This window comes from Ceratotherium simum, chromosome 24 (assembly GCF_057802395.1).
Source record: "Ceratotherium simum simum isolate JZ-2026a chromosome 24, ASM5780239v1, whole genome shotgun sequence".
Lineage (NCBI taxonomy): Eukaryota > Metazoa > Chordata > Mammalia > Perissodactyla > Rhinocerotidae > Ceratotherium > Ceratotherium simum.
In genome coordinates, this window is record NC_141923.1 from 37,971,159 (window position 1) to 38,222,738 (window position 251,580).

General features: G+C 41.9%; 6 protein-coding genes, 1 non-coding gene and 1 pseudogene across 12 annotated transcripts; 3 read left to right on the top strand and 5 right to left on the bottom strand.

Moving 5' to 3' along the window:
- The first annotated feature begins 18,198 nt into the window (after nucleotides 1-18,198).
- On the top strand, nucleotides 18,199-18,686 carry LOC101387202 (large ribosomal subunit protein uL23 pseudogene; annotated as a pseudogene).
- Nucleotides 18,687-69,106: 50,420 nt separating this feature from the next.
- On the bottom strand, nucleotides 69,107-102,624 carry PPP1R36 (protein phosphatase 1 regulatory subunit 36). Its single transcript, XM_014784293.2, has 11 exons — nucleotides 102,523-102,624; nucleotides 101,654-101,718; nucleotides 90,041-90,127; nucleotides 89,420-89,517; nucleotides 89,255-89,321; nucleotides 87,231-87,329; nucleotides 82,601-82,735; nucleotides 70,723-70,765; nucleotides 70,226-70,404; nucleotides 69,956-70,147; nucleotides 69,107-69,396 (listed from the first exon to the last, which is right to left on the bottom strand). Exons 1-11 carry the CDS (start codon nucleotides 102,598-102,600, stop codon nucleotides 69,213-69,215), a joined length of 1,227 nt encoding a protein of 408 aa, XP_014639779.2. The 5' UTR covers nucleotides 102,601-102,624; the 3' UTR covers nucleotides 69,107-69,212.
- Nucleotides 102,625-108,124: 5,500 nt separating this feature from the next.
- On the bottom strand, nucleotides 108,125-111,362 carry HSPA2 (heat shock protein family A (Hsp70) member 2). The gene has a single exon (XM_014784292.2). It carries the CDS (start codon nucleotides 111,190-111,192, stop codon nucleotides 109,273-109,275), a length of 1,920 nt encoding a protein of 639 aa, XP_014639778.1. The 5' UTR covers nucleotides 111,193-111,362; the 3' UTR covers nucleotides 108,125-109,272.
- A 4,894-nt stretch (nucleotides 111,363-116,256) lies between these two features.
- LOC147913931 (small nucleolar RNA SNORD2) lies at nucleotides 116,257-116,325 on the top strand. The gene has a single exon (XR_015556250.1). It is a non-coding gene; the product is annotated as a small nucleolar RNA SNORD2 (small nucleolar RNA).
- A 576-nt stretch (nucleotides 116,326-116,901) lies between these two features.
- ZBTB1 (zinc finger and BTB domain containing 1) lies at nucleotides 116,902-141,543 on the bottom strand. Of its 2 annotated transcripts, XM_004426239.3 has the most exons (3): nucleotides 141,286-141,543; nucleotides 125,873-127,788; nucleotides 116,902-118,686 (listed from the first exon to the last, which is right to left on the bottom strand). In XM_004426239.3, exons 2-3 carry the CDS (start codon nucleotides 127,768-127,770, stop codon nucleotides 118,650-118,652), a joined length of 1,935 nt encoding a protein of 644 aa, XP_004426296.1. In that variant the 5' UTR covers nucleotides 127,771-127,788; nucleotides 141,286-141,543; the 3' UTR covers nucleotides 116,902-118,649. The 2 variants fall into 2 exon arrangements, with proteins under 2 accessions (XP_004426296.1, XP_004426295.1); XM_004426238.3 differs by lacking the exon at nucleotides 116,902-118,686 and having other exon boundaries at nucleotides 125,314-127,788.
- Nucleotides 141,544-142,449: 906 nt separating this feature from the next.
- On the top strand, nucleotides 142,450-171,981 carry ZBTB25 (zinc finger and BTB domain containing 25). Of its 5 annotated transcripts, none has more exons than XM_087448385.1 (5): nucleotides 142,450-142,563; nucleotides 154,645-154,824; nucleotides 157,885-158,828; nucleotides 163,854-163,888; nucleotides 167,394-171,981. In XM_087448385.1, the coding sequence occupies exons 2-5, from the start codon at nucleotides 154,652-154,654 to the stop codon at nucleotides 167,457-167,459; spliced, it is 1,218 nt and encodes a 405-aa protein (XP_087304511.1). In that variant the 5' UTR covers nucleotides 142,450-142,563; nucleotides 154,645-154,651; the 3' UTR covers nucleotides 167,460-171,981. The 5 variants fall into 5 exon arrangements, with proteins under 5 accessions (XP_087304511.1, XP_004426294.1, XP_087304510.1 ...); XM_087448384.1 differs by lacking the exon at nucleotides 142,450-142,563 and adding an exon at nucleotides 142,586-142,666; XM_004426237.3 differs by lacking the exons at nucleotides 163,854-163,888; nucleotides 167,394-171,981 and having other exon boundaries at nucleotides 157,885-163,838.
- Nucleotides 171,982-173,273: 1,292 nt separating this feature from the next.
- On the bottom strand, nucleotides 173,274-178,961 carry AKAP5 (A-kinase anchoring protein 5). The gene is made up of 2 exons (XM_014784291.2): nucleotides 178,874-178,961; nucleotides 173,274-176,331 (listed from the first exon to the last, which is right to left on the bottom strand). Exon 2 carries the CDS (start codon nucleotides 176,081-176,083, stop codon nucleotides 174,794-174,796), a length of 1,290 nt encoding a protein of 429 aa, XP_014639777.1. The 5' UTR covers nucleotides 176,084-176,331; nucleotides 178,874-178,961; the 3' UTR covers nucleotides 173,274-174,793.
- A 4,956-nt stretch (nucleotides 178,962-183,917) lies between these two features.
- Nucleotides 183,918-237,162, bottom strand: MTHFD1 (methylenetetrahydrofolate dehydrogenase, cyclohydrolase and formyltetrahydrofolate synthetase 1). The gene is made up of 28 exons (XM_004426235.3): nucleotides 237,003-237,162; nucleotides 223,521-223,605; nucleotides 217,142-217,201; nucleotides 216,657-216,710; nucleotides 215,623-215,759; nucleotides 215,379-215,479; nucleotides 213,204-213,340; nucleotides 212,190-212,301; nucleotides 208,563-208,690; nucleotides 207,988-208,085; nucleotides 207,631-207,804; nucleotides 206,642-206,778; nucleotides 205,064-205,110; nucleotides 204,334-204,441; nucleotides 204,119-204,193; nucleotides 201,211-201,313; nucleotides 199,272-199,348; nucleotides 198,511-198,651; nucleotides 197,217-197,285; nucleotides 196,814-196,925; nucleotides 196,574-196,713; nucleotides 194,205-194,246; nucleotides 191,712-191,812; nucleotides 190,690-190,867; nucleotides 188,243-188,350; nucleotides 187,513-187,665; nucleotides 186,215-186,308; nucleotides 183,918-184,168 (listed from the first exon to the last, which is right to left on the bottom strand). The coding sequence occupies exons 1-27, from the start codon at nucleotides 237,041-237,043 to the stop codon at nucleotides 186,219-186,221; spliced, it is 2,808 nt and encodes a 935-aa protein (XP_004426292.2). The 5' UTR covers nucleotides 237,044-237,162; the 3' UTR covers nucleotides 183,918-184,168; nucleotides 186,215-186,218.
- Nucleotides 237,163-251,580: the final 14,418 nt, after the last annotated feature.

Genomic DNA, 251,580 nt, shown 5'->3' on the forward strand with positions numbered 1-251,580 from the left:
CTGAGGGCCCCTCCTCGTTCCTCCCCCACAGACACACAAGGCTTTATAGTCAGATTATGCCATGGAAACTATGCACACGGTCTGCCCTGTTCACATGGCCTCAGCAGAAAAAAATAACAGTCTTCTCTCTCTGCCAAGACCCACAGTCCTCGCAGGCCCAAACTACCACAGCAGGCCCGTTATGTGAAACAGGTCCCCACGAAAATCTCAGGACTTGTCTGCGGGCACCCTCAAGTCAGTCCCCCTCCCCCGGCCCACAGCCATCTGCATCTGTCTCCTCAGAGATCTGGAGAGCTCGGCTGCCCGGGAATATGCGGCCTTATATGGCAGTTTCCTTTTGAGAACAAATCTCATTTCCCTCCCCGGTATGTTCCTGAGACCTGGGAGCCCCACTCTGATCCTCCTCCAGTCAGCCCCCTCCCCACGGGATGAAGTCGACAGAGTCAACAGGACATGTCCATTCAGAGGCCCTCACACCCCCACTTTCTAAACGTGTGCTACCTAATATGGTAGCCACTAGCCACATGTGACAATTTAAATTTAAATGTTAATTAAAATTTTTTAAATTAAAAATTCAGTTCCTCAGGTGCACTAGCCACATTTCAAGTGCTCATTGCCACCTGAGGCTAGTGACTACCATATTGGATAGTGCAGATAAAGAGCATTTCCAATATCACAGAATGTTCTATTGTATAGCACTGCTCTGGACCATGCTCCAGAATTCCCTGGTCAAAAGGCCCCAGCCCACTTGGGCCTGTGATGTCTTCCCTGGCTCTGACCTCCCAAGGGCAGATCCCACCACGAGTGTGCACACCCTTAGCCATGAGGGTGGCCAAGGGGAAGCTGTGGATGGAGCTGAAACGTGTGAGCTGAAGAGTCCAGTGGCATGCTCATGAGGCCTCTCAAGGTGCAGGTCAGAGCTGGGGTGGGAAGATGGGGTGGGGGGAGGTGTGAGGGCCACACCAGCTCTCCCTGTGCTGCCACATTCCGTGCAGAACTCCAAGGATGCCGACAACTCCAACTTCAAACCCCGTCATCCAGGTCATTATGGGGGAACATTTTCAAGTTAGGAAGATAGACCTGCAGACGATTTCTGGCTTTGTTTTCAACTTAGCAGCAGCAGCAGCAGCAGCAGGGTTTGGGCTCTTCCTCTTCTCAGTTCAGGGTCTGGCCCCTGCCCGACCTACCTCCCTCCGCCAGCTCAGGGCTGCGCCTGGAGTTGGGGCTAAGCTTTCCTCTCGGAGCCTGGGGCTGTGTCGGAACAGCAAAGGTGACTGGGTTGGCATGCAGAGTTGAGCATCTAGCAAGTGAGCTGAGATTAATAAACCCAAGAAACAACAAGTCCCAACAGGCCTCAGGGAAGTTTCGGGAAACAGGGCCCAGGACACAGAACTGAACAAAGCACCCTGAGTCAAGCCAGACAGGAGACCACACTGTCCTGGACCCGGGAATAGGGGCCACAGCCCAGGACTGGGCTTGCTTTTGTTATCCCTGACTGCAAGCCTGGGGTGGGGGACAGCAGGCTCCATATACAGAGGGGCAGGGAGCGGGGGGGTCAACAAGTGGTGACTCCTGTGACCAAGAGAAAGAGTTTACTTGTCATTGGTTCAACAGAGAAAAGGGACGGCTTGGTTTCTCCAGATTTGTCATGAGCGATACAGGGTGGGCTGAAGGGCGTGAGCCAAGGTCCTGAGCATCACCAGATGGATGCACAGCCTGGGATCCCTCTGGGAGGGGGAGGAGAAAGGAACTCCCACACAGTAAGTGCCTGGCACCATGCTCAGTGTTTTCACTAGCTAGGCACTGTCCAAGTACCACCCGGACACTAACAACCCCACAAAGAGAGGAAACTCAGCGGCAGAGACGATAAGTAGCGTGTCTGAGGTCACACACCTTGCAAGGGGAAGAACCAGAATTTGAACCCCGATGTTCTGGCTCCAGGACCAGGCTTTACCCACTCTGCTGGCTGCATCCCTAGTGCCTTCTTTTCACCCCCACGACAACCAGGGGGTGCACTAGCATGACTTCTGTTTCTACAGACATGTAAGCTGAGGCACAGAGCAGTTAAGTGGCTTGCTCTAAGTCATGCTGCAAGTAAGCCGCAGACCCGGGATTCAACCTGGGCCTGTGAGCACAAAGCCTACGCTCTTTCTATCACCCTACAATGAGTCTCCTGGAGGAAACAAGGTGAGGTCTTAGTATGTGTGGCTGCTTTTTAAAATCATAAAATACAAATTTTGTTTTTAAAGAAATAAGGCAATAACATCCCTGCGATGATGGTGTAATCAGGCTAGATAACCTGTCTGGGCCTCAAACAAATCAGCAGCGAACAAGCGAGCCTTCTATTTAAATTTCTTCCACAGCATTGTTGTTGTAACTTCAGGGGCCAGCTGCTCATGCTGACACTGTGTACATCACTCCAACTGCACAGGTGAGAGGGTTTTGCAAAAACCCTTTGTGGATTGACCCATTTTCTTGCTTGAGAATAAGTTATACCGGGCCTTGAGTTATTTTTGCCTCTGGTATCTTCTCACTGAAGCCTGCCCCCTACCCCAGCCCCCTCCCCTGTGTCTAGAGGCCTTGCAGAGTAATAGAAAGAGCTCTGTGCCAGAGTCAAAGGACCAGGTCTATTTATGTAATCAGTTAGCTGTGTGAGGTCAACCTAGTGACTTAACTTCTCTGAGACTCATCTGGAAAATGCAAACATTGAATCCAGTGACCTTCAAGGTCTTTTCCCACTCCAGGGCTGATGCTCATTGTTATTCATTCATTGGACTGGCTGTGGCCAGGCACTGTGCTACGTGCTGGGGAAACGGAGATTACTACAGCCCATCATTGGCCCCAAGGACCCTAGCACTGCAACACAGTTCTGTGTGGCAAACGTCCTAAGAAAGGCAAGCTGGTATCATGATAACTCAAAGCCTAGAGTTCTTGCTTGGAGGGACAAGAAAGGCTTTAAAGAGAAGGAAATCTTTGAGCTGAATGTTTCGTGATAAGAAGGTGAGGATGGACATTCCAGCCAGAGGGAATAGCATGTGCAAAGGCACAGAGGTGGGAACCAGCCTAGTACAGCCAGTCCTGTGATGTGGCTGGAGCAGAGGTTTTGTACACAGGAGAAGGAGACAAGTCTTGAGAAATGGGCAGGGGCCATGTCATGGAGGCATGGGGACCCTATAGAAGGGTGTTAAGCAGAGGAATGACACAGTCTGATATGTGTTTGGAAAGATCATGCCTAGGGGCCGGCCTGGTGGAGTAGTGGTTAAGTTCACATGCTCCACTTCAGCGGCCCAGGGTTCACAGGTTCAGATCCCAGGCATGGACCTACATCACCCATCAGCCATGCTGAGGTGGCGTCCCACGAGCAAAATAGAGGAAGATTGGCACAGATGTTAGCTCAGGGCTAATCTTCCTCAAGCAAAAAAAGAGGAAGGTTGGCAACAGATGTTAGCTCAGGGTGAATCTTCCTCACAAATAAAAAGAAAAAGAAAAAATAGAAAGATCATACCCATGGCAAGGATGGGTAGAGGAAAGCAAGTACAAGTCTAGGGGTAGAAAGATCAATCAGAAAACCATTCCAACAACCCGGGTGAGAAATACAAGGGCCTGAACTAGGGCAGCAGTGGTGGGGATGAGAGAGAAGACAGAGACAAGAATTCTTCCAGTTTAAGGAAAGACTCAGGATAGACTGGATGTAAAGCAAGTAGTCTAGGAGGAGTCTCAATTTCCAACTTGGGTCCTGGGTAGACTAGAAACACAGGAGGAACAGCCTTGGGGGAAAAGATAATGAGGTGACTTTGGGAAAGGTAGTGAAGTATGTGCGTATATCCGAGTGGATGAGAATCCCACCATTTTTAGAAAACTTGTATTTTAAAGATAGTCCCTTAACATGCAGCAAAAACACTTCCTTGGAAATGACTATCTCATTCCTAAAATCCTACAGTAATGGAGATACTGTTTGTGAAACACTTTCCAAGGCGTTTTCACTATCAGTGAGCTACATTCTCTTACTGAAGCACGGGTCCTAGGGAAGGAGACAGGTGGGTACCATCTAGAACAAAATCCACAGGGCAGGGAAGAAGGAAGATATGATGAAAGGAAGTCTCTGAAAAACAGAAAGAGGAAGCACAAACCCTTCTGGTGTTGGTGGGAGAGGGGGAAGAGGTAGGAGGCCAGAAGCCAGTGCTCTCCCACCATGTTAACCCTTGATGGCAGTGTGGAGAAGAGTAGAAAACCACAGAGGTTGAGAGCACGCCAGAAACAAAAAGGATTTGTGCCCCACTCCTTGACTGGAGCCCTGGAACAGCCTCACACTGTGTCCCTATGTCCACCTGGGGCAGCTGCAGTGAAGCAGAGAACTGCATGGTGTGGTTAGTCCAGGAGAGGGACTGTAGATGTCCCGCCACCCCACCCCAATTCCCATTGGCTTGACTGTGGCCCAGGAGAAACCTGGAAGTTTCTAGAGCTGCTATGGAATGCAGAAGGGCATTGCGAGTTGAGAGCCTGTGGACCTGCCTTGGGAAATGGAAAACGTGGAGACACGGAACAGATGCAAGTCTATACCTGAACCAGCAGAGCTGAGACAGGACCAATGAGCCAGGTGAACCATCAGGCCACACCAGCCTGGACCTCAACCATGGACGCCAGCAGACCAGATGGGTGAAGGACATCTCTGCAGAGGCCGCTGAGGACCAGAGGACAGTGCAGGGTTCAGCACCCAGACCAGCCATCCTCTCCCATTGCCCCAGAGTTATACACAGGATGGGGAGGAAGGGGGAGGGGCGGGACGGAGGACACCTGGACAGCAGGTAACAGTCCAGGCAGGGATTGGACTGAATATTTATCCAAAAGAGGCTGAACTACTTTAATAAAACTATTTTAAAGTGGGAGAGACTGGTTTTCCTTTAATTGGCAAGTTTAAATTCTCCCACCTAATATAAATGGGGTTGAGAATTGGTGAGGAAGCTTATACTGGTTCTAAAAAAATAAAGAGGTTAAATTTTTCTGCTTTTTTACTCAGCTGAGTTGCAATCTGTAATTCTTGACACCTTCAACTTGTTTTCAAGTCAGGTTTATGAGGTATAATTTATATACGGTAAAATTCACCCTTTTAAGGTGTACATTTCAATGAGTTTTGACAAATGTGTACAGTTGTGTAATCATCACCTCTATGAAGATACAGCACAGTACCATCACCCCAAAAAGTTCCCTCACACCCCTTTGCAGTCAGTCACCCCCCGACCCCTGGCCTGGCAACCAGTAACCTGGTTTCTGTCTCAGCATTTTGCCTTTTCCAGAATGTTGTATAAAGGGAATCACAGAGAGTGTAGCCTTTTGTGCTAAACTTTTCAACATATCTCCTTAGCTGCCTCAGCTGTCTCCGCTTCTCCACTCCGCCTCCTCTGCAAATTGCTGTATATGGACAAATCTGGACGGGCAGCAGTCTCTGCAGTCTGCTCACCCCTCAGCCCGTCACTGGACCCTTTGTGTGACAACGGCCCCATGCAAGCCTCCTCCGGGGTCAGCAGGTTTGGATATTTAACATCCTAGTCCTGTTGGTTCTCTGGCAAGTTTGCTTTTCTTTCTAATGTGTTTCTTTTCACCTCTTGGGACACAGATCCCTCCCCTAGATCCCTCCCCACCTCCTCATCCTCTGGCCCTACCTGGCCCCGCAGCCTGGGCACCTGGGGAACCCATGCACGCTAGCCTCACTCCCTTTGAGCTTCAAGCTCCCTCTTCTCCTCCAGCTTTCTCCTCTCCTCATCCTCTGTCCTTTGGCATCTTGGTTTCTGTGGCCAGGTATCCCAGCATCATTTGGTTGATTGGTTTGGGGTTTGTTGACAGTTGGGGTTCCTCCCTCACTGAGGAAGAAGAAAGGAACCTTAACACTACAACCTCCTTCTCACCTCACAGCCTTGGTGACGGATTCCAAGTCTCCAGGGCAGGGACGGTGTCTTTACATGCCCTCTTGAGTGCTGCCCTCACAATGGTGAAGGAATAAGGAGGTGAAAAGGCAAGACAAGAGGGAACAGCATTTGTGCTTAGGGCAGGGCTCAATTTGTCTGACAAGGGAGGACCTTTCTCTTCCCACATGTGCCAGAGATTTGCAAGCTGATTGCACCTCAAAGGAGCTCCACCCCACTTCTCCATCCGCCATGAGTCTCTGCAGAGGGGCATGCCCAGGGAACGAGTGTCTGCTGGGCCTCAAGCAGGGTGGGAACTTGCTGGGGAGACGAGAGCCAAGCATACAGGAAAGAGAGTAAGTGCTGGAAGGGAGTATGGCTGTGGGATGCTGGCACTCTCCCTGGGTGACAACACTTCCCTCATGTCACTGACACCTTGACCCGACTCAGGGGCTGGCCAGAGGGAGCCCAGGCCTTAGGCAACTTTTTGATGAAACAGGTATTATCAAAGACCTTAGGCGTTATCCAAGGGAAAGGAGGAGTGGGAAGGGAGGGTCTGTGTTTATTCAACTCTCTTCACTGCCAAGTGATTTGGAATTCAGCTCTGGAGTCAGATTGCCGGGTTCTGCTCCTAAGCTCCTTCACTGACTACCCATGAGGCTTTGAGCAAGTTTCCTAACTGCCCAGTGCCTCAGTTTCTTCATCTGTAAAATGAGAGTGGTCATAGGAACTACTCCACTGGGTTGTGGTGGACATGGAATGAGAGAACCCACCCGCACTTGGCACATAAGAAGGGCTCAAAAAATGGTAGCTGCTATGATGCTTATTATTATTATTTCCAGTTAGGACCTAAGGATCTTGACATCTCAAGCTATTCCAAGTGAAGCCAAAAAGAAGAGAATTCCCAAGTCTCAGGGTAAAGAAACTTACTGACACCCTCAATAAAATCAAACCTAGATCCTCCAAGGTGGGCGGTGAAGGCGAAGTTCTCACTGGGGTAGGGAGGGGTGCAGCTCTCCTTACCCATGTGGCACCAGTGAGGTTAGGGGGACAGCTCCAGGGGAGGGTGAATCTTGGGGAATGGAGCCAAGAGATGCAGCTACCCTTCCCGTGCGGGGAGTCTCCCGGCAGCCGGGCCGACCTTGGAGGACGCAAGTTTGATTTTATTAAGGAAGCCAACACATTTCCTTCCGTCCAATGTGGCCTCTGTTGTTCATATTAGTTTCCAGGATGTGAAATGTCATCCTAGGCCAGAGCCTGGGCTGAATGCCTCTTTAGAGAGCTTTAGCCAACCGTTGAAGAAAGTGGATTCCACTTTCCTTACAGACTTAATAATCACATGCTGATCAGAGAGCAGCAGTAACAGTTGAGGTAATAATAACAGTAAACTTTTTTTTTAGCAATTGTGGTATAAGAATCACAACAATCCTGTTTAGCTGGTATTATTATTCCCACTTTACAGAACAGGAAACTGAGGCTTCATGAATTTAAATAGCCTGCTGGGGTCACAAAGACAGTAGATGACTGTCTCTGGATGTGAACGTGGGTCTGTTTTTTTGTTTTCTTTTTTTTCCTAGTTTTATTGAGATATAATTGACAAATAGCATTGTGGAATTTTGAGATGAACAGTGTGATGATTTGATATACATATATCTTGTGAAATGATCACCACAATAAGGTTAGTTAATGCATCCATCACCTCGCATAGTTACCTTGTGTGTGTGTGTGTGTGTGTGTGTGTGTGGTGAGAACATTTAAGATTGACTCTCTTAGCAAATTTCAAGTATACAATACAGTATTGTGAACTATAGTCACCATGCTGTACATTAGATCCATCAACTTGGGTCTGTTTGAATTCAGAGCCTGAGCTCCTACCAGTATTCTGTCTCTTAGAGGATTCTAGATCACATTTCAATCTAGTGAGAAAAGCATGTGTAAGATCTGCTTCCTTTCCAACCACCTTGGGTATTTATTTTCTCGTTGAAGTTCTGGGGAAATCTGAAGGCTCAGCCCCAAGAAAGAACAAGTGGCTCGTTTCTGCCCCCTAGAGGATGCAGCCTGCACCGCCGAGAATAAAGGCAGGAAGGCCACCGGTAAAAAGTGTGTTCAAAATCCTGGCAGGTCCAGGCCTGCAAGAAATAGAGCTAAGGAGAACACCCTTCAGTTCATGAAAAGCTGGTGACAGCGGGTTGGGGATTTTTCTGGACCAGGAGTGAGAACAGTATAGCAAGGGCAGCACTGCTAGTCAGAACAGAGCTCTCGTTTTAACACATGATCCCAGATGATTCTTACGCTCAGGCAAGCTTGGAAAACACAGATGCGTGTGTTTCATTCATCCTACAAGAGTTTGAAGAACGCCTCCCATCCACAGCCCATTGTGACTTCAGAATGAAGTGGAGTCTAGGTCCCTGTCCATGGTCAATTATATCACCTCTCAGGCCTTGGCTTCCTAATTTAGAAAGTGGCCCATTTTCCGAATGGTGTGGAGCCAGGAGACCCAGGTTGTACTTGCAGACAGGGTGTGCCTTACCTAATCTCCTGGACCTCAGTTTCCCTGTCTGTAACAAGAGAGGGTGAATTCCTTCCTGCTCCAAGATGCCTGAGTCTCTGTCTCTGCTGGACCCCAGGCCCCTGTTGGGAGGCTACAGGGACTCCCTGGGTGACCTGCTCCGGAGGCTGGTCTCCACAAGTGCCCAGACCCGCCTACTGCTGCACTGCTCTCCTGGTTCAGAAGGAGTCAAAAGCTCACACCTGTTGTTTGCGTTCAGTCACACTGTAGGAGCCGCCTTTTCACTGCGTGTGGACTGTAAAACTGACTTTCTGTTCACACAAAGGCCCTGGGGAAAGTGAAGTTGGTTTGGAAAAGGAAAGTTCTCTAGAAACCCAGAAATAGGGCTTCTGAGATCCTGAACTGCAGAATCAGACAGACCAGACTTCAAACCCTAGCTCTGCTACTCATTAGCTATGTGATTTTGGGCAAGTTACTTACCCATTCTACACTCGGTTTCCTCATCTGTAAAATGGGCATGAGAATAGTAGCTATGTCATTGGGTTGTGGTAAAGATGGAATGAGATGATGCCGTGAAAAGAGCTTAGATTAATACCTGGTACACAATAGATGTTCTGGGATGTTCCCTGACTGCTGCAATTGGGAAATGGCAGGGCAGTTCAAAGTTGGTGTCCCACACAGAGTTTTAGCATCCAAGGACTCCTTCAGGGAACTCCAGCTTGACCTCTGCAATGATCTGAAATGCCATGTGTCCCCTCACTCTTGTTTACAGGTGTTCTAATGAAGCCAAACCTTCCTTTCCCAAATTTCTCAAGGTCAGTCCTTAGTGGGTCCTTGGGCTCACAGTGCCACTACCAAGTTGCCTGAGGGTGTGGCCATCTGGGTTTGAGGCTACAGGAGAAGAGACGCATGAGGAGCCCCTGGCAGGCCAATCCCTCACAGACGCCCTTCACAGGAGCCAGCCCAACAAGCAAGACCTGGGAAGGCCGAGGTGTGGCCCTGATTGACGCGTTGATTGTTTGCAGCTGGAATGTGAATAATCACTGCCTTTTCCCTTGTAATAAGCTACTGCTTTTGACTAAAATGAAACAAAAATAAAATCCACAAAAGCACCCAGGCATTGCAGGGCAGCAGCAAACAAGCATATGGGATTGGCCAGAAAGAGTACTAAGGTCTTAAGAGCAAATTACTTACTGACTGAAGAGAAGGGTCTCAATGAGAACTGGCGTCAGCACAAAAACACAGCTTCTGAGATTGTACTGTTTTGCTCCCACCCAAGTGAACAGCAGCAGCTGCGGGGGCCTTGGGGCCTATTGCGGGGTGAGGGTGGGGTATATGGGGGCACTGGGCTCTGGTCTCACAATTCACACAGGGTTCTACACTCTGTCTTCCGATATTATCTCCAGATGACAGGACAGAAAGAAGGTGACATTCAGGATAGAACTCGAAATCCGTGTTCCATCGTTGCCTGTAGAGCACTGCATGTAATATATTTAAAATATGTCCTGGAATTATCTTGCAAAAGCATGATTACCTTTACTCTATTCTTCTTAATGGTAGAAGTATTAATCTATCAAATGTAAACATTTAAAATATACCACAGTGCTCAGTAACTGTGTGAGGGCGGGGGCGGGGGCACATTTCTTCGCATTTTAATATACTAGGCGCCTTAAAAAATGCACATGACTGCGGGTCAGCCTTGACCTCCAGGAGGCCCTGGCTGGGACCTGGCGACGAGAGCGCAGAATCAGTGCAGCTCCAGTTGTGACTGGGTCTCTCCTGAGAAAGGGGTTTCTCTCTTTTCCAAATTGGTTTTTTCTCAGGATCTCTTTGCTTCTCGATAAGAAGAGATAACCTGGTAAAGGAGCAGTCTTCCCCTTCTCATTCAGAGGAGATACGTCTTCAAGGACAAACCCTGAAAATGCCCCTGTTCAACCAAACTGACAAGGGCCCCTGAGTATATTCCCATGAGGAGGGTCCGTCCCCTCTCCCTACATCCATCCTGCTGGGGTTTGAGCTACAGACACAGCATATTTTTCTGGATTCGTGACAGCTCTAAACCATGGCCCCAGATAGCACCAACTGGTTTTCTTTCACCTCTTACGTAAACTTCCAAAGCCTACAATAAAACACATCAACATTCTAACCCGAGTATTTGCCACCTGCCCCTGTCCCCACATGATTAAGATGATGTACTCGGCTTCGATGTGTAGGATGTTTTTGTTGCTCTGACACACTCCAGAAATCAGTTTTAAGAAAAAAGGACGGGAGCCTCCCTTTCCAATATCCTCTCTTGAAGTTAATAAAAATGTTGGTGGTGGACCATCTCCAGCAAGGGTGCCGGCAGCCAACCCACAGTCACAGACAAATCACAACCACACCCTTTCCACACTCAGAGTGCCAACCTCTCAACCTTTAGAGGCCAACTTTCCTCACAACCACAGCTAGCAGAAACATCCAGAAAGGCTTGGAGTTGATCCAGAGCACCCTGAGTTTGCATCACTTTCAAGGATGAATTTCATTCAATAAATATATATGTGTTAAGGTGGTCTTTTTTTTTAATTGAGATATAATTCACATAACACAAAATTCACTACTTTAAGGTTTACACGTCAATGTTTTTTAGTATATTTCCTATGTTACACAACCATCGCCACTCTCTAATTCCAAAGCATTTTCACCATGACAAAAAGAAACCCCATTAGCAGTCATTCCCCATTATCTCCTCCCCCCAGCCCCTAGCAACCACTAATCTACTTTCTATCTTTATGGATTTGCTTATTCTGGACATTTCATTTTAAGTGAAATCACACAATATGTGACCTTTTGTGTCTGGCTTATTTTACTTAGCATAATGTTTTCAAGGTTCATCCATGGTGTAGCATGTGTCAGTACTTTATTCCTTTTTATTGCTGAATAATATTCCATTGCATGGATATACCATAGTTTATTCCTACATGAATTAATGGATATCTGTCTTGTTTCCACTTTTTGGCTATTATGAATAATGCTGCTATGAACATTCACATACAAGTTTCTGTGTGGGCACGTTTTCAATTTTTTGGGATATATACCTCGGAGTGGAATTGCTGGGTCATGTAGTAAACCTATGTTTAACTTTTTGAGGAACTGCCAGTCTATTTTTCCACTCGATACCCATTAGTTGAGACCTACTGTGCTAGAAACCAACAGCACAGTGGTGGACCAGACAAGCCTGGCCACCTGCCCCCGTGGAGCATACAGTTCAGCAGAAGAAGGCATTAAACAGATCATTAAAAAATAGATTTTTAAGCACAAATGCTGAGAAGGGGAAGTTCAGGCAGCTATGAGACTGTAACATAGGGAGACCCAACCTGAAGATTGAACAAGGTCACAGGACAAGAACACAGACACTCTTGAAACATCAAATCCAGAGCCTGTGATACCAAAAGAGCCTCCCAATAAAATAAAATGAAGAAGTTCTTGTAATTCCGTGGATTTCTGAAAGTTCTCACCATCTGGGGACAGGGAAACTCCATACAGGGCTCTGCTGGTGTCTAGAATGATTTATGGGAATATTTAGACATGGAAATGTGAGTGGGGAATAGGTCATAACGTTTGAGGATGACAATTCTTGACAACTCCAAGTAGTTGAAGCAAGTCTCACAGTGGCTTCCTCCTCCTTAAGAGGGATTCAGGGCCACGCCTCTTTCAGGCCAAGGAGCATTCACTCCCCTCCTCACCTGCCCCTGCCTTCCCCACTCCCCTTTGCAGCTTCCCTTCCCTGCAGCTGTTCCCAACATTCATTTAAACAAAATCAATGTCCCACTGTTTAAAATGAAAGTTAACTATTCAGCCTCTCACAGGAAGAAGAAAATCTCTGAAAATGTCAGCAATTAATTCCCAGTGATGTGAAAGCTTAGTTTGACCTCAAGCGATTAAAGTCATCCTATGTCAAGTGGCAGATTTGTAAAGTTTCATTCCTGTTGAATTAATCTAATATATTTGTATTTTGATCAAGGCACTGGGCTAGGTGCTGTGGGGAGATACAAAGAAACATAAGCATCCGTCGCCATCCTTAAGAAGGCATCTAGTGAGAGAGAAGAGCCTAATAAAAGACATATGCAGCACATGAGGGTCCAATGAGTGTTCCAGCCATAAGAGACAGAGGTGTGTTGAGGAGGAAGAGAATTCTCTGTGGGCTGGCTGGGAACTCCAGACTTCATGAAGGAAGGGACTGAGGATGGACAGGCTTTACACAGGCTTCCAACAGAGGAGATGGTGTTCCAGCAGGGCAGATAACAGGTACAAAGGCTCAGAGGCAGGAATTTAAAAGATATATAGAGGGGGCCGGCCCCGTGGCTTAGCGGTTAAGTGCGCACGCTCCGCTGCTGGCCGCCTGGGTTCGGATCCCGGGCGCGCACCGACGCACCGCTTCTCCAGCCATGCTGAGGCCACGTCCCACATACAGCAACTAGAAGGATGTGCAGCTATGACATACAACTATCTACTGGGGCTTTGGGGGGGGGAAAAAAAGAGGAGGATTGGCAATAGATGTTAGCTCAGAGCCGGTCTTCCTCAGCAAAAAGAGGAGGATTAGCATGGATGTTAGCTCAGGGCTGATCTTCCTCACAAAAAAAAAAAAAGATATATAGGGCCAGCCCCGTGGCTTAGCAGTTAAGTGTGTGCGCTCTGCTGCTGGCAGCCCCGGTTCGGATCCCTGGCGTGCACCAACACGCCACTTCTCCGGCCATGCTGAGGCCGCGTCCCACATACAGCAACTAGAAGGATGTGCAGCTATGACACACAACTATCTACTGGGGCTTTGGGGGAAAAAATAAATAAATAAAAATTCTAAAAAAAAAAAAAAGATATATAGAGGTTCCTGAATGAAGCTTTGTTAAAAAAAAGAATGAGAGCGTCTTGAAGTTTGTTTTTATCAAATAGTCCTAGTAAGGCCTAAGATTTCTCTTTCATCCTTAACCAATGAGAGGCCCAACTATAGGGATGCAAGGATCGAAAAGAAAACACAGCATGGTCCTCCAGTTCCTCTTTCCCACGCTTCACCCTTGGTGTGGGAAACGTCTTACAAGCTTAGGATCCCTCAATGCAGGTTGACAGTGGACATGTAGAAAAGGACTCTCCTCTGACCCATTTTGGCTGGTGCTGGTGCTGGAGGAGCAGGCTGGGGCCTCACTGGGGTCTCTGGGATGGGCTGGACCCTCCCCCCATGCACATACAGTGGTCCCACCTATCAGATGTAGCATGGGGCTTTTTGCCTTCCGTCCTCCATTTTGTCACTGGTAGGTTCATTTCTATACTTCCCAGACCTTCTCCCTGTTTTCTTCACAGGAATCTTCAGAATTTCTCTGATCCCTTCCTTTGCAGCACTGGTTCTCAATGGGGATGCTACTGCCCTCCAGGGGGTGCTTTAGAAATTTGCGGGGGCATCTTTTTGGTTGTCTCAGTGTTGGGGAGTGCACTATTGGCTTGTAGTAGGGAGAGATCAGGGAGGCCAGAAGTCTTCCTGCAATGTACTGGAAAGTTCTTCAGGAATTGTCCTATATTCCATACAATGTTTGAATGTCCCATGAGACATTTCCATAGATAAAACAATCTATAGTTTTGAGCCTGGAAACCTAACTCCACTTTACAGATAAACACAGGAATGCAACTACCATGTAAACAGAGGGAAAATTGTACTTTGTCTTGTATAGAATTTCACAGGATTCACTATTTTGGAAAATCACACCAGCAACTCCACTCGTGTTTTTTGAGTTTCCCACACCACACACCTGTAGAGTCTGCATCTGTACTGCTCACATTCAAAGTGATGCTGTGTGCAGGTGCAGGACACCTGACTTCTCTGTTATAGCTTCTAGTGCAGCCACACCTGGGAACTTAGATTTTGAAAGACATGATATTTTATTATAAATTGGTTTCCTCTTCCCTTTTTCCCTTATATTACAATTGGGCATTTGTGACGTTGTATTTTCCAAAGATACCACACCAATAGATAACTCTTTCCACACACCCTTCTCACAAAATGACATTGACATTCCTCCATCTAGTTGGGGGGGAGAGTTCTATATTCCTTCCCCTTGTACCTGGGTGGACCTTTGTAACTGCTTTGACCAATAGAATGTGGTAGAAGTAGTGCTGTGTGACTTCTGAAACTAGCTGTGATGGTTAATTTTAGGTGTCAACTTGGCTGGGTCACAGTGCCCAGATATTTGGTCAAACATTGTCCTGGATGTTTCTCTGAGGGTGTTTTTTGATGAGATTAATATTTAAGTCTGTAGACTTTAAGTAAAACAGATTGCCCTCTATAATGTAGGTGAGCCTCATCTAATCAGTTGAAGGCTGGAATAGAACAAAAGACTGACCTCCCCCAAGCAAGGGGCAATTCTGAAGCAGACTGCCTTTGGACCCGAACTGCAGCATTGGCTCTTCTCTGGGTCTCCAGCCTACTGGCCGCCTTTGCACATTTTGGACTTGCAAGCCTCCATAATCACGTGAGCCAATTCCTAAAAATAAATCACACACATATATATACATCCTATTGGTTCTGTTTCTCTCAAGAACTCTGACTAATACACTAGGTCATAAAAGGCAATACAGCCTTCACCTAGCTTTTTCTCTGGGTACTTGCCTTCGGAAAGAAGCTGCCATGTGTGAGGAAGTCCAGGCCACATGACGAAACCACGTGTGTATGTTCCTGCCAACAGCCCCAGTGAGGTCCCAGGTGGCAGCCAGCATCAGTCACCAGCCACGTGAGTGAAGGAGACTTTGAATGATACCAGCCCCCAGCCTTCATCAACATCTGCCATCTGAAGCCCCAGACATCATGGAGCAGAGAATAGCCATCCTCACTGTGTTTGGTCTGAATTCCTAACAAACAGAAATCTTGAGATAATAAATGATTAAATAATTTTGCTCCAAGACTTAGTTCAAAAATTTTTTATCTAAATGATTCAACACTTGAAAGATGCATAGGTCTCTAAAGAGGGTGAAGAATAAAATTGCAATGAAGGCTTTGCTATCAAACCTGTGAGAATTGAGCACACCCTCCCTAATCTAGGGATTCACTCACCCTCGGTGATTTCCTCAACAGGTGTTTTAGGTGATGAGGCAGAGTAGGGCCCAAACCATAGCCTCTAATGTCTGGCCTGGAGAGATGCCATTTCCCCTCCCAGTGGCTACACACCCGGAGCCTCAGGGATCCGGCCTCCTACGTGTACCTCCAATCCGGCCTCCCCAAGTTTAAGAGAAACTGATGGCCAGCTTTGAGGAAGAAGCAACTGGCCAGGAGTCATTGACTGCTTTCCAGACCTTCTGAAACAAGGAGATTTAGATGGGCCACCTCCAGATCCAAGTCATGCCCTCCAGAGGCCAAGAGGAAATTCAATCAAGCCCCAGGCTGTTCAGGAAGAGATAGAAGTGAGCCCCAGCATGCTGCCACAAGGAACAGGAAGCCCGGATTGTGAGCAAGGGCTCAGTGCTGGAGCTTTCCTTCAGACATAAGCACTTGGACTTGGGAATCTCAATTCATGCCAAAGAAAATAATTCTGACCAGTGGCTGGTCCCAAAGACAACAATGCCTGTGATGACAGTGACACATTCTCGAAGCACAGCCACAAAACTGGAAAGCCAGTGTTTAGTACAAGGAAAGATGTTCATCCCCTTGAAGCACGTGCAGGCAATAAAGACAGCTTGAGTTTATGGAGGGCTTGCTGTGTGCCAGGCACCAGGCTCAGCTCTTTCACAAACATTATCTCATCGAATTCTTAAAATATCCTCCGAAGTAGGTCCACTATTAGCTCCCCTTTACAGATGAGAACGCTGAGATGTGGCCTGCGGTACAAGTCGGGTATATTGGATTTCAAAGCAGGTAAGCGTCCTCTTACCTGCTTGCTGTTGTCCTGTATTCAAAGGCAGAGAGACTGTTCCCCACTTAACACATGAGTGTGTATTTCCCAAGTACAAGGACGCGCTCCTACTAAACCGCTGTTCAACCACAACAATCAAGAAATTGACATTGATTCAATAATACCATGTAATCCACAGACCCCATTCAAGTTTCACTGATTGTCTCAATCACGTTGCAATAGGTCTAGCATCCAAATCAGGATCACGTTGCGTTCAGTTGTCATGTCCCTTTCATCTCTTTCAATCTAGAACAGGTCCTCAGGCGTTCCTCATCTTTTGTGACCTTGACGTTTCTGAAGAGCAGAGGCCAGTTGCATTGCGGCATGTCCCTCAATTTGGGTTTGTCCAATGGTTCCTCGTGATTTCTGTATTTGGGGAAGGAATACCACAAAAATGATGCTGTGCTCTTTTCAGGGCATCGTATTAGGAGGCACACGACATCAACCTGTCCATTATTGGTAAACACAGAGGGACTTCTAACCAAAGACCTGGAGTCATATACTGAGAAGGAAGACTACAAGATCCTGGATTTCTGCCCCACTCAACAAACCCTTTAATACACTTTGACCAGTGGGCCCGCCGGGCAGAGGCCAGATCTGGTCTATAAGGGAGCAACAACATCGGCGGGAAAGGACAGAACGGATTGTGTCTGCCAGGACTCCCCCTGGGGAGAGAAGGTAAGGGGTTGGAGGGAATTCTTCAACAAGCCATTTGGAGAGGAGGGTGAGACCCCACGGGGCATTCTCAAAGAGCTGGGAGAGCAAAGAGCTGGATGCTGGGTGAGGAAAAAACGAAGCTCATACAGGAGCGGGAAGGAAAGCATGAGGCAAGAAAAAATGGATGGAAGGACAATAGAGTAATGGGAGGAACAGCATCATCCAAGGGGCTCAAAGTATTTCCTTCATGTGCCTTCACAGGTGTTTAAAAAATAAGTTTACTTTGATGAGCTTCTTATTCACTGGAGTTGGAGCCAAACAAGTTAATCCCAGATCATTGGGTAAATGACTCAGTCTTGCTGAGACTCAGTGTTCTCGTCTGTAAAATGAGGAAAAAAATACCTCACAGCATTGCCCTGAGGGCTAAATAAGACAGCACCTAGTCCCATAGTCAGGCAATGTTGATTGTGCGTCTGCCGTGTGGCCCCACTGTGCCTTGTGCTGGGAAAACAGCAGAGGACAAGACAGACAGGAATCCCCAGCCCCACAGAGCTGACAACTGGGGCGCAGCCTACCAGAGTGTTCTCCAAACTGTGGAGCTCTGTGCACATCTAAGGAATTACTGCTATTCAAAGGTAGTAGTGAGTGTGACCTGTGTATTACAGATGGGGACACTAAGTCACAGAGGTTATGTAAACAACGGAAGCGCTAAGAAGAGACAGGAGGTCACCTTCCAATTCTGTTCAGAGTCTGTTATCTGTGGAAGAAATGTGCCCATTTGAAAACCGACCATGGTGGATAAGAGCAGAAAAGCTCTGGAAGAATATTCCTGGAGGAGGAGGATAGACAACCTTTTCCTCAGCCACGGCCGCTGAGTCAGGAGCAAACTGGTCTCTGTGTGCCTCTGGGGGTCTGGACACAGCGACCCTGTCGGCGGAAGAGTTGCTCCCTCACTCCATCTTCAGCTTCCTCTCACCTTTCTGGCTTTCTGTGCCTTTTTCTTTAATCCGTGTCCTCCTCACATCCTCCCAAACCCACTGCACACACAGTCAAACGTTTCAGTCCTCCTGATTTCCAGTCAGGGTTCGGTACTGAGCGGCTACCTCCCTTTTCATTTCCTCACCTTTCTCTTGCACTTTACAGAGAGCCAATTTACACACACATGAAAAGGTTTCCAACAGAAGCACAAACAGCGATTCACTTTAAAAAACTGTTTTTACTTTTCAGAAAGATGGTGCTGAAAGCGAAGAAGGAGGCCCCTGCCCCTCCCACAGCGGAAGCCAAAGCAAAGGCTTTGAAGGCCAAGAAAGTGGCGCTGAAAGGCGTCCACAGCCACACAGAAAAGAGATATTTGCATGTCACTCACCTTCCGTCAGCCCAAGACACTGAGGCTCCAAGGCAGCCCAAATATTCTCAGAAGAGCGCCCCCAGGAGAAACCAGCTTGACCACTGTGGCGTTATCACGCTCCCCCGGCCACCGAGTCAGCCATGAAGAAGATAAAAGACAGCAACACACTGTATTCACTGTGGGTGTCAAGGCCAACAAACACCAGATCAAAGAGGCTGTGAAGATGGTCTGTGACACTGACGTAGCCAAGGTCAACACCCTGATCAGGCCTGATAGAGAGAAGAAGGCATACGTTCCACTGGCCTGACTGTGATGCTCTGGATGTTGCCAACAAAATTGGGATCATCTCAACTGAGTCCAGCTGACTAATTCTAAACACCATTTTTTTCACCAAAAAAACACTATTTTTATTGTGGTAGAATATACATAACACAATATTTATCATTTTAACCATTGGTAAGTGTAAAATTGTCATTAAATACATTCCCGATGTTGTGTGACCATCATCACTATCTATACCCAAAACTTTTTCATCATCTCCAACAAAAACTCTGTACCTATTAAATGATAACTCCCCCATCTCTCTTCCCCCAGCCCCGGTAACCTCTATTCTACTTTCTGTCTCTGTGAATTGGCTTATTCTCAGTACCTCCTATAAGTGGGATCATACAATATTTCCCCTTCTGTGCCTGGCTTATTGCTGCCTCAATGTTTTCAAGGTCCATCCAAGTTTTAGCGTGTTTCAAAATTTTGCTCATTTTTATGGCTGAATAACATTCCACTGTGTGTGTGTGTGTGTGTGTGTCACATTTTGTTTATCCATTCATCTGTTGATGGACATTTGGGTTGTTTCCACCTTTGGGCCATTGTGAATAATGCTGCTATGAACATGGGTGTACCAATATCTGTTCGAGTCCCTGCTCTCAATTCTTTGGGATATATACCCAGAAGTGACATTGCTAGGTCCTATTGTACTTCATGGTAGTTTGAAGCAAATCACTTTTGAGGATTTTTTAAAAAATGAATATATTTATACCCCCACTGTATTCCATAAAAGGATTTGAGGTGTTGAGAAAAATACACACAATAAAGAGAGAGAATGAGTTCAAGGAACTGGGACAAAGAGAGAACGGGTTAATGCTTGTTCAGGGCGGATCTGCTCTCAGAAACAAGCTCACGTCTCCCCTCCTCTTGGGACATGCTGCGAGCACGTTCAAAGGCTGCTTCCTTTGCGGATGACTGCATTGCCCCAAGTTGTCGGAGCTGCTTCTCCGAACGGAACACTTGTGGTGGGCTTCCCTGTGTGTATGAACCCTGTGGAAGCTGGCGCCACGACCTTAGCCGCACGGAGTTTCCCCTGGATGCAGACCTCTGGCGGCGTGGCTCCTTGAGGATGGTCTAAGGCAACCCTCTCAACTTCCAGTTGAGGAATGTAAGACTCAGAGAGCTGAAGTGCCCTGTGGAAAGACACCGAATGTGTAAACAGCAGAACTGAAATTCAAAGCCCCGTGTTCTGACGCCAGGCGAGCTCCTCCCTGGCGCCCCCCCGCCCGCCCGCCGCCCGCCCGCCGCCCGCCTCTCATTACCGTAACTCTGCTTTCTTTTGCTTCGGCGGAGCAAACTTTTTTCTTGACTTATTTGGGAAATCATTATGTTCTCATTCTTTTTAAACCTCTCCAATAATTATGCAGTTTCAAAATTCTGCAGGCTAAAAGTATACCATTATGTGGTAGTAAACGTGGTGGACCTTAGCTGTGTGACATGGGAGAGATGCCACAAATCCCACTGCTGAAGCTGTGTAACTTGTTTTATAAAACTTTCCATTAGTTGGTTCCCCAAATAGGAGTGTTGCTTCCCGGTTTCCATGGTGATTTTAAACATTTCACTCAAACATTAGCAGCCAAATGAGACTGACCACGAATCCAAAATACCAGACCTTTGTGAAGACCAGAGCTGTGATGGATCCAGCATCAGCTAAATATTCACCCGGCTCTCCGGCAGGCAGGCTGGGGGGACAGGTGGGTTTCTGCTTTGAAGCTAGTGTGAACAAAGTAGCTTAGCTTTATTTGTGTTCATTGATTTTTTTTTCCTGCTGATAACGTTTTTTTTAAACTTGATTTTTTTAGAGCAGTTTTAGGTTCCACAGCAAAATTAAGAGGAAGGTATAGAGATTTCCCATAACCCCCCGCCCCCACACATGCATAGCCTCCCCCATTATCAGCGTTCTCCCCGGAGTGGTGCATTTGTTACAAGCGATGAACCTGCACTGACACATCATTTTCACCCAAAGTCCATAGAGTACCTTGGGGTTCACTCTTGGTGGTGTACATTCTATGGGAATGGACAAATGTGTAATGACATGTATCCATCACTATAGTATCATACAGAGTATTTTCACTGCTCTAAAAGATTCTCTGTGTTAATTGATTTTTCAGACATAGTTCATCCTTCTCTAAACCAACCGCCCTCAGAGGCATTGCAACTTCCTCCCTGCCCTCCATGAGTCACCTTAAAGCACACTGGCGGTTTCCAGGACTTCCTCAGTAGTTTTCTAGAAGTCTCTGGTGTAAATATAGAGGCTTTCCCTGGAAGAGGTCTGACAGATCTCCTCACTCCACTTTAATTCAATTCCACAAACCCTGTAGATGTGGTGGAGAGGGTGGTCGCAGACTCTAGAGCAAGACTGCTCTGGTCCAAATCCCAGCTCTTGCTTTGTGCCCTCCAGCAAGTCACCTAACCTCTTTGTGCCTCATTTTCTCATCTGAAAAACGGGGATGATAAGAAGATAACCTATCTCATTACGTTACTATGAGAATTAAGTGAGTTAATATATGTATGGGTCCTGGAGATGTGCCTGGCATACATTGTAAGTGTTCAATAAATTACTGACAAAACTCTTGCCTACCCCAAGCCAGGCATTGCCAGGCTTTGGGGACATAATGATGAATAAAAACACAGATCCTGCTTTCAGGAGGCTTATTCATAGGAGAAGACAAAAAAAATTATACACAGAAAAATAGCAACATTACATGTCCTTATAATGAACATTTTTAAGCAAGATAGTACCATGTCACATTTGTGTTCCATATGTAAACTTGTTGCTATAGTATTACCACTGATTACCAGCATTTTCATTTTGAATTTGTTAAATGCCACCATCTGTTAAGTGACCAACATTTATTGAGCAACTATTATGTTCTGGGCATTTAGGATATAAATGTGATACAGGCACAAAATGTGACCATGTCATTCTTCCCAGTCTTCCCTCATCCTCCACTCTCTGTGCTGCACTCCAGGGTGCCTATGACTGCCTGCCTGGTTCCTGGGGCTTCAAGGTAAAGAGGGGAGTTGAGAATTGAGAGACGTTGACTTGATCTATATAATTGAGGTGGGGTGGGGGTGACAGGAGAGATGTGAAGATTTGAGTAAGTTTGGAAGAAGAGAGATTTTGGAGAGCAGTTGCTGTGATGAGGGGGACTTTGGGGAAATAGAGGAGTGAAGAGGAACTTTAGAACTTTTGCTGGGCAGTCTGCAATGTAATTCCTCCTTCCTTGCTCTTCTGAAGACGTCAGTAAAGACTCAATTGCTTTTCAGTGCTTGCAGATGTGAAACAGGTGCTTCTTTTGAATATGGTACGCTGCTGAGACTGGCTGTAATAGCCAGCTTCCAAGAAGGCCCCCAATGAGCCTTGCCTCCTGGTGTTCATGCTTTTGTGCCGTCCCCTCCCACACTAAATAGAGATGAACTGTGTAACGATAGAATGTTGCGGAAAGGAAAAAGTGGAACATCTGAGGCTATATCCTAAAAGACATTGCAGCTTCCACCTCGCTCTGTTGGACCACTTGTTCTCAGGGAAGTCAGCTGCCATGTTGTAAGGATACTCAAGCAGTCCTATGGAGAAGTGATGTGGGCAAGAACCAAGGCCCCCCACCAACAGCCAACATAATTTGCCACTCCCATGTGTGAGCCTTCTTAGAAGCAGATCCTCTGGCCTCAGTCAAGAAGTGGATCCTAGATAGCCCTGGCCGACAGCTTGCTGCAACCTCATGAGTGTCCCCCAAGGCAGAACCACTCAACTAAGCCACTCCCAAATTCCTGCCCCGTGTGAGATAATAAACATTTACAGTTATTTTAAAATCTCTAAGTCTTGGGGTAATTCGTTGTGTAGCAATAGATAGCTAAAACACTGGCTACAAGGTGGCCCAGGTTTATTAAGTTTACCCAAATTACCCTGAGTTTCCCAGGGCACCTCAGCCCATCAGTACAAAAGGGGACGCAGCAAGAGTAATGCGTGGATTTCACTGCTCTTGCCGTTACCTGTGATCTTCTGTAAATTGACCATTCCCCTACCCCTACGGGGAAATGCAAGTCTGTTTGTGAATTGGGAGAAGAGAAATAGGTCTCACATGTGTGTCTCCCTGGGCGCTGTTTTGCTGTCTCTCACTGGGTACTGCTAACAGTTTTCCAGATACCGCCGTTTCTTGCCAGGCACCACAGTTGCCACCAGGGGTCAGTGCCCCTGGCCAAGCACCCAAGTCTCCCACTGGGCATTGTCCCTACTTTCCAGACATTGCTCTGTGATGAAGTGACAGAAAGATGCTTCTCTCCCCTCCAATGTGCTGCCCTTGCCCTACAGTTTTACAGAGATTTTACTGAAATAATTCATTTTCACTCACAACCTCTCTTCTCAGTTCTCAGACATGTGTCCATGGGTTGGGCGGGGACAGAACTGAGTGATCCGTATGTTGTTATTAGGATTCTCACTATCTTTCAGTGACCTAGACTTTGTTACTGGGCCAGGCTCAACATGGCCACAGGCAGCTCTCGGTTCACATCACGCCAGTTTGGCAACACTAAGAAAAACTTTAGAAAACATAACTCCCAGGAAGAGCTCTGATTGGCTGGGCTTGGGTCTCATGCCCACCCCTTGGGCTGTAGTAAGAGGAAGGCAGGGGACTGTGGTAGGAGCCCCACCAGGACCGCATGCGGCTCCCCAAAGGAAGGAGGCACGGCCTTACCCTCAGGGCAGTGGGGAGGGGAGGGGGATGGTGGAGGATCAAAGCAACAGCTTCCAGCTGCCCTCCACTTTCCAGACCTGCCCAGGCATCCCAGTCTGACCTCTAGCAGGGGACCCCACCATTCACGGTCACGATCCCTGCTCCTGAGCAAGGAGCTCGCCGTCTCCAGAGTAGGGTTCATCTGCACCGCCTTCTTCGACCGTCTGCTCCTTCCTCAGAATCTAGTTTAAGGGTCAGACTGTCATGACTTTTGCACCTTCTTTGTCATCTTCCTTCTAACCTTCCCTGAACGTTCTCCTCGGGTTGCCTTCCCCTGCATCCTGATGTCCGCCCTCCTCTCCAAAAGTCACTTCCACATAGCTAACTAAAAAGGCATGCAAGGATTCATAACCTCCAGCTGTGAGAATTTTAGGGCAAGCTGTGAGAATTTTAGGGCAAGATGCTCTGGGGTCCAGATGTTACAACTTTACATGATTCAGGAATGGCAGCCTCTCCCTTCCTACCTCATCCCCTGTAACTTTGAGGCGAGAAATCAGACGATTGCTCTTTTTGTGACCAGGGGAATCTTCTCTGCTGACAGCAGCCCCATAGGTCCTCCTGCTGCTGCCAGTAACCCCTGATGGCTGGGTCTAGGAACTAACCGATCCTCGTGGGTTGTGGCACTCCACCAGTGTCCCAGCAGGACACCTGATGGTGTTCTCTGCATGCAAACTGCCTTGCCCATCTTCCTCAGGCTGCCAAGGAGATGTGCGTCAGCCTCCTGTGGACGGTCAGGTGGTTCTTTGAAGAGCAGGACACCAGGGGAGGAGCAGAGGTTCTAACGATACAATGTCATCACCTTCTCAAACAACACAAGGGAAAAGTGTTTCTGAATTAGTTTCCTACAGCTGTGGTAACAAAGTACCACAAACTGGGTGGCTTAGAACAACAGAAATTTATTGTGTCTCAGTACTGGAGGCTAAAAGTCTGAAAGGACCTGATCCCCTGAAGGCTCTAACTCTGTTCCAGGCCTCTCTTCTAGTTGCTTGGCTTGTGGCAGCATAACTACAACTTTCACATGGTGTTCTTGTGTATGTGTCTCCAATTCCCCCTTTTTATAAGGACACTACTCATATTGGATTAGGGCCCACCCTAATGACCTTATATTATCTTGATTACCTCTGTAAAGGCCTGATATCCAAATAAGGTCATATTCTGAGGTACTAGGGGCTAGGACTCCAATATATCTTTTTTTGGGGATAGACACAATTCTACCCATAGCAGTTGCAGACTTAGGCCTTTAAAAGAAGGTCATCCTGTGGGGTTGCCTTCTCTCTCAACTTCTCTTTCTGTTCTCCAAATTCCCCTCTTTCTGGTGTGGGAGATCAAGATTTGGCCACCCTGAAATATAGCTCTTTACCTTGATTGTTTTCTCTGAGGGACATTTGACCTCCCCCACTAACTGCCTAAAGAATTTGACATGGTGGGTCCTTCCTGGAACAGATCTTCTATAATGATGGCTGTAATGATAATGTAAAATAGATGTTACAATGGGAGGGGCACCAAGCCCCTTTTATCAAAAAACTCTATCTCTCCCTGACCACATTATCTATAGATGACCCTGAAAAGAATTGTCCTCCTGCCCTCTGAAGTCCCAGGCCACTACCCACCTCCAACAGGCTCCTCACCTTTAGCTGCAATACTTAAGAAAGCAGCTTAGACAGAGGGACGAGTTGCTCATTTCTGAGTTTCTCCCATGTATACATGTTATTAAACTTGGTATTATTTTCTCCTGCTAACCTGTCTTGTTGATTATTTGGCCAGCCAGAAGAACCTTAAGGGAAAGGGCAGAGGGAGATTCTCCCTCTTCCCCCGACACCGGGCAGCTGCCTTCTCCACGAGCTCTGGTCCAGGGCTCCTTATCCTTCTGTCAGGAGACTCTGTCCCTTCCCGTAGGACGAGGCTCTTCTGGGGTCTTGCCATCTGCTAGTGAAGGCCCCTCTGCCGAGCCACTGTGACTCTAGAGGGACAGGGTGGCTGCACCGTGGGGGATCCCACTTCAGTTCAGCCTCCTCGCCAGCCAGAGGTGTGACAGATCTGCTCACCATTTTTCCAAAAAAAACTGGCAATTGCTTCAAAACGAGCATTGGCTTTTCTTGGCAACCATGTAGTCTAGCCTCCTTTAAGGAAAAGAATCCCTCCTGGTTGTTTATTTGTTTGGTGCAGAGTTGAGTCAATGCTCCTCTCCAATTTGGGGTGACCCACCATCAAGGGTCAGTGTACTTCCTCCTCCCCTCTTGCTTGGCGTTCCTCTTCCTCATCAATGGCCTCTCCCTTCCCTGCCCCCTGCCCAGAGGCCCTCCCTCTGGGGTTCGCTGTGGGTCCTTGAAGAGGCCTGAGTCCCTGTCAAGTAGGCAGAGTTGTTTTGTACTTTTAATTTTTATAAATGGTGTGTCACTGTACATAGCATCCTGTTTCTTACTTTTATTATTGTACTGACGTTCTTCCTGTGAATACGATTTTATTCTCACCCCTTGTGCAACATAAGCTCAGACATGGTTGAGTTAAGGAGTATTTGACCCTTCCTGGGTTTGGCTTACATTACAAAAGCCTTCTATGTAGCTATAATTGACCCTCTCCTCCACACCCTGGAGGGGCAGTACCGGGTCTGAAGAGACTGATTTCTCATTCCACATCTCTCCACCACCTCCATGGAGAGGACAGTGGGAGTTCCCCGTGTCACCTCACACGGTCCAGACACAAAAATGCACTGTGGTCATGGTAAATGATTCAGTGAGGATGCAACCAGCCATATCCAGAATGTGGGGATGCTATAGGACAAAAGATCTGGTTCCTTCAACAAATAAATGTCATTAAAAGAAGGCAGTGAGGTGGGGTAGTAAGGGAGAAATGACAATGGATTAAGAGATAATTAAGCGATATATTAACCAAATGCAATGTATGAACCTGTTTAGATCATGATGTGAAAGAGCCAAGTGTGAAAAGACAGTTTTTTAAGTTAATAGGGAAATTTTAAACTCAGATCGGGTATTAGATGACACTGAGGAGTTATTGATTTGTTAGATACAATTATTCTATTATGGATATGGCATTAATAAAGCTCTTATCTGTTAGAGATTCATATTGAAACCTTTACAGGTAAAATGATATGATATTGAGTGTTTGCTTTAAAATACTCTAGTCTAGGGACTGACAAACTTTTCCTGTAAAAGTCCAGATAGCAAATATTTTAGGCTTCCTGGGCTACACAATCTCTATCACAGCTACTCAGCCTTGCTGGTGTGATGTGAAAGCAGGTATAGATAATACATAAATGAATGGGCGTGGCTGTGTTCCAATAAAACTTTACTTACAAAAACAGGAGGCAAGTTGGATTTGGCCCAATGGGTCGTGGTTTGCCAATCCCAGTTCTAGCGCAAAAAAAAGGAGAGGCGCAGATAGGTAAAAAAGATTGACAAAATGTTGATAATTATTGCAATTGGATGATCGGTACATGGTGGTCCATTACACTATTTTCTCTATTTTTGTGTATGTTTGAATCTTTCCATAATAAAAAAATTCAAGTGCACTGAAGAGATCTTTTTGCATCAAAAGAGAACTGTTTGCCTTTGACCTCTCTCCTTATCTCGCCCACTTCCTTGACTTTTGCCTGTCTTTTTCTCAGATCTGTTTCACACACCCACTCACACACATACTTTCACTTTGATATATTTTTTAATCTAAATGAACTTCCTAGACAGTCTGTCTCGCTGAGGAATGCAGCAAAATTCTGCGGCATATCCTTATGGCGGGGTCTCATATTCTCTCCCAGGAGACTCACAGGCCCGTTTCCTCTCAGAGCTTTATACCCTTGTAAACACTTTTCCTAAAATGGAGATTCCAGGCCCCAGGGTTGAAGCATACCACCCTTAGGGAAGCATTGTTGTTTTCTTATTTCTCAGCAGGAAATAGGAATGTCCTGGGGAGGATTAGAAAATTACCAGACAGCTCTCCTGAAGGGCTGGGAACCTCGACTGGAAGTTGGAATTTGGTCAGAACATCTGGAAGTTCCAACAAAGAAATGTCAAGCTATTCATCAGGTTCCATAAATTCTCTTAAAAGTAGACAATTAGGCAACAGGGAGACGACAACAGAGCACGTTGTCAGAGGAAAGGAATTACATACATCTCACTTAAAACTGCCCTGAATGTGTAGGCTGAGAAGATACGTCATTTCAAATCATGGGCCGCAGATCTACTGAGGAAAGAGTAGCCGTGGACCCTTCTTTGCCTTTTTCCTTCTTTTTCCATGACAGGGGCACCTGCAGAAGCTGGCCCTAACCTCTCGTCCACCTGCAGGAATGGGATGCTCTCCATCTGTCCTCCATCAGCATCAGCCCCCAAGCCTCTGCCCCTACCTGGAAGGATTTCTCCCTTGACTTACCCAGGCCCCATTCTCCATGTGACCTCCAGCTCTTGTAGATGGAAAAAGGCCTTTCCTGACAACCCTAGCTCCTGGCGGCCTCTCCTTCTTATGAGCTTCTCCAGCACGGGTACCACCTGTTCTCGCTTAATTGTATACTGCCCTGTGTACCACCAAGGATAAGCAATGCTGGCTGCTGAAACAGACCAACCCCAAATTCCCAGTGACATAACACAAAAAGTTATTTTCACTCATGTCACAACACAAGGTGGAAGTTCCTGGCCACATGATCATTCAGGGTCCCCCGAGCTCTCTCTATTTTGCCGCTCCACCCTCTTCTAGGCCCTTGGAGTACCTGTCATTTAATTGGAAGATGAGGAAAGAGAGCACAGGGAAAGTACATCCATTTCTTTTGTACAATATTATGTCCATGAGATTCATCCATATGTGGCTTGAAGCAGTAGTTAATTCTCTTTCATTGCTCTATAATATTCCATTGCATGAATATACTACAATTTATCTATTCTACTGCTGACAAGCATTTGGATTATTTTCGGTTTTGGACTATTATCAATAAAGCTATTATGAACGTCTCTTTTGGTGCACATATCTATACATTTCTGTCAGGTATGTACCTAGAGGTAGAATTGCTGGGTCATAGACCATGCATATGTAAAACTTTAGTAGATGTTGCCAAATAGTTTTCCAAACTGGTTATACAAATTTGCAAGCCTGAATTTAGCATTGCCTGCGAGTTCCAGTTGCTCCATAACCTTACTACCACTTGGTATTGTCTATCTTTCTCATTTAGCCATTCTGGCGTGAGTGTAGTGCTATCTCACTGTGATTTTAAGTTGCATTTTCCTAATAACTAATGTTACTGAGCACCTTTTAAAAGCTCATTGGCCACTTTGGTATTCTCTTCTGAGAATTTCCTGTTCAAGTCTTTGACTTACTTTTCTTTTAGGTAGTCTGTCTTTTTCCTATTGATTTGAAGAATTTCTTTATATATTCTGGATATGACTTGTTTGTCAATTATATGGATTGCTATTACATTCTCACACTCTGGCTTGCCTTTTCATTCCTTTCATGGTATTTTTTTTTATAAATAAAAGTTTTAAATTTTAATGAAATGTGGAGTATCGATCTTTTCTTTTATGGGTAGTACTTTTTGTGTCCTGTTAAAGAAATCTTTGCCTATCTGAAGGTCATAAAGATATTCTTCTGTATTTCCTCTCTTCTCTTTTGGAAGCTTTGGAAAACTTTTGGAAAGTTTTACCTTTCACATTTAGGTCTATGCTTTCTCCGTCATTTATTTTTGTGTTTTGTGTGATGTAAGAGTCAAGGTTTTTTCCGTTTGAATATCCAACAGGTCAGCACCATTTACTGAAAAGACCATCCTTCCCCCACTGTATTGCAATGTACCTTTGCTGCAAATTGGGTGATTATGTAGGTGTGGGTCGATTTGGGGACTCTGTTTTATTATTTTGGCCTATTGTCTATCCTTTTGCTGATACCACATAGTTTTAATTATGGTAGCTTAAAAATCAGTAACTCACATCCTCTGACTTTGTACTTCCTCAAGACTGTCTGCTGATCTTGACCCTTTGCATTTCAGAATTTGCCTGTAGTTTTTACACACACACGCACATGTGGGGATTTTTCTTGGGAATGAATTGAATCCATAGATAAAATTAGGGACATTTAACAGATTTACAATATTCTTTCAATCTATGAACAATATATGTAACTCCTTTTTTTTCTCCCTTCTTTCATTTCTCTTGGTAATGTTTTGTGGTTTTCTGTATAGAGGTCTTGCACATCTTTTGTTATGTTTATTCCTCAGTGACAGTTTTTGGTGTTATTGATAATGGAACTGTTTGTTTGTTTTTTGTGTGTGTGTGAGGAAGATTGTCCCTGAGCTAACATCTGTGCCAATCTTCCTCTATTTTGTATGTGGGACGCCGCCACAGCATGGATGATGAGTGGTGTGTAGGTCTGTGCCCGGGATCCGAACCTGCGAACCCCAGGCTGTGGAAGTGGAGGATGCAAACTTAATCACTACACCTCCAGGCTGGACCCCGGAACTGTTTTTGAAACTTTACTTTCACGTTGTTTTTGCTAGTATAAAGAAATACAATTGATTTTTGTATACTGACCTTGTACCCAGTGATGTTGACCCATTTCTTAACTATTTTGGTCTCTCTCACTCACAATTCGTCTGTCAGAATTCAGTCACATGGTCACATCTAATGCAAGTGAGGCCAGGAAATTGAGTCCGGGGGGCCGGGAAGAAGAGGAAAGGAGTTTTAGGGAACACAGTGGATTCTCCCACACTCTACATTGAGATTTTAACACCTCTGGGATTACTCTGTCACTTCACAGTGCTGCAAGGAACTCTAAAGCTCTCCAAGTCTTAACAGTGTTTAGCTAATTTATAACTTGAAGAGTCCTTCAGAATGCTCTAGTTGGAAAAAGACTGCATTAACAGTTACACTCTGTTCCTTTAAATAATCATATGGCCCCAAGGTGATCACAAACCACATGTGAAATCACATGGTGGTACCCTGCTCCACCGTGAGCATAAAGATCATCCATGTTATGCTTATGTTTCCATGGTTTTAGACTGACGTAGACATCAAGCACGTGCTGCCCACCTCCTAATGAACTTGCAGACCACACTCCCCACCCGCCCCTCATTTTTATGTAACTACCCAAGGCTGAAGTCACACATAAACAAGTTGCTTCATATTTTGAAGTACATGGTTGAACGTTTTTGCTCTCATAATGTTGTACTCTCACGTGTTGTTTAATTGCTGTTACCAAACACGAATGATTTACTTTCTCAATCTAATTTGCTCGTAAATTGGCACAGCAGCTGAGCCCAGGATGTAGTCACTGAACTCTGATGGCCCATGTTGGGCATTGCTGAGTCCTGACTGGCTGAATTTGAGGGTGGTCTTCAGTCTGTCAACCATGAATACAAGACAGTTAACCGCTTTTGTAGTGATCAGATGTGCTCTTGTTTTATATTTTACACAGAGCATAATTTCATTTGTTCTGAGTACACATCTGATAATGTTTAGGTGAATGGATTCCAAAGCTGAGATGCTCCAAACACGATGTCTCCCCCTAGACAACAGCTGGAAACCCAGGCACATGTCTACTGCATGTTTGGTGCAGACTGTGCTTCTGTGAACAAAGAGGAAACAAGTGTGAATGGAGGGTTGCCCGTTCTCACACAGGCCAGGAGAATGTTTGATGACATCTGTCAAGGTCTGAGGCTCAGGAGAATCCTGCAAGGCTTTGAACCTCTAAGGCGCAGTCAGAGGCCCTGAGTGTCCCTTCCAGAGGATCAACAGCTGGTTACGCTTCGTGCCGCCACCCCAAGTCTAGCACAGAGAGGGAGGGTAGGAAGGGTGTCTGGAACAAAGGATGGGCTCAGGAAGTCATCTCCCAGCTCTAGGGAACTTTATTTGCACTTTCTCTCCCCTCCCCTCTCCCCCTTCTCTGTTCTTCTCTCTGACTCCCTAAGCAGAGATTTAGCCAAGAGTTTCCTAACAGAAGATCTTCTCACTTCTCACAGCCCATCCTCCTGCCCCAACCCTACCCCCAGCACAGAGGGCTTTTCCCCTAGATGGCCTTTCTAGTTTTTGTTTTGTTTTGTTTTGCTTCAATATATTTCTAAGATTTTTTTTTCCCATGTGCTGCTGAATCACATCTCAGCTTCAATCAGTGGCTTAGATTAAAATTCTAAGGCCAGAAATAGAGGATTGAGGTGCCAAAGGCAAAGTGGCCTCCAAAGACCCCCCCCAAAATCCCTGTAGCCTTTCTCCCCCTCCAATGTGTCCACCGTAGCTCTTCTGGGCACATTCTGGTCAGAATTGTTGGTGTACATGTGTGTTGGGGAGTGTGTGTTTTGCCGTGTTTTTTTTCAGGAAAACTAAGATGGCGGAGTTGGGTGAGCCTGGAACAACAGAGGGTGGGGCTGGGACAGAAGATTCTCATGATCTATGTCTCACTTAGGACTGGACCCTACCTGAAGAGCACAAAGAGGACTCTCTAAAAAACATTCTCTGAAAAAAGTATTGGGTTAATAATGGGTTAACATGTTACCACTTTTCTAAGTTTCATAGAATTTTAGAACCAAATTAAGAATAAGAGCCACCATTTATTGAGCATTTACTATGTGCTGGATTTTTTAATCCTCATAACAACCCTAGAGGGTAGATATCGAACTGAGACTCCTGCAGTGTGCCATAGCTGGTGAGGGGGAAGCTAGGAAAGAGGACAGTTTTGCTCATCTAATCCACTGCTATTTCCTTTCTTTTCACTTTTATGGAGGTAATATAAAAGTAGGGTCAATTAGATCATTTCAGGAGTTTTAATTTAATACACTTCTCTTAAAGGTTAAAAACAAGGTCGAATTGATTCTCTCTATTTTTTGGCTGGTTGAGTAATTCCTCCCTGGGGCCACTGGTCTTGGATCCTGTGCTCCTCTGCTCTGGCGGCCGAGTTTGCTGACACCCAGGGCGCTGGGAAAGCTTGAGACTGGGTTTGACTAGCAGGGTCCGCTGACATTCTCAAAAGGCCCAGCAGGTGGCAGTGTTTCCCACACCGGCGGAGCCCACCAGGGTCGGCCCGGAGAGCCCTGGAGGAAAACTGAAGATAAATTCGTGGGGGCAGCAAGACCATACTACCTTCCCGTGTTACACTTTTTTAAAAATTTTGCTTTTTTGAAACATTTTACTGAACATAAGCAGGATAGGCCTTCGTGAAAATGGTGGAAGACCAGGTGCCTCCCTTCTCCTCATGTCACCAGTTGCCCTTGGCTGCCCAAGCCCCTTGCTGTGATGCTCCCCTCAGGTCTGCCTTTCCAGAAATACTCAGGGAAGACTATTTCCAATCTTCAACTTCACCCACCTGTCCCACCACCCCATCACCTACCTGCCCGTTTGCTGCCCCGCTTCCTTGAAAGCCAGCTGTGTGTGAAACTGGTAAGCCAGCTGCAGCCACTCAGCTGTCCTTCTCAGCTGTGAGTCTCCTGGAAGAACCAAGCACACTTCCTGGAGGAGATTGCAAGGGAGGCTGGCTGAGAAAAATCCTGGTACCCGAGGAGTAACTAAAGGCAGCGGCTGCTGGGTGTGAGGAAGACACACCGGGACTGACAGAGGCTTTGCCAGGGTGCCTGCAGGTCCAACAGGCAGGGAATGCAAGTTCAGCTACAGCCCAGTGAGACTGTCTTCCCTCCCACGCACAGCCTTCATGTAAATATTTCTTTCTACCACCTGTCCCACAGCCTGAGTATCACGATTGGAGATACACTTCCTTTGATTTTTAAAATGGTCAAGTTTTCAAGAGTTTCCTACTAAAAATGTAAATGTAGTGGGAGGGGCATCAAACTGGGGTATAAATACTATGAAAGTGGGGAGGGGCTGGCTCAGGGGAATTGGTGAGGTGACAGTATAGATAAACATGGTAAGACGCTTTTCAGTAATTTTCCTAATGGTAACATAAAACATTTTTATAAGCAAAAATTGAATTAATTTTTATTTATTTTGTGTGTGTGAGGAAGATTAGCCCTGAGCTAACATCCATTACCAATCCTCCTCTTTTTGCTGAGGAAGACTGGCCCTGGGCTAATATCTGTGCCCACTTCCTCTACTTTATATGGGAGGCGGCCACAGCATGGCTTGACAAGCAGTGCGTCTGTCCGGTACTGGGATCCAAACCTGTGAACCCAGGGCCAGAAGCGGAGCGCGCAAATTTAACTGCTACGCCACTGGGCAGGCCCCTGAATTAATTTTAAAGTTAATTAGAAAGATAAACAGTCCTAGAAATTTTGTTTTTAAATAACAGGCCACTTTAAATAATGCCTCTGAGTTTTCGTTGGAGGGACAGGCATCAGGCAGGCAGAAGATGCTAGGAAATTTGGGGAGAAAACTTGTAATAAGTCTAGGCTTTACCTACATCAGCTAACTTTGTCACGATTGTTAAATGCCTACTGTGTGCCAATGTGGTGTAAGAAACACTTTGTAGACAGTATTTTGTTTAGTATTGGGCATTTTATGGGTAGGAAACCGAGGCTTTGCAAAGGTAACTTTCCCAAGGTCACAAACTTATAAGCACCAGCCATGATTCAAACGGGAATTCAAGCTGGATTCCAGCACTTGCTGCCTTTTTCCACGTGACCACACCACAGTTACGCTGGAGTAAACCAACGTCACAGGCCTTGGGAAGTGACGAGCTACTGGAAATCTCCCAAAGTCCCCATGATATTTGTCCTGGGTCTTTATTGAAATGCCGGGACAGATCCTTGTAATCCATTCCCCTGATTTCCCGGGTTCTCAGACGCTCCAGTGTGAGAAATGCTCTACTTAGAAGAATGTTATATTTCTGTCCCTATAACCAGGACCAGTGTTCTGACTTGGGGACTTCCACACAATGTGATACACTATTCAAACGGGGACTTGGTCAGCCTGTGGGACACACGGTCATCACAGCTAAGCCCTGATTCGGAGTCCACATCCTTTTTTATTCCCAGCACGTAGAATTTAGCATTCCTTGCCTTGTTCCACGTCCGCCTCCTGGTGCCTCCCACTCCCTGACACATCTATACAAGTTTGGGTGCCCACACACTTCTCTTGCTGACAGGCACCCTATCTGTCCTGTCGCTCCAGGAAGGGCAGGGGACGACAACAACATTAACCCATGGGTCGTCAAGCGATGACAAAGGGAATGTTGTGCACGACAAAGAGGCAGCTTGTCTTGCTCTCAGGCCTCAGGGGTCAGGGCCAGCCCATGGCATGGTTCCTCTGGAATAGCAATGGCACTTTTGAATATATATTAAACTGGTGTGTTTTTCTTTCTGCTTAAATCATGATGCTCTGTGGCCCTCCACCCATTTAATCAGCAGGTTTCCGTGCTTCAGGGAAAGGGAGATGCCAATGAGGACAACCAGGTCATTGCTCAGCTGTGACTGCCAAATTCCTTTCTTTTTAATCCCTTGCAAGACAGCAGTAGTAAACAGGGGCCTCCAAAGCGGGGTGTGCCCAAGACAACATACGGGGGTGCAGGAAGAAAATATTTGCCCTTCTATTTTCATTTTTATCTTATCCTTTAAGATGTCTATTTTTGGATGTATGTTTTATAAAGCATGTAATATATTAGTACAGTATTAAATGTATATAATTCTAAGACATATATATGGTGTACATATATATCAAATATATATATGTACATATTCAAATTTTTTTACTGCTGGGGATGCATGCTCAAAAAATTGAGGCCACTGATTTTGAAAGCCAGGCTTTGTTTTAGGAGGGAATTTTTTTCCTAAATTCCAAAAGCTCCCTTTGACTATCAAAAGTATTGCTTAGAGTTCTCCACATTGACTTTTACTACAAGCCATAGGGAAAGATAAATTAAGTACCCACTCAACTAGAGAAGAACAGACAGCCCCTCCAGTGTGGGAAAGGGGAAGAAAGAGAAGGAAGAGAGGCAAATAGTGTGTTGGAGGGAGACATGTCCCACTCCCCACTTGGGCTTGAAACTCTGTTGGGCAAGTCGAGGAGACTCCCAGAGCAGTGGGGCAGTTCCTTCTTTCCTTACCCACTGTAGGGAATGTCCACGTCCTACACGGGCCTTCCAGGCTGATGATGGTGAAGAGGTGGGTGGGCTGCAAGGTGGTCTCACAGAGCTCTGAGCCCTGCAGTGGGAGCGCAGTGGCACCCAAGGGTCCGAGTCTCCCAAGGCGATGATGGAACCAGTGGATTACAGAAAGTTGAGGGAGAATGAGAGGCCACAAACTGTGAGAACCAAATGACCAGGGGGACTATGATGCAGGAGCCAAAAGAGCCAGGTGAGACCAGCTTCACCTGAGTGAGCACTGGCAGGTGCTGGGTGTTCAGAAACCAGGCCAAACCAGCCACTCTACAGGGAGACCAAGAAGGACAGGGAAGACAGCTCCCAGACCCTCCACCCTCGTGAGGACACATACATATCCCCTTCCCCGCAAATGTTTCTACGGCCAAATACCATTTGCTATGGGTTGAATTGTGTCCCCCCCACCAAATTCGTATGTTGAATTCCTAACCCCTAGTACCTCAGAATGTGAGCTTATTTGGAAATAGGGTGGTTGCAGATATAATTAGTTTAGATGAGGTCATACTGGAATAGGGTGAGCTCCTAGTCCATATGACTTATATCCTAAGAAAAAGGGAAATTTGGAGACAGATGCACACAGAGAGAATGACACTTAAAGAGACCCAGGGAGAAATGGCCTTTACAAGTCAAGGAGAAAGGCCTGGAACAGATCATTCCCTTCCAGGCCTAGGAAGGAACCAGCCCTGCTGACACCTTTGACCTCAGACTTCCAGCCTCCACAACTGTGAGACAATAAATTTCTGTTTAAGCCACCCAGTCTGTGGTACTTTGTTATGACAGCCCTAGCAAACTAATATACCGTCTTTGCTAAAGGAGCAAAGTGCGTGGGGAGAAATTTGAAAGAATACATCTTTATTCAAGAGGGGCTCAGAAAACCTGGAAGAGACTATTCTAGACTATAAAAAGATGGTTTCTCTCGAGTTGCCTTTCATAGACAAGAGGAAGTCCTCTGCCTCCGCCAGAGGAAATAGAGGCCTTTGAGGAAGACAAGAGTAGTCAGAGAAAAAGAAGCCTTTTTCACATATCTGGGTGCACTGAATAAGGCTTCAGCCTAGCTCTGCTCAGACCTCTCAGACTTTGGCCCACCCTGGCCTGCTCTCTCAGTGTGACCAGAGCCCACCCTCCTGGATATCTTACGTTTCCAGGCTGGTCACTTATGATATTCTAGTCTTACAACAGATCCCGGCCTCCTCACTGCTTGCTTTAGTCCGGGTAGCAGGTTCCTAGTTGCACAGGGAGCAGTGGCATGCTGGAGCTTGTTTGTACTGACTCACAAGAGCTGGCCGTTGAATTTTCAGGAATTTTGTGAGCTGGTCATTAAACAGCCATTATTAAAAATTAAACTATTAAATAATTAAACTTACAATCAAATCAGTTCGATTTTTTTAAGTAAAAAATACTTAAAAGTCATCACTTCCTAATTATTTTACTATCATCTGTGCTTTTGAGGTTATTTTTATCTATTACAGCTGTATGGTACAAATACTTTGTAATGAATTGCTGCTGTGCGTCTCTTCCCAATTCCATGTTCAGTGAAGTCAGGTTGGTAGCTTGAAATCAACTTTGCGTGGGAGTATTTACATCATGGAAATTGGCGAGTACTACATATCAGCCCCCACCACCACCACCCGGCCCACAGAGCCAGTTGTTAAGCATTTACCAACACACCATGACGTGCTGACATGGGCCTCGTGCACTTTGCTCTGATAAAGTAGCAGATCAACTGAAAAAACTGGAGTAACAACTATTACCAGGTGTGCCCAGGTCTGATGTGGGATTTAAACCACCAAGGACAGTGAGGACAAATCCAGTCTTCCACAGTTCCACAGAGGGAGACAATGAATAAGGGTGACACCAGTTGAGACCACCCCTGTGGTCCCAGATTTGGGGTGGGACACTCAACAGATAGCTACTGACCTCACTACCTTTGTGCTCTTTTGTCATGATGGAATAAGGATGCTGAACGGGGAACCTCTGAGAGGCCTTCTACCTAACCGTCCCTATTACTGTAAAATACTCTGGACTAACTCTTCTAATCCCACTTTCCTGCAACCAAGAATGAGGGAACTCAAAAGGGCCCCAGACCTCCAGGACTGGATCACAGGACTCTGCAACCCACTCTGTAAACACCCCTCCTCCACTAGCTAACATGGTATTTTAACTAGCCAACAGAGCCGAGTCCTTGGAGAGCCTGCTCTCTTTGCATAGTAACAGGTATAAAAATAGCAGGTGACCCCACTTCAGTGACAGGTGCCAGGCAAAAGTAATTTCAGGGCCACAACAGTCATAGCCAGGCTTGGGGGCTGACCTGGGCTTGTCCCCAGCTCTGCCAGTTACCAACTGTGTGGCCTTGGGCAAGCGATGGTCTTTCCAAGCCTCCATTTTCTCATCTGTAAAGTAGGGAAACAAGAGAGATTGTCAAAAGTTGAAGGAGCAAGAGATAGAGACTCAAGTCTATATTTTTCAAAGTTACAATGTTAACCAATGCAATAGAGGGGAACATAGTAATTTAACCATAAAAAACAGGAGGGGTGTCGTAGGGGTGGTGACGTAATCTAAACCCTTCTCTGTGAGCAGAACAGCAGAAGTCAAGCATGTTATTTAGAGATGAGGAGGTGGCCCCCAGACGCTGTCAAGTCAGAGCAGGTAACAGTAGTCACCTTTAGGGTTTGGGCCTCAAGGTGGGCGAGATGCAGTTGTTGCTTTTCATTGCTGGATTTTCCAAACTTTTTACTTTTTAATCCTGTTCGTGTATTACCTCGATTCAATTTTTTAGGAAGAAAATAGCTGTGCATTATATTAGCTAGATTTGTCATCTTGAAAAGTGAGTTGATCTCATCTGTTCTTTTCTCTGGAGTTGAGTTTACATGCCTCGCTATGGGGACATTGGAAATTGTTTATTTTTATAGCTCCTGGGTCTGTAAGTTTCTGTAGCTCCTTTAAGTCTGCTTTATATGTCTCTTGATTTATAGTATGTTGGTGAATCATTCTAAATAAAGCCTTCTTTTCTTGCAAAAATATGTAAAGAAATAGCAACGGATGATTCAGCGTTTGAAGCGAATGCTTTCTTCTCGGAAGCACTAAGCAGGGCAGCCAGCAGTCGTGGCGGCCTGAGTGCACATCGCCCTCATGCAGCTAAACTTGGTTCCAAGCTCAGAACCAGGCTGCCTCCTGCTTGGTCTCCTCCAGCAAACCCTCCTCCCACCCCCACCCCCACCCCATCTCCAGGCCAAACTGGAAATCTTAACCTCAAGTTCATAGGCCTGTAATGGGTCTGTGGATGGGCTTCAGGGGACCACAAACCTCCAGAATTACATTTGCAATCGTGTGTTTTTCTGGGAAGAGTGTCCAGACAGTCTTCAGATTTTCAGTCTCCAGGATCCTAGAAGTGAAAGGATTTAGCTAGAAGCAGGTCTCCAATATTCCTGACAAAGCAAACTTCAGTGGGTTTTTTTTGTGTGTGTGTAAGATCAGCCCTGAGCTAACATCCATGCCAATCCTCCTCTTTTTTTGCTGAGGAAGATTGGCCCTGAGCTAACATCTGTGCCCATCTTCCTCCACTTTATATGGGGCGGTGCCATAGCATGGCCCGACAAGCGGTGCATTGGTGTGCGCCCGGGATCCGAACCCAGGCCGCCAGTAGCGGAGCACGCACTTAACAGCTACACCATGGGGCCAGCCCCCTTCAGTGGGTTTTTATACCTATACAAACAGGAAAGACTGATTCTCTACCCCTTCTTATGTTTCTAACGCAGAGCGGTGGCTAAGAGCTCCAGCTCTGGACCAGAGTGCCCAGGTTTGAAGCCTACTTAACCTCTCTATGCTCCTGTTTTTTCAATTATAAAATGGGGCAAATAATAGCACCTCCCTCGTTGGCTTGTGGTGCGGGTTACATGAGTTAGCATAGGTAAAGGGCTTAGAACAGAGCCTGGCACCAAGGCTGTGTTAGGTGGTCTTTGGCCCCACCTTCATGCAGACTGACAACTCATAAGTGGTCACCCCCGATTACACTGTGTGGGTATCTTCTGTGTGCTTGGGGATGTAGCAGAAGCACATCTGGGGGGTCAGTGCAGTGCCTTGGAGGGCCCTAAATGCAGAGATGACACTGCAGAGATTCCATAAGAAGAGCAGAACCTTCCAGTGCTTGTGTGTCGGGTGTTGGGGGGCAGGGGTGATCCTGGCAGCTCCTGCATTTAGCGCTCCCTCATGGCCTCATCATGAGGGGCCCCTTCATCTGCTGGGCCTAGAAGGACTGCATGTCATTCTCATCATCATCATCCCATTGTTATCCTCCCGTTACAGATAAGGAAATTTGGGTTTAGAGAAACTGCTAAAACTTAATCTCTCTGAGGCTGGGACCCATGATTTTATCCACTTCTCCAGACTCCTCTCTGCTTCTGCCCAACTCCACTGGCATTTTTTAGCTTTTAATTTGTTTAAAGTCTCCTGTGACCCTCTTGAAGACAGAGATCATATCTAATTCATTTCTATATCTCAAATAGCTGTCACTGCGCCTGGCATATGGTAGATGTTCAATAAATGGATGGATGGCTCTTGAATTCAGGCTCTGCCAAATTTCTACTCCAGCTCTCCCCAGGTCGCAACCTTTTAAAAAGGCTTCCAGCCTCCATCAGGTGATTTTTAAATGCTTCATTCATTCACTCATTCATTCATTCATTCATTGAATAAACAAATATTTATTTAGTGCCTACTGTGTGACAAGCACCAAGGATACAGCAATAAACAAAACAGCAGAATCTCCTGCCCTCGTAAAGCTTATGTCCTCTTTTCATTGAAGAAACCTTCGTGGGGACCCCCTCCTGGCAGCACCATTCTGATGCCTCTTGCTGCGAAGACAGTGGTGAAGAATACAGACATACCCTCTTCGAGTTACAATCCTAATGAATCAATACATGAATATCAATAAAAAGCTACTCCCAGGCTCAAACCAGAATACTGCCAGCTCTCAGGCAGGGTGACAGCCCGAGGGCCCCTCTCTCAGGCATAGGAGCCCTCCTGGCATCCTCCTCCGGGTTCACTGTTCTCACACGCTGGGCTGCTGCCTCCTCCTCCTCCCCGGGCCTGACTCAGAGAGGAGCCTGGGCAGGCCCGGGACACTCCTGTCTTGCCTGGGCTGTTCTTAGCACCAGGATCAAGGAGAAAAAGTGCTTCCAGGGAGGGCAGGGTGGGGAAGCCGGGAGCTGAGGCGGGAGCCGGGTCTGGACTGGCAGCGACTGGAACACCCGAGGTCAAGTGCAGGGAAATACTTCAGAGACTTTGAGAGTGGCCAGGGACCCAAGGTCACAGAGCCCACCACACATGTCCTTTCTGTTATTTCCCTCCGTGCTCAGATTGTCTATTATGAAATCCCTTGTAGTGTGGAAGGGAGGGGAAACCTTGTTATTATGAAGGCTCCACGCAGACCCCAGAGACTGGGTCAAACCCCGCCCTGGCTCTTTCCTTCCTGTTGCCTCTCTGCCCACACCTACAAGACAAACAGAGCTGACTGGCCATCCGACCTCCTCACACGACACAACAGTCTTGGCATTGAGCGTCAGCATTCTTCAGCAGCTCTTTCTGGGGTCTCCCCTACCCTCTCTCCTTCCTCCCGACTAGCCTTGGGCACCCAGTGGTGTCCCCTCTGTGACCCCCATCCCCCCACCTCAGCTTCTATAATGAGCTATTTGTACCCCAGTGACTCTGTATGCGTGCATTGGGCTACTTGGGGCGGGTGTGGGATTTAGGGGCTTCTTCACCATCAGGGGTGCAGATCATCTCTTGATTTGGGGGTAGGCCTGCAGCCTAACAGGATTCTCTTACTCAGTTAAACCGGCAAAGGAAGAAGTCTGGAAGAAGTTCAAAGTAGAGGAGGGGCCGCAGAATGGGTCCCTGGACGTGCCGGGGCCACCCTTAGTTTTATGCAGTGTGGAGCACCTTTATTTTCTTCCCTGTCTTTCCACCTTGTCATTCTTCCTTGATTTTTCAGATTCAGTTCAAATAGCTCCTCTTCTAGGTCACCGTCCCAGACCCCTCCAGTCACCAGCGACTTCAAGCTGCTCTGAGTATGCAGAGCTGTCACTGCATACGCAACAGATTCAACCCCATGTTGCCGTCGTGCCTCCTCCTGGGTTGAGAACTGGACCTGTTCATTATCGGCCGCATGGGTCTGCGTGGAGAGTACGTTGGAGTGCAGTCTACATGGCAAAGCCTTGGGGGCAGAGGGCATGCCTCTACCTCTGGGAAGCTCCCTCGCCCTTCGGCTTCTCGACAGTGTGTGGTAGGTGTGTACTTCCTTGCTGATGGGTGGCTGATTAATGATGGAAACTTGCTCTGTCATTTGATTTCACTTCTGATAATGGGGAGGTGGCTGGCACTTTGGAGAGTAGCCCATACCTTGTCTCTTGTTTGCCTCATGTGCTGTTTCAGCAAAAATGAGGCTGCATAGAAATCTAAAGGAGTGGAAATTACAGGCAAGGTTTTGCTTTTCTAGGCCTGTGTTCCAAGGCGATGATAAAACATCCAAGTACACTTCCATTCCAAGTTCAGAAACCACAACAGATGGAAGCAAGTGTGGGCAGTAATTAGAGGCCAAGGTGAGGGAACAGAGTCATCCACCAGGCCCTGAAAAACCTCATCAAAGGAAATCAGCACAGAGAATAGAGGCTCCCAGGGTTTGTTTTGGAAGAAAGGACGGGGGATTATGTCCTGGCTCCTACAAGTACAAGAGACCTGGCACTGGCTTGGACTGTGCAAATATTAAACCCAGTAATTACGTGTTGTGGGAAGGGCCAGCCTGGTTTCTCAGTGCCACATCCATTTCCCGTGGTGGGTGGCAGGTCTACAAGGCACAGTGATGCCAAGTTTTCTCAGTCTCTTCCTGGTGTGGGGAAGTTAGAAAAAGGCCAAAAAGCATGGTCTGGAAACACACAGTGAGCCACTCAAGATCATTTGAGCAAGATGGGCCAGGTTTCAACCAGAACAGATAGTTCTTGATGAACAGAAGCCAAGCCATGGAACATGTTCTGGTTGGGGAAATGGTCTGGGGGAGAATGGGTCTCCTGGATGAAGAGACACTGAAGGCAGGAAGAGGGTAAGGAGATCTTCTCTGATCTGGGCCAGCGAACGGTTTGGCTAACATCATTATCTTTCCCAAGGACTGCACGGAAGCCTCCAGGGATTTCTGAACCCTGTGAGAGGCTTAGGGTCATGGTCCTTGCTCTCTCCTTTGGCACTGGCATCGGCATCCTTGGTTAAGGGAGATGGCTCCTTCCCTTCACTCCACCAAATCAACTAAATAAAAATGACCTAATTTGGTAAAAATAATCATCGGCTACCTTCACATCTAGGAGCTATAGGAGTGGGAGGTACTCAAGAGGAAGAAATTGTGGTCCCCACCATTTTGGAGCTCAAGGAGGGAGATGGCCATTAGGGATGCCAGCTTGGAGGGATCCCTCCAAAAAGGAGTCCTTCCCAGTGTTACACACCCCATAGAGCAATACTCTAGGGTGTCTGTCTCGTTATGCCCATGTGACTGGGTGGCACATGCCCTGGAGTGAGGACCACCAGAGAGCCCCTTTGAAGTCAAGGTCCCCAAAGGACCAACCCAGAAGTGCCATTAGCTCCACCTCCCTGAATGTTCTGGAATAAAGCCTTGCCCATAGTGAGTGCTCAAGGATCTCAGTAGGAGATTTGTGCAAAATCTGCTTACCTCATGCAAATGTTCTAAAGTTCTAGGAGGCACCCACTACTGAGATGTGTTACTCAGCATTATGGGGTTACTTTTTCACATGGTCTGGTTGGCATGCAGTTCACTGCCCTGGTAAAGAGATAGCCAGTGAGCTGGAAAATAACCTCCCACTGCCTCTTTTTTTTTTTTTTTTTTTTTTTTTGCTGAGGAAGATTAGCCCTGAGCTAACATCTGTTGCCAATCCTCCTCTTTTTTTGCTTGAGGAAGATTAGCCCTGAGCTAACATCTGTCCCAATCTTCCTCTACTTTGTATGTGGGTCGCTGCCACAGCATGGCTGACAAGTAGTATAGGTCCACACCCGGGATCCAAACCCGCAAACCTGGGCCGCCAAAGTGGAGCACGCCGAACTTAACCACTACACCACAGGGCAGGTTCCCCACTGCCTCTTTTTTTACCTCTCGATGTACATGTGTCACCAAAAAGTCCTTGAATTTTTTTTCCAGCTTTCCTGAGATATAATTGCTTAAATATTTTTAAGGATGCAAAAAAATTTTTAAGCAACTAATTTAATTTAAATAATTTAATTATTTTGAGATAGCATTTGCTAGCATATATATTAATATTTGTTCATGAGAGAAAATCTAGGAAAAAACAGAAAATTATTAAAATAATTTTTAAATCTCTTGTAAGAGCACAAACTAGAGTTAGCCACTGCTACCTTTCTGTAAATATATATATATATATCTCTCTCTCTCTCTGTGTGTATGTGTGTATATATATCTTCTATTTAGCCACATTGTAAATAGTGGTAACAAATATTTCTTCATATATTTCTAGAACTACTACCACAATCAAGATACAGAGTATTTCCGTTACCCCAAAAAGTTATTTGTGCCCTTTCTCAGTCAATTCCCTCAATCTCCAGCTCCAGGCAACCACTGATCAGCTATCTGTCATCATAGATTAGATTTGTTTTTCTGGTGTTTCATATAAATGGAATCATACAGTATGTATTATTTTGTGCCTGGCTTCTTTCACTCAGCATAGTGTTTTTGAGGTTCATCCATGTTGTTGCAGGTAAAAGCAATTCATCCCTTTTGATTACTGAGTGGTATTTCACCATATGGAGACACCACAGTTCATCTACTCACTTGTTGACAGGCATGTGGATTGTTCCAGTGTGGGGCTGTTATGAATAAAGCAGCTATGTACGGGTCTTTCTGTGGACATATATCTTCTTTTCTCTTGAGTAAATATCTAGGAGTAGAGTTGCTGGATCATAAGTAGGTATATGTTTAAATTTATATATTTAAAAAGTGTTTGTACTATTTTATAGTCCCACCAGTTGTGTATCAGAGTTCCAGGTCCTCCACATCCACACCAACACTTGGTATGGTCAGTCTTTTTAATTTTAGCCATTCTATTGAGTGTGTCATTATATATAGTGTTTTTTTATTTAACATTATATCGTGAGTGTTCCCCATGATATTAAATATTCTTTGGAAACATCATTTTTTGTGGATGCATTACATGTCGTTATATGGGTGAACCATACTTAGTTAAATAACTTCCTCCTGGAGAACATTTAGGTTGTTTGCAGTTTTCTCCATAAATAATGCTGTTAAACCATCTTTGTCAGAGTAAGTGGTTATTAGGATAAATTAAGTAATTCTTCTTTATGGTAGAAAATTATAAACATACAGATAAGCAGAAAGAAAAAGATCGTCTATAATTTTACTACCTTGAGAAAACCATCCTCAACTATTTGGGGTACACTCTTTCAACCAACTAGCTAATGAGCTAGCCACCTACATGTTTGAGTCCATTTTCTTGTTCACTGTGCTAAACTGCATCTCAAAACAAGGTCAGTTTCTTTTAAGTTATCTCTATTTAAGAAAATAATAAAAGATCATAGTGGAGAAGGGACTTTTTTAGGGCTCTTGATACATATTGCCAAGAGCTCATTTCTGGCATTTTGGTGTAAGGAGAAGGGATTCTAGCATTTCAATCTGTCCAGTGGGCAGCTTTGGATGCTTCCAATGGAAGCGTCCAAACCTTGAGAATAATCCCCTACAGACCTCAGGGCAGACTCTAGAGATGCTCTCTCTAAAAATCTCAAATGGAGCTCTAACCATCTCTAGAAGAAGCTGAGTGTACAAAACTAGGAAGCAAAAACACAGGCTCCTTCTTTCAGACACCCTCATCCCCTCTGCCAAATAGATCTATGCATCTTCTAGGAAGCATTCTGAGGGAATCCTCCGATTTCTGAACTTTGGAAAGAATGTGCTGCTAGACACACCCTCTCTGGACCCAGAGAGGAATTTCCTAAATGCTGGGTGTGTACTAAAAGCAACGAGAGGCTCTCAGCTGGACTGTGGGACAGGCCCTGACAGGCAGATGTCTCAAAGCCCCAGGCTGGTGAGCACCTGGAAAAGACTCCAGGGTAGAAACCACCGCTCTCAAGAGGGTAAAGAAGGGAAGAGAGAAACTTGGTTTCTTGTTTCATCCAGAGGTTAGAGTTATAGGAGTGTACACTCGAGCAATTACTTCCTAGGCAGACTCAAGAAGCAACACTTGGAAAATGCGTGCCAACATTTACTTTGCACTTTCTATGGGCCAGGCACAGAATTAAGCGCTTTCTGTGCATTAGCCCTAGTAGTTAACATTCACAGTGGCTCCATGAGGTTGTTAGTATCATTACCCCAATTTTTTAGACATGGAAATAGAGGCTCAGAGAGCTTAAGTAACTTGCTTGAGGTCACACAGCTCATATGTGTGACCTGAGCCTCTCTGACCAGATTCATATTATGTGGACCCGCATAGCCCAGTAATTCCCAGTCCCTTCCCTCTCCCCCATACCAAGCAGATCTCAGAACTGTGCCCCAGTAATACTACCTCTGCTCTGTTCTTTATGTCCACACGGACATCAACAGCTGGTCACACTGGTGCTTTGGAAAGTGTGTATACCAGAAATATGAGTGACTCGCCTGAAGCACCCAGGTGAAGGAGGCAGCACTGTGTGGAGCAAAGGGCACTGGCCTGGGGATTAGAAGGGCTGGGTCCTAGCTTGAGATCTGCCATCACCAGCCTAATGCCCGTGGGTAAGCCATTTAACCTCTCGGGGTCTCTGTTAGTTCATCTGTGCAGGCACTGGCATGCCTCCAGCATCCATTTCCCCATTTGATTATAAGGCCTCCATCAGGGGCCCTGTGAGGACTAATTGAGACCATGTATTTCAACACGAAGCCTCTCAAGCCACCCAGTTGCCAGAGCGGACGGCCTGGATGGAATCCCAGCTCTGTCACTTGCTGCTTGTGAGACCCTAAGAATTTATTTAACTCACTGTACCTCAATCTCTCCTCTGCAGAATGGACCTACCTCTTTGGATACTGTAAGGTTTAAGAGATAATGCCTGGAAAAGCGTAAGCAGTACATATATGTTATGATTACTATTAAGAACATGTGATCTCTACATCCCCACACCCAGGCTGGTCTTTCCTATTGTCTAAGCCTTGTTCTAGCTGTCTCATCCATGATGATGGGATGAATTTCATGTGGGCCGCTGGATCTCTTCAGGAGTTTGCAACAGGGCAAGACACAAGGTTGGTGCTGTTATTAGAAGGTGTTTAAACGCAGAGCCAGTAAGACAGCTGACTCCTGCTCATTAAGAAGAGAGTCTCCCGCCTCTTGGTTCACGGCACGGTGATTGTATCATGGGCAAAATGCTCTCCCAGAAATACTCAACGCTAGTTTGGTGTCTGGAGTGAAATTTCCACTGTATGTGTGTTCACTTGGGATCTGAAACTGGGGCAGAGCCAGGGATGCAGGAAGAGGAGGAGCAGGAGGGGAAGGGCTTCCACAGACATTACCCATCTGCTCCTCATTTTAGAGACGGCTGAGAGCACAGCATCCTTGCTCCTGTATTTTAATAAAATTGCCCCAATGGCACAGTGCCTCATAACCTTCAGACAAACTGCACTAATTCAGACCAGGTGGACTTTGTAAAATGTCAGCATTTTAAACTATTTCATTCAATTCAAAATATTTTCTAATTTCCCTGTGATCTCTTCTTTGACTGGTGGGATATATAGAAGTGTGTTGTTTAATTTCCAAATATTAAGAGATTTTCCAGATATCTTTCTTTTATTGATTTCCAGTTTAATTCTGATGTGGTTAGAAAACACACTTTGATTTCAATTCTTTGAAATTTGCTGAGGTTTGTTTTATGGCCCAGATCATAGTGGGGCATAATTCGTGTGCACTTGAAAAGAAGGGGTATCTGCTGTTGGCTGGAATGTCCTATGTCAATTAGGTGAAGTTGGTTAATAGTGTTGTTCAGGTCTTCTCTGTCCTTACTATTTTTCTGTCTGCTTTATCTTCTTGTTCTTTCTTGCTACTGAGAGAAAGAAGAGTATTGAAATCTCCAATCATAATTATGGATTTCTTTATTTCTTCTTTCATTTTTACCAGTTTTTATCTTAGATATTTTGAAGCTTTGTTATTGGGTACACATAAATTTAGAATTTTTTTATCTTCTTTTTTTTTCTGCAGGGGAGGATTCACCCTACGTTAACATCTGTGCCAATCTTCCTCCTTTTTTTCTTCCCCCCAAAGCCCCAATACATAGTTATGTATAGTTGTACATTCTTCTAGTTCTTCTGTGTGAGCCACCACCACAGCATGGCTACTGACAGACAAGTGGTGTGGTCCCGCGCCCAGGAACCGAACCCGGGCCACTGAAGTGGAGCGTGCTGAACTTTAACCACTAGGCCATCAGGGCTGGCTCAATATATATCTTCTTGAAAAAATTATTCTTCTATCATTATGTAATGTACCTCTTTATCCATAGTAATATTCCTTGTTCTTGAAGTCCACTCCAGCATTCTTTTGATTATTGTTACCATGGTTTATCCATCTCCATCCTTTTACTTTTAATCTTTTTGTGTCTTTACATCTAAAGTGTGTTTCTTATAGGCAGTATACAGCTGAGTCTAGCTTTTTTTATTCAATCTGCTAATCTCTACCTTTTACTAGAGGTGGTTTAGACTTTAGTCCTGCATCGCTTAACAACAGGGATATGTTCTGAGAAATATGGCATTAAGCAATGTTGTTGTTGTGCGGACAGTGTAGAGGGTGCTTACACAAGCCTAGGTGGTGTAGACACTAGGCTATATGTACTAATCTTATGGGACCACCATCGTGTATGCAGTCCATCATTGACAGAATTGTCATTATGTGGCGCATGACTCTATTTACATTTAATGTAATTATGGACACATTGGATTTAAATCTGCCATCTTGTGAGTTGTTTTCCATTTGTCACATCTTTTCTTTGTTCCTTTTTTCTCTTTTCCTGTCCTCTTTTGAATTAATTTAGTATTTTTAAATTATTCCATTTTACTTCCACTTAAAACTATTTTAATTGAAAGTGTTCCCAAACATACTTAAACCTCTTAACGTACTGATTCTTTTAATGTATTGTCAACTAGAGGTCCTTTTTATTTTAGTTGAAGGAGCATAGACTTTGGAGTCAACCAAACCTGCATTTGAAACCTGGCCCTGCCACTAACTGGCTGTGTGGCCTTTGTCAACTTAATCTCTATAGGATTCAATTTCCCCATTTGTAAAATTGCAATGTTCATTACTACTTTCCAGAGTACAATGAGAATCAAATGAAAAAATTAATTACAGTATAGACATAGAACATAATAAATGCTTAATTTATGTTATTGGCTTTTTTTGTTTTTTTGTTTGTTTTCTACATAGCTCTGTTTCTAAAAGAGATTTGAACACTATTAAGGAACCAAATACCTGGCCTATTTACTACCACTCCTGTCTTCCTTCCTGAGCCTAGTGCAGACATTTCTAATCAATCCCAGTAGTGTTTTAAATCAACTCAGATATAATCTTTCTTTCTTTTCCTTCCTGCCTTTCTTTCTTTCTTTCTTTTTAAGTGTATAATCTTTCTCAACATTGTGCCAATCAATTGGAGATGTGCCAAAATATAAACCCTATCTACCACCAGGGGCTACCACATCAACCCTGCTTCAAGTCTTTAATACATTTATTATCTTAATTGGGTTAAATCCCCCCCCTTCCTCTAAGAACTTTTTACCTTTTTCGTTTATTTATCAAACCCTTCACTAGAGGTATTGCAAAGGAAAACTTCAGCTCATTCAGCTCCAGTGATCCCAAATGCTGAATCAATGAGGTTTTTATTTGGCATCTGTGAAACCAGACACCAAAGAAGGGAAGAGGATGAATGTAGAGTGTTGGCCAGAGGTCAGTGGCAGGGCTGCTGGGCTGGCTCATCAGGTCTCATTTTAGAGTCTGACACAAGCATGTGATGAGGGTGTGGCAACTCGTGATGGGCACCAACTATTTCTCCTGGGGCCTCGGGTGTCACTTAGCTGCAGATGGACAAAGGACGATCTGTAGTTTGTTCTGAAAAAAGCCTTGACCTTGTACCATAGGAAAGCACTGAATACTCCTTGTTCAGCTGCTTCTCCCCAGCCCAGCCCTGAAAATAAAGACTTCCTGTTACTGGTGCTGGGGCTGTTTGCCATGTCCAGAGACTAGCTGGGGCCTGGGAACATACATGCATCTTTGTCCCCTCGGGATCCTGAGCCTGTGGGGCAGAGACTGGCCGTCGGTAGCGCCACCACTGCCCTTCTTGTAACCCCAGGAGGGGCTGGTTTAGAACAGGTTTCGGTTCTTCTTCTTTTTTTTTTTTTTGTGAGGAAGATCAGCCCTGAGCTAACATCCATGCTAATCTTCCTCTTTTTGCTGAGGAAGACTGGCTCTGAGCTAACATCTATTGCCAATCCTCCTCCTTTTTTTTTTTTATTTTTCCCCAAAGCCCCGGTAGATAGTTGTATGTCATAGCTGCACATCCTTCTAGTTGCTGTATGTGGGACGCGACCTCAGTGTGGCCGGAGAAGCGGTGCATCGGTGCGCGCCTGGGATCCGAACCCGGGCCACCAGTAGCGGAGCGCGCACACCTAACCGCTAAGCCACGGGGCAGGCCCTCGGTTCTTCTTATTGAGGAAAACATGAGCAAGGGAACTACGCTGCTGCCTGAAGAGACATGAAAAGAGACCCCTTAACCCCCTCCCAGCCTGAACCTGCAAGGGCACCTGTGTCCTCCTCTGCCAGCCACCTTGTTCTCTCCTCATCGTGTCTCCCTATCATTCTTGTCGTGGGAAACTCAGAACAACATTCAAGGGGACAGAGTTTCTTGAATTTTCCCACATTACTTGTAGGGTGTTCTATTCTGTCACCAGCTGGGGAAATAGGAATAAACTGGGATGAGTGCCCACTTCCCACATACTTCTGTGACTTGGGCTGATACTGCTAGAACCCCTAGGAACAGGGTTCGTGTAACGAGTTCCCTCTACTCCATTTATCACAGAAGAACACGTGCTCTGGCATTTACTGTTTACGATGTAGAAAATGGTCTTGGTCCAAATATTTAAGAATGGTTAACAAGAAATAAATAGATAGATAAACATAACACACTCCCCAGGAATCTTACTCCGAGTTGTCAGCGGTGCTTTTGAAACCTTTCTGTAAGTTGGAGGTGCCCTTTAAACACATGGCCTCTGAGTTCTTGTTGCCTCAAATACTGGTTCACGTTCACATTCATCTAGAAATGTCACAGCTCTGTGCCAACACCACTTAGGCAAGACAATAATGGTAACAATAACAAAAATCCCTCAAACATCAGTGGAGCATCTACTTTAAGCTGGCTGCTTTCAAATGCAATCTCTCAGGGCCGGCCCTGTGGCTTGGTGGTTAAGTGCGCGTGCTGCAACGCTGGTGGCCGGGGTTCGGATCCCGGGTGCGCATCGAGGCACCACTTCTCCTTCCATCCTGAGGCCGAGTCCCACATACAGCAACTAGAAGGATGTGCAGCTATGACATACAACTATCTACTGGGGCTTTGGGGGGAAAAAATAAAATAAATAAAATCTTTAAAAAAAAAAAAATGCAATCTCTCATCTCATCCTCACCAGGGGCCTCTGAGCTGGGTGTACTGAGCCCTTGTTCAGAAAACTGGAGTGCTAATGCCAGCCTACCCAGAGTCACAGCTAACAAGTGGCAGAGCTGGAATGTGAACCCAGGCCTAGAACCTGACTCTAAATCCGGTGCTTGCTCAAGTCTTCCTGATACATGAAGAGGTGCATTACTTCCCTTAGACCACAATATAGACAGGTGGGATTTTTTTCTCTGTTGGGAAGATGGAGGCTCTATAACTTACATGAATTTCTTCCCAACACAGAGGGTGGGAGAGGAACTGGGAGACCACCTAGTCCACTCCCATGATTGCTTACTGACGGACAGACACCAAGGCAGAATAGGGCTCTAGCAGAGCCAGGAACTGTCGCTCAATGCTATCAGCTCCTGGAATCAATGGCCCCTGTCCCCTCAGTGTGCCTCCTCTTCCCGGCACCACCATGCTCCTCACTCCGCCAAACTGAGTGCCAGTCCCTGGACCCGGCAGCAGCTGTCCCTCCCTAGACCTCTTCTCAGCTTCACCTGGAGAAATGCGCTCCCCTCCCTACTTTCTTCAAGGTTCACTTAAGTGTCTGGGCTTCTGTCAGCCTTTGGTGATTCCCACGCAAAAATCATCATCAGGTCTCTATGCTTCCATGACAATTTGCACCTGAAATGTGCCATCTACCACACGATGTTAAATGAACTACAGTCCACTCAGTATCCATGGGTTCCACATGTGTGGATTCAACCAACCAACGGGGAAGAGGGGGAAGGGATGAGATCAAAAGGCCTATGTATAGATTTGTTTTTCTTGTAATTAGTCCCTAAACAATAGAGTATAACAATTATTTACATAGCATTTACATTGTGTTAGGTATTATAAACAATCTAGAGATGATTTAAAGTATACGATGTGTGTTGGTTATACACAAACACTATGCCATTTTACATAACAGACTTGAGCATCCTTGGATTTTGGTATCTGTGGGGGCCTGGAATCAATCCCTGGGGATAGGAGGGATGACTGTATTTTTGTTTCTTCCTTTTCTTATTAAACCATGAGGTCTCTAAAGTCAGGGAACAGGAATTATTTGTCTTTCTAAGGGCCTAGCACAATCCTCAATAATGGTGAGCTCAACTGAATGGAATTTATTTGAACTGAATTAAACTGACTCACTAACACAAAATTCAGGCATGAATATGTTCCATGGCATGTTATGAAGATTATTTGATAATTTCTCTGCAATATCAAAAGGGCAAAGAGCAAATATTTTCACGAGCCACGTCCAGGCTCATAATCCATGTGATTGAATATGTATGTTGTGTGCAAGGCAGCCACAGCGAGATACACAAGATTTATAATTTTGTGACATAAATGTGATAGAATGAGACAATTTTGAAATTATGACTAAAATATTGTGTGAGATGTTTAATGTAGACACCATGTGTTGTTCCAAGTTGACTTGAATTAGAACTACAAATTTAACCATAAGTTTGAGACAGTCTTTCAGATGTCTGGAATAGACTCGAGGATCCCCTGCAGGAGCCCATTCTTAAAATTTTACCATCCTTAATGATCAGCTAATAGTCACACACTTCTCAGGGCTTTGCATACATCATCTCATACCATCCTCCCCACAACCTTATGAGGCAGACACTATTGACCTCCCCACTTCTTATATGGCAAACTGAGGCAGCCTGAGGGCAACTAACCAAGTAACCAAGGCCTCACAGAGTAAGTGGCAGAGCTGGGATCTGAACCCAGGCAGTCTGGCTCCAGAGTCACGCTCTGTACACCTCAAGTCCTATACGCTAAGTTACCCAGCGCGCTAATCTGCCTCTAGCAAACTCATCTTTAGATCTAGCTTAATCCAAATGATTACATATTTACCTCTTGATTTCCAGTTGTGTCTTGTTTGGAAGAGAGAAAAAGATATTCAACACCCTGTTTATAATCACACCACGAATATTTGAAGACAGTTTTAAAGTTGTTTCTGAATTTTCTTTCTGCAGTTTAAATAATTTCAATTAGCCTAAAATTTCTCCCAGAAATTCCCCGCCATCTCCTAAGTCACTCACATTTTTCAGGGCACACAATTTTTTGTATAGACGTCCCAAATGATGAAGGACGCTCCAAATGATGGAGCGTCCTCCAGTTAAGGCCTGACCAAGCCCATAGGTGGGAAGAATATTCAGGAGTCCTGCTTATCTTTCTTTGCCTCAGTAACGTTCCAGCACCATGTTCTTTTGTTTTCCCAATAGTTGCTCTATTGCTGACTAATTTTGTACTTGTGACACAGTTGCTAACTTTGAAAACTCCTAACCTTTTTTTTTCACTATAGCTCTTGTGAGCCATTTCTCATCTTGTATTTGTGGTATGGATCATTCTTTAAAAATTTGTCAAGGCCAATCTAAAAGGGTTGTATTGAGTTCAGTTCTCATTGTTTGGTTGTTAGCAACTCCACCTAATTTGGTATCATCCACCAAGGACAGGATGCTTATTCTTGACTGTATCATGTGGGTCACTGAAGAAAGTATTTATACAAACCGCTTTTCCTATAAATCTACTTTTCTGGCTTCCAGAGATCCTGGGAGTGGTGAACTGAGTTCACATTGTAATCCTTTCCAAGAACTGTGGTTGGTTATCTGAGCTTTAGGCCGACTTATAAAGAAACAATCAAGATTCACTTCCAAATCTGAAGAAATACTGCTGTTTGGCCCCTGCTCAGTTCCTGGTGGACAACCAAAGTGGAATTTATTCTAAATACAGGAGGGACAGCAATGTTCTTTGGAAGCCAAAGCTTGGCCTGGATATCTGGAACTTACTGAGACAGCTCTGCCCCTCATCTTGCTTCTAGACTAGCATTCTTTTTGTTATTGCTAAGCAGAGAAAAATTACAATCTGGTAGCAAGCCAGCTTGGAAGTCTTTAAACACAAGTTTTTATATTATTTATTTTATATCTTGTGTCCTAGAAAGGAAAAGACAGGGCTTTTTATAAAAAGGAAGTTTCATGGCTTTTTGTTTGTTTTCTATTTGTAGGGAAAACTGATTCTTTGCTTATGCCAATAAATCCCAGACCTGGCTGATGATCAGAACAACCTGGGAGTTTGGAAAATTCATATGGTCCCTAGGCTTCCTGAATCTCCATCGTGTAGGTGGTGTTGAGACGTGGGGGCAGGGCATCTGTATTTTTTAAAACCCCCCCAAATGGTTAAATCATTTGTGGTTAAATCCATGTAACGGAACCTCAAGCAGCCATTGAAAAAGGAAGTAAATCTATACGTGCCTATATGGAAAGATCTCACATCAGCCATACAAAATGTGTGGAAAGTTCTTATTTGAGATGAGCGTGTCATGAACATATAGATACTTATATATACTTACATACATCCACTTATATATGTATGCTGTATACATTTAGATGCATCACTGGAGGCCCCTGTCAATCAGAAAGAATGGCACCTGTAGTACCAGAGCACCTGAGCCTGGTGTAACCCCTTGAGATGGTGGATCGTAGGGAAGAGGGTCCAAAGGGAGGGGCCAGGGGGCTAGGTGCACTGCCTATTTATTGACTGATATGGAAGTATTTCCACATTTTCACGACTAGGTGAGGCTAGTCCTGCATGTACATGCATAAAACAATTCTGGAAGGTTTCCTAAGAACCTGAAACTAGTGGCCTGTCAATCAACACTGGCTGATTTAAGCAGAAAGAGAATTTACTGGGAGCATATTGGGTAGAATCGCCAGCAAGCCTTGGGAAACAAGAACAAAGGGAGAGTGGACAACTAGCGGTAACCACAGGTAAGTTCACACCACTGAACCACTCCAGTGAGCTGCCACCACCCCTGGTCACTGGAGGCTGTTGCTGGCACCACTGCCACTTGCAGACTTTGGAATAGCACTTAGTGCATCATCTCCGGACTATTTAGACATTTAGTTACCTCTCCCACTGGACTGTGAGCCCCTCAAGCATAGGAATAGCATCTTATTAATCTCTCAGTTTCTGGTCCCCACCCTAGTCCCTGGCACCAAATGAGCAGAATGCTGAATGAAGTTAATGAGCAAATAGAATTTAATTGCTAGATAATATACTGATACAGCGGAAAGAGTGAGAGCTGTATTTAGCTGTATGTATCCCTTAAGAACCTTGAAAATAAACAGGTGCACGTGCTTTCTTATCCTCCATTCCTCCATTGGTGGTTTGTCAGATGTGGCTTCAACAGAAACATATGGCTTGGCTTTCATGGTTGATTCATCCTCTTTCTCTGAATTGAGCATTCTTTTTAGCAGAGATTTGTATAAAACCATGGGGTCATGAAGTGATTATCTTAATTTCAAGTGTTACATCCAGATGAAGTGGGTCTAGGGATCAACTGTGCTTCCACCTCTATTAGGACTCTCGTTTTAATTGCCTACACACATGAAAGAATGCCCGACCACGTCTCTGAGGCTTTCCCAAGGAAGCAACTTGAAATCAAATGTGGTTCACATAGACCAGGATTCTGGAGAGAAGAAGCAAAAACAAACTATATCTTAAGAATTGCAGTGGTTTCATAATAACCACATAAAAGCCAAGAGTTGAGAATATATATCAGAATTCAGGCTCCACTGGACCCCAAACAAACTAGGTAACTCTTCTAAGTTTCGTGTGCTTTTTCCCAAGCCACAAGAGGAGTTAGAGCCTGGGAAACTGTAAAAATGAAGGATAATAGAACGCTACTAACAATCACGATACAAAGAAAATAGATGGTCTTTGTTTATTTATGATTATATATATGATCCAGTCATAGAAAAAGCCCTAAGATAATTCACTATAAAGGGTATAAGCTCAGAGAAATGAACTTATGTTCACCCAAAAACCTGTACATGAATGTTTGTAGCAGCTTTACTTATAATAGCCACAAACTGGAAACAACCCATATGTCCTTCAAAGGATGAATTAAACAAAGTATGGTACATCAACGTCATGGAATACTACTCAGTAATAAAAAGGAACAAACTGTTGATACATGCAACAACCTGGATGAATTTCCAGAAAATTATGCTGAGTGAAAAAAGCCAATGCTAAAAAGTTACATACTGTATGATTCCATGTATATAACATTCTTGAAATGACAAAATTACAGAAATGGAGGACAGATTAGTGGTTGCCAGGGGTTAAGGACAGAAGTGTGTGGCTATAAAAGGGCAACACGAGGGATTCTTGTGGTGCTGGAATGTTCTGTATCTTGACTAGACCAATATCAATATGCTGGTTGTGAAATTGTACTATAATTTTCCAAGATGTTACCATGGGGAGAAACTGGGGAAAGGGTCCGCAGGATACCTCCCTCTGTATTATTTCTCACAACTGCCTGTGAATCTGCCATTATCTCAAAATAAAAAGTTTAATTAAAAAAAAAACAAGAAAAGATGTAAGCAACACAAAGTTGTAAAAATAGAAATATGAGAGACCAAAACTCTAAGCTCTTACAATTAAGCATTAAATTTATTTCTGTGCTTCCTTGCAGCAAAAGAAAAAGATAGGTTATAGGTTTTTGTTCTCTGATGAAAGTAAGCTCAGTAAATTTTTAGGAGAGAAATCTTTCCCCTGGCGGTCAACCCTAAAAGAGAAATGAATTCAGTCTTAAAATACAACCCACCGAGCACAAAATAAGATCTATAGAGTCTAAGCAGGCTCACAGCCCAGGTGCTATTAATTTGAATGCGTGATGATCCCCAACTTGGTTAAGGGATCCCACCAGAAAAAATGATACAATTTTCATGGCTGGTCTTATACACAAGTGGAGTAGATGATCAGCCAAAAACTGTGGCTTCAGGGAAACCAAAAAACACTTCACAGCCCACCTCTGTCTTTCCTATGCGGTGTCTGAAGGTCCGCCTTTAGGATTGCACTTCTCTGGTTAAGAATTTTTGCTATCTGGAATTCTTCCAATAAAAATTCAGAGACTGGGCCTTGCTCACGCGATGTGCACAGAGGGGGCCTCTGGGCATCTAAGAGACTGAGAAAAACCTGGAGAAAGTGACTGCAGATGCTCCTCCCCATCAAGGGCAATCCCCAACCTGTTCTTCTGGTCCCAGCTCTCAAGGTCTCAGCTCCTACAAGTATCCCCTCTCTGTCCTGAATTGGTCAGTTCTACCCACCCTACGAGATCATCTGTATCAGCCCACAAATGTGTTCTAGTATCGCCTATCTCTAAAAAGCTAGAACTCAAAACAACTTAAAAATAAAACTCCACCTCCTTCACCCTACATCACCCCCTAGCCTGTGCACCACTTCTTTCTCCCCTTCACGGCAAATTTGGCATTGTCCATCGTCTCAGTATCCACTTGCTCTCTGACTTTCTCTACTCAGCCCATTTCAAAGGGGCTCCACACCTCCAAGTCTGCAGAGTTGACCTCCGTGCTCCCAAATCCAGTGGTCACCTCTGCTGTCATCTTACTAGTTCTCCCTGCAGCATTTCTACCCAGCTGCCCACTCCCTACTTATGTCACACTTTTTTCTCTTGTCTTCCATGACTTCTCACTCTCTCGGTTTTCCTCTTACCTCGCTGGCTGGTGGCACACTCTGAAGTTGAGTTGTTGGAGCATGTAAAGGATTTGCTGCATTTCCTTGCTCGTCCTCTAACACCTAAAGTGTCCTACAGCTGGTCCTGTGTCTTCCCTATCTTTACTCTCTCCTTAGGTAATCTCATCTTGTCCCATAGCCAGTTACCTCTACATCTGTGTTTCCAGCTCTGATCTTTCCCTAGAACTCCAGATCTCTATATCCAAAGGCATCCTACTTGGATGACTAATTGGCATGTCAACCTTAACAAACCAAAACAGAACTCAAGATTTTCTCCCTCAACCTGTTCCTCATCCACTCTCCCCTATGGTAACCCTGAACACCCAGTTGCTTAGGCCAAAAAGTTGCGAGTTATCCTTGCTTTCTCTTTTCTCATCCCCAACAGCCAGTCCGTCAGCAAATCCTGTCAACTTTACCTTATCCAGAATCCATTCCTAGTCCAAGTCACCATCTTTCCTCTCCTGGCCACCTCTATAGCCTCTAACTGATCTCCCAGCCTCCATTCTCCGTCCCGCCACTTCTACCCCCAGCCCATTTTCTACACAGTAGCCAGTGTAATCCTTTCAGACATATATTGGATCAGGGGGCCCACCCAGTGGTGTAGTGGGTAAGTTCTTACACTCCACTTTGGCAGCCCAAGGTTTGCAGGTTTGAATCCCGGGCACAAACACGCCACCCATCAAGCCATGCTGTGGTGGCATCCCACACACAAAATGGAGGAAGATGGGCACAGATGTTAGCTCAAGGCCAATCTTCCTCACCAAACAAATAAATAAATAAGTTTTAAAAAATAAAAATAAATAAATTGGATCATGTCACTCCTTTGACTAAAACCCTCTATTCTATTCCCATCCCAGTTAGCTAAAATCCCAGCATCTTGCCACAACCTACAAAGCACAAACCATCTGGTCCCTGCTAACTCCCTTGCATTCCACCGTCCATTCCACCCTTTACCAGGAGGGACTTCAGCCACGTGGAACGGCGCAGACCATGTCTGACTTGTCGGGGGAGTATTCTCAAGGCCTAGCACAGTGGGTACATAATAAATATTTGTTTGTGAATCATTAAACCAATGATTTACTAAGACAAACTTACAATTCTAGACTGGGGACAACAGCTCTGTAACTCAGGGTCCTGATTTGAAAGGCCAGCAACTATAACCACCATTCTTCCTGGTTTGCTATGAGAACTGATGGAAAAATTTTCTAGTTCTAAGATCCACCCAATTGTTCTTCAATGGGTACATGTCACAGTGTGAGTCCTGTGATGACATTTAGGGCTCCTCCTCACTTTATTCCTTGTGTGCAACGACACAAGACTCAAGTCCTCAAGCCAATGCTCCATTTGTGCCTTTTAGGTCTGCATCAGTGTGTGATTACCAGCCTATGACAAGGGATGCGTGTGGGGGAGGAGATCGTTATTCCCACGGTAAGCAACAGTGTTTGGGAGGAACCAGCACATTTATCTGTAGTCAGTGGGCTCAGGGAAGCTGCACAAAAGCACACACTCCCCTGAAGTGGGAATTGTGCTGTGAATCTGCTACTGGATCCGTTGAGGCCTGGCAGCTGCTGCTCGCACAGCCTGAGGGAGATTCCAGTTGTCTGAGCTCGCAGGGGATTACTGAAATTTGTTACTGTTTTCTTTTTCTTGAGGGTATGTTTTGTTTGTTTAACATTCTCATTCATGCTTTGGTCTGCTTTTCGCAAAGGAAAAGGACTGGGAAGAGGGTGTAATACTTGCCAGACAACCTGCAACTGCATCCGGGAGGACATGGAGAGTTGATACCTACTCATTTTTTCTCATCTTCCTTTCCATTGCCTGCCCTTTTTTTTTTCCTTCTGTAAATATTTAAGTTTGTGCCTCTAAAAAAAAGGGGGGGGGGCTACAAAACCATAATAACATTATTATGCCTAACAAATTTTTTTTTTAGAATTTTATTTATTTATTTTTCCCCCAAAGCCCCAGTAGATAGTTGTACGTCATAGTTGCACATCCTTCTAGTTGCTACATGTGGGACGTGGCCTCAGCATGGCTGGAGAAGCGGTGCGTCGGGGCGCGCCCAGGACCAGACCCCGGGCCACCGGCAGCAGAGCACGTGCACTCAACCACCAAGCCACGGGGCTGGCCCTATGCCTAAAAAATTTATGAATAATTCCTTAATATCAAATATCCCCTTAATAGTAAATTTCCCTGATTATATCATATATCTATATATATCTTAAAATAATTGGTTTGTTCAAATCAGGATCCAAGCAAGATCCACGCATTGCATTTGACAGATAGAATTTTAAGTCTCTTTTTTAACCTGAAGGTTCCCCTTCCCTCCTTTTCTCCCCCTTGTTGCTTGTTGAAGAATAGAGAAATTTTTTCTGTAGAGTTCCCCCCATTTTGAATTTTTCTGATAGAATCCATGTAGTATTATTTGACATGTTTCTCCTCCCCTGAATTTCCTATAAATTGAATGTTAGATTTAGAGGCTCAATCTGATTTGGGTTTTATTTTTGGGCAGGAACAAGTCATAGGTGGTGTTGTCTATTCCCATCAGGGGGCACATGATGACCAGATGTCTCTCGTGATGTTAGCTGCCACCAATGATCATTGCCTAGACCCATTATTCCATTAAGATTTTGCAAGATGGTAATATTCTAACCCTATCATTCCTTCTACATTTATTACCTGGAATATTGCTACACAGAGAAAATCTTCCCTCATCAACAATTTGAGTTGCCCTGAGGTTACTTTGAAAGGAAAATCACTGGCTGCCAGGGAAAAGAGGCAAACTCAGATGCACCAGCTGTGCTGCTTGGTAAGAGTGTCCGTCAGAGCACTGGTGCAGGAGGAGCACGGAGTGACCAGTGGAAGTGAGATGTGAGCTCCTCCTATGTGGAGTCCTCTGCATGGGTGGTTCTGAGCTGGCTGATAGGTGAGCCCTTAGCTTCCACTTCACAATACAGTCTTCCGTGCATGCTATTCCAGTCTGTTGCTGAGCTTTGTCCTGACTCTGTAGGTCAGCTCTGAGGGCAGGAACGCCACCTCGTACTTCTGGAGTCCCTCACAGACCTAGCAAGGCACTGAGCACCGAATAGGCTATCAATAAATGACTGACGACCGCTTATAAATTCAAGATGATAAACTATTTTGTCACTATCATAATCATCCTCAAAAGCACTTCTCAAATGTCTATGGGGGGGCCGGCCCTGTGGCTTGGTGGTTAAGTGCGCGCGCTGCGATGCTGGTGGCCCGGGTTCGGATCCCGGGTGCGCATCGAGGCACCACTTCTCCGTTCATCCTGAGGCCGAGTCCCACATACAGCAACTAGAAGGATGTGCAGCTACGACATACAACTATCCACTGGGGCTTTGGGGGGAAAAATAAAATAAATAAAATCTTTAAAAAAAAAAAAATGTCTATGGGGTCCCAGGGCTGGATGGAATGACAGAGCTCCACCCCTCAATAAGTCTTAAATCAATAATGGACAACACCACTAAAGAGCAACATGAAGGAGCCAGATATTTGAAGCAGCCCTAAATGAATACACAGATATGTTCAAAAGGTGATAAGTTACTGCCCAGTTGCCTTCCAGAAGGCTCACACCAGAGTACGCTTCCCTGTCAGTGTATAAGAATGCCTACTTTCCAGCCACTTGCCGACATTAGACATTACCATTTCTTGGAATCTTTGCTAATTCTATAGGTGAAAATGGAATCATATGTTCTAATTTATACTTCCAACTAGTAGTGAGAATGAATATTTCTTCACATTGGCCACTTGTGTTTCTCCTTTTGTGGCTAATTACTTATTCATATCTGTTGCTCACAGGCAGTGAGGTCCCTATGTACTGCCGGATGGGAGTGGGTGATAGGTGTCACCACTATGCAAGAAATCAGGGACATTTTAAAAATATATATATATTGTACCAAAAATAGGAAATACATGTAAACAAAAAATATTTAAAGAAAAATCATTCATAATCCTGCTTCTCAGAGAGAATCATTGTTAATAACTTAATTATTTCCTTCCAGACATTCTACATATATAGGTACATGTGTTTTTTACACACATGGGATCTTACTTTATTCAGCTTTTCTGTAACCTGTTTTCCTCATAGGAATCTTTGCAATTTCTTCAAAGGCTGACAAAGCAATAAAAGAAAGATAGAGTCCACTAATAGAAAAATAAGACAGGATATGAAAAAGTAACTATTCACAAAAGGAGAACACAAATGACCAATGTGAAGAGGTAGTCATCCTTACTGCTAACTGGAAGTATAAATTAGAACAAACATACAATTCCATTTTCCACTACCATAGAATTGAGAAAGATTCGAAGAAATGATAATGCCCCGAGAGGAGGTGAGCATTCTTATACACAGATGGTGGGAGTGTGCTTTGGGGCTAGCCTTCTGGGAGGAAATTGGGCAATGATAAGGTCTTGAGAGTGAGTGTGCTCTCTGACGCTGCTACCTCACCTACTGGGCTTTATCCTAAGGAAATGACCAGCAGTTTGAGTGACAGTGTGTGTGTGAAAGAAAGTAGGGGATTGAGCAAGGACATTGTGACATATTCATACCATAGAACACCACAGGGCCATTCAAATCATGTTTTAGGTGGGTATTGGCTAACTGGGAGAATGTTCATGATGCATTACCACGTGAAGGAGGGAGGTTGCAGACAAGGGTGCATGGCATGACCCATTTTTATTTGTACATATATGTACACAAATGCTGAAAGGAGATTCACAAACATAAACAATGAGTTATCCTGGGGGATGAGATTATGAGCATTTATTTTTCTTTGTGCTTTTCTAAGGTTTTTGTATTTCTTCGTGTTTTCTTAAGGTTTTTTACACTGAACAAGGATTAGTTCTGTAAATGAGGGGGGTGATGTCACTAAAAATTATTTCTAAGAGAAGTCCAGGTTGATAAGGGGCAACCACGAGTAGACTCAGGACTTCAATTCTATATAGCTCCAATGTTCTGACACTGGCCACTGAGGGCAGAAGAGGTGACTTCCGCAAAGGTCCTAGGTTTGGGTGGCCACTCTCGTGCCAGGCTTCAGTGTGGCCTGACTTCTCAGGGGGAGAGCTGAGGCATTCTCCTTTTGCTCTGCTTAGGCCTCTGGATTAGAGGTAGGAGCAGTGAAGGAAATGAGAACCAATCATTCTGTACAGGAGGGGGAGGGAGGCCAAGGTGCAGAGGAAGTGGCCTTCACACCAAGCCCCTTGGCATGGCTCACCTAGACTGCTTCAGGCATCCCCCTCACCCCCCAGAGAGAAAGCCACCAGCATGCGCCCAAACTCAGAGACAGAGAACAACCTTACAAACCCGCTGCCAGACACAGACTGCTCTGGAGACCTTCTGCAAATTCAACCAGAGGACAGTTCACTCTGTGCTCTCAGTCCCCTGAAACTGCTTGCTTTCTGCCAACATGTTCAGAGAGAGGGGGGCTGAATGGTAATGGGCCTGGGGGAGTCAAATTTATTTTCTTTTTTGGTATAAAAATTAGCTGAGAGGGGTTGGCCCGGTGGCAGAGCGGTTAAACTTCCATGCACTCCGCTTCGCTGGCCTGGGTTTGGATCTCGGGCACAGACATACTCCACTCATCAGCCATGCTGTAGAGGCGTCCCACATACAAAATAGAGGAAGAGTGGCACAGATGTTAGCTCAGGGTGAATCTCCCTCAACAACAAAAAACAATTAGCTGAGAGATCAGAATGTCAAATGTCAAGTCAAAATCAGATGATTTGTCTCGCTGATGGAACCGAAGCTCAAAACAGCGTGTATAGGACACGCTGACATAGTTGGGCAGGCTGAATCCTAGAAGAGGGTGATGGTTCAAATGTTATAAGATGCTGGAGGAGGCAGCCTTAAAACAAAGACCAAATAGAAAAAGACATCCATAGCCAGCGAGAAAAGGTCAAGCAATAAGACCCCATCTTTCCCATCTAAAGGAGAAGTCCTCGCTACTCCCTGACCAACCCCGAGTCCAGCTCAACTGCACGAGGCCTCATCACCACCCGGTTTTCAGGTCTGAACGCTGTGAGGACCCCAAGAAGCATTCCCTGATACCCTCCACCCCATCTCTGCCTATCCAGACCCCTTACATCTTCAGGAGCTATCTCTATGCCCATTTCTCAACCCCCTGACCCGGTAGGTTCTCTCCTGTGAGCGCTATGATTTTTCTTGACTTCTGACTTTCAGCCTCTTTTTTGAGCATGTACTTGTCTTCTCTTCTCCTTCTGCCCAGAGAGCAACGTGAATAAAGGACTGCACGTTGTCCATCTCTATGTCCACATGATCAGGTGCTACGTGAGTAATTGCTGATCATTTTTTTAATCAAATTTTTATTTTAGAACAGTTTTAAATTTAAAGAAAAATTGCAAAGATAGTATAGAGAATTCCTGTATACCTCACGCCCAATTTCCCATATTATTAACATCTTATATTAGTATGGTACATTTGCCACAATTAAGGAACCAATATGGATACATTATTATTTGTTACAATCCATTCTTTATTGGGATTTCCTTAATTTCTTCCTAGTGTCCTTTTTCTGCTTCAGGATCCCATCCAGGAAACTATATTATGTTTACTCATCACGTGGTGGTTTCTCAGACTTTCCTTGTTTGTTTTTAATTGAGATATAATTCACTTACCATAAAATTTACTCTTTTAAAGTGTACGATTTAGTGACAGTCTATTCGCAAAGTTGTGTAGCCACTAGCACTATCTAATCCCAGGACATTTTCATCACCCCAAGAAGAAACTCTGTCCCTCTTAGCAGTCACTCCCCATCCCCTCCTCCCCTCAGCCTCTGGCAACTACTAATCTACCTTGTCTTTATGGATTTCCCTTTTCTGGACATTTCATATCATTGGAATCATAGAATATGTGGCCTTTCGTGTCTGGCTTCTTTCATTTAGCATGATGTTTTCAAGCTTCATTCACATTGTAGCATGATTAGTACTTCATTCGTTTTTATGGCTGCATAATATTCCATTGCATGGATATACCACATTTTGTTTATCCATTCATCAATTGTTGGACATTTGGGTTGTTCCACTTTTTGGCTATTAGGAATAATGCTTCTATGACCATTTGTGTACAAGTTTTTGTGTAAACATATGTTTTCAATTCTCTTGGGTAAATAGCTAGGAGTGAAATTGCTAGATCATATGGTAACTCTATGCTTAACTTTTTGACAGTTTTCCAAAGTGGTTGCATCATTTTACATTCCTACCAGCAATGTTCTGAAGGTTCTGATATCTCCACATCCTCATCAACACTTGGTCTTGTCTGTCTTTGCTCATAGCCATCCTAGTGGGTGTGAAATGGTATTTCCTTGTGGTTTTGATTTGCATTTCCCCAATGACTAATGATGTTGAACACTTTTTCATGTGCTTATTGGCCATTTGTATATATTCTTTGTATTCAAATCCTTCACCCATTTTAAAATTGAATCATTTATTTTTTACTGTGGAGTTGTAAGAGTTCATTATATATTCTGAATACTAGATCCTTATCATGTACATGATTTGCAAATATTTTCTCCTATTCTGTTTTCGCTTTTTTTCTTTATAACAGCTTCATTGAGATATAATTCACATGCCATACAATTCACCATTCAAGTGTACAATTCAATTGTTTTTAGAATAGTCACAGAGTTATAGAACCATCACCCTCATTTTCTTGATAGTGTCCTTTGAAACACAAAAGATAATTTTCATGAAGTGCAATTTATCAATTTTTACTTTGGTTGCTTGTATTTTGGTGTCATTCATGTTTAAGAAACTATTGCCTAACCCAAGATCATGAAGATTTACTCCTGTGTTTTCTGCTAAGAGTTTTCTAGTTTTAGCTCTTACATTTAGATCCGTGATCCATTTTGAGCTAAATTTTGTATATGGTGTAAGGTAGGGATCCAACTTCGTTTTTTTGCATGGGAATATCCAGTTGTCCCAGCACCATTTGTTGAAAAGACTATTCTTTCCCCACTGAGTTGTCCTGGCACCCTTGTTGAAAATCAATTGACTATAAACGTATGGGTTTATTTCTGGACTCTTGATACTATATTATTGGTCTAAATGTCTATTCTTATACCAGTACCACATAGGCTTGATTTCTGTAGCTTTGTAGTAAGTTTTGAAATCAGAACCTGTTAGTCCTCCAACTTTGTTCTTCTTTTCCAAGATTGTTTTAGCTATCTGAGTTGTAAGAAACTTAAAGTAAGAAACCTCCAAATTGTCTTCTAAGGTGGCTGTACTATTTTGATTTCCACCAGCAATGAATAAGAGTCCTGTTGCTCTGCATCCTCACCAGCATTTGGTATTGTCAGGTTTTTTGGATTTTAGCCATTCTAATAAGTGTACAGTGGTATCTCATTGCTTTTTGCAACTTGCATTCCCTAATGACAAACGATATTGAGCATCTCTTCATATGCTCCTCATGTGTATAGCTTCTTTGGTAACATTTCTCTGTTCATATCTTTTGTCTATTTGTTCATGGGATTGTTTTTTTTCCTTCATGTTGAGTTTTAAGAGTTCTTTTCATATTTTGTATACAAATCCTCTATCAGATATGTGTTTTGCAAATATTTTCTCCCAGCTTGTAGCTTGTCTTTTCATTCTCTTAATTGCTGAATATTTTGTATAAAAAACCCCTCTTGGTAAGCTTTAACAATGCCCTTGCTTAAAAACCATCAGAGTACCCATTCAAGGCTGCTGCCTTGTGAATTACAAAAAGAGATTCCCTCTGGAAAGACCCAGAAGCAGGTAAAGATATGCATTTGGATTTCAGCCCCCATCCACCTGCTTGGCTGGTGCCTTTGTGCAAGGCACAAACTACACAGTCACATTGCAACAACCCACATTGATCTTTAGTGTATCCTTAATACACTTATAGAACCTTCCATAATAGGGCTCTTGTCTATTCTCCAGCTACATATCTCATCCTTCTACCCTTCCTCTCTACACCCACAAAAGCCTTATCTCGGCAACTTGAAGAGCTTTGCTTCCAGCCTCAAGACTTTCGTGTTTCTTCTGCCAGAGTGGCAGGCTGACTTTTAAGATGCCCCGCAATGATCCTCACCTGCTGGTATTCATGGCCTTGTGTGGTCCCCTTCCCTTGAGAGTGGGCTGGACCCTGTGACTTGCTTCTAATGAATAGAATAGAGCAAAAGTGATGGAAAATCAGTTCCAATACTAGGGTTGTAAGTGACTATAACTTCTGCCTTGCTTGCACTCTCTCTTCCCCTCTTACTTGTTCCCTCTGATGAAGCTGCTTACGGCGAGGCTCACGTGGCAAAGAACTGAGGGAGGCCTTGGGCCAACAGCTTATGAGGAGCTGAGGCCTCAGTCCAACAGCCTGCAAGAAACAATCCTGCCAACAACCACTTGAGTCATATTGAAAGCAAATCAACTCCCAATTGAGCCTTTAGATGACTTCAGCCCTGGTTGACACTTTGATTGAACATTTTGAGAGCCTGTGAGTCAGAAAATTCAGCTAAGCTGCACCCAGATGCCTGACCCACAGAAACTGCGAGATAATAAATGTTACTGTTTTAAGCCACCATGTTCGGGGATAATTTGTTACATGGCAATAGATAGCTGATACAGTCAGGAATATTACCCTCCTTCCTTCCCATCTCTCTAACATCTATATGTCTTCAAGTCTCAGATTAAATGTCACTTCCTCAGGAATGACTTCCATTTCTCCTGAGAATCCCCCACACCCAGCAAATCTCTGGTTACAGCCTCTCCTAGCATTCTCTTCTTCTCTTCTGCAGCACTCGTTGCCATTGCAATTAGTTCATTCCTTGAGTATTTGTTTCCCATCTGTCTTCCCCCAGGACTGTCAGTTACAAATCAGAGCAGGCTCTATTTTTTCCACACTGAATTCCCAGCACCAAACATGATGCCCAGCACAGAGTGGGGATATAGCAATTGTAGGATGAAAAAATGAATAAACAAATGAATGAAGTAATAAATGAAGTACACCAAAGCCTCACCATTCAGAAAGGAGGAAGAGAAAAGCCCAGTGCTCTAGTAATTCCCGAGCTTTATTTTTTAAAATACCAAAACACAAAAACAAAAAACCAAAACAAAACCATCTCAACATATTCTAAGTAAAAATTTGTTACAACAGAGTGCATTATATCCAAATTATCTACATAAATAAAAAGACCAACAAGGGTTACCTCCTAGTCCAGGATTTTGATAAAACCTTGGCAATTGTAACAGGAATTGACCTGGATACTAAAGGATGAGAGAGTAAAGACAGGGCATGTGTCACAGAAGCTGCCCCACATTATCAATAGGCTGGAGTTGGTGTTCCTCTGCTCTTGATATTAAATCTTGGAAAGGTATCTAGCTTTTTCTGAAACGAATGAATTTTTAGCTAAACACTGAAAGGAGGATTTTGAAGGTTGAGGATAAACCTGTGGCCACAGAAAAGTAAATTCAGTCCAGTTGTTTTAATTGGCTACACTCCTGCAGGACTTCTTAAGTGACAATACTCTATAATCAGCAGCTCAGTATGGTACTCCACCTGGTGAACTGGTTTCATCAGCAATTCCTGATCTTCACTGCCTCCAGATAACAGCCAGCGCACCTCTGGCGGGACCTCCAGGGCTCAGCTGACCTTCCCAGCCTGCTCTTTACTGCGCCCCCTCACGTGCATGTACTTGCTCTCGTCATTCCTCAGTCACCGGGCACACTTTTTCATCTCTGTGCCTTTGCATGTGTTCTCCCTCTGACTGGAAGTCCCCCTTCAGTGCCACCCATCCCTGCAAAGCCACGTTCAAGTCAGAACACTCCTGGACTCCCAGAAGTGACGGCTCTCCTGCTCTGTCCTCTCAGAGCACTCAGTGTTTGCCTCTTTCACGGCCTCTCACAGGTCAGTACTGTATTGTGAGCAGGTATGTACTTACCTGTCTTCTCTACTACCCAGACCTGGAAGATACAGTCTCTGTCTTGACGATCTGTTTTCCCTACATAACCCAGCACAAGGCTTGCATGGAGCAGAGGCTTAGTAAATATTTGTTGTTAAATGAATAAATGAGAGAATGAATGAAGCATATAAGCTAAAAAGGCTTCTAAATGAATCAGATATACTTTATATCTCAATACCAATAATAATATAGCCATAGAAAAAGATTTAATATTAAAAACATTTTAATCTTTTTATGAACTTTTGTTTTCAAATGTATTAAAGACACTCTCATAAAGCAAAAAAGAACTTAGAAATGAATAAACAGAATGTTTTTTCACTAGTACACTAGAACATTGGCTAAAAGTTTTAATACCTTACTCTAAATAGCCACACAGGAGCCAAAGAAGTAAATAAATAGCAAAGCAAACTATTAAATACAGGAAAACGAGCTTTACAAGAGCTTTCCGGAATTCTTTAATAGTCTATTGTTGAACTTTTAACAAAATGGTTCGAACAACTTTAAAAGTTTAATAATAACAAATATTAGTCCTACGTAACGTGATTAAGTCAAAGTAGTTTACTTCAAATACAGAGACTTAATTACAGAAATGGAATGTACCAGATTATTTAGGGAATGTTTGAGAGGATAGTGCTCTCATGACTAAGTCCAGTGTATCCTGAATCCTCATGTCATTTCTTTCTACCAGGGAAGGATGTCTCCCAGACGGTTTCATGTTTTCCTCTGGTTCAAGGGGGAGAAGGGTATGGGGGTTGAACAGACATCGAGGCTCCCCCAAGATGCCAACTCTGTGAAAAGAATTATTGGTACAGCTGAAGTAGTCAGGCCAAAGACTAAGGTGAATGGTTGTGCTTGTGTGTGTGTGTGTGTGTGTGTGTATACTAAAGCCAAGACTCACATACACACACACACACACACACACACCCCTATCTTTATTTTATTTTTTTGAACCTTCCCCTGTTTCCATGAACCACCACTGGGGTCTTAAACATAGGTTCAAAAACTCAGCCCATAACCAGATTTTGTACTGGCCCTTCCCATATTTCCCAAAGATGATTCTTCTAATGGAAAAACTTCAGCCTTAGAAAGTCTGCTGCTCACTCCTCCAAATTAGAATGATTTGGAGTCTAGCATAACTTTCTAGCAATATTTTCTAGTCTAGATGGGTGTACCAAGAGCTGCTCTGGAAAGGAAACAGGGGGAGAGGAGTAGGGGGTGGGTAGGAGGGCAGTGCTTTCATCTTTGTTCAAATCTCTGGCAGAGGCATGGGATCTGAGCAACTGCCCCTCCCGGGCCCTTCCTAGGGAGCGACACTCAGGCTCTCCTTTCTCTCCACGGGCCACTTACTTTGGCATGGGCACAGAGTCCAGATTCTCCATGTCTTCTTGCATCTGAGCTGGGATTTTGATGCCTCCTCGACGATACTTTTTCTCAAAGATATTCTGAGCTTTTTCTCTGAGAGATGGCAGCAGAGTCGACATGACAGGAGAGCGCATGTTAATGGCTTTTTTAATCGCTGGGCGTTTTGCCATCATTCTCCTGTGAGGGGGAAGAGGTGATATTTAGGTCACATCATCTTGTTTTCTAGAAATGTCCTTGAGCTTAGGAAAGTCATACCTGAACTGTACCAAAGTCATGCGTTTCTTTTCCCCTCCTGATTCTTCGTCCTCACGCCTCCTTTGAGGGATGTTGAACATACTGGTACGAAACAGCCTCCCGATTTCTTCCTCAATCTCCGTGAAGTGTTGACGTCGGAAGACAATCCAAGCCACATACGTGCAGAAAGTGTAAAAGCACTATGACAGAAAACAGACAAGAATAACACCCACAGCTACATGGGAAGCTCCCAGCTGTCTATCTAACACTGCTAAGTAGATGCAAACCCAGATGACCCAATTGCTCCACATTCCTGAAAAGCTGTGGGAAATTACACATGTACTCACCTTTGCAGCAGGAAAATCAGGCCAAAAACTTAAGGCGTGGCGTACAGCTTGTTAGCATCTTTTTTAGAAAGGATATTCACCAAAAATAAGTGCCTGACAAATGGCTATCAGTTATTGCTATACTTCATGTTGCATATCAAAGTGAAAAGCTTCAGAACGTAAGTGACTCACCTCAAAGAATTTCCAGTCTTTTTGTGTATCTGATATTTTCTCCCTGCAATATAACAAATCACAACCATTGGTTGAGAGGAAAGTTCAATCTTTCAGTGATCTAGGCAAGCCCTTATCTTCAAAAGGTCCCTTTGCAGGATCATTTCCTGTGGCCTCAAGACTATTTAGCCACATAAATGCTATCAAAAGGCATTGATAATGAGTCCCAATATCTTTTTCTTCGACTTCTTAGGTTACCCAGATCAAAACCCCTAGAGCTTTTGGTGAAAAGTTAATCAACATAAATTCAGGATAAACAAGCCAGCAAGGAAATATATTCTTCCAAATGCTTCTGGTGATGTGAGTGTTGGGGAGGTGAGGAGATTGGAAAGGTGGTGAAGAGGTAACACGAGGTGTTAGTAGGTATGGAAGTAATGAAGTAGAGGGTAAGTCTAAAAGGAAGAAAAAGAAAAAAATCTTAAATAATGGTTATGGCCATTGGGTGCAAAAAGAAATAGAAACAAAATGGACAAAGGTCTATGCCATGCAATCCATTGACCGGGGACAGTCATGTGCTCTTCCTCCTGAATGAGGTATATAGACTGAGCCTTGTCTCTTAAAGGCAGGCATTTGCCCAGGAGTTCTTGCAACACAAACTCAATGTTAAGGATACTAGACTGACATGGGCATACTTAGTGAACTTGGCCTCCCCTCCCCAACACAGGCCATTCTGATTCTGATTCCAGCCTTATGACAGCAGGCACGGCCTGGGGAGGACTTGAGAGTTGATGGAGAGGGCTGTGCACCTGCAGTCATGTCATCAGTCATGGGGCCAAGGCTGGACCCAGGGCACTCCAAGGTTGATCCTGCATTTGCTTCTGCTTTTGCTTGGGCCTTCCTCAGAGTAACTGACCCCTAGGATTGACCCTGGTATCAGACTCTCCAGAACCGTCCTGAACTCCCATGGTCTGGGGAGATGACCCAAACCCCTCAGGACCTCCCGTCTTCTCACAGGGACTTCATGGTCGGTACAGGCCCAAACTAGCCCTCCATTTGGGGGAACCACTGAAGAGATAGTTCAGCTTTTACTGGGGTAGGTTCCTCCCTTCCTGCAGACTCTTCATTTACACACTCGTGTGCAAGTCTTCAACAAAGAGTCAAGGCAATAGTTATTAAAGTGAGTGTTTACTAAGTGTGGACTCTGCGCCAAGTACTATGCTAAGCTCTTTACATTTATTATCATATTTAGTTCCCACAAGATCCCTATGATGTAGTCAGCACTATTATTCCCACTTTATAGTTGAGGAAACGGAAGTTGAGACTGAAGTTCAAAGACGTATATTTAATTAGGTGCAAAGTCTGTACTCAGGCCTGTCATATTTCCACATTTGTTCTTGTAACCAGAACACTAGGGAAACAAGCTTTTTCTTTAGAATATTTTGCAGATAAAAATATTAAACCCCATTGCCCAGTGGAAACTTTTCAGGACAAGCTTCAGCATCCTTCTGTACCACCTGAAGCCTCCACCTGCTGGGAGCACTTATATGGCATTTCCGCTCTTCCATGGCCTCTGCCACCTGAACCCTGAGCCCATGCAGACCTGCCAAGCAGAAGTGGACACCAACCAAACCCTGTTCTCGGAATACCAAGTCAGCCTGCGCTCTGGGAGAAGGTTTAGAGCAGCGCTTACATGGGCACGACCCAAACCAGTACCATCTCAGCAAGGTTTTGAAATGACAGAATGGTTGCCCAGGAAACACACACCTTCTCTCCTTGTCTTCTCTTTCATCCTTTTTTTAAACATTATTAGAAGGTACCATAAGCCTCCTCCCCTTTCCCTCAAGTTGCCATAAAACTGGGACTTCTTTCTCTCTTAAAGCCCAGAGCAAACTGATGTAGGCCACCCCGCAGAAATTAAGTACAGAATGTGGTGGTTTCTTCTTCCCATTCCAACCGAGCTCTGCATATGAAGCTGAAAGGAGCCCAGGAAATGGAGGCAGGGAATGAGGACATCTGAGAGCCGCATGGTTTAAAGCTCGCTGGTGGATTCTGAATCATTTTTCTTTCTTCTTTTTTTTTATTTTATAATTTTTATATTAAGAACATACAAATCAGTTATAAATTTAGAAGTTCAATGAGTATAAATAACAAAGTTAAGCCCCCCCAATCCTCTACAAATTGAAATGGGAATTATAACAGCACAACCCAACAGAAATATAATGCAAGCCATAAATGTAATTTAAAATTTCCTAGTAGCCACAGTTAAAAGAAATGGGTGAAATTAATTTTAATAATATATTTATTATATCCAAACGCCCAAAATATTATCATTTCAATATGTAATCAATATTTTAAAATTATTAATGAGATATTTTATTCCTTTTCAAACTTTTTGTATAGTGTACATTTTACATTACAGCACATTTCACTATGGACCAGCCACATTCCAAGTGCTCAACAGCCAATGGGGCAAGTGGCCACCATGCTGGTCAGCAAAGACACTGTACATTCCACCTGTGAGGGCGGAATCCAAAGGAGAGAGGGGAAAGCCAGCCTGGTGGTGAATCCAGAGATTTTCTGTGGCTTGTTATGATGTTTTCTTATTCCTTCTTACTACATTAGACTCTAAGCTCTAAACCAAAATGAGGAAAGTATATCATATTTTTAGTTATTCCTGAAGGGATGCAAAGCCTACGGCCAGGCCCACAGGGTTCTAAGGACTGGAGAGAAAAAAAAGTTGTGTTCCCATTTGCCCCTTGGTGCTTTAGGTGAAATCAGGTTTAAATGAAAGTCAAGGGCTGTTCTGTAAAAGGGAAGAGAAATTTCAAAGGAATGTGTTTATGGGGAAGGGAAAGAGGCCTTGGTGCATATGACTGGAGGTGAGGGAGGGGGAACGGGCCGTAAGGATGATTTATACACCTGACCTTCAAAGAGATCCCTTTCTCCCCATCCTCATGCACACTGCCATCCTCTTTGGTCACCCGTCAGGTGACAGCTGCATTGAGAGCAGAGGATGAGGGGATAAATCCTAGAGTGGGGGGGGGGGGTGGAGCCAGAATTGGCCATAACCAGACAACAGATCTAATTCTATGTCATGTGCCATGAGGAGGTTTTCTTATCTATCCTGGAAAACACAGAGAGCTTTTACCGAACATGTTCATCAAAATTGTGCCAAAGCTTTTATATCAGGACTTCACAGATGTATTTATAATAGAAAGGCATGTCCTCCTACTTCTCACAAAACATGACAGCACTAAATTAACAGCCCCCTAATTGCTGGTTCTACTGAAATCTTTAACTCCAGAGACAAATGACATAAGGTGTTCTAGTCCAATTTTAAGTGTGCATATATTAGAGAGAAAAGTCAGAAAATACACATGAAAATGTTCTCATGAGACTATTCACATTGGGAGAAAGTAAAATAATAATATGTTAAAATCAGCCAATAACTCGTAACTGGCAAAAACATTGTCCTCATCTTCTCCTAAATAGAAACAACCAAAAGAACAACATAAACTCCATTCAAGAACAAAATCAACACCCATGGCCAGGTAATAACTTTTACTGGCAAAAACAGGCCGTAATCTGTTTTCCTTGATATCCTGTGTTCAGCTCTCTGACCTGTACGGCACTTGTTATGTGGATGGTGGGTGGTGAGCTCTAAACTGATTCTTTTCCTGACTGCCACTCAACAGGTGGGAGGAAAGCAGGTGATGTTGCATCCAATGGCCAAAAGACCAACATCTCCTGGAAAAGAGCTGGTGCTAAACTGAGGCAATCACTTACTTTCAAACATAATGCGTTCCTTTAAAAGTTTGTATAAAAATTACACTGTAATAAAAATGTACTGTTAAAAGTACAATAACTTAAGGGGAGGTTCTATATCCAGGGAACTAAAAGATATGATAACATCTCTAATTATGATATAATTTATAGTTTGATTTTTTTAACCCAAAATGAGTTTGCAATGTATATGTGCTTTTAAAGATTACACATAAGTATATTAAGAAATACAATTACTGTTTTAGAATAGTTGTTTTTTTAACCTTGTTATGGACTGAATGGTTGTGTACCCCCACCCCCAAATTCATATGTTGAAGCCCTATCAGCTCCCAATGTGATGGTATTTTGAGGTGGGGCCTTCGGGAGGTAACTAGGTTTAGATGAGAGTAGGGCTCTCATGATGGGATTAGCATCCTTCTAAGAAGAGGCAGAGAGATTAGGGCTTTCTCTCTCTCCACGATGGAGGACCTAGTGAGAAGGCAGCCACCTGTAAGCCAGGAAGAGGGCCCTCACCACAACCTGACAATGCTGGCATCCTGATCTCGGACTTCCAGCCTTCAGAATATGAGAAAATAAATTTCTGTTATTTAAACAATAGTGGTAATTAGTTATGGCAGCCCAAGCTGGCTAAAACAAACCTCAAATTCTAGTTTTCTCAATTTGAAGTGAGAGTTTGAAGACAAAAGAAAGTAGAGTTAATGTTGAGAAAAGGTGATTTTACAAGTGATTGAATAGGAAATTGTAAAGCTGACTGTAATTTCATCATAAGACCTTTCTTGAAAATTTTGTCAAGAAAAGACAAAATACCACTTCTTCCTAAATAATGGGATCTGTAGCAAGCTGAATCTCTACCAACAGCTCTAGGGACCTGCAAAAGCCTCCCATATTTGGACCACAGGAATGTTTTTTGATGCTTAAATTTCCATCCTCAATTTTACGTATCTCTCTATTGCATCTAACATTACACCTCACCCATTAGAGGTATTAAACGAAATAATTCTATAATGTTAAACATGTTCTTGTCCTTTGTGGTGAGGACACATTTGGCCTACTTAATTCCCACAAGCATCTGACTCTGGCGAAAGATTCTATACAGATGCTCAATGGTTTCTAGATTTGAATTAACAGTACTATGAGACAGTAGAATTCCCTATCTTCTACTTTTATTTTCTAAAATAAAGAGAAAATTCAATAATATATACAAACGGTCCCGCAAATTAACATAGCTGCCTAAATTGAACTATTGGCTGACAGGTAATGCCATTACATAACGGCTTCAAAAGTTTAATCAAAAGCATTCTTATAGAAAGGATGCTTTAAAGCAGTGGCTTTCAAACTTTTTTGACTGTAACCCACAGCACGAAATATATTTAATATTGAAATCCCCGTACACACACACTGAAACAAAAGTCTCCTGAAACAACACTTAACTTCACTTTATACGAGGTACTCTGATTTTTTTGTTCTCTTCATGACTTACTGAGTTGATTTCAAGATCTACTAATGTGTTGTGACCTGTAGTTTGAAAAACACTGATTTAGGAGCATTATTGTAAGAAAGAACAGGCTGTAGGAAGCTGAACACATAAAAGATGAGGACACACCATACTTTTAAAAGATACAAAATAAAATAATGACTTCAAAAAACAATGCAATGATATTGGATGTGTTAGCCCAGGTTTTCTGAGAAGCAGACACCAAGATGGGATTAGACATACAAGAGATTTATTGGAGAAAACAACTGTGATGGGAAATGAGGACGGAGCTGGAGAAGGCAAGGAGGGCCGTCACACCAGGATGCAGGTCTGAGCCCTGTAAAGGAGGGAGGAAAGATGGGAAGGACTGGGTAGGAAGAGTCTCAGACTGCAGTGCAGCTCTGAGAAAGTTCTGACCGGGCCAAAGGGAAGTCCTCAAGCCAAAGTCATCCATCCGAGGAGTCCCATGTCTGGTAGAAACAGGCCTGCTTTAGTGTCCCTACTGCACTCAGACATTGGCTGGAGGCAGTCCCTGAGAAGCGTGACCTCAGTGCAAACCTGGTGGTGGATTCGGAGTACAGCAACCGGAGCCACTGGTCAGTCATGCGCCCCACTACGGCAGATCTGAGAGGCACATTGTCATGGCTGCCATGCTGAAAGACAGCGCTAAACTTGTCAACTCCATAAAAGAGCTGAACACAGCAGCAAAAACTCTAAAGAGCAGAACTGATGCAGTAGAATAAAGAATGAATCTTGCTGGAGATGCATTAAGAGGGCATTCCCAAATCATGGTAAATCCCACAAAGTGAATCACAGAAATGGTAGACGTGAGAAGCAGATCACGTAGTCTACCACGTGGACAAGAGGGGTGCAAGAGAAGAGAAATGGCCAACAATGCCAAAATGTAACCAAAAAACACAGAAAATGAGCCTAAATTGAAAATATAAACATTAAGTCTCATTTGAGAGAAACCTCACATGCCTTTTTGTTTTTAAACTTTATAGACCAACTGCAAATAGCCAAGGAGAAATGAGAGAACGTACTCCTGCCCCTTAGACTCTGGAGAAGCTTAGAGAAAATCTACTCCAACTAAAGAATGACATTGTTAACCCAATACTATCTCTGTCCAACCTGATGTTTCTTTTTATAGGCAGAAGAAAAAGGTTTCAAGACTTGAAAAAAGTGAAAGAAGAAAAAGCTTTAACCACATCCTATAGTTGTAAAGTTCACTACATGTAAGGGTAGAAATCCAAGCTCACATGAAAGACATCAAAATGCAGATAAAGTAAAATGTTTAGTAAGGGTTAAGGGTAATGATAAAAAATAAAGTAAAAGAAATTGGGGAAACAGGGTGAGAACAGCAAAGTATAAATATAGAGTTCATTAGGGGTTTTAGATTCCCACATTGTTACAAAGAAACAGGGACAAATCATAGAGTCTCAAGAGAGAATGCGAACACAGTAAATATCATATTCTGTATTTCAAAAGATCCAACAATTTATTTGATAATGCAAGGCATTTTTAAAATCACCCATACTCCCTTCACTCTAACAAATCATCTATTTTTTCCATTTATTCTCTTCTCTGTAATAACATTTGCTCTTGAATAAGACTTTTAAATTTAAACATAATGTGTGATATTTAAATATGCATATTCTTTGACCCAGGAATTCTACTGTAAGGCATTTAGGACAAACTAGACAAGTACATAAAATATAGGTAAAAGAAAGTTCATTACAGTGTTATTCATAATATTTAAAAAGGAAACATCCCAACCGTTCATCAAGAAGTTAAATACATTTGGGGCCCGGCCCCATGGCATAGCTGGTAAGTGCACGCGCTCTGGGGCTGGCGGCCCAGGGTTGGATCCCGGGCGCGCACTGATGCATCGCTTGTCAGGCCATGCTGTGGCGGCGTACCGTATAAAGTAGAGGAAGATGGGCACAGATGTTAGCCCAGGGCCAGTCTTCCTCAGCAAAAAGAGGAGGCTTGGCATGGATGTTAGCTCAGGGCTGATCTTCCTCACAAAAAAAAAAAAAAAAAGAAGTTAAATACATTTGGAATACCAGGAAGCCATTAAAGATGATGTTATAGAGCTATATTTACTATAGAAGATTAATAGTAATAACAATAATAACAATACAAATGAAATAATAATAGCTAACATATACTGAGTGCACACTATGTGCCAGGGAGGGTTCTAAGTGTTTTATATGTATTGTGTCATTTAATTTTCACAGTCTATAAAGTAGGTATATTTAGGTATATCCTCCAGATGGAATGCTATAGAAGAATAAAATTCTATTTATGTAAAATTGTGTGTGTGAGTATGCGTGCATACAGAGATGTCTAAAAGGATAATGAACAAAATGTTGACAACAGATAGTTTGGTGATGGTATTTCAACGATTTACCTTTGCCTTTTTCTGTATTATTTAATTTTTTTCATGACTATGTATCAATTTTATAAACAGAAAGAACAAACTATATTTGAACATATAGGGAAATATTGAGTTGTTTTCTTGACATGATAAATAGTTTATTGTTTAAACTAAGGGTCAACACAAGTAAATAGCTAGTTTATTCTCTATTTTTTTTTTTAATTTGAGGAAGATAGGCCCTGAGCTAACACTTGCCAATCCTCCTCTTTTTGCTGAGGAAGACTGGCCCTGGGCTAAGATCCACGCCCATCCTCCTCCACTCTATATGGGACACTGCCACAGCATGGCCTGACAAGCGGTGCGTCGGTGTGCGCCCGGGATCCGAACTGGTGAACCCCAAGCCGCCCCAGCGGAGCGTGCACACCTAACCACTTGCGCCACAGGGCCAGCCCCTAGTTTATTCTCTTTTAAAACAGAAAAAAGATAAGGCTGACTTCAGTCACTTTTCTAATGGAATTAGACACAAGAAGTGCTACTATTTATGTATAATTAAAAAAATTAAAAAGATGACTCTAGGAAAAAATGAAATCTAAAAACCACCGTTTTCAGATGATATGATTATATACCTAGAAAACCCCAAGAAATAAATTATAATTTTATATAGGTAAGAAATGCGTTTAACATGTGTCATAGGTTTTAACATAAATGACAGAACCAAATGCATTCTTATATATTTTTATCATCAGAAATATATTACCAAACATGCATCAACAGGGGAATGGATAATCAGTTAATTATAATAGATTCATAATATCCATAGTTTAAGAACTATTCTATTCTTCAAAAGAATGTGATAGATCTATCCATACTGATATTCAAAGATATTTAAGATTTGTAAGTGAAAAAAGCGCATCTCAGAATAACACATATAGCATTATCCTATGTATATTAACAACAACAACAAGGTAAGTGCATATGTGTGATTGGATAGAAAGGTAGAAGGACCAAACCAGAATTAACAGTACTTACTTCAGGGGAGGGGAATGAGCTTGGAAGAGGGTGGGGGAAGTAGGAGACTTTCATTTTTAACTCTATATGCTAACTAACTATAAACCAACTATATACATAACGATTATTTGAATTTTTTTCCCTCAGGATATGTTCATGAAGTATTTGCATAACTAAAAATAAATAAATAGGGGGCAGGCCTGGTGGCGTAGTGGTTAAGTTCACGCACTTTGCTTCAGCCAGCGGCCCGGGGTTCACCGGTTCAGATCCTAGGCATGGACCTATGCACTGCTCATCAAGCCATGCTGAGGCGGCGTCCCACACAGAGCAACTAGAATGATGTACAACTATGACACACAACTATCTACTGGGGCTTTGAGGAGAAAAAAAATAAATATAAAATAAATAAACCAAAACTTCACATTGGTATAAGAACTTAAATACATGAGTGCTAGTCTAACTTAGGACCACATAAATTTCTTTAAAGATTATTATATAAAACTTTAATGGACAAAATAAAGAACGATATGAATAAATGGAGAATACATCTTACAGCTCTTTGAGAGGATTCAATACAGTCAAGATGACACTATTTCCTAAGCCAATATATAGGTTTCAATATAATATACAACAAAAGGTTCTTGGTAGATATCTCTTAGAACTTGATTAATAGTGAAATTGATCTTGGGGCTGGCCTGGTGGCATAGTGGTTAAGCTCAAGCACTCCGCTGGGGTCGCCCGGGGTTCATGGGTTCAGATCCTAGGCACGGACAGATGCACCACTTGTCAGGCCATGCTGTGGCAGCGTCCCAAACAGATGTTAGCCCAGGGCCAATCTTCCTCAGCAAAAAGAGGAGGATTGGCAACAGATGTTAGCTCAGGGCTAATCTTCCTCACACACACACACACACACACTCACACACAAATAGTGAAATTGATCTCAAACAGGTAAGACTGCCAAATACAAGGTTTCTGAAGGTAAGAGGAGTGAGCTCTTGTTTTCAGCTGTTAAATCAACTCCTTTCTAGCGGGGCTCACTGCCTGTGCTCCACAGCGAGTCTCCAGCAGGTGCACTCCTCCTTGCCTCTCCTGCTTGGGGTGCCCAATCTCTGTCTATACCTCTGTGTGTGTCTCTGGCCGCTAGTTTCCTTATCTGACGACTCCTCCACTAGATTGTACGTTCCTTGAGGGCAGAGACTATTCTCTTCGTACATGAGCCCTTAGAACCACAACTAACACAGAGCAGGCACACAGTCACATGTGTTGAATAAAGCAAAGCAAAATATAAACTGTATAGTCCTGTGTTTAAAACCGAAAAACTGATCAATAAAATTCAATAGGCATTCCCCAAAATGGGTTATAATATTAGAAAAATTCAACATCTAATAAACAAGAAATGTTACAGTGGGAAAAAATCACTAATAAATATTATTGGAACGTTGGATGTTAGCAAAGAAAAATTATCTTATATTCATAGCTCATCTGATCTGATAAACAAATTTCAAATGGATCAAAGACTTTAACATTTGTTAAACCCTATTTTTAAAAACTAAGAAAGAAAGGTAAGGAGTTTAACCCAGGAATGAACAGAATGAACCCAGGAATTAGCTTGTAAGACTATTGAATAGCATCAGAAACAAGGTGGAAACGTTCAAATAAATAAAAATTTAAAACACTTTCATAATGTGTAAAAACATAAATATCAAAAGGAAAGCAACAAACTAGAAAAACAAATGACCAATCGCAGCTACATGAAACCTAAATTACATATACAAATTCCGTTTCCAGTTGATAAATGGTTAAAACTAAATGAAGACCAGGCAATAAGTTATTTTACACAGAAAAAGAGCACAGACTCCAGAGTGATGAAAGATATTCAGAGTCAATATAAAATATCTTTAAATTTTATTTATCGATTTATTTGCTGAGGAAGGTTCACCCTGAGCTAACATCCATGCCAATCTTCCTCTATTTTTTAGTATGTGGGCCACCAGCACAGCAGGGCTGCTAACAAAGCAGTGTAGGTCTGCTCCCGGGAACCCAACTCAGGCCACCGAAGCAGAGCGCGCTCAAGTTAACCACCAGGCCACCGGGGCTGGCCCCCTTTAAGCTTTTTACACACCTTGAAGCTCTCAAAAATATTAAACTAATAAAACCATGTATGCTTATTGCTGATGGTGATACAAAATATTTTAACCCTTTTGGAGAACAATTTGGCAATATGTAACAAGAGCTATAGAACTGTTCATGCCTTCTAGGTAACACATTCTAGGTAACAAGTCATAAGTAAATAGCCCAAATGAACAAAGTAATTTATATAAAGATATTCAATGCAGAAATATTATAAAGGAGAAAAACTGAAACCACACAAATGTACATAAAAGGAATGGTTAAGCAAATTGGTATATTACACAATAGAATAACTATAGTTGCTATTCAAAGTGGTAGGTGAAACTATGCAAGCAGAATAATAGAGGAAGCTACATAGAAAATGTAGAAGACAAAAAGTATATACGAGTATCTGTATTTTGAAAACGTAGGGAATGTGGAGAGAGAGAAATCATGTATTGGGTTCTTTTCCTCTAAAGTTAAAAAAAAAAACGTTCTGGCCATGACCACGGTGTGGATCTTGAGCCTGTCGTGAAACTACTCAGAGAAGGGGAGTTTGGGTTAAGGATTGGAGCTTTCCCTCCTGGGATCCCAAACTTTCCTGGGATGAGACACTTGTAAATTTTAATTACAGTAGTGTATAAACTGTCATCCTGAGGTAAAATGATCTTCCCGTAAACGGGGTCATCTTAGAACCCCCACCTTACAAGCTTGTACTCACAACTGTTGTTGCTGCAAAACAAGCAGATAAAGGGCAGGGGACACACCCAATACCCCCATCAACACCGGTTCATCACTCGGCCTCCTGCCCAAGGCAGCCAAGTGGCCCTTGCCTGGCAGCAGGAAGCCTCCCTGGTTGAGAGCAAGGTGCCACTGAACTGATATATCCTGAGAGAAAACTCATTTAAACCCAAGCAGCAGAGGTTTTTAAAATAACAGCTGAGATTCTGGATTTTTCCCATACTCCTTTGTCTCTCTCAAATGAGACATCATATGTGCTTGGGACAGAGTCTCACCTGAGCCCAGTTATTCTGTACAACAAAAAGGGAAACTTTCTCACAGGCACCAAAAGTCAAATTTCAGGGTCTCAGGACGTGGCTGTACAAACCAGAGAAGATCTAGTGAAATCCGAAGTGTGCGCTTACTTCCCACAGCACATGTGGTGCTTCTCCGGCATGCCCAGGCCCAGCACTAGGACACAGTACTCCTGTGCCAAGTACTTCTGGGCTGCTTCTAACTTACTTAGAACCAATTCCATCTCTTTCTTCTCTACAAGGCCCCTGAAAAGAAAAACGAGAATTTGGGTTAATTTTGGCAAATGCCTCTATTCATTAGCAAAAAGTCAAAGTATGAACTATTTTGAAAGAAATACAAATCAACACATCTCACTTATCTTTTCATTATTTTATTCAAGCTGTGGCAGAGGGAGGTCGTCAAAGTCCTTCAATACTTATCATTGCAATCAGCATCTCAAGGTAATGGTGAATTTTGACTTTTTTATAGATTCTTTATACTTTGTGCTATGTATCCTTAGTTTTATATACAGGCAGTCCTAATTTATATAGAACACCTCAACTAACAAATTCCCTACACTGGTTTCTAAGGCAGCTAGCAGCCCAGTTCCCTGCTGTTTTGCTAAAACAGCCATGGAGACTCTTTCCCCCGTCAGCTCCCCTGGGTTCCTGATGTTACTACTAAGTGCGGGGGCTCGGGGTTTGCCTACCCTCAGCTCCGCGTTTGCTAAAGAGGCATCTGTGGACAAGTACTCTGGAAACTTCAGCATCAATTATAATAACCTTGCTTCCCTATGAAAACACAGCCCCAGTGCCAACTGAATTGCAAATGAACTTTCTAAAAGAAAACCTGTTTGTAGGTTACAGCATGTCTGAAGTCTAATTTTAGAAGTTTTTGCAGCACAACATGGTAGGAAACAATATTGCTGACAATACATTCCAATGATTGTATTGAAAAGTGAAGTGTCATCAGCTTTTTTTCTGCCTCTTAATTTTCAGAAAGATTTAAACCAAATGAAATGCACTCGATAAACAGGGACAAATTACTGCCCCTTCGGATGTTAACCGCTAGACTGACCACATGAGGATTTGCTGCAGGGTAAGGGAGGGGTGTTAGGATAATATAGATACTTCCAAGAACAAAACATTATCACATGTGATGATAAGCCTTGTGAGTCACTGGAATAAAATGAGTTTCTGGAATAGATAAAGCAGGTTCCAATTTAAATGCCCAAATTTCATAGCACCCAATCACACACCCGCACACACACCCCAGTGACCATCACTGTGCCTGCCTCCCTGTTTCTCTGAGCAGCCCCAACCCTCACCCTTCACCCCTACTTTGCCAGGGTTGCCAGTACTTGCTCTGCTTTTGCTGTAGAACAAACCAAACCAAACAACAACAATCAAGAAATGCCTTGAAACTTTTAGGCCAATAGTTCTCAAGTTGTAATATATGTAAGAATTGCTTGGGGTACTTGCAGATTCCCAATGCCACTCCCTCTCAAGGATTACAGGTCAGCAGGTCTGGGGAGAGCTTGGCATTTAAAACAAGCCCAGGTATAATCCTTTGGAAAAAAATTTGATAATAATTTCAAGTGTCATACAATTGGTCATAAACTTTGATCCAAAAATCTCTCCTGGAAATTTATTCTTTTTAGAAAATTATCCAAAATTAGGGAGGAAATCTAACACATGAAGATATTCAATGTAATTCTTATTTACCTATTGGTCTATCAGAAAAACTGGAAACTCCCAAAATATATAAAATAGAGGGATAAAAGGAGTAGTAATACAGCCAGGTACTGTTAAAGGACTTGACATTTATTAACCTATGAGTCCCCGTGGGAATTAAGCCAGGCATCAAAGTCTGTACCCTTAACCACTCTACTATACTGCCTCTTAATAGGTAAGTCATTAAGTCAACAACATACATTGGCTTGATGGAAAATTATACCACCATTTAAAATTGTAATTATCGGGCTGGCCCCGTGGCTTAGCAGTTAAGTGTGCGTGCTCCGCTGCTGGCGGCCCGGGTTCGGATCCTGGGCGTGCACTGACGCACCACTTCTCCGGCCACGCTGAGGCCGCGTCCCACATACAGCAACTAGCAGGATGTGCAGCTATGACATACAACTATCTACTGGGGCTTTGGGGGAAAAAAATAAAAAATAAATAAATAAAATTATAAACAAAAATAAAAAATAAAATTGTAATTATCAAGATTGTAATAACTTGAAAAATACTTATGATATGACGTTTAAAACTACATTCATAATTGTGCCTTTGTTCAGAAGCTATAAATCCTATTTACAAATGGATAAACTCTGGAAAAGAGAGCATAGTTAATTGGTAGGCAGTGTGGGCACACTGCACAGTGGTTTAGGCACAGGCTTTGGAGTTCTGGACAGACCTGGATTCTAATCTCAGCTCCACCACTAACTAGGCAAGTAATCTCCAACCAGCTATTTAACCTCTCTGAGCCTTAGCCTCTTCATCTGTAAAGGGGCATAAGACTTCTTCTTCTGGAATTAGGGCTTTTAGTCATCTAAAACCATCAAAGTGCATCTCTGCTATCCTTCTACATCCCTTCTGCTCTCCTCTCACAGGTTGTAGACTTTCCTCCCAAGTGCCAACCACATTCATATTAATACACATAACCATATTTATACACATTATCTCATCTAATCTGGGCGATAACTCTGTAAAGGAGATACTATTATTATCCCTGGTCTACCTCACTAGTTTGACTGAAATCAATTTTTTTCTTAAAGTTATTTATGTCCAGATATCTCAAAGCAATCTATGTTCACTTCTATTATAATAAGTAAGCTGACTACTAGAAGCCTGAAAATGAAAAGTTATTGTGTTTTTTTTAGAATCACACCATAGAACCAATAATTTTCAGGCTTGGATTTTTCTTTGTCATACTGGAACTGATTCCTTCTAAGAAAGTCTACCTTATACCACTGTGTTCTAATAAGCTTTAAAGTATTTTAAAAATGACTAAGAAATCTCTCTTACTTAGAAGCGCCTGGATCAGTACAGGGTTGCGTCTGCCGGGAGAGGGAGCAGGGGTGAGGCGGGGTCTAGAGGACTTCTCCCGGCCCCTACTGAACCAGGACCCCTGGCTCAGAGAAAGCGAAAAAAAAAAAAAAAAAAAAAGAAAGAAACCTTTCTTCTCTGTTATCTATTCCTGCAAATTAAGAAATGAAACAAATGTCTCTGCTAGGTTACCAATAACCCTCAGCATTAGAAAACATCACAGAAAATAGAACCTAATATGCCACCAAAGTCTAATAAGTTTCTTTTGGGGGAGAGTAAGACTCCTCAAACCTTTTGAGCCCGCAGCCAGCTGGAGCCCTTTTGCTTGCTACCACAGAAACACTTCATGATCTCTGGCTGCTCTGCTGTGAAATGCAGGCCTGAAATAACATGGAGCCAGCATATTATGATGGCTTTACCGAGCAGCAGTGTTTGAATTATTTATTTGGTTCTTTACAAAACTGCTGTCCAGATACATTTCTCTATCCATAAAATGTTTTTCAAACTGCTTGGTTGTACGCAAGGATTTTGCATTTTGAAAACATGCTACAGCAACAAATTGATGACTCTACCCGCATTCCTAACAGCTAAATCATTGGGTTGGTTCCACATGTACTAGGGAGGGCAGCTTGGGCACTCGGAAAGTTCCATGGCTTGCAAAAGGTCACCACGCCTGAGAGGCATTGTTCTACGCTGGACTTAGAGCCCCAGATTCATACCCTGTGTAGCTCTGAGCCACCTCTGCCTAATGCAGTTACATTCTTCATCTGGAGCCTAAGAAATCTTGTTTTCTTCTGTGACATGGAATATCATTTTGGTCATATCCGTTCACTTTTTTTAATGCTTAGCTTTTTTATTAGACACTTACAAATGCTTTAGCAAGAACTTTGTAAGCATAAAAAGCATAGAAACAATATCTATATCTCACTGTCCAATACGGTAGCCATGAGCCACATGTAGCTACTGAGCACTTACTGTGGCTAGTCTGAATTGAGTTATATTGTAAGTGTAAAATAGACACCAAATTTCAAAGACATACTACAAAAAAAAGTAAAGCAGTTTATCAATAACTTCCTAATATTGACTACATGTTGCAATGATAATATTTTTGAGTCATTGGGTTCAATAAAATATATTATTGCAATTAATTTCACCTGTATCTTGTTTTTTTTTTTTTGGTGAGGAAGATCAGCCCTGAGCTAACATCCATGCCAATCCTCCTCTTTTTGCTGCGGAAGACTGGCCCTGGGCTAACATCTGTGCCCATCTTCCTCCACTTTATGTGGGACGCCGCCACAGCATGGCCTGACAAGCGGTGCCTCAGTGCGCGCCCGGGATCTGAACCCGGGCCGCCAGCGGCAGAGCGCGCACACTTAACCGCTGGGCCACAGGGCCAGCCCCCTCACCTGTATCTTTTTACACTTTTAAAATATGGCTACTAGCAAATTTTAAATTACGTATGTGACTCTTGTTATATTTCTATTAGGCAGTCAGTACTATTTATTTGCACTATCTATATTATTCGGAATATTTTGTTACCAGAATACCCATCTTAACTATTCAGCGAGCTTTAAAAACTGGTGGACTCCTCCCATGTAAAATGTTTTAATATACTCCAAAGATTTAAAATTTTCCATCATCTCTTTACTCTAGACAAAAGTTAGTTTTAATACTGGCAGTGATAAAACTTTAAAGCACACTACAAAATCCTACTTACACCATATAGCTTTTGGGTTTCTTTTCCAGTGAGTTTTTTTCCAAGTAATGAGATAAATAGTACAATAATGCCATGAGGAAATTGTCAAGATTCTTATTCCTATGGGAAGATTAAAAAAAAGGAAATTAATGCTAACATATTTCAAACATAAAGCTTCTCATAAAAATATATGTGCACACAACATAAAAATAAGTAGAAATATACATCATCATGCCTACCACACAACTAATTTACCATTTAAAATTCTATCTACTACACTCTTGAAGATGTAAGAAATCTGATTTTTGTAAACAAAACTTTCTAGGAGGTCACATATTAAATTATAGTTTTGCTTATTAGTTTCCATTCTTAAAAAGTTTTTATTATACAATATTTTTCAATTGTTTAAAAAAATGTACACAAATGTAGCAAGTAAAACTCTCCCCTCACTCCTTTGTCACCATCCTACTCCTGAGTGGTAGCCACTGATAAGAGTTTGGCATGAATCCTTTCTAAACATTCTAAAGCACAGACAATCACATATAAGTTCCTCCTCTACCAACACACATACATATGTATGGATATATGCCTTAAATTTTTTTTGGTAACAAATGGGATAATGCTGTATACACAAGTCTTTGCAACTTGCTTTTGTCACTTCCCTGTGTAGCATGGATCTCTTTCCATGATAACTATGTATAGATTTTCCTCATTCTTTTAAACAGCTGAATAAAGTATTCTATATATTTAACTAGTCCTCTATTGATGGATATTTAAGTCTTTTAAACATATTATAGACGTTGCTGCCATAATTATCCTTATAGCTATATCTTCGAGTAACTTTCTAGAAGTGAACTTACTAGGATATAGTATATATGCATATTAAATTTCACAAGAATTGCTCTCCCAAAAGATTGCACTGATTTACAAGCCTATCTCATTTGTTTTAAAAGTAGAAGCCACTGTTTTCTTTCTAAATATTCTTATGAGATTTTTGTTGCTTTCCTTTCTAGCCCCAAATGGAAATTCTTACTTGGGCATGCTTTCCTTAACTATACCTTCAGAGCAGGATGAAGGTGAGCATTGCAGATTTTTTTCATGATATTAATAACTACCTGTTCTAGGTTGGGTTCTCCCAGAAACACACCCTGAGACAAAGATTTGAGAGTAAGTGGTTTACTTGGGAAGTGATCTCAGGAAACATCAGTAGGGGAGTGCGGAAGTGAGACAGGAAAGGGAAGGAAGCCAACAAAGAGGGTGTTAACAAGTTCGTTATCACTGTGGACAAATGTAGTTCAAATGTATTTCAGTCCTGTGGGGGACTCTGGGAGACACTGCAGAAACTTCTCAGAGTTACCCCGACAGATGGAAGCTGGGATATTTATCTACCAGCTCCCGCTCCGGCAAAGCACTGACTGAAGGCTGCCTCTGGGCACCGACTGCCTGGTGCTCCTAGCTCGCTCTGTAGTCAGGCTGTGTGCTCCTGCCGTGGAATCAAGATGCAGGTGGAGAATCTCAGGTGTTCGCCATATGCAGCCTTCACTGAATGCTAAGGGATCTGGGTATCCAGCTCTCACTGGGCACTCACAAGTGCAGCGCCACGTGAGGCACCTTCCACATGCAGCCATATGGAGACGCTATTAGTTCCAATTTTGTATCTGAGGAAACTGAGGCTCAGAAAGGTCAAGAAGCTCATCCAGAGTCACATACCTACTACTTGTGGGGGTGCCAAACATAACTAGTGGAGAAAACCGATCTCCAGTAAATGGGTATATCCTTTAACCACTCTATAACTGTAGTGCAGTCTTTACGGGACTCTGACAACATGCTCTCCATACTCCTTGCCCTGGGACTTTATTTGTGGCTCCTGTGACTTCTGGCTTCCTTTCTTCGGTCTCAGTCTTTGAAACTGAGTCCCGAGAGGATGGCTTGCATAGAGCCAACCCCATGCCCTTTCTCCAAAAATCAGATTTGTCATCATTTATCAGATGGAATTACTTCAAAATAAAGGATAAGAGGTCTAATGTCTCACAAGCATTACATACCTCATAAATGTTGTAAAAGAACAGATCCTCTGCATCTCAGTGTCTTGCAGCAAAAGCAAAGCAACAACTGAAAGGAGAGAAGATGGATGATTGAAAGAGGGACAGAGGCTCCCTTAGAGGTTCACAGCCGACGACACACACAAGGCAGAGGAAGGAGTTACTCACACTTAGCATCGTGCAGTGTGACGTCGCCCCGCGGACCTCGTTTCTCGGAGGCTTTAGGTGACTTATCGTCTCGTGAAGAAAACCTTTTATCTGTCAACCTGTTTCAAATATGACAGTCTCTAGTAGTTCTTTGAAAGGCTTTAATTGTATTTAATCTATCCTGAGGTGTACGAAGCTTCCACTGTAAAGTAATGAGAGCCTGAGTGTCATGCGTGGGTTTCTTTAATATAGGGTCATTTTGGAATGCATTTTATTAAACAGTATATTTACTGTGCTGGGGTAGGAGGAATGCACACTGCCTGACATAAAATGTAAATACCAATTCCATCCAAAATACATCATTTAAATCATATATTTATGGTGTAGCTAGCATTTTCAGATTTTAAAAAAAGTATGAAAAGCTGAAAATTTGCTAATAGCCGAATTATTACAGGGATACATTTATTGGGACTATTGTAACTCCCACCATAATTGTGAACTAGTGTGTGTTCTTTCCTTGATGGGTATTTGCCTTTCAACCTAGGATAATGGGAAAGATATTTTCTCAGAGTTGTAAAGGCTTAAGCCATTCTGCTGAGAGGAGCTCTCAACAACATCGCCACCATTGGGAAGGTAAGCTACCTGTCTGAAGCTGGACCATCAATTTCAGCAAAGTGAACTGCTTTGCCTTTCTTTCCTTTTTCCTTGAGTTCTGCTGTAGGTGTAAAACTGTAATAGAAATAAGAAAATTAGGAACTTAACCTTTTTCCAGAGAAAAACTAATCATATCATGACCATAGATTCCTCATGGAATCTTAGGACAAGCATATATTACGGGTAGAGCTTGAAGAGAATTTGAGGTACAGCAGGACTCAATTCATGTGTTCACATATAAAACAATCATTTAGAAAAAGATTAAAATTTCAGACTTTATATTCAGCCTCTATGTATCAGAAGCCTCCAGAAAACCACTGTAGACAAAACGTTTCCATCTGAAAATGTTGCAGTAACTTCACGATAAATAGAAAGCTCATGATCAGTTTGGAAGGATTTTCTGATTTACTGATTTTTTAATTACTTTTAAGCACGATCTCATTCAATCCTTACAGCAACTCTATCAGGAAAACATTACTATTACTGCAATTTCTATATACTAGAAAAGTTGAAGCTTATAAAGAGATTAAGTAACTTGACCAAGACACTTAGTAAGTGCCAAAGCCAGGACCGGGGCCCAGCTTCTCCAGCCACAGAGTCACGTGCCTACCCACCAGGTAATCCTGCCTCCCCAGCAGCCATCTCAGTTGTCACTGCTGTGAACTCTTCTAAAGGCCTTGACTATCTCTAGGCAGGTTTCAGGATCTTTTACTTAACTCAGGGTTTCTTAAACTCTACAGTCCTTGTACAAACAGTACTGAGAAGTAATGGGCCTAACTAACAAGGGACCACAATTAAGCAACAAATAAATATATACTGAGGCCATACTGTGTGTCAGGCCTTGCTATAACATTGAAAAGAAGATGGTGTCTGACTAGAGCCAATGCACAAGCTCTCGGGAGTATCAGCAAATGCTTAATAGAAAAACCAAGAACAGCATTTTGAAGACCAGCAGGATGCAGTTCCTGCCTTATAGAGAGAGCATTTTCTGGGAAAATTGTGGTATCTACCAAATGTACTGGTTTGGTAGCCCATTGTGGATTATGACTTTTCTTTTTCTGTCTGAAACAATGCCACGCTGATAACATAACCCAGAAGATTAATCTCTCTTTGCCCATAGTTAGATATCTCTCTGTTAAGCTTAACTGTAGACGTAGTAATAGAAGCACTCTCCCCCAAACTTCAGTCATTCTCTAAAGATGGATATCAACCATGGATACTCTTATTATCTCCTTGTCAACACAATAGTTTTGAAACAACTTTCTTTAAAAAATTTCTGGGATTGGTGTTCCCCACAAAATAATCATTTTAGAGAAACACCTCCCCGTGGGAGTAATGAAGTTAATCAGTTTGGTATTTTCTTTTTCAAGGTTTTTCCAACTTCCCAGCAATATTCAGGTTGTAGAATAGGTTAGCTCCTAAAAGCATGTACATGATGTCACCTCAAGGGAATGATGTTTTTTTATTTTTCTACCTTTTTTTTAGACTATTGGCATCAAGTTGGTCAGTGGATGATTTCTATGCTCTTCCTTCTTCCTGGTGCTCCTCTTACCAGGTCTCCAAGAACGGGGTATTTAGAGGGGAGGGTGTGCTGCAATACTTGGGGTAGGGTGGAAAAAGGAAATGGAAGAATACCAAATGTCGATGATGGCTGCCTCCAAAGAGAGGTGGGAATCAGATGGGGCAGAGAGCTGGGATGGTAAGGAAGAGATCTAGCTTCCACATCTGTATACTTCTGTATCATTTGAGTTTTTATAATAACAAGTATGTACTGATTTATTACCTGCATAACTAAAAAAAAAGTTGATAGAGATATATAGGAAGATATACTATGTGGTCCTATTCTATTGGTGGACCATTTAGATAGCCTTTAACAAAATACTCAAATCCTCCAAACATTCAGACATTTTCTAATGGCTCTTTGAAGCCCATTCTTCTTGCCAGATGTCATTGTGCAGATTAGTAACTCTTTCCTTTTTTTTTTTTATTTTTATTTTTTTTAAAGATTTTATTTATTCATTTTTCCCCCCAAAGCCCCAGCAGATAGTTGTATGTCATAGGTTCACATCCTTCTAGTTGCTGTACGTGGGACTCGGCCTCGCGCTGGACGGAGAAGTGGTACCTTGGGGCGCGCCCGGGATCCAAACCCGGGCCGCCAGCATCAGAGCGTGCGCACTTAACCGCTAAGCCACGGAGCCGGCCCATTAGTAACTCTTTCCTTAATATAACCATCCTAAACAAGATTACAAAATTGTTTTCAGGTTTTTCCTTGGATCATCACAGTGTTTCGGCCACTTACAAGCCCTTGGCTGTTTGTTACTTTCATACCAGGCTAAAGAAATCTCAGGTCACTAGCCCTCCCCAGGGTTTCTCTTCTCTAGAAGACAAGAAAAGATAGAAACACCCAATCTCGAGCTGGCTCAGTAGCGTAGTGGTTGAGTTCGCCCATTCCGCTTCGGCTGCCTAGGGTTTGTGGGTTAGGATCCTGGGTGCGGACCTACACACCACTCATCAAGCCATGCTGTGGCTGCATCCAACATACAAAATGGAGGAAGATTAGCACAGATGTTAGCTCAGGGCCAATCTTCCTCACCAAAAAAAAAAATAAAAATAAAACCACCCAATCTCAATTAATGTCAAACGAAATTGCTGTCTCCTACCCTTTTCTCAGTCCCACCCCTATAAGTCAGTTTCTTGCCCTATTAGTTTGCCTGAAATGATTTCAGATGAGACAACCTTAAAATAAGAAATTTGAAAGGATATATTTGGGACTTTCTTGTAGATCAGGTCTAGGAACTAAGTCAATGAATTTAGAATTATAAAGTCATAAGTTCATAGAATTTTGGAGGGCATCTAAAAGATCATCTAGTACATGGCTGTCATTTTACTGATGGGGAACTAAGGCTCAGAGAGTCTGATCCCTGCCCCACTGCCTGCCCTTAGCCAATAGTCTGGCATGCACTGCTAAACCTCTAGTCTTTATTCTCTGACCTCTGGTCATGCCTTCCCTACTTCACCCTTGTCTGAGTGGCTTTTCACTCAACTGAAGTCATCCTCTAGCTCAGCTGGTGAGACGGGTTTCTCTTTCTGAGTGCCCTGCCACAGCTCTAAGGGCAGCTACACTCACCGTGCGTTTGGAATCACTAAGAAGCATCACTAGTAACAACTGAAAACCCTCCTTTGAATTACACCTGAGATTGGCTCCAAACCACAGCCTGAGCTAGTTCTGTAGCCTCCTACAGTCTCCAGTCTCCCCCTCAATCTGGCAACCCATTTAGAATCTGGTCCTTTCACAGACCGCATTTTGTTGATGTGCTTTCCTAACATTACAATATAGTTACGTCATTTCTCTTTGCCCTGAAAAACGAGGAAAAAAATCATATTTTCCCTCTAGAACCCATCACTATAATGCAGAGGGCTGGACCACTTTGACTTCCACATAAGTTAGAGCTCTTCAGTGGTTATTAGAATCTTCTCTTAGGCCATCATGAAAAACAAGAAAAGCTCAGGGCTTCTGGAGATGTAGAGTTTCTTTGGTTGTATGTCGTCAGGGGAGTCAATGACCTTGGCAAAGACTCATACAGGCTGCTGGTTCTCTCCCAGCTGGGAGTAGGGGCACTTGAAACAAGAAGGTATAGGACTTATGGACACTGTGTAGGGAGAAGCATGCTTCATGGGTCAACCCAGATGTGGCCTGTGAATAAAGGTATTCTCTCTTTAACAGATAAGAAAGAAACAAGCATGCATGCTGAAGAATTATGCAACACCCTCATTTATTCCTCACGAGGCATTATGATTTCATTTTATAGGTGAGGGAACTGCTAATTACTGAGGTTAAATAACTTGACAAATCATGACCACCTAGTAAGTGGCAGAGCTAGGATTTGAACCCAGGTCTCCCTCCAAACCACTCTCCACTGCTTCTTCGTTAACTGCCTACTGAGAAATAATGACCACCCTTTCCCCACCCATCACCGTGTGTCCATATCTTGCATGGAGGTTATGGGTATGTAGTCTGATACAGCTATCCCCTCAGTATAAAATCTGCAAAAGTAAGGTAAAATCTGCCTGTGAATAGGGAGCTAGGTCTTCTCTGAGGGGGAAGATTTCCAGCGTCATTCATCCAGGAAAGATGCCAGGAACTGCAAGCTGGGGGAGAGGAAAGGGATCATCTTCTCTCCATCTGAACTTGACAATATCCAGAAGTTTGTGAACTCTGGTTGGCTAGCTGGTGGCCTAGCCTACGTGGAGGGAGATCAAAACTCTGGAAGAGATTGCCAGGGTCTTAAATTGATGGGATAGAACTTGAACACCCCTGAAGTCAAGCTGTTACTTTGCAAAGCAGATTATCTGCATTCATGACACTCCAAACTACCTCCCCCACTCCCTCATTTTTAGCTCCTCTTTCTTAGTCTCCTTCAAAAGCATCTTTTCCTGGGCATGTTCTCTAAATGAGGGCCTTTCTCAGGGTTCCATTTGGTTACTCGTCTCACTTCCTCTGAGTAATTTCATCTACTCCACTAACACTGATAACTCACAAATTTATATTTAAGGTTCAGATCCTCCTGTAGACTTATAAACTGATACATCTGCCTATTGGACATCTTCGCTTGGGCATTCTACAGACACCTCAAACTCAGCATGTCGCAAACTGAACTCATTTCTCTTTAAACTGTATTTCCTACTCATATTTTCCCCATCTCAGCAAATGGGTACCAATATCCACCAGATGTCCAAGCCAGAAAATGGTGTCATCCTTGACTCCTCCATCACCCTTAGCCCTCCCAGCCCACTAATCACTTAATTCTCTAATATATCTTGAATTTGTCTACTTCCCTCTCTTCCCATTGCCATCATCTTAATTTTAGCCACCACCATCTGTAAACCAAATTTCTGCAGTTGTTTCTTAACTGATCCCCCTGCCTCCAGTCTTGCCTCCCTCCAAACTGTTTTTCATGCTGCAGCCAGAGTCATTTTTCTAAGATGCAGTTCTAATCAATCTCTTAACACCCGCCTGTAACTCTACCCCCAGCCTACAGAACTACCTGCAGTCTCAAATACATCCCATGCCCTCTCAGGTCTGGGCCTTTGCACATGCTGTTCCTTCTGCCTAGAATGCACTCTCCTCCTCCTCAACCAAATCCCCTTTGCCTTCTCAACTCTTACTCCTCCCCAGGTCTTGGCTTGGATATCACCTCCCCAGGGAAGCCTTCTCTGGCTCCCCTGTCCCCTGGGCTTCAGGAAACGGCCCCATTTGGGTACTAGGTCAGGGTACTTGGGTGAATGTGGTTTTCCTCAGCCCTGGCCCCAGCCCAGTGTGACAGTGGGGACAGTTACTGATGAGCGAGCCCCAAGGAGAGCAGCAGTCTCAGGGGAAAGAGTTAGGGTCAACAGCACTCTTACCAAAAGGTTCTCCTTCCAATAGTAGCCTGGAAGGGTCTGGTTTATTTTCAGTAAGGAGAGCAGCATAGATATCCCTCCCTGGACCTTCAAATTCCCAAGCTTACCTGTCTGTATTACTTCCTTCCCACCATAGTCAGTGGAAAAGCTGCTTCTATCTTTTCCAAGCTAATCTGTGTTCTTGATCCCATTCCCACTTTCCTTCTCTTCTATTCCATCTCTTCTTTCTCCCAAAACAAACAAACTTGAGATTTTCCTACCTTTAAAACAAAACCAACAGGGCCGGCCCCGTGGCTTAGCGGTTAAGTGCGCATGCTCCGCTACTGGTGTTTGGATCCTGGGCACGCACCGAGGCACCGCTTCTCCGGCCATGCTGAGGCCGTGTCCCACATACAGCAACTAGAAGGATGTGCAGCTATGACCTACAACTATCTACTGGGGCTTTGGGGGAAAAATAAATAAACAAAAAAAATAAAAAATAAAAAAAATAAAACAAAACCAACAAAAATTCCCTTCCCTTAGTACTGGATCCCCTAAAGGCTACTATCTCTTTCCTTCTTCACTGCTAAACTTCCTGGTAAGAGTACTCTATCTCAGCTAGTTTCTCCTATTTATCTCAGATTCTCTCCTCAAGCTACTGTTATCTGATTTCCACCCCACTGTCCTCCTGAAACTGCTCCTCACCTAGGTCCCCAGTGATCCCTAACTTGTTAAATCCAAAGGCTTCTTTTCAGTATCTGCCCCACCTTGAGCTCTCTGGAGCATGTGACATTGCTGACGCCTCCCCACTCCAATCTCCTTTCTTAGACAACCTTCTTTTGCCTTTGAAGGCTTTGTGTCTCAGGGTTTTTCCTCTGACCTTTCTAATCCTTCTTTCTCTTTGGCTAGCTCTCTTTCTTTGCCTGTCCGCTATCCCCAAGAGCCACGTGAAGATACCTATCAAAACCTTCAGACGTGCACACTGATTAAGAGACATATCAAACCAACTGTAATGTATGGAAATTATCCGGATCCTGAATGGAACAAACTTAAAAAATATTAGACAATAGGAGACATCTGAATACAAACTGAATATGTGATGACATTAAGAAATTACCATTTATATTTTTAGGTGTGTAAATAGTAATTTAGTTATATTTTTTAAGAGAGTGCTTATTTTTTTTGAGATACATACTGAAATATTTATAGATGAAATGATACGATATCTGGGATTTGTTTCAAAATAATCAAGGTGTGGAGTAGATTGGGGCAGATGCTGACCTTAATTGGGTGATTGTGGATGCTGCGTTATGGGTACATTGGGGTTCATTATACCATTCTCCCTACTTTTGTATGTTTGAAATCTTCCAGTATAAAAAGTTTAAAATGTTTATATTTATAAATGTTTTTTAAAAAATAATGCTGTAAGAAAAAAATGGCAAGAAAATCAAACCTGCAAAGACTGTAGATATTGGAATTATTAGTCACAGGATCTCAAATAAATGTAACCAGTATGTTGAACACAAAAAAATAAAAATAAGGTGGTAACCCTTAACACTGGCACACTGGTGGTCTTTGGGGGTAGAACTGTGGTAGAATCTTCACTTTCTACTTTGTACATGTACTTTTTTTTCAATACATATATACAACTTTGTAACGAGAAAAAAAGAAATGGAAATGCAGAATGTAGTAAATTAAAAGTGTGTGTGTGTGTGTATACCTACGTATAGAAGAAGATTTGGAAAGCTATATAAATAAGATGTTAACATGTTAACAATTACTCTTGCTGGGTGGGAGTAAAGGAAAAACTCAGGATTTTTCCTTCCTGAGTAGGGAAAAGCCCAGTTCTCCCCTGGGTGTCCTCCCTGTGAGTCTCCTTTACTACTCACATAAAACACTTCATTTCTGATACTTCTGGTTACCAAGTGTGGGGAGGCTTTTCCCCACACCAACCAGCAATTCTTGGATACCAGCAGGTTATTCAAGAATTCAACTCAATTCTGACATAATCTACCCAGAAATAGCATCAGATTCCACAGGTTGAGAAATCAGTCCCACAAGTCTGCCCCCTACCAACCCTCACTTCAGATGCCAGTCGCAAGCCCAGGTTATCACCTATGCTTCTGATGGACCAGTTACAGATCAGAGGTTCCAATGACCCCCTCTTAGGGTTCAATTAATTTGCTGGAGTGCCTCACAGAACTCAGGTAAACACTTACATTTACCAGTTTCTTAAAGCATCTGATAAAGGATACAGATGAACAGCCAGATGAAGAGATACAGAGGGCAAGTTCTGGGAGGGTCCCGAATGCAGCAGCCTCTGTCCCTACGGACTTGGGGTGCATCAATCTCCTGGTATGGGGATGTGTTCACCAACCTGGAAGCTCTCTGAACCCCTGTACTATTGGGATTTTGTGGAGGCTTCCTCACGGAGGCATGATCAGTTATTAACTCCATTTCCAGCCCCTCTCCTTTCTCTGGAGGACGGGGAGTAGGGCTGAAAATTTCAAGCTTCTAATCATGGCTTGGTGTTTCTGGTGACCAGCCTCCATCTAGAAGCCATTCAGGAGCCCACCCAGAGCTGCCTCATTAGAACAAAGGATGCTCCTAGTGCTCCTATCACTTAGGAAATTACAAGGGTTTTAGGAGCTCTGTGCCAGGAACAGGAGGCAGAGACCAGAATATATATATTTTCTATTATCTCATAAAGTTTTTCTGTTTTAGCTTACTCATATTTTCTGATTCTTTAAATAATATAATTTAAAAAAACTGTTTTTCATAATTTTTTAAGTAGCTATTTCCTAGGCTCCCGGCCTCAATAATTTCACTTCCCACTCTAATTTTGCACTGGCCTCTCTCATGAGGGTCAAACTCTTGCTTACTGAATTCTTGATCTGGGGTTTCACAGGCAGGCACCTCAAATCCTCCATGTCTAAAAAAGTAAACTTGTTACCTCTTATCCCCTCCACAAACTTACCAGCTCTCCCACCTTCCTTATCTCAGTGGACCATATCATCATCCACTCAGTAACCCAGACATTCTTGCCTCCTCCCTTTGTCTTACAGCAGGTCTTACCAGCTCCTTCCTCCTGCACACAAGGCCTGATTTACCTCCAGCTGCCTCTAGAATGAGTCTTTGATTCTCCACTCTCCTGCCAGTTTTTATCTGGGTCTTAGTCACCTCTTCCTGGGATTGCTGCAATAATTGTCTTGTCCTCCTACTTCTAACTTCGCCCCTCCATGCTACTGTGGGAGGATGCTTTCTAGAACATAGATGTGATCCCATCATATATGCTTAGTGAGGTTTGTGGAGCGATTCCAAACAGAACTAGGTATGAGAGCAGTGACCAAATAGGCCTCCGCCTCTGCAGCTCCCATCCTACCACTGTCTTCTCCCAAGCTCCTCTGCCTCTGCCCTGTCTTGTCACCACGAACAGGGGTGACATGAGTCTCTGCAGTTGTGTCTCTACAAAAAGAACATGTTCCAGCCCACAAGTCCTCTCTGACTTCAAACCTGCATTTTAAAGTTGTGATAGGATATGCTTAGACTTTAAAAGGGAATCAGTACCAATATTTCCATCAAATGCAAACACTACCTTTGGCCTAAAACCAACACAGGTCTGCTTTCCTCTTCCTAGCACTGTCCTGAGCAGCTGGACTCCCAAGGTGGCCCAGGTACTCTGAGGTTTGCCACAGTGAGTCGCTTAGACACGAAGCAGCTCCACCACAAGAAGGCTGCTCCCCATCTATTCCTCATGGTGTCCCTTTCCCCATCTCTCCTAACTGCTCCCAATTTGTGTATACTGTCTGGAGTTTGGGTTTGGTTTTTTTTTTTTTACTTTTTAAATTTAGGTATAACTTAGTAAATTTATGCACACAGTAAAGTGCATAAATCTTAAGTGGAGAGCCTGATGAATTTCTTACTACGTATATACCTATGTAACTACCACCCAGATCAATATATAGGCCATTTCCAGCACCTCAGAAGGTTCTCTTGTACCTTCTCCCATCTGCTGCCAGTTAATAACCCCCCGAAGGTAACCACTTTTCTGACCTCAATCATCACAGTTCTCTTTTGCCTCTTATTTTAAACTTTTATATAAACGGAATCATACAGTATTTACAATTTTGTATCCGGCCTTTTTTGCTCAACATTGTCATACATTCTATCTTTTAAATCATACCATCCCATGTATATTCTCCAAAATTAGTGGAAATCAAGTCATTTTTAAAAGAATAATTTGCTAACAAACCAGAAAAAACTTTAGCTTATGAATATGAGTATTTTATGAATAAGAAAGTCAGTGTGAAATTATTCTCTGTGAATTTATTAGTAGGCTCATACAGGAAATAGTGCCACTTGGGGTGGGTTATTATTAGATTAGCACTGCAAATTAGTTTGAAAAATACTACAAATTAACTTCATTTACAAAGAAGGTCAATAAGTAAAAAGTATGGTCCAATTTTCATGATAAGAAGAGAGGAATGAGATGGCCTTTAAATACATGTATGGAGATTGAGAAAAGAAAATTTTGGCACTTAAAATTTATACCCGCATTTTCTTGTGCTGTAACAAGTATTTTGCCTCCTGTGATTATCTTTCTGTCTAATCCCAAAGCTATCTTGCTGTCCTTCTCCCTGTCTATCACACTCACATTCCAGAGCTGTTCAACAGAATCTTCTGTGACGTATCTATTTGAGAACAAAAACTGAAATCACTGCTCTGGAAATGACAAATTACTCAGAAATACTGAAATAAATATTCTATGAAATATAAACTTTGATTTTGACTCTACTATAACATTTAGACTTTAAATTATGTATGTTTAATTGACATTAAATGTCATTATATTTATAATGTAACTATAAATTTCATCCGTTTAGCCAACGCCATTCCTGACCTCCAGCCCCATTTGTCCAACAGCCTAAAAGACGTATCCATGTGACGATGTCACAGCAACCTCAAACACATCACCAGTTTTGCCTCTTTTATTCTGTGTGAGTGAAGGGCAATCCCAGCCACCAAGCACCCAAGCCAGACACCTGGGCGTCAACCTCAGCATCCACTTCTCCCTCCACTTTCACATCCAGGCACCACATCCTATCAATTCTATCCAAACATCCTATCAATTCTCTCTCTTAAGTATTTCTTAGTCCTGCACCCTTCTCTCTATTTCTACCAACATGGACTTAGTTCCGACTCACACAGTTTCTTATCTGTAATCCTCCTACAACTAGCCTTCTAACTGGTCCCCTACCTCTAGTCTTCTTCTGCTTGAATCTAGTTCATTTACTCAACATGTTCAATAAACATCTAGGGAGTGCCCACTTCGTGAAGTTCTGTAGATGGCTTCAGGGACATGAAGATGAGTAAGATCGTTCCTGCCACTGAGGGGCTTACAGTCTAGTGGAGGGAGACAGTATATGTGCAGAAAAGGCTTTGGCATCAGACAGATCTTGGTTCAAAATGTCAGTTCTGCTACTTACAGGCTACACGACTTTGGTTCAATTGCTTCATCTCCCTGACCTTGTTTCTTCATCTATAAAATGGGGATATTAACACTCACTTTCCATGGCTGTTATAAGAATCAGAAAAACATGCAAACGTCCAGGTCATAACAGGTGCACAGCAGATAGTGGCTAGTATTGTTAGTTTAGTTATATACTTTTAATAGAGTTGGTATTTTCTCAATGGAGATTAAAATTAGTTTTTTCTAATCTAATAATTTTACCTTGTAAAATTTACCATCTATTGCAGCAGGTGTAATATGGTCTCATTAATGTAAAACTTTATATCTATAACTCAAAAAGGCAATTTTATAAAGTAGTTAAGAATATGGACTGGGAGCCAAACAGACCTAGATTTAAATCATCTTAGTCACCTTTGAGCTGTGTTATTTGGCCAAGTCACTTAGTTTTCCTCAAACAGCTTAACTCTGTGACATCGGTTTCTTCACCTGTAAAACTAGATCAACATGCAGCTGTTTCAAAGGGCTGGTAAACTGATTATCACAGTGTCTGGTACACAAGAAGTAGCTGATGAATGTTATCAGAAAGTGATATCTGGAAGGCTGTTCACCAAAATGGTTATCTCCAGATGGTGGGATTTCAGCACATATTTATTTTATTCTTTATATACTCTTCTGTATTGTTTGAATTTTTTTTTTACCCTAAGCACACGTAAATTTTATAAAAGTCATAATAAAGTTTTGTTAAAATTTACCTTCTGAATTCAAGAGTTCTGGTTTCATCTTTCCAGTACCACATCCCTAATCGTAATCCCAATTTCTGTAAAATGAAATGATTCCAGCAAATTAAAAGTTCAATTTGCAATCCACATGTCACAATGAACTTTTAATAATAATTCCCACTAGTCGCTCTTTAACTCTATTCAATAAACATGAGAATCTTAAAGCGTTCTCTTTAACTTGAAGCTAGGATTTTATCCTTTTTTATTGTTGTTAGGTGTAGCTTCAGTAGAAAGGAAGCGAGGAAAGGAGGAAAGAAGGGAGGAAGGGAAGGAGGAAAACTTCACTTAGCCCACACTAGTTCAAGGCTCATCATAGCAATTTACGGATTAATTGGGACTCAGACCACAATGAAGTAACGCCCAGGGCAACCTCAACCTTCTAGGGAAATTAGACACTCCTAATAGGAGGAGCCTGTCTAACACCGACCCCGCCCTTCGGAAGACGTCCGCAAAGAACGAGTTTACTCTCTTCACGGAGTTGGTAGCTACCAACCCACCAGCCTTTCCGCTCGGAGATGCCACCCATAGAAGGACTGCCTCCTCCGCAGTAGGACTATTTATTTTGCAACCAACCAATTAGAGGTGGTGAGGTGGAACTTTCGTAAACATCTCAATATCTGCCTAGGGGAGCCAGAATTTAATTCTGACGGTGTGCCGAATACACTTGTATAGTTTTGCTTTTGCAGGCAGATATGCCCATATCTCTTTGAGTACCGCTCGCCCGGGGGCTAAGGCGGCGACCCGCCCGTGGAGGAGGGCAGGGCCGCCGTCTGGGGCGCCGCGGGCCGGGCGGGGGCAGCGGGCCAGCCTTCACCGGCCGCCGGGGTGGGGGCGACCGAAGCGGCACTTACATCCTGCCAGATTGCGGAATGGCCGTCCAACCGCTTCCTCCTCGAATAAAACTCCGGCACCCGGTACATGGTCCCACCGAGGCCGCCTCTCCGCGTTACCGAGGTAACCGCGGCGCGAGGGCGAGCGGGGGCGGGGACCTGCTTCCGCTCGGGCGGGCGGCCCACCCCAGTCCCGAGAGGCGTCGGCGCCGGCGTCGCTCGGTCCGCTTTCTGACCACCTCTGCGGTGGTGGCTTCTTGGCGTATCCATAGCAAAGCTGCCCAGGTGATACTTCTTTAAGGGTCAGTTCTTCATGGCCCTCCAGCCGTGAAGTAAACCACTTTACTGTTTTGTTTTTCATTAGAATAACTAGATTCAGTTCCACAGGGAAGATCCTTTTGTTCCAAACTTGACTAGTTAGCACTAGATTACGTTCAAATCCAGATTGGGACTAGGTTGATTTGTGGGGGTTGATGGGAGGAAGCATGGAAATAAGTTTTCAACTTTATAGATGTGGAACCTAGGGCAAGACAACACTGATCTTGCTTCTGTAGATACCCAAGTCAGGGGTTATCAGGATTTTTAAGGAATAATGTGTGTAAAGCACCACCCTTAATAAGTACTGAAAATTAGTGTTACTCAAAGAACTTTGCTTTGTGTCAATGGGTATTCAACTGATATTTTTACATTTACACTTTTCAAATCACGTGTCTTGTAATTCCTTCTTGCAACTGAGTTGATAGGCAGATTCTGATATTTTTTTCCTTCCAACACTGATGTAAGCAATGCTGGATGACACTACATGATTGGGAATGCCTAATATAATCTGCGTTTGTTTTATTCCCATAGTTTAATAAGCGTTAAGAGATGCTCAGTAAATAGTTGATGATTGTATACTCCCATAAACTTCAAAAATATGGCAATAGACATTCCCCCTACGCCCACTCTCCCAGGCTCAATACTTGGTAACAATCACTGGTTATAGTGGTATAAAATTGTAATCACCTGGACTGACGTTCCACTCATTTGAGTCCATTGCTGGTAACTGTTCCAGTTGGCTCAGGTATATGGAAACGCACCTATACACTGGCAGTGCTGCTTTGAGGCTGTGGCCTCAAGGCTGGTTTATTACAAGAGGACTCACTTGCAAAGGAATAAGAACATGGAAGTCACCAAGACTTTTTCACCAAGCGGTGTATATAACTAGGCGTAAGGAGGACAGTGAAGGAAGTAAATTATATTAAAAATTTAAAAGTTAATACCTTAGAGACAGGCACCTCCACACCCTAAGGATTCCTGGTATAAGGGGGAACGTTTATCGATCCTGACTGACTCTATTCATAGAAGACTCGCCCTAAACTGTTCGGGGAAAATTGAGAACAAGAGAGTGCTCCAGAGGGATAAGTTTGGGAGGGTCGGGGTGGAGGGGGTCCAGATGGGGACGCGTGTGTGTAACCTGATAATTGCTTCGCGCCATAGCAATTCGCGCCATAAAATGTAACTGTTTAAATGTTTTAAATTAGCCAATCATGTAAGACCGCGCCAACCTTTTCCCGCTTTATGCTTCCGAATCCTATAAAAGAGCTTGCCCCTTAAGGTTCGGGGTCGACCCCTCTGTCTCCTGCGAGAGATACGTGTCGACCCGGAGCTCCGCTTAATAAAACCTCGTGCATTTGCATCAAGCTCGGTCTCCTGTGTCTGTGGGTCCGCGCCTTCCCGAGACTGGAGTTGGATTTCCTTTTTGGAATCCTACAACAGGAAGAAATAATGAGCTGAAGCTCCAGAAACGCCTAAGATCAGGGACTCTGGGTGGAATCCATTTACCTCACAACCATTATCAGGAAGACCACACTTGAGTTAACCTCCTCAGTTTAATACAATGAGTGAGAAGAAATGCTAATAGAAAACCAAAGATCTTTTATACTTCACCATAGTTGAACTTCAGGCTGTCTAATGTACAAAACTAAGGTGAAAATAAGAGTTGAGAACCCAAACCAATGACCTATATCAAAGTTACATGACAAGTTATTCCACATGTGCTAGAGGGACATAATATTTAAAAAAAACCTTTGATAACTCTGAAGGGACCATCTTATACTTCTGTATTATCAGACCCTAACAAAAGGGAATAAAAGATTGTTTTTATGGCTCTAAATCATTATTTAAAAAGTGACCCACTCATTTCTTAGGTTAGATTTTTCACCAATTAGGTCTTTAAATGACATGAGAAATTCACAACCTAAAATGGAAATACTATAATTTTCCCTTTAGAAACAAACAATTCATGATGTTATAAAGTAGGGAAAGATTTTTTTTTTCCCCCTAATTAAGGGAAACTTCTCAAGGGCATATAACATAGAACTAAGTTGCTGATTTCGGATTTTAGGCCCAGGACGTTAACTGAATATAATGCATGCTTATACTATGAAAAAGTCATAATGGACAAGTTTTCATAGTGTTAATAATTCTACCTTTAAAAAATCAATATGTCAGAAAAAAAATTAACATGTCAGAAAACAGCAATGCCAGTATTTGAAACAGCAACTCCGTTTTTGGTTGCTTATTTCCCCAATCTTGAATTCACAGACAACCTAATCGATACTGAAAGGGGTGGAGGAAAGAGCCTATAGCTTCTTGATTTGTTCTAAAAGAAAGACATTTCAATATTAAGTATCACCCTATTAAATTTCAGAAATGCATATCCCCTAAAATATTTCCATTCAAAGAGCTACATCAAGAATAAATACTTGCCTTTTTTCCTACAGATCCATACTTTTTCAAGACATGAAATTCTGTATCTGATCTTAATGCTTAAGGATAGTCTGAAACAGTTTTCTCATACCTATTTATAAATTAAATATATAGAAGCAATTGAACATTCCTCTTGTTCTTTAACCTAAACATATATATTCCCTTAGCAATTGTCTTGTGACATATGGATTTGAGATTCTTTAAAACTTTAATTCCAGTGTTCAAAAGCAAGAGGACCATGCCTCACAATACAACTTTATAAACTACATTCAATTTAAAGGAGATGAATGCCTTATCATGGGCCTAGTATTTGAGCTTCATAAAGAAAAATCTTTTGATTTCATCTAGATAGCCAGGTTGTATTCCTGTTTAAAATTACATATAGGATAAAGAAATTCTCATTAAGTCTCCTTGACATATTGAATAGATGATTCATTAAATATCCCATTATGCATGTTAAGTTCAAATATGTAAATGGCATTAATATCTCCTAATATACAAGTTTTAATGAATTTCAATATAAAATTAATACTATAAAAAATTTAGTGAGCTTGTTTTGAAATTTCACACATCTCAAATACTGTAAACAACCTATCTTATTTTGACAAGTGTCTAGTTTTATTGCCTCATACAAGGACAATTATGTTAATCCGACATTCAGGTAAGAAGAATTTAAGTGCCTCTTCTGAGAAATGTATTTTTTCAATCCCTTAGTATTCTATGCATATTGCATTTGCTTTAGTCATGACCACTAGTCCCTAGTATATAATTCACCACTTTCAAGTTCAAGTGATGCTAATTATTCCTTAAACTGCAATTTAGCCTCATCCTAACACCAAGTACTTTTTTCATTGTCATTTGACTATGGCTGACCTAACATCTGCTAAGGAGTTCCCAGGAGATATCAGGTTACCAGTTTCAACTGCTCCCTAGAAACATTGAATGGCTGCTTTGGTGGCTTTATCTTAGTAATATTCACATCTAGGTAAATTTGAGAAGACAGAATTAAATAAAAAACACTCAAGAAGGCTAGGAGTTGTACAAATTATTTTTCAAAATAAAAGAAAATGAAGTATCTACATAGATTGATATTAATGTTATAACAAGTTACCGGAGGCCAGGCCACAGGATCAGAGAGACTACCGTTGGTCATTTATTTGATGCTTTAGAAACTAATTCCTTCTAAAGTGAGGAGTAAAATGAGTCATACTAATACCAGATTGCTCTTACAGAAAGACTCCCTTATATTTTGAAGTTAGAGCAAGGGATAAACACTTTCAACAAAGGACTAATAAAAGTTTAATAGAATGGGTATTATCTTGGTAAAAATTCATGTTAAATGTCACTCTAAGGCTACTATTCATCTGATTCTATTAGTACCCAGTTAGTTTGTCAAATATTTATGTGATGCTATCTGTAGTCAATGAAACACCCTTTATGCCTCCTGCTGAAAACTTGCCACCAGCATGGCACCAGCACTGAAAAACCCGAGTTACCTTCAGCTTTTCAGAGCGTAAAGAGCAACTACCTTTAAAAATTGTTTTAAGCTTATGTTGAAGCAATTTCACAATTGCTTATCTTCCTCCCCTCACCCAAATGAGACTTCCCAAAAGAAGAAAAAAACTTGTATGTACATAAGAGTCAGCTCTTGTGTGAGAGGGTCATTACCAAAGTCCAATGTTTTTAGGCTAATTTGTTCTCTAGTTTTTATTACTTCAAAAATTAATCTCTGCATGATACACAAGAGTCCACTACTAAATTAAAAATATAACTTCTATAATTCACTGTTATCTTATGAACAACATGAAGCAAATCTACATCACTTGGAAAGAGATATCAAAATATCTACGTGTGGTGAAAACATTAGGTTAAATATGTCTTTTCCAATCAGCTTTACTGAATTTCTCCCAAGTTCCCCTAAATAGATTAAATCAGAACAAAGCAGAAGTGTCATTCCACTAAAAAGTAAACATGAATCCCCTTCTCCCAAGGATGTGGATTTTAAAGCTTAAGCCCAGGATAGTGGATCCCAAAGGGTTGCAATATTCCTATCTGTAACAATCTCAAATCAGATACACGGGAAAATGGACAAGTTGCATATTAAAATACAAGACTATCTTGCAGTTTGTCTTTTAAAAAATAAACCTATGTGGAGAGAAGGGAACTCTCATACACTGCTGGTGGGAGTGCAAACTGGTGCAGCCACTATGGAAAACAGTATGGAGATTCCTCAAAAAATCAACGATAGAACTACCATAGGATCCAGCTATTCCACTGTTGGGTATTTATCCAAAGAACCTGAAAACACCAATTTGCAAAGGTACATGCACCCCTGTGTTCATTGCAGCCTTATTCACGATAGCCAAGACTTGGAAGCAACCTAAGTGCCCATCAAGGGACGAATGGATAAAGAAGCTGTGGTATATATACACAATGGAATACTACTCAGCCATAAGAAACGACGAAATCCAGCCATTTGTGACAACATGGATGGACATTGAGGGTATAATGCAAAGTGAAATAAGTCAGAGGGAGAAGGTCAAATACCGTATGATTTCCTTCATTAAGTAGTAGATAATAACAACAATAAACAAACACATAGGGACAGAGATTGGATTGGTGGTTACCAGAGGGGAAGCGGGCAGGGAGGAGGGTGAAAGGGATAATTCGGTACATGTGTGTGGTGATGGGTTGTAATTAGTATTTTGGTGGTGAACATGATGTAGTCCATGCAGAAATAGAAGTACAATGATGTACACCTGAAATTTTTACAATGTTATAAACCAATGTTACTGCAATAAACAAAAAATTAAAAAAAAAAAATAAATTTTTCACTGCAAAAAAAAATAAAAAAAATAAAAATAAAAAATAAACCTATTCTAGTGATTTAAGGCAGGTATTGTAAAAGCATTAATTCTCAAATCAGAAAAAAAAATTCATATTTCCCCTATCCCCCATGAAATTGTAACTGCTGGAAACATATCCTTATGGAATTTGCCATAAACTCAGAAGTTGAGCTGTTTTACTAGAAAATTAAAGACAAGTTTGACTAAATTTGGACTCGATATTAAGTGGCTTTAAAGTTTGCCTGCTGTCTCTTTATTTCAGGCAACCTGCATGGCACAGAAAGCAACTTGTTTCACACTACCTTGGGCTATTATCAGAAGATAACTCCTGCCCCAGGTTTTGTTAGTTTAGAGAAAGAATCATTTTATACTTAACCCCAAAACATAGCTTGTATTTTGCTGGAATATTCAGGTGGATTTTCACTTGAACACTTAAGCCAAGCCTTGGGAGTTTGGGTACACTGGAAGACCCCAGTCTGGTTTCTGTATTAAAAGAGGGAAAGAAGTTTACCCAGATCTTCTCCCCTTAAATTGTTGGTAATTCAAAGCAGGCAACTCATCTGAGAATTAAACAAGATAGGGTTAGATAAATTTCACCTCATACTGATATCTTACTTAAAGACCAACATGGGTAAAACAGTAAGAAGGGAAAATTGAAAACTCCAAGACAGTAATTTTGAGATCAATTTCAGCTTTACTTTAAATTTGTATTTATGCATTTGTTTGCAAAAAGAATGCCTGTCCTTAACATTACTGCAATATTTTTAGTCTTAAAGTAGTACATAAAAATAAACAACTCACGCTTCTATATATTTTATTGTTACCAAGCTTCCACAGAGCATGTGTGCAAACTTCAGGTTTCCCATCTCAAACAAATCTCTATGCACAAACTAAGCTATCCAAAAACGCTCAAGTCAGCAAACACGCAAAATGCATTAAAGAGGAACCTCAAATAATGTTTTTAAAAATCAAACTTTAGAATTAACCTTTTATAATTAAACTAAGTTGTTGCACCTTTCCTTTCATATGCATACACCAGGCTAAATACTTCCAACAATAGATCTCATAACTTGGCACCAGGACATTTCAAAGAACAACAAAAACAAAAGGAAAAAAAAAATAGAGAAAGGAAAATAGGTTTACGCTGACTCGAGTGCAAGCTTACTTAGTCCACTTCCTCGATAGTTGGTCCCCCGGAGGCTCCAGAACCGCCGCCGCCGCCGCCGCCGCCAGGGCCGCCTTGGTAAAGTTTGCTGATGATGGGGTTGCACACTCTTTCGAGCTCTTTCTGCTTGTGTTCATACTCATCTTTCTCTGCCATCTGGTTTCGATCGAGCCAGTTGATCACCTCCTGACACTTGTCGAGGATCTTGTTTTTGTCCTGCTCGCTAATCTTGCCCCTCAGTTTCTCGTCTTCCACCGTCTGCTTGATGTTGTAGGTATAGGACTCCACGGCGTTTTTGGCCGCGACCCGGTCGCGATTGGCCTCATCCTCCGACTTGTATCGCTCCGCCTCCTGCACCATGCGGTCAATGTCGTCCTTGCTCAGACGACCCTTGTCGTTGGTGATGGTGATTTTGTTTTCTTTACCGGTGCTCTTGTCGGCGGCGGTGACGTTGAGGATGCCGTTGGCGTCAATGTCAAAGGTGACCTCAATCTGGGGGACCCCGCGGGGTGCCGGGGGAATCCCGGTCAGGTCGAACTTGCCCAGCAGGTTATTGTCCTTGGTCATGGCCCGTTCACCCTCGTACACCTGCACCAGCACGCTGCTCTGGTTGTCTGAGTAGGTGGTGAAGGTCTGCGTCTGCTTGGTGGGGATCGTGGTGTTCCTCTTGATGAGTGGGGTCATGACGCCGCCAGCCGTCTCGATGCCCAGCGACAACGGGGTCACGTCGAGTAGCAGCAGGTCCTGCACGTTCTCTGACTTGTCCCCGATGAGGATGGCTGCCTGCACCGCGGCTCCGTAGGCCACCGCCTCGTCGGGGTTGATGCTCTTGTTCAGCTCCTTGCCGTTGAAGAAATCCTGCAGCAGCTTCTGAATCTTGGGGATGCGGGTAGAGCCGCCCACCAGCACGATCTCCTGGATCTGGCCCTTATCCAGCTTGGCGTCGCGCAGCGCCTTCTCCACCGGCTCCAGGGTACCACGGAACAGGTCGGCGTTGAGCTCCTCGAAGCGGGCGCGGGTGATGGACGTGTAGAAGTCCACGCCCTCGTAAAGGGAGTCGATCTCGATGCTCGCCTGCGTGGACGAGCTCAGGGTGCGCTTGGCGCGCTCACAGGCCGTGCGCAGCCGCCGCACCGCGCGCTTGTTGGGCCCAATGTCCTTCTTGTGCTTGCGCTTGAATTCCTCCGCCAGGTGGCTCACCATGCGGTTGTCAAAGTCCTCGCCGCCCAGGTGGGTGTCGCCGGCCGTGGACTTCACCTCGAAGATGCCGTCCTCGATGGTAAGGATGGACACGTCGAAGGTGCCGCCGCCCAGGTCAAAGATGAGCACGTTCTTCTCGCCGCCCGTGCAGCCCTTCTTGTCCAGGCCGTAGGCGATGGCCGCCGCCGTGGGCTCGTTGATGATGCGCAGCACGTTGAGGCCGGTGATGGTGCCCGCGTCCTTCGTGGCCTGGCGCTGCGAGTCGTTGAAATAAGCCGGGACGGTGATGACAGCGCTCTGCACCTTGCCCCCCAGGTAGGCTTCGGCGATCTCCTTCATCTTGGTGAGGACCATGGAGGAGATCTCCTCCGGGAAGAAGGTCTTGATCTCCCCCTTGTACTCCACCTGCACTTTGGGCTTCCCGCCCTCGCTCACCACCCGGAACGGCCAGTGTTTCATGTCCGACTGCACCGTGGCGTCCTCGAACTTCCGTCCGATCAGCCTCTTGGCGTCAAAGATGGTGTTGGTAGGGTTCATGGCCACCTGGTTCTTGGCGGCGTCGCCGATGAGGCGCTCGGTGTCGGTGAAGGCCACGTAGCTGGGGGTGGTGCGGTTACCCTGGTCGTTGGCGATGATCTCCACCTTGCCATGTTGGAAGACCCCCACGCACGAGTAGGTGGTGCCCAGGTCGATGCCGATGGCCGGGCCGCGGGCGGACATGCTGACAGAAAAACGGGCAAGCAACGTTAGGCGAGAGCACCAGGAAAAGTCCACAGCGTCAACTAACGGTCGCTTCGCACCACACGCCGCGAGCGCAACCAGCGTCTCCCGCTCCCTTCCCTCGGCTCCTCGCTCTTATATCCGCCTCCCTGCCGCCGTCTGGAAACGCCCAGAGCCAATCCGCTCCCAGGACCGCCCGCCACAGGCTTGCTGGGTCCGAGTGACCCGCCCCTTGGCCCAATAGATTTCAAGTTGGGTGAGGGGCGGGACCCCGGTCCGCGTGAGGTGGCCAGGGACGGCCGTTATGCAAATAAGGCCCCGCCCACGTCTCCCAGCGGCCCGGGCCGGCGGCGGCTCCAGAGCGTTAGGCTCGCGCTCCCCTCCCCCGCCAGGTGTAGGCTCTGTTTCGCGATCTTTGCCTTTCCTAAGGCGGGATTCGTCGACGTCCTCTGGACTGGCAGGGCGCACGACCAATGAGCAGTGCGGACTCCCAAGTGGGGTGGGGAGGGAATGGCTGGGGCGTGGCCGGGGAGGAGGTTCGAGAAGCGAGATGCGTAGGCTGTTCGCTCAGGCCGTAAGGTCTTAAAGGCAGCTCAGGGCCAGGTGTCTCGACGGACCTAACACGCAGGGCCAGGGCTATTCATTCTGAGGTGGTTGCATCGAGGAAATAGGGCCAGAGCCGGCTTTTTTCTCCCGCCAGCGCCGTTTAAACTGAGGGGAGAGGGCTTGGACGCGGCCTGGGCGTGAAGGCGGCTCCCCCCAGGCGGGGACAGAAAGCAATGACTTGGAAGTTCCTGGGACCGGCGGTCGGCCTCCAGGGAGTTGACTTCTCGTGCTTCGCAGCGTCTCAGTGCGTGTGAGCGCTCGTAGAAACTGCCTGGGGCGCCTGCGCGGGCGGCCTGCGGCGGGGGAGACGCGAGTGGCTGCAACTCGTCCTCCCGGCGTTGCAACTCGCTCTGCCTCGCTTGCCATTTTCCTGCTTGTCCTGCCACGTTAAGACTCCTCATTTCGTCTCCTTGTTCTCTCCACTGCTTTCCTTATTTTCAGTTTCAAGTGCTTTATCCGCCGCTCTGAGTTCTTCGCGGGAAAATCTATAAATTCATCAAAACCCGCACGTTGAAGCACCATCAAATGACCCAGTCAGTCTCCGTACGATTCTCACCCCCAGCACACGCACAAGCGATCGTGGTAATGACCGAGTCACGTTTGTGACTGAGCTCCACCGAATGAGATTATTTTCTTGAGCTATACTGAAGTTACATTAGAGGCATAAACCCTCAGGGGAGGTAGATAAAAGGAGCGCAGTTCCTTCTATCATGTTGAAGAGAAATATAATAGGTCTGGAGGTACCGTCTGGCACCGGGTGACAGGAGGAGGAAGCAGACTCCTATAGAAGGGCCCGTGAAGGAAGACAGTAACAAAATCGCTGCAGCAAAAACAGCGATGACACTTCATTTTATGGGAGGAAGCTGTAACAGGTACCTACCATGTGAGAGTAGGAAGACAAATGACATGGCCTGTCTGTAAGAGGTTGAGGGTCTAGTGAAGAGGTGACCATGATTCGAGAGGAGTCTTGAAAGAATGGTGCTGCGGGCACGTGAAGGAGGGGCACTTCCAGAGGGGAAAGTGTGTTGGCGAGGGCTTTCTGGAAGAGGTGACATGCCTGAGCCAGGCTCTGAAGTTTGCCAACCAAGAGGAGATGAAAGGCGTTCTTTACATAGGTTGTAGCATGGGCAAAGATGAGAGCAGTGTGTGCCCGAGCAACTACCAGTTCCATACAGATTAGTGTCTCTAGAAGGGGAGGGATGCAAGCAAGAAATAGTCTCTTCAGGTGGACAGGAGCCTTAGGTGCTAGTCTTTTTCCTGAGCCTATGGGAGGGGAGACCATCCTGCGAAGCAGGTTAGTAAGGTATAGCCCCTATCAAAGTTGTGTGAAACTGGTGGAGAAAAGTTTTTGCTTGAGAAACACAAAAGTTGTCGTTGACCAAAAAGTAATGTTGGCAGAATCCTATAAAGTCAATCAACAAATATTTGTTTCTTTAATCTAGTTGTATATGTAATTTCCAATCTTTAAAAACACATTTGCTATTAATTAGTTAATCTCATTGGTTAAATAGTACAAGTTTTAACCACAATTTCCATCCCCTTTTCCATGAGAGAAGTTAAAGAAAAATTTTGAACTACAAAACCTTTTAAAGAAAATATTAGGAAAACAAAGATAAAACCAAAACGTTTTTATTGAAACTACCTTAAATTGTCAGTACATATCTCTTGATTTTATTCTTGAAAATTCTTGTCTTTTATGTAGTTAAAAAAAAAAGAGGGACTCAGTGGACTGGAGAGCAATACAACTTCTTTTGGGATTTAGAGACAGGGTCCCAGCTACAACTGAAAGCAGAAAGAACTGTGAGAAACACAAACTCTTCAGATCTCTGGCATTCAGACAGCCCTCATACACTTACCTCAAGCAAAGCAAGATTGCAAAAAAAGCAGACATGCCAGTTCTTCACACATGAACACTAGAATGAAAGCTTCAGAAGGGAGAGGTTCTTTAGCACAGTAACTATGTACTATCTCTGTGCACAGTTATTACAAACAAATCTGGCAATCTAACCACCACATTCATCTTTAACACAGTTTTCTGAAACCACAGTAGCAATTTTATCTGCATTTTCATTAGCTATATATATTTTTTCTGCTCTAACCTTTCACCTAGTAAATTAATATTTCATGTTTCATACTTTAAATGGCATCCTGAGCTTTTCCCAAAAAAAACACAGTATTTTGATTTTACATGAAATAAACTTTTGCAATACAAGAGCATTATCATATACTGACCATTCTTGGAATTTTTACATTGTTCCATATTTGTATTGATTTTTTAAAAATCTTGTTCTTTTCTCTTTGATGGATTGGCTCAGAATTCATTAAAAACATATCCCATTAAAAATTATTAAATTAGCAAATTTAGGGCCGGCCCCGTGGCTTAGCGGTTAAGTGCGTGCGCTCCAATGCTGGCAGCCCAGGGTTCTGATCCCGGGCTCGCACTGACGCACCGCTTCTCCGGCCATGCTGAGGCTGCGTCCCACATACAGCAACTAGAAGGATGTGCAACTATGACATACGACTATCTACTGGGGCTTTGGGGGAAAAATAAATAAATTTAAAAAAATAAAATAAAATAAAAAATTAGCAAATTTATAATCAAATAATATTCATCAGTACCAGCAATGGTGCAGCAAAACAGGTAAAGCCTACTGGTTGGACTGTAAATTAGTACAGTCTTTCTGGAGGGCAATGTGATGATATTTTTTCTTTACCTTAAATATGATCATACCCTTCATTTAGCATTACTCTTTGTGGGATTCATCCTAAGAAAATAAAACATGCAGGTAATATTATTTATGATAACATTAAAAAGGAAATGGCTTGGGCTTGCCCCGTGGCTTAGCGGTTAAGTGCTGGTGCTCTGCTGCTGGCGGCCTGGGTTCGGATCCCGGGCGCGCACCGACGCACTGCTTCTCCGGCCATGCTGAGGCCGCGTCCCACATACAGCAGCTAGAAGGATGTGCAGCTATGACATACAACTATCTACTGGGGCTTTGGGGGAAAAATAAATAAATAAATAAATAATTAAAAAAAAAAAGGAAATGGCTTAAATATCTGACAATGAGAAAATGATTACCTAAACTATGGTACATCTGTATGATGAATTATTATGTAGACATAAAAATTGCTTACTAGAATTTTAATGACACAGGAAAAAGTTCTTGATATAATTAAGTGGAAAAATAAGACACGACTTTTGTATTTTATTATCCTATATATAGGATAATCTTATATAGATGAAAAATGCATCAAATTGGTTATCTCTAGATGGTAAGATTATCAGTAATTTTTCTAAATTTCCTTATTATACTTTACAATTGATTTTTAAAACTTGACTTTATTAACATTTCATTGAAACAAAGTTCACGAATCCTACTGCTTACGTAGAAATTACAACTGATTTTCAACAAGTGAAATCTGTCTGGCAGATTATAAATTCTCCAGTGTTTCAAAATATTTTTAAAATCCAAAGACTGAGGTTCCACACAGTGTGGAAGAAACAAGAGCTTTAACATCTGTCAAACCATCTCTAATTAATTCCCAGCATGCAGAAGAGTACCTGGAACACAGTAGGGATTCACTAGCTCAATGTTTATTAAAAGTGATCTAAGGCACATTATTTGACCAAAAAACGTGAAATAATAACTTCATTTTTTTCCTGTACAAGAGGAAGATTCTTTGCCTCCTTCTTATATTTCTGTACTAAATAATACTGCAGAGATCAAAAGTTGAAACTAATTCCCATCTGAAAATATTTTTACTAGAGATACAAAGATGAATAAGACGAGGTCTAAAACTATGTGCATGGGTAGTCCGACCTGCCCTAAGGAGACTGAGCAAGAATAAATTTTTCCAGAATTACTAGGAAAAAAATTTGTGGATTTTCTGGAACCCTCTCAATCCCCACTTAGGCACAACCTTCAAAAAGATTGTGGATTGTTTTGAGGAGGTAACATTGGCCTGAAGAGAAGGTAGAGTAAGCAGTAGCCTGTAATTTGAGGACCTATGAGCAACCTGGAGTCAAACTAGTTATTATATTTAAGATCTCTATAAATACTGCCATTTTATAATTCTTTGGAAGTACCCTGTCCCAAAGTATTTCTCCAATCTGTCACTATAGGAAAAATTTCACCATTTGTTTCTTTGAGCATTGAAAAACTCAGTCTTTAAAAATTACAGTTAAACTGTAGACACATAGTAGTCTGCGGTAGGACACTAGCATGCCTGGTATGGAAGGCTATGAGACCCAAACCCGGAAGAGAGACTCTTCCAGAAGAGAAACGAATCTATGACAATAGCAGACAAATTGTGCCCACTTCATTTTTGTAGTGAATGCTAACTTCTAGGATAGACTTTTGTGGAATAGTCTGAAATAATCGGAAAGAAGTAAGGCTGTTGTCTTATACATGGAGAATCAGACTCAATATGCTATTATTGTTAATACTTATTAAATTCTTATGAAATTATGGCAATCATCTTTCAAGACTGACCTGAAATGAAGAGAATACTCATTGCTGATCACTTGGGGGAAAAAAACAACTTATTAAACTCTTACACTGAAAATAAACAAAATGAACTATACTGCTAAGGAAGTTATTTCTCTGAATAAATTATGTTTGCTATTTTGAGAAATGAATTAACCCTCTGAAAGAACTAAATACTATGCCGGTGGATTTTTATAAACAATTATTTCTTTTTGTATTATGAGGAAACCTAATTAATATGTTGCCATCTATGTTTGCCATGAGATAGTACTTTTCCAATCATTCTATATTGAAAGAAACCAGGACTTGGCAATAAGAATTTTAGTTAATTCTCTTTGTGCACTTCTTAAGCCGCTCAGGAACACCATAATTATATCAGATACTTTATTATTTTGGTATTAGAGAATGGAAGGAGTTGGTGATAACTTCTCAAATAATTTTTTAAAAGAGCCAGGTTGAAAAAATACAATATAAATAAAATATACAGACAATTTAACTTCTGAACATAGAGGAGGAAATTTTATTGGATAAAAGCAATGAATTAAAAAATGTAACAAAAATTCTCTATGTAACGCAATAACTCTATTTTATACTAATATACAGAAAATAATCACATTATAGAATGCATTTATATCACTTATAATTATTGTAACTCATTACATTTGTAGTTTAGTACAGTCAAAATTTAAGCCATATTTCTTTGTAAATCTAATTCCACCACCAGTCAATCAAAAATTATTTGTCGAGTCTCCACTATATTGATCTGGCACCTTTAATTATTGGTAATATTCTTTTATCTTTTCTGTTTCCTGTTTGTTAGAAGTCTGCAGTTCTATATGCTTCCTTATGTTTCCAAAAGAAAGTAGCTATAGCCTGTTTTTGGAGTCTAACAATTCTCTAAACTTGTTTTATTTCTCTTAAAGCAGTTGAATTCATATGAATTTGAAGTGTTTAGTGAATTTCTCTTCTCTCTTCTCACCCCTGTACCCACTATCACATTCTAATTAACTCTGTCTCTGATTTTTTTGTTAGTCTAATTATTAGAATGAATAGTCAAGTTATCATCCTACTTTATAGCTAGAGACTTTAAATGACTTCTACATATACTATTATGTATACTCTAAGTTAGATCTCTTTGTGCAACTCCTTATTAAAACACTTGAAGAAATAGGCATAAAAACAAAATAAGCATTTCTGAAAATATATAACATCTTGATATTGCACAAGAAACAATAATAATAATAAGGAATTGGGTACACAGTTAACCAAAAGTAAAACTACAAGTATATTCACAATAAGGAAATAATATGGCTATAAGGTCCATATAATTAAGAAATGTGCATATGAGTATATATACATATATAAAACAAAGTATTTGTAGCTAGGTTAAAATCTCACCAAACATTTCATTTCCCCATGAAAGGTTTTTTAAAACATGTTGACCATTGTTTCATTCAATACTTAGTTGACTTTTATCTCGAAATTTGAAAGCTGAGAAGCATGGTATTATACATTAATACCAGGAATAAATGTTTAACAGAAACTCATTCTGCCTTACTAGGTGATGTTGCTAACTTCAGGAGAAAATAATGTGTCTTAAGATACATTCTTTTTGGTTGTCTGTGATTTGTGAAGATGTACCACTGTTGAAGTGATACCACTTCTGTTTTTCCTTCAAGTCAACAGACCTAAAAGGAATCTTCATTAATATTAATAATCAAATTGTGACTAGTATATACAGTGAAAAAGGAGGAAGGGTAAATGTTACATTACAGTGAGTAATAACTAGATTATCTTTTCTTGTTAAAATATTGGTCTTACATTTTTTTTTTCTCTGTACCAACTTCTCTTTATTTATACTCTAAACTACAGATTTGGGGGTGTAATTTTTTAAATTGTCTAACTACATTTCATAATATGTAAACTGTAATTCAGATTATTTTAAGTTTAGAATTATATATGTGTTTACACAGATATGTGATTATCTCTCTTTATAATATATTTATAGCAGCCTAGCAAGCCCTTTTATTTTAGAAGGGACCCTTGATGATAATTAGCATATAAAGTTTCATTTTAGTGTAGCTTTAACCACTGATGTCATATGAATATTCTAGTTACTTTTCTTTATTGGATTTTCCACAAATACTAGGAGAGTCACTGTGAATCAGTTTTGTCACAAAGTGATTCCAAAGTGGTCTTTCCTGAGTTTTCTTGGATCCTTGCAACTGGAACTTTTGGGGTTGATGAGGTTTGTCAGGAAGACAGAAAAGATGGTGTCACTTCAGATCTGATATTCCTGGGTCTGGACTTAAAGTTTATCTGTTGAAGATTGATTCTTCCCCATGTCCTCTCCAAATTCAGATCTCACTTCTCCAGTAGTTTAGAAGGCCCTATTTCACCACTGCCACACAGAAAAAAACAAAACTCAAGAAAAATAATATTACAAGTTGACTGCTCTACAAGATACAACATAATTCTTAGGTCAGAATTTCATGGCTTTTGGCACCAGGCCAGCACACTGTTAATAGAACAAAGAATGGGAACAATGCTTTTGTTCCCATAGCATAGTTCTTAGCTTAAAGCTAGAAACTATGGTTCCTAGAACTAGCATAGTTCTTAGCTTAAAGCTAGAAACTATGGTTCCTAGAACTAGCATAGTTCCTAGAACTTAAATTTATTTTCTTCCCCAGTGTAACTCATAGTACCCTTCAAATATAAGATGTTCTTATTATTAATATAATTCTTCAGCTATAGGGACCTTTTTTTCTTGCATGACCTAAGCTGGAATGAGTAGGGCACATAAATAAGTAACATAAAGAAGACAGGAGGTCAGCCAGGTAGAGGGAACTAAGGAGGAAGGAAGGAGTTAAAAAGTGTTTGCCTTGAAATAAAATAATTTTACAATGTACTTTAATTTGTGCACGGCAAATCTCTGATTGAAACATAGGTCAAACATTTAAAAGCTCATGTTCTTTTTACTGAGTGACTTCAGCCGTCAAGCTAACCTTTTCTTCAAAGATTAAGTGTTGTACATTCTGCAAATGAAAATAAAGTACACACACACACACAGACACACACACACACGGAGGAGGAGTTGTTTTGCTTCAAAGTCCTAAGTTCATAACTCTCTTAACCTGCCCCAGTAATTCTGGGTAGAATTATATATTTTTTGTAGCAATGTTTTGCCCTAATTTTTCAAAAAAGGGATTATCTCCCCTAAAATATTTTTCCCCTAATCAGGGAACACATAAAGCATTTGAAAGGAAAGATGACTTTCATCATCTGGATGCTTAGAATTATATTTCTGTTATCTAAAAATGAGCTCTGCTGAGTCTAATTGGTATAAGGAATTGGTTTAAGGAGGATAAAAACAACATAGCAACTTTTTAAACAAAGCTTAACTGGGGGCTTCATAGGCTGTCTACCTAATTCTATTCCTTTCTCAAATAGGTTAAGTACAGAGAGTTGCAAATTTTCTCACATAAAATTATTAATTCCTGACTCTGAAATGAAATCATGTCCTTTCCATTTTTGTCATCCTTTGGCCCTAAAGTTTGCTGTGATTTCTTACTTATTACAGGAGTGATTAGTACATTGATACATTCAATTCAGAGCCAAGTACTGAATTGTAATCTTCACACCATTTTTTTTGTCAGCAAATGAGTAAGATAATGAGAAATTATAACGAATTCCTGCCCCCTAGTGATCTGTGGTGGTTTTGATAGAAAGGATGAACAATTCTGTCACAACTAATGGACCTCAATGATTTTGTTCTCCTGAATGTATTAAGGGAACAACTTAAATAGGATTTAAACTTCTTAGTGCTAAAGTCAACTAAGCATGTGCATATAAATATGTAAGTAGTGTTAGATTGGTTCAAAATTAGCATGAATTTACAAGCTGCTATTGTCATTTAGTTAATATTTATATTTACCCATACTCACAGACACAAACATTCTAAATCCTTGCATTTTTGCCTCTTGCCAGCATATAAATTTCTAAGTGGCTAAATTTCATCTGGTTTTGGTATGAGTCTAACCATATGTTACCAAATAATATGTCCTTGAGTTTGATAGAAGGAAATGAAAGTGAGCCACCTAAGTGATAATACGAACATTATCCATGGAATCTCACCCTCCTGTTCTTCTGTTCTCACTTAATAACATTTGGCAGATGGTGGAGACATCATTCAAGTAGTAGATTTAATACAGTGGTAGTAAAACCTATTGTGTAGGTTTTAGAAATCAGGCAATAGATGCATAAAGTTAAAATCAGATTAGATTGGGAGGATTTTTTCACTTAAACCATTAAATAACTATTCATTTTTTAAAAGTTTGCTGCTAGGTTAGGGTGGATATACAGCTGTCGTTTCCTGAAATTATCTTTCATTTCTTTTACAAGTAAGACTGTCTTCATAAGTTTACATTAGAAATCCATAGATGTTTTTGGTAAATTGAATTATAAATGGCTAGAATAACCAACTTTTGTTTTAAGCAGACTTAGATTGCTCTGTAAACTTTAACTGAATCAATCACAATATGGTAATTAGGGATTTTGTTTTGTTTTTTAGCCCAGGAAAGGGAAAATTTCTTATCCACATCATCTGTTAAGGCAAAAAGAGGAAACCGGTTATTCTGGGGTCCTAATTTTTCTTGGGAATATTTTCAAATGATTTGAGTTATTCAACTCAACAGTCTGCTAATCAATAAAAGGAAATGGTGATTGGTGGGAGAGATTAAAACATAAAGGTCAGGAATAGGGAAAACGGGGGGGGGGAGTCACAGAGGTAGAAATACAGAAGTTGAATTCAAATTAATTTTTAATTGAGCACCTATAATGGGCCCAAAGAAATGGCTGACAATACCACTAAATGTTTTAAGTTTAAATAAAGGAAAATTAAAACATATCAGTATTTAGTACTTATTTGTAAATCATCATTCTGAATGACCCATTCAAATAAAGTTTTGTTTTCAACTGACATATTTTCACATTACGCAACTTGTTCTTTAAGGACCCACTATTAGCAGCTACCTTACCAGGCATAGATGACAGATGATGAACAAGGAGCACAGAGTCTCATAGGAGCTTTATTACAGGCTGAAAAGGCCCTTCTTTGTACTTCTTGGTAGGTGAAGTATGTAGCTTAGTGGTTAAGTACAGAATGTAGAAACCAGATAGGTCTAGGTGCAAATTCCAGCTCTAGTATTTAGTTTCTGTGTGATGTTAGGAAAAATACTCAGTCTCTCTGAACCTCGGTCCCCCATCTGGAAAATGAGAATGATACTTACCTCATAAGGCTGTGAGGATTAATTAAAACTACCTATGTAAAGCACTGAGCAGAGTATAAAGAGTGCTAACTAAATGGATGCTGGGATTACTAAGTGACAGCCCTAGGACGGATCATGGGTTCCCAAATCTGGGCTGCAGCTTCAAGTTCTCAACACCAAATATAACTCTATTTGCTTCAGTTCCTTGGCGGTCAGCCTGTCACTCCCAGTGTACTGCACTTTGGGGATCAAGGAGCTGGGAGACATTCCACAAGGATATGTTCCCACAAGCTTTTTGGTACCCTGGAATCCTAGTCATTGTTAATGCCAGGGTGCCTGCAGAGCACCAGCGTGTATCACTGAGAAGCATTTTGTTACAGAGGTGGGGGTGCCGAGGAAAGATGAGGAACTGATCAAAGAAGATTACTGGCAAAAAAGTAAAAAAGAATTTTAATTTAAACTCATAAAAACCATGTAAAACTAAGAAATATACCAAATTTCTTTATTCTCAACTACGTGTGCACGTAGACATTCAGGTTTTTTTCTTTGGGTTGGTACTGATTTAGCTTTTTATTAACAACAATGACAAGTTTTGTTACATTGATTCTTTGGATTTTCCAGAGATCTATTAAATATGGAAGTTCTTTAACTAGTGATATAGAGCAACAAGCATTGTTTAGGGGGAAAGCTGCCAACCACTACCAGCCTTTCTTCCCACTTCCCACTTTTTTAGAATATAAAAGTTGGTATATTATCTCAAGTATTTAGGCATATCCTTGGCATATTCCTAACAATTATTCATTAGGCATTCTATAGCTCTAATTGAATTACTTTAATCTAATAATCTAATCAAATCATTTTAATTTATCAAATTAATTCAGTCTCTACTCATCTCACCTAGAAGAGTTCAAATGTTTTTTATTCAACTTTTATATCTTGTTGATATTTTTGTTCTCAACTACAGTACTTAAATATGATTTTTCATGTCAGTCTGTTATTTTTCCTTTTAATTGGTGCTCTGACTGCCCTAGCAAAGTCTGTCCTTATTTTAATTCTTTTATTTTTATAACTAGCCCCTGGAAATCTTATGTTCTTTCTTCTAATTTTTTTTTTGTACTCAAACTTCACACATTAAACATTAGCCATGTAACATTTTACTCATGTGTCATTTCTCTGAATATTTTGACTTTAAAAATATGGGAGAGATTAAGACAAATTTCTGAGTTCTAATCCACTGCCGCCTTGGTTGTGCTTTATTAGTCTCTGAGATCCTTAGTCCTGTTTACTAAAGAAAAATAAACATCTGAGTTGTACTGTAATTGGTGGCAAGCTTGTTAGGCACTGACTCCATTCCTCCAGGATTTCTTGCTGGAAAACAAAAGGCCCTTTAAGCAAGACTGTGTTTGTGAGACAGAAAGAGAAACAAGATTCCACATATATCTAGATTTTCCTTTCATTTTTAGATTTGGAGCCTAATCACATATAAGTTATAAAGGCAGGAGGAACAGGCAGCTTCCACAACCTGGATTCGTCTTCAGAGCAGTGGAGGGCAAGAAGCAACAGTCAGGGGTTACAGCTCTGTAGCTCCACCTCAGGAGAGAGGAGGGAAATGGGAGGATACTGGGTTGGAGAGTGGTGTTGGATATTTTTCATTCCCTCTAGTTTTAAAAGGCAAGTAGCCTTTAAATGAACTCTTTGCCTTAATAAAGAAAATTGTACGTTATACTTAAAGAAGACTGTGCTGCCCTGTAGCTAGTTCCAAAACAAAACAAAGGTGGGTGTCCCGTGTAACATGAAACTGAGAGAAAACAACAGCATGAGGTGTGGTTTGTGAAACTATAAACATCTCAGTTATGTAAAATTAGAGACTGTTTAATGTTTATATATTTGCTTGCTAACTGTTGGCTGTTACTACATGTCAAAACACCCAATTAAACCCCCTTTCCTAATGGAATAGACAATCCTTTTCTGTAAAGTGGTAGATTTAGAAAGAACCCTGTTCTTTAATGGTGGGAAAGCCATTGCAATAGATTTTAATGGGAGTCAAGGAAAAAAGTGACCCCAAAGAAAATTATGTCCACTAAGATACTATATAAATAGTTTGGAAATTTGGTCTGGGTTTCTCTCTTTACACTGTTCTCTGATGGTCTCTGGGCTTGTTAGAGAACTTTCATCAGGTTCCTATCGGTAATATATACACCATGTTTCATTTTAAGTTGCATTTCAGATTTAACTACTTGATAGTTAAGTAGTATCCAAGACTAAGATGAATCACTTTTCCTGCTTTTTCTGCTAACCTTGTGGCTTTTAAAAAAATTCCTGATTTCTCATTTATCTTTTCGTATATTTCCCCCATCTCTACTTCCCATTATTTTATTTTAATACTGCCTGGCTTCTGTACTATTCCTATTCTTACTTAACACCTCAACATATCCCCACAAATCTCTGAGCTTACACTGTGCTCTAATACTTCTCTTTCAACCAAGTCTGTGCTAGTCCATATGTCTCTCAATTCTCTTGGCAACTAGTTCTTTTATGCAAATTGTATACAAAAATTTGACTTGCATATCTTAAAAATTTGATGTAAACAAAAAAGCAATGCTGTTAAATTACTGTTCATAATCACAAAATTATACTTTTAAATATAGGAGTTATTTAAAATCCCTTTCATTATGTGAAGGGTATTACAATGCAAGTAATTCACATTAAAAGTCATTCTATTCAATAGGTGTTTATTGGTGACCTAGTTTTGCCAGTGTTTTATTTAATTCACATGTAATTCATGTAGACCCTGTGTCAGCAACAACTAAGAATAATACTAATTTAACTAAAAAATGATAAACTCTTTCCATTTATATGCTCTGTGATTATTTTATAGTCCTCAAATTTTGTAGTCCTAAAAAAAAAATAATAAAGCATGGTGATAAACTGCAATTTTCCATAACACATTTTCTCCAAATCTTAGTATAAGACACAAAGACTTTTTTTTGCACACTCTACTTTTATAGAACAACCAGATCTGTAATTGATTTCTTTATTTTATTAGATTTATCAATATACATGGCAGCTTTCTCAAATCTCAAAGTAAGTTCCAAAAGTATTTAATTTTAAAGGTGAAAAATCATTTTCCTTTAGATGTCATATTCCTAGAGAGCTATTAAAGTCTATTTATAAACAAAAATAATTGATAAACTAACACACTTTAGAAATCAGAATATTTTAAATTATTTTAAATGAATACAAGATATGTCTTTTTAATTAACTATCATAGTTAAATTTAATATCACAAAACAAAATGACTTGTCCCCACTAACTTCTCAAGTGAGGTAAAGTCATTGGGTTTTACACTTAATATAAGTTTTAAATGTGATTATTAAATGATAATATTTTATCAATTATAGGAAATATTCATTTATAGGAATTTCCTTAGGTCCATCAATCTTTTTAGGCCAAGTCTGAGCCCATGTCAACCTTCAAGGTTAGATTCAGTGCATCTAACCTACCTAATAAACTTGTCAATTTAAGAATATGAATTTCATTAATAAGAAGGGGGAATAAACAGTGTCCATTAAATCACTGTTCAACTTACAAAAAAAAAGAAAGAAAAAAGAAAAAAAGCTAAAAGCAAATGGGATAGTTTCCAATAACTAATTACTTAATTTTTTTTTTTAATTTAAACAAGAATGGCCAATGATCTTGGGTTTAAAATTTCACAGGATAATGTTAAGAAAAAAACACATAGAAGTAGTGACATCATCACCTTATTGATAAAAAACTAAAGTTTAATAGTCATTGAAGGGGTAACAACCACTTGTAGTCTACATTTAAAAATAATTTTAATCATAGCTAAAACAAACTAAAAACAAAGAATTCTATTAAGAAATAACAAAAATGATAAACATTTAATAACACCTAAAATGTAGATACTTAAGATCCTAAACAAAAATATTAAAGATAAAGGGCCTTGAAATTTTTTTCCAACAATTCATCTTATAAAATCAATTTCTAAATAGCTCATATCCTTTGCTTTGGTTTTTTTCTGCTATCAACTAAACATTAGTACAGTAGAAAATCACTTATGTTCTTTTCAAATGCTTGGCATTATAATGTGATCTCATATCTTTCCTCAAATTAAATTTTGCTCCACATATTCCACATGTATACAGATGAACATCCATGTGCTGTTCCAACTGTTCATTATTTGGGAATATCTGAAAGCAGACCTGGCATATAGTCTCACCAGCAGATAAATGAGAAATCATATGCCGTACATGGTCATGTTTTCTGAAGTTGCCTTGATCACAAATGGAACAGACATACCTGGCCATGCCTTTGTGCATATCATTGTGCAGTCGCAACTGACGTTCCCTTAAAAACTGCTTTCCACATGTCTGACAAACAAACTGTTTTTCCTTAGTATGAACAGTATAGTGTTCTCTTAAGTGACACCGCTGATAAAATCCTTTTCCACACAGATTACAAAAATGCTTTCGTCTGTGATCTCTTTCATTTTCTTCCATGATGGCACTCTTAAACATATCTTGGTCTAAGCAGCTAGACATATGTTCAACCACTAGATTTTCAGTTTCAAAACGCTGGCCACAATTAGGACATCGAAAAGGACAGGCAGAATGTTTAAATAACTGCTTTTTTTGGATACTGTTTATCTGGAAATGAGTGTCCCTAAAATCATCCAACATTTCAACAAACATATCTCTTATTTCAGACTGCTCATCAGGATTCTCTTCCATGTCCATTTTCTCCTCGGTATTTCCTAAGCCATTCATTGTCAGATCTTGGGGTTCTCCACATCTCTGAGCGTGTTCCTGAAGTTGTCTACCCTTAACAAGTATTTGTCCACATTTACCACATGCACAGATATTCTCAATGTGCTTGGCTAAGTAGTGAGATGACAGGTCCTCCTCAGTTATCGTGAGTCCACACAGCTCACAAGATGCATTTTCAGTATCCTCTTGTACTGGACTGCTGTTGTTAGGGGGCCTCATATTTTCTAACCCACCTCTTTCATCAGCATTTATTGACATCCGAGGTTTTAGAGTTTTCCTACCACTTTTTTTAATACTGACATCTTCTTCAACATAGTATCTGTAAAATGGCTCTTCAGGTTCATCTTCTAATTCGTCATTGTCAGTGGATTCATTACAGTCTTTATCAGTAACTTTAATAATGTTAAAGTCTTTCAGTTCATCTGTAGGAATATCTTCTGGCTCCATCTTGATAATGATTCTTTTCCTCTCAGCAGCTCTGCTTTTTTCTTCACTGGCTAGTTCAGACTCCACCGTGCTACTTTTTCGGCTTCCAGTGGTTGAAGTTGAATCATCAGCAGCCTGGTTTGTGTCTCCTCTGTATTTGTCCGTCTGTGCAGAAAATGTTTTAGAAGAATCCTTTTCACCAAATTCAGCTTTGATATTACTGTCTTTTCCATCTCTAATATCTACTATTCTGTGATAGGACCTTGTGTTTTGGTATGAATGTCTGTTAGTACAGGTTAGCACATGCTCATCTAATAATTTTTCACAGCTAAAGCCAAATCCACAACTATCACAGGTAAAACTCCGTCCAAAGCGTCGTGACACACGTTCTTTTGGAGTAGATAATTTGGACACAGAACTTTTTTTACATACATCAAATAGTGGTTCAGGAAAATTACCTAATTGTAAAGACTCTTCATCAGGCTCCCTATTATGTGGTGTATTTACTGTTGAACTTGGCTCTGCAGACCATCTATTGGCTTCATTGCCATTTCTAGCCACAGTGTCTTCATACATTCTTACCCCAAATATCATTTTGCTGTTCTGTTTGCTAGAAGCAGAAGATGAACATTTTGAACTAGAACAATCTGCATCCTGTATGTCTTCTAAGCAGTCAGGAACATTGTACAGCTGTAGATAGTTCATTGCCACTTTAAACTGCTCAAAACTGGAGGGAGCTGTCATAATTTTTCCTAAATACATAAATTGCAAAATAAGATCAAAACACTCGGCACTAATTTTCATGTTGCTGAGATTCAGTTGTGCAGTACTGTGCTGATGGTTCATGAAAAACATTCTAAAATAGGAGCTACAAGCAGCTAGAACTGCTTTGTGTGCTTGAAAGTAAATGTCATCAATTGCAATACAACAGTCACAGAGAAAACCCCATTCCCTTTGGTTGTTCAGCTGCTGAAGGACGTAGCTGCTGTGGCTGGGCTTTGCCATCTTCTATTAATTAGAGACCTATATAAAACAAAAATATTAAAGTCAGACAAGATATCAGAAAAGTACTTGAAGAAAAGAATAATTTTGATCATGATTTGTGACGTGTGACTTTGCTATTACAATCAAGGTATGAATAGTTTTTCATTCTAATGTAGCAAAACTCAATAATATATACCTGAATCATTTTTTAAAATTTGAATATGAAAACACTCAGCCATTTATTTAAGCTTCTCATTTGATTTTAAGAAATACAAGCAAAAACCATCATTTTGGTTTCATTTCAACTCTATGGAGAAAAATGTATACTAAATTTGAAAGAAAAGAAGACACTAGGTTTAAAAGTACTTGAAGGATATGAACAATGAAAGTAAATAAAATAACAACCTAAATTGAAAGTTAGTAACTGGATTGCAGAGTATTAAAAACTTCTTAGATGATTGATATAAAGGAATTATTGCTCATTTTTAAGTGTGATGAGGGTATTTTGGTTGTGTTAAAAAAGAGTCCTTATGTTTTAGATATACATACTGATGTATTTATAGATGAAATGATATATCTAAGACATGCTTGAAAATAATCCATGGGGTAGGTGTGGGGGCTATAGATGTTATAAGATTGGCCATGTGTTGATAACTATTGAAGCTAGGAGATAAGTATAATTCTATATTTGAATGTTTGAACATTTCCAGGGAAAAAATTCTATTTAAAACAGCTTGATTACATGGAAATGCCAAGCCAAGAGGTTTGATCAGTGCTTTTCTCTTTTCTTGATTATTGGAGAAGCAATAATTCTGTAGAGTCAGAACATCTGTCTGATTTGGTGAGCACTTTAGGGCATAAGGAAGCAGTGGATCTATTTGAGAAGGAGATATCTATCCTTAGACTGAATTTTCCTTCATTTTTTTTTTTTAATTTTTATTTGTTTATTTTATTTTCCCCCCAAAGCCCCAGTAGATAGTTGTAGGTCATAGCTGCACATCCTTCTAGTTGCTGTATGTGGGACACAGCCTCAGCATGGCCGGAGAAGCAGTGCGTCGGTGTGCGCCCGGGATCTGAACCCGGGCCACCAGGAGCAGAATGTGCGTGCTTAACCGCTAAGCCACGGGGCCGGCCCTCCTTCATTTTTTAAATGTTAAAAAAAATGTATACAAAAGTCACATGCTCATTGCAGAAAATTCACACATAAAAGTACATAGAATAAAAACACACCTTAGGTCACATACTTCTTCCCAGAGGTAACCTCTGCAAACACTCTGGATTGTCTATCTTCAGATCTGTTTATATGTATACATACAGAGTCAACAGACACTGAGTACCCACTATGGGCAAGGCATGTAGTTTTGCTTTTGTTGTTTTCTTTCTTTTTTTTTTTTTTTACCTAAATGGTATCATATATACTTTTTGTGTGTGTGTGAGGAAGATCAGCCCTGAGCTAACATCCATGCCAATCCTCCTCTTTTTGCTGAGGAAGACTGGCCCTGGGCTAACATCTATGCCTATCTTCCTCCACTTTGTATGGGACGCCACCACAGCATGGCTTGACAAGCAGTGCCTCCGTGCGCACCTGCGATCCGAACCCAAGCCGCCAGCAGCAGAGCGTGTGCACTTAATCGCTATGCCACGGGGCCGGCCCCCATATATACTTTTTTGCAACTAGTTTTCTTCACTTAACGACATATGGTAGACACTATAAGTATTTCTAATGTATGGAGTTGACTTTGGATAAAGATGAAAGAAGAGAAAAATATGAAAAGCACTGGAAGTCCTATCTATTATATTAGAAAGCAAAAATAAGATCCAATTTTAGCCTTAATTTTTAATCTGTATACATAAAACTTCAGAATCCATCTTCTACTTAAAAACAAGTCCCTACGCAATTTGAACATAAAAAGAACATTTAACAAGCTGTTCAGAGGAATAAAATGTTCACTCTTCAGTCCCCAAACTCTTCAGTCCCTGCAGTGGTAATTAAGAGAGGACCTAAGTTTATTTACTTCCACTTGTTCTTCATCTCATCATAGATCACACGTGGATCACATGCCCCTCTTCCCCACCGCCTAAAGACCCACCTGCCTCCTCTTCCTGCCTGACGACATAGAGCTGCATAACCAGCGATGTGCATCTGGTGAAATGAAGGTGGCTTATGAGACCTACTGCCTTCTTAAAATTGCAACCATTGTGCTTTTTCTGTAAGCCAGATCAACTATTTCAAGTCAACCTTGCAATATGTCCACCTTTTGTAACTCAGCTATCTGTACCCAGACTGTGAGGAATCACGTTCAGTATGTACCTAAATACAAAATGCAATGTATGCACAAAGATATTCATCAATGTGTTATGTATAATTTGAAATGCCTGGTAATAAGGGAGTTGTAAGTAAACCAAGATAAATCCACTCCCTAAAATTCACTGTCCTGTGGCCTTTAAAAATTATATTCATGAATGAAGACTGTAAAAGAAAATGAGAAAAGTTTCAGGATGGAAACCTGTAAATAGAGGATAAAAATTATGTAACAATTACAATTATGTAAAACAAATCCAAACAACAACAAAACCTTATTCAAAGAATGAAAAAAAAATCAAGAAAAAAAAAACCCACACAAGCCCATTTTATGTAGGATGAGATTTCTAGGCCTATAGTCATTTTGTAGGATTCAGAGAATAAAGAGAAAGAGGCAGAGGGATAGATATTATCTCAAAAACTTTTCTCTAGCAATAAGTTTTTTGAAAATGAAACAAAGTTGTTCAGAGGATAATGAATGCCCTGTAGGCAAGCAGAGCCGAAATGTCGTGAGGACGGGATGGTACAGCGAAAAGGGCACGGGCTGTGGATCAGACAGACCTGAGTTCCAGTCTAGCTTTGCCACCTTGGGTAACTTGTTTATCCTCATTGACCGAAGTTTCCTGAATGGTCAAAGTGGAGATAATAATACCTCAAATAACACATCAAACACGAGGATTCACAGACGCAATGTGTAAAACGTATACCGTGCTTGGCATGTGACAATTAACAGATTAACAGTTGCAGTTGTGGTGGCAGTGATGCTTACTGAAGCATAAAGAGGTAAGCTGGACTAGATAACCTTAAAGTTTCCTTCCAAATAGGAGTCCGACAGTGTGAAAGCCAGCTGTTAATCTGTAAAAACATTCAAGTTTTAAATATCTTATGCTTGAAATAATGACACAAAGAGCTTAAAAGTTCCAAAGACCCTTCTAATCTAAATGAAAAGGAGTTTTATCATCAGCAACCAATATTAATGCAACTACACAGAAGACCAATATGATAGGCACCTCTAGCTACAGTCACAATTCAATTAAATTAGTGAAAACGTATGCATTCTGTTAACATAAACAAAACACTAAAACAAATAAGAGCATCGATAGCATTTTTAATGCACATTTATTAATTCAACAAATATTTATTGAGTACTCGGTGTACCAGGCACTGTATAAAGTACGGAGAATCAGCAATAGCACGGGTATTCTGTAATCTCAAGGGTACATCATTGAGGAGAATTCTGACTTCTTCTAGATTGGTGACTTCATTCAGTGAAGTGCCTACTCTACGGAAGAAGGCATCGTGCTGAGGGGAGAGGACAAGACCTCGGGTCAGGCAGAAGCCCACCGCCTCCACGTGTCCCTCTACATTTCTGTCTTCCCCTCACAGAGCTGGAAGCTGAACAGGTACTGTGTCTAAAATTAATGCTAACACTACAGCTTCTAGGCTGACCTAGAGCTGCGGTTTCATCAATGTTATTATGCAAATATCAGAGTTCTGAGTAAAACTGAATTTAGGAAATGTCCGAGTTCTGAGTAAAACTAAATTTAGGCAATGTCCGAGTTCTGAGTAAAACTGAATTTAGGTGGAGTAACTTTTAATAGCAATCATTCACACATTAATACCAGCAATTGTGTTCTTGTTACACCTCATTCAGAAAAGCTTTAAGAAAGCTAAATAACACCAAAAAAAAAAAAAAAAAAAAGGGCAGGGAGTGGAGTCAGGGGTGAGGGATCTAAATTCCTGTGAGACTTTTAGCTTATCTCTTGAGAATAATTTTTGCATTAAAATTTTTATAATTCATTCACTTTTATTAAACAACCATTTCACCCAAATTTCAAAGGAAGTTCGTTCTCTTTTCAACTCTTTGATATCCTTAATGTACCAGATAAAAGTTAGTGATCTTTATGTTATAGTAAAGCTTGCAAACTTTTATATATATATTTTTGTGCGTGTGAGGAAGATCAGCCCTGAGCTAACATCTGCCAATCCTCCTCGTTTTGCTGAGGAAGACTGGCCCTGAGCTAATATCTGTGCCCATCTTCCTCCACTTTATATGGGACCCCACCACAGCATGGCTGGACAAGCGGTGCCTCGGTGCGCGCCCAGGATCCAAACCCGGGCCGCCAGCAGCGGAGTGCACACACTTAACTGCTACGCCACAGGGCCGGACCCGCTTGTAAACTTTTAAATAAAAGGACTGCTGTATTTCCACTGTCTTTGTTTTTATAACGAAATCTCTGAGTGTTCCTGTTCGTGTCACTAGATGCATCACTGGCAGAACAAGTTTACTACAGCTGGAAGTCCAGGGCTGGGGCTGAGAGCAGAAACTTCAAGTGTGAGCCAGAGCCCAGGGTTCTCCTGAGGCTGGCAGGACAGCCAGTGTGCATGCGGCTCTCTAGGAAGAATAAGGAGTTAGGTGATGCAAAACATTCTACACTGGATTTTTAAAATTTTAGTTTGAAAGATTACCAGCTCATCTCAAATTTAAAAACAGCCACCAAGCACATTAAGCATATTAAGTAATTTAGATATTCATCGATCGACATTTAGAGCTTAGAGAGATCTAATCTAATCCAACATTCTTACTTCATAGAAGCATGGCAAAGATCTAGGGCAGCTAACAATGTATCAAGGGTATAGTTAACTGTGGTAAAGCAGGTACTAGGACTCCTGACCACGCAGAGGCGTACTAACCACTTGGTACTATGCACTGTGCCCTTCTGCAAAGAACACTCAACAAGGACCGGGCATGGGTCCTCAATACAGACAGGGGTTACTGGCAGGTGCTCTTGCACAAGTGACTCCTCCCATCTGCATTCTCTCTGTAATGTGGTTGTATCTGTATCTGTACATCTAGTCTTATTCAGCAGATGTGCTCCCTAAATTATACTGTGTAAGCCAATGCAGTCAATTTCTCACTGACATAGTAAGTTTTCAGAAATATTTTTCCTTCACTGCTAAATCTCTTCAATTGGAAAAAACAGTTTTGCTGGAAGTTTCTTTTGCCCTTGCCTTAGTCAAATGATAATTTAAAGGTCTATAAATAAGCATATAAAATGAATGAAGAAGTAACTTAAAGGAATTTTGGAGTGACTCCTGTAAGGCAAATAATCACCCCCAAATTTGTGTCATAGACTTCCATTACCACAGAGGCCCCTGAAGACGACTTGCAGAGCCTCGCATCACACTGTCAATTCAGCATCCCAATCTTTGAACTACTAACATTCACCTCTAGACCCCAAAGGACAGTTAAGTGTATATATATATATATTCATTTCTCCATACCTATTTCTATGTCTTACATGATTGAATGGATGTATATGGATTTAATTTGAGGGTTATAGACTATCTTTTTGAGAAGCCTGAAATGTAAGGAAAGGATTCTCTCATGTTGATAAATCAGAGTATCAGAATGTATTGAATACCTCCATGTTCCTAACACCACATCAAACATTGAGGCGGAGGGTGGAGAAGGATGGCATACAAGAGAGCTAATTACATACGAGGGATTAAATTTTAAACCAAGAAGCAATTTGAGAATAATTAAGTACTAAATTATATTGAACAAAGTTCAGCAAGAGTTTAGAAAAAGAAAAGCATGAACTGTACTAGAACAGTAGGCTTTAGGAAGGATGTAGGATTTGAGTGAAGCCATGATGAAAGAATAGGATAGAGAAAAATAGAAAGGAGAAAGGTATTTGAGGTATCTGTATAGGTGTGTATGTAAACAACTGGGGAGGGAAACATAGCAGCATAAACAAAAGCTTGGGAAGGTAATGGGAGGAAAGGCAGATTTGCTTTACTAGATTGGTAGATGAAGGTTATGAAGGTAGGGTAAATGACAGCTGTAATATGAACAACAATAATATGAATAGCTAACATTTGTTAAGGCTTACTATCAATGTGCCAGGCTCTAGTCTAAGCAGATGTGTGTGTATATATATCTCTCTCACATATGTATTATATATACATACATATGTATGCATGTAAATATGTGTACCCTACAAAGTAGGGTACTGTTTTAAGATCCACTTTCCAGATAAGAAAACAGAGGCACACAATGATATAACCTTCCTAAGGCCACAGAGGATTTGGCGGGATTAGAACACAAGCAATATGACTCTTGAGCCTGAGATCATGGCCTTAACGATTTTGTCACCTATAAAAATAAGGTCACCTTGGCAACCTTCTTTCCTAGAATACCATTTTCTGGGGTATACATGCAATTTCTAAATTTAATTAAAGTCTTTAGGTTTTCTCCTTGAAACTTCCAGAAAGAACCAGTTGTACAGGCTCCTAAAAATAAAAGTTTTTACTTCAAGGCACTTAAATGACAGCCATGATCAAGTTTAGAAAATTTTATTCACTTTTTAGAACACACATTCTGGCTGATTATTAGACTGCAAATTCAATACTTAATATAGGAAGTTCTAAACTTATAATTGGGTTATGTTCCAAAACTTTATTTTTAAGTTAGTTATTTGGAACTTGAAACACATATTCCCATAGAAACAATGCTATAAATGGTGGCTCTGTTCCATGCTCACACCCTAAAGTCTTTAAAAACCCTAATGTAGCTGTGTAATGTCCTCACAGTGCTGTATTGTCATTAACACTAACAGAGGTACTATGCAGCAATGCCTACTACACTGAACTCAAGGTCGGGGACGAGGCTTAATGGCCGTGGTGTTCCCTCTGCCTAGCACAGTCTTCCCACATAGTCGGCACTTCATGCATGCTTGCTAAATCAAAGTATTAAATAAGAGCCGATAGATTTGATTACCAGCTCCACCACTTATTTAGCTGCAAGGAAACTTCTTTACCTCTCTAAGCCTGCTTTTCTCATCTGTAAAATAGAGATAACCATACTCCTCACAGGACTCTTGCATAAATTAGAGATGACAAATGTTTGTCTTTTCAGTCTGAGGATAATACAATTTTTCTTAAATATTGTCATCATTGTGAACATAGTTCATAGAACTTTACTAAGTGGTCAAGTTCAACCCGATGATTTATAGACGAGAAAACAAACTGAGGCCCTGAGAGGTTAAGTGATGCTCGAGGTCATATTTAGTTTTGGTGGCTGACAGCATAGGACGCTGGTCTCCTTAATCCTGGTCCCAGGCTCCTCCTGCTATTCTAACTGCAGCCCCACGTACAGCACACCTGGCTGGCCGCTTTCTCCTCTGCATCATTGATGTTTTGCTGAAACACAGGAGCTGATTAGTAAGGGTTGTTTGCACCTACACAAAATGGCCTGAGCCCGTTATGCTTTGGAGACTGTGGTTTGTCGGCTGGTTAGTATTCTTCTGTCTCCTTGCTTGTCAGGCCAACAGCTGTCACTTCTAAAAGGTGTGCTGATCTCTTGCTGCCCACCATTTCAGTCTATTATGGGTCATGAAATTAGACAAAAACCCATGGAAACGGAATCTACATAATTTCCTGTGAGGACCTGGGAAGTGTTCTATAAGTAGGATAAGGTTTTAATTCCTGCACTTTATTTATTTTAATTGTTGATAGGCAACGATTGCCTTACTCTTTTGCTTCAGCCCAGGGCACTGGATAGCTGAGGTTGCCAACCAAATAACTTCTGAATAAGTGGGGTGTTTCTGTAGTTCAGCTGCATTATGGGTCTGGGAAATGAATTCATCTACACAGAAGGCAAAGGGAACAGAGTGGCTTCCAAAATATTCCTCTCTCCCTCTAGGAGAGGAGGAGGAAAAGTATTTAATCCAAGGAGTCTCTACATTTTTTCTGTTCCTCCTAGAGGCAACATGGCATCTTCTGACCACCAGAGGGCACTGTGTGAACAGTAGGCTTCTCTCAGCAAAAAAACAGCTTCACCAGGAAGTCCCTTTTTGCACGTGGCGTTCGCATTCTTAGGGTTCATTTTGTGGAACTTTTATCTATTCCAAAGTACTCACTCTGTGACTTTGTCTGAGATCCACCTAAGACTGCTCCTCCCCTTTATTCTCTGTCTCACCTGGCATAGCCATGCACCATGCTACTTGGGAGTCACCTAGGACTTCTCCCTCATATTTAACTGTTAAGTTTTGTCAATTTTCTCACTAAATATTTCTCAAATCTATCCCTCTGTTCCATCCCTACCTTCCCTGCCCCACTGAGGCCTCTATCATCACTCCTGAGTTATTACAACAGGCTCCTTAACTGGTCCCTCAAATCCATCCTTCACCCTCAGATGATCCATAATGAATAAAAATCAGACCATATCATTCTCCTGCTGAAACCTTCTATGGTTTCCTTCACATATCCTCAAGCTAAAGGACAAACTCCTTAGCAAGGCATACAAAGCCCTCCATGGCCACCCACCTAGTCTTACTTCCTGCTTTAAACTTCGTGTTCAAGCAAAGTAAAACTGCTCGCCACCCCCCCTCCCCCATTATACTTCATGCATTTCTTATCCATGCTGATTGGGTCTTCTGTCTGAACGAACCTCCCACATATCATTTAAGAATCAGTTTATCACCTCCTCCAGAAAGTCTTCTCTAACATCTCTCTCTCCCACTATTTTAGGTTTTGATATTACTTTGTGTATTATCTTATTCTGCACTTATTATACTATATTTTAATCATCAGAACAGCAACATAAAGTAGGTGTTAAAGCAGAGACTAACCAGACCGCCTGGGTTCAAATCCTGGCTCTGCCACTTATTAGGTGTGTGACCTTGAGCAGGCTGCTTAACCCATTTGTGCCTCAATTCTCTCATTTGAGAATGGGGATGGTAATCCTTCCTAGCATATAGAGTTATTGTAAGGCAGTGTCCATCAGGAAGTAAGTGCTAAATAAGAATCGGTTACCAGAATTATCTATATGTTGGTCTCCCCACTAGATTATGAGCAACTTGAAGGCAAGGACTTTGGCTTGTTCGTTTCTCTGCAACATAATCAGTATTCAGTAAATGTTGCTGAATGAATAACTGGTGAGGCAGCTCTCTACGACAGGACTACCCAGTTTCCTTCTTTCAGCAGATCCACACATATATTTAAATTGTATTGTTTCCAATTTTGTAGCTCCAATGTTTAATTCTAACCAAAATCCTGAAAACTTCACAGTTTTACCCTAATTAAAAGTCAATGAAATGAAACCAATAAAAAGAGTATCATAAAAAGCGTGTTCATTCTAAGAAACTTAACTCCATTTTTAAGCCTTAAATCTATTTTTCTCCCTCATCCCAAAGCACCTAACACAGCAAAACCCTTCGTGTTTTCATATAAGCTATTCCCTTTGCTTAGAACCTTTTTGATGTCCAGCTCACTCTTTTCAGGAAGTTTCTTCTCATCCCAGGGTGAGGCAGATGCCTCTCTTCTGAGCTTCCAAAACAGCCTATACCTACAAGTATCCAGTGACAAATAACGTGTCATCCAAACTGGGATGCTCTGTCACCGCACTCACAGCAGGGAAGATAATTACGCGGCCGCCCTGCTCTGCTGTGAGCTCTTTGAGATCAGGGTATGGTCTTAGTCATCACCGAATCCCCTGAGCCTCTGACAGCTGCCTCACATTTAGTTGATATGTGATCAATTTTTGAATGAATAAATTTTGAAGTAGTCAAGTTTTATTTTGCTTATCAATTTTTTGCATTATTTCAATCGGCAACTTTTATACATGCAGTGGTAAAAAATTTACAAAGCAATTTCCCACACATTATATAAATGATTCTCACAACAACCTTGAGGCAGGTATTTTTATTATCCTCATTTTGTGAATGAGGAAACAGGTTTAGTGGTTGATACTTAAGTGCTCATCATGTAAGTAGAAGATGGGACTCAGACTCTTGACGTTTTTGATTCAGAGCCCTGAGTTTCAGTTTTTATAAACCAGACAACACTCTCTCTGGCAATGACTATTAACTGGTGTCCCTTTGGGACATTCTAAGCCTCCCAGAGTCACCCCATTCTCATACAGCCCCATATTGCAGGTAGAATGCCCAGCCCCTTCCCCATCCCCTCTTCCATCTGCTGACTCCCGCTGTGCCTCAGAGCAAGCCCTCCTCCAATACTGAAGATGTGAAGTGGGGATGGAGCTCTTCTGTTATCTCTAACAAGGATTACATGCATCCCCCATACACAACGAACAGAAAATCTGGTTGGTGATTTAATTCTTTAATTTTCCACTTTTATTTCAAAAACTATTTTCAACTCATAGCAGAGTAGTGTAAAAAACACCCATGTCCCCAACACCCTCAAATCAATGTTGTGATTAAACTTCTATGTACCATTTTGGGGCTTTGTTTTCAGAACATCGTCAACTACTTCACAGTTCCGTCTTCTCGAATATACCAGGCTAAGGAGTAAAAGATTCTGTATTTTGACTAAGATCTCTTGTAGTTACTAGACAAATGACTATACATGTCACATACTTAGAAATCTATCTTAACTATGTACCATCTCCTTCTATGCCACATCTGAAAACCACACAGTAATTAATCCCCTTCTTTCCTCTAATTTCCTTTCCTTGATGTTTGGCAAGCTACCTCTGGATATTGATCAAGAGGAACTCATCCCATATCAGCAGTGGTCATGACAAATATATCAACTCCTTCCCAACTATAAATTATGTAACTCTCTAAAAATGTGAGGATTTTGTTTAAATGAGTTTAGTCGGTATAAATCAACCCATCAGAGGCTGGACATCAACATTAACATAAAAAAAGTGTGAGAACTAGCCCACCAAGCTACAATAAGTACTTCATAAGGACAAACCTAAAATAGCCATCCTGTTATATGTAAACTCTCATGTCTGTTACTTAATCATAGAGTTTTAAATCAGCCCAATGCAAAACATTCCCTTTCCCTCCACCTGGCCCATTCTTACCAACCAGAGCAGTGTACAGAGAACATGAGCCCATGAATCATCTAGGCCATCCCTAGGCAGGGGGAAGCACACACAGCAGCACAGTTATGATCAAATGTTGCCTTCTCGGGTTTTAAACAAGGAATTGACCGTTAACAGTGATTATCTCTGGGGAGTGGGAGTCAGAATGACTTTCATTTTTGTACTATATGTACTTCAGTATAGGTTAAATTTTTACAAAGAGCATGGATTTTATAATAACTTCCATTTTGAGAAAAACAGACATGAGTCACTTTTAATTTAGTTTACATAAGAGTATAAAAATAATTTCAATATTTTATTGTAAAAAATACTATCACAAGAAAAAAATAGGAGAAAATATCCTATACAGACCAAAGTGACCTCTCAAGCAGATGTTTTTCAAATGTACCTTGATTTTTTTTGGAAGACAACAGATTGTAGCTTAAAAATAAAAACCTATGGTAGTCTTTCTGCATTTTTATCCCAAATGGTTTCCTCCTCTTTGGGCCAGAAGGTTAGCAGCAGAGGCTTAGCACTTTTCCTGGCGGGAGGAGAGGCCTGAAAGCAGGCCCTTCTTTTCTCCTGCACATTAGAATGGGAAATGGTGCTGCAAGGAACACAGACATCCTTAAAAAGCTCCATGAACTGTACCTTTCCCAGAGCCTGGCAAAAGAGGAGAATGAGAAAACAGTACAAAAATTTATCAGCGTTAAAAGCGAAATCAAAACACAAGGTCAAGAGCGAGGGGTTGAGGCGTGGTCAGCCCTGCTAGGTCCTGGTTAAACATGGTTTCTCTTTTCTCCGAGAATGAGGCACCAGGGCTCCCCCACCTCCTCTGAAGCAGGCCATGATAGTGGGGTGGGAAGAATAGAAAGGCTTCAGGCAAGACTGCTCAACCTGAATTATTCTATACCATGAAAATTTGGTCATACTGGAGAAATCTGCTTTTAAAATGAATATAAGATGTTAACTGAAGGCTACTGCAGACTGTCTTTACTAATCTTTAGAAAAGCATTTCACCTCCACTATGCTTCAATTTTCTCTGTTTAAGATGAGGAAGCCCCCATCTAGCTCCCAAAGCCATTCCATTATTACTGAGACTTTTAGACATCCAGCAAGTAATTCAAAAGGAAAGTTTTGAGGTTCTTATGGTCAGCCATCATTCAAACTTCACCTTTTTGTATCCTAATTCTTTCCATTTCTCCCCATCATATCCATCTGCACTGACAAAATGTCATAGAATCTAATTTCTCAGTTTCAAAGGACAAGGTGGTGATTGCTTTGAAGTTATCACCAGAACTGCATCCTTCACCAAATCTGCTCCCGAGGGCCTTGAACTTTAGCTCAAGGAACTGATTCTAAGTCGCCTACAAAATGCCTGGGACCACTCCTTGGGTTCGAATGTCAAAGAGAAAATTGTTCCTGGAACAGTTTTCCTGCCGTGATACATACTGTATGGAAATACACTCAAGCCAAGGAAGAATCTGCGCGTACCTACCACGCTGAAGCTCCATTTAGGAATATTATTATACACATACAAATGCCCTACTGTCCCCAGAAAACATCAAGGACTTTCACCAACATCTTCCTGACACTTCCAATTTGGAGAATGTCACGTCAACCTTTCAGATCAGGTAGACGCGTTGCTTAGGTAGAAACGGAGACTGCGAGGGTGGCTGAGCTCAGACCCAAGCCTACATATTTTAGCGGTAACGACTCCCAATCTACGTCCAACACATGTACCGACCACTAACAGAACTTCTTAGTAAGCGCCCACCACTGGAAGCGAAAGCACTTTCTTCCCAGGAAACAGATCTTTTCCACTTAAAATTCCCAAACCCGAGACCTACCACTTTTTACTGAACAAAAAACCGTGTGTGCCGATAAGAGGAGGTGGGAAAGAGCGTGGCAAGAATTTGCACGGCTCTTACGCCTCCTCCCTCGGAGCGCGCCCAAGTCTGCGGCCTCGGCTCCGGGACACTTCCCCTCCCACCCGCCCAGGAGCCGCAGCTGTAAGTTGAGAGAAGCGGGCTCTGGGCACGTCAATCAACCGGGTCCTCCCGCCTCCCGTCTACACCTCCCCTCCCCCCTCAAAAAAATAAAGGCAGAGAAAGAAAGGGAAAAGAAGGTAACTAATTTGGGAACTAGTCTCCGCGGGGGCTTCGCCTCCGACCCACGGAGGCCGCACGTCCCGGACCAGGCGCGCCGGCGGGCGGCGGGGTCGAGCAGGCGGCCCGGCAGCCGCCCGTCGCCGGGTCCTCGCCGCGCGTCCTCCGCGCTCCGGCTCCCCGCACGGGTCGGCGCCGCTCCGGCTCCGCACTCCGCCAGGCCTGCGGTCCGCCGCCCTCCGGCCCGGCCCAAAGTTGCGCAAATAGCCCCACAACTGGCAAATACTCACCGGCCGCAACAGGAACCGGGGCTGCGGAGGTTTTAGGGAGTTTAAGGCAAATCAGCCGCGGAAAGGCGGGCGGAGGCGAAGGGGCCGCGAGCTGCAGTGGCGGCGGCGCTCGGGCTGGGCTGCGCGGAGAGGTTCTGGCTCTGCCAGGGACTGTGCTGCAACAAAGGACTTCCGCTGCCGCACAGCCGCGCCTGCCGCACCGCACTGAGCCGGCCCCGCTTACGCGGCGACTCCGGGTCTGCCCACCAGTTCGCTGCGGCGTCCGCCAGCCTTCCCCTCCCTCTCGCCCGCCCACCCACTCCGCCGCTGGCTGCTAGGGGCACCCGCGGTCGCCTGTTTGTTGCAACAAGTTTCTGCGTCGGGCTCCGAGAAGGCTGGCGCAACCCGCACCGCGGGGGCCGGCGCGGCGGCGGCCTGACCACCTCTCTCGCCCCTCTCCCAAGGGTAGGCTTGGGACCTCCTCCTCCTCCTCCTGTTTGCACAGCTGGTCAGGACGGGGCTGGTCAGGACGGGGCTCCTCCCGACTCCCCAAGGGCAGGATGTGCTTTCCCACTCCGTCCAGATGTCAGACCCCTGCCCCGTAGGGCCCAGCAGCTGGGCCTTCCCTCCCACTACGTCCGTGGTGTTCTGGGGGTGCCAGCACCATCACCCTGTCCCGTGCGCGGCCAGTCCGTCCATGGTTGCCCATTCCCCGCGCTCCCCCCACCCTGCCTTCCATGGGCCTGTCCGCCTCCGGCCTTGAGTCACTTCCCCCGCCATGCCCCACCCCGCCCAGCCCGCCTCCCCTCCCAGATTCCCGCGGCTCAGCTTCCCTGGCCCCGCGCCCTCACCCCTCTCCTCGCGAACACGCGGGCGCATCCTTGCCCACCCCCACCCCCGAACAGAGGGGGTGCCCGTGCTTTTGCACACCCTGGGGAAAGTCCCCAAGTCACGCGGTTGTGTGTGGGGAGCCTGTGACGCTCAGGCTCGTCTGCACGCTTCCGCCTACAGAGTCACGACTGGCGACTGTGGCGGAGGCGCCCCAAGCGCACGCCGACCCCTGCCTGGCCACTCGAGCGGGCGAGTGCGCACGCACGCACACAGACTTCGGCCCCGCGCCCCTGGTTCCTCGGCTACCAGGCGCGCGATCACGTGGGCCCATCGCGGGGCGGCCGGCGCGGGAAGCCGCGCGAGAGCCGGCAGCGGGGTGCGTGAGCCGGCGCCGCCGCGTGACGTACACGGCGCGGGAGCCGCCCCTCCCGCACGGAGGAGCCGGCCGGCGGCCGCGGCGGCGTCTGGGTAAGCGACGCGGCCCGGCCCTGTGGGCTGCTCCGGGCTCAGTCCCTCCCGCCGCCAGCCGCCCTGGGCGGCGGCCTGCAGCTGCGCCGGTCGCGGGACAGATGCAAGTAGCTGGGGAGAGGGGTGTTTTTGGTCCATTTGAGATGTCAATCAGGGCACAGGAGGAAAATGGCAACCGCATGTGAGCGCTGGGCCGAGGATGCCCGGAGCCGCCTGTCGCTGCCGACACAAGGCGCTGCCGGGGCCTGACGCAAGCCGGGACGGCGCGCGGGGAACCGCAAAGGCATGGCGCCCTCCCCGCTGCGGGCCTGGGTGCGACCCCAAGCGGGAAGTCCCGGCGGGCCTCCGGCTTTTCCCCGGCGGCCGCGCCGGCCCTTCTCGCAAGTGGGCGGGTCTCCAGGTGCAGCCTGCGAGACGCTGCGGCCGCTGTCCTCCCTCTCCCTCCCCCACCCCCGTTGGTGATTACCCGTTTCTAGGGCAGGAAGTCCCCCCCAAATTCATTTGTTTCTTTTTTCAGATTATATTAATCTCACTTTAAGCAAATCGAGTTTTTCGTTTTTGGAGCTTGCCCTATTCATTACTGTCTTCCCTGGCGCTTATTATTTGGAGAAATCAAGCTGCTTAGGCAGCACCTAGCGCTATACCTGGAACTTGACAGCAGCCAACAGGTTTCATAAATTAACGCCATTTCCCCCAAGGGATTAAATTTGGCATTCATTCTCTTGAGATTTAAATCTTTTTGGCAAAGCTGTCGATTTTCACAGGATTTTGTGAAGTGTGTAAAGTACACTTTGGAATCAGATTTTAAAGCTGAAGGGGGCCTTATAGAAAATCTAGTTCATCCTCTCGTTTTACAGATGAGGACACCACGCCTAAAGGAGCGTGTAGTTTGATGGGGTCCTACACTTGAGTAACTGAGCTCCAGGGCTCCAGACGCCTTGGTCCTTGCGCTGTCCACCACATCAGGAGTCCAATGCCAGTTTAACCCACTCACTGTAGAGACCCTCCATCAGAGCTGATTATACTTGCCTTAATTCAGGTTATGGAGAAATCAGGTTTGGCCAGTGTGTGATGGCTCTGGTACTTTAAGGAATGGAGTTGGCACTATTTCTAGGTGGAGTAGACTGCCTGTGATGTACTTTGGAGTTCAAAGCCCGTCTCCCCCCAATTCAGCCCTATTCTCTGCAAGAATAACCAACGTTTGCAGCATTGCTTGCTTCCTTAGGTTAAAGCATCAAAGTCCTCTTTAGCAATCTGGATATGTTTTAATTAAGGGTAAACTATTAATCCGTCATCAGACATCAGCTCCTTAATAGGGAACAGAACACTGATGGGATAGTACATGGGATAGATTAGTTCTTATGGCTGGGAGGTTATCAGGAAACAGTGGAACATCACAGGGGTGGTCAGCAAGAAAGGAGGGAGGACCTCATGTGACTTGCTACGCCTTTTGGCCCAGCCCTGCCCTGAGTGTCTTATTTGGAGGTAGTTGAGATGGATCCTGCTCAGGTTTGGTCGCTGTTTGAGTACCTGCAGTGGCTAGCTACTTTCATAGATGAATTTTGAATACTTTGCAAAAAGGAAGTAGTAGTATCTCCATGTTACAAATGAGGAAACAGGCTCAGAGAGATTTACCTGGCTTCATTTGCAGTAGAGTTCAAGCCTGGATCACTTATCTCCCAAGTCCAGTCAGTGCTCTTTTGCATTATATCTTGCTACCACTTCAAGCCAGGAAGGGGATGAGAGAATCGCCTGCGGCTGATTTATTGGCGCCTGTGGTTGCCCAGAGAGGCCGAGCAGGACTTTTCAGCTGCCCTCTCTGCTTTAGAAAGTGGAGTTGTGTGCTTCCACCCTATCTCCTGAGGGGAATGCGAAGGAGCCAGGCTGTCTAGCTGGGGAGGAGGGGCCCAAGTGCCTTGGCCGTAAAATATCCTGCCCAGGGCTGTGCTGGGAAGTGTTGCGTAATGCCCTCCCCACCGCTGAACCAAAGTGATTTATTTACTATGGTCTGTAGGTGGTGCTTGACCATCTTGTTAAAGAAAAACGTGTCCATTTTAGTAGTAACAGGGCCAGAAAAGAGGGGGGTTTTATATTATTGCAGGCTTTTTTCTTGTCTTAAAAAAGCAGTGCAGGTGCTCTTATCTTGATCAATTATAAAGTACTTCTACACCACTTCCTGTGCCCCCTTTCTGCTTATTTATTCCAAATTGCATGTGAACTTCAGTCTTTTGAGAGAAGAATGTTAAGAGAACTACTGCTCCAGTTCATAGTTACCAGCACAGGCTATGGAGTCAGACCTAGCTTTTGATCCCCACTTGATACTATTTGCTAGTTATGTGTCCTAAGCCTAGGGGTTTTTTCATCAGTAAAATGGAAATAAAAATAACACGCATAGTCACAGTGAGGATTAAAAGAAATAATGTACATAGAGCACTTAGCACAAGGCCTTGCGTATAGTATTTACTCATAATAGTAGCTTTGATAATAACTAGAACAGTATTATTCCCTCTAGGATAGGAAAGATATTGCTACTTGAACTTGCTTCGGGTGGGTGGAGGAAGAGGAAAGAAATTGAAGCAAACATCAGTTTCAGGATTATTGATTGAATTTATTAAAACTTCTGCTTTCCCTTTGCCAGCAGGAATTTTTTCTTTTTCTCTTTTTTTTTTTTGACCTTATCTGGAGAAAAAGTGTCCATAGTGTTAAGCTGGTTATTTTTGAAATTTTTCTAATTCGTTTCTTCCCTGGTTACAAATTAATCATACAATGACTTTTTGTTCCTCCTGAAAAACTCTGGGCACTTTAAGCAAAGGGTTTCATTAGCCCATGTGGATAACGTGTTTGTGGAATGTTCCATGGCAAAGGAAGTATTGGCTCACCTATATTCAGAAGTTATAACCGTTCTTGTTTCTACTGTATTCTAGGTCTGTACTAGCCTTGTCGCTTTCCAACTTTCTCCTGTCCTTTGAGTACCTTATATTTTCTTTCAGAAATGCAGTCTATTTTTTTAGTGGACTAAGAAGAATCTTTTTCTTTCCTTCACAGCGTTCTGATGTTTTTAAGGTCCACTAGCATTTTGCAGTCACCAGTGTTAGCATTCTTGTTTGCCTGGTGCTGCGGCTTTATCAGGCATCCCACATGTTGGTTAGATGGGTTAGAGATGTAGCAGGCTGGCTGTGTCTGCCAATAGGCAGGAGGCCCCAAACTAACGTTTCCCTGTTCCGTTAAAGGTTTTTAGAGCATAACTGCACTTCCTGTATCATCTACCACGTCTGCTGCTTACCCTCTTCTCTTATATTCTCAGGGATTTTCCTAAGCAGATGCCTGGAATTACTGCAGATTTTACTGCAAACAATATTTTCAGATTTGGAATTTCCATATCACTTGTTAGATGTTATGAAAATAGGTGTAATGGCATATGAGAGTAAATACCTCTTTTTCCCAAATACTTTTTTAAAAAGTTGTCTGAAAATGGTGTGTTCCTCCGCTGCCCCCAGTGCCCCTCCTACTAGTTTGGGACCACTTTGTTTCTTAATCTGGCTAATTTTTTAGTTTAAATTACAATTAGAGTTACAATTGTTGATTTTTGTTCATTTAATGTGATTGATATAATTCCCACATTTTGAGCACTTCTTGTGAAATTGGTTCTTTTTTTCTATAATTTTAGAGTGTGAAATATTCTCTTGGGTTTCCTTGGTCCCCTCTTCTAACACAGTAGTTCTAAACTGAGGCATCATATTAGAATCGCCTGAGGAGCTTTTTTTAAAAAGGCTCAGTACCTCACCCTCAGCAGTTCTGTTGGGTTAGCCTGGAGTATGGCTCAGGCATCAGTAACGCTCTGCGTGGAAGGTTTTAGAGTACAGTCAGCGATAAGAGCCACTATTCCAGGATAAAATGATTTCTGCAAACATTCTTTCTCTGGGTTATAAAATGTTACATCTCCACAATCATGTGAAAGTACCATTAAAAAGTTAAAATCATTGTATAAACTCTTTTACCATGTGGCTCTTTGAATATTTTTGCTTTTACCTTTGTATTTATAGCCATGAGTAAGTATCTCAAAAAAGCTGTACACATTCCTCTGCCAACTTTCCTGTCTCCTTGTCTTAATGATAATTAATAATAAAGTCACAGTGATAGGAACCACAGAGAAGATATCTAAGGCTGTTTGTTTTCCACAGAAACAGATGTCTTACTCCTCTTGTTCCTTTTCTTATTAGAGATTCTTACAGCCTGAGAGAAGGAAAAGCTGTGTATTCCAGGACATCGTTCTGGCTGCCATAGATCTGAGAGTCCAGTGTAACTAATACTATAGATTTTTTTAAATAAATAAAAATCAAAGATGGTGAATATCAAGCTAACTCTGAATTAAACAAACATAGCTACTGGTATAAAGCTGTTCTAGTTTACTCAGTTCAAGCTAATCCAGAGTTACTGCAATCTAGTAAGTAAACAAGGTTTTTTAGTCTCTCTTAAATATCAGTGCTAACCCTATTGTAATATAAATACCACTTTGATAACAGATAAAGCATTTTAAGATGTAGCACTCGGGTGAGCCCCGTGGCTTAGCGGTTAAGTGTGCGTGCTCCGCTACTGGTGGCCCCGGATCCCGGGCGCGCACCAACGCACCGCTTCTCCGGCCATGCTGAGGCCGCGTCCCACATACAGCAACTAGAAGGCTGTGCAACTATGACATACAAATGTCTACTGGGCCTTTCGGGGGGAGGGGAAGGAGGAGGATTGGCAATAGATGTTAGCTCAGAGCTGGTCTTCCTCAGCAAAAAGAGGAGGGTTAGCATGGATGTTAGCTCAGGGCTGATCTTCCTCACAAAAAAAGAAAAAAAAAAAAAAAGATGTAGCACTCTCACATTTTGGCTCTAGTATTTGTAAATATAATAAAATGATAATTATTTTTCTGCAACCTCTCTCACATCTTAAAATTTTCACCAAAAATTCTCAAATGTAACTTCTAAGATCTTTATGTATGCATGGGAAACTTTACTATTCCACATACTAGATAAAATTGATGGTCAAAGAAATGGTGAACAAAGCTATATAAAAAGCCTAGCTAATAATTTGCAAAGTAGATTGTATTGGAAAATGTTCTTAACTTTGATGGATTGACTCTGTTGATGTGAGGTAAAAATCTGTTTGTGTTGCCTTTAAACATCAAAAGTCTATTATTATGCAAATAAGCTTGAATACACCTATTACATATATAAGTTGTGGTGTTTTTTTTTTTTAACAGATCTGAATTTGTATCATTTTATGAACTTTGAAAATTTACCCCCTTACTTGATTCAATATATTCGCAAAATCTGCCGTCAATATATATGTTGAAAGTTCTAGATGGGGGTTTTGAAGAAAGGGCACCGAGTTTAAAGTCAAACCACCAACACCGTTTAATAGCTAGTTGTCTGACTTTGGGTACCTTTCCTGCCTTCTCTGAGCCAGTGGTTCCTCAACCATAAAATGGAACTAATGTAGTACCTACTCTACTACCTTATAGGATCAAAATAAGATAGTGTAGGGCAGAGGTTCTCAAAGCGTGGACCAAGTACCCCCCGAGAAGTTCCTGAAACCCTTTCGGTGGGTCTACAAGAATCTTCCTTTTGCAAGGCCAAATTCTCTTAATATGTTTGAACCAGAACAACATGTGGCAACAGATTGAATGTAGAAGCAAATAAAAGAACCCAGCTGTATTTTTGTAAAGCCGGGTTTTGAAGAAAATTGTAAAATATAAAACAATGACATAACAATGCTTTTTTTCAGTTCTTTTTTTAGGAAAAAATGTATTATTTATGTTAATAAGTAATGAGTTTATTTATTTTATTTTATTTTTAATAAATTAAATATTTAAGAATTTCTCACTTTTAATTTCTAATATGGTAAATATTGATAAATATAACCCACATAAACAATAGCTCTTTATAGACATTAATACTTTTCTTAAGAGTATAAATGGATCTTGAGACCAAAACTGTTTAGAACTGCTGATAAAGGATAATGGCCGAGTAGTATCTTTTGGGACAGTTCTGCAGAGAAAAACTATAAACTTGAAAAAAAGTTTTAGAAACTACCAGATGGCATTCAAGAATGACAGAGAGCAGGCAGAAACTGGAATGAGGTCTACACTTGGAAGAAGGGAACAACAGTGGATAAGTTTCTATTTTTATGGCTTTTAGCCTGAGAGAAGGCCCTAGCTGGTGACATGAGAGGATGGATAAAACTGGGATAACCCATAATCTTACCTGCTTGAAGAAAAGAGGATGAAGTTCAGAGTGATCACACAGCTGGAAAGTAAGGAGCAAAATCCTAGAAAAGATGTTGGGGGGGGGACCCTGAGTACTATGTATAAACTCAGCTTGAATCTCTTGCCAACCCCTAAACTTAGACATGTGTTGAGCAGCCTCCAGACAGCACACCTAACAGTAAAGAAACTGAGCTATAGGGGAGGCAGAACTTGGAGTTTAAGTCCAGCCAAGTTAATTGTCTGCAAAAACTGAACAAAAACATAAATACTCCTTGGAAGAATACTACAGAATCTAGAGTCTTTATTATAGCAATCACAATGTCTAGAATATTATCCAAAATGACTAGACTTACAAAGAAACAGGCAACTCACCCTAATAAATGGAGGTTGACCCCAAGATGACCCAGAGGTTGGATTTGGCAGAGATTTAAAGCAGCTATTATAACTATACTCAAGGATATAAAGCAAAGTAAGGTTGTAATGTGTGAACAAATAGGAAATCTCAGCAGAGAAATAGAAATTAAAAAAGAATGAGATGAAAAATTTTGACCTGAAAATGTGATATCTGAAATAAAAAATTCACTGAATAGGTTTAACAGATTAGAAATGATGGAGTTAGTGAACTTGAAGATAGATTAATAGAAATTATCTCCTCTGAAGCAGACAGAAATAAATTAGTGAATGTGAAAGTTCTCTATAAACTTCAATGCTCTGTATTAGCATCAGGAATTATTACTCGAGGTTTCTTTCAAGGCCTAAACTCACCTCTTCCTTCTGCATATGGACTGACTATAGTTTGTAAATCAATGCCATCTAAAAGAGTACTCTCTAGTTCTCTCCCCTCACCTCAGCCCTCTCCTTTCCACAGCAGCAAAAGAGATTTCTCTCTCCTCCATGGCTGACTGCTGCACTTATACTTTTGATTGCATTCCTTCTGGCTTCTAGAGATTCCACTCCCCCTCAGCCTCAGTCATTGATCTGCAGCTCCCTCACTATCCTGTGTGTACCTACCCTTTATGGCCTCTGCTTTCTAGAACATCTTGCGGTCAGATGTGCTCTTGCTGCTTTCCCAAACTGTTGTCAGAGGTCACCAGAAACCTCTTGGTCACCACACTTGGGGTCTGTAACAGGCGTCATCCCCATGTTTCTCTGCAGCATTTTAAACCATTGCCTTCTCCTCCCCCCAAGTTTCTCACCTTTCCTTCACCTCCTTTGCCCTCCCTTAATGACCATATGTTTTCTTATTTCTCCTCTTCTGTCTTATTGGGTCTTTACTGTGTTTTTCAAGCATTCATTCTTAGCTTTTTTCCTCTTACTTCACTCAATAGTCCCAACCACTTGTGGTGACTTCCGCCCTGTCATTTCAGAGGGCCTCTTCTCCCTCTAGCCCTGCTCTCTCTAGAGCCCCAGTCCTATGTACTGTCTCCACCAGTCATTTCTACTCAGATGTCCTAGAGTAAACGCTTTCAACTCACTGTGTCCAAAACAAAACTCTCTTACCAAGCCAGTTTCTATGCCTCCTCTCTGGCATTCTAGGACCCTGCCTTTATATTAACACCTAGCACATGGCAGTTGCTCTGCAAATATGACCTGAAGAAGTGAGTGAATTCTTCCAGTTACCCAAGCTGGAATTCTGAGACTCACCTTTGACTTGGTCTTTGTGGCTGACCACATCCAATCTGCTGCCAAGTCATATCTGGTGTATCTTGTAGTCCTTCCTTCATTTCCACTGCAGTAGGCTCTTTGCTGATCTTTCTTTCTCCATGCCTTTCCGTTGCTAATCTTTCTGTTATATTGCTACTAGAGCAGTCTTTTTATTTATCTATTTATTTATTTATTGTGTGTGTGTGTGTGTGTGTGTGTGTGCACGAGGAAGATCAGCCCTGAGGTAACATCCGTGCTGATCTTCCTCCACTCTATATGGGATGCCGCCACGGCATGGCCTGACAAGCAGTGTGTCGGCGCGCGCGCCCGGGATCCGAACCCCGGGCCGCCAGCAGCAGAGCGCGCGCACTTAACCGCTATGCCATAGGTCCAGCCCCACTAGAGCAGTCTTGACTCCCAGGCCTAATGATGGTGATGATGATGATGATAACTGGTACTTATTGAACACTTACTATGGGCCCCACTATTTCTAAGTGCTTACATGCATTATCTTTATTAAATCTATATAACAACCTGTGAGGTAGATACTGTAATTATCCTTATTTTATAAGTGAAATCAAGGCCCAGAGAGTTAAGTGTCTTGTCAGGATCACACAACTAAATGGCGGAGCTGGAATTTTAATCCAAGGTCTCTGATTCCAGAGTCCAAGCTTTAACTGCTATGCTGTTCTTCCTCCCACAGAAAACATCTTAACATAGTTCATTACAAGCACAACTGGAGTACCATTTAACATTCAGTACACTCTGTGAGCTGACCCCATCTCTTGTTATTCACTTATATGCCAAACTGAATTCTTCAGTTATCTATATATTCATACCCCTCCCTGTAATTTTATCCATTCTATTTTTTCTGCCTAGAATGCTGTGTTCACCTTCTGCCTGTTCATCTAGATCCAGTTCAAATGGCTTATTTTCCTTTGGGTCGCCTGTTATTTATCTCCCCCACGTAAGATGTTCTCCGAACTGCTGTTATGGCACTTAACACTTTTACTTCGTATCATAATTACTAGGTTTTGTGTTTTGTCTCCCCTGGTAGCCTGTAATCTTGATTGCAGCATCTATGTAATTTTTTTTCTGTCCCCATGCCTTGTACAATGCATGCTTTCAAATATTTTTTCTTTATTAAATTTCTCTTCAAAAAATATTTGTTCAATAAGTGAAGAATTTAACCGTTACTCATAGATGATTAACCACAAGATTTTTCTGTATGTGTTTTTTTAGTGTGGCATTTCTCATTTCCGTATGGTTCCATAGTTTATTATACTAATGTACAATATATATATAGAAACAACTGCTGAAAATTTTTATGATCTGAGGGGTTTTTTTTTTGAGACAGTTTGTAAGGGTATTTTCAGATACTTCAATTTGAACCTTTTCATTGAATCTAAGACATACGTTTTTCAGATACTAAGATCTCCAACATAGAAGTTTATTTTGGTTTTTCAATCTCCCTATAAAGTGATGATGCTTTAAAATCAAGGAAATGTGGTAAATATAATAAATAGTGACGTTTGATTAAATGCCCTTTTGGAACAATATCTACAATTTGGGTTTTTGTTTATATTCCTAGATGATAGGCTTGGGTGTGTAGATTATCTTGTTATTTCTTATTTCGTTGCTGCTTAAAGGCTTTTAAAATGAGATGGTAAGGGGTATGAGTTTTGTTTTTATTTTTTTTTTTTAATTGGGGGAAGATTGGGGGAACTATTTTGTTTGAATAAGTAGGGTTTTTAAAAGTAGTGCGTGGGCCGGCACCGTGGCTTAGCGGTTAAGTGTGCGAGCTCCGCTACTGGCGGCCCGGGTTCAGATCCCGGGTGCGCACCGAGGCACCACTCCTCCAGCCATGCTGAGGCCGCGTCCCACATACAGCAACTAGAAGGATGTGCAGCTATGACATACAACTATCTACTGGGGCTTTGGGGGGAAAATAAATAAATAAATCTTTAAAAAAAAAAAAAAGTAGTGCATGAATGTTGAATTAAAAGAAGCAAGTTGTAGGATCCCTGAAGTAAAATTTTACTTATATAAAATTTTAAAACATGCAAAACAATACCTTGTTAAGTGATATATACATATGCAGTAAGAATGTGACAATGTATAAGAGAGTCATAAACACCAAATTCAAGATGGTTGGTACTTTGGAGGCGAAGTTGGTGGGGAGATAGAATGAGGGAGGGAGAGATGCCAGGGGTCTCTACCATGTTTGTAATGTTTACTTTTTGTGGCCAGGGGTAGGTGGGTGTTTGTTACATTGTTCTCTGTACCTGCTTGTCTATCTGAAATATTTAATAATTTTAAAAAATGAGAGAAAAAGGAATACATTTAGGTATGTATTTATGATGTTCAAATTCAATAAAAGGTTTTTTTAAGTTCCAACGGTACTGTTCCCCCATGCTTAACTCCCTGCTCCCTAGTTTCCCTCCCAGACATGAACATTTTACTTGTTTCTTTGAACCTTTCCGGAGATGTGTACATAAACAAGAATATATTTATGTATAAATTCCTCCCCCACCTTTAAAAATAACCACCCCACCCCATAATAATCTTCTCTATACAGTTTTACACTTTGCTTTTTTTACTTAATGTATCTTGGAGATTATTCCATATCAGTACATTAAATATGTAGTTTTTATAAGTTTAACCTTTTTTCAGTAATAATTACCTTTGTCTTTACCAGTTATAGTCTAGACTTTATCCACTAGAAAGTATAAATATTTGTTTTGCTATGTCACATTTGCTTACGCAACAGGAAATCTGAGTTTCTCCCTGATTCCTCTTTCCAAATATTCCTCAGGCTTCCCTGAGTGCCTTGATGTGTAACTGGACTGTTCCCGAGGTTCCTCCAGTTTGTGGGTCGTGTTCCCTCTGGGAGGTAGAAAGGGAGGACATTTGGGCTCTGGAGCCCAGTACCTGGGTTTGGGTCCCCTGCTCTGCCACTTACTAGCAGTGTGACCTTGGCTAAGTTAACTCTCTGTGCTGATTCAGTTTCTTCATCTGTAAGATGCATTGAGTATTCCCTTTGTCGTAAAGTTGTACTGAAAATTAAATGAGTGAAAAGTGCCTGACACATAGGAAGCACTATAAAGTGTTAGCTATTTTTATTAAATTATCAGTCACTCAGCTGTCTGCTGCCCAATCTCCAGACGGCTAGCCCCACTTTCTCATCGCTGAGCTCCTTAGACCTTGTTCTCTCTGGCTAGTGAGGAAACTTCATTCTCTTTTCAGGATCTGCTTTTTTAGGGGAGATTCTCCCAACCCCCCAATGATGCACTTTATATCACAGCTGCCTTCTCCCTAAAGCACCAGGGCGCTCTGCACAGTTGGGGCAGGGAAGGTGGTGAAGCACAGCCTCCCATCTGCCTGGAGCCACAGCACTCTTGAATGTGCCTGCTGCTCACACTAGACTTCTCTGCCAGAATTCTTTTGCATGCTTTTCCTCATGTGTGATGTTCCCCCTGAGACCAGTGGTCCCATCTTGCATTCACTTCCTTCGGTAACTTCCATTTTTATATGTATCTGAATCCAGTTAAGATCAGGGTTTAGGTTCTTTCCCATGGGGCTCCTGGGCCCCATGTAAATCAGGGGATGTGGCTTGACATCTATTTTAAGGGCTCCTGAACTTACTGTGACTGATAAGTTTCCCAAACATTGTATGATAGTTAGGAGGCCAGTGTCCCCTGAGCACACAGAGGATCCGTAAGGAGCAGTGACACTTCTAGCCCAGCCAGGAGACACTGCTATGTTATTAACATTTATAGCTAACATGTGAATAGCAGTTTCCATTACAAGGTGCTTTTCACGTAACTTACCTCATTTAGCTCTGAGGCAGGGATCAGTATCTCATTCCCATTTTTCCAGTGAGGAAACTGAGGTCTAGAAACACTGTGGTCGCATAGATAAAAAAGGACAGGCCTTCCTTTTGCTCCTGTGTCACTCATACCAAGCTACCTTCTTACCAGATGAAAAAAGCCATATTTTATGGTTTCAGCAGAGTTGATATTGATTGTCATAATGAGGAGATTTAATGTTAGCTAGGTTTGGGGTAAAATGAACAGTATTGAAAACTCTTGAATAATTTCATTTAAATTTAGGTCTCCTTGTACTCTGTAGGTTTGTGTAAACTGTAGCCAATTTTGTAAAAAAAATATTGTCCTTTTTCTCAGAGCCACAATGGACACAGCTAGCCATAGCCTTGTCCTCCTGCAGCAGCTGAACATGCAACGAGAGTTTGGTTTTCTGTGTGATTGCACAGTTGCTATTGGAGATGTTTACTTCAAAGCCCACAGAGCAGTGCTTGCTGCTTTTTCTAACTATTTCAAGATGATATTTATTCACCAAACAAGGTAAGGATGTGCTTTTGTAAATAAGTTAAGAATTTTTAATATTGTGATATATCTAAGCCTTACTATAACATCATTTTGGGGATTCTTTGTTATGGGGTCGCCTTAAGAAATAAAAAAATATTTTATAATAATTTTGTTTTTTACACATCAGTAATTAAACTCAGTGTAGGATCCATGTTGGAAGATAAGAATGAAAACAATAATAGCTAAAATTTATTGAAGACTTATTCCATACCCAAGCACTAAGTATTTGCCTAGTGTAAATTCTACTATTTTAAAGAAAAGGAAACTGAAACTGAGTTGTTAAGTAATGTGTCCATCCAGGATTATATAGCTAATAAGTTAGACTCAAATACAAATCTGGGCTCTTAAAGGTATATGCTCTTAATCACAAAGTTGTTGATTTCTATTCCATAACACTTTCATAGCAAGGTTTCAATGTCGTAATTCTATCCACCTCATATTCCATATTACAGTTCCAAGGTCATTTGTTTCAAAAAGGCTTTTGTGTTTTTTGCTGAGGAAGATTTGCCCCAAGCTAACATCCACTGCCAGTCTGCTTTTTGTATGTGAGCTGCTGCCACAGTATGGCCACTAAGACAAGTGGTGTAGGTCTGCACCCAAGAACCGAACCCAGGCCGCTGAAGTGGAGCGAACCAAACTTAACCACTAGGCCACTGGGGCTGGCCCTCAAAAAGTTCTTTTGAATTTAGGTTACCCCAACATGACAGGTATGTAGAGAGAGGGCTGGAAAGTGGTATTCAGATTCTGAGTTCTTGCTAAAGAATAGCTTTAATTCATTCTAGGTTAAAAGTGATAGAACACTCTATGTTTTTTAAAGGACATTATATGAAATATTTAGGAGTTCAGCCACAATTATACATTTTTATTTAATTGTTCATTCATTCAACTATTTATTGAGTACATACGTGTCAGGCACTGCTCTAGACCCCAGTAACAGGTAAGTTATATTCCCTGCCCTCAAGAAATTTATAGTCTAATAGAGAGGTAATGCATGTAAAGAAAATAGTTGCAGTGTAATTGATCTCTCTGTGCCTCAGTTTCCTTCTCTGTAAAACACTAGAATAGTATACCCACCCCAGGGTGTTGAGAAAAATTAAACGATTAATAATATTAAAATACTTAGAACAGAGCTTAGCACTGTTAGCTGCTGTTATTAATACTTAATGTAATAAGTCTATAATAGAAGTGTTGTATAAGGTGAGTGGAGTGTCCGCAGCCCTATTTTGAGAAGATTGGAACAGGTTTCACAGAGGCCCTGGATCTTGAAGGATCAGGAGGAGTTTTCAGATGTTGTAGAGGAATGCAAGAAGGTACATTGTAGGCAGAGGGAAAAAATGCATGAAAACGCAGATATGAACCAGGCTAGCACATTCAGGGAACAGAGTAGATCAGAATGATTGGAATGTATGTCACAAAGGAGAGAGGAGCTTAGAGTGGGGGACAGGTCCTGGCCTTTTCTGCCACGCTAAAGAGTTTCCTCCCTGACCTAAGTGTCAATGTAGAAAGTAGATTAGAGATACTACCTTCACATCGGGCTCGTCCGAGAGCTGTGAGTTGGTTCAGCTCTCAGAGCAGCTGTTGTGTACCAGGCACCATGCTCAAGTAAATCCAAGAAATACTAAGGTGGCAGGCCTGCTACGTGGTATCTCGGTTGAGCAACTGAAAATCCTCAGTTAATGCAGCTCTGTGCTGATATAAAAAAACCCTGCCACAGACCATGGACGTGGGCAGGTCAGAGTGAAACCCACGAGGGAATCCCAAGATATCAGGACTGAAGAAATGGGTTGCCAGCATACTGACACCCAGTGCTTTCTGATGCACTGACACAAACTTCTTTTCTGGGAAGGTAATTTCAGTGACTGATCCCAACGTTCCTTGACATCCAGTGCTTCCCTCAGGTTGTCTTCATCCTGATTTTGCAGGGCGTTTCCTGATGTCTTGTTACACAGTTATTTCCATCTATTAGCTGAATTCGAGATTCCTATGTAAAAATTGGGCTTGGGGTTATTTTAAAGCTTTTCAAAGTTATACCTGTATTCATTTGTGGTTTAAAGAGTAGATACATTAATATAGTTTGGAAACCAAAATAAGGTTAGCATAATTTAAATTCTAAATATTACCAGTTTCAGTAGACTCTTTTTAAAATTTTAAATATTTTTTATTATGGTAAAATATGTATAACGTAAAATTTGTCCTTTTAACTATTTTTAATTGTACAATTCAGTGGCATTAATTACTTTCACAACGTTGTGCAACCATCACCACTATCTATTTCTAAAACTTTTCATCACCCCAAACATAAACTGTACCCATTAACTCCCCCACCAAGCTCCTAGTAACCTCTAATCTACTTTCTGTCTCTATGAATTTTCCTGTTCTATGTATTTCCTATAAGTGGCATCATACAAAATTTATCCTGTTCTGTCTGGCTTATTTCACCTAGCATAATGTTTTCAGGGTTCATCCATGTTATACCATATATCAGAACTTCATTACTTTTTATGGCTGAATAATGTTCCCTTGTATGTATATGCCACATTTTGTTTATCCATTCATCTGTTGATGGACACTTGGGTTGTTTCCACCTTTTGGCTAACGTGAATAATGTAATGAACACTGGTGTATAGGTACCTGTTTGAGTCCCTGTTTTCAGTTCTTTTGCTTATAGACTCAATAGACTGTTAAGTTCCTTCAGAGCATGGCAGCTATTTCATTCATCATTTTTCTGCCCCCTGGCACCTAGTATAGTACATATCACTTAGGAGCCACTAAATAAATGTTGAATAATAATAAATAATCAGAATATCTGTCATGTTTCCTAACTTCAGGCAGTAGATTGAATACATGAAGATTTGTTGCTGGGCCATAAAACTGGTATACAGTAAAAGTTTAAGCTTTTGTTGCCGTGTTTCATCAAGTCAGATTGCTAAGTTTGAACTTCTTAAGAACTTGCTTTAGCCTAAGACCGTATACTGTTAACTAAAAGGCCAACTGGATTGTTTCATTTTGTGTGGGTCTGTTTTTTGTTTTTAACAGTGAATGCATAAAAATACAACCAACTGACATCCAACCTGACATATTCAGCTATTTGTTGCACATTATGTACACGGGGAAAGGGCCAAAACAGATTGTGGATCATAGTCGTTTGGAGGAAGGGATTCGATTTCTTCACGCCGACTACCTTTCTCACATTGCAACAGAAATGAATCAAGTGTTCTCGCCAGAGATGGTGCAGTCCTCAAATTTATATGGCATTCAGATCTCAACGACCCAAAAAACAGCTGTCAAACAAGGGCTGGAGGTCAAAGAAGCTCCTTCCAATAACAGTGGAAACAGAGCTGCTGTCCAGGGTGACCACCCCCAGCTGCAGCTCTCTCTTGCCATTGGGCTGGATGATGGCACTGCAGACCAGCAGAGGGCCCATCCTGCTGCCCAGGCCTTGGAGGAGCACCAGAAGCCCCCAGTGTCCATCAAGCAGGAGAGATGTGACCCAGAATCTGTGAGCTCTCAGAGCCATCCCTCACCCTCATCAGAGGTGACAGCCCCCTCTTTCACTGAAAGCAGTATCAAAATACACTTATGCCATTACTGTGGTGAACGTTTTGATTCCCGTAGTAATCTAAGACAACATCTCCACACCCATGTGTCTGGATCCCTCCCATTTGGTGTCCCTGCTTCCATTCTGGAAAGTAATGACCTTGGCGAAGTGCATCCACTTAATGAAAATAGCGAGGCTCTTGAATGCCGTAGGCTCAGCTCCTTCATTGTCAAGGAGAATGAGCAGCAGCCTGACCACTCAAACCGGGGTACCACAGAGCCTTTGCAGATCAGTCAAGTGTCTTTGATCTCCAAAGACACAGAGCCAGTAGAATTAAACTGTAATTTTTCTTTTTCAAGGAAAAGAAAAATCAGCTGTACCATCTGTGGTCATAAATTTCTCCGAAAGAGCCAATTGCTGGAACACATGTATACACACAAAGGTAAATCTTACAGATATAACCGATGCCAAAGATTTGGTAATGCATTAGCCCAGAGATTTCAGCCGTATTGTGACAGCTGGTCTGATGTCCCCCTGAAAAGTTCTCGCTTGTTGGAAGAACAGTTAGACTCATCTTGTGCCTTAGAGTCAGAACTCACACAAGAAAATGTGGACACTATCCTAGTTGAGTAGCAGTTTCTCCTTCAGAATTCTTATATCAGTTCTGAAAAAGAAAATTCATGTGCATTTTTTTATTCATAAATTATTTTCCTCCTCAAGTTCTATTGACCTTTTTTCTTTACCATTTATCTCTAGTTTTAAGGTTGTATATATTAGGTCTTCTTATTGTAAGATATATTAATACATGACTACTAAAATGTAACCTTCAGTTAGGGCTGTGGACTTTTCATAAATTAAATGACAATTTAGAAATCAGAAATCAGTGTAGAAATATGGAACTTTAGAGTGCATAGTTATTTATAGAATTTCTGAGTTTTTCCAGGTTGTAGAATCAGTAAAATCAAATTGAATATGAAGTAAGTGAAATCTTTTTTAAAAAATGTACTAGGCTGTCACTTCTGGCTAATGTTTTATATGAATTAAGCCACTATGAGGATTATTTTAAAATATTTTCTGCCATATAGGAAGTTAATACTTATTTTAATGCATAACTATATGTTATAAAGTTTGTTTTAAGGCATAGCTATACCAAATCATGAGTAGTTTTAAAATTACTTTTTACTTACTAGCTCTGCAACATCTCACATGGCTTTTGTTTATTTTTTAACATTGAACATACCTCATTTTCTTTTATGTTTTTTGTGAGGAAGATCAGCCCTGAGCTAACATCTGCCAATCCTCCTCTTTTTGCTGAGGAAGACTGGCCCTGGGCTAACATCCGTGCCCATCTTCCTCCACTTTATATGGGACGCCGCCACAGCATGGCTTGACAAACGGCGCGTCAGTGCATGCCTGGGATCCGAACCCCAGGCCGCCGCAGCAGAGCGCTAGCACTTAACCGCTCCACCACCGGGGCGGCCCTCACATACCTCATTTTCAATAAAAAATATTTTAATTAAAAGAAGGAAAGGGAGAAGAGTCACACACCAAAAAATCTTAAAGAGAGAAACAGTAAGATACATACACATAGATGAGCATGGAAGCCCCCAGTATCAGACAGAGATTCAGGTAGATCTGTGTTGACTAACACCCCAGTGTTGTTACCTGAATCTAGAGTGCTTTCTTAAAGCCTTTAAGAGAAATTTGAGATTTTTCTGACCAAAGGTTTACATGAGCTTAAAGAGGAAAATGATAAAATACAAATTATCTTTCTACCTTCAGTGTGAGACAATTTTCTAGGCTGCCCGAGTTGATGTAATTTTCTAACAATCGCACGAAAAAGTAATTTTTTGGTGGCACAGTTTTCACTTTTTTCTGCTCCATAAAACCAGCAGAGTAGATAAAGTCAGTGTCCTAGAACTATGTTTAAAATCCATGATAGCTTTCCCTCTGTGAATAAACTTAACTCTCTTTTATAATGGTGAAACTTACAAAGCTAAAACTCCAGAAAAATTAAAATTGATGGACTAAATGATAGATTCTCTTGCTCTGTGTAGCTGGGAAATAGCTGGTCAAACTTTACCACAAAGGATAGATCTAAATTTTTCTGAAACGTTTAAATTTCAAATACTAGATAGTTAAGAATAACACGAGAGAAAAGCTTCAAAACAGCCTCATCTTTTTTGTATGCTGCCTGTTAAATTCTAAGCCTTTGGATTTTAATAAATCTCACAAATTTGGTTTCTGAAGTTTAGAATTTAACTGCATAGAAAAACTCTTTGAGCTCCTCGCTGACTACACACTTTTGAGGACATTTGCTGACACCATGAGAGTTTCTCGACAGTATGAGTTCAGTCAGGAGGGAGCTCAAAGGGAAATCCAGCTCATTCTGAGGGCACAAAGGTTTTCTCTGGGTAAACAGCAAGTTTAGGTGAATTATGAAATGATAAGTTTTCCTTAAGGACTGAATGAAGAAAACCAATGGGCATTGTTAAAGGCAGTTGAGTTTCTGCCTTAGACAAGAGAGTAAAGCCTCCTGGGGTCAAGATTGATATGTGTCGAGAGCAGAATCTAAGTAGCTATTGATAAAGGGTCAGTTGTATTGGGAGGAGTTAAAACAAACATGTTGTTCTTGGGGGTCAGAAGTTCATCTAATCAAACTTAAATCATTTAAGCAATTATTCAAACTCATACAGCCCTCAAAAATATCATCTCATAGGATGAACACAAATATTAACATTGATTTCATGTATATTAGGCTATTCAGGATATATTCCCTAGCCTTCTTCAAGTAAAAATTTTTTTCTCATTCAGGTAACAGTTTTTCTGATTTTTTCTCTTCTATATTCTTTCCTCCTTGCTCAGTCGTTAGTCCTTGACACAAGAAGTGTTGTAGCTAAAGGATGGGATTAGGGTTGCATATGAGTTGTGGGGTCAGACAGCAGTTCAGGACAGAGTCTGGAGAAATGTGAGTTTGCTTGTGGCTGATTGGCCATGATGGACAATATTAATTTAAACCAGAAATAGATCTTCATTCATTGGGTGTTAAGAAAATAGTGGTTAACTGCATTTTTATTCTTATTCATATAGTTCCTTTTAATATTAGAAATTCAAAGCAAATGTTCTTTCCTTTGTCTTCATAATATTCTCTGTGTTTTAGGAAGTGGAAAAATGTTAACTCCATTTTGTAGGGAAAAAACCCCAAAAACTGGGTTGCAGAGAGCCAGTGAATAGTGGTATGGGAACTGGCCCCAGTTTTATTTTTTTTCATTCACTCAACAGGCATATTTTTTAAATAACTGTTAAATGACTAACACTGTGCCCTGAGTGTTTATTTGTTTTTTTAGGGAGGTGGGGGGGAAGTAAGATTGTCCCTGAGCTAACATCTGCTGCCAATCCTCTTCTTTTTGCTTGAGGAAGATTGTCCCTGAGCTAATGTCGGTGCCAATCTTCCTCCACTTTTTTATATGTGGGATGCCGCCACAGCATGGCTTGATGAGCCATGTGTAGGTCCGCGCCTGGGATCCAAACCCACAAACCTCGGGCCACTGAAGCAGAGTACGTGAACTTAACCACTATGCCACCAGGCGGTACCCCCGAAGTGTATTTTTTAAGACATGATTCCTCACTGAAAAAATCTACTTTGTATAAAGAAAGTTCTTCCAGCTAAACTCTTTAGTTTTGACTTCATCATTTGCAAAATAGAGGTATAATCTTAGCCATATAGTATGGTTTGTATAACGATTACCAAGCTCTTACAACGGCAAACGCTATATGCACCTTCATCAATGTATCAGGCAAATACTAACCCAACATTCTCCCCTTGGATCAGCTTAGAATTTTCCCCTCTTTCCAGATCCTATATAGTTGTTTTCTGGAGAAAAACAGACTGTTTCACTATTTGTTCTTATTAGCATATTGTTGGAACTCAGTATCTGATAAGTGTAGTCTGCCTTATAAGAAAACCAAAATTTCTTGATCTATGTCTCTTGAGATTATTATTTCTTGCATTGATTTTCTGATTTCCCATCTGTGAAGTGGATATAAGCAATCCCTACCTCACAGGGGTGTTGTGAGGATTTGTATTAAAATTGTGTTAAGTTCTCTCGGTATTATTGATAAAAACCAACCATATAAAGAAAATTTCATTTATTCTGTAGCTAAACCTATTAACTTTACTATTCCAACCCATAAATTCTAGTATGTCTTAGGAGCAGTCATATACTATTTAATGTTCAATAATTAATTGACAAAATTCTTATTTTTATTTTTTACAAATACTCTAGAAACAGCAGTGTTGCTAGAATTCCTGTTCTACCATAGTTTAATCATCAGTATTTCTCTTAGCCTTTAGCAAGGAGGATGTTAGTTCTTTGGCATTCTTGGGAATGAAACTTTGCCACTTTCAGCTTACTGCAAGTTCCCCCCAAACATATTATTTACACATAGGAAAAGGAACAAAAGCAATGGCGAAAATGTCATTTTTATTTCTTTGATGTAGGTCATCTGAAAAGTAGATGGGGACAGGAAATGGAGTGGGGATAATATAGTAATGCGTTATGTTCTATTAAAATATTATTGGAAAAGGCTTTAGTTAAAACTGAAGGAAATATATATTAATCATGGAAAAAGATAGTCTGGAAAATGTATGCTTCTATTAATGTTTATTTGCACAGGGGAATTCTTGATGTAACTCAGATCCTTGAGAAGTATCCTTTATTTGTAGTAATTGAGGTAAAAATAGGTCATGTGATGAGTTTTCATAATGTAAATTGTGTCTTTGTATGTTTTAAACTAAATATAGCTCTATGGTATTTTATTATAATTAATTTTTAAATTCCTAAGAGTGATATCTGTAAATGATTATGCTCTGCTGTACTTCTGCGTTTGTATGGTTGGACTTTTTGAAAACTGGTGAGATCACCCAATCCCCAGCCTGGATGTCTTAAATACCAGGAATCACAAACTGTGACTTTGTCTTCACAACTTGGAAGAATCCATTGTGCTTCAGTGTGTATCTGTGCCACACTCAATGACTTGGTAGATATTGCTTCCATGCAATTGACGTTAACTGTCATCAACTCTTCTGTTTTATGCCAAATAGTCATTTAGTCAGATTAGATCAAATATCAACTTAAAAATACTTGAAAAGAAAATTGGATTTTAAAAACTTGTACAATAAAAAGGCCCAATTAAGAAATTTTCAAAGTACAAGTTACACATAGGAAAGATAGGAGACTGAAATCAATAGTATACTCTTTTATTGACTGAAATCAATAATAAACTCTTCCACCTAATGTACTGTGAGTTCACTTCAGAAATATTCTTTTAGAAAGTTCTGTATCCTCTATTTGGAATGAAAACAATGGGTTTCGTGTATTTTCTCATGACAAATAAATTAATGTGACTTGGTCACAAACAAAACCTTTTATTAGCTCAGCTTATAGAATGTGTTCTTGTTTTACAGCAGTGTCTGCCAAATGTTGTCTTCCTAGTGTTGAGGTAAGTGGTCTCTGCCAGGTAACGTTTTGGAGGTGTGATGCAAAAATGCCTCAGTGAGCCCAATTCTTATCAACCCTAATCTGTGTTAGCAGAAAATTGGTGTCCTAAGCAAGTGCTTTCCAGCTACTATCTCTGGAAAGAAAGGTAATATCTAGTCATTCCCTATTGATTTCTTGCTTTGCTCCTTTCTTTCTTCCCTATTTACTGTCTACTCTATCTCCTCCAGTTTTGTAATCTAAAACAGTGGTTCTCAACCAGGATGTATCAGTCAGGGTTCTCCAGAGAAACAGAATGAAGAGGATGTGTCTGTATGTGTGTGTATATATACAGCATATACAGTATATGTGTGTGTGTGGATGTATATATATACAGAGAGAGAGACTGATTGATTGGTTACAAGGGATTGGCTCACACAATTATGGAGGCTGACAAGTCCCAAGATCTACAGTTGGCAGGCTGGAGACCCAGGAGAGCCAATGGTGTAGTTCCATTCCAAAAGCCAGCAGATTTGAGACCCACAAAAGCAGGAAAAGACCAGTTCCCAGCTCAATAGTCAGGTGGGCAAAGTTCCTCTCACTCTCAGAAGGGTCAGCCCTTTTATTCATTTCCAGGCCTTCAACTGACTGGATGAGGGCCACTCATATTAGAGAGGACAGTCTGTTTTCCTCATTCTACTGATTCAAATGTTAATCTCATCCAAAAACACCCTCACAGACACACTCAGAATCATGTTTGACCAAATATCTGGGCACCTTGTGGCTCAGTTAAGTTGACACATAAAGTTAACCAGCATACGGGGTGATCCCCCTCATCGTGGGGACATCTGGCAATGTGGAGATGTTTTTGGTTGTCACACTGGGTGGGAGTAGGGAAAGATTGCTACTGGCATCTAGTGAGTAGAGCCCAGGGATGCTGCTAAACATCTCACATTGCAGTTATTTGGCCCAAAATGTCAGTAGTGCCGAGGTTGACTAACCCTGGTCTAAAACCTTAAAATAAGGGCCGGCCCCGTGGCTTAGCAGTTAAGTGCGCGCGCTCCGCTGCTGGCGACCCGGGTTGGGATCCAGGGCACGCACCAATGCACCACTTCTTCGGCCATGTTGAGGCTGCGTCCCACATACAGCAACTAGAAGGATGTGCAGCTATGACCTACAACTATCTACTGGGGCTTTGGGGGAAAAAAATAAATAAATAAAATTATAAAAAAAAAATAAAACCTTAAAATAAGTTTTGTGATGGTTGTCAAGAGCTAAAGCATACAAAGAAACTTAAATTTGGGGATTTCTGTCCCAGTTATCTTTGAAGTTAATACTGTTCTTATGGAGTATGAGATGTGTTAGCTCAGAATTAAGTTCTATTTGTATTATCCTTTATCTCAGCTTTTAAAAGACAAAAAAAATGTAATTATTAAAAATCAGAGATGTATTAAGCAGCAAGACAGTTTTAAGTCTATTAATGTTTGAAATAATTGTGTTTCTAAGAAGGTCTCTGTGAAATTAAAATGTGATCATAGGTTGTAATTTATGTAAATTTTTAATCTGGCCAAAAGGTGGCACCAGTGTACCACCTTAAAAATAGATTTTAAAAATCTATTTTACGTTAAGCTCAAATTTGGCATCACTATTTAATTCACTATTTATTTAGTACTTAGCTACTGCTGGATCTTGCTTTACTTTATAGAGTCATGACTAATGAGAATTTTCCTAGAATTCCATAATATATTAGTTACTGCATATCTTGACATCCCTCTGATCAAGATGCTTCCAATTTACATGTAAATATATTATAGCAGCAGATAACTGTTTAGAATATCACATTTATTGTGATTGTTATATTGAGTATTTCTGAGGATTCTTGTAAGTCTTAAACAGTAAGCCCTTGGAATTTTAGTCCCAATCCCATTTGCTCTTCGAATCAGGCATCAAACTCAGTTTTGGATGTTCTGTCTAGTCAAGAGATAAATCCAGGGGTGCCGGCCCCGTGGCGTAGCGGTTAAGTGCACGTTCTCTGATGCTGGTGGCCCAGGTTCGGATCCCAGGCGTGCACCACTTGTCAGGCCATGCTGTGGCGGCATCCCATATAAAGTGGAGGAAGGTGGGCACGGATATTAGCTCAGGGCCAGTCTTCCTTGGCAAAAAAAAAAAAAAAAAAGGATTGGCATGGATGTTAGCTCAGGGCTGATCTTCCTCACAAAAAAAAAAAGATAAATCCAGGGACATTTGAGTAAACACTGCTTATTTCTTGCCTCTTGTTTCTTTTCTTCACATCCACAACATGTGAGGTTGGCCTGTATATTATTTTCTGGAATTTACTTTCTTTTTCAGCTATGGTTCAACAACTGACTTTCTAAGCTGGTGTTCTCTATTCCTTTCTCCCCTCATCTCCATTCTCTGAGCAAACTGAGGCCTTCTTTATCTTAATAGAGTTCTTTCACCTTTAGCCCCTCTTGCCTTCCAACAGTGAATACAGTCTGCCCTCTTTTTCCCCCCGTCATTACTCCTTGCACCATTATTGTTAATGTTATCCTAGGACTTTGCACCTCATCACCAAATGCTTCCCTTAAATTTATTTTACAGCTGATTAGCCAACTTGAAGAATGGACTCACTTCCTCTAAAATAAATTCTCTTCCAGTGTTTATACAGTGTTGAAACTTTTTTCATTGAAAAACTTGGTGATACTATATCAAAATAATGGAAAGAAAGTATCTTCCCTTAAGCTATTAGAAAACCATAGTGTCCTTTCATGTCAGAAATCGGCAGGGATAGCAGTGTTCTGGGAAGGGTTCTCTGCACAACTGGACTGGTCCCTGTTCTGGGAACTGGGGGAGAGGCTTGTTCAGGAAGGAAGCCTGAGAAGGAGGCCCTCACCAGCTGTAGTTGACACCCCTTGGTGGTCTGTGTTATACTGAATTTCAAGAAGGTCCATGTTAGATTTGTGTGGACCAAACAAGCCTTGGAGGAATGAGATCCTGTGAATTTAGTGCTGCCACATTTTTCTGTAGTAGAAGGCATATAGTCCAAACCATATGTAGGTAAGTGTCTAATTGAAAAAATTTGGGGCCAGCCCCATGGCCTGTCAGTGGCCATGCTGTGGTGGCAGCTCACATACAAAAAGAGGAAGATTGGCAGCAGACATCAGCTCAGGGTGAATCTTCCTCAGGAAAAAAAAAAATTGGTAACTGGCATTTGTAATAAGTGCCTTGTAGGGAGGAAAATCTAAAGAATCTATGGTGGTTCTTTAGAAAAAGGGTATAACATTTGCAAATGTAAGGGGAAAGGTTTTAAAATGCAGACCAAAGATTCCAGCAGAGTGAGTCTCAGAAGTTTTTCACTGGACCAGTTCTCATTTCCCAGCATTGCCCTACTTTCACATATGTGCAAAGTCTGGTGCTGTGAGCTCAGTGGTTACTATCTTCTCTTTCTATCACAGTATTTTAAAGAGTGGGAGGGAAGGTATGTAAAGGGAAGACTCCTTTTTTTATTTTAACCATCTCCTGTTTTGCAGATCTCTCAGACTGGTGGCTACATTCAGAGCCACCACCTGTATGGCCATGCAGATTATGCACAATAAATGCTTGGGGGTGCCACTTGCCAAATGAGAGCTTCTGTGCAAACTGCACAGCTGCATATGACAGCCCTGCCTTCCTTATCTGGTTAAATGTTGGATGTAAGAAGCCCTTATTTTGAATTTCTGCAGCAAGGAGCAGTTTTCACTGATGCATCCAGGAAATTAAACTAAAATACACAGGTGATAAAAAGAACAATGAAATCAGAATAAGGAAATATCAGTACTCCCTAGGTGACACAACTATATGAGTTTGTCAAAATTTGTAGAACTGTGAACTAAAAAGGGTGAATTTTACTGTATGTAAATTATACCTTCACGGAAAAAAAATATTAAAACCACCCAGATAAATATAGAAAAGTCCTAGAGCTTAATGAACCATAATGATTATTATTCAGTACAGGTCAGAAAAAACAGATCAGCCAGACATTAAGGGTATCTAGGAAACCCATAAAAAACTAAAAAGGTTATTCTAAGCAAATTCACTCAAATCAGTGAAATTACTGATAAGGCTGTTTGTGGCATATCTGGATAAAAGATCAGAAAATCAGGTTGACTTCTTTCTCCTGAATTGAGTAGTGACCAGTTTTGGCATTCTGTACGTCTCAGCTTTACACAGAGTACAAGGACAGTTCTAACTTGTTCTGATCAGGAGGATGGACATGTCCAGTGTTGGATGACCTGTTTAAAAAACAGAAGCGATAGTCTAAGTTTTTATGCCACAAATGTCTGTTCCATGTGGAACCTCTGCATTGTCATTTTTTTTTTTTTTTGAGGAAGATCAGCCCTAACATCCATGCCAATCCTCCTCTTTTTGCTGAGGAAGACCAGCCCTGAGCTAACATCTGTTGCTAATCCTCCTTTTTTTTTCCGTTTTTCTTCCCAAAGCCCCCGTAGATAGTTGTATGTCATAGCTGCACATCCTTCTAGTTGCTGTATGTGGGATGCCACCTCAGCGTGGCCAGACAAGCAATGCGTCGGTGCGCGCCCGGGATCCGAACCCGGGCCGCCAGTAGCGGAGCGCTCGCACTTAACCGCTAAGCCATGGGGCCGGCCCCTGCATTGTAATTTATATATGAGGATATCTGATCGGTTCAAGCATGCCCGTCTGCAGCTGCATTAGTTGTGACTGTGCTTGATCACAGATGTGGTCCAGAGACCCACAGACCAGACCTAATAAGGTACAAATGTTGAAGTAGGGATTTGGGAATAAAAGGTTCGAGTACAAGTGTACAAATGATTGCGCCTGCTTTTGTGTCACCTTGTGCTCCCTACCTCCCAGCAGTGCAGAGGTGGGAGGCCTGCATTTGTGGTCACAAGTATAGCTGTGAAAAGTGTATAGGCTCAATCCCTGCCTCTAATTGCACTGTCCTAAAGATCAAGATAAGGCGAAAGTCCTACTTGAGTTTAGCCACAAAGTGAGTGATGGAGAAAGTGCGTCTGTCTTGCTAATGTGTAGAAACTGCTGGACACTGCTGCCAGTGCTATTATGATAGGTTGGAATTTAGGGAAAATTTTCAGTTTGAAAGTTTTCCAGGCTAGGAGCCACTGCACTATCCTCCCCTCACCTAGATTTTCCTGAATTGTTCTTGGTGCCTGTGCCCAGCTTTGCTGAGGATTTTCTGAGGATGTGTAGTGTGTTCATGTACACACACACATACTCACTCTCTTTCCTAAGCTCAGGAACTTAACCCCTAATGATCTCAAGCTTTCAGGGAAAAAAAGAAAAGTAAGTACTCACATAGGGGCTGGGGACTCCAGACTTGACTATTAAAGGTAGGCCTAAAACTGGGTTAGCAGAATTGCCTGTGAGGAAAAGTTTTGCAAAAGGTAGTGTATCTTTCTTTTACATTAGAAAGGTATGATTTAATAAAAAGTCTTAAAAGTCTACATATTGTGAAATATTAAATACCCTAAGTACAGTGTTTGTCTATTACTAAGACATTTTGCATTGGAACAAGGTTTAGTTTTAGGATTTTTAAGGCACTATCAACTTTAAATTGGTCCCGAGATTGGAAAGTACACTCTTTCATAGAGCCCAGTTATTATCATTGAGCTGTGCTTAAGAGAAAACAGGGTTGTCAACATTAGGGGAATAAAATCAGTGTCTTAGTAAACACAGAACTTTCAAAACACCCAGCTTTAGCAGGCACCATCTGAATAATTTAAGCATTTTCACATCAAAATCGTTTAGTTATTTAGAAAATCATAAAGATTATTAACAATTCATAGTTTAATATAATGTAGAAAAGACAACCAGTGAGTATAGCAAGAGATGATGAGAACAAGTGCACTTCTGTCAGATTGATAGATGGCATCAAAATCAGAATTGCCTGTTAGATGGAGAGAGTTCAATGAAATTGAATTCAAGTTCTAGGTGTTTGTGTTTCTCTTTGCTGGAGGTGGCTCTTTAAGCATGTCACTGTGAAGTCTGTCCAACACCCCATCAGCAGATAGAGCTTTCAGTAATGCTAACTCAGTAGTTTCATCAGTGTGATCTTTGTATTTTTAGGAAATGAATGTCATATACCACATTTCTCTTAAAAGATTTGGATAAATAAAATAAACATAAGCCAATACAACATTTATTCTGTGTTAATAGTATATATATTAATTCAGGTTGAAATCTTTTTTTCTACAGAGTATTATTTCTTTAATATTAGCATCTGATCCACAGTAATATAGTACTAATTTTAATGAGAAATACAAAATGGAACTTTTACTTTCATAATAGCTCATGATGCACTTAACATTTTTATAGACAAAGAACTACTATAAATATGTAACATTGTGCAGGCTATTTTTTTGCACCTGTTTACAAATCAGAACGAATATACTGTTTAACTATTAAGAAACTGAATGCTGTCAAACTGCCTCTGTATTTATATGACCACCTTCCCACATCAGACAGAATTTATCCCTTTCTCTTTATTCTCCCCTCTCTGGCACTTATAATGCTGCATTACCTGTGGCTCTCGGCCTTACCCCATCCCAATTTCCGTTGCTGCTGCTCCCTGGGTTGAGTTCTTGGAGGGCAGGGAGGCTGTCCCCTTTATCAAACAGTGTTTGGCATGTGTTATACCCAACACATGTTGAATCAAATTGAATTTAATCAGGACATCTAAGTTTTATGTAGCTTCCGTTAAATTATTTTAACTAAGGATCATTACCAAAAAATTTTGTTCAAAAATGTACCATATATTGAAATTTTGAATTTTTATAAGAAACTTCATGTTGCACAATAAAACATCATAGGAATTTGAACCTAAAGAGCTCTAAACCTTAAATGAGGATTTTTAAAAACACAGAAATGGCAGGCAGAAAACTCAAGCCCTGATATACTGAGTATCAGATGAAATTAGAAAGTAGACTTTACATATTTAAATAAAGAGAATCTTTTCAAACAATGGGATTCTAAAGCCTAACAATTATTTTAAAAATTGTGCTGTAAATCCCCCCAAAATTAATTCTTAACTATAAAAAAATAAGGCAACTTGAAGTGAGAAATTGACAGATGAAGTTAACTAGATTGCATGCAGTGGCCAGATCTGACTGGTGCCTTCTCTTGACCCGTGTCTCTAAAAGCCTCTAGCAGGAAGGCTATTCACACACATTTGTGAAATAACATAATCTCTCAGAAATAAATCAGAGTTTCTAAGACTCCACTAAATAGTAGACCAATTAAGATCGTCACAAACTTCATGCTGTCAAATAGGTTACCTTGAAAGAAGATTATGCAAGGGCCGGCCCTGTGGCTTGGTGGTTAAGTGTGCACGCTGCAATGCTGGTGGCCCGGGTTCGGATCCCAGGTGCGCATCGAGGCACCACTTCTCCGTCCATCCTGAGGCCGAGTCCCACATACAGCAACTAGAAGGATGTGCAGCTATGACATACAACTATCTACTGGGGCTTTGGGGGTAAAAAATAAAAATAAATAAAATCTTTAAAAAAAAAAAAAGAAGATTATGCAGACAGCTTTTCTGAAGAACTCCATTTGTGCCACATGCTTATTATTCTTTGGGGTGGAGGAGGTGGCAGGGAACATAATTTCTGTTTGAAAGTTCTTTTGTTTTCTGCTACCTTTACTTAAATGTTACCGGGTCTATTTTTATATCCTATAAAGTACTTTGAGAAAATGTTAAGTGAATAGTGCTACATAAAATAGAGGAGGATTTTCCTAATTCGCTGGGTTGTAAAGCAAAGTGAATAATACTTGACTCTTAAAAGGGGAAGATAATATGCTGAAATAATTAGAAAGCATCTGATAAACCACCCAGCCTTGTAAAATTCTGAGTTCAAAGAGAAACTGAATCCCAGCTAATTAATAAATGGTCACTAAAAGCAGCATTTATAGCACAGCAAATTTAAATGAAAATTAATTCGGTGTAATTAAATTGCCTTTTAAATGATCATTTAAATATTGTCAAATCGATGTGAATTAAATAAGAACCTTTTTATATTCATTTAATGTCTTGCATATCAGGTCAAAATGTGTAAAATAAATGCCATTATAATAAAAAATATTTTATGAGAGACTTCCAAATCATCTGATTCCTAATTATTTCTATAACAACAAAACAATTTGGATCACCTTAGAATTCCCTGTAGTAGGCTTTGGCCATGCAGCAGATTGAGACCAGTTAATTTCTCAATTCCTTTTTCAAACTGGAATCCTACTTATTTAATTCACCAGATAGTCTCAGTAGAAAAGACTGAGGAGAAAACAACCACTTAAGGATGAATGCAAGTAGAGTACACATCACAAAAATCAATCAGTTATAATACATTCTAACCAAAAATATATCCAACTACAGTGGGAAAAAAAGTAGAAACCTAGGACTAGTTAGATAAAATGTTACTTTCTTAACAAAAAAAAATTCATTACACGTATTTACCTCGTATCTGTTTTTAAAACTCCCAAATAAATTGCCTAAACCTTTCAAAATTTTTTCAATAACTGATAAGTGCTGTACATTTTGCTCATACATGAGAGATTACTAAAAACTTATAATGCAAGTGTATTGGCTTGAGCCATCCTTGCAGTAAATAAAGGCAGGATTCTTCAAAACACTGTAAAATGCACCAACTTTAATCAGGTTTTTAATTAAAATTGTTCACTTTTAGGGGCGGGCCATGTGCCATAGCGGTTAAGTTTGGCACACTCTGCTTCGGCTGCCCAGGTTCATGGGTTCAGATCCTGGGTGCAGACCTACGCCACTGTCAGCCATCCTGAGGCGCTGACCCACATACAAAATAGAGGAAGATTGGCACAGATGTTAGCTCAGGGCTAATCTTCCTCAAGCAAAAAGAGGAAGATTGGCAACAGATGTTAGCTCAGGGCAAATCTTCCTCACCAAAGACAAGAAAATTGTTCACTTTTAAATATGGTATGATATTTGCTGGTAGCTGTCCAAGTCCATTAGCACCACATATAGTGAATTAAAAAGTATTTTTAGGGAGGATGACTTAGCAGTCTTTTTAAAAAAAATGTTTAAAAGTTATACAATTAAAATTTCTTAAATTGATTTCTTGGGTCATGTGTTTTGAAAGATCCACTTTTGATCTTCTAAATTGGAGGAGTTTGATGGGTTCCCCCGCCAAAGTTATAAGCACAAAGGTAGGAAAAGCTGAGGGAATACTTTTGCACTTCAGCAAAGAATCTTGCTGATAATATCCATTATTTGGTTCATTTCCAAAGTCAGATTAGGTTCTTCTGCCAGAGGTCTCAATATGTACTTACAGAAAGAAATAAGATTCTATAGGACAAATTAGCATGTACTTTCTATATGCAATCTATAAATAATGCAAGAAGTCACCAAATCATTTAAAATCATTTAAGGTACATTCTTTTCTCCAAGGATGTACAAAAACTCTTTAACAAATACCTTACACCTCTAGTGAAAGCTCTTCGTGACTTCATCCACTTTCCGAGTCACACTGTCACTCAGTTTACACAGTGGGGGACTACACAGTATGAGTCCTAGCCTGTGAGGTAGGGAGTGTGTTGTAGTAGTGTGGTCATTTCACACGAGAGATTGAAATCGAATTTCTGTTTCAAAAAATATGGCAATCATTGATGAGATCGATGATTTAAATAACTGAATAAAATGCAAATAAGCCCTTCTCGTTATATTAAGTTCATTTTTTGTAAGGGATTAGCTGGATTGAAAATACTGATGAAAAAGTTAATTTTCAATATCCATGTAAAATGTTTTTTACTGGTTTCTCTCAACATACAGGCACAGTGAAAGAATACTAACATTTAAAGTATAACGTGCTTTGGCAATAACTTTTCACTTTCTATACAACCGTGTCCTTGGCTCATTCTATGTCAAGAATGAATAATATTTTCACTAAATTATTATGATTTCCTAGGACTTTTACTGCCAGGCTGGCTTTGAATCCACTTTCCCCTCCTCTTTGAGAGGTTGATGAGTATGGTCTCTACAGAAGTCATCCCGAAAGATGAATCCTGTGTTATCAGTAATATTTATTACTTGGGGAGTTTGCCTTCTCCTCGATGGAAAATAATATTCCATTCTTTTTGTTTTTGTTGTTGCTGTTGTTTTGGTTTTTGTTTCTAAGTTTTCAGCAGATGATCCTTTGCAGAAATGGATTTATACAGATCTGTTTGGGGCAGAAGAAAGATAGAGAGGGAAAATGCACTCCCTCCTTCCACACCTTGGCACTTGGTAATTATTTGCCCGTTTGAAGCAATTTGTGAATGGCTTTTGTAAGGGACATGAGCAAGACTAGAACCACTCATGTTTAATTAAAATGTGCATATTCTGCTGGAATTGGGGAAATGCAATATTTTTTTGAGGTAAGACTACTGCCTAGGAGTCTAACAACTCTAAATCACACATTCACAAAAATAGCTCACCTTATTCACCATTTCAAACAACATAAAAGTGCACTGTGAAAAAAAAGGTTTTTGGAAAACTGAATGCGATGTTAACCTATACAGAGGGTTGAACTATCAAAAGGAAACCAGGCTCTATGACATCAGAGGATATCAAAGAGCTTATGGCATACCGTAAGTGCTCAATAAATACATCTTCCTCCCAGCACCCCAATCTCCACATGCCATTTTAGCAACTCTCTGTGTGTCACCTTGCATTGCAGTCTGTACTGACTTCCCTCCAATCCAGAAGTGACTGCATTTCACTGGTAGGGAGGGTTTTATTACTTGATTAATTCTTTAGCACTTCTGGGCTGGAATTGTGCCTTTGAATTCCACAGATGATAAATCTCTCATTTGTTACTGAATAAGAAATGCCACAAATATGTAAAATAATTCATCATTAAGCTTTTTTTCCTCCCATGATCTGGAAATTAAGTCACTGTAGAAGATTGTTTATTTTATTATCATCAGAGGCCATTTCATTGACCAGCTGTTCTACAGACAACTGGATAGCATTCTTGACAAGAGAAGAAGCTGTTTCTATTAAGAGTGTTTCGTATTGTTCTGAAGTTCTACCTTCAAAACCACTGTCATTAGCAAAAACCCCTACTTGCTCATTTTCAATTGATATTAAGAATTGCTTAGGGACATTTTTAGATTTCTTAACATCAAATTCACTGATTTCAGTGTCTGTAATAATAATAGCAATTGGCTCCATTCTTTTGCTTTCTTCTGGTTTGGGTTTCTCCGCATTGATCTCATTTTCTTTAAAATCTGATTCCTGGCTCAATTCAGTATCTTTTGGCTTACTCTCTTCAGCTACAATCTCTCTACTTTCATGGTCTTTCCAATTTGGTCCACTTTCTAGGATACTGTTTCTGGCTTCTTCCACAATTTGTTGATCTGGGATTGCAGGTGAGGGAGGAACATCAGAAACCACTGGTAGCGGATGTTCTGTTTCTAAAGTTTCAAGTGGGCTTGCCTGCTGGGGTTGAACACTTTGTTTTTCCTCAGTCATTTCCATATCTTTTTCAAGGATTAGAGTTCCTGTTGGAAGAGCAGAAGGCCCCATATCTAACCCAACTTCTACTGAAACCACTGTCTGTGCAGGAGAAATTATGCTGTTGCTCACATTTGATTCACAGACCTCACCAACCTCTTTCTGTGAGACATCGTCACTTACATCCTGGGTGGACCTGGTCTTTGCGGCCTGGTCATCTGATTGGGTCCGAGTTTTTGTATCCAAACTTTCAGCCTCTCCCTGGACTCGAACGCTGCAGTCTGAGTCGTCTATAATTTTGGAATGATTACTTCTTTTCTCCCCTTTTGAGAATTTTATGCAGGGAATCTTACATCTGGATTTTTTCTTTTTCTTAGAAGGATCAGCATCTTCAGCATTGATTTCAGGTTGCACTTTAGCCTCAGAGAGCTTTTGCTGCTTTGAAGAATCTGACTTTTTCCTGCGTGTTACAAGATGTTTGATGGAGGCCCAGGCCCCCGCTGGGGGTTGTGGCTGATCAGAAGCTCCTCCTTCTAGGGGACTCTTCCTTGCCACGTCAGCAGCTTCAGAGCCAGCTTTGGGCTTCACTGCTTTGGCTGCTTTCTTTCTTCTCTTGAAGCAAAGCATTGATGCTTTTTCCTCCTGCCTCTCATCCTGAGGACTAACTTCTGCTGATTTCTTCTCATCCTTGCTTTCTACTTGAATTTCAGAAACTGTTGTCTCCATTTTTACATTACACTCTTTCTTTCTCCAGAAAACTATATTCTTTCTTCCTTAGCAGCCTTTTATGACAAAAAGGTGGGCAAAAATATCATACTGAGCAAAATTTCTTCCAGATGTATGCACTTCTTTCGTCTTACTCCATACAGTTGTTTTAGGAGGTTTCTCCAGAATACAAATGCCTGGTTTCTCTATTGTAATTTCTCCACGAACGCCCTTTACTGGATAGATTTTTGTTTTATTTAAGAATCAACCTGATGAGAGAAAAGAGAATGGTGTTTTATTTCACCATCAGCCCATTGTTTTCTATAGAAACTATTTCAGTTGAATGTATATGATTCTACCAAGCACGTTTCCCATAAAACAACTTACTGAAATGAGTAGAGAATAAAATTGAGGTTTACATTTGCCCTATCAAAAAGATTTCAATGTGAATCTATTTTGCTCTGTTCTCTTTGTTAAAACTTCATTTTGGATTACTCTACAAATCTGATATTATTTTTTCAATTCTTTAGTTGGGCTGTCTCTATAAATTGTTCATGACTCTGAATTGCAAGTTAGCAAACAAAAACCAAAAACAGTGAAGGGAGGGTGATAAGCAAGCTAGTGTAATTTTTATTACATGCAATAACGAATTCTGAAGCTGCAAAGGATCTTAGAGATTATTCAAGTCCAGCCCGATGGAGAAACTGAGCTCCAGAGTGGGCAACTGGCCTGCCGAAAGCCAGTTAGATAAGGTCACAGCCAGAGTTAGAACTGAAGACTCTGACTCTCCAGTGTTCTTCCCATTATACCATAAGGCTTCTGTTCTAAAAACGTATGTTCCGCCAACGAGGTGCTACTTTTCATACATACTCTTGGGAAATTTAACATTACTGTCATTTTCCACCCTTAAATTTACTTGTATAATCTTGACATTTTTCCCCCAAGTACCTGCTGTTCAGACATTCTCCACAATGAGCACAGAGTTGAAGGTCAGTCAGAGTGAATGATAATAATAGCTGACATTTATTGAGCAACTCCTGTGTATTAGGAAGCGCTGAGCACTTTTACATACATCTCTAGTCCTCCCCACAACATTCCAAAGTAAGTAAGTGGTGGTATCACCATCAACAGATGAAGACACTGGGGCTTGAGAGGTTAAGCAATGTGCCTGAGATTACACAGCTAGTAGGTAACAGAGCTCAGATTCAACCCAAGATTGCCTGTTTCTGAAGCCTGTGCTCTGAAACTGGGCTTTAAGAGTTTCGTCAGAAAAATGAATTGCTTGGCGATGCTAATCTGCACTAGATTCACTAGTCAAAAATTTATAAAATTGTTTAACAGCCATTTAACCATAACACAAGCCCATCAACTCATAATTAAACCAAGATTAGACTGAATTCTTGCTATTTGAAAATCGAGCTTTTGAAATTCTTTATATTTTATTTTCTTGGTTCTGGAAGTAATTTGAAAGCCAAATATACATTAATAGGCTATGCAATTGGCAAACTGATTAGTTATATATAAATATACAGGTATATTTTAAAATTAATCCACAGAATGGTATGACGGTACCAATGAACAGAGATATGAGGTGATCATCTACCAAAATTCCTAAGAATTTTAGTTGACGGATGTCCTAAAATAAGCAAAGAGACTCTTTCCTTGTACTGTTTTTATGTAAATCCTTCATTGTTGAAGGTTTATTTCAGTAGCTCTTGATTCTATGAACCACAGAAGGAACTGGAACTCTGAAAATCAGTTTATGATCTAAGTAAATATACCCTTAGGTTGGCTGCTACATACTCCATGCCTCTAACAGAAAGACAAAGTCATCCTAGAACAAGAATGGAGCTAAAATGCGAACATTTTACTGTGTCCCTCCTCATATGATGCTTCCGTAAGCACCAGAACCACAGCTGGTTATAGCTCTCTTTGTCTTCTCACCTCTCTTGAGTTCTCAGTGCCTAAGAGTTTTTATTAACCAGAGGATGTAATTAGATCACGTTTAGGAACGTATCATTTGAAACTAACCTGGATTGCCCAAAGACAATAACTGTTTGTGAAGCTCACTTGAATGTCTACCACACTGTAGAAATAAAACAAATATTCAAACAAAAACCTAACTGAAATGGGAAAAATGCAGCCTGTAGACAATAAAACTTTGCAGAATGTTAGACTGCAAACGATTCGTCTTTAACCTGCAGGGATAGTTTTATCGCCTCAGTAATCTTAAACTCCCTGTTATCATTTCCTGAGAGAATCATAAGTCCAATGCCACAGAAAATGCCCCTTCCCTTTTTCCTTGAGCAGAGAAGCACAGAGGCAAAGCGCAACCCAGCGAATCTCTCCCAGAGCCAGATGTGGACGAAGCTTCCTCCTGGAGGAAGGCGTCTCTCCTGGCTCGGTGCGCCTCGTGGCAGGAGCCAGCGCGCAGCATAAAGTACTCAAAACGGAAAGTGCCAGGGGCGTGGAGCAGATAACCCAGCTTCAATCTATCTGCACAATTATAATGGCCAGGAACCCAAAATCACATTTCCCCCAAAAAAGGGTAAAGAAGGAAAAAGGCTACCGGCAACCCATGCTTCTAGGACGGGCTGTAACCCGAAGAGGGTAGGTGGGCAGAGCTGAGCAGGGTCGCGCTGGCTGAGATGCCTGGACTGACGGCCTTCCCGGTTCTTACCTCGGCCATCTCGGGGGGCCCGGGTTCCCAGTGTCCAGCGGATCTCCCGCCCTCTCCACCGCCCAGGCGGTCAGCGGACCGGACAGTGGCCCGCACCCTCTTCTCCCGCAATCTCCTCGCCCTCCACTTACCGAGGGCGCCGGGGTCCCTTTCCGACCCCGCTGCCGAGGTCGGGGGGGCGCTCGCGGGGCCAGGCGCCCAGGGAGCCGGGAAGTCACGGTCGCAGCCGGAGCAAGGAGCCCTCTGCAGAGGGACCGCAGCCCCGCGGCGCCCCCTCCCCAGAGCGCGGGGACCGACAGGCGGCGGCACCAATGCGCGCGGAGCGGGCGGGCGCGGGGCGGGGCCAGGCCGGGGGCGGGGGGGGGGCGCAGAGGGATTGGAGGCCACCTGCCAGCCGCGTGCCCAGCCGCGCGGGAGCAGACCTTTGCGCCCCTAGCCTGGGCGCGAATCCTGCGGCGTGACCTCATCCGGGCCAGGGCAGGGGACCACCGAGAGAGAGCCGGCAGATGGGGAGGCGACCAGGGTAGTTAGCCTCGCATTTTCTGAGACGCAAAGTAGCACTGCCGTTATAACCCCCCCGCCCCCGAATATTTAAAGACACAGCAGATAGCACATTTTAAAAGTAGGATTCAAAACCATGCAGAGTGAAGTCTCGTTTATTTGGAGAGAAAATTAAATATATGAATTGAAACAGAAAAAAACAGAACTTTCCCAGGTGTGCGTTTGGGTGTAATGAGGTTACCATGGTTCATTGCCAAACAGGCTCTCAGAGGCCCGAGACTCAGACCCTTGTCTCCCTAGTCTAGAGGGCAGGTAGCGATGATGCGACCTGTGTGCGGGCCAGGTCAGAAGGGCACAGGAACCCAGCCCCACCCATCTTTTATACCTTATATATTTCCAAAAATAAGTTAAGGCAGCTTACGAGTTACCCGTGTTTCCCTTCAGGATATTCCTAGATGCCTACTTAACCTTGTCCCTCTCAATTGAGCGAGGGTCGCCAACAGGAGATGGCTTTACTCAAAGGCCACGCGTGACATCTCCTCTCCTGCCTGACTGGTTAGGTTGTATATTTTCATGCATTTTCTTTTTTTTTTTTTTTTTTTTTAAAGATTTTATTTATTTATTTTTCCCCCCAAAGCCCCAGTAGATAGTTGTGTGTCATAGCTGCACATCCTTCTAGTTGCTGTATGTGGGACGCGGCCTCAGCATGGCCGGAGAAGCAGCGCGTCGGTGCACGCCTGGGATCCGAACCCGGGCCGCCAGCAGTGGAGCGCGCTCACTCAACCACCAAGCCACGGGGCAGGCCCCTTCATGCATTTTCTGAGTCTTGATCTAAACAACTTGCTGGCCATAGTGGAAAGCATCACAAGCATTTATCTGTGCACATAAAGCATTACTGTATCCCCCAGGAAAGGTGCTGCTGTGATTGCTTAGGGTGACTGTCCTTGGGTCTCCCATTACTACCTACAAGGGCATTCCTTGGAGCTGCAGCTGTGAGGCCCTGCAAGATGCACAGTTCTTGGCCCCCCTCTGGCCTCTCCCAGGCACACCACCCAGATGAAGGTGGAGGGAAGGACTACTGAAAAGCAGCTCTACTTCTCTCCTTTCTTCCACAGGATCATGGTCTTTGGGAGCGTAAATCTTGGTTATCCATTTTTGGATGTTTTTCCAGGAATATATTTTACCTTTCTAAGATTCTATAGCTTCCACTGAGACTTATTAAGGAAAGAACTATTAGGACACAATAGCAAAGCTGAATCTAAGTCGTCTGGATCTTAAATTTACCGATAAAATTTAGAGACCAGAGCTGTAAAACAGGAAAATCTATAAGCATTTAGTCTAGTTGTATTAAGAATTCAATTTATCTTTGTTCATTCAGCAAACCCCAGTCTGTGAAAAGCTAACCCTGCTTACTGCCAGTTTCGAACTTCAAACAAGCCAAAAGAAATCCAGGCACTCATAAGCAATTGAGATGCTATTACTTATTGAGATCCAAGTTTTCTCAAATCTAGTGCATCTGGGAGTTTGCAACAATTTCAGGCAAAAATAAGATGAGCTTATCTAGATGAAGACATGGTAGAAAGCTGTCTTATTAGGAAGTAGTTGGAAATAAAACAAGGGACAGGTTAAAACAATAAAGTAGATCTCATTTCACTTGATTTTCTTAAAGACAAAAAAAAAAATAGTGAAAGGGAACTGAAGGGTGGTTTGGGGTAAGAGGTGAATTGCTTTTGTATCTGAAAAGCACATTTCTTTAAGGTATGTCACAAACAACTCATCCCTAGCCTCTACCACACACACACACTCACAAATTATACTGCTATAAATAAAATACTGCACTGTGGTTTTTCTTTAGGATATGACCAGAACCCGATGCCATATCTGAGTTTTAAAAAAATGTATCCAGTACCTCATGCATGAAGGAAACGTCATTCCTGATCTCACTTAAGTGACAGACTGTTTAAGCTATTACCCATATCATTGTCTGTACATCACTAGTAGCTTTTCATTATATAATGAGAAAGAGGCTATAAATATGTCTCCAATCTGATGAGAAATTATCCTAACTACAGCTTATCTTGTTAACATCACCAGATACCAATAAAATAGTTTGCATATTTATCCTAACTCGTATTTATCTGCTCTCTATTGATCATATCATTTCTCCCATGCTGGTCCCTATCCACCCATGCCTGCGCCTGTAGCTACCAAAAATGGTTCATAACTCCTTTCTAATGTTTCTTACATTTTAGAGACCTTCTAGGAATAAGCCCTCCATCTCCCTGGTTCCTCCATCCCCTTTCCCTGGTACACCATTAAATGAACCTGTGGCCCCAGTTCTCTGGTGGTTTGATCAGTTCCTGGGCACCATCAGGGTTGCACTAGCCAACAAAAACTCAACATAATTCTGTTGGAATCTGCTTTACTTGACAGCACATAAATGCTGTCTCTTTTGAACTGATTGTATATACATCTTCAGTGCATGGCAACAGCCTCTGAGGTGCAGATCAGAGAAGGTGCAAATCTTATTATCAGTAATATTACAAGTATGGGGAGGGAAGGCATTAGCAGCCCAGACAAGGGAAAGAAGGGGGACAGGGAGACCACTGACCTGGAAGGACTCCTAGCCCCAAGGTAAAGGCACTGGACTTCCTCTGGCAACACATCCTAATATGTACCCCAAGCACTAATGCTTCTGTAGGTCTTAGGTTGGGTCTTCAGTCAGCCTGCAGTTACTTTTTGTTTTTGATGCCTTCTCTTTATCACACCTCTTCTTGATCACAGATTGAAGAATCATTCCACAAAACCCATGCCGTCAATAATTGCTCAGCAGCCTTCCTCACCTTTTCACTTCTTCCCCCCTTTATCATCCCTTCCTTCCGAAGGGATGTGAAATGGGCACAGCTTTCCTCCTGTCACAAATGGACGTCCATTTCTGTACAGCTGGCAGGGGCTGCCTTCTAGGACAGACTCTGAAAGGCAGAATGTGGTGACAAGCAGAGGCTCTGGAGACAGATGACCTAACAAGTTCATCTGGCAGGCGCTGGCAGTGCGATTTTGAAGTCTGCCTATCTGTAAAATGGGAATACAAACCTAATTTACAGATTTGTTCTATTATAATTTATCTCTACTCAGTTCCAACCAAAAGTCAGCTCCCATTTTGAAGCTAGAGGTCACTCTTTGGGCAATTCCATAGCTAGGAATTTATCCTGTAGATGCTTCCATATAAGTTACAGATACATATGACATGGAATATTCACTGCTCCATCATATGTAATGGCAAAAACCATGAAGCAATGGTAAGTGTCCATCAACAGAGGACTGTTTAGATACTACACAGCCGTAAGAAACAAGACGTATCTCAAACTGCTGATGTGGTGAGATCTCCAATATATATCGCCAAGTGGAAAAAGCAAGTTGTACCATTTGAATTTTTACTGAAGGCATATTTTACTTCCACTTAGGAAAATTCTTGCATTACTGACTGGTCCATTAATTCCAAGCAATACCTGGTAAAAACAATTTGGATTATTTATTGTAATAGGGCTTTGTTTACAGCCTTTGGCTTATAAACCTCTACTCACCCTCTCCCACCAATTGTATTCACTATTTCTATCAATATTAGGAATTTAAACCATGTGGGGACATGAGGAAGCCTAAATCCTTTAAGATGATCTTTAAGTCACCATGTCTGACTATAGACTGCTTTCTTCCCTTGTTACAAACTGAATTCCCCGCCAGTCCCATTCCAGGTGAGGTTCTATAGGACATTTAAAAAGAACATCAGAACAGTGAACTCTGCAGACAGGGCCCGAATGATGCTCTGGCATGGGAACTGACATCACTGAGGGTGTACACTGCCTGGCATGGTACAAAGCATGGTCGAGCTGGGGCTCTGCACTCAGGACCCCTTTGCCACATGCCCCCAAAAGCACGGCCAGCATTTCTTTGCACTGCAAAACTGACTGTATTACAATACTGATGTGAACCTGGGTGGTTAAAAATAATAAACCAAGGACACCAGGAAAAACACTACTCTGCCAATGCCAGCAGTGTTTATCACTGCCACCAAGGGGATGCAAGATCTTCTGGAAGGATCCAGTGCAGGAAGAAGAGTGGAAACAGGGAGGAAAAAGTGGGAGAAGAAGAACAGAGATAGAAGATAAGAAGAGAAAGGAAAACATTCTGTAGGGAGGGACAGAGCCCACATACATGGTATAAGAAGCTCAGTAAATATTTGCTGAACCAACAGAGCAGAGAAGGCTAACCTACTGTTACTGCTATATGACCATCCTTCCTGAGGATGTTACAGAGAAATGGCGCTAAAGCTGTGACAGAAATGGGAATTCCAAGGAGGTTCAGGACAAAGACCTGTATAAGCAATACTTTCACAGGGTAAAAAAAAGGAAAAATATAGGAAAGTATATGATAAAAAGGCCGATCCTCCATACCCTACTTGCCCCTAACCCACTCAGGAGGTCTCCTGATTATGTGTCCTCCCAGAAAGACGAAGCAGGCATCCTTCTCCCCTTAAATACCACAGTATCATAAAGTACATATTGCAACTCGTTCTTCAGTCCCAGGGGTCTGCCCAGCAAATGGGCTCACACAGGATGGCAGAGATACTGCAGAGCAGTCTGTTCATGCTACAATTTATATTTAAACAACAAGACAGCAAAATTATTTCCTTTTATTCTATGGAACTTCAGTAAAGTAAATAGACATGTGCATGATTTGTGCTAATTCATACATGATAATGGGAATTAAGACCAAAGAAAGGCTTCTGGGGAAACTCCCACTATTTATTTCAGAAGATCTTCGAGGCAGGGGCTGACTTCTCTCGACTTCCCCACACTTCTCAACTGACAGTGGGCCTGAATAGACACAGACCAAACTTTCAAAGTAGCTTCTTGAAGATGGACAATCTGGAAGGAAAAAGAAACGAGAAATAAATGTTTTCTCTAAATGCTGAAATGTTTCCTCTTCCTTTCCACATGGCACCACTACCCTCTCAAACTGTCAACGTTGTTAACATTTATATCCTTTCCCACAACCAGCTCTTCTAGGGTCTGTCCATAGACTTGAAAACAATGCACACATTTGCATATGGCTCTGTGAATACCATTCAAGGCCAGACCATTTCCACTGTCACATACGCCCTCCTAAAGCAGTGTTCCCCCACCATCAAGCGCACAGCCTCTCTCCTACAATGTAGGCAACCAGCCTCACAGTTGCTTACATGGTGACTACAGTTTGCTTCCACCTGGACCTTTCCTTTCTGAAACAATGTGAGAGCTTTTGTTTTACTTTATTACCTTTTGACACCCTTGTCTTTTCTAGCTCTGTCTAGTCTTTCTCAGTTCCTGCCTCATGCTATTCCACGGTGGATGTGTAACTCTAGGTCACTTGCAGGTGTCAGGACTCCCCTTGATTACTGTCCAGATCAAGATTTGGTTTCCTGAAAATCACGTCTTCCTTTTTATTGGTTTATTCCTCATTTTGCTGGAGTACATTGCTAAACAGGAAGAGACATGGTGGTGGCAAACCTGTACACATCTGAAAATAGCTGGATAGATGTAAATACAGGTGGAAAGTCATCTTTCCCTGTGAACTTGGAGGGAATTCCTCCATTGTCTAAAAGCCTCTTATTGCTGATAAGAAGAAAGGTGTTCAGTCTAATTCTCATTTTTCTGTAGGTAAGCCATTTTTTCTTCTCTGGAAAAGGATTTTTAGGATTTTTATCTTTGATATTTTTGAAATTTCAACTAGATGTGTTTAGAGATGGCTCATTCACTGTGATGAATACCTGGGGGCCTTTTACCTAAGACCCCAAGAACTCTGGGACTGGTCCTGTTCCTTCTCTTTTCTACATTCTGGGATCTTTACTCAACTCTTGACTGCTAATTGTCTATTCAGAGTACAGTAGTCCCCCCCTTATCCACAGTTCCACTTGTTGCGGTTTCAGTTACCCACAGTCAACTGCGGTCTGAAAATATTAAAAGGAAAATTCCAGAAATAAACAATTCAGAAGTTTTAAATTGCACACTGTTCTGAGTAGCGTGATGAAATCTTGCACCGTCCTGCTCTGTCCCACTCAGGATGTGAATCATCCCTTCGTCCAGTGTATCCACACTGTATACACTTCCCACCTATTAGTCACTTAGTAGCCATCTCAGTTATCAGATACACTGTCACAGTATCGCAGTGCTTCTGTTCAAGTAATCCTCATTTTACCTAATAACGGTCCCAAAGCACAAGAGTAGTGATGCTGGCAATTCAGATATGCCAAAGAGAAGACATAAAGTGCTTCCTTTAAGTAAAAAGGTGCAAGTTCTCAACTTAATCAGGAAAGAAAAAAAATCATATACTGAGGTTGCTAAGATCTACAGTAACTTTTATTACAGTATATTCTTACAATTGTTCTATTTTATTTTTAGTTGTTGTTGTTCATCTCTTACTGTGCCTAATTTATAAATTAAACTTTATTATAGGTAGGTATGTATAGAAAAAACATAGTATATATAGGGTTTGGTACTATCCGTGGTGTCAGGCATCCGCTGGGGGGCCTTGGAACATATCCCCTGTGATAAGCGGGGACTACGGTATACAGACCTTCAGCTGCTCCTGCCCCTCAATGTGCCATTGACTCAGAATGCAGAGCCTCCTGGGGCTCCAGCAGAGGAGGTCTAACCTCCGCGCAGTCCTTCCATAGTTCACTAGACGGTAGCTTTCTCCCCTACACTGCCAACCTGTGACAAGTTGTGCTCTTCTTCCAAAAATGTGTTGAAATATAAATATTTCATTCATTGGTTACTGCCAACTCTCAGACTGCCCCCTCTCCCCTCAGTGATGTCTGGAAAGAAATGTTTTGAAAGCATTAGAATTTGCATTTTCATAGCTTTAGTTGGAGTCTGATAATTTATAAATATGCTGCATAAGGAAAAAGGCGAAAATCACCAGCGACAACTTACCTGTTTAGAACAACCCATTCACCTGCTCAGTTTCAGGGTCCAAATCAATATCATAGAAACAGGGCCGGGTAGGGAGTCCAGGCATCGTGCTCATCTAGGAGATATGAAATAGCACTAAAAATAAACTGAAAGTGATCTTTTTTTCCACCTTCCCCTCAGATAGAAAGCCCAAAGCATAAGATAGAATATTACTCTGTAGTTGTCAATAAAGTGGCACTCTTCTTGTTATACATTAAAAATCAAGGGGCCGGCCCTGTGGCATAGCGGTTAAGTGTGCTCGCTCCGCTGCTGGCGACCTGGGTTCGGATCCCGGGTGCGCACTGACGCACCGCTTGTCCAGCCATGCTGAGGCGGCGTCCCACATAAAGTGGAGGAAGATGTTAGCTCAGGGCCAGTCTTCCTCAGCAAAACGAGGAGGACTGGCAGATGTTAGCTCAGGACTGATCACACACACAGACACACACACACACACAGACACACACACACACACACACACCCCAGCACCTTCTTACTGTACTGAAATAACCTAACTCCAAAAGCATATCTACGGGTTTCTTTTCCACTGTGTATTGGCTTAGTTTAATATTTCACTCCTGGATTGCAGGTAAGTACAATCTGCAGGAGTAGGATAGTGGGCAGATCTCAGGGGGAACCTGGGCACAGGATCAATGTTAACTCTGGGACAAAGTCCGTCCAAACTGTGATTACATCTGTAAGCATTGGTCTACCTCCCTATTGGCAATTTCTCTCCTTTAATACGACAAGAAAGCACCTGATAATTAATTCATCTTGAGGTGTAAATAAGCAACCTCACCTTTCACATCTATAGGGTTCATTTGCATTTTAAGTGGGAAGTTCTTTACTCATAAACAACGAATTCTCTGAATTTCAGGCATAAGCTCTAGGCCTGTCAAGAAGAGGAGAGAGGCACAGAGCCTCTGTCCCGACCTCAGAAGGGCTGCTGGGAGGACCAATAATCTGAACGGCACCCAATAAATGTCAGTTGTGGTTATATACAAGCACTAACACAGCCTACCAATCAGGCCCGTCCTGGATCCAGTCAAGGTCATACTGCCCCTGGGAAACAGAATTGTTATTCAGGACACACAGTCATGGCATCATCCTTGAACTGACACCAAGATGGTCCACAGCAAGACGATTATTCATCCAGGCCAGACTCCAGCCTTCTCCTCAGCAATGAACTCTGCTCATCTGGCATCTGCTGATGGCTTCAGTAATCAGTTTAGGACGAGAAGCAGAGGAACAAGCGCCCTTCTTTGTCTGCTGCACACACTTACCGTTCCTACCAGGGGGTACAGAAAACCAGCCCCGACGCTGGTGCGGATGTCTCGAATGGGCAGGACAAAGCCTGTAGGCACGCCTTTTTGCTCTGGATCGTGAGACAAGGACAAGTGTGTTTTGGCCATGCAGATGGGCAGATTCCCAAAGCCCTGGGGAAAGAAGGGAGCAGAAGTAGGACAAATGAAAAGCTGGCAACACCACAAAGAACATCTGGACTTTGTGATGATATGGATTCTGCTATTTGAAACATCTAACTCCCTTTATATCCATCTCTACCTCACTGCCCTCCAGCTTAGTTATTATAGATCAAAAATAATAATAATCATCTCTGTTGGGTGAGGAAGGTAAGTACTCACAACCATATTCCACAGTGAATGTTTTACTTTCATCTATATAAGCAATTAAAAATGACAGTTTGGAGCAGATGTGAGAATATGACTGAAGGCAGGCTCTCAATATTTTGGTAAGACACTCGTATTTCCTCATGGCTGTTCCTCCCATCATATACCACCCATGGGTGGATAAAGAACTTGGGACTAGACTACCTCATCCAAACTCAGTTTTTCAGAGGAGAAAAGGCTGCCGCCCAGAAATGTGAAGCAGTGGGTGCTTGGGGGGCTGGGAGAACTCAGGGGTTCCGACTCCAGGGGTTCCTACCAGGGGGTACAGAAAACCAGCCCCGATGCTGGCGCGGGGGTGAAAAAACAAACCAACCCAGCATCTAACCTGCTTTGTGTAGACTTCCACTTTGTGCTGAGCTTCGGGGAGCAATTCAATGTCGTCAGCCCCATAGATCTTCTGCGCAATGATCCTGATTTTATCCTCAACTGGGAGCTAATAGGGGAGAGAGGGGAGATCATGACTGGACACAGATGAGGATGCTTAACAGGGACCTAGCCACATTCCAGGTAACAGTGCCCACAAGGGCCAGAAGATGTTTTATACACATATACAGATATGCAAATAGTTTTGAGGTTTATCAGGTTAGAAACATTTTCTTTTAATACCAAGCCCCAGATCTTACAAGTGGAAAATGTCCCACAGAGGTAAAGTTACTGTGTGTGTGTGTGTGTGTGTGTGTGTGTGTATTTAGGACCTCACTAGGTACATCGCAAACTATATTGCTGACTATCCAAGAATAATTATTTTTTTATAAATAAAAAGTAATGTTCTAATGCTGGAGATCAGTCTCCTGTGAAACCAGACCTGGGATACTGTTTATGAAATAAGACACCCAATATCCATCCACACAATCCCTGGTTTGTATAGGAGAGGCAGATGCTATCGTTAACACAACATATTGATTGTTAATTGCTGTTACTTGGAAATAGTTATAAAAGCAAAATCATCTACATATTAAAAAAAACCCCAGTGAATTATATGATCAACATGCACTGGGAGTCGTGTTAAAGGATGTGCATTCCGTGGCCCCTGAAGCAAAGAGTGCGGCAGACGGAGGCCAAGGGTCCAACCAGTGTAGTGAGGGCCTGCGCCCCACAGGGCTGTTTCCTCCAGGGCAAAGCTTTCAGAGAAGTGGGGCCTGGCGTCTTAAATGCTGCTGCAGCCTAGTTCAGGGCAGTAGGATTCAGAGCAAACAGCAGGGAGAAATTGCCTAAAGGAAATGGGAAGGAAAGCCACTCACAGGTAACTTGGATGAGCAAGACTCAGGCAATATATCTGACTCTATACTCCCTAGCAACTAAGGCTAAGAGAACACACTGAGTGAGTTTTGTTTTTTTAAAGGAATAATTATCTATAAAAATAACAACTCCCCTTTGAACTAAACAGTGATAATTTACGAAGGGGCTTTGTATAACAGATATGAATAAAGTGACTACTCAATTATGGCTTCATAAAGATGCAACAGAGATTACTTTCATATGCATCTTATAATTGGAGCTCCATAAATGCCAAGGCACATTCAGAACTTCTGAAGCAAAAGGACTTTTGTTGAGTGATGATTTAAGACCAACAGATGCTGAATGAGACAAAAAGTGGCAGCCTCCTGTTTGTCAGAACAGAGAAACGTTCCAAGTAGAAATGGGTTATAAAGTCCTCATTACGCCACTTCTTCCAGGTTTGCTGCTGGCCTTCAAGGACTGGGCTTCCTAACTTAGGCACCGTGGATGGGGGCTCAGAGAAGGGACCTATAAATGCTTTGCATTTGTGTACAAATTTGTGTTTATGGAATTTCCTGAAAAGATGATTGGTTGGACAGATTTTCAAACCAGTTGATAAAACTAAGGCACAATAGGAAAATATCCACATCAATAGGAGAATGTTAATTAACCGTCAGTGTATTATAGCTGCAAGAGGCAAAGAAAATAAGAGAATGCTAAGAATCAAGAGTAATTAGGTTTCTTCCTTCTACCTTTTTATGGCTATTTTTGAAAGTCTATGATTATCTTTTAAAAACCAAGCCAAGAACTAGCCTAGAGAATACAAGCAGAAAACATCCATCCCATATTCCTCACAAAGTTTCCAACTATTGTAGGCAGACTTCTTAATGTCCAATCACCTCCTGAAATACATGGACAGAGAACAAAACACAACCGTATAATAAGAACAACCTTTCTCTGAACTGACTTTATTGTATCACCGACTAGCAGTGGTCTGCTTGGGCCAGACGTAATATAATTGACTCAGTGATGAGGAGGATGCTGATGCCCGCCAGGGTGCTTTGGTTTTGCACCTGAGAGCTTCTCTGACTTGAGGCAGCCCCGTACCCAGAAATGAGCTTAGGAGCACACTGCTTTCCCCTCTTCCTCGGAAGCAGTCAGAAAACTTTTCTGAGTGTGATGTAGCCCCTTGCCAATCTGCCATAATGTGGCTGGTGCCTTGGGTAAAGGCTATAGTGAATTACACTCCTGGTTCTATATGTAACCTTTTGTCCTGCCAGCAAAGAGACTGTACTGGGAGCCTTTTCAAAAGTTAGGATGTGAGCCAACTTCCCAGGGCATTCTTGCCTGGACTCCCTACTCTGCAAGTAGACAGCAACCTGCGTTGACAAGAAAGCCGTCTGGAGTGGAGAGTCCAGGCTGTGATCGTGTATTGCACCTTCGTGGGAATCAAACCCACAGGGCTGAAGCTGCTAACCCCAGGTTTTCAACAGAGGCAGCCACACGGAAACCTCATCGTGCTTCTTGTTGTTTTGCCTACAGCAAGTAACCCACCTTGAGGTCATAAAGGAGCTGGAAGCTGCTGGGTGCCTGAGCTGCTCTCTGGACGGCCTGAGCCAGGGCTAGGGCGCCCCTGCCCCCTTCTGCCCAGTGAGTGCATTTCACAGCGTCGAAAGCCCCATGTTCTTTGGCAAGGCAGCTGATGAGGTCCAGCTCGGCCTCCGTGTCTGTCCTGTAAAGGCAGCGCTTCATGTTAAAGCATTGATGATGGCTGGAGAAAACAGAATCTTTGTTTTTCCCATTAAAACCATGTGAATCACCCACTGACAAATGGACACTAACCGAGTAACTGCCTGGATTTGAATCCCGGCTCCACAGCTCACAAGCTGGGTGACTTTCGGCCAGTTACTTAAGCTTTATGTGCCTTCGTTTCCACATGGGTAAATGGGAATAATCACAGCACTTATTTCATTGGGATATCATGAGGCTTAGATGGTAAATATATGCAAAGTACTTAGAACTTTCCAGGCACTTCATAAGGAATCAATAAAATACTAACTTTTTAAAAATTGTGCTTCCCATTTTGCTGTGGTTAGACCATTAGAACAAGACCAGCATTACAATACCTAAACTACCCATGCAAGTTCTCTCTTGCATGGACACTTCCAGCTCAATATGTTCAACTCTTTGTCAAGATAACATCCTACCAGACCTACTAAAATAATGCAACTCTGTAGGGCAATGACCTTCTGTTAGCACAAAAGGCGTCTAGATACCAAAAAAGAACATTTAGCTTCAGGCCTGTGTGTTATCCACTTCACCCATGAAGAAGGGGACCCACGGGAGCCAAATCTGACCCTGGACCCCAGGTGGGTGAGGTGATGAGTTTGCTGGCAGTATGTGGTGCCTGTCATACCACAGGCTCTCAGTAATGGCTCCTAAAGCACAGGCTTAATGACCAATAGCAGCAACTGAAGAACAAGATAAAGCTAAGAGCAGTGCTGGACAACTAGCTCCGGGAGGTGTTTTCTGACCATTTTCCACAGTCCCCCTTGACGCTCACACTTTGTACTCACTTGAATGCATTCACGGCCACTACTACTGGAACTCCAAACATTCTGGCATTTTCAATTTGTTTCCTCAAGTTACTGAAGCCTTTTTCAACCAGCTCCAGGTTCTGTAAAAACCACAGTGAAAGGTCTGTGAGGTCAGAGAGCAGAGCTGAAAACGGCTGCAGGTTCTTCTTAAAAGGGAACCTGTCTCCTTGCACCAGCAGCCACTCACTGTCAGGACAAGCCGACAGAGAGAAGGTCCACTGACTCGTTTCTCACACTGCAGCAAGCGTGCGCTATGGAGCCTGTCCTGCCGTGCTGGCCCGTGACACCAGAGCAGAGCTGTGCTCGTTTCCTGGCTGTCCCGAAAACACGAGAGCTGGTGTATCTGCTGCCATCACACCATATCTTAACTGCTTCTTTGCTGTTTGAGGGGAATCAGTTGCCCTTAAACAAATTACATTACAACCCTGTGTTTATAGATTTTATGTACTCGTATGGCACGATGGTACACACCGACTCGACTCAGCATTTGACAGACCCTTCCATCCCCAGAGAGAGCCTAGCACAGTGCCTGGCATTCATTATACAGCGGCCCTAAGTACTGTCAGCAAACAGGAGGTAATCAGCAATGCTTTCAAAGGTTTTAATGAACTCAACCATGAACCGGCACTAGGGACAACAGAAAACAAGATAAATGCCATCTTTAAGAACCAAAAACTATGAAATTTAAAGGAAAGTAATGGAGGAAACATACTTCTAAATATGTTTACTGCAGCACTGCTTGCAGCATTGGAAAACTGCACACAACACAAACCTCCTTCAATAGAGGACTGGGCCAGTGAATGATGATGTACACACTCAATAATATTTATCATGCAGATGTCATGAAAAGGGAGCTAATCTGTGTTAACATGGAACCTCTCAGAGATGTACCAAAGTTGCAAAATGGAGAGCTTAATTACATTTTTGGACAAATACAGAAATACATATGTATATTCATTAAGTTTTGTTAAATGTTGAGAGATAGGCACTAAACTGTTAAGAGGACTCAAATCATATATATTATATTCTTGTATTGCTTAATCTTTTTACAAAGGTATGTTATTATTATAACCTTAAAATATATTATATATTTAAAAAATAAAAATCTAATAGTCTTATATAAAAAAATATACACTGGATCATGAACAAACCCCAGCAGTAAGAGCAAATTCCATAAAACAGTAGAAAAAAGAAGTTAAAGGTGGAAAACAAATGAGATCATCATAAACATGATTTATGCTTTTTTTCCTTTAATAATTGAAAACTGAGATTAGGATTTGGTTGATATTCTAAAGAGCACTGCTAATTCTTTACCTCTAGTCACATGAAAACCAATTAATATGCAAGACTGAGAACAGCTTTAAATAAATAGAATTTCTTAAATGAAGACACCAGCTGGGCCAGTTAGGGGCAGTCACTGCAATTAGACACAGGACAGGCTGCGGGGATGCAGGAAGGCCAGAACTGTGAATTCCCCTCCCACGCGTGAGTCAGACAAATGACCATAAAAGGCAAATCATAACTCAGAAGACAGGCAGACTCAAGGCACCGACAATTCTTTTCTAGCTGCTTTTGAAATACTTCATCTGGGGCCGGAGCAGTGACCCTGTATTGCTTGACAATTTAAAAGCCTCCAAACAAGGCAAAAAATGGAAATAACTGTGATAGCAGCTGACCTTACCAACTCATATAAGAGCCTGTCTCTCACATAACCACCCCGGACAGGCTCTAGAGATGTTTTGTTGATAGCAAATGACATAAATATGAAAAGGGTGGAGCTCACAATTCTTTGAGCTCTTGCTTGATACTATAAACCAAATCAGCTTATGGAAGCTCTGCCTAGAAAAATAACCATGATGCTGACCACATCTTGGGCCTTTAATATGGCTTTAAATCTGCAGAGGCCTTTAATATGGCTTTAAATCTGCAGAGGAAAAGTCTTTTCAAAAGAAGTCCCTACTTGCTTCCAATTGGAATGGCATTTGGGAATCAACCAGCCAGTGCAGGAAAGACAATGGATGGAAACTTTCAGTCATCTAGCAAGGGTTTCTCAACCTCAGCACTACTGATATTTGAGGCCAAATAATTCTTTGTAGTGGGGAGTGTCCTATGCACTGTAGGATATTTAGCAGCATCCCTGGCCTCTACCCACTAGATGCCAAGAGCATTCCCCACTTTGAGGTGTAACAATCAAAACTGTCTCTAGACATTGCCCAAGTCCCCTGGGGGCACAATCGCTCCTGGCTGCCTCAGTCTAGGGCAGCGGTTGTACTGACATCCCACGTGGTCGTTCTTCCCCACTTCATTTAAGCCAGTTCTTGAGCACACTGCAGGCCTTTCAGCAGCCCTTGCTCCCAGGAGCAACCCTGGGTCATGATGATACCCCCCTCATTTCCAAACCGGCTGGGTGAGAAACAATGATTCACGGGGTGGTGCTTTCTAGAACAAGGAATTAGCAATGACTGAAGTTACCTCCTCTATGTAAGCCTTGGGAAGAGGCAATCCAGCAGTAACCTGCAAGGAAAGGAAGCAAAGTCAGAGGCACAGTCTATTTACAATTAGATTTTAGCTTAAAATGGTGCTTGAAATGTGTTAAAGCCCAGAAGCCGCATGCTGGGGGGACATACAGCAGTATAAGGCTATTTCCTGCCCTAAGGATTTAGGGCATATGACCAACCCTACAGCACAGAACAAAAATCATGCTTTGAGCAGAGTGGGAGACCTTTGCGGCCTGAACTAAGGAGGTAAGACAGGATAGATCTATGAATGGAGGGAAGGGCTGTGTTCTGGGCAGGGGCAATAACCTCAGTGAGTGAAGCACACAGCAGTCGGGTGGAAGTAAAGGTGACTGTGGGGAAAAGGCAGCTGTCTGCCCTGCAAAGGCCACTGGAAATGTCCACCAATAGAGGCTGTGACAAACCCTGTGATGGACTCATGAGCTGCTCCACAGTGCCAACCTACACCTTTCAGGAGCTGAACTGGGGAGCATGAGCAATCCAAACACCATACAGGATCTTCTTCCTCTATCAGAGCATATTTAAAGGTGTGAAAATACTTAAGCAGTGAGTTCATTGTCTCGGAGGTGCCTGGTGGCTCGGCCCTGCCGCCTCCACAGCACGAGAGTGAAGGTGCCGATTCCAGGGACCCCACTGTGGCAGTGGACAATGACTAAGAAGCTCTCAGCTTTTCAGCTTGGTCTGCTCCTATTCCTCGGAGAGACTATGGTACTCCAACTCCAAGAGGGGCCACAGAGAAGCGAGGCAGGAAGCAGGAACCTGAGCTGCCACGTTCCGGGCCCGACATATAGCTCCACAAGGCAATGTAAGCAGCGGGTGTGGCTGCTTGAAAGAGCTGGGTGTGTAAAGGCCCTCAGTGCTGCTCAGGTTAAGTGCCCAGCATCATTTTTGAGACCATGAGATCAGGAGGAAAGAAGGAAAGGAGGTGCGATGGTGTGAGGGTAAGTGAGGGGGTGTGAGAGAGAGAAATGCTGGTTATGGTGGGCAAGAAAACGGGAATCCATCCTGCACTCCTAGCGGAAAAGGGTGTCTTGGGTTAGGAGTCCTTTGGGCACCTCGGGGACAAGTAAGGCTGGAGAGTGTGCTGGGGTTGTGTTATGGCTGTGATTCTCACAGTGTGGTCTGGGGACCTAATCGTTTCACGGGGTCTATGAGGTCGAGATCATTTCCATAATACTGAGATACTGTGGCCCTTTTCACTCTCATTCTCTCGTTGAGTGTACAATGGACTTTTCCAAAGCTTATGTGACATGTGATACAACGGATCCAATGCAGAAGATGGGAAGCCAGCAGTCTTCAATTAAGCCAGATCCTGAAGAGATCTGAAAAACGTACAACGCCCAAATTTTGTTTTGGAAAATATAGTCACTTTTCATTTAAAAAAATGTTATTTATGTTAATATGTAACTCAGTTTTAATTCCTAACATAGTAAATGTCAATAGATATAACCCCCCTAAACAAAAGTTCTTTTAGGCCCTCAATAATTTTGAAGAGTGTAAAGAAGTTCTGAGACCAAAATGCTTGAGAACTGCTATATTAGGAAAAACCCTGATTACTACACTGAGAAACATTGATTTTATTCTGTAGGTGAGGGAGGTCTTATTTCTCAAGTTACAAGACCAGCTCCTGGAGGGCAGAATTTAATAGTTCTTCAAATAATTTCTGAAAACTGGCACCAAGTCTTCACATGTGGGTGCTGAAGAAAAGGTGTCAAAAAAAAATAGGATAAAAAGTGCAATTTCTAACCAGTAAGAACTCAGGAGAACACACAGTTCAGGTTGGAGTTGAAGATAAACCAGTCCTGCCCTCTGTTTCTCTCTAGTACCCAGAGGCAGTCCTGAGCACATCTACCATTCTCCTCCTCCCCTCCCTCTCCAGGGGGTCAGTGGTCCATCCAGCAGGCACCTCTCAATCAGGGGCTGACCTCTGTCTCAGCTGAATGGTTTGGTTGGCTGGCTGCCAGTGTCACTATGTAGAGGGAAAATGGGACTCAGACTTAAAAAGAACAGTCTGAACATAAAGGAGTTTTTAGTGGGTATAGCCAAGCGCCTGTCCTTGGAGGGGTTTCGATATCGCCAGATGTCTTCCTCAGAAAGGCAGGCCATTATGCCAATTTTGGCCCACTTAAAGTGCCGAGAGCTGGCAGTGCCCATGAGTGATAAGGGGGCCAGCACAAGAACTGTCTGAACACCCCTTGCTTTCTGCACCCTACTTATCATAAGGACAAGAGCAGCTTGATGAAGAAACAGGCACAAGTCACCCAGCTTCCCTTTAGCCTTCAGAACATTCCCAAGAATCAGTCTCTTCCAACTCTTAATCCTCACCGTGGGGCCGCCTCCGTGCATTTTAAGAGCCCTGACAGTGGCAACAAGCACCACCACGTGAGGGCGGAGACCTGAGTACCGGCATTTGATGTTAAAAAACTTTTCCATTCCGATGTCTGCTCCGAATCCTGCTTCAGTCACTGTAAGTCAGGAGAAAAGCAACTGTAAAAATGCCACCCCAACTCCCTTGATGTTAAAAGAAAAATACAGTCTATCCACTGATTTTGCAAAAATACTCACCAACAAACCCTTCGGGGCCAACAAGCTTGAGTGCAATCCGGTCTGCGATGATGGAGGAATTGCCATGTGCGATGTTGGCAAACGGTCCCGCATGAACAAACACTGGGGTGCCCTGTGGAAATCAAGACATCAGGAGTGAAGCTGCCCATCCTGCTTCAAAATGGGATCACACAGTCAAGGGGATGAAGTTACTGGAGTCCAAAAGAAAAAGACTTCCCAGAGGGAAAACACGAATCTGTCTCTTTTATATTTCAGTAATGTCCCAGTCACAACTGTGACAAAGAATGGGAAGAAAGAGATGAGCAGGTACAGGTCTCTGACTCTCCAAGAAAAGTGGGCTTCATATCCATTCAGCTCCGAACATAGACAACCAGTTACGGAAGGCAGGAGTCACTCTGCTCACCTCTAATGTCTGCATGAGATTGGGCTTGATCGCATCCTTCATAAGCACTGTCAACGCACCACTCACTCCCTACAAAACAAGGGCATGCGCATTGGTTCCTACTAGCACAAAAACCAACCTTTTGAAGCCAAAATTCCACATTCTTAGGTCTTCCGTTTTTAGTCATCTTGGACCAATTAATACTTTCACCTGAATGAGACAATCCATGTATTTATTTATTTCTTCTGGATATACTATGAAGTTACCATTATTTTAAGCAGGGAGAACAGATAGAATGAAGATGACACTCACATGTAATTTCTGGAAAAACATGTAACTCTGGAAACAAGCATCTTAATCAAGCTTTGTTGCTAACTGATGAGAGGAATCCACTGCAGACTAGTTTACAGAACGGAAATGCTGGTTCTTAGAGCGCTGAATTATTTGTACCTTTAGTATCTGGTCAGAAATGGCTATAAACCAAATTCAGTATGTGTTTCCCAAAGCTGACACTGAAAATTTACCCAGGAGTTCAACAGCAACTCTCAAACATCAGGTCCCTCTTTTAAGCCATCCAAACTGGTAACAAAGTAACATAAAGCTATGGATCTCACTTAATATTCAGTTTTAATGAGTTTCTAAGTTTCTGGTTTGGGTGAAAAAATTTAAAACAATTTTCTTTCTTACACATACTAACTGTGAAAACAGGAAATTAATATCTACCCCCTTTTCTGAATTCATCTGACATACCACTAATCACAGGCCAATAGTTTTGGTGGATGTCAACAAAAACAGACTTTTAAAAATTAATCTATAAGATTATCTCATTTCAAACCTCATATTACCAAGCAGACAGTTCACAATAACCCTGAAGTGGAGAACTAGCCTAGTAGGACCATCAGATGAAGTGGATAATGAGTTGTTCCTAAGTGTGTATCAGCCTCTGTGCAGAGGCCTGTTGTGGGGAGAGGCCAGGATGTGACTCGAAGCTCAGCTCCTAGGGGCCTCACCTGGTCTCTTGATGCTCATTCTCTGCATGCTCATGTCATACACTGGGTCTTGGAAATACAGGTTGAAGATGTTGCTCAAACTACCTGAAACCTGGGTCTATTACTAGGGCTTACCACCTATTACTCACTATGAAGTACTTTTTATAAATTTCGTAATTATCTTGTAAGTAGCAAAATCACATTGACTTGATTAGTTAACTGCAGCATTTGAAGTGCAGCATAATTCTTGTTTTGAGTAATCGCTGAGATCGCCTAGCACAACGGCCACAGATGCATCACCAGGTTGGCAGCGCCCGGGTACTCACCAGATCTTCAGCACTGATGGGCTCCCCTTTCTTGCTGGATGCCACCACCATTTTGCTCAGTCTCTCTCTCATGTCTTCTAGAGAACTGGTGAGAGCCAGGACAGCCATGATTTCACTGGCCACAGAGATATCAAACTGGGCCTGTTGGCAGGGAAAAGACACAACAAGAAAAACTGTGTTAAACCGCAAGTGTGAATTGCAAAAGTCATCCTTGTTTGCATCTGAGGCTTAAACGCATAGCTGAAAGGACAGAATAACAGAATAGTACACAAAGAACTTAATGAAAATAATCCTCCAATAGCAAAAATTTGTAATTAATTATTCCAAGACCTTGAGTAGTCAATTTTTAAAAGAAAATGTGCTAGCAGGACCAACAATCCTTGTGAAGGCAGCTTGTAATCATGTGGTCATGGTTTCCCTAACACACAAAGGAACAACATGGATGCTCTGAAACTGAAGAGACATATAGCAAAATGGCCACAAAAAAGAAGAAATTTTCAGCAATTCATGTGCAAGGATATTCGCTTGGGGCTCTCCACCTCCAGGAAAAAATGCTGGGGAAAAAAACACAGGTGACACATGGGCTTCACTGCAAAAGCTGTCAGGAGAGCTCAATACCACACACCTACTCACTTCCATTTTAAAAGGGAGAAGGCAGAGCAACACCTGGCAGTATCAGTCGTAGGGGAGAGGATGGAGGAGGAGAGAAGCTGCAAGGATCTAGTTCATCTGAACTAATTTACTTAGAAGGGAACAGTTACCGTCCGTGTGTGCCCTTTCTCTGTTGGAGCCTGTCCAATTGTGATCTTCCTCAGGAATCTATCATTGGTATCCAGCACTGCAGTGGAAGGGAAGACACAGAACAATTTTCAGTAAAAGGACCACAAAGTTAAAGGAACCAGTGGAATTTTAAAGCAACAAGTCTAACTTAATGACTGTCTATTGACATCTGATTTCAAAATTCATGGCAAAGCTAGAATATGGGCTAAAGTTAAGAAATGATGTTCACGTACCATAAATGTACAGGAATTATTTTTAAAGAAATGAATGTGGAGGGGCTTGGTCTTACTCTGTCTAGAGAATTCCAACAATTAACTAGAAATCTGGAATCTATTTTAAAGCATATTCCATATTACAAGAAAATGGAGCAGGCCACAGTTTTTCAAAGGCTGAGGTTTGTGTTGCTGCTCTGTGGATGACTCACTGACCTGACACCATCCCGAGAAACACAAGAGCCATAAACGCAGGGTGAGGGCAAATGCCTTTTGAAGCATGCTGGGTAACTGACCTGCTCTTTCCTTTAGCACACTTAGAAGAAATAATTTCCATTCTGATGAGAGAATATCTATCCAACTGTATACCCTTGGAAAACAAGGCAAAGATCAACCAACTAACTACTCTTAATTCCACGTCCCAGGACTAACTACTGTTAACATTTAGCATATGCCCCATTTTGCTTTTTGTATAACATGCCAAACAACAACGACAACACACAAAAGGATTAACACACCAGTTCACACTCCAAATGGGTCAAAGAGGAGGGACATTTTTAAGGCACTTGGTAACATGCCAAATTATTTTCCATAAAGACTTTAACAATTTAAACACCAAAAGCAGAGTCTTATACAGCACCCAGAGACACACACACACACATCTCATTTAGTAAGAAAAGGATGTTGGATGCTATTGGAGCCTATCCTTATTTTTCAAAAAATACACTGTCAAGTTCCTTGTCTCTAACTTCTCTGTATAAAATAGCCAGTCAATAGGTATGATCCATTTTTTCCCTTGTCTGCTTCTACTTTCTTGAAAAGCATGAATTAGACATAAAATAAAGGACAAGTGAATGAGATGCTAAATTTTCAAGATGGATCTTTAGCTTATTCCTCATAAAATATTATACCATCTGTCTAAAGCTACTGAAGCAAAGAAAGAGAAATATCTGTGGTTTTAGATTTATTAGAGAGTCATCTTAGAATGCCATTAGCTAGCAACAGTTACTGAGCCAATGAAAATCACAAAAACAGTCAATAAATCAACTGTTACCTGCATTCTGCACAACTGGATAAAAATTCCACCTCAGCAGTGTTTTGGGATAGACAGATTCACCGCTGGTACAAAATAAAACTCTAAGCCATGCTAGCTGTACACAGAGCAAAGCAGCACACGGCAGTGAAGCCAGGCAACGCACTCACTAAACTGCTGAGTGTTTAAATCTTGAAGGCTACTTACTTTGTTACAAGAGAACCAATAAAATGAGTAGGCAAGCTACAGAGTTACAAGAAAAATCAAGTCGCTTATGCCAGACAAGCGTTCTGAGAATAAAGGGCAACGTGATTCAAGAAGTGATTAAACATAATTTCTCTACTTCATGACACCAAAACTTTTTGCATAAAATGAAACTTGCAAAATGTTATTTTTGGTTTATGCATGAACTTCCTTAAAACCACCTTCACTCCAATCAACACTGAATAGCTAGCAAAGTGTCCAACTAACCCAACAAAAGGAGGTTTGATTACAGCTAATAAAGAGATTGATGGAGGTGGCCAGAAAAACAAATAAGTCACCATCTTGGCCATGCTTTAAACATGAAAATACCGACAGACAAGCTTCTGGACCTCACATCTGAACAACTCTTACGGAGGGCGTGGGGTGCACAGTAAAACCAAAGCAAATGGGGTGTGCATCCTGCTCTGGTACCTCTTTGCCAAGTTATTGTTTCTGGATCAATATCCAATCTTGCAAATCTGTTTATCTCTTCATCTGTCAGGGTGGTGGGGTCAGTCTTTTCAATGCCTAGTCTCTGAAGAGGCAGGAAAATTAAAACATAAAATAAGACACAACAAACAAAAGCATAATAAATTTTTTAAAAAGTTACTCCCTATCACCAGATAGGGTCCCCTCTAGGAAATATAAACCACGTTAAATTCAGAAGGGAAAACTATGATCCTTTTGGCTAAACCTTTTTTTCCTACTCACACATGTACAAAGCTGTTATTCACATGCTTGTCCCTCCACCTAGCCCTAAATAAGCAGTGACCAAGAAGCGCTGTACCTAATTCAGCAAACCCAAACGTGTTGAAAGGAAAAGCAATGGGCAAAGCTTTTTCAATCAGCTAATTGGGAAGCCCAATTCAAATGAAGTACCTGAAGGGCAAAAATAAATATCAATGGATAAAAATCAATGAAAATCACTTTCACACGCTTTTTATGTAGCACCGTACTTTGCCTTCTTAGTGTTACAAAAGGCACAAAAAGGGTTTGTCTTTTCCTCCTTACAGAACATGGAAATTTTATTTATTTACAATGTGTACCCAGATCACATCCTGAAATGGGAAATGTGTATAAAATGCACTCTCCTTTTTTCCAACTCAGTCTTACCACTGTCTGCCCCTGGGTGCTCAGTCAGAAATGGGCTGTCAACAGCAGATTCTCAGCCCAGCAACTGAGGGTTTTGCTGCCAAGTCGGGGACCCTAGCAAGCCCCCTTTTCCCACAGTTCCTTTCCTGTGCTATGGGGACTCTGTTTTAAAACCTCAGATGTGTTTTCAGAGCTGGTGCTCGCTGGCTTGTCAAATAGCCTCACAAGCCTAGAACATGACACTGTTTACAGAAGGCAGCAAAACCCTCAGTTGCTGAGCTGAGAATCTGCTGTTGACAGCCCATTCTTGACTGAGCATGAGGGGGCAGACTGCAGTAACACTGTGCAACAGAGGATGCCCGGGGACCCAGGGAACCAAGTTTCTAGTCCCAACCTGGCCAGGGGAACGGTGGACTTGGACAAGTCCCTTGATTTCAAATCCCAGAGCTTTTTTAAAGGATCATTTAAACACCCAGTCCAGCCCTTCCCCACATCTGACAGAAAGTTCCATCAGCAAAGGTAAGGTTAGAAGTTGCCTGCTCTTTTCATGGAACTTTGCTGCCTTGCAGAACACAACTCTTTTATAAATTAAGGTAAGAGTTGACTCACCTTATGCGTAAGATTGGTGGGGGAGTGAAAACAAAATAAGCTAAGGAATATCAAACTGTATAAAAGTGAGTTTTTCTCAAGTTCAGAAAAAAAATGCATATATATAAATTGTGACAGAATTGTAAAGCAAGTAAACAAATGTAAACAGTTAATGCATCTGGGTAAAGGGGAGCTATTCTTGCAGCATCAAAATACAAAGTTGCAAAAAATTAAAAATAAAATTGAATATAACTATTACAAATAATAAGCAGTATATACCATTTATTGAATGCTCACATGTGCCAGGCTATCTAAAGAATATATATATGTAAAATTTCTTTCATATGTAAAAGTAACATAGGAATATACTTGTAAATTTTAGTTTTAAAACTCTCCTGTGCTATCCCTTTATAGTTACACCATCCCTTGACCCTGAACCCCTGGCCCCTGCTGATCTGCTCTCCATCACTATAGCTTTGTCTTTTTGAGAATGTCATATAAATGGAAGCATACAGTATGCAACCTTTGGATACTGCTTCTTTCACCCAACATAATGCCTTGAAGATTCATTCAAGTTGTCGTGTGTATCAACAGTTCATTCCTATTTATTGTATGGATGTACCAGTTTGTTTATCCATTCATCCATTACAGGACATTTGGGTTGTTTCTAGGTTTTTGAGATTATCAATAGAGCTGCTAAAAACATGCATGTTTTTTTTTCGGTGAGGAAGATTAACCCTGAGCTAACATCTGCTGGAATCCTCCTCTTTTTGCTGAGGAAGACTGGCCCTGAGCCAACATCTGTGCCCATCTTCCTCTATTTTTTTTTTATGTGGGATGCTGCCACAGCATGGCTTGATAAGCAGTACGTAGATCCAGGCCACCGAAGCAGAATGCACGAACTTAACCACTACACCACTGGGCCGGCCCCAAAACATTCATGTTTTTGTATGAATACAAGTTTGCATTTCTCTTGGGTAATTACCTAGGAGGGGGATTTCTGGGTCATATGGTACAGTGTATGTTTAATGACTATATATTTGTTATAGAAATTCAAATAAAATATAGAAGTAACCACTTTTTTTTTTTTTTTAAAGATTTTATTTATTTATTTTTCCCCCCCAAAGCCCCAGTAGATTGTTGTACGTCATAGTTGCATATCCTTCTAGTTGCTGTATGTGGGACGCGGCCTCAGCATGGCAGGAGAAGCGGTGCGTCGGTGCGCGCCCGGGATCCAAACCCAGGCCGCCAGCAGCGGAGCGCACGCACTTAACCACTAAGCCACAGGGCCGGCCCTAGAAGTAACCACTCTTGCTTAAGGTCCCAATGCTGAGAAGAGCAGAGATTCAAACTCCAAAAGCTGCAATGCTGCCATGATGGCATCCTGATTTATATCCAAGCTGTACAGAAGTGTTACTCTTCTTCTAAGCTGAGGGCAGACTGTCAGTGCTCTATTTATTCCAGGACTAACCACTTATAATTTACAGATAAATGAGAAATAACATCTACCACCATCTTTGCTATGTATATCATGACCTTAAGACTATGGTTATGGATGTAACTTGATCCAAAATAGGCTACTCTAAGGAGATTTGTACCTCCTTATCAGTCATCCAATTTCATACAATATCAAAAATGAAGAAGGAAGAAGAAAGCTTACCCGTAACCTTCGGATTTGGATATCAGAGAACTTTCTCACTCCATTTACTGATGGTACCAAACGATTAAAGAGAGCCTTAAAAAAAAGAGGAAAAGAGCTTTTAAAGGAGAAGAACCCCACTGCCTTGCTACCTGCATCATCAGCACCCAAGGGACCAACATTAATTCAGGTGCTTCAACCCTTTCAAAAGTGCCCATGGGGCCACAGCAGCCTACCTTGTCTGTCTGGGTCAGTTCGTGGAACATCCGGGCATCGATGGCCGCAGCAACGAGGTTATTAGCTGCGGTGATGGCATGGATGTCACCAGTGAGGTGGAGATTAAACTACAAAAAAGCAGAAGCCACATCAGTCTTCCAACTTCTCTGCGAATTTCCAACATTCATTCTATTGCAACCAGATCATCCCTATGTTACAGCCAAAGGAGAACTGAGGGCAGCACAGCTAGTGGACAAACACCAAGATGGGTAGCTCTGGAAAACATAAATTACTATCAGTCCTCACTTTTCTCCAAGTGACGTGTTCAATAACCACAAATGCTACACCACGGGGATCAATGGCAACATTGGATTACTGAGGACACACTCACGTCCTTTCAACAGCAAGCGAGAAGTACACTGCAGCAGCCCAACTCTGTGCCTGTACATTGTTCCATTTCTGTAGACACTACCCTGAATGCACTTAGTGTTGGTTCTTCCCAATCTCATGTTTCACTCGATCACTTGCTTAAGATTATTACTCCCCCTGAAAACCAGACTTTTAAGTCCTTGTCATGTCAAAAAACTAAGCTGTCTTACAAGTCTGCAAATTAAGATGTTTTTCCCTTAAGTGTTGCTTCTGCTGAGAAACAAGTCATTTGTCCACTAAGACGTCTAAAATAAACGTTAATCTCTGGAAGGAAAAACTATAAGAAAGAGTCTGATTCAACCAAATCCCAGAACACTTTACCTCTTCCATAGGAATGACCTGTGAGTAGCCACCTCCTGCAGCGCCACCTAGAGGACAGGTCAAAGGTAAGGACTCATGTTAAGCATGCTTCTCCATGACTTAGAAATCAAATAAAAGCAAATAGGTTTTTGTAACTGGTACGCATATTATTTATTTACTTTTTAAAACCATTTGGACAGATTTGATAAAGTGTTTTCTAATTTTATTTTACCACACGAAAATACCTGATCTTGTTCATAGTGAATAGTCTCTCAATTGAAATCTGAGTCTAAATGACAAAACCATGAACACATACCCACTACTCATTATCTTTAGAAACAGGTTCCCTGTGATTCCTAACATTTGTTAAAAGACTCAGCCTACAGTTACATAAAGGCAAATCTGTTCAATTTCCTACCTTCATAAACGCTACTCTAGCATTTTAAAAAGGGAATATTTAAAATACACCAAACACAGAGACTGCAATTCTTCCTAAATAGGACACATATGTTAGAAAACAGCTTAACTGCTACATTTTTGCTGGCCCATTTGGATTATTAACGAAGGGCCAGTCAAAAATGTCCAGGTTATCAGGTTATCAATGACATAAAGGTCAATGTGAAGTATAGATTTTGTGTTTTTTTGTGAGGCAGAGACCACACAATGAAAACGGGGCAATTCATGATAAGAGAAGGAGAGTATTGAGGTCAATAAGGAGAACAAGAGAATGGCTCATTCTGGAGTTGACAGGCGGCTGATAAGCTCAAAAGCAGAACTAAGTCAGCACTCCTAAAAATACATCAAAACACCAGGCAGAAGGGCAAAGGTATACCCCATGTCAACGTTTGTAGTCATCGCAAGAACAAGCAGAACATGGGATACTCTATCACCAAGCAAATGAGAAAGCTACTTGTAAGAACTTGTTACAATTAATAAAAATAATTTTAATTAAAAGAGCATGTTTGCAGTACTGCAGCTGTCAAAAACTGAAGGTGAAGTATGATTACTGAAGGTCGTGTTTTCATCCAATCGGAAGAAACACTGTGTTGTTTGGGAATGGTATTGTTTTAGGCCCTCTCTGGTACCTCATAATAGTGCCTTTGACCAAGTTACCTCTGAAGTCCCAGTGCAGCTACTGTAAAATGGTGATAATACTAACTACCTTATATTAGAACATCAAATAATATGCATAGGCTGCTTAGCACAAAACCAGGCACAAAGCATATACTCAATAAGGGTAGGCTTTTCTTATTCCCACAGGATGGGACATCTGTAGGGTTTGTCTTTGTCTCCCAGAAGTCAGCATGGTGATCAGTAGCTAGGATAACCTTTATTGTTACTGTGCCAGTTGATTATTAGTCACACAAAAGAACCCCTGACTATGTATTACTCATCCCAGGGAACCCCTGTGCAGTCTCAAATAGTGACGGCAGGAGTTGGGGTGATGTGATGAAAGCCTTCCCCCAAAGCACCAGGATGTGGGGTGTGAGGAGGACATTGCTGGTGTCTAAATGAGTTGAAGACCCCAGAAGCACTCAGGGGTCGAGTGGGCCAGGGAGGACTGAAGGAGAGGCAGCTGGGGTCTAGTCCTACTAATACCTTTTATTCCAAAGGTGGGGCCCTGAGAGGGCTGCCGCACACACGCGAAGACGTTCTGATGAAGGTGGGTGCCGAGGGCTTGTACCAGCCCGATTGTGGTTGTGCTTTTCCCTTCTCCCAGGGGCGTTGGAGTTATTCTTCAAGATGAAAGCAAAAGAGGAAAATTAAGTTTATGTGAATCACTAAGCCAGACCTAACAGATCATAGAGAGTGACCCTTAACTTGAATAAGATAAAAGACCTGAAACAAATCTTTTCCAAGAGTCTCAGTTGTAATTACCCCAAATTTTATTTTTTTTTATTTTTATTTTTTTTTTAAAGATTTTATTTATTTATTTTTCCCCCCAAAGCCCCAGTAGATAGTTGTATGTCATAGCTGCACATCCTTCTAGTTGCTGTATGTGGGACTCGGCCTCAGGATGGACGGAGAAGTGGTGCCTCGGTGCGCGCCCGGGATCCGAACCCAGGCCACCAGCATCGGAGCGCGCGCACTTAACCACCAAGCCACGGGGCCGGCCCACCCCAAATTTTAAATTAAAAAAGACTACTGCATGTTAGCTCTTCTCACTGTAAGAGGCAAACACACTTTACCTCTGAGAGAGACAGTGCTTTAATGTAATTTCTCAATTTAGTCTCAAAAACTCGCTTTTAAATGTAACAACAAGCAATAAAAATTAATGCTCAATACATCTACTGAATTACTGACTTTGGGGTTAAAAAAGGTGATTCCATCTGAAGGCCAGGTTTTAAGACCTAACTCTTCCACCTACTAGGTGGAGAAACTTGATGAATTTTCTCATATTTGAAGGGTTATAATCTACTCTCACCTCACAGGATTGCTTTAAGAATCAAATGAAACAAAGTACATGTGAAAATGCTAAAACAAAATTAAAGGAACCTCTACATATATGCTACGTGCAAATGCAACCCCTGGTAATAATAATCAGGATTATTATTAAGAATTAATTTGCAAATGAATAAAAACCATACCCAGTCACCACCACATATTTTCCATCAGGCTGGTGCTTCAGGCGTTCCAGCGTTGACAGCAGAATTTTGGCCTTTGTTTCACCATACAATTCTACCTCTTCAGACAGCAGACCAATTTCTCGAGCGAGGTTACCAATGGGCTTCGGCTTGCAAGATCGTGATATATCAATGTCACTTAAAAGAAATATAGAAAATATGTAACAATCTTTATTTACTGAGTTTAATTAATGCCATCCTGGTAATGACCCACCCCAACCACTGATGGTACCTTCAGGGGGGGCATACATGTAGCCATGTATCCATCAGCTAAAAACTGACAATCCACAAAGTTTTAAACTGATAAAATTTTATTTTTACCTTGGAACAGGTGTCTTGAGGTCAAGGCTGTTATAACGAATAATCCACTTTCCTGGCTTAAATTTCTGCAGGAAGCGCTTTGCGCTCTCTACTGTGCTCTAAACAAAATGTCATAAATGGAACTTAGAAGAGGTAATCATTTTAACCCCCACCTCAATTTCAAATCCTGGGTCATTCCAGTTCATGAGCAGCTTCATGATCCACCTATTAACACGCTTCAATTGTAAGTGCGAATCAACAGGTACCTAAGATACCCTGGGCTCCTTGTCCCTCCCCACATCAGCCAGTGTGTGTTAAAAAGGGCAAGCAAGCCAAAACACACCTAGCAAAGTCAGTGTGCTTGCACTTCTCTTTTTCTGGAGTTACATTCCAAAGTAAATTAGAACTGCGCCATGCCTACTTCACTAACATGACTGATTCTATTTCTCTCTTCCATTCCTTCTTTTCTGAGACAGATTCACATCCTTACTTAGCTTCTGAGTAGGTTTTATGACATTTCTAGTTGGGGAGAAACGCAGTAACTTGAATTCTATCAGTTTCTTAGAACTATTACAGAAACTTTTATTCACAGGTACCTGCATCAGCATCGCCACCGTCATGGGCCCAACACCACCAGGAACAGGAGTGATGAAGCCTGCCCTCTCTTTGGCCTCGTTGTATGCCACATCACCCACAACTTTTCTCCCATTTGTTTTGGTATCATCTGGTTAACATGGAAAAAAATCAAAGCAAAGTCTCAGAATCGCAATCCTGCTGTTTATTTCTAAGTTAAGTGATCAATTACAACAGCTTGTTCTAAAAACTAAGTCAAGTGTAGGGTGTGCAGTCCCATCTGGCTCAAGTGCCTACTTAAAACTATGGGTGACTGGTGTTTGCTATTTCCTAGGGAGAAACTTATTTTACCTGCAAAAATTCACAAGATGTTTGAGTGGTTTTTCAGAACCAGGAGAATTCTTTTGTGGTCTATCAGGTGGCAAATAAAATACCAAATTTTTTTTATTCTTAAAGCCAACTACCCAGCATATAATGAGCACCTTTTAAAATGTTAATTTACCAAGGCCTACAAAGGAATTTTTTGGGTGCACAAAGCTCCAACTATGTCACAGCTGCCAGATACCGTTTCTACAGCAACTGTCAGCACTTGGTAAGCTCCACGCGTGAGCTGGAGGAACAATTCACATCCAGTTCCAAAGACGAGCAGCTACTTAAACGTATGCAAAAGGCAAAGAATATAATTACACTTCCCTTAAAAGGATACAAGAACAACTACAAATCTTACCAGCAAAGAGAAGCTATTCAAGAGAACAAAACCCAATGATGCATCATTGCTCACGCACACAAAGTACTTCCTACACCTGGCTTCAGAGCACTCTCGAGAAGGGCTGGGGGTCAGGGCTAGACCTTGCAGCTCTAAGGCTTCTGAGGCAGGATCTGGTAGGATCTTAGCCTTTTCACTACTTCTCTTTGATGGGATCGCCACAATCGAGAGAGAGGAAGCGTCAGGGTGAGCCAAAATGCCAGAACTAGGAGACATGGGCTCTAGGATCAGCTCTTCTACTAACTGCTAGTCCTCAGCCCCTGTGGGCTCCTCACTGATCAGAAGTCCAAAGATGCAAAGAAGGATTAACACTGCCTATGTCACAAGCTTGCTGAGAATCAGGTGAGAAATTGTGCACATTCTTGAAATTGAAAAAGCAATCTCCAAACATAAGAGTTTCTCTTCCCTTCCTAGATACAGATATTTTCTATATGCACTATAAGGAGCTGGTGAACACAACTCCCTGGAATATTTCAGGTTTCTAGATGATTATAAAGCAGCAAGCTACGGCAGAACATTTCCTTTCACAACCACTAAAGGAGTTTCCAGATGCCAAGGAAATACGGTTACGCGTTTGCCCTCTGCGCGGGTTTCAAGAGTTTAACACTGAAGTTAGCTTAAAACACCCTTGCATCTCTCTCTGTTTATTAATCACTTTCTCCATATACAGGAGATACATTAATTCCTGTACAGCTAAATGCTGCACTGGATGAACTCAGTTTGCTCCTTAACTAGACACTATCAGGTTGACCCGAGTGCCCTCTGATGTACAGTGTTTCATGGAAAGTATGATGTGGTCAGTGGAAATAGCAACCACTTCTCAATCTAAGTGTATAGCTTCAGTAACCAACAAACGTTTCGGTTATCTATCTCAGCCCTAGAATTTCTCTTTCATTGGGAATTATACGTACAAAATTCAGCCTAAACTCCAGCTAAGCCTTGACTCCTTCACATTTAATGTGGGGACCCCTAAAAAGAGAGTCCAGCATAGAAGCCACTACACTGGACAGGTTGAGACTGGATTGGACTGGGTGGGGAATCTGTTCCCTCTGTTTATAAACCTTACAAATTAAGTACTTACTACTAATCTAGCCCTTCTCAAATTACCTTTAGTAAGCCCAGCAAGAACACTTAACGTGTTTCTCTGGCCAATACTTTCTGCTCTGCAACTGAATCTTAAAAAAATTCCCTTTTTCGAAAAAAACTGTACATACCTTAATTCATTCTTAATTTGGCAAGTGGCTTACGATGTTATCCCTGAGAGGACCATGCAAATGACTTAAATAAGCAAAATATGACTCAAGAAGTGGCCCAGTGGTAGAACATGGTGCTTCAAAAATTAACATTTGCAAAGAACAGTCTTTAGGTTCTCCTGCCCACCCACTGGTCTGTAACTCAGTGATTCTGCCATCAGCCTTATCAATACTTATCCAGCTCTATGCCCAGGATCAGTAAAAACACAGTTGACCAGGAGGGAAGATATTGCTTTGACCTTATTCATATTTTACCATCTATGTGAGAAATTAACGTGAACAGGACAGTAAATTTCATGTTTAAGTCAACATTTCATACCTATGGCATTTCTCCTTCTGTCTCTCAAATCTAGTCCAAAAAAATGACCAAAGCAGAAATAGGATAGAGAAGATGCAAGGTTTTAAACAGAATGCGATTGAATGTCACACCGCAAGTACTCAAAGTGAGGAGTTGTAGGAGAGCAATTTCTTTATCACTCATTAGATAATTACACTACAAGACAATGAGTGATCAATTATGAGCTACTGTCTTAAAAGCATGGTAGGGAGAGTGGGAGGGAGGTTAAAAACAGTGAAGGCTTGACAGTGACTAATGTTCCTGGCAGCTTAGTGTCTATATTTCAAACTTGAGATGGAAAAAGAGAAAAAAGAATATTCTTGCTATAACTGCCTTCAAGAGATATGAGTGCCAGCAGTGAGAAGGCATAAAGCTGGACATGGCACCACAGAGACCACTGCCCTAAGGAGCTGACCATCTGATGGAGGAGAGCACAGGACACCAAGCATGAGAAACATACGATAAAAGAGACACCCTCTATGGGAGGGGAGGGAGGGAAAGAAGGATTTTCCAAAGGAGGAGAGATCATCCCTTGCTGAAGGGAAATCAGACAAGGATTGGAAGGAAGCACGGACATTTCAGACAGAGAGGACATGGGGAGGAAGTGGCCGAAAGTGAGAATCACAGCTGAGCTTTATTCAGTTGTGTAGTCCAAGGGCACGTGGTCCATCTTACAACAGTTTAAGACAGGTATTCAAAAAGCGTGTGAGAAAAACGGCCGCAGACGTGGCTGAAATCAGCACGCGGCTAAGGAGCCTGACAAGTAACGTGGGAGGAAGAGGCTGGTGCAGATGGCAAGAGCATGCAGATGGATGAGCGGGAGGCAGCTGGTGGTGGGAGACCAGTGAGAAAGTCACAGCAGTGCATCCAGCTGAGAGGATAACACTCAATGGTGACACTGAGAACAGAGAGGCTGAGAAAAAAATTCCTAACATGTAAAAACGGATCCATATATAGAATGATTGGGAGGGAAACTAAAAGATTTCAGATGTGTGAGAAGTAAAGGGTGATCCCTACATGAGGAGAAAGCAAGATCTCCCCCTTGCCCTACTCCCACCCTCTCCCTGGACGAAGTCATCTCCGGAACATCTCTGCATCAGGCCAACCTGCCTGCCAGGGGCGACTCTGCCATCTACTAACTGCATGCACCGTGGGCAGGCCAAGCCCTCTGAACCTTAGGACTTCAAGCCTAAAACAGGATAAAGGTTCTCACTTAGGCTTCATATGACAACCTAGACATCTTCCTCCGCACGGCCCTCCACTGGAAACCACCCTCCCCTCCAGTAACACTCACCTGGGATGTAATTGATCCCACAGTCGATGACTATTGCCCCGGGTTTGATCCATTCCCCTTTCACCATTTCAGGCTGACCAGTTGCAACCACCACGATGTCACCTTTATTTACCTAGAGAAAGAGGGTTCTGACTTCAGAAATTAAACAGTGAAACATAAAAAAAAATCCAGAAGTGGAAAGGACATCCCTAAGCTTTGTATGAACTTCTACATCGTCATCAGTTATTTAATGCAGGCCACACACCATCCCTGACAGCTCTTCATATGCTGTGCTCATTCCCACACACACCAAAAAACTCCCCTTTCATAGAAGTTTTACTGAATGGGGAACTTGATGAGAACCTGCGGGGAGCGAGGAGCACAGACTGGGAGCCACAGGCCTAGGACAACGTCCCTGAATTATATAACATCTGGAGACTGCTCCCTATCATATGGAATATGGGGACAACCACCTTCCGCACAGCATTGCTTGGGGAAGATTAAAAGAGAAGGTGCTGGGTCTCTCTCCTGCTCGCTCCCCACATTTAAGAGACTGCACTCTCAACAGGGATGTATACATGTGAGAATTCTTGGGCTCAGCAATCAGATCCCAGGGTCAAGAACAAGCTGCGACAGATGTCACAGGACCACCGTCCACATCCCCCTCTGGAGCACTTCCAGCTCTGAGGCCACCACTGTTACAAATCTGGGATCTGGCTGCCAGCTCCGACACTGCTAATCCCTATCTACCATGAAGCAGACTGGTGTAGAAAGAACACGGTCAGAACAAAATCTCTATAAACTCGGGCAAGTTTTTAATTTGAATTTGTTTCTTCATCTTGTAAAATGAAACTAGAATCATGGAATTGTTACGGGCTTAAATGAGATAATGAGGTCAAGTACATGGCAGTTTCTGGCACTTAAACGTTAGCTATTCCCATTACGTGAGAACACCCCCTCACACGTGCAGGTGCACACACACGAGCATACATGCACGCACACAGAACATCTTCCCCTCCACTCTGGACCCCTTACTTCCTCGTCTAGATTGGCAGTCTTGGAGTGGCAGGTGGTCACTGTGGCGTGGTTCCACAGAAGCAAGTCATGCATCGGAGCACCGACTATTTTACTGCGCCCAACCACCACTGCATGCTTTCCAACAATCTGCACCCCTGAAAGAAAAGCCAATGTGAATCAGAGAATTGCAGGAAGCTGCCCTCCTTCATGTGCCACCTAAAGGGGAAAATTCGGATGTAGTGCACAAAAACAGGTTGTTAGCATTAAAAAGAATTCTTCCTAAAAACATTCCTTCTTTGGAGGGAATAATAGTCTCAACTCTAGGGTTTTAGCTACAAATTGGCACTTGTACATGTGTCCTTCTTGCTGTGGGTTTTTAAGAGCAGCTTAAGCCAAAATCCACTCATTGAGTCATAGGAGAGTGGGCAGAAAACCTACACTCAAAAGAAAAAGAGACCCAGACATACAGCTAACTAGCCATATGGAGGCAGACATCAGATTAAACCACATGAGAAAAGCAGGTATAACAAATAGGGTGCACGGAACGGGGTGGAGGGAAGCAAAGGAAATTAGATTAGTACCAGTAATTCTTTCCAACTTCGGTAAGTTTATTTATGCAGTTCCTCATCCAAATTTCTCTTCTGACTTAGGGCCTGAGCCATAGGGTTACTTGCAGGGAAGTGATACAGGGGAACTTCGTAGCAGTAAGCTTTCTTTTCGTTTCCTCAGCATTCATTCTTCTGGCACTATCCCAATGTCCTTTTTAGGATGGACATACTCTACTCACTGGAGATGGTTTGGGCGAGCACCCCATAGAGGCCAAGTGACCCTACTTCATCCCCTGGCCAATGAGATCCAATTTCATGACTGTCAGGCACAAGGACACAATAAGGCTGGAGCTGCTCGGGGCCACCAAGTGGAGCCTACAAATGAGCCGCCACCCAGAAGAAAGCCGAGATAAGGTCTGAGGACTCTGCCTGAGCCCCTACGCCCAGCCGGGCTGAAGGGGACTTGTGCTTAAGGCTGTTTGTGTTTCAACTGTGCTTCTTGCAGGACATTAGTTTTATCCAAAAAAGATAAGGCTCGATATAATGTTAACACATGAACATCTAGAAGTAAAGCCCTCAAAGTCTGAAGTGTTTAAAAGGTAACTTACTATACTTTTTAGGATTCAGCAAATGACTTGAAGGTGCATTAAGGCAAATGGTAGCTCCACTATCAACAAGTGGAAGTGGGAAGCCTACAGCTGCTGTGGCTCATGGGATTTCTTTTTATCAAGCTGTAACTCTGTTTGCTAAATATACTGTAGAATATAAACTCAGTTGCAGGACTGAACAGTAACAGCTGTCCCCAGGCTTATAGCTTGACCTGTTCTTGCCAACCACAGAAAATTTTCATTTACGTTGGCCAACACTTTCCACTTGAAACTTCTGATCCACTTCCCTTAAACAGGACACACTTCCTTGTAAAAAATAACCTGTTAAAAGTATTCATGAAGAAATTAAAATACCAAGATGCTGACTAGCTAATGGAGTAATACAGCCAACGGGTTCAAGAGATCCGTTTCCGGCTGTCTGTCTAGTCCTAGAACCACCATGGAGACTTGGTGCCCATTTTGGGGCTGGGTGCCTTGCACTTCGTACTCTTACAAACTCTCTGAATTGTTATTACTGTATAAGTTATTTTTTCACAAAAAATAAATTGCTTTGAACTCAAATAACCCTGAGTTCAAATCTTGGTTCTGCTACCTCTTGGACAAGTTACTCAATCTCTCTGAACCTGTTTTCTCAGCTATTGAACAAAATAGTACCTACTTCATAGGGTTGTTGAGAAAATTGAGAATTTAGTTAAAGCCCCAACAAGACAGGTCCCTGTGCCAATCAGGTCCATTTATTTAGGGCCCACAGTGGTCCTCCTCTAGTCTTCCACACGTCAAGACCAGGCTCTTTGGACTGGCCCTGTGGCCGAGTGCTTAAAGTTCCACGTGCTCTGCTTCGGTGGCCCGGGTTTGTGGGTTCGGATCCCGGGCACAGACCTACTCCACTCGTCAGCCATGCTGTGGAGCCATCCCATATACAAAATAGAGGCAGACTGGCATGGATGTTAGCTCAGGGACAATCTTCCTCATGGGGAAAAAGAAAAAAAAAACCAGGCTCCAAGATATTTGCTTTGTTTTTGTTTGTTTGTTTTTACCTGTCTCTTTGATGAGTTCCAAGCATCCTTTAGGTGTACAAGGGATGAAACAGTCATTCAGGTCACCTCTAGCAAGTTTTCCAGCATTGATGCTAGTCAATCTACAACAAAAGTGATGAAGGGGGACATAAAGGTAATTAAGTGTCTTCACTCTTTAGAAGCAAATATGGCGTGTTCCCAAAACAGAAATACATATATTATAATTGGAATCAAGCAATGTGATACAGAAGGCCAAGCGACTCACCCATCCACATCCTTTTCCGGTGCAATAGCATTGACCACTGCTTCAGTGTTAATGGGGTTCTCTGAATCTAAAGGTAGCTGCACTATGAACCCATGGACAGTGGGGTCTTCATTCAACGATGCAATGTACCTCAACACCTGAAAGCAACACAGCACACCATTTGTATACCACATAGAAATCAAACCGTGGAGAAACACTTTCTAAGTCAAAAGTCAGGTTGTCTCATTTTCCTCCAAGAGTTTAACTGTATTCCTCTCAGAAGTTACTTCCTCTTGAATCCTGAGGGCAACTCTACTTTAACACAGAAAGTAATCTTCAGGTGTCTGGGAAGAAACTCACCAAAAAAAAGAGCTGAGAACTTTAATGACTTATTACTGCAACTGTACTATCCATGCTACCATCATCCAAATCAAGATTTCTGTGATGACAGGAATGTTCTATAATTTGTACTTTACACTACAATAGTGGCCACTGATTACTTGAAATGCAGCTAGTATAAATGAGGAACTGAATTTTTAATTTTATTTCACTTTAATTAAATCGCCATATGGGGTTAATGGGTACCCTATTGGACAGTGCAGATATAGAATATTTCCATGATCTCAGAAAGTTCTTTTTCCCTCCTGCTCCTTCACAGTTAACCCCCTTACCTACAGGCAACAACAGTTCTGACTTTAATCACCAATGATTTGTTCTGCTTATTCTTGAACATCATATAAATGGAACACACATTTGGTTTTTAAAATGCAGGTAACTACGGGCCACGGATCAGTTTTTAATGAACATTGCAGGTGATGTGGAAACAAAGGATGCTGCAATCACACTTTGAGTACCACACATTCAAACCTTAGAGCTGCACCATTTACTCCGTGGGTATTTTTCAAAGATTGTCTGGAGGTAGAGTCTGTGAAGAAAGAATTGCCTGGAGGTCTTTCCTAAGCTGAATGTAGCAGTCCCTAAAGTTCCACGAAACCAGAAACCAGAGAGGAAAGCACTCTAGCTGCCCTCTTAACAATCAATTCCTAACAGCTCACCTCAGATTCTGTGGCCATTCTTGGTAACTTAATGTGAGTGGCTTTGATCCCAATCTGCAAAAAAACATTTAAAACAGGTATATGGCAAGAGAACTTGAGACCTGGCGCCATTTCTTTTATAGATATGACTAAAACACACCGGGCCAGTGTGAGTCATCATTTCACCCTCATATGTTCTGAGGAATTAGTCTCTCATTTTGACCCATTCATCATTTACTTGTTCATTGTCACCAATGCACTTTAGCAATTTCATGTCCACTATTCCTGCGCTTTGGGAAGTAAGCAGATCACTGATTAGAAAACATTCGAGGGCAAACCAGAGGCTGCAGAACTAAGTCACCCATGTGTGACTTGCAAAATAGATAAACTGAAGTCTGCTGTGGGCGATAAAAGTTTTTATGGGGGACCACCGAGGGCAAGGGGTAACCGACAGGACCATGGGTGGGGTGGGGGTGGGGTGACAGCACCGCTGTGCTAGGCTTTACCTCTTCAGCAGCCTTCAGCTTCACATTTATATAAAGATTGGAATCATCTCTGTTGCCAACCTAGAATAAATACATGCAAATCAGACGGTTAGGGAAAGGCAAAGTGTACAAAAAACCTTCTAGAATTTTAGTTTTGACAAAAGGAATGTTTAATCATGAGAATCGTTGCAGAGAGCTTTAACAGGAGAATAAGGAGAACGTCAGGGCAGGATGGAGATGTGAACACACGTGGTAGTACAGAGCCCTCCTCCAACAAGGCCCACCTGATTCCCACTGAAAACGCCAACAGAAAAGAAAAAGGAGGGGACTTCTGCATCTGCCTTGAAAACTAAGTCTGGGTGCTACAGGCCTGCCTGAACCACGTGGAATTTCTGCTTGTCACGGAGCTGACACATCAGGACAACAGGGCATGGAGCACTGAGGAACTGTCAACATGCAAGAAAAACACCGTAGCTCTGAGAGGCAGGAACACCCAGAGGGCACATTCTGCACCCTCCCCCCACCCCAGGGGCAGTGGAAAGCTCTCATGCCCAGCCGCACGGCTGGGGTGGACCTAATTGTAGGTTGTACAGAACAAGATACCTCTGCGAGGCAAAGGGCAGTCTGCTGTCCTCAAGACAGAAAGTGTGGCACAGAAGCCAAATCCTTTGAACCGCTATGGTAGGTCTCACTATGTTCCCTCTGTTTCTTTAATCACGAACATATTTATATTTTTTCATTGTAACCATTTCTCTGTAAAATTTCATTTTACAAATATTTTTCCATGTTCCATTTGTCCTTTTCATGGTTGAAATAGTCTCTCAGGGTGATATGCCACAACAAACTTGATTTCTCTTAAAACTGCAGAGGGAAAAATGGTAGGTCCCTTGATACCAAAGGTAAGTGACGCATGGATGGCCCCTTTCAACCGGACAACCGCAGAGAAAGAAGCTGGCCTTCGTAATAGTATTTCCAGTCCTTGTCATGTTGATGCTGTTACTGGAAGCTCCCCTCGGGCTCCCCGAATGAGGCCCTACTCTTAGCTTCAGCTATCCTTTACTCAGAGAGTTCATAGTTTTGCCAGCACTTACTTGAATTTCAAGAGAGCCAGATGAGTCTTTGAGGGGAATTTGATTTTTCTGTGGGTTATCTGCACCTAAGTGCATTGTTGCTTCCTGTGGGGGCCACCCTAGAATTTTAGTGCCTCTCATGTTTCTTCTTTGCTCATTCTCTACATATGTTCTTTGCCCCGACCCTCCAACTCTCATTGATTCAGATACCAGACTTAACACACTCTGAGATTTTTAGATGGAAGTGGGAAAGGAGGTGGTTCCAAACCTAAGAATATTGTTTTTTACATTTGCATTAATATTTATAACTGCAATTAGTTGTTTAGACGTCACTGAGATTAAGCGGTCTTATGGCTCACCGTCAGTGCTGTTTAAACCACAGCTTCTCCGTTCTATAGTTTATCTTCATCCGTCTCGCAGGTAGCTGAAACGCAACTGTAAGTCACTTTTCCAGGAAAGGTATGTGGGCATTTCTTTGAGTCTATGCGTATCTGAAAACATTTTTGTCTGTGCCCCTGCAGGACTCACTTCGCTGCACTTGGAGTCATGACATTTTCCTTCAGATGTTGTCTTCGGCACCTGGAGTCACAGAAGTCTGAAGTCTTTCGTTGTTGTTCCATTATAGGGAACTGTTTTTTGTCTGAGTGCTTCTGAAGGAATTTTTCTAAACTCCAAAACTGCCACCAGGTTTAAAATGAAAGCTTAATAGCTATAGTTATGAGCATATGTCAAAGTTTTATTGTAATCCTAATGCAAAGGAAAAGACCTCTTAGGAGCTAATTCAAAGACTCACTCTCAGTATAGGCCTTTTATAGGGGAAAACGGTTATACAATCATTGACAGACTGGATGCAAAAAGAATGTTTAGTTGAAGAACAATCGATTCTTGACTGACAGTTAAGTGGGTGAGGAGAAGACTGGCTTCCCAGAACAAATCTTAATTCCATTACAGTTTATCAAGAAAATCACTTAAGCATTTTATCAGGAATGCTAATTTCTTTCTTGAAGGAGGTGAATTACATCATCCAAAAAAGATCCTTTCTCAGAACAAGTGAGGGACAATTTTTTCTTTTTTTACACCACGAGTCTGCAAACTGTTTCTGTAAAGAGCCAGACAGAATACATTTTAGGTTTTTCAGACCACATACTCTGTCACATATTCTTCTTCTTTTTTAACCCTTTACAACTTGGGCAGCGTTTGGACATGCACCACAGTTTACCGATCCCTGTTTTATACATAAAATATCTTGGGTGTTGGTCTACTCATTAATTTTTCTTCCTGCTTCAGGAGCCTTCTGTAGACATTCAAGCCAGTTGAGTTTATTAATTTTATTGTTTTGTCCATGTCTCTTGTGAGGACTGAATGAGTTACTATACATAAAGCACTTTGAATAGTTCCTGGTAGAAAGCAAGTATTAATTATATTATTAATAATTAAAGTATTTTATGTGCTAAGGGGATGGAAATACAGCCTCATTTGTATCTCTTATAATGAAAAGTCAAGTCTTAATTTTCTTTAAATATTCAGTTATTTGGGAAGTTGCCAGTCCATTGTTTTAAAAAACATTCCAACTTTTAGGAATATATATACCTGGGCCAGATCACAAGTATCCTTGAATGCAATGCTAAGGAATCAGAAAAACAAAGGGGAAAAGCAAATGGGTTTTGGAGATAGACAGACCTGGGTTCATATCCCAGGTGCAGTCCGTTCCTGACTGTGGCTTTGGGGAGGCTACCCAGTAAGGAGGCAGCTCCCACCTTGTAGGGGCAGAATAAAAATTAGACCAACTAGAAATATATACAAATCATTTGAATTATACTAGACACTCTATATAAGTAGTACTGTCACTCCTTTCGTAAAGGATCGGGAGTGGGTGTAGCTGGATGGATTGTGGTCAGATCTGCATTTTGCCTAGGGCTGCAGCTGCAGTTAAAAGCATAGAGTGGAAGTGTCCAGATCAGAAGCCCCAAGTCCTTGCTGCAGCTGACTGCAATGGCCCCGGGGGGTGGGAGTAGTCGAAATGGAAATCAAAAGGAGAGAACAGATTCCAAGAGCTTATGAAAGGCAGAATCAATAGCACAATAGTCCCTAAAGGGACGGGGAGTGAGGAAGAGAGATCCTAAAGAGATGATCTCAGGTTTCTGGCTTGAGTGTGTGGGAAGATGGTGGTGCCAGTCACCAGGATGGAAAAAAACAAGAGGTCAGAGTAGCAGAAATGTGATTACAATATAATATGTAAGACTTGCTTCAGAGAAAGATGTTGACTCTCAAGCTAAAGTGCAAGACTGAAATATTCTACCACTGTTTTATTGGCAAGAACATAGGAGATAAGCCGTAGAACAGTGTTGATATAACAAAGACATTTGCAATCAATAAATTTAGAATACAAGTTTGGAAGTCAATCTTAAAAACAGGAAGATAAAAATCTCAATATTGCTAAGGAAAGATTTACAGAAACAGATTTCTTGCCTATGACATTTACTCTTTCTACAACAAACAATTCACAAGAATAAGCCAAGAAATAACTGGTCCCCCAAATGTACCAAGTGTACACCCACAACATATACCTTTGATTCTTAGTAATTTGCAAAAAAAGGGAAAACCCACCACAGCAGAGAACACAGCAGGCAGGACAACAGGCCTTTTGTGCTTTTCTTCTCAGCTAAGGCCTCTTAGATAATGAACAGCAATGGGGGAAAATATTTAAGTACCATTCACTCTAACATTCTTAAAGAACATGGGACAGAAAGTTAGCAAAGGATTAAATGATGTAGGTAGAGACATATATACAGATAGAAATGGGAAGTGAGGAAGCAGGTGTTTCTGAAGCGAATTTCAAATGAAAGCTGTCAGTTGCCTGTCGTCCTTATCAACCCTTCAAACACTCACTTGGACATTTGTCCACACAACAAATATTTACTGCAGGCCTCCTCCTGGATGAGTCTGGAGCTCAGGGAAGAAACTCTGGATAGAGGCCAAAATGAGGAAGTATTCTCCCACGTAGTTATGGGACTGGGTGAGCTCACTCAGGGAAAGAAGAAGGTGGAAAAGAGGCTTGAGGGCTGAGCCCTGAGGCAATCAATGGTTTAGGTATCAGGAAGAAGAGGAACAGGCGAAGATTAGAGAAGGAAGGGAAATGAGTGGTGTCCCAGAAACCAAGAGTGTGGCCCTCAGAAGAGAGCCACGTTTAGAAGTTGCTGATCTCCAGCTGATTATTTGGGGCCAGATGAAATTGCCTAGGGCAATGGCTCCCAAAGCATGGTTCACACACTCTTGGGAGAACCCCAAGACCCTTTAGGAAGATCTGTGAATGCCAAACTACTTTCATAAAATACTAGGATGTCGTTTGCCTTTTCACTATATTGATATCTATATTGAGGGTGCAAAAGTAATGGTGGGTAAGACCACTGGTGACTTAGCACGAATCAAGACAATGGCACCAGACAGTCATGAGGGCATCCTTCACTGCCACACACTCTCAGTAAAAACAGATGCCAACTTTACTTGGAAGTGCTCATGATGAAGCAGTAAAAATTATTAATTTTATTAAACCTCAACCCTTGAGTATACATCTTTTTAACATCTGTGTCAAAAACCAGGAAGCACCCCTAGAGCACTTCTGTCTATTCAGGAAAAGCACCTGTGCTTTGGTGCCTTGCAAGCTGAACTTGCCGCGTTTTTAAATGGAACGCCTTCTTTACTTGAAAGAACAACTGACAAACAATGATTATGCGGGCTTGAATATCTGGCAAATATTTTCTCAAAACTGGACAAAGTGAGCTTGCTACTTCAAGGAAAATAACTAATAGTATTTGTTGCCAATGATAAAATTCAAGCTTTCAAGCGACAATTAGAATTTTTTTTTTCCTTGTGAGGAAGATCAGCCCTGAGCTAACATCCATGCCAATCCTCCTCTTTTTTGCTGAGGAAGACTGGCCCTGAGCTAACATCTGTGCCCATCTTCCTCCACTTTATATGGGACGCCACCACAGCATGGTGTGACAAGTGATGCATCAGTACGTGCCCGGGATCCGAACCCGGGCCGCCAGCAGTGGAGCACGCACACTTAACCGCTATGCCACGGGGCCGGCCCCAGACAATTAGAATTTTTTATCCATTCCTGTGAGCTTGACTTCTCAAGATTTAAAGACTTTTCTGATGAGTTTGCTGGTGATACTAATGACTGCGATTTTTTTTATATTGCATAATGAAATGTGTTAAGATTTGGAAGATCTGCATAATTCAGTGAACCGTTATTTTCCAAATGAGGAATAAACGACATAACAAAACCACGAACGGGTAAACAACCATTCAAACAGCAACATAAAACAGTGGACTATGATGTAACAAAGTATGAAAGTCCACTGATACAGTTCCAGATTCCACATTCCACTTTAAAAACTTTACCTATTGAGTCCTGGTGTAGCATCAAAGAAAAATATCCACAATTATCTGGGAAGACTATTAAAAAAACTCTTCCCTTTTACAACTATATGTGTGTATGAGGCCAGATTTTCTTCATATATTGAATCAAACTAGCATATAGCAAGAGATTGAATGCAGAAGCGGATGAGAATCCAGCTGTCTTCTATTAAGCCAGACAGTAAAGGGTTTTGCAAAAATGTAAAATAATGCCCTTATTCTCAGTAAATTTTGTTTTGTAAAAGTTATTTTTTCATAAAAATGTTACTTATGCTAATATATGAGCTTACTATTGGCATTTTTAAATGTATAAATATTTTTAAACTTGTTAGTTTTAATTTCTAATACAGTAAATATCAATGGATAACTCCATATAAACAAAAGTTCCTTAAAGTCTCAAATTTCTCAGAGTGTAAAGTGGTCCTGAGACCAAAGTCCAAGAAACAGTGGACTAGGGAAATGGTCCAATCCCCACAGAGGACAGCAGGGGGCCACAATACACCCACAGTTAGAAGTTGCGCTGAAGAGGAGGAGCTGGCAAAGAGAAACTGAAAAGGTATGAGGTTTCACAGAAGCAAAAAAAAAAAAACAAAAAAAGGAGGGAGAGGTCTGAAGTGTGTGTTGTCTGTCTTGAGTGCTACTGAGAGACTGAGAAAGAAGATATGGGGCCAGCCCCGTGGTGTAGCGGTGAAGTGCGCGCGCTCCGCTGCTGGCGGCCTGGGTTCGGATCCCGGGCGTGCACCGACGCACCGCTTCTCTGGCCATGCTGAGGCCGCATCCCACATGCAGCAACTAGAAGGATGTGCAGCTATGACATACAACTATCTACTGGGGCTTTGGGGGAAAAAATAAATAAATAAAAATTTAAAAAAAAAGAAGATATGAGCAGAAGTCCTCCATCACAATACCTGTAAAATTGCCAGGCCTGGTGTGAAACCAGGTACTTGCTCCTTCATCTGAGCGACTTGGTTCTTCAGTCTCTCCTTTATTCGCCTGGAGAAAAAGGGAAGGTTGGAGTTAACACAATGTTTCAAGCACAAATAAGTGATGTGGATTATTAGATGTATTTCTCTTTTAAATTAAAAACATCTTCACTGAATAGACACTATCTGGTATAATACGTACTAGGAACTTCCCAGCAATTTTCCAGGCCTCAAGTAGACCTGAATCTTTTCTAACTCCTACTGACACTGGCTGGGCCATGGGTTATGGGGACAGTTAGTTTAAAACATATTAGTTTATGGCATTCAAAATCATACAGTGAACAAAAAACTTGGATTAACACATCTGGAAGGCTGCTAATCCTTATCTTTTCAGCATTTCCACTCTGCAGGTGCTATATGAAAATATTTTTCAGGAAAGAACTCAAGCTCACACCTTCTGCTCAACCCACCCTAGTAAGATGATCAAAGTACCCACATAAGGCTGAATGATAATCAATGAATCCCACTCTGAATTCAATGTGAATTTATAAATTATATTCTAATTCACAAAAGAATTTTCCTTACACAAGAATTTAACACAAGGTTAAACGTATAACCTCTTGTGAAACAAAGATAAATCAATTTACCAACATACAACTTCTCAACAATACAATAGGACATCAAGTACATTAAATTACATCCATAAGTAAATATTCAAAATAGTCCAACCTTGCCCAGTTATGATGTAGTCATGAACTTGAACAGGATCTGTCTCTCTCAAAGGACCAGTTTTGTCATTTGCCTTCATCTTAACCACATGTGACATACAAATACACACAGACATTAGCAGGCAGCTCTTCCCTCATTCTAATCTGGTTACTCCCAGCTCCAGTTCTCCACACTTTACAAATAACTGACATACACAGGCACAGGAGTCACAAGAAAGAGATTATTTGGATTAGCTTAGTAAATAGTAAGAATGTTGAACGATACAAGAAGTCATGCCTAAGACTTCGAAATTTTATTTCTAGCTGGTGACCTTGTTTTTTCAAATCAATATTCTATAAAATAATATAGTTCAAAAGAAGAATGAATAGACTGTTGGGTTTTCTTTTACTGTAATTTGACCTGAACAGAGGCCACAGTTCTGCTCGGACACAAGAGAATAGGAAATACTGGGGCTGCTAAGTTTTCACTAGGCTGCCACTCAAACCCCCAGCAGTTCCAGCTTCAGCTGCTTCCCCTGCATGACAATCAGATGCGGTGCCTGGGGAGCTGCACAAGGCCCTTCCCAGGGACCAAGTTTCCAGACTCCGCTCCCTCTCTCCCCCTCCCTTCCCTCCAACCACTATATTAACACAAAGGGCTGGGAAAGACTTTTACTGGTTTTCCTTAACTCTTCCCAGACCCAAACAAAACCTATGGGGAAAAAAGAAACACAAAACAACCTTTCCTAGCACAATGTAAGACAATGAAAAAACCAGCAGTGAAAAGAGATGAACACCTATGAGACTCGCAATAACCTTGCGAAGTAGGCAAGTGGGGAGAGGCTTTATTCCCATTCACAGCTGTAGACACAGGCTCTGAGCAGTCATGTGGCTTTCTGAGGGCCAATTAGCAGAAAGAACAACAAGTGCAAAGGCCCTGAGGTCCAAGGGGAAGCAGTTACCGGATCAGATGGACTGTCTTTTACTCTGAATGTGATGGAAAGCCATCAGAGGGTTTTGAACAGGGCTGACATGATGGGACTTATATTTTTAAAGGATTATTCTGGCTGCTGAATTGGGAACAGATTGGAGGGGGAAAGGTGAGAATCAGGGACAGTAGCAACAAGTTATTACAACTGCAAAAATCTACCAGGCCAGAGGCGATGGTCGCTTGGATTACAGTATCAGTGGCAGGCTAGCAAGAAATAGTTGAATTCTAGATACATTAACGTGAAACACAGAGAAAATGCCAGGGCTACAGATGACTCTGAGGTTTTTGGGGTGGTGAAATAGAGCTGAAAAGACTGACAACTACAAATACTTTAAGGCACAGAGCAGATTTCATACTGATACAGTGAATTTATTTACCAAATCTTATAAGAATTCTAGGGCCTGCCCGGTGGCGCAAGTGGTTAAGTGCGCGCGCTCCGCTGCGGCGGCCTGGGGTTCACCGGTTCAGATCCTGGGCGCGCACCGACACACCACTTGGCAAGCCATGCTGTGGTGGCATCTCATATAAAGTGGAGGAAGATGGGCACGGATGTTAGCCCAGGGCCAGTCTTCCTCAGCAAAAAAATAAAAAATAAAAAAAAAGAGGAAGATTGGCAGATGTTAGCACAGGGCTGATCTTCCTCACACACACAAAAAAAAGAATTGTAGAATAAGCAAGCATCTGAGTCTTGAAGAAGGCAGTCTAGGGACAAATAAAAATAATACTTATAGGGGCCGACCCTGTGGCTTAGCGGTTAAGTGCGCATGCTCCGCTACTGGCGGCCTGGGTTCAGATCCCGGGCGCGCACTGACGCACCGCTTGTCCGGCCATGCTAAGGCGGCATCCCACATACAGCAACTAGAAGGATGCGCAACTATCACGTACAACTATCTACTGGGGCTTTGGGGAGAAAAAGGGAAAAAAAAGGAGGAGGATTGGCATGGATGTTAGCTCAGGGCTGAGCTCCCTCACACACACACACAAAAATAACAATAATACTTATACCCAGCAGGCAGCTAGCTATGGGAACCCAGTGCTACAAGGAGGTAGAGGTGGAAAACGTTGTTTCAGCCCAGTAGGCTAAGAGCAAAGAACAGAATGCTGTGCATTTCCTATGCTATAATTTAAGTGGGTTTAAGTTTGAAAATTTTTTTTTCTAAAAAAGATTATAGCTTGAGATTAGTTCCAGTAACTCCCTTAAACTCTTCCTAAAACTTTTCCTAAGAAGCAGAATTGTTTTTGAAGTCGCATTAGCAGGGATATTGTCCAACTAGAAAGATTTGTTTAAAAGCTAGCATTCAGGCCTCTTTGAGACATGATCAAAATAGCAATAAGAGACATTTTAAATGCACATGAACCACAATCAGCAAGAACTAGACAGCCCAGAACCCTACAGCAACAGGTGGAAAGTTTTCTGCTCTGGTGAGAAAAAAAAATCAAGACAGTTGTAATTAGGTCTTCATAAGTCCCTTAAAAATTTTTCCCTGCCTTGGTTTTCTGGGTTGGCCACTAACTGAAGAAACCTAAAATGAAAAGTGGAATAACGAAAACCAAGTGTCAGATATGCCTGAAGTCAAGAAACTGTGAAAGAAGAAGATGGAGACAAAAGTCAACACTCCCTCCCTGTCTATCTGTATTTTAGGGCCATGAAGCTGTGATGAATTAAATGGTGGGAAGCCCTTTAATTTTTATAGCTCATCAGAAAGTTTAAATGCTATAATAGAACAACTTCTGAACACTGTTGCTATAATAGAACAACACTGAAACAATCTAAATCAACAGAAATTTCCTTGAGTTGCAGATACCTCACATTTCTATCCATGGCCCATGAGTTATGCTGTCCTGGTAAGATTCTGGGGCAACTAAAGAGGCACTTGGAGAAACACCCCGATCCCTGTGTAACAGATCTACGTACGCCAGAGTCTCACCATCCTGCATCAACATTCTCTAAAATCTAAGGGAAGACATATCTCCATCTCAATGTAGGAAAAATCAGTAGTAGAATGCCAAGGAATGTAGTTAAGACAAAGAAGCAGTAAATCATGAAAGTCTCTCTGGCCCTGATGGATAGATACTAGTAAAAGCATCATAGCCAGTTAGATATGAACAGACGTAGATGCAGTTTTAAGTTGCTACTGGCATCTAGTGGGTAGAGGCCAGGGATGCAACTAAATATCCTACAGTACACAGGACAGGCCCTCACAACAAAGAATTATCCAGCCCAAAGGTTAATAGTTCCCAAGGTTGAAAAACTCTGCTATTGCCCAATAAAATGCAATGTTTTGGGTTATTTTTTCTATCTAAGGGTCAAAAATCAAGGTGGAAATCATTTGTATCTCAACCTGTCAAAATTTGTTTGACTCTCTATGGGCAAGAGTCGTTTGCATTACTGTCAGTTTTCTCTAAGTTAACTTCTGCACATTCAGTTCTAAGAATCCAGTCAATAACAGTCAAAGGTGCACATCCCGGGGCTGCCCCGTGGCTTAGCGGTTAAGTGTGCGCGCTCCGCTGCTGGCGGCCCGGGTTCGGATCCCGGGCGCGCACCGACCCACCGCTTCTCCAGCCGTGCTGAGGCCGCGTCCCACATACAGCAACTAGAAGGATGTGCAACTATGACGTACAACTATCTACTGGGGCTTTGGGGGAAAAACAACAACAACAAAAAAACCTCATTATAAATTAAAAAAAAGGTGCACATCCCTATAGAATCACAGTACCCCTGAAGAGTCCTGGGCAGAGCCAGGTACACCTACACAGTCCACCTAGATCTCTTGTGCCCAAAGTCTTGTAGAATTATTCCTGAAAAAGTCCATTACAAATTCCAACCCATTCTGTTTAATTCTGATGGCTCATTTTCAAATTCTGGGCATTTTATGACCGAGAAACAACCTTTGCTAAAATATAACCTAACAAGGACATTTCCTATAGGTAGGAAAAGGGGGCAATAAAGGGTGTTTAGCTACATGGCTAAGAAATCCACATGGTGAAAATAAAGCAGTCTGAATCAACACACACCGAAATGTCGCACAAGCTTAGAGTAATTCTCAAATGATTCTCAAAAGGTCCGCAGAACACCCTCTAGTACTGATCAGAGAAAAGGCAAGAACATGCATCTTCAACACGTAGGGCTTTCTAAACAAGGACATAAATTTCTTTTGTTTTGCCCCCCAAGGAGTAGATTATTGCTATAAGATTTTAAAAATGCAGTACAACACAAATATGTTATTTGCTTTATTTTCATTTTGTTCATTTGTTGTTTTATTTCATTTGTTCAATACAACTTTTATTTATTTATTTATTTATTTTTTTAAATTTTATTTATTTATTTTTCCCCCAAAGCCCCGGCAGATAGTTGTATGTCATAGCTGCACATCCTTCTAGTTGCTGTATGTGGGACGTGGCCTCAGCATGGCCGGAGAAGCCGTGCGTCGGTGAGCGCCCGGGATCCGAACCCGGGCCGCCAGCAGCGGAGCGCACGCACTTAACCACTAACCCACGGGGCCAGCCCTCAATACAACTTTTAAACTGCTTAAAAATACTTCAAGGGGCCGGCCCGGTGGCATAGTGGTTAAGTTCGCCACGCTCTGCTTCGATAGCCCGGGGTTGACAGGTTCGATCCCAGGAGCAGACCTACGCACCACTCATCACGCCATGCTGCCGTGGCATCCCATATACAAAATAGAGGAAGACGGGCACAGATGTTAGCTCAAGGCTGATCTTCCTCAGCAAAAAGAGGAAGACTGGCAATGGATGTTAGCTCATGGCCAATCTTGCTCACCAAAAAAAAAAAAAGTCAATTTTTTTGTAAAACTTAACATGTAGTTCCCTGTAAAAACTATTGTGATTGTGAGGCCACCTAGTGTTTCAAGAAATACATATATTTCAAATTCCTAATTAGTCGAATTAAAAGACTAAATTATCTTCTTGTTGAAACTGACCATTTTCACTGATACTAGCAAAAGCTACCTTATAGCAGTATATAGAACAATCAAGTACTATCAGTACTCTCCTTTATTATGTTTAAGAATAAAATATTTAAAATAAGAATTATTATAATTTAATGCAGATCTTTACTAAATTTGACAGATACCTCAAATATATATTTGAAAGCTTAATGTGAATCTGTTTTATGCTCCAATGAAAATTTATAATGTAAAATTATTCCATCCAATTCTCTCAAACTCTCTCAAAGACCTAAGAAGGGAAGGTAAATTGCCTGATATTCATGACATGACAATAGCTAAATAGTGTAAAATTCTAATGAATCCTCTAATTCCCAGTGAGTGTAAAAGTCATCCATTAATCCCTATACACAACGATACAAAAACTGCTTATCTTAAGCTTCTAGGTCAGAGTTTATCAATCTCAACACTAGTGACATTTGGGCCAGATAATTCATTGTTGTGGGGCTGTCCTGTGCATCGAAGGATGCAGAGCAGCACTCCTGGCTTCTCAGTCTAGACGCCAATAGCACATAGCCACACCCCATAGGACATCCAAAAATGTCTTCAGACATGTCCAAATGTGCCCTGGGGTGGAGGGAGGTCAAAACTGCCCCTGTTTGAGAACCACTGATCTAGAGGGAAAAAAAGCAGCTGGAAAACTAGGTTGAATTGGTCGAGAAAGGCTTTATAAAAAGTAGGATTTTAAAGGTAGATTAAAAGTGCATTAGAGAAAGGTCACACAGAGAAAAGGACTGAGTCCGGGTGCAACACCAGGTGTGGGAGGATTCCTGAACAATGTGGTCCCACCCCCACTCCCCTCACAGCGGGATGGGGGCAGCCTCTACTCAGATCCAACACATCAGTGACATTAAGAATAGAGAGCACAGTATTGCTAAACTTTCCGTTTCCTTTCAAAAAGCCAGACATCTAGCTTTTTATGTGTAATTAGATACATAAATGTGTTGGGAAGTAATCCAATTTTAAAAAAAATAACTCAGTGAGCTCAACAAAACATATAACTACATTTGGCCTCTAGGCCACCATTTTGTGACCTTCAGCCAGTAGCAAAAGTTACCTGACATGACAGAGTGGCCCCAAGTACGAGGATGTGTACGCGAGGACCCAACACGGAGTTAGTCTCACTGTGTCAGGACTATCTGATCTGTCATGGGAGCTGATTATCGCCCCAAGTCCCAAGCAGGTCTCTAGATCATCATCCAAGAGGAATGTGGAAAGAATGTGGAAGACTGAGGGTCTCCACTCGAGGAAGAGCAGGCCGAGGGCTCTTATCTGAGAAACGCCTCACAAAGACCTGGCCTTTCTGTTTTTTGAGAAGACTAAAGGAAATTCTTGGGTAGAAAGGGCTTAGATCTAACAGTCTGCTTACTCACTAAGCAGGGACTAGAACTTGGGCACCAAAACTCAAATGAAAGATCATTTATCATGTTAAGTCACGTAAGGCAGTGAAAATAAATTCCTGACAGGCTCTGGCAAAACGTTTTACAGAAATACTCCCCATTTCCTGATACTCATCAAGCACCAGCAACCCAAAGCTGTACTTCACCTGCCCAGGTTCCAGGGGAAGAACTTTTCATCAAGGGGGAAAAAAAGCTTAGCCAACAAAGCAAGACTGTGTGACTCGTCTCCAACCAGCCAAAACTGGACTGTAAATTGAAAATGACTTTCTGAAGAGACTCAGTTTGGGTAACTCCCAAAAACATTTATTGGTTCGTAGGAGATCCTAACAAGGAGAGCCAAATCCAGTGCACAAAAGTTTGCAATTCCTTTTAGCAAGCAAGCGACAAGCCCTTGGTGAGGGAGGAAAATAGAGTCTCTGCCACTAGCCTAGTAACTCTTGGTCAAGTCAGTCGCTTCTGGCTGAAGTTTCATAAACTGCAAAATGGAGGGAGGAGTGGCCTGGGTGGCTGAGGAATCCTGACTGTGGCACCGCTCCTTCAAGGTCAAAGATTTACAAGGTGCCAAGAGTCACCTTATGAGAAATTACAAAGGGAGCAAACTGCACAGTGCAGGGGTGCCGGGGGCTTTCTGCACTATGGATGGGACGTCAGAGGATACAGTTGTAACCACAGTAGCACATGGGCTTGTTCTGAGAGCCTTCCACACTCTTTTAATCCTGTCGGCATCCTCCGGAGGTGAACACTGTTATCACCCATCCCCACTGTACTGTACAGAAGAGGAAAGTGAGGCTGACTAACTTGCCCAAGGCCACACAAGGCCTTAACCTCTGTCCTACCTGGCCTCTCTCAGAGTCAATGGCAGGAGAGGAGAGCCTTTTCCCTCAGCTCCAGGGACCTGCCTCCATGCTGGGCCAGGCTGATATCCCTTCTTCCAGAGGATTCTTCTGCAAATGGGGATATAACAGGGGACCACACACCCCTACTCAAAGCCCCACTGTCCAAATCCCAAACTGCCTGATCCCAACCCTCCTGATGGACAAGGACAGTCACTTATTCTCAGACCACAACCTCAGTCAGGATTTTCGCTGCTGCCACGGCCACAGCAGTTGGCTGCCAGCTCCAGACTTGGCCACAGTCCAGCGACAACACTCCCAACAGCCTGACTGAGCGGTCTATTTAAGACCTAGCAGAAGGTCCCGCCTCTCAGGAACTCCCACTTGCTCTCCTGAACAGGCTCCCAGAGTTGAGCCAGCTTTGACATTCACGGTTCCATGCAACGCACTTTGGAGCTCACTACACGCAAATCTTTTTAAGCACAAAAGGGTCTACAGGTATTTTATCTACAGGACAAAACAAAAAGCTTATCAACTTTACAGTTGTGAGCAAATTCTTTTTACAGAAATAGTTCTTCTAGCTCTATAGCTAAATATATAGCCATGGTTCCATTTTTATCTTTGAGTAGTAGGATAAATTCTAATTTTACGGCTCAAAATTGTAAGCCAGCTACCAAAGACACTGCCCAGATAAACACAAACACCACTTGTTTATTCAACAGGTACTTTCTAAGCACCAATTTATTAAAACTTACTATGTGCCAGGGACTGCTCTAAATGCTTTACAAGTCGTGACTCATTTAACAACCTTATGAATTAGGTGCCCTTACTAGCCGAACATACAGACGAGGAAACTAAGGTACAAAGAGGTAAACTAGTTACCCATTGACCACAGAGGAGGGCACAGCACTGTGTCTGGCTCTGGGGACACCACCCAGAGGGAGCTTACAAACACATCCAACTGCTCTGCACAACCCACAAAAGCTCAGAGCACCTTCTCTCAGTGGGCCGACAAGTGGCAAACCATCTGTCTCTTCACAACCAGTCTTTCTAGAAAGAAGACCTAATCAAGAAAAATGCCACCAATGGAGGGAACAGGCTTGAGCATAGCAAACAAGAGGAGGGAAGGTCAAACAAATCATACAAAATTTCAGAGGCTCTGCTTTGAAAAGCACACATATGTAAGAACTGTGGTTTCTAGTCTAAAAACCAAATCAGAGTGGTTCTTCTAACACTGTCTAATCTCCACCCCGTGTACAATCTCTCTGAGGACCCCTTCCGTATGCCAGGGTGAGCTCTCATCACCAGGCTCAGTGTACTTTACTCAGCTCCTCTACCCACAGTCAGCCTCTCTGGGGCCAGCACTGTTGACCCCAAGGCAGTCATTTGGCAACTGGTGAGGTCAAAGGTCCATGGCACAGGCTGTGTTTTTGGTCAGGATCCCTCTTCCCCATAACACTGACAGGCTCACGGCCCCACTTCCTTCAAACCTATGCGGATAAGTCACTTTTACAACGAGTACAGGCTTAGCTCCCATATTCAAAATCGCAGTCTCTGCCCCTCTTCCCTGCTCTGGTTCTCTCCTCAGCACTTCTCACCACCTCACATTCTGTTTTACCTACGTCATCATCTCTCTCTACCCATCAGGACGCAAACTACGCAAAGGCAGGGATTTGGGCTGTTTTGTTCACTGTTACAGGCTCATGGCTCTGAGAAGTGCCCGGCATATAGGAGGCACACAGATATTGGTTGAATAAGTGAATAAATATCCAAAAAAGGCACACACTTGTCTCTAACCCTCAGATCTCCCCCAACCAAGTTCAGGCTGCAACTTTGGAACTCCCCTTAAGGGAGAAATGGGGGTGTTCCTTCCAAAGGGACATAATTTCGCAACTAGATCCAGATTTCCCACAGGGTAGCACAGGCAGAGAAGGAATCTGGAATGATGAACTTGGTCCAGTGCTGGCTACCAGGAAGGTATAAAGGGAGAATAATAAAAATAGACAAAGGCAAGGATAGTCTTCTCAGCAGAGCCAGAAGCACGACAGTGAGAGGAAGACTGCTGTAAAGAAAAAATATTGGTTTATGAAATTCCTTTTAGCAAAGTAGTAAGTGCCTCACAGAGCGGAAAACACTGGGTACTGGGTGAAGACCTTGGTGCTAGTTGAGCCTCTGCCATCAACCAGCCTCGTAACCTTTGGCCAAATCACATCACTCTTCTTGCCTCAACTATTTCCTCAGCTGCAGGATGCGATGTGGGGAGTGAACTAGATTTTGGAGAAATTCTGACTGTGGAACTCATGACCTGCCCCACCCTTCTTCCCTCCAAGGAAGAGATTTTACAATTCAAATATCTCATCAGGGAAGAAACTGCCCAGGGCACTTGAGGCTTGCAAATTTGTCCCCAGAGAGACCCAACAGTTGGTGGTAATCAAGGAAGCTGACCTGCAAACTTGAGGAATGAGGGACCCTTTCCCCAGACTCCAGGATCCCTGGCTGCAATGTAAGAAGTTCGCTTACCTTTCCTTTCAAGAGTGGCCTTGCCCTAGCACAAGAGGAGAGGTGGGGACACCCTGCCCAGAGCCTCTACCTGTAGCCCAACCTGCTCAAGCTCTAAGAACCACCTTCTAGTTCAGGATTCCCCCAGGGCCATGGCCCAGGGTCAGCAGCCTGCTGCCGCCTCAGCACAAGGAGCTGGGGGACTGCAAACTCCAGGAGACAAGCAGGCTGTCCCTGCTTCTAGAGCTCCTCCTGGAGGAATTTCAAGTACTACCAGCTCCTGGAATCAAGCTCGCCATGAAGGTCAAGGTGCCAAGGTGTAGCAGTCTCTGAAAGAGCTACTTTATAAGGACGCTAAGAAAAATCTTCTGTAAGTACAAAGATGCCTTAGTCTTAATCCTCCTTTATAAACTGTCCTAGTAGGAACTAACTGATTGCTCAACCATGGGGCGCTGTAAAAGGTTAGCCACAGGGAGAAAGACCCTTCCAGTACCTGGAACAGTCTTCCAGAAAATGCTTTCAATACCTGTGGCTAAGTCACTGCCATACTCTTCTTCAATGATGAGAACTGAATTTAGATTTAAGGTTTTAGATAAGTGGTTCTCAACCTTTAAGATGCATTAGAGTCACAGCTTTTAAAAGATTTTAAAAGACTTAACATATACCAAGTCCAGTGGCTTACTGTTGGCAATTCCAATTAAATCAGTCTGGTGTAGACACCAAGCACTGATATTTTTCACAAGTTCCCTACGAGTCTAAGTTAGTAAAACTACCTTGGAAAAGATTGGCAATTTCTACTAAAACTGATCACACATATGTCCTATTATAGTACTCCGCAATTCTGCTCTTAGACATGTAACCAACAGAAATGTGTAAATGGTCACAAAAGATATGTGAAAGAATGCTCACAGCAGCACTATTTATAACCACCAGAAACCAGAAACCCAATATCTATGGATAAGTAAATAGTGGCATATTCATATAGCAGAATACAATATAGCTACGAGAGTAAATGAACTACAGCTACACGCAACATGGAACAACCTGAGAAACACAATGTTGATTGTAAGGAGCCAGACACAGAAGACTTCATACTGTATGATATCATTTATATAAAGTTCAAAAACAGGCAACACTCATCTACAGTGTCAGAAGTCCGGATAGTGATTACGTTTGTGGGGGGTAGTGAGTGGATGGAGGTGGGGGGGGCGCTTCTGGGGTGCCAATAATGTCCGTTCTTGATCTGGGTGCTAGTCACTCAGGTAAGTTCAGTTGTGAAAAATTCACTGAGCTGTATACTTATGATAAGTGCACATTTTTGCGTGTATTCATACTTAAATAAAAAAAAATAACAACAAAAAAAGCTCCCTGATTTTAATGTGCAGCTCACGTTGAGAACCGATGAAACAGATCTCTTGGTAGCTATCACTGTCAAAAAGATAATCAATCAATCATCCATGTCTATATTAACCAATTACTAATCAGTTACATAACTAACATGTATTGAACTCTTATTATGTGCCAGGAACAATTCTAAATGTTCTTTAGTTAAGAACTTCTTTAATTCTCCTAACGACTCAATGGCCAAGATATTATCTTTATTTTACATGTGAGGAAATTTTGGCACAGAGAGGTTAATTAATTTGCCTAAATCCACAAAACTGGTAAGAAGTGAAAGAAGGTTTCTAGTTTTGGATATAGACATAAACAAGACAATGGATGTATTTGCCCTTATGGAGCTTACAGACACATTTAACTTGCTCTCCACTCAACCGAAAAATAGCCAGTGAGCACCTGTTCTCACTAGCCTGCCAAGAAGCAAACCTAAATTCTCTCTTCACAACCAGTCTTTCTAAAAGGAAGATTTTATCAAGCAAAAGCCACTGGTAAAGGGAGTAGGTTTGAACATGTATAAGTAAACAAAAAACGAAGGTTAAGCAGAAACAATGCAGTTTAGCAACCCACGGGTTGAAAAGCACTCAGATATAAGTATTGTGATTTCTACTCCAACCGTCTGGGGTTCCTCCTCACCAAGGTGAAAGATTCACCACCATCTAATTTACATCTCACCTTCTTTGTCCACCATCTCTATCTTCCAGGAAACAATCATTTTGCCCCAAGGTGGGTTTCACCACCAGTGACTCTATAATTCACTCAAAAACTGTCCTCACAAAATTGGGGGTTCACTAGACAGTTACTGTTGCCAGCTCGCAGCAGTTACTAAATAACTGGTGAGGTCCAAGGTCCCAAGAGCAACCTCCAACATCACACAAAAAATATCCTTTCCTCTTCTCTCATCTTTCCCCACCAGCCACCTCCTAGACAAAAAGCAGTGGGGTGTTACTTCCCGGGAGTAAGTTTGGCAAGCATATCCACTAGTTAAGCATTCAGATTTCCCGTAGGGGTAGAACAGGCACAGGTCAAGTGGAATACGGAATATTGTCAGGACTCAAGAGCCAATATTGTCAGGACTCAAGAGCCCTGGAAAGTAACTCCAGGGCCAGAACAGAAGACGGCTGTTAGAGGAGCATGACATTGAAGGGAAAAGTTTATTAGGTTCCACTTAGCAAATGATGGCTGTGGTGCAGTGGGAAAAGCTACGAGCTGGAAGGAGACCCTCTTTCACTAATCAGCCCTGTAACCTGTCAAGTCTTGTCTCCTCACCTACAAATTATAGGAGAAGAGGATAAACTGGCTTTCTGAGTTCTGACTGTGGTGCTGCAGGCAGCCCCAACTACTCTCGCTTCTGGAAGAAAGTTGTCAGCAGCTGCACTCTGGGGAGCAGAGTCTGGCCAAGTAAGAGTACCTGTCCCACAGCACAGGAGACAGCGGGCGCAGCCACTAGGCAGCCCATCTGCACACGCAGATTGTGCCCGGGCCCTCTTTCTTCGGCTGCAGGGAACCGGTCTTCAGGTGTGAAGGGCTCTCAGGACAACGCCCTCCCTCCCCACCCGGCTGACCTGACTTCTGTGCTATAAGTCTCCCTCCCGCAAAAAATGGGTCCATGGGGACCTGCACACCCGCTCAGAGCCCTGGCCTGCAGCCCAACAGGTCCCAACAACGACAGGTACTTACGCGGAGACCACCTTTCCGTTCAGGATTTCCGCCGGCGCCATGACCTTTATTACTCCGCTGCCCACGACGGACACCGCCAAAATAGAGGTGCGACTCCCTCCACTGCTGCGCAGGACAACCCAACCCACGTGCTTAGTGACCGCCCAGAGCGATCATGCTACTGCGCCTGCGCCGCCCCGGGTCCCGGACGTGGATGCGCGTGCGCGGTCCGGGAGGACGCAGGGCCGTTAAACAGCGGGGAGGGGACGAGTAGCAGGCCTGAAATGCCGCGGGAAGATAAAGGAACTCGATGACGACTGGAGGGAGAAAATGATTGACTGGTGGATGGAGCCGTTGAGGATCGCGTCTTCGTGTGGGGCGGGGACCCGGTGAGGAGGGGTCGGGCCTGGATTCCAGCCCTTCGCTGGCGGAGCAGGGGCGGGCCCGGAAGAGGCGGTCTCGCGGGAGCAGTTTCGCGGGCGCGGGAGGCAGGCGCGTCTCCAGGACCCGCCCCGGAGCTGGGCGCTCGTCTCCCGGGCTGAGGCCTCGGGGCTTCCCCGGGAGAGTTGAGGCCCGGCTCCCGCGCGAGGAGCTTGGTGGGCGCCGGGCCGGCCCGCAGAGGGTAAACCTGCAGAGCGGGGGCGGCTTCCGGCGTTCTCGACCTGCGCCGTCAGACTGATGTCGGGGAGCCCACCCCGATTCCGAGTCGGAGGGTCTGGGTGGCGCCAGTAACTGTTTCTAAAGATATCCTCAGGTGACCCTGATGCTCGGCCAGGGTTGAAGCCCAGCCCGCTGTTTTGGGCCCCGCCGAGCTGGAGCGCCGCGTGGCTCCCCCAGTGTCGGGGGTAACCCCGGGGTGGGCCGGTGCAGGCAGGGTCGTCAGCTTTGCAAGATTTTGTCAGGTCCCCCACGCAGATCTGGGGTTGGAGAACTGACGCGGGCCTGACATAAACTAGATGCCAAGTGACCCACAAGGGCGGACACTCCTCCCCAGAGGCGTTCACTCTGGAGAAGAAGTGCGATTGGATGAAGGCAGCCGGGATGTTTGTGAGGACTGGTCATCCAAGTTGTTGAGTCCCATAAGTTAGGTTGCCGTCATACCAATATAGTTTGTTGTTTTTGTTGTTTGGGTTTTTTTTGTTTGTTTTGTTTTTTGTGAGGAAGATCAGCCCTGAGCCAACATCCATGCCAATCCTCCTCTTTTGGCTGAGGGAGACCAGCCCTGAGCAAACATCTATTACCAGTCCTCCTTTTTTTCCCTTTTTCTCCCCAAAGCCCCAGTAGATAGTTGTGTGTCATAGCTGCACATCCCTCTAGTTGCTGTATGGGGGACGTGGCCTCAGCATGGCGGGGGAAGCGGTGCATCAGTGTGCACCCAGGATCCGAATTGGGGCCGTAGGTAGCGAGCTTAGGCACTTAACGGCTAAGCCCCGCCCCCCCCACCCCCACCCCCACAAGATAGTTCTGAAGATAAATTGTTCAGGTCACTTTGCTTTTTTCCCCAGCTTTATTGAGGTATTGTTGACGTATAAGATATGTAAGCTTAAGGTGTACAAGGTGGTAATGTTATACATGTGTATATTTTGAAATGATTACCACAATAAGGTTAGTTAACACCTCCATCCCCTCACATAATTAACTTTTTTGTGTGTGTAGTGATAATACTTAAGATCTACTCTCATAACTTTCAAGTACCTAATACAGTATTGTTAATTATGTCACCAGCTCTACTTTAGATCCCCAAAGTTTATTCATCTTAGAGCTGTAAGTTTGTACCCTTTGACTAACATCTCCCCATAGCCCCTACCTCCTCACCCCTGGCAACCGCCATTCTACTCTATTTCTATGAGTTCAGTATTTTTAGATTCCACATATAAGTAATATCTTACAATATTTGTCTTGCTCTGACTTACTTCACTTAGCATAATGCCCTCAAAGTCCATCCATGTCCTAAAAGGCAAGACTTCCTTTTCTATGGATGAATAACACACATATATGTGTGTATCACATTTTCTTTGTCCATTCTTCCATCGATGGACGCTTAGGTTGTTTCCATGTCTTGGCTATTGTGAATAATGCTGCAATGAACATGGGGTGCAAATATCTCTTCAAGATAGTGATTTTGTTCAGGTCACTTTGGACTTGACCAAACATCTGGGTTTCTTTTTTTTTTTGTGAGGAAGATCGGCCCTGAGCTAACATCTGCCAATCCTCCTCTTTTTTTTTGCTGAGGAAGACTGGCCCTGGGCTAACATCCGTGCCCATCTTCCTCTACTTTATATGGGATGCTGCCACAGCATGGCCTGACAAGCGGTGCGTCGGTGCGCACCCGGGATCCGAACCAGCGAACCCCGGGCCGCCACAGCCGAGTGCACTCGCTTAACCACTTGTGCCACCGGGCCAGCCCCTGGGTTTCTTTATAAACCATTTCTTAGGGTGGCCTCTAGGAAGTAAGGGCAGAGCTCATCTGTTGAACTGGATTCATTTATTAAATATAATAAATATTATATATTTATTAAAAAATAAAAATATTTTTTTTTGTGAGGAAGATCAGCGCTGAGCTAACATCCATGTCAATCCCCCACTTTTTGCTGAGGAAGACTGACCCTGAGCTAACATCCGTGCCCATCCTCCTCCACTTTATATGGGACGCCGCCACAACATGGCCTGACAAGCAGTGCGTCAGTGCGCGCCTGGGATCTGAACCCAGGCCGCCAGCAGCGGAGCACGTGCACTTAACCGCTACGCCACAGGGCTGGCCCCGGGTGGCTTTTGTCTTATTCCTAAATTCTGAGGATATTTTACAGTAGCCCCATATATATAATTAGAGACTCTCTTTTTTGTTTTACTAACAGTTTTATTGAGGTATAAGTTACATATTATAAAATTCAACCAGTTTAAATGTCCAAGTCAATGATTTGTAGTATATTTACAGAGTTGTGCAACCATCATCATAATAGAGAATCTTTGGTGAGTTTTTTTCTTTTAATTGCTTTTGCTTTATCAATCTTAAAGTTTGCACTAGTGGACACATTAGAGATACAACTTAGTAACATGTAATAACTTAATAATATAAGGACCTCTGAACACATAACCTCACATTATGTTATACCTGAACAAGTGAAATTAAGAGGAAAATTGAAGCAAATGTTCCCAGTAAATTGCAAGTAGTGAAACTTTTGTGGCTTTTAATACCCAATAGATATTGACTACTTCAGCTCTCTTGTTTGCTGAGGAAGATGACATAAACCACAACTTACAGATGGAGAAATAGACTTTGAAGGATAACTTGCCCAAAGCTGCCTAGTTCTGCCTGGGACAAGCCCCAAACCCGAATGTTTCATCTCTAAATGCATTGCCTCTGCCACCTCAACAGCCTGGTTTTCAACTATAATATCTTTGTGTGACATATACAATTCATTCATTTGTTGAGCAAATAGTTATTGAGTGGCTACTGCGCCAATAAAAGACGCTGCTCTAGGTGCTGGAGATACTGTAGAGAACCAACCAAGTTCCTGCCCTCAGTTAATGTTCTGGTGGGGGAGACAGGGATAGGCAAGCTAAGAGCATAGGGAATGGTGGCAGAGGCAGGAGGGTGCTATTTTAGAAATGTGGTAAGAGAGGTTTCTCTGGGGAATCTGACTTGAGCAGAAACCTAAATAAAGAGAGGAAGTTAGGGTATAAGAGAAAGAAAGCAAGGATTTGGTTTCAGCAACTGGAAAGATGGAGTTGCCATTACTGAGTTGAAATAAGGTTACACTGGACGGACCAGGTTTTTTGGTTTAATTCAGTTTCAAATGTTTTTAGATGCCTCTTAGACATCCAAATGTCTAAGTGATATTCATTGAAATGAGAGCTATGATATTTAAATCCATGAGCTTAGATGAGAACCCATGAAGGGAATGGGTGTAGGTGGAGAGAGGACAAAGGACTGATCCCAAGGACACATCAGTGTTTAGAATTCAGGGGGATGAGGAAAAACCAGGAGGAAGATTGAAAAGGAGAGTCCAGTGTGTCACAAAGAAAACCACGAGAGCACGCAGCCTGAGAAGACAAGTGAAGAAAGTGTTTCATGGGAAAAGGGGTAATTAATTCTGTCAAATATACTGCAGAGTGGGCAAATAAGATAAAGACTGAGAAGCGATCATTCTGCAGAGAATAGAAAGACAAAATATGTTTATTCAAATGTTCTTAATGGCAGTTGCTTGAAAAAATGTGTATCCTTTTGGCAGAAGCTCCATTTTTACAAACTTTTTGATGGTAATTTGATAATATCTATCAAAACCTTAAATGTGTGCTTTCTTAGACCTTGTAATTCTATTTCTTGGAATTTATCCAAGTAATATTTACACACATACACAAAGATACATGTATAAAAGTGTTCTTCACAGCATTGATTTCAATAATAAAAAACAATAAAATCTCCATCAGGATGGATGCATTTGTTAAAGGAACAATAGATATTTATCTATAGATACACTGTAAGATAACTTTCACAGATTGTTTAATGATAAAGGCAGGTTATCCAATAAAATGTATAATATAGTTTAATTTGTGTTAATATATCCAAAACAGGCCTTCTTTGATTACATTATGAAAAGTTGCTCTAAAGAAGATGTAGTATATATATTCAATGGAATACTACTCAGCCATCCTCAAAGGTGGACCTTGAGGGTATTATGTTAAACGAAATAAGCCAGACAGAGAAAGACAAACACCACATGATTTCACTCATATGTGTAAGATAAACAAACCCATGGACAGAGAGAACAGATTAGTGGTTACCAGAGGGGAAGGGGATTGAGGGTGGCTATAAGGGATAAAGGGGTGCATTTATATGGTGACTGACAAATGATAATGTACAACTGAAATTTCACAATGTTATAAACTACTATGACCTCAATAAAAAAAATTCTAAAAAAAAAAAGTTGCCCCCTCATTTACCTCCTCATTACTGTAACATTAGCCTGTTTTATTCGCAGTACTTAACACTATCTAAAATGATTTTATTTATTTATATACTTGTTTACTATCTTTTTCTTTTTCCACCAGAATGTAAGCTTTATAAGAAATTTCTTGTCTTGTTCGTACTTATATTTCTGCTGCTTGGGAATGTAATTTTTAAAATCTAGCTTTAGAGGAAAAAAAGAATATTTCTTATTTTCCTGGTTTAGTTCTTAACTATTACTCTCATTCCTATGACTATCACTTAATTTCTCCCTGCCTCATTTTTATCATATATAAATGAAGATAGTGGGACAGTCGTTCTCAACCCTAAAGTCACATTAGAATTACCTGTGTAGCTTTTAAAAAATATTTATGCCTAGGCTGCACTGTAGACCAATTAAGCCACTGTACCCCAATTACTTGGGGTAGGGTCAGGGTATCAATATTTTTTGAAGTTTTCTGTAAGATTGTAATGTGCAGGCAGGGTTGAGAACCACTAGATGAGATGATATTTGAAGTATAATCCTAGTGATTCTGGTATCAAGAATACATAATAGGGACATACTTCCTCTGGTGTAAAAGTATTTCCCTAGAATTAGAATACCAGTTTTTCCGGCCGGCTCTGTGGCTTAGCGGTTAAGTGCACGCGCCCTGCTACTGGCGGCCTGGGTTCGGATCCCGGGCAGGCACCGATGCACTCCTTCTCCGGCCATGCTGAGGCGGCATGCAACTAGAAGGATGTGCAAGTGTGACATACAACTATCTACTGGGGCTTTGGGGGAAAAAAAAAGGAGGAGGATTGGCAATAGATGTTAGCTCAGAGCCGGTCTTCCTCAGCAAAAAGAGGAGGATTAGCATGGATGTTAGCTCAGGGCTGATCTTCCTCACAAAAATTAAAAAAAATAAAAAAATAAAAGAATACCAGTTTTTCAGACAAATCATGTTTTGCTTTAGGAATAGTAGATGGGATCATCGTTTTTTTTCCTCTTCTCAAAGTACTTCTTCCTTGATGAGGTGTAGGTATTGGAGTACAAAAATTTGAGCTGTTCCGAGAATTTCACAAAAGAAAGACCCAAAACATGAGTTTCATGTTTGCTAGAATGTTTACTTTCGATGGGATCACTTTCTTAAAATTTCTTAAGTTCACTAGTGCTTGATGAAACCACTTTGTGTTTTCACTTCATTAATCAGGGAAGGATCCACAGGTCTTACTATATCACTCTAGGAGGTCCCTTTCCCCTTCCTTGGACCTCTGTGATGCGTTCACCTAGCAACAGCTTCTTTGATGTGCAAACATTCTACTGGCAAATCATGCAGGGCAGCCACTCATATTGGTGGATTCATATTTCTTCTGGGAATTGACCTTGGATTTGGAATTTTCTCTTGTGTCTGATATGGTAAAAATTTATGGTTTTTACTTTCTACTAAATGAAGCATAGCATACTGTATCTAATTTGAAGTATTGATAAGTCTTATGAGTGTGTAAAAAATAGAATAGTCAGGTGTACAAACCTAAAGTCACAGAATAATTTTGTCATTGCTGTGTTTTGTTTATTTTTACTTTAGACACCTAATACATTTTTATTATATCTTTTAAAGGTTAGTTGGGGAGAACAATACTGTCATCTATATAAGTTAACTTTGTATTAAGGGTTTGTTTGGTTTTTTTTCTGTTAGGTTCTTTAAGTTGTTCAATCTGTACTTTTTGTTCCCAGTATGGGATGATAGAGATAAACCAGAAATAGATCCTGTTCTTAGGTACCTTTAATGTAGTAGGAGAGAGTGGATTTTTACATAATATAATATTGAATGAGATAAGAGTCAGAAGAAAGTATAGATCATATGCTATAAGAGATAGGAGGAGAGAGAGATTGCCTAACCTTGCAGGAATCAGGAAGGAGGTGGAACTTGAACTGAGACTGCAGGATTTATATGTTCACGGTTCTGGGGCTACACTTTGGCCCACACCGTAGCTTGTTTCTTAGAGGCAATATGAGTGAAATTCATTAAGTTGTTCTTAATAGAGTATAAGACTCATAAAATGGTAAGGAAATTAAAATAAAAGTAAAGGATAGGATTCTTAAGAAGATCTTTGTCCCCTGTATCATTTTTGTTCCAGGACTGACGAGCAGTTTATCTTCCCTTTTCATTCAGCAAAACTTAAGTTGTTCTTTGCTTCTCTTTGGTTCTCAGAAAAGGAACTGATAGAGTAATGACTTTAGGTATCAAATAACGAAAATGAGAAAGAGACTAAAGTCTCATTAGAAATATTTGCACTTTAATAATTGCCTTCAATATCAATAAACCAAAAATGAATTAATAGAACAATTTCAAAATGGATTTCAGGGTTAGTAAAGAAAACTAGGCCTTCATGCTTTCTGTTCCATGTTCCTCAAATCACACCACCCTGTTTGTTTTTTTTTCCTATCATGAAAATTCCTCTCACTCTGGGACTATTTCATTTTCTGGGAGATACCACTCAGCAAAGGAAACACATACCCCACTTACATGCAGCCCCTCTGGTGCACAGTTTGTAGATGCCGCTTTTTTTCTCCCCAAAATACATTCCCTGATCTTAAAAGAGAAATCTTCATCTTATTGCTTAATAAAACATTTTGGCATTAATTTGGAAGAAATCTTTTCTCTATTTCTTTTATTTTCATTTTAGAAAAGAAAAATAATACATAGAATTGAACTGGGTAAGGAAAATGGATTTAAGGCAGTACTGAAGTTCTTGGGAAATTGAATTTATAAAAATTATAATGTGAGGCTACATTTTATGTTCCTCTGGGGCAGAAAGAGCACTATGAGCTATCACTTGCTACATTATTAACTCATGTTAGACTTTTTATCTTTTGGCTGAATCTTGAGGGATATAGTTAACATTTCTGATAGACTGAGAAATTGAAAATGAAGAAAATTTGCAAGTCAGGTGTCTAAAGATATAATCCACAAGTACCATTTAAATATGATACTATGAGTGCATATATGTATATTAGCAGGTTGTTTCATCCAGTTACAATTTAAACAGTGCTTGATACTATCTTTAGAAACTAGATCTGCCTTGTCTCCAAGCAACAGGTTCAGCAGGAGCTCCTTCTGAGGTCTGGCTAAACTGAGAATCTGAAGTGGAACCTTCCTGAAGACACTGCTGTTGATGCTCAGCAGCCTCAGTGTCTCTTCCTGACTGCTCTATGCAAACTCCCCTCCCTTGGTTCACCATTTCTAGATCTGCTTCATGCTTTTTTTTATCTCTAGCATGTCAGGCCCTCTCCAGTTTTTAAACCACTCAGATCCAGGGAGGCTTGCTACTGGCCAAACCAAAGGGCCCCACAAGGCTAAGCCACTAGAAGTCAGGCGTCTGTCAGCTCACACATCTCAGAAAAATAGCCCTGTGGTGAATTGTACTGTGGGATTTATTTTTTCTCCATTCTCAGAAGGTAGAGGTAAAACCATCTCCTGCACAGCTGACAGCTAGAAGAAAGGAAAGTCCAGTTGTTTGCCCACTTTCCTGTGCTAGCACTGAATGTCTTTGCTAGTGAATGAGGCAAGGCACAAGGTCAAATGATCTCTCACTTCTTTTGATTCCTGGTTTGACTCTGGAACAAGAAACAGTGAAACATCTAAATCTAATGGAACCTCAAAGTGGATTTTACTTTTTTTTGCTTTTTTGGTGGTTCTGACATTTCATGGAGGCCCACAGTCCCAAAACAAATAAAAATAGACTATAAAGGGCCTCTGAGTTAATTTGATCCAACCCCATCATTTTGCAGATTAGGAAACTGGACACTAGAGAGAGGCCACTGTGATTTAGGGGCAGAACTAAGTAGTCTGACTCCCATCCGCTTTCTACTGCACCATATTACCCCCTCGTTTACAGCCTTGTTTTATTAGGGCTAGAGCCTAATGAGAATCTTTCTGGAAATTAAATATTATCTTGGATCAGATGATGTCCCCTCCATTGATATTTTTAAGACCACTAGAAATATCCACCCAGTCTTTAGCTTGTAGCTCCTAGGAGATGAAGTCTGGGGCTAAGGATGGGGGTTTAGGGGAGTGGTTTATTTCCTCCCTCTGTTGGCTTTAAATGAGAACAACAAGCCTGGTTCCTTTGCTAGAAAAGGAAATGTATTACACTGAAAGTAAGTAAGTCGATAGATGAATGGATAAAGAAAATGTGGTGTATGTATATACAATGGAATATTATTGAGCCTTTAAAAAGAAGGAAAACCTGCCATCTTCACAACATGGATGAACCTGGAGGACATTATCTAAGTGAAATAAGCCAGACAAAGAAAGACAAATACTGCATGATCTCACTTATATGTAAAATCTAAAACAGTCAAACTCATAGAAGCAGAGAATAGAATGGTGGTTTCCAGAGGTGGAAGGAAGAGGGAAATGGGGAGATGCTGGTCAAGGGATACAAAGTTTTAGTTATGCAAGATGAATAGGTTCTGGAGATATATTTTACAGCAAAGTGACTATAGTTAACAATACTGTATTGTATACTTGAAATTTGCTCGAGAGTAGATCTGGTGTTCTCACCACAAAAAAAAAAAGAAAGAGAGGCCGGCCCAGTGGCACAGTGGTTAAGTGCGCACGCTTGGCTTTGGCAGCCCGGGGTTCTCAGGCTCGGATCCCGGGGGGCGCACCAACGCACCACTTGTCAAGCCATGCTGTGGTGGCATCCCATATAAAGTAGAGGAAGATGGGCACAGATGTTAGCCCAGGGCCAATCTTCCTCAGCGGAAAAAAAAAAAAAGAGGAGGATTGGCATCAGATGTTAGCTCAGGGCTGATCTTCCTCACAAAAAAAAAAAAGAAGAAAGAAAGAAAAGGAAATGGTCATTATGTGAGGTGATGGATATGTTAATTAGCTTGATTGTGGGGATTATTTCACAATGTATATATGTATCAAAACATCATCACACACTTTAAATATATATAAATTTTGTTTTCAATTATACTTGAATAAAGATGGGAAAAAAGAAGTAAATGATACAGTGCAAAAGGACAGTATTCCTTGATCTTGAATAGTTGCACTCCTTTCAAGTACGTAAATGCCCATGAATCCATCTAGGAATTTTAAAAATTATTTTGCCATTTTTCACAGAATATGATAATGCCAAAAATATATATTTTAATATTGGTACATTATACAGTTATAAACTTTATGTTAATAAAGTAACTATAATTTTCTTTTCTTTTTTTTTTTATAATTTTATTTATTTATTTTTTCCCCCAAAGCCCCAGTAGATAGTTGTATGTCATAGCTGCACATCCTTCTAGGTGCTGTATGTGGGACGCGGCCTCAGCATGGCCGGAGAAGTGGTGCCTCGGTGTGAGCCTGGGATCCGAACCTGGGCCGCCAGAAGCGGAGCGCACGCACTTAACCGCTAAGCCACGGGGCCGGCCTATAATTTTATTTTCAACGTGTCCTCATTTAACTATGAACTTTATTCTATTTATTTATTTATTTATTTTTCGTGAGGAAGATCAGCCCTGAGCTAACATCCATGCCAATCCTCCTCTTTTTGCTGAGGAAGACTGGCCCTGGGCTAACATCTGTGTCCATCTTCCTCCACTTTATATAGGATGCCGCCATAGCATGGCTTGACAAGTGGTGCATCAGTGCGTGGCTGGGATCCGAACCCAGGCTGCCAGCAGAGAAGCATGCACACTTAACTGCTATGCCATGGGGCCAGCCTCTATGAACTTTATTTTAAATCAATTCTAAAACAAAAAGCTTGAGTTTGCAATAAGTAAATTTAAAAATAACATTTTATGTTTTCTTTGGGACTAATATATATTAAAATCCAAATTGAATTATAACTATAATATAGCACCATAAAATGGCTCTTGTCATCTGATAGTGTCCTTGTATTTTGTGATTTTAAAAGTTACTTGGGTTATGTTTGTAAATTTTAATTTTTGTATTTAATTTCAAACATACAGAAAAGTACAGAGATTAATATAATACCTATGTACCCACCATGCAAATTTAAATTTGGCATTTTTTCCCTCAAATTTGCTCCACTTATTTTTTTAAGAAATAAAACTTCACTGGTAACAATTCAAGGCTGTTTTGTAACCTTTGATCCCTTTGTCTTCTCTTGGGATGAATGATATAAATAAATTTAACAAATAGCATCAGACATCAACCAGTAAGAATCTTTGCCACTCCTAGCACTAGGGCAGGCCCTGGGGCCTCTGCTGTTGAGCGTTAGCCATCTTGGTTACTGGGTTATGGAGGAGGTGAGTGGACCCAGGGTCTGGGGTGGTGACAGATGGGGGTGTTAGGGCAGCTGCTATTACAAGCCTGTGTGAAAGTACTAGTGACCATCCCGGAACTTTTTTATTTTTTCCTCTTCAGAGATAACTATTCTGAACTAAGTGTATAGCCTTTATGTCCATGTTTTTAATACTTACATGTATGTGAATGCTCCTTACATGTATGTGAGTGTTGTTTTGGGCATTTAAAAAATTACATAAATAGTATTCTATTAGATATAATTTTCTGCCTTGCTATTTGCACTCAGTCTTATGTTTTTGAGAGTAGTTGTTTTTGATTCACATATATGTAGTCTGTGCATGTTAACTGTTGCATAGAATCCCATTATAAATTATATTAATATATCACAGTTTTTATACATTTTAATTTTTTCTTATATAAACAAGCTGAAGTGAGGATCCTTATACAGCATACTTCCTTGTCCATTTCTTCTAAACTATGAAATAAGAAAACTTTTCAAGCTGTATTTGAAAGAACTTGTCTGCAAAAATAAGTTGTAGGTTGAATATTTCTTATTTTTATAAATTAAAAGCCTAATTGGATATAAATTATTTTTTCTTTTTATTATTGGTTTTGAAATCTTAGTGATATTGTGATGTACTAAATAAGACACTTGGCACATTTTAATTAATTTATACTTTTGTTTTAGATCTCAGGTACACTATCAAATTAATCATACTTAGTTCATGGTACATTATCATCTTTCTGTGCAAGGCCCCTCTCACTTTATTTTTTTCTCAATCATCTCCATTTTTATCTTGTCTCAATCTAATGTGTTTGATATATGTCTTTGAATATATATGCCATCTTTTAAGAATATGTAGTTTTGTTTTGTGTATGGATTTATTTTAAAAAATATGTCATACATAGAAAAGAACTATAAAATATATACACACATTAGATAATAAAATGAATGTCTATGAACCCACCACCCAGTTTCATAGAATTTACTGGTATCTTAGAAGCTTCCGGTGTCCTCTTTCCTGATTGAATCCCTTTCCTCCTGCCTAAACTTTAAAATAATAGATATTTTGAATTTTGTATCAATCTTTCTCTTGCTTCTCTTCCTAGTTTTATCACCCATATGTGTATCCCTAATCAATATTAGTTTTATCTTTTAAAAGTTTATATGAATGAAATTATACTGTTTTTATTCTTTTGTGCCTTGCTTCTTTTGCTTAGTGAGATTTATATTGATGTATGTACAATTATTCAATAATTTCCATCATTTTGTAGTATTCTATTATATGAATATACCATAACTTATTTATCTATTAAACTCTTATTTGACATGTGGATTGTTTTCAGTTTTTGCTTTTTTGAATAATGTTGATAATCTTTGCTTTTAACTGGAAAGTTTAGTCCATTTACATTTATTGATAATACTGATTGTTTGGATGTATTTCTACCATCATATTATGTTTATTCTATGTCTCATTTTTTTCTGTTTCCTTTTGCCAACTTCTGTTATGCCAAAAACAGATTATGTTTTTGTTTTGTCGTATTTGTCTTCTTTTTTCTCATTCCATTTTTTCCTTTTCTATTAATTTTGAAGTTATATGCTATATGGCTATTGTCTTAGTGGTTATGTTAGGTATTTTAACATATATACTTAACAAAGTTAACTGAAATCTTTATGTTACTCCTGAGAAACCTGAAGATTTTATAGAGCTTTAAACTATTTCTCTATTCTCAATGTATATGCATTTTTTTTTGTCCTGTGTTGGTTCTCTCTTTTATTTTCAACCCCATAAACCAGATTTTTAAAATTAATTAATGCTTAAGTCTACCTATTTATTTACTACTATTTTTTATTCCTTATTCTTTCTTGTATCTCAGATTTTGTTAGTGTATTTTCTTTCTATGTGAAATACATCCTTTAGAATTTTAAGTGAGAGCCTATTGGTGGTAAATTCAATTTTTGTTTGTCTAAAATGTCTTGATTCTACTCTTAATATTAAAACATAATTTCATTCAGTATAACATTCTAGATAGCAGTTACCATATTTCCTTGATTTGAAGAAACACTACTATTTTATGCACCATTATGAGATTTAAAAGTATATTTCCAGCTAAACTTTCCACAATACGAAGTGACATCAACTTTAAGTTGCACTCCAATTGCAGAAATGTGAAAATTTATGCCTTATAGAATCGATGAAAGACCTTTTTCTCATACATTACACATATTCTGCTGTTTTCTAGCTTCTGTGTTACTGTTGAGAAGTCACTCACCAGTGTAATTACTATTTCTTTGTAATTATCTGTCCTTTCCACTGGCTGCTTTTTAGATCTCTTTTCTGCAACTTCATTATGAGTGTGTAGTTAAGGAATTCTTTTTATTTACTCTTCTTGGGACTTGCTAGACCACTTAGATCAGGATCTTTCAATAATTCTGTAAAATTCTCAGACATTATTCCTTCAAATAATGCCTCTTCCCCATTCTCTAAATTATATCCTTCTTGGACTCTAATTAGACATATGATAGACCTCATTTTATTCTGTCTTTAAACTCTCTTTTATATTTACCATTTATTTTTTCCTATATGCTGTCTTCTTGATAACTCCTTCATATTTATATTTAAGTTCACTCATTCTTCAGCTAGGTCTAATCTGCTTTTTAATGTGTCCATTCAATTTTCAAATTAAAATTATTATACTTTTCATTTTTAGAAGTCTTATTTGGCTGTTTTCCCAATATGTTTATTCTTTGTAGTCTCTTACAACTTACTCATATTTTGAAAGTTCTCTTTTATTTCTTTAAACTTTTAAACATAGTTGTTTTGTATTCTCTTGTGCAAGTCTTCATTCTTAGTATCTTGGTAAGTATAAAATTTTAAAACCTGATAACTTTAGAAAAATACGTTCATTCTTTTAGTACATTAAACACCATGTGATACATCTATATACTTTTTAGAGAATTAGGTTAATATGTTTTTCTTGGTTTTATTTGAATCATATAAACTTTATTCTTATTGAAAGTTATGCTAATTACAATTTAGAACATGGCACACCCTTTTGACAATAGGAGGAGATATTATAATACAGGTAAATACTCCCTAATTTTTACCCTCAATATAGGTGTGGAAGGAACAGAAAATTGATGTTGATTTACTGAAATCAGATTTTTAAAAAAAATCAATTTGTATGAGGAATTGATTTGTAATAAAAAATAAAACAAATACTGGTAAATGTTTCATCAATGACCTTCTACTAATAGTTCGAGTTTCTAGAAAGATTTTATTAGATGTGAGTTAAAATTTCCCCAGACATTTTATATCTGTTTTCTTGATTCCTATACACTCAGAAATAAAGTGTATTTAGATGTACTTAATTTACTTGTGGCTGGTGTTATAAA

What these genes read in the sequence shown, in the direction of transcription:
- PPP1R36 (XM_014784293.2), bottom strand. Translation starts at nt 102,600, where the DNA reads ATGTACCGGGTGCCGGAGTTTTATTCGAGGAGGAAGCGGTTGGACGGC. An exon ending in AAGACTGGAAATTCTTTGAG is followed by an intron (nt 70,405 to 70,722) that starts GTGAGTCACTTA and finishes TTTCTGTCATAG; the next exon opens with TGCTTTTACACTTTCTGCAC. An exon ending in ATGACTTTGGTACAGTTCAG is followed by an intron (nt 70,148 to 70,225) that starts GTATGACTTTCC and finishes TCCCCCTCACAG; the next exon opens with GAGAATGATGGCAAAACGCC.
- HSPA2 (XM_014784292.2), bottom strand. Translation starts at nt 111,192, where the DNA reads ATGTCCGCCCGCGGCCCGGCCATCGGCATCGACCTGGGCACCACCTAC.
- ZBTB1 (XM_004426238.3), bottom strand. Translation starts at nt 127,770, where the DNA reads ATGGCAAAGCCCAGCCACAGCAGCTACGTCCTTCAGCAGCTGAACAAC.
- ZBTB25 (XM_004426237.3), top strand. Translation starts at nt 154,652, where the DNA reads ATGGACACAGCTAGCCATAGCCTTGTCCTCCTGCAGCAGCTGAACATG. An exon ending in ATATTTATTCACCAAACAAG is followed by an intron (nt 154,825 to 157,884) that starts GTAAGGATGTGC and finishes TGTTTTTAACAG; the next exon opens with TGAATGCATAAAAATACAAC.
- AKAP5 (XM_014784291.2), bottom strand. Translation starts at nt 176,083, where the DNA reads ATGGAGACAACAGTTTCTGAAATTCAAGTAGAAAGCAAGGATGAGAAG.
- MTHFD1 (XM_004426235.3), bottom strand. Translation starts at nt 237,043, where the DNA reads ATGGCGCCGGCGGAAATCCTGAACGGAAAGGTGGTCTCCGC. An exon ending in CAGGCCTGGCAATTTTACAG is followed by an intron (nt 217,202 to 223,520) that starts GTATTGTGATGG and finishes TATTTATTCTAG; the next exon opens with GTTGGCAACAGAGATGATTC. An exon ending in TGGGATCAATTACATCCCAG is followed by an intron (nt 208,691 to 212,189) that starts GTGAGTGTTACT and finishes CATGTTAACCAG; the next exon opens with ATGATACCAAAACAAATGGG.